A 221,856-nucleotide genomic window follows, 5' to 3' on the forward strand; every position below is an offset into this window, starting at 1 on the left:
GACCAACAACTCACCGCACCCCCACCCACACCTAACACCCACTCACCACCACCCGACCCATCTCTCACCATATGCTATAATTGCCTCAAACTGGATCACCATGCTGCTAGATGCAGAAATTACACCCGCTGCAATAGGTGTGGCGGTCCACATCGCCACACTGAATGCACGGTGCCTCGGGACCAGGCGTGGTGCGCGAACTGCAATGGTAGTCACGCGGCTTCGTTTCCTGGATGCCCATACTTCACAAAGGCAATTATAGCTAAACCCAGGAAACAAACACACCAAAAATCACGCACAAATCCAACCACTCACTCAGGCGCACCACTACTCCGTCCTCCCACCCCCACCACCCCCGCCCAACCAGATAAACAACATTATTACTTCTAAACCTCCTAACCAGCCAACCATTTCCAATTTAGGGCCATCTCGGTGGATCGAGTAGCTGAGTACCCTGAAAACCTCCCCTCAAGTACCCCTCATCCTCCCACGCCCCACCAAGGAATCAACCCCGCCATGATTAAGCAAGAAGACCAACGAAAGACCTCACTTACCACGCTTATGCTAAGCCTTCTTCTCACTCCCCACCTGCAATATCACATAAATCAAACCTGGTACCAATAAAAATAGTAATCATCACCACTACAATCCATGACCTAAAGATGAAGCACCGGTCTCGGAACGAGACACGCTGCAATGCAATTGCCGAGCTATTATGCTGTATTTCAAATTAACATCTGCACACTCTCATTAAATATTAAATACAACAGTTTAGTAAATGTGCAGTCACTGCGAAAATACCAGATACATGCCCGTTACCCAACAAAGGTAAACCTTGGGCGCGGTTAGTACTTGGATGGGTACCACATATCTGAAACACTAATTTCTGTGTCAGCCATACACTCAAGCGAATTGCTGGACTTTTTCCATTTACCTGCATTTATCAATATTTTTCAATTAATAACTTTAAAAAAAATCCACTTATCAACAGTTAAGCAACATTGGATGTGGTCACCCATTGGATGGGTGGCAAACGTCCGCACTTTCACTGATCATACATTTTGCATAATTCATTAATAACTACAGTATTACAACCACTCTCTAATAATACACTATTGCATTATACTTTTCAACTAAATACAAGTTTTCACTAAACGGCTGGGTGAGGAGCATTAAATTGCACCGGTACCAGCAACTGTAAGGGCTTTTAAATTTCTAATGGACTTAGATTGCCGAGATTGTTAACAGCTTGCTGTTGTAAGTACAAACGTGATACCTTTAAACTAAGTTCTGTGAATATATTTCGAGATTCATTAGAGAAAAAGAGTGAGGGGCACGTAAGAAGGCGGGTGAGTGAGAGCGTTCTGCGCAGAGCGAGACAGATGTCACCGCACTGATTTCATGAACTCTCCGTTTCTTCAAGGGGTAGCAGTGGGCTCATCATTTGGTAGGCACGAGTGACTCGGAGGTAAATAAGCTTGTAGTTTACAAGTTTTCTCTTTGCCTCCCGTATATAACACGAATATAACAAGTACCGGTAATACCAATACTTATAGAGTGAATTCGAGAAAAACCGCACGAGCCTCGATTTTCACTCATGAAAGAGAAAGGACCAACTGGCGATCACGGAATACGGCGCAGCTAATGCTCACCCGCTTTCTTACATGCTGTTCACAGCCTCCTGCTCTGTTAAAAGTTCCCACTAACGTATTAATTACTAAGTTGACCTAAACGTATTTATAACAGACATCTTCCCGAAATCCTGTCATCTCTCTGTACCGACCATCATCCACATCATTCCATCTAGAAAGTATCCATTAGAAAACTAAGCCACGTAATGATCATTCCAAATATGTTGTTACTTTTAGAAAATAAAATAGATTGTATCAACTGTAAGCGCACTGCGTTAGCTTTAGAGCACATTTGCTCTCGACATTGTGGAAGTAACTGCACCAGTAACTGCACCAGTTTGGTGCAGTCTGTATGTCCTATGGAAAGTCTAGAGCCGGCTGAAGGAGCCTCAACAAACGGGCATTTTAATAAACGAAGGCAACAATATCAATAACGAAGGTTACCGTAGATACGAGTGATTGCAGCGTGTAGAAGGTAAGAGCTGCACATTAAAATATAGTACGGTGTGTAATAACACAGAATGAATATAGAACTGTACCATACTGAACTACGGTAGTTGTAGGAGGTTTCATGTTCACGTGTTAACAGCGGGATGATATCCCTAATGCTCAGAGTAGCTTTACTCATGAGAATGGGTATCGAGGCAGCTAGGATAGTGAAGTGTCCCTTGTTTCTGTTACAAGCTTTTAGTGTAGGTACCTAACTTAATAGTTATGATGTTCTCATTAAATAGACACAGATCTTCCCATGCCAGTCACCATCCTCCCTGAGGGTGTGGGCGGTATTCTCTGCCTGTCGTAAGAGGCGACCAAAAGGTGTCCCCAGGGACTCTGAATATGGGAGCGTGGGTTGGCGACCATGTGGCCCTTAGCAGAATTCTGGCATTGCTTCTATTTACTTGTGCCAGGCTATCTATTCTATCCGATCATACTTGGTCATCTCTTATTCTTTTCCAGCCCCGACTCAAATTACATCGCGAGGGCTAGGAAGTCTTTAATTTTCACGCTCTTCGTGGCCCTTGTCGTTCTTTGATCAATATCTTAATTTTTCAAAGAGTTGGATCCCCTCCCTTTTTTTCCCTCTAATTCCTCGTAAAAGAGCAGTCACCACCATCATCACCAAAGGTACCAGCTAAGTAGCATATTGGGCAGGAAGTTTCCTCCCTTGCCTCTTATACGGAGTAAGTGCAAATACAGTAGAGACTGTATTTGGTAAGTGTTTCGAAGTTTTCCCATGAAAACAATCTCAACACATTAAAGTTTCGAACAAATGAATTGGTTATTTGAGAAACAACATAATTCAAGTTCCCAGAAGGGAACCATAATTTAATTTCATCGATTTTAATATTTTATAACTTGCCTCATAAACTGCACAAGGCACCATGTAAAATATTCTAAAATACCGTACGAGTAGGCCTACGCTATAACACTCACAGGTACAGGTAAGAAAGTTCTCATGGAGAAACAAATAGAGGAGTTCTCGTCATGAAGGAATATGTTGGTGAATCTGTTTACCACTGTTTACTAGAGAAAAAATAAAAGTCATTGACTTATGGTGTTACTCAAAGAAACACAGAAATTGATACGGTAGCCTAGGGCCTAGTGTAGGCCGTCCACTAGTGAACTTCACTGAACTCGGAACCGAAAATAAGCGATCGTTGCCGAGTGTGAAAGGCGGCAGAAAAAGCAAAGCTGGAGTGAGCTGTTTCTGTATGTTTTTGGGTAACGATAATTTTTTTTATTGTGATGTAATATTAAAGTTTGGCTAAGGTAGATTCAGTGTGTTATATATTTCACTACATATTTGGTGACCCCGACGTGATTCAGTGACGGAAGAACGTAATAAACATTGCGAAGTACGGTACATACAGTAAGTGTTGTGTAAGCATGAAGAACAACTGGTATGCCGACTGCAAATTAATCTCATCTCATTCAGGACACATGATGGGCTGACATGGTAAGCATCAAGATCCCTCCTTCCTGGATAGAAAATCTGAAAATATGGTTATTTCAAGTTGGTAGCTCAGTCTTCTATCTCAAGATTTACCCAATATGACATTAAATTGAACTACCTACCTCGTGTCTCAGCTCGAACCTAAAAACCTTGAAAAAATTTGGGACATTATTAAAAGTTCGGAACCGGATAAATATTCCGCGGCTAAAAAAGCGCCTTCTAAATATCTTCAACGAAAGCTAAGATGAACAAATAAAACGGTTGGTAATAGGCCTAGCTTTTAAGGAAAATCTAGTTGTTAGCAGGCGCGAATGTTTCCGTAAAAGTGCTTCGTAGCTTGTGACTTAAGAAATTACCGTACACCATCAAACATGTTTTAACCCTATCTGATGGAAACTTAGAAAAATAGCAATTATGGGTGACAAAATCATTGAAATGCATCCCTGCAGTAAGCTTTACAGTGGAGAAAATAGCGGTAGGCTTACTGATGCATCCGTTAAGTAACGACGCTATCACGAAACACTGTGGACAGATAGCCGCCCTAGAGCAGCAGATAGCTTCAATGCGCACTTTTAGGGAAGACTGACTCCAATCCTCAGATCGTAATATTAAAAAAACATGGCGACCGATGTAGCCGGATTGCTGGTATTCGCTAACACTAAAATATTATATAAACGGCGATAATTTAATATGATAAATGTAACATTGTAGGGAAAATCACTTTTACACGTATGAAAACGCTTCGCCAACAAGTACGCACCACATATAATCAACTAGAATCACATATATTCTACCAGAAAAGAGACCAATAAGCTGATTATGTAGACATTTCAATTCGTCAAATAACGTTTTTTCTTAGATTTCACTTCGCTGGATGAAGATCGAGAGTAGCATAATGTCTGAGGATTGGAGTCGGTCTTGTTTTAGGCCCCGCAATCGAAGTTCGAGCCTAAACCGAAGCAAACAAAAGTACGGTCCAGACGGAAAGTACCGGTAGGCCTACTGTTTCTACCACTTCCGAATTGGTAAAAAGTGCTTCCCTGACAAATGCAAGCCTCCATACTTGTGGAAAATATTGGAAAACTCCAATTCCAAACAGTAATACGGTAGTGTTGGCAGCAAGCTCCACTATTGAAAATAATGATTGCTGTAATCCCCGTTTATATGTAAGTAACAAGGCATATTAGGAGCAGATTTTCTGAAGAAGCTCAACTTACTGACTTAAATAAAAAGCAGTTATTTGATGGCGAGACTAAACTCTGTGTCATGAGTGAAGTAATGACCATCACAGCTGGTAATGCCATCAACACAATGGCCAAAGACAAAAACTTTGCTGATCTGTTATAAAGTTGCCCAGATTTAAACAAACCAAATTTACTACCCACCCAAATGAAGCACAATATTCAATACTTCATCCCAAGTAAACGCCAAGCAGTACCGGTATACTGCAAGCCCATGCAGCTGGATTCTTGAAAGCTACATATCGCTAAACAGGAATTTCAGTTCATGTAAATCTATAGAATTGTTCGACCATCAAATTCAAACTGGGCTAGTCTTCTCCACATAGTTCTTAAAAATGATGGAACTTTTCGACTGTGTGGTGATTACAGATGACTGAATGCACAAACTATCCCAGACCGATATCTGATTCCTCAGACTGAAGATTTTCAACATATTTTGAGGGGTAAGAAAATATTTAGCAAGCTTTACCTGTTCAAGGCATATTTCTAAATCTATGGAGCAGAGGAAGAGAAACCTAAAACCACCATTTGGGTTATATGAATTTAATGTGATGCCATTTGGACTCTGTAACACACCAAGCAGTTTTCAACATTTCATTAATGAGGTATTTCATGGCCTAGATTTTATTTTTCCATATCTTTGCTTAATTGCTCAGCATCAGTAGAGGAATATTGTGAGCATCTTCAGACTGTGTTTGAGAAGCTACATGAATTTGACCTCCGAATTAATGTTTCCAAGTCTGTACTTGGTGTAGAACAATTGAAATTTTGGGACACTTAATCACCACAGAAGGCTCCAGACCCATACTGGATAAGTGAAAGCTAAAAGCAATTGTTGACTACAAACTATCACCTTCGTGTATTCTTAGATACCATTAATTTCTACAGACAATACCTCAAGGATGCAGCGGAAGTGCAGTCTCTTTTGCATTCTTGTATGAAATGTGCTAAGAAGATAGATAAGCCAAATATTAACTGGAAGATGCCACAAAATTTGTAAAATATAAGCAGGACTTGGCAAGTGCAACACTGCGTACCTTCCCAGACCTAACGTACCAGCTGGCCCAGGCAGTAGATGCAGGTGACTTTGCAGTAGGATGTGTTCTACAACAGAATGAAAAAAAAAAAAGGATGGAAACCTACTGGATTATTATTGAAGAAGCACACACACTTTCCCCACGTGTCTAACGATGGAATCCCCCATGACCAGAGCCTCAACCCTACCCACCTCATTTGATCCCCTCCCCTCCTGGCCAGCCCTTTCTTTCCTGATAGCTGCAGAAGCTACTTCCTCCTCCTTTTTCTCCTTCCCATGATCGTGTTCCACCTGTCTTTTCCTATCCTCTACTCTACATTTCCCTTTAACGTACCAAGGGAGATGTTCAATAAATTTCCAATTTCTTTGCAATCATTTAAGAAAAGGCTAGGAAAACAGCAGATAGGGAATCTGTCACCTGGGCGACTGCACTAAATGCTGACTGGCAATTTTTTATGTCTTGTTATTTTGTTTCTTTGACATCCCATGCAGGCTTGCATCCATTATAGACATTATTCTTGATATCAGGCCAGAAAATCTTGGAAGTCATGAGTGTAACAGTAGTTTTTATCACTTGATTCACCATATTGTGGATATGAAGAAATAATTGTTTGCAAAATTCTTCTAGAATGTATGCTCTGACAATAATTCTAAAGATCATGTGCTAACTTCTAAGGTTTGGATGTAGACTTTTTCTCTTTGCATCATGACTTCATTTTCTAGAAGTGTAGAAAAATCTTGGAATAAAATGGGAATAGTGCAATGGGCTTGAAACTTTATTGCAGCAGCATTGTTCTTTTACTTGGGGTGAACAATTTAGGGTATCTCCTATAAGCCTTTGTGAAATTGTTTATAAACTTATTACTAATCACTCACATGAAGGGACTGTAATGGTATGCTAAAAGAGGAGCAGGATTCAAACGAGTTCCGGGACAGCGAGACACAAAGCTGACTGTCCACGCAAATCAACAAGAGGAAAGACTGAAGATGGATATGAACAACTAATGTACTATTGAATGTGGCAAATTTTCCTGTGATGTCTAGAGGATATTTTGATCTGCTTATACTAATTGGACTGCTTAGCAAGAAGTGTATAAAAATCTTGGAATAAAATGGGAATAGTGCAATGGGCTTGAAACTTTATTGCAGCAGCATTGTTCTTTTACAACAATTCTAAAGATCATGTGCTAACTTCTAAGGTTTGGATGTAGACTTTTTCTCTTTGCATCATGACTTCATTTTCTAGAAGTGTAGAAAAATCTTGGAATGACTCAAACACACAGCAAGAAGATTCACTGTATAAAACAAGGTGCGTTCATAAAGGAGATGCAGTGGCTTTGTTCATATCCCTACGTTTAACTATGGCTTAACAGCATCTAGTTTATTGCGTTCAGGAGGCGGAGGGGCTGGCTGTCTTGAGAATGGTTTTTCCATTATCCTGCACTCAGGCAATTGCTGGGACAGTTCCTTTGATAGGCGGCGTCCACTATCCCCTCTCCATCAGGGTACGGAATGAAAACGTTTTAGTAGTAGTATTATATTCTCCTTTATCTCACATAACAGATGATCAGTAATCATTATTGTCATCCATTTAATGCCTCAAGTCTGCTAGTGCGTCTGTTTCAACGCATATATTCTTCTTGATTTTCTCGTCTTACTCTATGCAGCTCACTTGCTAGGTCAGCCTCTACTTCTATCATCTTCCTCTTATTTTGACCTGACAAGTTTAAGCATTCAGTGGCGTATACTGAGGGCTACCAAGGCTATCAGTGAAGCCCAAACAGCAAATGAGACAATGGAAATCTTAAAGAACATTATAATGTAGGCATCTGACACATTGTTCCATTTACAAAACTTGAATGCAATGAGAAAAAACATTGCTCGTATTTCTGAGTGCAAGGCATCGGAAACCAACATTGAAGCCATGGCTGTAAGTCCCCCCTCGACTCACCTAGCGCGGCTTGCTGCTGTGTATCAGAACGGTGAGGAGAGTCAGGGGACCGAGGGGATAGGTGTGCAAAGCTTCAGTCCATCAGATCACCACTGCTAACCAAGGAAAGAGAGCAAACATGCGTTCCTTATCACACATACTTCCTCACCTCATACTTCTGACTTAATTTTATAGATAATAGAGTGTTGGTATTTCACTCCCTTCTACTTCTACATCTTTGTAGGAGGGCACTGCAATATCTGCTGTTATAGGAGTAACGTAATTTCCTTTTTATATGTAGATCTGGTAAAATGAAATATAATCTTTCAGGTTTAGTATTCTTTTTTGTTGTTTGGAATCAAACCAGTGATCATGGGTCGGACACCACCACTGATCTACCGAGAAAGGTAATAAACCAGTGAACGACGTGTACGACCACTTGTAACACTGTAGAATTCCACATGTTTATTTGATGATAATAATAATAATCATAATAATAATAATAATAATAATAATATGGTGCATAGCCTCTGGAAAGGCTTAGTGTTGACCCAATGAAGTTGAAACAAATGGCGAAGATGTCATAAACACCCACTTCCGAAGCGAGGGGAATTAAGAGTATAAGGACGTTGATTCCGAGAATTGAACCGGGGCCATCGGACCAAAGGCAAACATTCTACCCATTTAGCCATAAAGCCAGACTTTAATTTGTTAAACCCAAAGCTGCCATTTACACTGATCAGGTGCTGAGTTTTGGCAGTGGCAGAGGCAAAGGCAGTAAGTTTTGAAATGGCATCAACAACACAGCGGGCTGGCTACTCTGGTGGCTCAAAACACTTAAGGCTTGACGTTCACTAAACCAACTATTGAAAAGGAGTAACCTAAGTGTAGTGGTAGCCCACATCTTGATCGCAGCATACGCCACTGTAAGCATTGAATCCTCCATAGAGCGGCTATGGAACTCAAGAGTTTTCTTATGCTTAGACCTGAACAGACACCAACAGAACAGAAATTCACTTTACACTAGACATCTAAATCTCAGCCCATATAATTATTTCGAATTGTGACGTGTTTGAGTGTCACAATACAGGATAAGTAAGACTTAAAGGCAGAATCGTGGGACTTGAATTTCGTCATTCAAGGTTTACAGTTCCTTCATACTGAGAGATCCCACTCCCATTGAGGTTGAAATACTTTTCTATTTGTGTTAAATTAAAGGAAATGTTCCGACATATTAAAGAATTGCTGTTGCACTTGGGTTTCAATGCAGACTTTCTTGTTGTAGATCTAAACCCTCCTGATTGTCATAATACAATACCAGAAATTGTTTCCAAGGCAATATGTTTCCTTATAATACAAGTTAGGTGGCATAACGTAATGAAAAATTTATGACAGGTCTGAGGGACTATCATATTTCTAGTACCAGTACTGTATCATAATATAATTGGATCATGATCTTAAGCATTTAGCCTTATCGATAAATCTTCCCTTATTTACAGATTATGATCATGCAACCAGAGTTATTTCTCTCAAAGGATGACTCAGTTATGAAGTTTTAGCTCTATTAATGAATTGAGCTTAAATATGGCAAATTTTCTGGTGATGATGATGGAATGACCATCTGTAACAGTAACTAGTGTTATTATTTTATTACTGTCAGTACGATGATCACACTCGACAGAGCTACAGGAGAAGGAAGGGACCGGAAATTATTTAACATCGTGGGAACACAAGGGATGTTTCGGATGTTGCAAGGATGTAAAAGGGCTCTGCAGCATTAATTATAAATAGGTCAGATAATGTGTCTTGATATGGAATTGTTATGTGCATTGTCTGGTTGTTCATTTTTAGGAAATATGAGTGAAGCTGAATTTTTGACGTTTTCCTTATTATGGCATTAATTGATATTTTACCAACTATTATGTCATTTCAGAGTTATTGGTGGATATTTCATTAAAGTTTGCCTTAGATTATTTTGCATCACATGGACATTTGTCCAGGAAGTACATGATCCTTTCAAATAAATAATAAAAATATGTCACTATTCGAATCAGCCAACAAAAAATGTAAAGGTTTGATGCTAATATCTATCATTTTTGATGATTCTTTTCATGTCACTTCCACACAACCCTAACTGTACAGGTGTTAGGGGTGTCTTACCCCAGCAGTATTTTTCTCCAGATGGTACATCATAATTATGTGTAGCAAGTTTGGTTGAGAGCTATGCTCCAACACACACACATACATCAAAATATTGGCTATTTAGGATATTTTCTTTTTCACCCCTTTATACACCCATGCCAATGGTGGCGAAATTTGGACATAAATGCCACCTGGAGTGTCACTATTTTTAACATTAATATTGGTTATTTTCAATTGTGTTTTCATGTCATTTCCCAAACCTCATCCGTAGGGGTGCTTGGGGTGTCTTGCACTCGTATATTTTTTCTAAAGTAAATCACATGTTAACCTAATTAAATTCAGGGCTATGCTGAAACATACACACATACATCAATTATCTCGGTCATTTTTGACAGTTTCTTTCATTTCACCCCTTTTCACCCCCAGTGCCAATGGAGACTTAAACAGCATCCTGAGCATCACTATTAATCTCAGCAACCCTGAAAAGTATGGATTCGACACCGTTATTGGTCATTTTTGATTATTTTTTCATGTCAACCCTCTCAACACACAACCTTAGGGGTTCAACAGGTGACTTAAGACCATAGAAATTTTTTCCAGATAGTAAGTCAAATGTGTTTGGTTGAGAGGTATGTTGGAACATACAATAATCTTGGTTACTTTAGACATTTTATTTTTCACCACTTCTCATGCTCTCATGCGGATGGTGGCTGAACTTGTACTTAAATGTCATCCGGAGTGTCACTATTCATCTCCGCAACCTCGAAAACCGTGGAATCAACATTGACACTTTTCATTATTTCTACACGTCACTCCCTACCTTCTAAGCGTGTCTTACCCCCACAGTATTTCTCTCCAGATATTATTAAATCATACGTGTACCAAGTTTGGTTGAAATTGCAGGTTTGCCTATAGTCGCCTGTCATTTTTAATTGTTTAGGTTCTTTGATATCTTATGTGAAGATATTGCTCCTTAATGTACGCAAGTCACTAAGTACAGAATGTATTACGGGCTAGGGACAAGCCATTGATAGCAATTCTTGGAGGGTCATTTACTGATGTGATTTTAGGATTACTCAATGTAGACTGAACTTAGAGACCTATCAATGCCTGTTGAGTGATTAAAAAAAAAAAAAAAAAAAAAAAAGTGAATTGGTCCAGTAGAAGGCCAGAGAGACCATACAAAGCTGTTTTAGTAAGATTTTTTAATATATAGATCTTTATTAACACAAGAAATGTAGGCTGTTTTACATGATATTGCTTTACCTATCTATTGTTATTTTTCCTAAGTGGTAGCTAAATGTGATGACTAGGGCTCGGAAATTCATGCATTTCATGTTTCATTTAGGGGTTAAAAATGTATGCTTATACATTATGTGCAAAAATTATGGAATTTTCATTCATTTGAACATGCTTTCATGGTGCATATAACTGGATATTTTTGTGATTTTGATAAATGCATCATATTTTAATATTTTAGCTCCTATATGGCATATTTTAATCAGTTTAATGTTTTTTACGGTATTTTTAATCAGCTTTTTTCATCTGGTTGATGCTGGCAGTAATGCTGCGCATGATGATGCAACTTGTCATGTGGTGAGGAGTTATGATGTCACGCAGTGAATCCCCTGTTTCATTATCTACCCTCAAGTTTTGTGCTTAGCTGTCGACTGGCTGTCCATTGAGTCATGTAATGGTGTTGTGAACTGGTTGTGACCAAACTATGTTTCGCATAAAAAGTTCTTTAAATGCCGAAAATAAGAGCAACTTCGAGTTGTAGATTAACTAATTTACAGAAGGAGTTTTCAGGTGACTTATTATCTACAGAGTACTGTTCTGTGGAGCATGTGATAAAACTATAGGGAGTGAGAAAAGGTAAACACAGCAAAACATAAGGATAATTTAACTAGCAAACTCGCAAATAAAGAGCCTGTTCAGAAACAACTATTAGAGTGTTTAGGAAGTAGGATTAGTGAATTTTCTTACAACTTGTGCCAAGAATTTTTAGCTGCTGTTATTCCCTTGTATAAAATTAATAACCCCACATTAAAACGTTTTCTTGCCAAATACCCTCGACAACATGTGCCTGAAGCAAGTACATTGCGTAAGACTTATGTAGGACATTGTTACAATATAGTATTGTCAAATTTATAAATTGAATTAGCGGAACAGTTTGTGTGGTTGTCTATTGATGAAACCATTGATTCTGAGGGCCGATTTATTGCTAATGTAATTGTGGGTGCCTTAAATAAGGAACAAAACTGATACCATATCTTCTTAATGTGTGTGAATTGCCAGCCACTAACAATGTAACTGTAACGCAGTGTGTGATGGACTCATTGAAATTATTATGGCTATCTGGAATCAAAAACGACCGGCTATTTTTATTTGTTACCGATGCAGGTACTTATGGTTAAATCAGGACAAACACTGAAAGGCATTTTTCCTAACTTAATTCATATAGCTTGTTCGGCACATGCTCTTAATCGCATTGCTGAGACAATACACAATTCTTTCCCATTGTTAGATCAATTTGTGGCCTGTTAAAAGAAAATTTTTGATAAATCTCCTTCAAGAGTCAAGTTGTTTAGATCAACAGTACCCAGTTTCCCACTTCCTCCTGCTCCAGTGTTAACATGATAGGGAACATGGCTGGATGCAGCTTTGTATTATGCTCAGCACATAGAAGTATTCAAAGAGGTTGTTAATTCATTGGACTCGAATGAAGCTGCATTAATACAAACAGTCAAAATTTTCTGTCAGGCATTGAGTTAGAAGAGAACCTTGTTTTTATAAATGCCCATTTTTCCTTTTTGCCAATCGCCATAATATTACTAGAAGCTGTAGGATCTCCCTTAAAAGAAACACTGTTTTCGAAAAAACAATATTCAATCTAAATTCTGTTCCTGGTAGTATAGGGCAAAAAGTGAAAGAAAAAATAAATTATGTAACTTCAAAAAATCCTGGTTATAAACAGTTGTGTGATATTCGAGACATTCTCGAAGGAAAACCGTCGGTCACATCAAGAGACTTGCCTCTTTCTGTGGAGCAGTTATCATCATTTAAATATGCCCCAATAACATCTTGTGATGTGGAAAGAAATTTTTCACATTACAAAGTGTTTTTCGAGACAACAGGTGATGTTTTTCAGTTAAAAATTTGTGCATGGTGATGTTTGTGAACTGCAATTCATCATTCAGCATTGATAGCAGGACCATTTCTGCTTCAACCTCCAAGGAATATATGTAAGTTTGTTATTATCAATACTAACCTGACTCGTCTACTGCCATTTCTTCATTTTAATAGTGCATATTTATAGGCAAAATTTCAAGTTTTTAAGAGCATATTTGCATGCATATTTCCTAGTTTTTTAGAACATGAACTTCCGAGCATCAGTGATAACATATGAGAGCTTGGGTTACCTCACTGACCTCGCTTGGTCAACACTTGTTCTTCTCCAACCCTGATGATATTTGATTTGCAAGACCTTGGATATTTTTTTCTTTTTCACGGCCATCATGGCACTCCTATCCCCCTCCCAATACTTCCTTTATTCGAAGGACGTGAACACTTGCTTGTTCTCTACCAATTAGAGTCAATAATGACCATCATTGAGACCTTGTCCTCATGTCTACTATAATGCGTCATAAAGCCTCACTAATAAATGCATCTTCTTCCTTGTTTCAGAAGTGAGAGAGAGAGAAGAAGTCTGTAAGTACCACAACAAGTTGTCCATTTCTATTTGCAATAAATTTAGTGATTGACATAAACCATTGACAGTACTAGAAGAACTTAAAAGTTGCTTCAAATACATTTCACAGGATATATTACATACTTGTGCTGTACCAGAGACACGCATATTCCGAGATTTATGACCACTGGTCAGGGGCATGGCATGTACATTACAGTTGTTCCGGCAGCAAAAGTATAATAGTTGCTTATATAATTTATGGTGAATTTATTACTTTAATATTTATGTACTATTATTTAAAGATCAAAATCCTACCTGTCTGAAACAGCGAAGACCAACAACCAAGCAGATGGGTTTGGTCTGTATTGCCGGATTCCAGAAGCGCCCAAGTTTAAGCCATCACCATCAGTTCGGGTACCAATGCACACTTCGCTGCATGTTGTGTCTCTAACCTCTGTGTCATTAAGAGATCCCCCGTGGGTGGGGGTGGTAGAATAACACCCACGGTATCCCCTGCCTGTCGTAAGAGGCGACTAACAGGGGCCTTAAGGGCTCTGTACTTTGGAGCGTGGGTTGGCGACCGCGGGGCCCTCAGCTGAGTCCTGGGATTGCTTCCACTTACTTGTGCCAGGCTCCTCACTTTCATCTATCCTATCCGACCTCCCTTGGTCAACTCTTGTTCTTTTCCGACCCCGACGCTATTAGGTTTCCGAGGGCTAGAGAGTCTTTCATTTTCACGCCCTTTGTGGCCCTTGTCTTCCTTTGGCCGATACCTTCATTTTTTGAAGTGTCAGACCAATTCCATTTTTTCTCTCTTATTAGTGTTACATAGAGGATGGTTGCCTAGTTGTACTTCCTCTTAAAACAATAATCACCACCACCTGTCATTAAGAGAGAGCCATTGCCATAGCTCTATACTTGCAAAACCTAACCCAGCAGGTTTCTTACGTGAGATGTTAGTGTCTGACATTGAACTAATATCTCCTTTAAACACTGCAAACATATAGATTATGGTTTAATGCAGACAAGTGGACAATTCTAATTCACTTAAGTAGACATGTATGAACAACATGAGACCCTACACAGAGTAGAATAACACCATAAATAACTAGGTTCTTTATTATTTCCCTTCAACGCACTCCTGGGCACGAGGACTGCAATGTACAAAACTTAACCAAACGTTGCATGCTCTAAGAGAATCAAATAAGCTGGAATGTAAGACTGATCAGACTTAATACAAAGTTTCCAAATGCTGTCACTGTTCAAGATTTAATAGCCATAAGGCAAGGTTCAGTTTTCTAACCAGTCAAAGGTCTAGTGGGTGTATTCTGCAGACACATTCCAGTACATGCACATCATTGAAACACTCCAATTTGTGCCTGATAGCAATGCAAACAAATATGCTCTGGCATCATATGAAAAGACTGATTCTATTGTAGACTGAGGAGTCTGGTGCAATACCTGCCAAAACATTTTGTTTTGGAAAGAAAAAAGAAAAAAAAAACAAGAAATTTTTTTAGTGGAATATCTGTTAATATTAGAATTGTTTTCTATTTTTTTAAATTATTTGTATGACTTCCGTTCTATTTTCATGGTATGTTGCATGAGATTAGTTGCAATGAATTGATAGAAATTTACAATCGATTTTACTTTAGGCAGATTTTCCTACGGAGTTCAAACAAATCATTTTTAATCTTTAAATCCTGGTTTGATTTTATATTATTTCAAATTTACTACATACACAGGGGCTAGTGCCAGTGATAGATGCACAATGGACAGCATTTTACAATTTTTGGATATTTTTGGAAGTTTTTGTAGTCCAACTATGTGTTATGCACTATGCATCAATTTAAACATTCCGTGAACTTATATCAGGACACACCTCTGAATTTTTTATGGTTCAAAAGCAGCACCTGGAAGTTCATCTTTAAATTTCCTATCTTTCCATCCACCGCACCTATGTAATGTAACAAATGAGAGACATCCCTCCATGAATCTCCGATGTGTTTTTTCAGTAGTATCTTCACGGCATAGACTTTTGCTGCTGAAACAGAAATTCCCATGTGAGACCTCTTTGGCAGCACTTAAGTAATTAAGTCTTTCCTTTCATAAAACATTTTCCACTATCTTGAGATGACCATGGTAAGTGCTTTCCACTCTGACTATAATAAATTTTCTTTCCCATGTGAAGAATATTCTTTTGCATTTAGAAAATCGGAAGGATGATGCTGAAGAATTTCCCACGGTATGGTTAATTTCTGCCCGCCAATCATAAGGAAACCAATCCTTGCCCATTTCTCATACAGTTCCAAAATGTTTTATCACATCTGTACAGGCTTCAGCTTTACTATTATATCCATTTTCTGTAGGCCCATCCTTCTCTGTATCCCAAAAACCTATCAGGTGGAATATAGGAGTGTCTGGCCACAGGGAAGTTCGTCCCAATATGACCAAGAGAAGCTGGAACGCTGGTGAGAAATCATTTTGAAATCATCCCAATTATGATCCAGTTTCTGTTCTGTCCTGCACAGCCATCTGAGGAAAATTGGAGTACTTTCACATTTTCCAAGCACAAATTTTGTATGCAATGGTACGGAGCAGAGGCTTTCTCTTTAGAGCTTTTTGCACTTTGGTCTTCTGTACATGTATAACAAAACACGTTATTTGGCCCAAGTCTTCCTCTGGGTAGGATGTGATTTACAATAGTACAGTTATAATAGTACAGCTGTCCACTGTAACAGGCAGTTAGATTGGCAACCTTAGGTAAAAGCAGGTTTTTCTGACTCTCAAACACCAGTGTCACTGAGTGTTCATGAGGCTGTAGTGAACTTTGGTTCGAATAAGATAAACTGTCTGTTCTGTGGGATCTTGTGTTCTTTTCAGAGTTGCTTTTAGGCCCAGGGAAGTTGAACACACATCCGTCGCAGTCATCTCAAATGCTATGTTAAAGGATACATTGAAAACATTTGTGAAGTAATGAAGATTCACACAGAATTCAGGAGCACATTCCTTATCACACATTTGGTGTAGTTTATGCATATTGAGATTAACAGGCAGATTTACACCCTGCCCTGCAATAGTGAAGTACTTTAACACGTTGAGTGCCATGCGCCCCCATATGGGTACGTGAAAGTAGTCAAGTTTTTGAACTTCATGTCCCCATATGGGGTCGTACGTTCGTTCTAAATCGAGGACGGTACGAACCCATTTGGGTACACAGTAAGTATGTGTTTCGAAGACGTATAAAGTCTCTTCCTGCCATCTGCTGGTCGTCTATTTATGTACCTGCGTAGTCCACCTTCCATTCCTCAATTCCTGTTTTGACGCGACCCCATATGGATACAAAAAGAGTGCTTTGTAGGGTGACAAAGTGATTGTCTATCTGGCGCACAATTTTTTTTATGTAGGTGTGCAGTGCTCTGAGTTTCCTTTTCTTTTTTTAAGTCGTTTAAATCGAGCAGTAAATGACTTAGTGCAGATAGTCTGGACGATATATCGAACAAGTTGAACAATTATGATATAGACGAAGTATATAGTTACAGTGAATTTGAACCCAGTACAGATCAAATAGCGATCTCGCACGTTCATCCACATTGATGAATTACAGTCTTCAGCATACACAACACTGTACTCCGGGTTTCCAAGCTAGCTGTTACAACAATTATGACGGTATTCAACGATATATTCACTGGTTTCTCATGTTGCACAATCATCGCTGCTAGGTTCTCATACTCAAATTAAAAGTTATGCAATCAAAATTATATACGGAACTTACTCATTATTCCGTAACTACTAATTCTTCTTACAATGTTGTTCTGTTGCATCCTAATTTACCAAATTCACATGATTTTCACTACTTTATATAACTACGTTTTATACGAAAATTTCCTAACCTAAAATCGGAAGATCGTCATTTACAAACATTTCCTGACCTTAAATAGGGGATCGTGCATTCTTACGGCTCCAGTATGAACAAGTTAACATATCTATCAAAATCAACAACATATAATGCGTCCCTGCAAAGGAAAATGTAAGTATGACCGAGCATCGGGTCAGTAACTACTGTATAAGTACGACCCCATACGGGGGCGCGTGTACGTGTACAATTCGTAATGACCAATACGACCCCATATGGCGTCGCAATATTTTACCTAATATACATAATAAGTTAACGTAATATATCATAAATACATCCTAATTTCAGTGATCATTTGCTTGGTTAAGCCTGTGAACGTTTTGGCACCAGGGAGTAACTCGATGTTATTAGCTCACGGTACTAGACGGTAATCCTATTAAATTCGGTCTGGCACTCAACATGTTAAAAGCCAGTTTCTCTATGAATGATTTCACCTTCTGATGCCTATCGCTACTGCCTCATATGTATAGATCATTTCGCCATCCGGATGGAGCAATACCAGTGCATAATATAGCAGCAGAGGCTGTAGCAAAATCATTTTATGATCAGTGGGTTATGTGGTTTGGAGTCCCAGCAAATCTAGTTACTGACCAAGGCTGACAGTTTGAAAGTCAGCTCTTTAAGAACCTTTCTGAATTGTGTAGTCTGAAGATTAAACATATGATACGTTATCAACCACAGAGCTATGGAAAAGTTGAATGCCTACATCAAACAGTAAAATCTGCTATCAAAGCTCACAACTCTATAAAGTGGGCAGACACCCTTCCTACTGTGTTGCTAAGTCTACATGCAACACTCTGGGAGGACTCGAACAGTTCAGTTGCGCAAATGGTCTATAGCACGCATATTAGGCTTCCAGGTGAATTCTTTGACAATCCTCAATCAAGATCAAACCAGAAACTTTTGTCTCCAAACTTCAGCAGTACATGTAGGAACTCAGACCTGTGGAAGTTACGCACAAAACTTTCTGAACGGTGTTCATCCATAAAGGCTATATTAAAGGCACTAATATATCCCTGAGAATTGACAGAGTCAAAAACCTTTGCAACCTCTACATGAAGGTCCTTTCCAGGTAACTGCCAAAACTGAAAAATATTTCACAGTTACCACAAAAAAATAAACCTGTGAAAGTCTCCATTGATTGCCTGGTACCAGCCTACTTCATAGCAGCAGGCGATAACACTTCTACAGTTTGTCATGAAGAATGACCAGCAGTCTTGCAAGGACTCTGCCCCTCCCCCTCCCCCTCCCCCTCCCCCTCCCCCTCCCCCTCCCCCGTGATTGATTAATGACAGATTCCAAGTGCAAGCCCAACCAGAAGAATGTGGTGGCAAAATCACATTGTGGAAGGACAGTCACGTTTCCCACTCGCTGTCTAGTTGATGTATATAATGAATATCCTTGTGATTTTGGTACAATTTGTTTATGTTTACATTACTTTGTATCGAACTTGGTTACTGGAGCGGGTAGCAGTGTAGACCAGCAGCTGGTGGATTTGACTGATGACGGATATCAACATCTAGTGTATTAGTGAATATGGTGAATTTTCCTGTCACATCGAGAAGACATTTTGATCTGGTTCTTATGATTGGACAGTTTAGCAAGGAGATCCATTGCATAAAACAAAGTGCTCTCATTAAGTAGCTGCAGTTGCCTTGTTCATATCTCTACGTTTAGCTTCGGCTTACAGAGTCTAGTTTTACTGCGTTCAGGAGGCAGAGGGGCTGGCTGTCTTGAGAATGGTTTTCCATTATCCTGCACTCAGGCAATGGCTGGGGCAGTTCCTTTTATAGGCTATGTCCACCATCCCCTCTCCACCAGGGTACAGAATGAAAACATTTTACTTCTCCTTTATCACACATAACAGATGATCAGTAATCATTATCGTCATCAATTATTTAATGCCTCTAGTCTGCTAGTGGGTCCGTATCCACGCACATTTTCTCCTCAACTTCTCTCATCTCGCTCTGCCAAGCTGCACTTACTAGGTCGGCCTCTGGGTCTGCCGTCTTCCCCTTATCTTGACTTGACAAGTTTTAGCTTTGAATCCTCTATAGAGGGGCTATGGAACTCAAGATTAGTTTCCCTATGCCAGCACCTGAACAGACATAACAGAGACGGCATTCACTTTACACTAGACATCTAAATCTCAGCCTGTATAATTATTTTGATTGTGACGTGTTTGAGTGCAACAATACAAGTTAATTAAGACTTGATGGCAGAATCGAGGGACTCGACTTTCATCATAGAAAGTTTATGATACCTTCGTATTGACAGATTCCAAACCCTTTGAGTTTAAAATAGTTTCAGATTTGTGCTAAGCTAAAAGAAAATGTTCTGACATGTTAAATAATTGCTGTCGCACTTGGGTTTTAAGGCGGATTTTCTTGTTGTATATTGAAACCCTCCTGACTGTCCTAATGCAACACCAGAAGTGCAAATACTGATGCGAGGAACTGTTTCAAAATGCGAGATGTTTCATTATAATGCAAGTTAGGTAGCCTACAGTAGAAGAATTTAGGGCAGATCTCAGGGACCATCACATTTCTAGTACCAGTACTTTATCGTAATAAAATTCTACCATGACCTTAAGTGTTTGGTCTTATCGATACGCTTCCCTTATATAGATTATGATGATGCAACCAGTGTTATTTCTCTCAAAGGATGATCCAGCTTAAAAGTTATAATGTTCGTTTCTAGGAAATATCAGTGAAGCTGAATTTTTGTAGATTTCTTTATTATGGTGTTGATTGTTATTTTATGAACTATTTTGTAGTTTTATAGTTATTGGTGGATATTTAATTAAAGTTAGTTTTAGATCATTTTGATTCACATGGAATTTTTTCCAGGGAGTAGATGATCCTTTCAAACAAATAATAAAAATATGTTACTATTCAAATAAGCCATCCAAAAAATTAAAGATTTCATACTGACATCTGTAATTTTTGACGATTCTTTTCATGTCACTTCCACAAAACCCACAACCGTAGGGGTGTTAGGGGTGTCCTACCCTAACAGTATTTTTCTCCAGACAGTAAGTCATATGTACCAAGTTTGGTTGAGAGCTATGCTGAAACACACACACATACAATCTCAGCTATTTAAGATATTTTCATTAGTACCCTTCTCACCTTGATGCCAAATGTGGCCAATCTTGGACATAAATGCTATCTGGAGTGTCACTATACATCTCTGTGACCCTGAAAAGTATGGATTTAACACTAATATTGGTTGTTTTCAGTTGTGTTTTCATATCATTTCCCAACCCTCAACCATAGGGGTGCTAGGGGTGTCTTGCAGCCGTATATTTTTTCAATAGTAAATCTCATGTTTACCAAATTAAATTCAGGGCTATGCTGAAACATATACACACATACATTGATAATCTTGGTAATTTTTGACAGATTCTTTCATGTCACCCCTTTTCACCCCCAGTGCCAATGGAGAATTAAACAGCATCCTGAGCATCACTATTAAACTCAGCAACCCCAAAAAGTATGGATCTGACAACATTATTGGTCGTTTTCGATTTTTTTCATGTCACTCCCTCCCAACACCCAACCTTAGGGTGCAACAGGTGACTTACAAATATATAAATATTTCCAGATAGTAAATCAAATGTGTTTGGTTGAAAGGTATATTGGAACATGCAATAATCTCAGCTATTTTAGACATTTTATTTTTCAACCCTCCTCGCCCCCCCATGCCGATGGTGGCTGAACTTGGACTTAAATGTCATCTGGAGTGTCACTATTCATCTCTGCAACCTCGAAAACTGTGGATTCAACACTAACATATTTGATTATTTATACATGTCACTCCCTCCCCTCTAAGTGTGTCTTATCCCCATAGTATTTCTCTCCAGATAGTATTATATCATATGTGTACCAAGTTTGGTTGAAATGGCAGGTTTGCCTATAGTCGCCTATCATTTTTAATCATTTAAGTTCTTTGATATCTTTATCTGAAGATATTGCTCCTTAACTGTATGCAACCCGCTACATACAGAATGTATTATGGGATAGAGGCAAGCCTTTGCCAGCAATTATTGGAGTGGCCATTTAGTGACTTGATTTTAGGATTACTCAATGTAGACTGAACTTAGAGACCTATCAGTGCCTGTTGAGAGATTTGAAAAAGAATAAAGTGAATTGGTCCAGTAGAAAGACTGGACAAAGCTGTTTTAGTAAGCTTTTTTAATATATAGATATTTTTGTTTTTTTGCTAGGGCTTTACGTCACCCCGACACAGATAGGTCTTATGGCGACGATGGGATAGGAAAGGCCTAGGAGTTGGAAGGAAGTGGCCATGGCCTTAAGGCACAGCCCCAGCATTTGCCTGGTGTGAAAATGGGAAACCACGGAAAACCATCTTCAGGGCTGCCGATAGTGGGATTCGAACCTACTATCTCCCGGATGTATATATATATATATAGATCTTTTTTTTTGTGTGTTTATATAGATCTTTATTAACACAAAAAATGTAGGCTATTTTAAATGATATTGCTTTAGCAATCTATAGCTATTTTTCCTAAATAGTACCTAAATGAGATAACATATGAGAGCTTGGGTTACCTCACTGGGCTATCTTGTTCAACTCTTGTTCTCCTCCAACCCTGATGGTATTAGGTTTGCCCAACACCCCCTGTGGGTGGGGGCGGTAGAATAACACCCACGGTATCCCCTGCCTGTCGTAAGAGGCGACTAAAAGGGGCTCCATGGGCTCGGAACTTTGGAGCGTGGGGTGGCGACCACGGGGCCCTCAGCTGAGTCCTGGCATTGCTTCCACTTACTTGTGCCAGGCTCCTCACTTTCATCTATCCTATCTGACCTCCCTTGGTCACTCTTGTTCTTTTCCGACCCCGACGCTATTAGGTTTGCGAGGGCTAGGGAGTCTTTCATTTTCACGCCCTTCGTGGCCCTTGTCTTTCTTTGGCCGATACCTTCATTTTTCGAAGTGCCGGATCCCTTCCATTTTTCTCTCTGATTAGTGTTAAGTTATATAGAGGATGGTTGCCTAGTTGTACTTCCTCTTAAAACAATAATCACCACCACCACCACCTTTGCCCAACACCTTGTATATTTTTGTTTTAACGGACATTATGGTCCTCATGCCCCGCTTTCGATACTTCCATTATTCGAAGGATGTGAACACTTGCTTATTCTGCACCAATTAGAGTCAATAATGACCACCATTGACACCTTGTCCTCATGTCTACTATAATGTGTCATAAAATCTCACTAATAAATGTATCTTCTTCCTTGTTTCAGAAGAGAGAGCGAGAGAGAGTGTGAGAGAGAGAGAGGGAGTGAGAAATAAATATGTAAGTACCACAACAACTTGTCCATTTTTATTTGCAATAAATTTAATGTGTGACATAAATCATTGACGTACTAGAAAAACTTAAGGGGTTGGTTCAAATACATTTCACAGGATATATTACATACTTGTGCTGTACCAGAGACACGCATATTCCAAGATTTATGAACACTGGTCAGGGCTGTGGCATGTACGTTACGGTACTGTTGTTCCGGCAGTAACGATAAAATAGTTGCTTATGTAATTTATGGTGAATTTATTGCTTTCATACTCATGTACTGTCTGGCTCCGTGGCTAAATGGTTAGTGTGCTGGCCTTTGGTCACAGGGGTCCCAGGTTCGATTCCCGGCAGGTCGGGAATTTTAATCACCATTGGTTAATTTTTCTGGGACGGGGTCTGGGTGTATGTTTCGTCTTCATCATCATTTCATCCTAATCATGACGTGCTGGTCGCCTACGGGCGTCAAATAAAAAGACCTGCACCTGGCGAGCCGAACATGTCCTCAGACACTCCTGACACTAAAAGCCATATGCCATTTAATTTCATTTCATACTCATGTACTGTTATTTAAATATCAAAATCCTATCTATCTGAAACAGTGAAGACTGGAGCCAAACAGATGTATTTGGTCTGTGTTGCCGGATTCCAGATGCGGCCAAGTTCACGCCATCACTGTCAGTTCGGGTACCAGTGCGCATAATGCTGCTTGTTGTGTCTCTTACCTCTATGCCATTAAGAGAGAGCTGTTGCCATAACTCCATGCTGGAAAAACCTAACCCAACGGGTTCGTTACATGATATGTTAGTGACTGACATTGAATTAGTATCTCCTTTAAACACTGCAAACATATAGATTATGCTTTAATGCAGACAAATAGACAGTTCTTTTAGATTAATTCACTTTAGTAGACATGTATGTACAATGTGAGTCCCCACACAGAGTAGAATAATGCCATAAATACCTAGGTTTATTTATTATTTCCCTTCAACGCACTCCTGGGCATCAGGTCTGCAATGTACAAAACTTAACCAAATGTTGCATGCTCTAAGAGCCTCAAATAAGCTGGAATGTAAGATTAACCAGATTTAATACAAAGTTTTAAAATGCTGTCACTCTTCAAGTGTTAACAGCCGTAAAGCAAGATTCAGGTTCCTGACTGGTCAAAGGTCTAGTGGATGTATTCTGCAGACACATGCCAGGTACATGCAGATTGTTAAAACACTCCAGCTTGTGCCAGATAGCAATAAAGAAAAATCTGCTCCGGGATCTGAGGAAAAGACTGATTCCATTGTAGTTGAGGGGATCCAGTGCAAAAGGGCCAAAACATTTAGCTTTGAGAAAAATGTATAGTGCAATAACTGTTAATATTAGAATTGTTTTCTATTTTTCAATTATTTGTATGACATTTGTTCTATTTTCATGGTATTTTTCATGAGATTAGTTGTAATGAATCATAGAAAATTACAGTCTATTTTACATTAGGCAGATTTTGCTATGGAGTTCATACAAATCATTTTTCATCTTTAAATACTTGTTTGATCTGATATTATTTTAAATTTACTACTACATAGACAGGCGATAGTGATAGATCTACAAACGACAGCATTTTGCTATTTCTGGATACTGTTCACAAGCTATTTTAGTCCAACTATGTGTTATGTACTATGGATCCCTTTAAACATACTGTGAACTTATATCAGAACCCACCTCTGAATTTTACATGGTTCACAAGCAGCATCTCGAAGTTCATCTTGTAAATTTCCTGTCTCCCTCTCCACCATACCTTTGTAATATGACAGATCAGGGACCTTCTCCATGAATCCATGAAGTGTTGTCAGTAGTATCTTCACGTCCCAGACTTTTGCTGCTGAAACAGAATTTCCAAAGTGGGATTTTCTCGGCAACACTTACGTAATCAAGTCTTTCCTTTTTTTATAAACATTTTGCACTATCTTGAGATGTCCACGATAAGTGCTTTCCACTCTGACGACAATGGACTTTCTTTCTAGCGTGAAGAATATTCTTTTGCATTTAGATAATCGGCAAGACAATGCTGAAGAATTTTTCATGACATGGTTGATTTCTGTCCTCCAGTCATAAGGAAACCATTCCTTGCCCAATTCTCGTACAGTTCCAAAATGTTTTATCACATCTGTACAGTCTTCAGGCTTTATTATTATATCCAATTTCTGTAGACCCTTCCTTCTCTGTATGCCCAAAAGCCTATCAGGTGGAATATAGGAATGTCTAGGCACAGGGATGTTCATCTCAAAATGAGAAAGAGAAGCTGGAATGCTAGTGTGAAACCATTATTTGGAAATTATCCCGATCATGGCCCAGTTTCTATTCTGCCATTCACAGCCACCTGAGAAAAATTGGAGTTCTTCCACATTTTCAAAGCACAAATTTCGTATGCAATGGTACAGATCAGAGGCTATCTCATTAGAGCTTTTTGCACTTTGGTCTTGTGTCCATATGTAACAGAACACATTATTTGGTTCAAGTCTTCCTCCGGATAGAATGTGATTCACAACAGTACAGTTATAGTAGTACAGCTGTGCACTGTAACTGCCAGTTTGATTGGCAACCTTAGGTAAAGGCAGGTTTTTCTGACAATCAAACACCAGTGTCACTGAGTGGTCTTTGTGTAAGTTCATGAGGCTGTAGTAAACTTTGGCTCGAATAAGATGAAATTCTGAGCACAGCTTGTCCTCTTTCTGTGGGATCTAGGGTTCTTTTCAGAACTGCTTTCAGGCTTACAGAACTTGAACACACATCTGTCGCAGTCGTCCTGGAAGGCAAAGTACAACCCATGCTAAGAAAAACAAATTTTTAGAGTTGTCAGAAGAAAGATTTTAATTACCAAAGCCATAATGAACAAGGTACTAGAAGATATTGAAAATAAGTTAGAGTTTCCAACTGACTGAAACTTATCAGTGTCTCCAGTGCAGTAGTTGCTTATAGATTTTACAAGGAGTGTTCAGACCCTGTGTCCAATCGATTTTAACAAGCTTAATGTACCTATTGGGGGACACTCTACTTAACTTGTGTATAAGGGTTTAGGTCAATATGCTTTCATTTTTGAAAAAAATGAGGACAAATATCATGACACAGGATCCGCTTTGAAACATATGGAGGTGATAGAACACTAAAATGTGAACACATTTCACTTAAACCTATCAGGTCTGCAACCTTGTAACTTCTGAAAAATTGATGAATTCCCCAATTCTAATGCAATGCATATATACTTGAGAGTTGCAACACAGAGAAGTGAAGCAGTTGTCAAGTGGTCATTGTACTTATGTACGAACCATGACGAAGCAAGTTTGAGTTCCACCATAGCCGTACTTTTTTATACAAATTAAATTATTATCTGAGGGAATGTGAATGTAAAATTGTGAATAAAGATATTAAGCAAAATGCAGTGGAACTTTTGTCTACCTCAAATTAATATATATATATAGAGAGAAAGAGATCTAGCAGTTACTGTGAGAACATTTAGGCCTATATTAATTTCAGGTATAAAATAAAAATAATGTACTGCCATTTGCATGATATATTTGTTCCAAGTTTTATCTTAACGTTCCCTGAAATATTAATTTATTTTGTACAACAATTATAGCTGCATACCTGCCAACTTTCCCGATTTAGGCGGGAGACTCCCGATTTTCGACAGATTTTCCCGCCTCCTGATTATTCTATTATTTCTCCCGATTTTAGCTTATTTTTGGTGAACTTCATTTGTTTTCAAATCCCGCCATTTCAGCTTTTTTACGCCAGTGGCCGGAAGTCCTTCGCTCATTGGCCGCTTTCAAACAAAATATCGACGTTTATTCATGCGAGAAATGTGCGCGAATGTGCGATGTTTATTTAAACCTATATATCGCAACGCGTATATCGATTGTCAATATCTCGTTCTCGCGTGGTATGTTCGTGTTCGTTCACATCAATCTAGTCATTCCATTCTCTTTGTTCGATTCTGGAGACTAGTCGTTAGATATTGAGTCTGTCTTAGTAATTTAGTGACAGATTTTCAATGATGACTTTTCTAGAGATTTTACGAACCTTTTGGGGATAATTCTGACTAATTTTAATTTATCTCAATATAAATAAAATAAGAGTTTTTTCTGTACATTGCTCAGAATTTAAAAAGAATGATATTTCCGTACCGGTCGTGACCATAGTAACAAGGGGAAATGCTTGTTTTAATTTTCCGTAATGTCTGTCTGTATGTACGTACGCACGCACGCACGGTCATCACGAGAAAACGGCTGAAGAGAATTTAATGAAAATCGGTGTATAACGTCGGGGAATAAGTCGCTACAATCTAGGCCATAAAGCATTGTATTCACACTGAGTGAAATGGTAGTTTAGGGGAAGGCATAAAATTTCATTCTCAAATATGTTATTATTGGCCCTATCGATAAATACTACATAACTAAAGTTATATATTATAAAATTTCCTATAATTTATGTCTTATACATTTTTACCGTACTGGCTATGATACAGAGATATTAATGAATTTTTTTTTTTTTTTTTTTGCCAAGTCCGTATCAGTGCCGAGGTATGTGAAAATGGGTGAACAGAATTTTATGTTAAGTTGGGGAATAAGGAACTGCAGTCTATGCTATAAATAACTTTATTCACTCTGTTTGAAATGGTAGCTTAGGGGAAGGTGCCAAAAATTTAATTTTTAATTACTTATCATTACTGGTCATACTGAAAAGTACTACATAACAAAAGTTACAAAGAATACAATTTCCGATTATTTGTGTCTTATTCAGTTTTACAGTACCAACTATAATAATATTGGTGGTGATGGTGATTAAATTGTGAAGATGATTATAAAAATGAGAAAAAAAGTCATGAAGGAACAATCACTTAAGTAACACAAGAGGTTGTCATGAAAGAAAGGACTCACTTGACATTAGATGCTCTAATATCACAGATTCGGAAGAAAACTAAATGTGAAGGCCTCCAATATAGAAAGCTCATGAAATTGATCAACAATAACATTACATTGACCATTGTTTGTTGTGATGTGGTTTGTGTATTCTGCTACCATGTATCTCTGATAGATGGGGTTACTGCTGCGTATCGAGTATAACAGCCTGCCTGAATATTGGCGGAAAGTAGCTGGGGAGTGGGGAGTTAGATCTCTCTTCTTTAGCATGCCATTCCTCTGGTTCATAAATTTTCTGATACTACTGGTACGTAACACACTGGATCATCATAGTATTCCAGCTATTCAATCCCTACTTCGAGGCAGTGATTGGAATGATCAGTGTGCACACTTAAACGGAATAATTACACAGGAGTATTCGTGGCTGTATGCAGCCTGGTCATTCTAGCTCTGAAACTTTGAACTGTTAGATCAACACCGTAGTACTTTCCGCTAAAAGTGTGTGTGCTGTTTTCATTTTATCGAATATTTCATATGACAGCATTGCTTTTAATCGCGATATTCATACTGGCATCATTGTAATGACCTGTGTTGACTTCAATTAGGAAAACTATAATGACAGTCTTTCTGAGAATTCCGTTGTGAAGCACGGGTACATCAGCTAGTTATTTGATCCAAATAGCATTGCGCTTCACATAATCATGCAGGCGCTTGATGCAATACTATATTAATCTATGCCTTTGCTAAGTAATGGCATTTAAGTGCATAACTGATTAATATATGTGGAGCATGAGTTCATACTATTTTCACTAGGCTTATCAGAGACCGATCATCTCACTCATGTACTTCCTGTGAACTAATAGAGATGTGTAATTTTTAGCCTTGTAGCCTCGTATAGCAACAGTCGGGCTTTGAGACAATAAGTGTTATAAATATACCGTAGTAGCCTACTGTATTTCGCAAAACATGTAGAATAAGCAGTTTTGACCAGTTGTATCTCCTGATTTCTCCTGATTTTCCCTGATTTTCATATCAAAATCTCCTGATTTTTGGTTTTGTAAAGTTGGCAGGTATGTAGCTGCGACAAGACCCAAACTTATGTCTACAAAGTTCTCAGACAAGTGCGGTGACCACTAGGCCTCCACTCCGTTTGACTGTGATGTAACTCCAAGTATATATGGATTGCATTGGAATCAGGGATTCATCAGTTTTTCATAAATTATTTGGTTGTGGACCTGACATGTTTAAGTAAAATTTGTTCGCCTTTTAGTGTTCTATAACCTCCACTCTGCCTGAAGCGGATTCTGTGTAATGACACCTCGCTTTTTTCAGAAACAAAAGCGTATTGACTTAAACCCTTATACGCGAGTTACTGTTGAGTGTCCACCGACAGGTGCATTGAAACTCGGTGAAATTGGTTGACCGCAGGGTCTGGCCTCTCCTTGTTAGATATTATGTTTGAGACACTTTTCATGTAATTGTAGGTGACTGTGTTCACAAGTGCAAGACAAGAATGTGTGGGATTCTGCAAAGAATTGCTGTGCCATTGCAGCATTAACAAGTCATTACATTATCTTTCCCACAATAAAAGAATGCCTGAAAATCACTCAAGACATGTCAGTTATCACATTTTCCCAGTGATATAGGAGCTTTAGATTACACTCACATAAGAATAGGCTATATCAAATATTGGGTTATAACAGTCCGTTCCTTCATTTCTTAAGCACACTCACATACTTTCAAATTAAATCTATAACAACATTTGCCTTGCATTCATCAAATCGACGCTTTTGTTGCCTCTTACTTGCGTCTTATTGGTCTCCGCTAACCATAACCTATAATAATGTCAACCATGTGTCTGTGTGACAAAATACTGTTTCAACACACCATTTGTCTTTAACAATTGTTTCATAACAAATGTTGGAAATGTGTTGGTGAAACAGGGTACTTTTAACTGAAGTATTCAATTAATAACAATTGTTAGTTAATATTTGTTAAGTAAAATATAACACAAAGTTGAAGAAAGTGGGCCTTGGTGTAATTTATTAGCAGGCAAATGTCTCTTACATCCTGCCCTGCAATAGTGAACTTCTTTAACAGCCAGATTCTCTATGAGTCTTATCACAGCCACCCTCTCTCCCTCACCTCCATGGTGTTCAGTTCACATCTGTTGAGTATTATTAAAATGAGAAGCAATTTCCCTCCACACACGTATGTTTTATATCCAGTATACCTAGAAATTCATCATGACACACAGGTAGTATATACTTATCAAGAGTTCTCGTTAAGTAGGATGTGGATGAACATCCCTGTCAAGTCTTCTTCCCCTCAGCTTGTCTCAGACATGTATTAACACATACTTAAGTATGACTGCATCTTGCAGTTGCTTGGTCGTATGAGAATAAAATGTTTTGTTGATCTAACATATATCTGCTTCTGTCAACTTTTTTGCATTCAAAAGCCTTAGCTTTGGTTTTGTGAACACATGCTGAACACTTCAGTGGCTTTTTGCTGTAAGACAGAAAAAATTTGAACATAAGTAATGTTTCAAACTGTGTGAAGTACCAGGCTCCTGACAAAAAAAAAAAAAAAAAAAAAAAAAAAAAAATCTCCATACCTCTGTCTGACGGCTACGGCTCTTTTCCATCATTCTGGGTTTTGCAACTCTACTCCTGGAGTCCTTGGGATTTGTAGACAGTGGTCATGATGCTCTCTCCATACTTCAACCGCCCCGTGCCAATGTTCTCTGCAGCACTGTCTGTAATGTCCATGATACCGCAGTTAATTTTTTGAGCATAGACCTTCACCTTCAACAAATCCTGACAATTTTTCTTTTTTAAAATTTTGATTACATCTCACTGACACAGATAGGTCTTATGGTGACAATGGGGTAGGAAAGGGCTAGGAGAGGGAAGGAAGTAGCTGTGGCCTTAATTCAAATCATGACAAATGGCTCTTAATTTGCGAGTGGATTAAGCAAGTTTTGCAATGGAGCCTCATATTCAACAGCTTTTTAACATAAATGAGTTTGATACAGACATTCACGCACTTCAGTAGCTTAAGTTTCAGACTTCCAGACATTAGTAGTAACACAAACTGGCAAAAAATTCATTAAGCAGGTTTTGATCCAGAGTCCCTCTGTTTGTGGGAAGGAAGTTATATCAAAGAAAGCAGAAGCCCTGCAAGTGCCATTTCATTTTAATATACTTTTAGTTCAATGCAACATTTCATTACTGGTTTGATCAGCAACAACTCTCAAAAGTTTATGCCAGGACACAGCCACTGCTAAGTTAATGGATATTAACATCAGATTTATGATGTAAGTTGTAATGCAAGGGTTATGACTTAAAAAATACTGTACCAGCTTTGTTGGATAAAGTAATGTTAACTGATTGACTAATCAGTGTGATCATCCCTGTGAAGAAACAAAAATGTTGTGACCCTTCACTTAAAGAGAAAGAAGTACACATGTAAATGTAATACTATCAGAAGAGCACTGAAGTTGATCTGGTGAGGTCTGACAAATAAACAATCTTAACATTATTTAACAATTTACATTCCTCCTTAAGAAACACAGGTCTCTTAACTAAAATAACAACAAGTGGTAATTATTTTGTTTTGAAAAAACCATAAGAGCAGTTTTAAGAAGAAGGTGAATGGGATGGACCATAACGAGGTGACCCAGTTCAGGTATGGTTCCAGGCCAATGTACCTTACATTTTACTTTCTCAGTGCTTCTATTGTAATTATGCCATTTTGCTTCCTGTTCCTTATCCCCAGCCCAGCTAAAAGACCTTGGAGAGTTTAGGGAATTCTTGACTTTCCTAAGGAATTTGCAGCTTTTTACCTCCAAGTAACTTGAAGTACCTCAATTCCGATCTACCGTTATAAATATCTACCTATACGCTTGACTTTCAGCTTTTAATGTAGATTACCTCAAAATGGGATGTGATGTTAAAACTTAACTCCTTCGCTGCTGAAGTCGACTTTTGTCAACTTACTTCCCTACAGCATTCGCTGCCATAATCGACTTTTGTCGACTTGGTACTTTCCTGCTATATTTTCCGCATGCTTCCTTAATATAGGCGCATTTAACAATACAAACATCTATAGTCATGTATTGACTATGTACTAAGAATTGTTTGAAAATGTTGCCGCCAATACTGGCCCATTGTTTAGTTGTTACCTTTCCCCCTCCCGCCCGCCAAAATTCCTGTCAGCTGCCTGGCCAATAGTGGCCTTCACTCAGCAGCAATGAGCACGCGGAACAACATTAATAATGACAGTGAAGAAGTCTTCAGTCTTTTAATGGCCGATTCTGATTCAGACTGTTCAGTAAATTTGGACAATGAAGCAAGTGATGATGTGCATAGTGACTGTTCGGAAGAAAGTGCCAATGGGGAAGATCTTCATTTTGTATCATGCTGGTGGGATATTAGTGATGAAATAAGAATTACAAAATGAAATTATGTGACGGGGCTAATTTTGATATAACAATGAAAAGCGAAGTTTTGAATTTTGATGACCCACACAAGGCATTTCTTCAATTTATGCCACGTTCAATGTTTGAGCATACAGTAATGGAAACAAATACATATGCTGAGCAGTGTTTAGATAAAACTTTTGATTTTCCTCCGTGTTCAAGGTATAATCGATGGACTGAATGCACAATAGAAGATATTCACGCAATGGTGGCTATTGATATTGGGATAGGATTGTGCCGTAAATCAACATTACAGACTTACTTTCCTGAACAGTATTGGCTTACTGATATGCCTAATTTTGGCCAAGTGATGTCGCGAGACAAGTACTGCCTTCTTCAAAGCTTCATACATTTCAGTAACAATGAAAACCACGTTGCTAAGGGGTCACCAGGTTATGATCTATTATTCAAGATAAGACCTGTCATTTCTATTGTAGAAAGTACGTACCGTACTGCCCCCATTATTGCTGAGCTAAGCCCAGCCAGTGAGCAAGAGATCCCGGGGTGGACTGTTCGTTCCTGGCTTTCCGTTTTTTAGAGGCATTTAAGGGAAAACGGGTGACAACCAAGCAAAAAACATAAATTTAAAATCAACACTCTTACATTTATTAAGCATCAATAACACAAAAATATCCTTGCTGGGATTTAATTACAATGAGCTTTCATAATGTCTGGTCTTCCTGTAGCAATTGACAACCAAAATGTAATCCTCATTCTCCAGTTTTACTGTTCTGGAATGAAAATTAACAAAAGATTAGGCCTTCACTGCCTTCAAAAATTAAAATATTTAAATGAAAGTATCCAGAGACTTCAATAAGAATTTACATAAATTAGTAGGCAGCTATCTCGCTTATTATTCCACAATAAAATTAACTTAAGTTTCCATAAATTTATTGCAATCTCAACACGTGGTCAGTGTTAAATTCTGATGAATTTCAATAACTAAAGCATATAACATCCATTAATAACACCAGTAGAAACTCTGATGGAAAATCAAAATTAATTCCAAAATTTATAATTTATTATTATTATTATTATTATTATTATTATTATTATTATTATTATTATTATTATTATTGATCTCCAACCTCATCTGTGTAACATTTTACATTTATCATCACACGATCGTGTTTACAAATTAGTGTATCTCACTAAATAATTCTCATGGTAATTATAATGCACATTTTCCTAATTAAGTAGATTTCCAATTAATTATTATTATCATTACTCATTATCACCTAAATTCAAGCTGATTACGCCATCTGTGAACATTAAATTTATATTTGCATAACATTTCAAGTTTCAAGTCAGTTTGAAAATATTTTGGAATTTTAATATAAATGCATTAAAAATATTCTCATATCCACGTGTGAGTTAGTTAAAGATTAATTTATAAATTGCTTGCCTTTGCTAGAAAAATAACAAGACGATCTTTTATCTAAATCTTTAGAAACTGCAAATTAAATCCTTGCCTGGTCTTACTCGACACTAATCTCATCAAATTGTTTCTTAAGGTGTGCTAAACAAGTCATCATGGTGGCAAAACAACATTGAACACAATCCATGCCATTGCGATAAATGCACGACCAGATTAAATTACATTAAACAATCGAAACATGGAAAATATTCATAATTACAACACACACACACACACACACACACACACACACACACACACACACACACACACACACATACATCACATTCACACAAGGTAACACGTAAATTTTATATACACAGTATTTACAACGAATCCTGCCATTATAAAGTAATTCATTATTTTAGCATGGTCCCATCAATAATATCTGGAGGATGAATTCGTGTCTGGAAATATTCTCACTTCAATAGTGGCTAGTGATCGAAATTCATGGTATCACTTGAAATGAAATACACATTAAACAGCAATGGAGATTCATCTAAATTTCTGAAATTAATTTGAATATTCTAATAGAATTCCATAATCATCACCATCACATGGGTTACAAGTCGCAAATGTAGCGTTCGTGAGCCTTAATCACATTATTATTACTCCCTATTCATGAAATGTATTCAACGTGTGCTCCATTTATAATAAATCACATTGTGCTCCCAAAGACACAAGCAACAAACCATTCACTAATAAATTATCCAATTAATAAATTATTAAATTAATATCCTACAGGACTGCCATATTCCAGACGCATCATGAGCTGAGCACATTAAATCTCACATATAAGGAATCTAAGATAAATTATAGCTCACGACCGTTTAATTCCATTCTTAACCCGATCTTTACTTAAATTTATTATTATTTTAAGTGATTATTAGATCTATCAGTCCTCCTGAAATGTCGTGAAATTAGATGACTCGATCCTAAAGAATGCAAGTGATCTTAAAATGACACAAAATTCGACCCTATCTCACAAAGTTTACATGTAACTCCACTCCAGATTATTTCCAATATGACAGGAAAACAAATGAGATTTATCACGTGGTCAGTGATTTTTAAATCTGTCTAAATCCTATGTATGAGTACTCATTCAAAGACAGACTACACAGCTAATTTAATGGATTTCAAATTTCAGTCACACACACGTAACTCGACTACCATGACACCTCAAGAAATGGAAAATGAAATAACTCAATCTACTACAAGAACTAATAGAGCTACAATTTAGAGAAGAAAGAACCTCTAGTTTTACAAAGATGAGAAAGAAAATAAACAGTTAAAATGGTACTCAAGTTTAGCTGAGGTTCGATTCCAGGTTGAAGTCTGTCATTCCGGCATTTCCCCGTCAATCACCCTCTCCAACCAGAAGTGCCTTACATGTTTAGAAGGTCATGGAGACACGGCAGTAGATGTCCCACAATGAAATTAAGATGCACATTGTAGAGGAAGAATCCATCTTGATGTACACGGCGATTCCCTGGGATGAATTCCGCCATGTTCCAGAAGTGTAAGCTATAAATAATGCAACAGATCAAAATCAAATCAAAATCTCTTCATTTGCAAATGAGGTGTCTACCTCGGTGGCAAATGGTACACTTAAATACATTATTGTCAAGCACTAAATATTAAATTAACAAGAGAAGAAAATTTTCCTATAATAAAATATTATACAATTTACGCTAACAATGTTTTCTATTAACACACAGCTCACCCTTAATAAATTTATATTGTTTACAAAATTCTACTTATAATATATCTCCTGTACAACTTACAAATATAGTCAACTGATATACAGTATGTGGAATTACTTCAAATGATACTATACAATTGGTACAAGATTAATATTTACATTGCAGTTATTTATTTATTTACTATTTTTTTTATCTTTTTACCCGTTCTGGATCCTAAGTAGCATAACGACCTGCTGCGTCTTAATCAGAGCCCCTTTTGCCACCACTTTTCAGAGTTCCTGAAGGGCCTTCACAGCTACCGTAGCGGTCCCAGGGCCCTCGAAGTCCCCACTGTACTTCACCCCTACAGGCAGTCCCCTACTTGGGCTGTCCAAACTCCGTAGACCAGGGGATGGAATTAATTTAATCACACACATTTATTATTTACAATATTCTGCACTGGTCGAATGCCCTCTAACATTTAATTTATTATCTCTGTTGTTGTTTATTCTCTGCTTGAATATCTGTACAGATTTTGGAAAAGGATCAAACACTACCCCTGGTAAACTGTTCCACTCCTTCACGCCCTTCCCAATGAAAGAAAATTTACCCCAATCGCTTCTGCTAAAATTCCTTCTAATTTTGTACTTGTGGTCAATTCTACCAATATAATTATTTTCCAACCGAAGCCTCTCACAGATATCTCCCCATGCTTCTTCTCCTGTATAGGCTCTATATAATCCTATAAGTCTAGTTTTCTCCCTTCTCTTACTTAAAGTTTCCCACCCAAGTTCCTTTAACATTTCTGATACACTACTCTTTCTCCTGAAATCCCCTGTTACAAACCTTGCTGCTTTCCTCTGCACACCATCTAGTTCTTTTATTAGGATCCCAAACACTGTTTGCATATTCCAATAATGGACGAACCATACTTAAGTAACTTTTTTCTTTTAATTCTTTGTTGCATCCTTTAAGTAGTCTCATTCTGACATGTAACGATCTGTATGCTTTCCCAACAATGTCATCAACATGACCCTTCCAGTGCAAATTACTTTCAAATCTCACACCTAAGTATTTGCACTTGCCATCTTTTGGGATAACTACCTCATCCAAAGTATATTCAAATTCAGTTTTAAAGCTCCTGTTTGTGAATGTTGTAACAGTTGATTTGCCTCCATTAATCTTCATATTATTTTCTTCAACCCATTCTTGGATACTGTCAAGACCCTTTGTAATTCTGAACAATCCTCAATGTTATTTATTTCCCTATAAACAATTATGTCATCTGCATACAATCTTATTTTCGATGTTATATTGTTCCCTAAATCATTTGCGTATATTAAGAAAAGTAACGGACCGATTATACTACCCTGTGCAATTCCCTTCCAGACTTTCTCTTCCTGTGATATATTATTTCCTACTTTGACTTTCTGAACCCTTGAATTTAGAAATGTTCTTATCCAACGTATAACCCTTACATCCAATCCTATTCCCTCCAATTTCTTTAATAATATTCCATGTTCCACTCTATCAAAGGCTTTGGAAAGATCTATGGCTATGCAATCTAACTGGCCTCCTGAATCTAACTGATCTGATATGTCCTGCCGAAATCCCACCAGTTGTGCCTCGCAAGAAAATTTCTTTCTAAATCCATACTGGCTCCTCATGAACCAATTTTTATCATCACATATCCCTCTGATGTACTTTGCTATTAAACTCTCCAGTATTTTACAAACTATACTGGTCAGGCTGATTGGTCTGTAGTTCTCTGGTTTCCTTTTATCACCCTCTCCTTTATAAATTGGTATTATTATAGATTCCTTCCATTCCTTTGGTATCACACTATTATTTATGACGTAGTCAAAGAGAAATTTTAAATAAGGCACTATATACCACCCCATTGTCTTCAATACCTCCCCAGTAATTTGATCACTTCCTGCTGCTTTTCCTTGCTGAAGCAGTTGGATTTCTCTGAAAATATCTTCATTTGTGAATGTGAAGCTTCTTGTTTCCCTCTGTCTCTCTCCATCTCTATCTTCTGTTACGGTTTCCAAGTCCTGACAATCTTCTACTGAATCTCGGAATTCCCTACTAAAGAGGTTTGCTTTCTCAGTATCTGTTAAATAGTGTTCACCCCCTTCTCTCACCATTGTAGGAATTTGGATTCCTTTTCCTTTTTGATTCCTAATATATGAATACAGCTTTTTCCATTTCCCTTTGTGGTCATTACCCTCTTGAAGAATGCCATTCATATAATTCTCTTTTGCTTCCTTTTTCACTCTATTCAGTTCCCTCATTAGCTGTTTTCTACTTTCTCTACTCTCCCTACCTTCTTTGATTTTCCTGTTTACTATTCTACATTTTCTTTTTAATTTTCTTATTTCCCTTGTGTAATAAACAGGGTCTGAGGTCATTTTACCCTTCTTAACAGGTACAAATCTCTTCTCTCCTTCCCAAATGATTCCTTTAAATTTAGCCCAAAGTGTATCCACATTATTCCCTTCACTTATCCAACAACTGAATTGTGATTTAAGGTAAGTCCCAAATTCATCAACTTTAGTTTTTCTGTATAATTTCTTGTCTTTTGTGACCCTCTTATTAAGCATTTTTGGTACAAGTCCTACATCCATTATTACAGCCTTATGGTCACCTATTCCTTCAATTACCTCAGTTTTATCAACAATTTCCCATGGTTTAACCAAGAATACATCTAGCAAGTTATTGAGACGAGTTGGTTCTTGTACTACTTGTGTAAAACCTCCCTCCCAAATTAACTTATTTGCCAGTTTCTGTTCATGGGCTTCACTTGCAGCTCCATTCCATTCAACTTCAGGCAAGTTTAGATCTCCCCCAATTATTACCGTATCATTGTTGTTTTTATGAGTATAATCTATTATTTTCTCAAATATTTCCATGTCTCTTTCCTCTCTTCCAGGCCTATATGTTCCTATAATTCCCACCTCCTTCATATTATCACAAACTAATTTTATCCCTAATATTTCATCCCTTTCATCAGTAAACCATTCATGCGAACAATAAGTTTCCTTCACCAGAATAAATACCCCTCCTCCCTTTTTATCTCCTCGGTCTCTACGATAGACTGTATACCCTTCTGGAAATACTTCTGTATTACCCACCCCTTCTCTCAACCACGATTCCACTCCTATCACCACATCCGTCTCATAAGATTCCATCAATGTACCGAATTTTAATTGTTTATTTACTACACTCTGACAGTTTACCAAGAGCAATCTCAGACTTCCTTCCTTCCTAAAACTTGACTGTTGCAATTGGGTAACATTTGACTCATGAGTTGAGAACTTCCCTTGAACCCAGATCCTTGTACATAGATCTTGATTTAAGGGTCTGGGTTTTCTGGCAAGTTTCCCTGTATGTGCCAGTTTAGTGGTATGGGTTTTCTTAAGTACAGATTAGTTTGCAAATCTCTGTTGATAATTGTAGCAATTTGTCTACAGAGAGTTGCTTTTCCATTACCATTTAGATGTAACCCATGTCTAGTGAACATTTGCCTGCCAAGACCTAAAGTATCTACTACATAGACATTTCTAAAACTCTTACTTAATCTCTTGATTTTTATATTTACATCATGTACAGCTTTGTTTACACATGAGTCCTCTAAAAGGTCAAACCTTGGTGGCACATTTACTACAATTACTTTTGAGTCAGGTAGTTTGGAAATCTTACCTCTGAGAGTCGTAATTAATTCCCCACCTTCATTTGCAGCAATGTTATTTGTACCACTCACAATCACCACATAATTGTCCTTCTCTAACACAGGATCACAACTTGAAAGGACGTTTTCAGTTTTGGCACCTGGTTTTATTGATCCTAAAACCTCAGTCTCTGGATTCTGCAGCTCATCCTTGATGCCTTCTGCCATACCCCGCCCTTAACTGTCTGCGTAGAGATGAATCTTTGGCGATCTTGACTTTCGGTTGGTTTTCTTCTTCTGTAGCTTACCTCCACTGGATTTAAAATTATTTGGAAAACTTGGTGTGTCTTCTTCTGGAACTTGCTGCAATAACTGAAATCTATTTTGGCACTGCAAAGAGTTTTTTCCCGGTTTTAAGTTGTACGTAGTTTCTCCCATATGTTTAACATTAGGCCTAAAATGGCCACGCGTCACTTCCGTCCACGGCGATCTTTCTTCTCCAATGTCTTCTTTATCTTCCAGTTTCTTTATTCTGTCCTTTAAGCTTTCATTTTCATGTTTCAGAGCGCATAAGTCCTCTTGTAGCACTCCTAAAATCTTAATTATAGTTTCGTAAGTCTATCTTTCTTGTTGTTCTGCCTCACTCTCAGTTTGTTTACACTCGGGACACAGCCACTCACTTTCTTCAACATCAATCCTATTTACAATATTTGCACAACGACACAGAATCCCATTTTTAACTACTCTTCTGCATTTGCCACATTTTTCACTGCATCTTACACCATTATCTACTGCGGATATCACTGACTCACACACAGTAGTCGCCATCTTGAATGCAAACAATATTTACTCAATATTGATAGCTTTACAAATGCATGGTTTGATTATCTCTGGTTAAATATATATTAACTCAAAGAGCTTGTCATTCTGGTCAGATGACTACCTAATAACCTTTTATGTTATAAAATCGATTGCCTTTCCACGTAACATCACTTCCTTTGAATATAATTCACGACAGCACTGCACACACACACACACACACACACACACATATTTCACAAGAATAAAAAATGGCACTTCTTAAAAACATGATATTTAAATTGCTTTCAGAATCTATACTTTAATGAACTTATCTTTTCTTCCTGTTTTCCCTCATTGCTGTGTATGTCCAAATGCTTAGGACATGCTGTCAATGTGATTGCAACATTGTATCAGCCTCCGGGAACATCTGGGAAGGTCTTTGTTCCATCACGCTCATCAGGGAATAGGTTTGTTGGCTTCAAGTCCCCATCTTCATGCAGCCTTTGCTTCAGTCTTCTTAGCACATGACATAGGCCATTTCTTGTGCAGCTGAAACAGAAATATATATTAAAATGGTCAATTTTGTCATCTTGGAGTACCTACAAAGCCTTCTATGATTTAGAAATGTGTTGCTACCAATGCTTCTTCTAATTGAAAAGTGCTAAAGCTTTGTAGATTACTAATATGGTTGCGAAAGCTTCAATTATAATGAGATTTAACTTCCTATAGCTTGTTTCTAATCGCTGTTGTTCTTCTTATTTTCTTGAGAACAAATTATGATGCTGGGTACTTCTTCCTTTTCGTGTCTCGTGATGTAAGTGATTACGTAACGATCCAGTCCAGCTGTTCTGTTTTAATTTATCACTTTACGAAAGTACAGTATTTCGTCGCCTCACATGATTTCTCCACTTTATATTGTATTTATTTTTCAAATGAAAACCTTCTTTTCTTACTATCTTCTTCTTTTCGTGTTAATCTGCTGTAGCGAACTCCTTAACTCAACTCCCTTCTCAAATGAAAATTTTTTAATAATAAATTTTTAAGAATATTCCATCTTTCATTCTTCTTAATCGCCTTCTATATGTTATTTCTCTGCTTGTACCTGGTAAAAATATGATCTTTTTGACATTTACTGTTATATTAGCATGTTATTTTTTATGTTCTCATGGTATAGCGTCCATTTTTGCTCCAGAATATTCACTTCTAAGAGTGAAAATGGCACACATGTTAATGACCGTTCACACATCTGAGATCGTGAAGATTCATAAGAGGTCATAAAAGATGAAGGTGTCTACATAACTGTTGAAAAATTCAAGTTAGTTGTAAATTACAACCATGAAATGAACGGAGTTGATAAATTTGATCAACTGAAAACTAACTATGCATTTGTACACAAGAAACTCAAGTGGTATCAGGTCTTGTGGTACTCATTGAAACTGCACTAATAAATGGAAGAATATTGTACAATAAGCTTCAAGAAAGGCCAATTAGTGCTCCTGACTTCAGAAATTCTGTCATAATAAGATTTCTACAAGATTATCAGTGCAGTCCACTGGCAAAACGAGGAAGACCTTCTGATTACATCCCTCAAGTGTGACTGATAGAGAGGCACTTTCTTGGGGAGCAGCAGGGCAAGAGTCACAAACCTAATTGTGTTGTTTGTTCCATATTACCAGTAAAATATTCAAAGAAAGGAAAGGGACTGTTCAAGAGAGAACAGACAATATTATTTTTAAGAATTGCCCAGGACAGCTTGCAATGTGTCCAGTTCCATGTTTCCAGATGTATCACAGTAATGTGTGTTTCAAGGTCAAATGTCACTGCTAGTTTGCCAAAGTTGAGTTCAAAATGGTCCAATGAAGTTGGTGTCATTAACCTTTAAAAAATAAAGTTTCAGTTCATTTGGAATACATGGAAATTTTTTTTTATATTTTTCTGTAAATGTTCTGTTTAAGAATAGCGCAGCAAAAGAGTTAATATGGATTTCCAGGAACATGATCATTGTACCTCATCACTCAGGCTTGCCTACTGAGCTCTTTTGTTACTGAACTATAATTCCGAGCACTCCATGGGGAATTTTGTTTATGGGTTAGGAGTTACTCTGGTACCAAGTTTAGAAATGCTTGAAAGTGCCTCATTAAACATTATTTATCTTTTTGTAAAAAATACTGTATTGGTGTGTTTAATATTTGAAATGTGTAATAAATGTCTTCTTCTCTGTTCCAGGGAAGGGACGAGATCTCGAAAGAGAGTGAGTACCCAGTAAAAGAAATGGTTGTTCATAGTAGTGAAATATGATTATCTCAATCTATTTCATATCCTCTAGTGACCATGTATCCTATATGATACATCATGTGTTTTATCTTTTTCTGGCTCAGACAATTTGTGTAACTTGTGGTCACCTCTTTCATCATTTTCTGCATTTTATTTGTGTATTTGTTGTGTCTTCCTCTACTGCAAAGTGGTTCATGCTTTACATGAACATGCTTGCAGTTTGATGATAAATATATATTCACAATTTTTAAATCTTGGTACCTTTCATTTTTGATCAATTTCATTATTTATTGATGTTAATCTTACCTTGAACTTGCTCCTAATTCAAGTAGCTCTTCAATCTGGAAGAGTATAAGTTCATCCCTTGGCATGTGTTCATGTCACAGGCTTAATGAAAGCTATTTTCTGTGATTTCTTGGCAGGAATGCTGACCTTCTGGTCATTAATGCCTAATTTTCTTATTAGCTACTATCACCTGGACATGCTGCTCATGTCATCAACAACTTTTACGCTGATTGGTACCGGTGATGTAACCTTTTGCCCCTGTCTTCCCTTTGATTGGTTACTCTATTTATTATTTAATCTTTTCTAAATTATTTGTTGAATGCTATTACTAATATTCTTTTAGGAACATTTTTCAGATTATTTCTGTAACTTTTTTTGGTATTCTGTAGTTATTCTCTGTAGCAACTGAAATGTTTTTCCAGTGCTACTTTTCATCTTCCGCTTCTAGAACATCCCATCTCTCTACATAATACTAGCAGGAGACTAGCTAGCTTGCCTTCAGCCGCATTCAGCCATCAGAAAGTCAACCACTCACCAGCGCATACTTGTGCCACGCTGACATGTCAAGGTAACAGCTAGCATAAACTTCAGCTGCCACCTGCATGGAAGAGCTTTTCATGTTCAACGCAGAAACATATCAGATGGCAGTTGGAATTCTGCATTTAATGACGATTTATTCATCTGCCTTTCTTTGCATTTGCCAGTAGCATTCACTTCTTATGGCTCTTCCTTTTAAATTATTGCTGATGATTGGTTCGTCTAGCTGCTGGTGAAAATCTGTTCACACTGTTTCTTTTCTTCTGCTAGTCATCAAAATTTTATGGCTGAAGGCTCTAAATGCTGCTATTTGGTTTTTCAACAATTTTACAGGACTTTATTTTTTTTTCCTGTGGAGGAGGGCTACAAATTATGGAAAATATCTTTTTTCAAGTTCCTGCCATCTAGTTAAATAGTCTTTTTTTACATTTGTCAATCAATTTTTTTCTCTATTTAAATTTAACATTTTCTTGTAACCTTAAATTCACTTTATTTTTGTAACTTAAATCATGGTTTGACATTGGTCAGCCTGCAATGTAGTTTACATTGTTTTCTTTTGGCTTACGCTGAATTTTTCTAGTTTCAATAAGACATCAGTCTTATTTACATTCAATATTCAGTGTGCAGTAGCCTTGGCTGTTTAGCTCAAGGTAACATACGTAATTTCTTTGCAAGATTGTACTCAAGGTGATGCACTTAATTTCCTTTAAAGATTGTAAAATTTTACTTATTGTGATTATTTATTCTTAACTCTTTGGCACTCAGCCTATATGCAGGGGTTTGCTCGAAGACACTCAGGGTAATTTTTGTGATTTTCCAAAGCAAATTACAAAAATTCAACACGTAAACAGTTTAACACACATTAAAATAAAATAAATCACACTAATACAGGAAACTATGAGCTTTTCAGAAATGAATATACCTAGGACGTATTGTTATTGGTTAAGCCCAAAAAATTATTAAATTTCAAAAATAAATTTAAAAAATAAATTATGGTTTTCAATGACAGAGAAATCAGACATTATTGCATCTTCCTTCTTTACCCTTAGACGTGAAAGAAAGAACATTTAATTCTGAATAATTTGATATCAATATGATGTGTGTGCTGCAATTCACTCATGAAGTATGGCGCAAAGTTATTCAGTGTACATGTAACGGTCATCAATGTCAGGTCCTCTCGGTCCGATGCACGGTGAGCAGTTACGACCGTGTCACTTCCCACATAACTGGAATCACTTTCGGCAAAAGAAGGTCATTACTACTGTTTAAATCATCTGAAAATTCAAGGATATTGACCTCATTCGGCCTTGAATATGGCCTAGCCATTACGATAAAAAGATGACGCAAGCACGTGCAATAACGCAGTTATGAAAAGGAGTAAAATTGTAGTTTATGAAGTACATCGAACACACGATGTACCAAAGAAACGAAATAAATTATAAACAAAACTCATAGCAAGATCAACTTGTTGTATTCATAAGCCAACCAAAACAGATCCATGCAATAACAGCTTCAAATAACCGCAACATAAACATTCACAGTCAACCGATTTCATTTGTCGAAAATAAAAATATTTCGTAGGGCTGGTGGATATATCTGTTGAGTAAAACGCAAATTCAACGCATTAAGGTACCGTCATGATCAACTGTTATGATTTAACAGCCACGCAAATGACCAAAATCCGTAACTAGGACACAGCCGATGTATCGGCGCCGTGAGTTTTCTCGCCATAACCTCTCGCGCCGATAGATCGGCACGCTGAGTGCGAAAGGATTAATATTGTTAAAATAAATTGTGGAACTGCTGTTCCTTACAACCTGCATTTCTGTTCTCCCTTTATCTCTGAAAACATACGATCCTTTCCTAAGTTTTCTCCACAAAGTATACGTGACTGCATGCATTACAGCCTTGTTTTTCACATTTAATTAGGGTTATGTCCTTCAAAATGACAATATTCAAATATTAAGAATTAAATTTAATGACTGAAATAATCTTTACAGAATTATAAAATGTATAACATACCTTACTTGTACATCCATAAGGTACATTTTTACTAAATTTAAGGAGTGGTTTTCATTGCACATCAAAATATTGTATAAAAAGAAGCATACTTTATTTATTTATTTATTTATTTGGGAAACCAAAACAGGGAGAAGCCGAATTACAGAGTTCCGCAATGAAATACATATTTACAATAGAGTAGCACAAGGCAAGCATAAAGAAAAGTGGAAGAATAATGACGAAAAAACATCTAACGATAAAAATAGAGGAAAAAATTAAAAACTAACAAAATTAGAGACACAACATATAAAAACAAAAAATAAAGGCTAAAGAAACAACGAGAAAAATTGTTGGACGTAAAACGAAGAGAAGAACTTACAGCTAGGCACAGTAAGATAAATACAGATATAACACTTAAGTAATTGTATAGTACAGTAAAAAATAAATAAATATTATATTATGTACAAAAGAGAGGACAGCAATGAGAAGAGAAAAAAGGAATATGAAGAAAATGAACTAGGTTAAGTTAAGGAAGAATCGATTAAAGGAGGCATACGAAGAAAAAACGTCCAAGTTCCTGTCAGAAGATAAAGAGTTAAGGAGGGTTGGTATGCGGATAAATAAACTTCTTTGAACGAGAGAGAGGCGGGAATACGGAATATGACGGGGCGGAGTAATCCTGGTTTTGCGAGTTGGAACATGTAAGGAAAAGAAGGATGCAGGTTCAGGAGAATGAAATAAACCATTAACAGCGTTATATAGGAATCTAAGGTCGGCTACATTCCTGCAACTAGATAACGGGTGAAGGTTTAACTTGTCTAGTATCTGATTACTGCTCAAGTTTCGACAATCAGATACTCTGGCTCTAACAATGGCACAGAAGAATGACTGCACGCGGTCAATATGATTCAGATTAGTGGGTGAAGAGGTAGACCAAATGGGAGACGCGAATTCAATAATCGGTAGGATGCAAGATACATAGTAGGCTCGGAGGGCATGGATATCGGTGATGTCAGAAAATCTATACAACAAACCGAGAAGTGACATTGCTCGCGCGGTTATCTTTTGTATATGGGGGACAAATAACAATTTACTGTCAAACATCACTCCTAAGTCATTTTGTTCTGTTAGAGTTGGGAACGGGTTACCGAGGAGGGAGTATTTACTGAGAATAGGGGATTTACAAAGCGTGATCGAAATAGAGGAACACTTGGCAGGATTAGGCTTAAGACGCCATGTGGAGCACCATTCAGAGAGTGAATTAAGCCCACTCTGTAAGGAGTTTACGTCAGATAAAGAATCGATTTGTTTGAATATTTTACAGTCATCTGCAAATAGTAGAATTTCACAAGAAACGGAGGATATAGAATTAATGAGATCGTCAATAAATAAGACAAAAAGAAGCGGACCTAGGACACTGCCCTGTGGGACGCCAGAATGTACCATAACAAGAGTCGAACTGAACCCATCAAGAACCACACGCTGAGTTCTGGTATTGAGGAAGCTCTGCAGGAGAGTTAGCAAGCGACCATGGATATTAAAACGTTCTGAGAGTTTATAGGAAAGAAGTGCGTGGTCTACGGTATCAAAAGCCTTAGCAATATCAATGTAGCACACGTCCAGTTGAGAACCGGCGTTAAGAGCAGATGTTGCACGATGGAGAAGAACAGCCAGATTAGTTAGGCAGGAGCTACCAGGAAGAAAACCATGCTGCTGGGACGATATATAAGGAAGTGTGAAAGAAAGAAGGCGCTGGTGGATAATCTTTTCACAGATGAGTGACAGAGTGGGTAATATAGAAATCGGACAATAGTTTCTGACATCAGACCTCTTTCCACTTTTAAAAACCGGAGTGATGTTAGCGATTTTCCAGTCGTCAGGAAAGTAGCCGGCTAAGAAGCAACGGTTAAATATAACAGCAATAGGATGGGCAAGAGTCGTAGCGGTATTCTTAAGGAAGACAGGACTGAGACCATCCGGACCAGTAGGTTTATTTTCTGGCAGGGAGGAAAGTAACGAATAGACTTCTGACTCAGAGGTGGAAACATTACTGAGACTATGAGAAGGAACAGACTCAATAGACGGAAAATCAGGGAACTGAACAGGTGCAACAAAATTAGACGTAAAGTAATCGTTGAAAATTTCCGGTCTATTACTACCACTGGCTAAATTATCACCCCAAGTCACTGTGTCTGGCACACGCTTTGTATTTTTCCTGCTGTTTATCAGAGACCAGAATCTTTTGCTATTACTTCTTACTTCTAGGCAGGCAGAGTTTATGTAGTCCTGGTAATCCCATTTTAGAAGCTGTTTATGGTGTTTGCGAAGGCCAGAAAAAGTTTTATAGCTGGCTTCAGAAGGTGACCTTTTCCAGTCTTTCCAGGCTTTCGTTTTATTAATTTCTGCAATTTTGGTGTCACTTTTCTTCCAAGGTGAGCATCTGGCGGATGTTTTACGAGTGGGAACAAGGTCACGGATCACAGCACGAGTCCAGTCATAGAACAGGTCCACTGCTTCTTGCACTTCACCCACTTGCAGCAAGTGCCAGGGTAGAAGAGAGAGGGTGTGATTGACAGCCTGCCAATCAACCTTCCGCCACAAGGGTACACAGTTCCTGGTAAAGGGTCGATGACATTTCGGGGTGCGGGGAGGGGCAACAGAGTATGTTGCCTCTACAGACTTGTGGTTCGATTTAAAAATATTTCGTCCCACAGAAATAACGGAAGGCTCCACGGAGCAGAGCAGGTAGTCAAGAAGACTATCCCCGCAGGTGTTCTCAAGGACGTACTGTTGGAGGCCTAGGCCCGTAATATAATGGTCGAGATACCACTTGTCAAGGCTATTAGAAGGGACACCATGAGTAGGGGAATTCCAAGAAATAGAGAGGTTAAAGTCGCCTAATATAATTACATTAGGATTCAGATTAATGGCTTTCATTACAGAAGAGAGAAAATTTTCAGAATAATTGAGGGTTGATCGAGGTGGCCTGTAAAAAACAAGCAAATAGATATTTGGAATGTTGAAATTTCACTTCTACCCAAATGGCTTCGCAGTCACTACTTAAATCAGTACGTTGGTTAGCATGCCATTTGGATTTAACGGCCAGGAGAACTCCCCCGCCCCGAGATCCACGGTCCGTTCTGAAAATGGAAAACTCTTTGGAAAGAGGGATTTCCGTGTCTGAAACAAAGTCAGTTAACCAACTTTCAGAGAAGGCGACAATATCGAAAGAAGATAGTTCTTGTAGGTAGAGCTCACAGTCAGTAATTTTGTTTTTAAGAGAGCAGATATTCTGATGGTAAACTGAGATCGCACTATCCGCCACGGGTCCCGGGTTTATCTCCACATCACCAGCTAACAGTAGGAATGTCAACAACAAACTTAAAGTAGACCGAGTAGAAAACCGAGATAATTTACTGGAGGCTGGAATCGAAGCTGGTGCTACAAGAATGCAAGGGAGGTTTGCAGTCGGCAGTGAAGGAAAATGAAACTGACGAACGGCAGTCAACCAGTGTCCAACCTGAGGTATATTCAGTCTTGAGACAGCGAGTCGTATACTTCCGGCAAGGGAGGCTTGGGTACGCCAGCAGCCGCCGTAGCACGTGGAATAAAAACAAAGCCGTTTATATTGTACAGACTTACTTCCGAGCATTTCACAACACATGGAATCACTGGCTGGATCATCTAGATGAACATCACTATATTCTTTTGCGCACACTACTTGTTTTGGCGCGCGGCTGTGAGCTTGCATCCGGGAGATAGTAGGTTCGAATCCCACTATCGGCAGCCCTGAAAATGGTTTTCCGTGGTTTCCCATTTTCACACCAGGCAAATGCTGGGGCTGTACCTTAATTAAGGCCACGGCCGCTTCCTTCCAACTCCTAGGCCTTTCCTATCCCATCGTCGCCATAAGACCTATCTGTGTCGGTGCGACGTAAAGCCCCTAGCAAAAAAAAAACTACTTGTTTTGACACTAAAACTCCTAAAAGAACACAGAGGAAAAACACACAGTTACTCACACTCGCCGACGTGTCATAAATTACAATAGCTTGAAAACTGCAGGCATTTGAAATTTCAGTCATAAAACCACCCGGCTAACTGCTTACTGCTTACTGACAAGCCCTACCCTCTTAATCAATGCAAAATAAATATGGTATTACAATGTGCTGTGGTGTGCTGTGAAGAAAGTTCCAGTTTGTACAAGCTGGTTTGACCGGTGAGTAGTCAGCTAGGCTCATATTATTGCTGAGCCTGGTGTATAAAGAAGAGGCACAGCAGGAGAGGCCAGTTAGCTCTCCAGCGGTTCACTACACTGTACTGCAGTTGCGTAGGGCTACTCCCCATTAGTATCTGCACAGGCAGACGAAAATCAACTGAGAGGTTTCACCTCAGGATGAGCTCATCTACAACAAGAAATAACACTACCTTTCTAGCTATTTTCAAACATCTAGCCAAATATTTCCTTTCAGACACTTTATACTTTTGCTACAAAACTTCAGTTTGTGTTCTAACAACATAGAATTGTATACTTTGTATATAAATAATTTGATAGAAGTATCACGAGACAGCAATCTGTGTCACATTCATGGAACCTTAATTTGTATATACCAACGAGCTAGAATAACATAGAGGGGCTGTATACCTGACATCAGCGCTCCCTGCTTGAAGCAAGTTGATAGGGGGCAGCCATGATAACGGTTGTCAAAACAAAGCGAATTGGCGCTAGAGCATATGTTGAGGTGACAGGGAGATCGTTCATGCCAATTTAAGTCCCTAAGTTTTAAGAAGTGAAAAGATAGATTCTCGCTTTCAAGAATGCCAGCCGTAAGCTCCGCGTATGGTTGTACTAATTGGAGTAATAAAACCAAGGATATATCGTACTTTAAGTAAGTATTACTGAATTATAGCAAAGATTCCTTTTTGTAATTTCTGTTTGTAATTAAATCCTTTTTATTGTTTAGTTAGCGAAAGCACGGATAGCCACGGTAATTATTTGTCGAATTTTGTTTCAGATTTCGTTTAAAGAACAAGGAATTAACTGAACAATGCGTTGTGAGGGCGAAAAGAGATAAATGGTATCCCACTCAATTCAGTTGCTTATGCGCTGTACATTTCCAGCCCTATTTAATTTTCATTCACATTTACAAATAAAGGAAATGGAACGCCCACCACCAAGAAAACGTAACCACAAAAGATTACTTATTTCGTTCAAACCTACACCAAGTATGATAAATACAGCATTTTACTGCTATTTTTGAAATGTATAAAGCCTTTATTGTAGATGTCTGTTGCCTTGGTTTTTAAAACTATGCCACACTTCATAATGGATAACTTTCAAGCTAGTAATCCCAGTATGATATGGTAATGCGAGAAACATGATACCCCCCTATATTATAATAAATAATTACACTAAACGATTATTGTGGTAAAGTATTCATGGGCCGCCTCTGTGGTGCACTGGTTAGCGTGAGCAGCTGCCACCCCTGGAAGCCCGGGTTCGATTCCCAGCGCCGCCACGAAATTTGAAAAGGGGCACGAGGGCTGTAAAGGGATTCTATCAGCCTGGGGAGGTCAACTGAGTAGAAGTGGGTTCGACTCCCACCTCAGCCATCCTCGAAGTGATTTTCCGTGGTTTCCCACTTCTCCTCCAGGCAAATGCCGGGATGGTACCTAACTTAAGACCACGGCCGCTTCCTCTCCCCCCCACAAGGCCCCTGTTCAGCATAGCAGGTGCAGCCCTCCCTCACAGTTGTATGCCCTGCCCAATGTCTCACGCTCCAGAACACTGTCCTTGAGGTGGTAGAGGTGGGATCCGTCGCTGAGTCCGTTGGAAAAACCAACCTGGGAGGGTAAACCGATTAAGAAAGGAACACAGTACTCATGAGGATGCAATAATTTTAAAAATATTAACAGAATGAGGTTGCAACCTATTATAGGTCCCTATGATTTTAAGGTTCCTGTCATAAATATTTATGCCCATCGTTTTTATTCGAATTTACGCTTAACCACAACAGCCAAGCAGGGTAACGCTCTTGTTCCGATTTCGAGGCCTATTCGTATGTCACTGTGCGATGATTTCGAACTACCCTACAATCAACTGATCGTGATGTTGGCCTCGTGCCGCAATATGATGAAGTAATACCAATATAAATGGTCCGTTATTGGACATTATAAATTTTCCAGCTAACTCATTCTTGGTTGCCTGCGTTTCGCCCTCGTGTGCTAAGTTAGGCTCGTCAGTTGGGACTTATCACACCACCCAAGACGCAAGGCTAGTGCATACCGTGGAGGCCACTGCATAGGCTACTTGAAGCCACCAGCAGTGCCAATGCACTGAGAGAGCCATGTCTCATTTTCAAAAATTGATGCCCGCCTGGCCATCAAATGATGTAGATGCAGTGGCCTCCACGGTATGCACTAGCCTTGCTTCTTGGGTGGTGTGCTAAGTCCCAACTGACGAGCCTAACTTAGCACACGAGGGCGAAACGCAGGCAACCAAGAATGAGTTAGCTGGAAAATTTATAATATCCAATAACGGACCATTTATATTGGTATTATAAATTTACTCATTCGGAACAAATATTTTAGGTTCCCTATGGGAATCAACATCTACATCATATGATGAAGTGGCGGTATTCGCTTTCATGCTTCAAGCTTTCGGCCACGGACTTTAATTCTCCCCCAGCGATACTAAAATGCGCATTTTCTACACTTTTCGTCATTTAAAGGCCATGCCCCCTTGCTTGTGTGACAACAGGAAACATGGCGGACGTTCGTTCTATTAGGTTCACCCAGGCAGCGCTTCCGCCTCTCTATGTTATACTAGCTCGTTGGTATATACATACACTAGCAAGATACCCGTGCTTCGCTATGGTATTATACTGAAATTTATAATTGGATACTTAACGTTTTCTATATAATTCGCCGAAATTCATGATCTGGCTCGTTTTCTAAGAGAATCCGCCAAAATTAGCGATCTGACTCGTTTTCTGAGAGATTACGGCAAAGTTCCTCCCATTTTTCGAACTTTCTTTCCAGCAATCGATTTCGTATTTCCAGGGCTAGGTCCATGTGTTAAATAATAATAATAATAATATTGGCTTTACGTCCCACCTACTACTTTTTCGATGACGGCCCCTTGGTGTAAGGGTAGCATGCCTGCCTCTCACCTGGAGGCCCCGGGTTCGATTCCTGGCCAGTTCAGGGATTTTTCTCTTGACCTGAGGGCTGGTTCAAGGTCCACTCAGCCTATGTGATTAGAATTGAGGAGCTATCTGACGGCCCCAGTCTCGAAAGCCCAGTATAACGGCCGAGAGGATGCATCGTGCTGACCACACAACCCGTCATAATCTGCAGGACTTCGGGCTGAGCAGCGGTCACTGGGCAGGCCAAAGCCCTTTCAATTGCGTTAAGTGCCATGGGGTTTGGTTTTTAACTACTTTTAGGTTTTTGGAGACGCCGAGGTGCTGGAATTTTGTCCCACAGGAGTTCTTTTATGTACCCGTAAATCTACCAACACGGGGCTGACATATTTGAGCACCTCCAAATACCACCGATCATAGCCAGGATCGAAACTTCCAAGTTGGGGTCAAAAGGCCAGCGCCTCAACCATCTGAGCCACTCAGCCCGGCAAGGAACAAGTATTCCACCTGGTCAGTTGGGTCCCAGAATCCTTGCCATCTTTACCTACAAACAATTTTTAATATGGATCGAATCTTTGAGGAGATCTGGCGTGGTGTCGAATTGGGTGCCTTGGCAGTACTGAACCCGCGGCCGGACTGTATTCGGAGTCATTATCCGGCCAACACCCGTTGACAGCGCGGTCTGCACATTATTATTATTATTATTATTATTATTATTATTATTACTGATGTTCCTGACCCCACAGCAAGATGCAAGACCACTACTTGGCGGTAAATTACATCTGCTGCCATTGTAATTTTTGACAATGTGACCAGCACCATTGTTGCGTGGAGGCAAGTGCACGGGAATTCTGGCGATACAAATGATATACTTCCATGCATTATTGACCTTATTTTAGAGGTGAACAATTGCATGGTCAATCTCATTCCTATCGTTTATTTCAAATGTGTTTACATTTTTATTTATATGCCAGGAGAATCTACTGTAATCTAACTTAAGTTTTCCAAAGGAAAAGATGGCTCTTGAAAACAAACCCAGGAAAGATATAAAATGATTGGTTTATTATCAGAATAAGTACATTATGAACAGTAAAATCAATTGGTCTCATATCCTTTTCACCCCACCGCCGTTAAGTTGATTTACCCCTCCCCCCCCCCCACAAAAAAAAGAAGGCGTGTTTCTTTATGTATAAAGGAGAATCCAAACACCGATGTTCACATCTGTTACCTTCAGTTTTGAGATATAAGTAACCCCATAAAAGGAATTCACTTTCTTTCACTTCCTTTCACACCCTTCCCCAAATGAATTTTCCAGCAAATATACTTGTTTCTTTAATAGTAAAGGACCTTCTAAATATATCACAACTCTAACATCTTCAGTTTTTGAGAAATGTGTCATAAAAGGAATTCAACTCCTTTTCACCCCCAGCCCCCAAGATGTTTTTCCCCCAAAACACGTTTTTCTTTGTTTTTAAAGGAGATTCAAATACCAATTTTCACACCTGTAACAACTTTAGTTTTTTTAGATGTAAGTATCCTCGTGCAATTAATTAATTTTTTAAATTCATTCTCCTCCCCAACCCTTCATTGGATTTTCTGAGAATATGTGTTTCTTTACTTTTAAAGCAGATTCCAAATACCAATTTTCATGTCAGAAAAATCTTTCGCTTTTTGAGATAATAGTTTCTTCATACAAATAATTCAACTAATTTTTCAATCCCCACCTTTAAGTGGATTTCTGAAAACAAAAAGTACGTATTTCTTTATTTTAAAAGGAGATTCCAAATATCAAATTTCACGTCTGGAATATCTTCAGCTTTTGAGATATCAGTATCCTAATTAAAATAATTCAACCCCATTTTCAACCCCCCACAAGCCAAGTGTTTTTTTGAAAGATCTTTCTTTATTTTTAATAGAGATAAAAATACCATTTTTCACTTCTGTAACATGTTCAGTTTTTGAGATATACTGTAGAAATGCTCATTTTAAAATTTCACCCCTCTTTTTACTTTCCCTTAAGTGGAGTTTCCAAAAACAATTCACCTATATTTCTTTACTTTTACAGGAGATTTCAAATACCAATTTTTACATCTGTAAGATTTTATGTTTCTGAGATATACTGTAGATATAGTCTTTCTAAAAATTCACCCCAATTTGTCACTCCTGTTAACCCCCATTAATTGGATGTTTCCAAAAACAAAAAAAAATACATGTTCATTTTTAAAGGAGATCTCAAATACCAATTTTCAGGTCTGTAATACCTTCAGTTTCTGAGATATATGTATCCTCATTAAAGGCATTCAATCCCCTTTTCACCCTTTTCACCCCTCCTATTGCTATTTCCAAAAACAAAAAAATACATGTTTCTTTATTTTTAAGGGAGATTCTAAATAATAATTTTTACATCCGTAAACTTTTCAAGTTTTGAGATATAGATACACTCATTTTAACAATTCAACCCCCCCCTTTTTACCCCCCACATTAATTGGATTGTCCAAAAACAAAAATACCGTTTTCGTTATTTTTCAAGGAGTTCCCAAATACTAATTTTCAGGTCTGTAATATCTTCATTTTCTGAGATATAAGTATCCTAATTAAAGGCATTCAACCCCTTTTTCACTCTTTTTCGCCCTTCCTACTGTGATTTCCCAAAAACAAAAAATATGTGTTTCTTTATTTTTAAAGGAGATTCTAAATACCAATTTTTACATCTGTAAACTTTTAAAGTTTTGAGATATAGGTACATTCATTTTAAAATTTCACTCCCCTTTTCATCCCCTTAGTGAGGGAATATCAAAAAATCCTCCCTTAGTGAGCACCTATATTGTAATATGAATGTATCCTCGAAATTTCATTTCGTTATGTCCAGTAGCTTTGGCTCGGCGATGATGAATCAGTCAGTCAGTAAGTCATTCAGTGAGTCAGTCAGGACATGTTCTTTTATATACATACATACATACATACATACATACATACATACATACACCAATGATATATACATCATTATAGACTGTTAAGGCTTTTTGAGCATTCAGTCTGCAAGCTTCTGGGAATTTACTATTTGCCACCAAAATCCTCTATTTGTAACTAGTTCTGTGGCCTCATTTAGTTCTGTATCACTTATCTTTAAATTCCTGGAAAATGAGTCTAAACATCGTCGCCTTGGTCTCCCTCTACCCCTCTTACCCTCCATAACAGAGTCCATTATTTTCCTAGGTAACCTATCTTCTTCCATTCGCCTCACATGACCCCACCACTGAAGCTGGTTTCTGCATACAGCTTCATCCATCGAGTTCATTCAAAAATTAGCATTTAATTTTTCATTCCAAGTACTCTCCGGCCATTGTTCCCACTTGTTTGTTCCAGCAATCATTCTCATTACTTTCATATCTGTTACTTCTAGCTTTTATATAAGATATCCCGAGTCCACCCAGTTCCACCCCCATAAAGCAAAGTTGGTCTGAAAACAGACTAATGAAAAGATAGTTTAGTCTGGGAGCTAACTTCATTCTTACAGAATACTGTTGATCGCAACTGGAAGCTCACTGCATTAGTTTTACTGCACCTTGAATCAATCTCACTTCCTATACTACCACACTGAGAGAACACACATCCTAGATACCTACTTGAAATTATCTACCTGTTCCAGCTTTGCATTACCAATCTAACATTTAATTCTCTTGGATTTCTAACCGACTGACATCCATTTAGTCTAGAAAGGCTATTTTTCACACCATAATCATTGCATCTATTTTCAAGTTCCAAGATATTAGCCTGCAGGTTTTCGACACAATCTGCCATTAAGACCAGGTCATCAGCAGGTTGCTACCTGGTTACTACCTTTTCACCTAACTGAATCCCTTTCTGCAACTTAATACCTTTCAGCAGGTGATCCATGTAAACTATGATCAATGAAGGTGAAAGACTACAGTCTTGTCTAAGCCATGTAAGTACTGTACCTTGAACCAAGAACTCATTTTACTGTCAATTCTCACTTCCGTTGAATTGTCAACCTAAATGCCTTGGACTGATTTCAATATTCTCCCCTTAATCCCGTAGTCCTCCAGTATGGCAAACAGCTTTTCTCTCAGTACTCTGGCATGTGCTTCTCTAGATCAAAAAAACATAAACATAACTGTCTATTCCTCTTGTAGAATGTTTCAGTTACCTGCTGCATACTGAAAATCTGATCCTGACAGCCACTCTGTGGTCTGAAACCACACTGGTTTTCAGTCAACTTCCTTTCAACCACTGATCACACCCTCCCTTTCAAGATGCCAATGTACACTTTGCCTTTGCATGGTATAATGATTAACAGATATCTCGATAGTTGTGCAATCCTTCCTGTTCCCTTGTTTATAGATAGGTGCAATTAAGGCTTTTGTCCAATTTGAAGATACCTTACCGACACTCCATGTTAATCCTATTACTCTAGGAAGCCATTTTATCCCTGCCTTCTCACTATACTTCACACCATATCAGATCTAATTTGATCTATTCCTGCTGCTTTATGATAATGAAATTTATTTACTATCCATTCCACTTCATCAAATGTAATTTCTCTAATATCATTGTCTTCCTCCCCACGAGCTCAGTTGTTTGTGACACCGCAAGTGAGAAGATTTTCAAAATATTCCTTCCACCTGTCTAGTGATTCCCTGGGATCTATTATGAGTTCACCTGAATTACTCAAAACACTGTTCATTTCTTTTTTTCTCCCCTCTCCTAAGATTCTTTATTACTATCCAAAAAGGTTTCCCTTTCCAAGTTATCAAAATCTTCCCATGACTTCTTCTTGGATTCAACAACCATTTCTTTTGCTCTGCTTCTTTCCTCTACATAAATTTCCCTGTCTGCATTAGTCCTTGTTTGGAGCTATTATAGATACGCCTCCTTTTTCCGTTTACAGGCTGCTCTCATTTTATCATTTCACCAAAATGTTTGCTTTTTCCCATCTTTACACACAGTTGTTCCTTGACATTCCCTTCCTCATTATATCCCCTTACCTGAATTTCATTAACTCCTAATACATCCAGACACAATCTCTTTGCTGACTCAGCCAGTTCTACTTTCTTTCTTCCAGAAGCCCCATTAATATTGATAGTTCCCCATCGATTTCCATTTCGGTTGCCAAGTTTTTTCAAAGGAGTCTCTCGCCTGTCAAATGGGAGTGGGATTCCATTACTCCCATACATCCAAGGCTCACTTAAAACGTCCTAGCGTGTTCAATGAAAATTCTGTGATGCAGGATGCTACCCTTTCTTACAGATAGTCCAAGTAAGGATCTCTCCTTTAATAGTCTAGGGATCACCGGTGGATTGCATAGTACTAGCCGCCTGAGCAGGAGAACCATGATTCAGAATATGTCCGAGATGCCCACTCCCACTCCAGAGCAACTGGTATCCCTACTCTCAGGACCACTTACTAGGCCACTCAGCTATTGCCCATGGTTCACAAACTAGCACGTGACTACTGTAACCCACAATAATTGTTTGTGATGTGCTTTGGATATTTGTATACAACACAATGACCAGGCATTAGGAAACTATTACACTGTAAAATGTTCCACAGATTTTTAAGACCCCAACATCTGTTGTTTCATCAATGACTATACCATAAGAGCTGCCACCTATATAATTTTCTCATTTAGGACTGACTGACTGACTGACTGACTGACTGACTGAAAACTATTGGACATAACGAAATGAAATTTTGAGGATACATTCATATTACAATGTAGGTGCTCGCTAAGGGGTGAAATTTTAAAATGAATGTACCTATATCTCAAAACTTTAAAAGTTTACACATATGTTTTTTGTTTTCGGGATATCCCAGTAGGAAGGGTGAAAAAGTGGTTGAATGCCTTTAATTAGGATACTTATATCTCAGAAAGATATTACAGACCTGAAAATTGGTATTTGGGAACTCCTTCAAAAATAAGAAAATACAGATTTTTGGTTTTGGACAATCCAATTAATGGGTGGGGGTTGGGATGGGGGTTAAAAGTGGGGGTGAATTGTTAAAATGAGTGTATCTATATCTCAAACTTTAAAAGTTTACTGATGTAAAAAATTGGTATTTAGAATCTCCCTTAAAAATAAAGAAACACTATTTTTTTTTTTTTTGGATAATGGCAATAGGAGGAGTGAAAAAGAGTGAAAAAAGGTGTTGAATGCCTTTAATGAGGATACATATATCTCAGAAAGTGAAGGTATCAAAGACCTGAAAATTGGTGTTTGGGATCTCCTTTAAAAATGAACGTGTATTTTTTGTTTTTGGAAACATCCAATTAATGGGTTTAACAGGAGTGACAAATTGGGGTGAATTTTTAGAAAGACTATATCTGCAGTATATCTCAGAAACGTAAAATGTTACAGACATAAAAATTAGTATTTGGAATCTCCTGTGAAAGTAAAGAAATATAGGTGATTTGTTTTTGGAAACTCTACGTAAGGCAAAGTAAAAAGGGGCGGGGGGAATTTTAAAATGAGCATTTCTACAGTATTTTCAAAAACTGAACATGTTACAGAAGTGAAAAATGGTATTTTTATCTCTCTTAAAAATAAATAAAGGATTTTTTGTAAAAACCACTTGTGTGTGTGTGTGGGGGGGGGGTAAAAGTGACTGAAAATGGGGTTGATTTTTATTAAGATACTGATATCTCAAAAACTGAAGATGTTCCAGACATGAAATTTGGTATTTGGAATCTCCATTTAAAATAAAGGAATACATACTCTTTGTTTTCGGAAATCCACTTAAAGGGGGGGGGGGATTGAAAAATTAGTTAAATTATTTGTATAAAGAAAGTATTATCTCAAAAATGAAAGATTTTGCAGATGTGAAAATTGGTATTTGGAATCTGCTTTAAAAGTAAAAAACACATATTTTTGGAAAATCCAATGAAGGGTTGGGAGGGGGTGGGGAGGTGAATGAATTTAAAAAATATTTAATTAATTGTATGAGGATACTTACATCTAATAAAACTAAGTTGTTACAGACATGAAAATTGGTATTTGAATCTCCTTTTAAACGAAGAAAACCACGTTTTGGGGAAAAACATCTTGGGGGTGAAAAGGAGTTGAATTCCTTTTATGAGGACACAAATCTCAAAATCTCAAAAATCTCAAGATGTTAAGAGTTGTTATACACACTGAAGAAAATGGAAATTGCAACACCCAGAAGGAGTGGTGCTACACTGCTGCAATTGAACATGCAGGACGAGTGTTCGGTTGTGCTTCGATGATTACACTTTCAGGTCCCTCTGACCGCAAGTTTGGACAACAATCAATACAGGATGTGCCCACCACGAGCTGCAATACTTTGATGAATTCGTCGGGGCATGGATTCAGTACAGCCCGGGATCGCTTCCTGAGGAATAGTAGCCTATGCTTGCTGCACTGCACGGGTCAGTTGTTCCAGTGTTGTGGGTGGCTGAGGACAGATGGCCAGTTGTCGACCCATCATGTCCCACACATGCTCAATAGGACTGAGGTCCGGGGATCTGGCAGGCCATTCTAAGGTTGTGATATCGTGGAGAGCTTCTCTGGAGATGCGTGCAGTGTGAACCCGGGCATTGTCCTGCTGAAACAGCCCATTAGCAATGTTTGCCATCATAGGGACAACCACTGGATTGAGTACCCTATCAACGTACTGTCGAGCAGTCATAGTGCACTCAACAAGCACGAATGTGATTTCACATTAAAGCCAACAGCTCCCCAGACCATAATGCTCGGTGTTGGCCCTGTGTGCCTCTCGACAATAAGATCTGGGTGGCCCCTCTCCCCAGTACGTCGGTGCACACGATTCCGGCAATCACTGCGGGCAAGACAGAAGCGCGATTCATCATTAAAGACGACCCTATTCCATTCGTCGACCCACGTCGATCTTTCTCGACACCAGGCCAGCCTTACACATCACTGTTGTGGGGTCAATGGAACACCTTCTGGAGGGACAGGGGCTCGTAAGCCAGCTGCACGCAGGTGATTTACCAACTGTTTGTTGTGTAACATGGGGTGCCACAGCTGCTCGAATTTGCACTGCTGTTGCATGGGGTTCCAGCCGGGCCATCCGAATGATGCGGCGATACTCTCTCACAGTTGTCTGTCGTGCTGGGCCTGTGCCAGGTCTACGAGTGTGGGTACCTTCATTTGACCACTGCTGCCATACACGTTGTACCGTAGATGCCTGTCGGCCAACATGTGCAGCGACAGTCCTTAGTGATAATCCAGCCGCACACAGCCCAATTATCCGAGCCCTCTCAAACAGCGACAGTTGTTGATAGCATGCTCTTCTCTGTCATTGAGGCATGTTTGACAGGGAACACTTCACTGCACAGACTGCAAGTCAACTACACTACACCAGAGTCCATATACTGGAGTTGATTCCTCCGCGACCAATCACGTGGGGAGACCTGTAGCAACAATCCAATGGGTCTGAAACTTTGATCATTTACATACCTACACAGCGTCATTCTATATCTTGAAAATCAACACAAACGACCAATGCTTTCATGGTGTTGCAATTACCATTTTCTTAAGTGTATTTAGGAGATCCTTTACTATTAAACAAACAAGTATTTTTGCTGGAAAATTCATTTGGAGAAGGGGTTGAAAGGAAGTAAAAAAGAGTGAATTCCTTTTATGGGAATACTTATATCTCAAAACTGAAGGTAACAGACGTGAACATTGGTATTTGGATTCTCCATTAAACATAAAGAAACATGCCTTCTGTTTTTGCCGGAGGTGGGCTAAATCAACTTAACGGCGGTGGGGTGGAAAAGGATTTGAGACCAATTGATTTTACTGTTCATAATGTACTTATTCTGATCATAAACCGATAATTTTATATTTTTCCTGGATTCGCTTTCAAGAGCCATCTTTTCCTTTGGAGAACTTAAAGTCAGATTACAGTAGATTCTCCTGGCATATAAATAAAAATGTAAACACATTTGAAATAAATGATATGAATGAGATTGACCGTGCAATTGTTCACCTCTATAATAAGGTCAATAATGCATGGAAGTATATCATTCGTATCGCCTGAAATCCCGCGCACTTGCCTACGCGCGACAATGGTGCTGGTCACATTGACAGAAAATACAATGGCAGCATATTTAATTTACCGCCAAGTAGTGGTCTTGCATCTTGCTGTGGGGCCCAGAACATCAGTAATAAAAATAATAATAATAATAATAATAATAATAATAATAATGATGATGATGATGTTCTGGACCGTCGTCAAAATGTGCAGACTGTGCTGTCAATGGGTCCTGGCCGGGTAATGACTACGAATGCAGTCCGGCTGCGGGTTCAGTACCTCCAAGGCACCCAAGATGACACCACTCCGGATCTCCTCAAAGATTTGATCCATATTAAATTTGCTTATAGGTAAAGATGGCAAGGATTCTGGGACCCAACTGACCGGGTGGAATACTTGGTACTTGCTGGGCTGAGTGGCTCAGATGGTTGAGGCGCTGGCCTTTTTAGTCCAACTTGGAATTTTCGAGCCTGGCTGAGTCCAGTGGTATTTGGAGGTGCTCAAATACATCAGCCCCATTTCGGTAGATTTACTGGCACATAAAAGAACTCCTGCGGGACAAAATTCCAGCACCTCGGTGTCTCCGAAAACCAACAAAGCCAAAAACTGAAAAAGTAGTTAAAACAAAAAAAAAACCATGGCACTTAACACAATTGAAAGGGCCTTGGTCTGCCCAGTGACTGCTGCTCAGTCCAAAGGCTTGCAGGTCAGCATGACGCATCATCTCAGCCGTTATACTGGGCTTTCAAGACTGGGGCCGTCAGATAGCTCCTCAATTCTAATCACGTAGACTGAGTGGACCTCAAACCAGCCCTCACGTTGAGAGAAAATACCGTAGCAAAGCACGGGTATCTTGCTAGTTATTGTGTGAAAGAAAATGTCCTTAAACTTCAAAGTTTCTCAAAATATTTACAAATCTTCTTGGGAAATATTACATTTCAGCATCTATTGTTTCTGTTCTTGTAATTATTTATTTATTTAGTTAGTTAGTTATTTAGGATGAGGTTAAGATTTTATTATTCTGGAATTCTACTTTATGGATACATTAAGAAAGAGATAAGTACTAAGTCAACCATATTATGTGCTAATTTCTATATTAATATCTAATATCACTTATCAGCTCAAATGGATATCATTCATCTTATAAATCTTACAAATTAGTTTAATTATATAAATGTGTCTGATGAGATCTATAGTCAGGTGATTAATTGAATTCCAATATCTCACTTACTGTTATTTATTAAAATAGGTATAGAGCATTATTCATGAAGACTCTATCAATTATTTTACTTTCTGGAATTATATATGTAAAATTCATAATACTTGTGCACAAGCTTAAGTACGTGTCATGTACTTCTTCAGCGAATATTCAACATTATGGTAGAGGTATGGGTTTATTTCTAATTAATATCCTACTCAACTTTCCCTATAATAAATTGTTTCATTGATTATACATTCTTACACATGTTGAATATGGAATACCTGTCAAAGAATACACATCATTGTTTCAAGTATATTACTGACCCTGGATTGCATCAATATTCTTATTTTTATCTTCAAAACTGTTATTCCCTTCATTATCGATGAAACAATGTATATCATAATTATTTATTCTTTTTCATATTCATTCATTATTCCTATATCACTTTCTTCATATCTCAATATCATATTTCTTCTTTCTCTTGCAAACTTGATGCACAGAATTCTCTAATCATCATTTGTTCACTTGATTAATCTATTTCTTCTGTCCGACTCGTTGGCTGAATGGTCAGCATACTGACCTTCGGTTCAGAGGGTCCCGGGTTCGATTCCCGGCTGGGTCGGGGATTTTAACCTTAATCGGTTAATTCCAATGGCACGGGGGCTCGGTGTATGTCTTGTCTTCATCATTTCATCCTCATCATGACGCGCTGGTCGCCTACGGGAGTCAAATAGAAAGACCTGCACCTGGCGAGCCGAACCCGTCCTGGGATATCCCGGCACTAAAAGCCATACGACATTTCATTTCATCTATTTCTTCTCAATCAATCTCAGTTTCACTTCATATTACTCTCATATCCTCATATAATTCAATTCTGATTTCATATGGCTCTGTAAAATCTCCACACTTCAAGATATTAACCCTTATTCACTCATCCCATAATTCATATATATAACCTCTTCCTTTGCTTAAATGTCACTGTGATAGCACTTACATGTTGTTCCCGTCACACATATCCTATCCAAGGATTGATTATGTTATTCATATGTCTACCTATTATCCCTGCATTTCGACACAAGTATATCATTAATTCATGAGGATCTAACATATCCGAGCTAATTGGAAGATCATAACATCTAACCATTTACTCACCAACAAATTAAAGATTATATTAAAATCTGCAAGATTTATCTAACTTACTGCACTAATAAAGAAGACTTATCTTTTTCCATCAGTTCCACCAGGATTGAATTACTGTAGATGCTCCAGGACATCTGTGATTTGGGTACGGCAATTACATCCTTTGCCGTCACCTCAGGTCAGTCTCTTCTGGACTCCTCACCATTGTCTTCTTAGAACATCGTGGGAGCCATGTCTTGCACAAATATAACAGAAATAAACACGTATGAAGTCAGTTGCATCATGATACAGATTCCATAGCCTTCTAACATGCTAAATTCAATGTAAAGTCTGTCGTTTTAACTTCAATCTTAATAGAGTTTGTAGACTACCAAAACGTCTACCCTTATTTCAGATATCTGTATTAAAGTTGCTATTTTATGGATTAATTTAGCTATTTCCCATATCATTAAGATTTCCTTCCTTGTAACCTTGACAATGGTTATCTCTTGCCATTTTGACGATTCATTGTATGCCTTTCTTTTGAATTTTCTTCCTGTCTCACAGCTTTATTGATGGTTTTTGTAATTCTGTATTCTTCAATAAATATACCTATATAGATTCCGCCTATCTTTCTCCTTAAATTAATTGAATTTCTCTCCAAGTCTTGAAATGCTGTATGTGATAAATAGCTCTAGATCAATGCGACCATTGCTCAATTTTTGCTCTTTCAATTTTCAATCTTTTAATAATAGTGTTCTAACGATTCTGAACTCTTACTTGTCTTACTCACTGCCACGTTGATCTTTTCTGCCTCGATCACGCCATGTATTATATTCTTTTCATTGATATAGATAAACGAGTTTATGCACCGCATTTAACTTTCCTTGGCAATTAGGTCCATTTTTGTTCCAATAAACTATCAATTTCGGACAATGAAATCACACACTTCAAAATTTACACTCCACATAAATAACTCCTTCTTTCCCAGGATTTGAAAGAAGCCAGTTGTCAAACAATTTATTTTTTAATCATTCACTCCTAAAGTTTTGGGTGTATTGTGGGTTTGGCATTTTTATAATACTTAGTCAAACTCGATATTTCAACATACACACACAGTAAATACATTGAGCCAAGGTCACATTTCATTAAGACATATGGTAGGTAAATTGTTTAAACATTATAAGCAAAGAATGCATGCACAACACACTGATGAAAGTCACTAAAACATTTTAAAATCTGACCTCTGTGGTGCTGCAGTGGGATGACTCAGTCCTGCAGAGACAGCATTGAAGAAGTGAACTAAGATACACACTCAATAAGGCAAACAGATTTCATCCAGTAAAAGAAGAGTACTTCCAAACTGCATGGATGGGAATTGACAGTTACTTCCACTGGGAGTCCCCAGACATTCTACATTTTCCCACTAATTTGATTCAATGATATTTATGCCATACATTTACATTTAACAAAGCCTCTAGAAAATCCTCCGACACATAATTCTACCCAAAATTCTGCAAAATGCATATTTTTTTTTCTAGGAAATTTAGAATCTATTAAGAAGGCAATGCTGGTAAAAACCTTCTGACCTGTTCATGTTTCCAGAGTTGACACACAGCACTTACGATTTTTATTTAGCTGTGCAGGAGTTCACTAATTAAGTAACAGCCTCCTTTCACCCAAACCTTTTCACCTTTTAAATACTCTGTGCAATTTATCATGTTACTTGTTATTAGAAGTGACACTGCCTCTACTTTAATTGGTCCATTCCTCATTATTGCCCAAACTTTATACATTATCAAAGTGTGGTACTCTGCAGATTACACATTTCCATCCTTTATCACCTCTAACCTTTACACATTCACTCTCAATGTGTTAGAAATGCTTCTCCTTGCTTCCTTGTTGTCCATATTCCCCTGCTACTCTTCACCCAGTTCCTTCATTTTTGACTATTCACAGTTATCTAAATTTATTTCACAAAACATTATGTTCTCTTCTTTTTCAGAAACGAGAGGAGGAACATCAGGAGGCTGGACCCTCCAAAAAAGGTGGGTATTTAGTTTAAGCATTTCAAGCTGTGAGAATACTACAGAGAATTCCACTAATCAAATACCTTTATATGACTCTCAAAAAGTTTTTTTTTTGCTTTACATTGGGGACACAGAAAGGTCTTATGGCGATGATAGTATAGTAAAGGGCTAGGATTGGGAAGGAAGCGGCTGTGGCCTTAATTAAGGTACAGCCCCAGCATTTGCCTGGTGTGAAAATGGGAACCAATGGAAAACCATCTTCAGGGCTGTCGACAGTGGGATTCGAATCCCGAATACTGGATACTGGCCGCACTTAAGCAACTGCAGCAATCAAGCTCGGTTTCAAACAGTTGATGAACTTGTAAAATCTTGCATATTTTCAGACTTTAGCTATTTAACTCTATTGATGTCAGTGCTTAAGCTGTATTTATTGAGATATTTAACATTCCTTTCTTGTCTTAAAAGCAAAGGCTGGGGTTATTTCTAAACTCAAGTGGATGCTAATATTTCTCAGAAATGGAGGTGTTCTCCTTAAAAGATATGATCATTATCCCTGTTCTAGAGCTTTAATGAAACTCTCGGCAAACTCTACAGAATGTTACACTGAATAGAATGAATATATCATCTTTGGATTACAACATCTTTGCTGTAATAATCAGATCCACTGTAAACCATAGAATATAAATAATATACAACGTCATTCAAATCCAACTGAGCTTATGAGAACACAGGTTTTTAATTTGCAAAGACTGGGTCGCATTCTGCAAGTACTCTGAGTGGCCTACTTAACACTTGATAACCTTTAAAAGATTACCGGTAGTTAAATTTCTGTTGTGCTTGGACCAGTCTAAAGTGATAACCTACTAATTTCAGAGAAGAACATCTATGGGGCTTCTTACTGGCTTAGTTCTTTTAGATTCCAGGATCTTCATCATCACAGTTGATATTTCTGTTACTGTATGTCATCCCCACTATGGCAGACTAGCGAATGTGCAAATTGATCATTTTTCAGGAGAGCTAAAAGAAACTTTGACTGCTCATGTAAAATACATTTTTGTATTTACAGTTTTGTTTATTTGTGAAAAGAATATTATCTACCATCATGCTTAAGGGTAGTTTTGTATTTTTTCTTTTCTTAATTTGTAGGGAAGGAAAAGCAGTTTCGTTACTTTGCCTGAGTGAGTTTATAATCAGCGCACTAAGGCATTCACTCTGCACTAAAACTGTTCCTGTTTTACTAATAATGATCTATTAGGTAGATGCAATTATACTTATGAATAAGACAAATTTGAAGAAAATAAGATGTGTGACTAATATTTTTATTAGAACATTTTTACATTATGAATTAAAGGCACTTTCAAGTAGTAACAAAATAATTAAAGTAAATATTTGACAATATTTTTCTACTATAACACACGTTTTTCCAATCTATTCAAAGTAGGATTCCTCTGAAATGTTTGGTTCAGGTAGATGGAGCATCTCTCGCTGTTGCTGATGAGAGAAGATTTTCATAAGACCCATGGTATGCCTTTGGGATTTGCAGGTCATTGCAAACTTTAGAAGATCCTTCCGTTTGGCATCAGAAATGGGGAATCTTGAAGAGTAAGATTTTACTGGTTCAGACTTTGATGGATGGCCCTTTCGACGCTTGAAAGTGAACTTTTTGAAGTTGCTTTCTCCATACCCAGTCTTTATCTGAACCATACATGGTTCATCCTTCGTGTAATGAAACCACACCATTTGTCGGAAGTGCAAAGAAGCATTCTTCCTCCGCTGTAAAATTTGCCTCCTTTGGGTTGAAATCCATGAAATCATTGTGCACAAATGCAGAAACATTGTAGGGTGCTGGATTTTTGCGTGCATTTCTTATCTGTTGAACTCACCCTTCTGGAGTGCATACTGGGAGTTTTTTTGCTTACATGAATATTTTTGCATGGATAGACACATTCCATCAAACTATACCCCGATTCAAAATGAATATGATCAATCTGCTGACGTTTTGGGTGTTTTGTACTGCTTCTATACACATACACACAAAATTAGTGTTATTTTGCTCTCCTCCACAGCTGTCTGACATTATAATTACTATCTCCGCATTAGTATAATTCATGAGGTAAGCATAAATGCTACTTGAAATTTCCACGCTTCCTCTCTTTCCTTCAGTCTCGTCCCAAATAAAACATTCCGCTGAGGCGTTACCTAAATTGTTAACTGTTAAATTATAATCAGCCAGTTTCCATACATACACAAATGGTTTTCAGCTTCTTTGAGGGTACTCAACACATCTTGCAAATCAAATTGAAATGCCGACATTGTCTTGTCACTCTTTGCTTTCTATTTAACAATATATTTCAAATTTCAGGTGGCTTTTTTCCTCTCCACATGTTCCTTGTATGATTCTCATATTCAGTTAATTTGGCTGTTTTTTTTTCTTCTTCATATTTTGAATAAGTTTTGCAGTGATCCTTCTTAGGAACATGGCAGGCAATTTTGTATTCATGGAGAAATCTTCTCTACTTTTCAAATTTTGCACATCTTCTTTCTGATTCAATGAATCTCTCTTTGTACAGGTCATACATTTTTGTAATGTTCAGGTTAGGTTCTAGAAATCTACACGCACTTTTCTTCCAACAGTTGTGTGATTCTACACTCGGAAAAGAAAGTATGTGTTCCCTGATGGATTATACGTCTCCCATCTTAAGTTTCTTCTTGGCTTCGTGCTTCCCTCACATCTCAGGAAGTAAAATTCCTTGTTCATTGACTTTACATAGTGCTCTCCTGACTAAACCTTCAAAGATGTTTAAAATATCCAGAAAAAACTCCCGGCACACAGTGACTTTCTCTCCTTCCTTGGTGAGAGTGAAAGTTTCGGAAAAATGATGTCTTGAAGGTCCATCAGTTGTTTCCCCTTTTTTGGACTGTTCCGTGACATGAGGAATGATAAATTGGAATTGTTCAAAAAGTGTTGGCAGGTTCCGGAAATGTTCTGAAAATTTACTCAAACAGGTATGGTTGACTTTGTGTATACACCTCAGAATTTAGTAGGCCTTTTCCTTTCAGGGTTTCATAACTTTCTTCCTTGAGATGACTTTAAAATTGAATATTTCTCTTCCACGTGGATGGATCGGATGTCTTATGTTTCTTTGGTGGTGACTATTGAGAACTTCCTCTGGATAGAGCTTTTCCAGAGGTAGGATTTGTCTCCTCTCCACATTCATTGTTTCTCTGGGTGGGTACTGGATGAGGTGAAATACCATGACTTTGAGCAATGAAAATATTTTTAGTACCAACAGGTTCTTCGTCATAACCTAAAAATAGAAAATATAACACTAAGGCACATAAAAACCAAACCAAAAAGTCAGTTGAATTTGGTTGTGCCTGTAACAGTAATTTTCACTAGAGTGGCTCAAGTGGCCAGAAATTAATAGAAATTGGCTTTACTATTTTATATACATGCATATTCATAAAGTATAAATAAAAATTGTGAATTTTTGGTGTTAAAAGAGGAAGAATACAATTTATAAAATGGTTTCTTAAAAGAGAAACAGCATGTCTACTTACCTACAATAAAAACTAGCATAGGACTGACTAGTGAGGACATTGCAGTTGCAGATTCATTTCCGTGCAAGTCTGACACATGGCCAGCATAAGGATCCTTATCTGAGTTATCTCCAAATACAGGTTAAAGTTTGTCACCTTTATAATTTTCATTATTTGTTCTATGAGGCATATCCATCACTAGATCCTCACTATTGTAACTTACATGTTCCTGCAATATTTATATACATGCATGTTTAATTTTACAGCTTCTGATACCATCTGATTTAAGATAGAAATACAATGTTTTGGAAGTTGGATTTTTGTAACGGAACTAAGAAATTAAATAAATATAATTATAGAAACTTACCAGAATTAAGTTTGATAAACTTGGGCATCAGCTATTTCCTGGTGACTGAACGTAATCATTTGATGCGTTACTACTGCAGAAGGTATTTGATGGATTTTCACATAAAGCAAGTTGTAGAAGTTGTATAAGCAAGAAAGTTAAGTCTGGTTCTAGTAATCAATGATTCTGCTATGTAGACCACAATGGCTTTTAATTCTAAATAAACTGCATATAACCTAAACTTGGTAGCAATCCTCACGCATCCAGAAATAAAGGGCAGAAGCAGTGTATTGTTCCAACAGCACACCTGGCACTTTTGTTACTCTGCCACAGTGAATGTTCCAAACTCAACTACGGTGACTACGGCAAACTAACAACAATGCAGATTCGCTACTTTTGCATAGTGGAAAATACTAACAACGCAGATTAGTGAATTCAACACAGTTGATTGTGGCCATACGGAATAAGATACAGGTACAATACTTTGCCAGAGGGTAGATCATATACCAATAGTTAAATTTAGACCTTAAATGCAGATTTGCTATTTTTTCACTTTCGCTAGTTTGCCAGAGCAGGGACGATGTGGTAACTGCTGTAGAGAAGATTTTAGCCGGGCTGAGTGGCTCAGACGGTTAAGGCGCTGGCCTTCTAGCCCCAACTTGGCAGGTTCGATCCTGGCTCAGTCCGGTGGTATTTGAAGGTGCTCAAATACGACAGCCTCGTGTCGGTAGATTTACTGGCACGTAAAAGAACTCCTGTGGGACTAAATTCCGGCACCTCGGCGTCTCCGAAGACCGTAAGAGTAGTTAGTGGGACGTAAAGCAAATAACATTATTATTATTATTCTTAGAAGATTTTAAACCGGGTGGTAAAACTGCAATCTTCCCTCTACTCTATTTATGATTTCATCAGAGGTTGAAATATCTTTTGTTATAAAGATGAACAAATGAAGTAAATTCCATCGCCAGTTCTATTCTACCTAAAGTGTTGCTGGTATGTGTGTTTAATCAATTGATGGGCAATTTAACTGTTTTATACTAACTAATATTGAAGTCCAATTATTTAAACATATTACTCCAATTACTCACTTCACTCAGCACCTCATCAATCAATCCCATAGCCAAGAGTTTTAAAATGGTTATTGATATTGGGGATGCAGTCATTTAATTGTTGACTGGTATTGTATATATTAGTATGTAACTAGTATCATAGTGTCTGTCGGAACCTAGATATTTCCTACAAAATTACAGAATGTTTTCTAGATTTTTGTTGTTTATTGCAGATGTACTTAACTCCTTGAATTGTGTTTTTGATCACATCACATCAAAAATTCAAAGAAAAGAATTATAAACCAAGAAGGTACGCAAATGGTAAAATGAATAACTTTAAAAAAGTGGACCTTCCTACTTTTCTTATGATCATCATCATCATCATCAATGTACAGTTCCAGTTTCTCGGGTAATGTTAATGAGCCTCTTCCACTTCTTTCTGTCCGTATACAACTTGTCATGGAGAACATCATCCACTGTCCATCCTCTGGTAACTAGATCAACCTTGATCATGTCAATCCATAGGGATTTAGGTCTTTCTTCATGTCTTTTCCCATCCACCTGTCTTTCCAAATTTATTAGCTGGTTCTTGTAGACTCCATCCTCATCACATGCCCGTACCACTGTAGTCTGGATGTGCCAATTCGGTCTAATAGGGATGTCTTTATTCCGGCTTCTTTCCTCACCTCTTCAATTCTTAACTTGTACATCTTGGTCTTCTGGAAGGTGGATCTAAGAAATCTCATCTCTGATGCTTGCAGTCTTGATGAATCTCTTTTTGTGAGGGTGCACGCTTCAATAACATAGGTCAATATTGGTATGAAATAGCTGTTACACATCATCAGTGTGGTTGGTTTTTGAATCATATCATCCCATAAAAGTCTTCTTACTTGTTGGTAGAATTCTGATCCCTTTTGTACTCTGTTTGTAATTTCCTTTCTGATCAAATTATTACTGGAGATTATACTTCCGAGGTAAAGAAAACAATCCACTCACTATAGCTGGTGGTCTCCTAGTTTTACACTTGATAGACGCCCTTCTGTGTTGACTGCCATCACTACTGTCTTTGTCTCGTTGATGTTCCGATTATATTCCTGGAAATGGGATTTCCACACATTGAGTCTGGTCTGTACTTCCTCTTCTGTTTCACCCCAAATCATGGTATCGTCAGCAAAGGCCACTTCATTCAGTTCACCTAACTTTTCCTTGACGTTCTTCATTATATTGTCCATAACAGTGATGAAAAGTAGTGGGGACAGTGCACTTCCTCGTTGAACTCAACTCTTGGTCTCAAACCATGATGATCGATTTCCCCAATTTGTACACAGCTTTATATAACTTTTCTTATAAATCCATAAAAGAAGCTTTCTATCATCATAACACTCCTATGTCAGCATTTCATAAAGAACATAAAATACATAGAAAAGCAAACATTACTGGAAAACTCAACATATAAATTCATCTTTTGATGTTCAAAATCGATGTTGGATATCCTGAAAATTGATTTGCTACTATTTTTGACTTGTCAGCAGCAGCAGCAGCAGCAGCTGCAACTTGTATCCAAGTAAACGTACTGTTTTAAGAGGAATAACACCAGGGAAACCATGCTCTACTAACACTAATCAGAGGGGAAAAAATAGAGTGTATCCAAAACTTCAAAAAATGAAGGTATCAGCCAAGGAAAGGCAAGGACTACTTAGGGCATGAAAATGAAAGACTCTATAGGCCTCAACTACTCTAAAACTGTCAGGGTCAAAAGAAAAAAATAACAGTTGACCAAGGGAGGTCGGATAGGATAGATGAAAGTGAGGAGCTTGACACAAGTAAATGGAAGCAATGCCAACCCACGCTTCCAAGTTAAGAGCACCTAGGGCCCTATTAGTTGCCTCTTATGATCAGCAGGGGATACAGTGGGTGTTATTCAGCTGCCTCTACCCACAGGGGATAGTTTTCTTCATAATCACCTTATCAGCAAATATGAGGTCAGTTGTTGAGCTGTTGCTTCTTCGAGCTGTGGTTTGCTTATAGCTCTCAATTTGTGTTCTATGATCTTCCCTATACTCGTAATGTGCTTGGCTCTGATTCATGAACTGAATTAACATTTTTATACAGGAGGTCAGACATACATGTGCATGGCAATTGCAGACTGAACAGCCATATCAAACACCCTCACTCTGGATTTCAAGCACATTCTTAGACCTTTGTCCCACGTCATATTTGGTCGTTATTTTTTTTCATTCTCTTTATCCTTAGTTGCTCATAGGTATTTCTCTTAATTTTCATTACTTGATTGATTAATTATGGCCATTCCTACAGTTCTTGTCGAGCTTCTGTGTGAATTCAGCCCAGGTATTCCCTCCCTCTGATTTATGCTGATTTTTAAAGTTCCTAGAAGCTGACTGTGTTCTATTTTGTTACCCTGATGTTCTGGTCCACAGATCAAGTTAGTGTGCTGCATCAATATGATCATACAAACTATGGGAGAATCAGGGCCTATTGGGATTGTACATTATCTTACTGCAAAATTTGTTCACACATTGGAGGAAATGAAGCCACAGTGAAAATGACACATTATCAGTGGGTCGAGAAATGATGAACTGGGGTGACTTACAGGAAGCCAACAGCCCCATCACATAGTACCAATGAGCAGGAGGTCAGACATACATGTGCATGGCAATTGCAGACTGAACAGCCATATCAAACACCCTCACTCAGGATTTCAAGCACATTGAACTGTGCCCTCACTTGCGGCTTGCCACTGACTGCAGCAGTGGGGTATCTTTTACTGCGACTAACTTTAGATTCTCACCACAGGCCCCTGCAGCTGGCATGGTGTGAGTAACATTAGATCTGGAGGGACGAATAACATCCCATCATCTGTCCCGACGAGTGCCAGTTCTGCTTGCAGCACCACGATGGTAGCATCTGAGTCTGGTGGCACTGTGGCACATTTGTGGCCAAGTCCTATGTTATGCACAAGCACTTGGGGTTATCAAATACCAGTGTTGCTTGAACCAAGTCCTCATCACTGGTCTGTGTACCAGCATGAATTGGAGGCTGCTGTTGTATGATCAGCCTGGGGCCAGTACCAAGAGAACACATCATCTGGCAACCCTGTCAAATAGCTCGTTGCCCCCTGCCTGTCGTAAGAGGTGACTAAACTTGGAAAGACGGGTCGGCGATCTTAGCTGAGACCTGGCATGGCTTCCACTTACTTGTGCTAGGATCCTCACTTCCATCTATCTTTTCCAACCTCCCTTGGTCAACTCTTGTTATTTTCTGACCCCTATGGTAGAGCATTCAAGGCCTAGGGAGTTCATTTTCATGCCCTCCATGATTCTTGTCTGTTTTTCAGTGATGATTTTGTATTTTGAATTATCAAACTCCTTCCATTTTTCCCCTCTCATTATTTTTAACAGTGGATGGTTGCCCATTTGTTCTTCCTCTTAAAACAATAATCACTACCACCACAACTACTTGTACATTTACTGGACCTCTCATCCATTGAAAACATACGTTCACTGACTGGATGATGACACCTGTCACAGAGATCCATTGGGCACAATGGATGAACATTGGGCACACATTGAAAATATCTCCCACTCAATGCCTCGTCACGTAGTAGACCATGTTCTATGTGCTGTACTGAATTGTGATGCCTCACATCCTTCTCGGTGTTGCAGTGTATTTGTTTTTTCATACCTCATCTCTGACACATTTATTATAAATGTGAGGCCTTCCATTTTCCCAATTACCTCCTTCTTTATCGCTCCCTCATGTTATACCACCACCTGTTGTAGGAAATGATGTTGGAGAGTAGCAGTGGATAACAAACAGTACTGTGTGGATTACTTGACCAAGGTTTTATCTCTAATTTTCCCAACGGTGGCTTCATTGGATACGACCCCAGGAGGCATTGTAGGATTGTAGCATTGTCTCAGAATACTTCCACGACATAAAGAGTGTTAGCTACAAGTGTGGTGTCAGTGTGGCCAGTATAAAGGGAATTATTCAGCAGCACAAATAGACTGGTTCAGTTTCACCAAAGAGAAATGGAAACTGTGAAAGGTAAAAGAAACTACTCCAACTGATGAACCCGAGGCTCACTGCTCTGGATTTGGCTCACGAACTGGGAGGAAGGGGAGTGAAATTGCATGTTTCTAATATTCATCATAGACTTTTGTCAGGAGGGAGGAAAGCCTGCAAACCTGTAAAGATACATCTTCCTGCAGTAAACATCTCTTATACTTTATGGGTTCATGATGATGAACTTAAGAATAAGTGCTCAAAGCTTATGGAATCTATATTAAGTCTTTTAAAATTGTAAGGACCAAAAACAAAATACATGTGTTATTGTTGTGTTCCAGTTAATTGTTCAGTAAGATCTTTCTCATTATCTGACATATGTCTTGTGAAAGTTCAAATGACTGCCATGTTAAGATATAAAAATAATTAAAATTATATTTACTGTAGAATAAGTGTTTAATTAATTTTTTGTGTTTGTTGCAGGGCGAGATGCATCCACCTCAGTGGAGTAAGTACCAGCAATATAAGGAACTTGACTGCTTCTAGTCTTCTAGAGTTAGCACCTTGGAATATTTTTTACATTTATATAATTTTCTTGAATTTTGAGTAGTAGCTTTTCAAATTCCATAAATGCTGACATCAAGGTATGTTTTATATCTTGTTGTTTCTATTTTTGTTTTTTTCAGTTCTGTTAATAGTTTAAAAAGTAATTTGTTGCAAGGTGTACAGTGTTCTGTGGTAAAACATGATCATTTACCTTGGAACACAGGAAATGTAAATGGGAAGTAGATGTAAATAAATATGTGAAATTAATTTGGAAAACATTCATAGTATACTTAAGGGTCAGTGTATAGGATCATGCTTTCCCCATAATTTCCCCTACTTCATAGATGTTAAAGCTTTGTCCTGGATGATGACAAGCTATGAATGTACAGTACAAACTGATTATAGGAAGACTTCAGAGAAAATAAAGAGGCAGTCCATCAACAAGGAAGCTTTACACATATAATAAATTTCCTCAAAAATTGTAGGGAGGTTTCCTTATTGGTCTACCCTAAGAGAGTAACAGAACTAATCAACACAGGAATTTTACCACAGAATATTCTAAGAATGAAATGAACTCAAGAAAACTTAAACAATGGAGGATTATGGATCTCAGTCACTCTGATTGCTGCAATAATTTTTACAAGTCTGGCAACCACAATCTCCCTTATTTCCATTGGAGCTACAGTACTGTCTTGCCTGGTGTTTGGAGATCATATAATCCGTTTTTTCTTGCAGTCCCAAATTCATACCAGTGGTACGGTACAGAAGAGAGGATAAAGAATACTGTACCACAATTAGTTGCCCTGCTTTAACTTGTAGATGTAAGCATTCTTATGGACAGGTCGATGAATCCCCTCATCAGTTCCTCTTCAGCTATTACTGTATTTCTTTACATAACTGAGCATAATTCTTTTGCTGGAACAGGGAAACTTGTAAATAGTTCTTCTGGTCAAACTATTGTTATTATTGCATAGTAACATACATACATTAGATGAAGTTAAAAGGAAAATTTGCACCTATTGCTTACAGTTGTGCATATAGTTACCCTTTGCTATAGTCCACTATCGATCTTTCTCGTTTAGGGCACATGGTTATATGGTATTTGTCACAGTGGTTTTTACACAGTGCACACACACATTCATTGTTTGATTCATGAAACTTTTTGTTTTTACAAATTTTATGGCAAAAACCATGAATTGCCAATTCCTAAGTTCTTGATTTTCTTTTATCCATCTCCCGTCGATCATTGCATCTGTGCCACAGAAGTCCAGAGGGATTTCTTCGTGCTTCTTCTCTCTTGTCTGGATCAGGTTTGTCGCTTGCTCAGTAGATGGCAGGGATGTTCGTAATGTAAATCCTGGATGTAGAAGGTTTCTCTTGCCAATTCGTAAACAAGCCTGGAAGGTATTGTTCTTGCCACTCCCGAGTGCTCTTTTCAGATATCGGGCTTTTACTTTCTCCATTAGCTGCCTCTATGGATCCGTGGTAGAGTGTCGGCCTCCGGATCCCAAGATAGCGGGTTCAAACCCGCCAGAGGTAGTCGGATTTTTGAAGGGCGGAAAAAAGTCCATTCAATACCCCATGTCATACGATGTCGGCATGTAAAAGATCTCTGGTGATACATTTGGTATTTACCCAACAAAATTCATTAAATCTCAGCCATAGTCGCCCAAGAGAAATCCGGTTTACTCGGTCTCCCATCTAGTGGGCCTAGAGTAAAACAGAACATCGAAATTGACGAGCAGACAGCCAGATGGCGTCAAATCGAAATGCCTGCACATGGTAGCTGAGGCCATACTATTATTATTATTATTATTATTATTATTACTTTCTCCATTGCGTTTAAGTCTGAAAAAGATAGGATTTCCCATGTGTGTGTTTGAGTCATCAGTCCATAGACTGGTTTGATGCAGCCCTCCATGCCACCCTATCCTGTGCTAACTTTTCATTTCTACGTAACTATTGCATCCTACATCTGCTCTAATCTGCTTGTCATATTCATACCTTGGTCTACACCTAACGTTCTTACCACCTACACTTCCTTCAAAAACCAACTGAACAAGTCCTGGGTGTCTTAAGATGTGTCCTATCATTCTATTTCTTCTTCTTGTCAAATGTAGCCAAATCGATCTCCTCTCACCAATTCGATTCAGTATCTCTTCATTCGTGATTCGATCTATCATCTCATCTTCAACATTCCGCTGTAACACCACATTTCAAAAGCTTCTATTCTCTTTCTTTCTGAGCTAGTTATCGTCCATGTTTCACTTCCATACAATGCCATGCTCCACACGAAAGTCTTCAAAAACATCTTCCTGATTCCGATATCAATGTTTGAAGTGAGCAAATTTCTTTCCTTAAGAAAGCTCTTCCGTGCTTGTGCTAGTCTGCATTTTATGTCCTCCTTACTTCTGCCATCGTTAGTTATTTTACTACCCAAGTAACAATATTCATCTACTTCCTTTAAGACTTCATTTCCTAATCTAATATTTCCTACATCACCTGCCTTCGTTCGACTGCAATCCATTACTTTTGTCTTGGACTTATTTATTTTCATCTGGTACTCCTTACCCAAGACTTCATCCATACCATTCAGCAGCTTCTCGAGATCTTCTGCAGTCTCAGATAAAAGAACAATACCATCGGCAAATCTCAAGGTTTTGATTTTCTCTCCTTGGATTGTGATTCCCTTTCCTCTTTGATTTTCTTTTCGCCTGTTCAATGTAAACATTGAAAAGGAACTGCAGCATTGCCTTACTCCTTTCTGAATTGCTGCTTCTTTTTCAAAGCCCTTGATTCTTATTACTGCGGACTGATTTTTATACAGATTGTAGATAATTCTTTGTTCTCAGTATCTGATCCCAATCACCTTCAGAACTTAAATAGCTTGGTCCAATCAACATCATCGAATGCCTTTTCTAGATCTATGAATGCCATGTACGTGGGCTGGTCCTTCTTGATTCGATCCTCTAAGAGCAGACGTAAAGTCAGGATTGCTTCACGTGTTCCTACATTTCTTCTGAAGCCAAATTTATCTTCTCCCAACATAGCTTCAATTTGTTTTTTAATTCTTTTGTAAATAATACGTGTTAAAATTTTGCAGGCATGAGATACTAAACTAATGGTGCGGTAGTTTTCACACCTGTCAGCACCGGCTTTCTTGGGAATAGGTATAACAACATTCTGCCGAAAATCGGATGGGACTTCCCCTGTCTCATACATCTTGCACACTAAATGAAATAACCTTGCCATGTTGGTTTCTTCTAAGGCAGTCAGTAATTCAGAGGGAATGTCCTCAATTCCAGGTGCCTTGTTCCTATTTAGGTCACTCACAGCTCTGTCAAACTCTGACCTCAAAATTGGGTCTCCCTTTTCATCAGCATCAACAGATTCTTCATGTTCCAGAACAAAATTATCTACATCTTTACCTTGATACAACTGTTGGATATGCTCCTGCCATCTTTCTGCTTTGTCTTCTTTCCCTAGAAGTGGCTTTCCATCTGAGCTCTTAATATTCATACACCTAGATTTCCTTTCTCCAAAGGTTTCCTTGATTTTCCTGTATGCAGCATCTACCTTTCCCAGGACCATACAACCTTCGACATCCTTGCACTTCTCCTTCAGCCATTCTTCCTTAGCTACCTTGCACTTTTTATCCACTTGATTCTTTAATTGCCTGTATTCTTTTCTGCCCTCTTCATTTCTAGCATTCTTGTATTTTTGTCATTCATCAATCAGGTCTAGTATCTCCTGAGTTATCCATGATCCTTAGTTGACCTTTTCTTCCTTCCTAACATTTCTTCAGCAGCCCTACTGACTTAACTTTTCATGACTCTCCACTCTTCCTCTATAGTGTTTCCTTCAGCCTTTTCATTTAGTCCTTGTGCAACATGTTCCTTATAACAATCCCTCACACTCTTTTCTTTCAACTTGTCTAGATCCCATTTTTTTTTTTTTTTTTTTTTTTTTTTTTTTTTTTTTTTGCATTCTTTCCTTTCTTCAATTTCTTCAACTTCAGATGGGATTTCATGACCAACAAGTTGTGGTCAGAGTCCGCGTCTGCTTCTGGGAATGTTTTGCAATGCCATGCTCCACACGAAAGTCTTCAAAAACTTCTTCCTGATTCCGATATCAATGTTTAAAGTGAGCAAATTTCTTTCCTTAAGAAAGCTCTTCCTTGCTTCTGGTTTGTGAATCTCTGCCTAATCATAATGAGGTCTATTTGATACCTTCCAGTGTCTCCAGGTCTCGTCCACGTATACAGCCGTCGTTTGTGGTGTTTGAACCAAGTATTGGCAAGTACTGAATTATGATCAGTGCAGAATTCAACCAGCCGACTTCCTCTTTCGTTTCTTTGTCCCAATCCAAATTCTCCTACTATACTACCTTCTCTTCCTTGGCCTACCACTGCATTCCAGTCTCCCATCATAATTAGATTCTCGTCACCTTTTACATATTGTATTAAATCTTCTATCTCCTCATATATTCTTTCGATTTCTTCATCATCCTCTGAACTAGTAGGCATATAGACCTGCACTATTGTGGTGGGCATTGGTTTGGTGTCTGTCTTGATGACAATAATTCTTTCACTATGCTGGTCGTAGTAGCTTACCTGCTGCCCTATTTTCTTATTCATTATTAAACCGACTTCTGCATTTCCCCTGTTTGATTTTGTGTTGATAATTCGGTAGCCACCTGACCCAGAATCTTGTTCTTCCTGCCAACGTACTTCACTTATACCAACTACATCTAACTTTAGCCTATCCATCTCGCTTTTCAGATTCTGTAACCTACCACAGCAATTCAAACTTCTAACATTCCACGCTCCGACTCGCAGAATGTCAGTATCCATCTTCCTAATGATCGCCTCCTCTCGTGTAGTCCCCACCCGGAGATCCGAATGGGGGACTAGTTTACCTCCGGAATATTTTCGTTAAAAATTAAATAATTGAAGTTCAACCAATTCAATACATAAAGGAAAGAAATGCAGTAATTACATTCTTATTTAAATGGGACCGGTTTCGACCTTAGTCCAGGTCATCGTCAGCCGTAAAAACATGTAGGCGAAATCACACAATGTTTATGAATATTGGAGAACGGTCAAATGCGTCAGTTTCACACTCTGTCAGGCACAAAGTCACAACACTATCAAATAATAACACTATAAATAAATTGAGGTTGCAGACGAATAGATTTGTAGAAGCAAACCGCCAGTTCCCGGTGATCAGCTCGGCACATTCAAGGTCATGCGCTGCGGTCTCGAACGCCAAAGTAGAGTGGAGGATGTCTTGAAGGTCCAATATTTGTCTCGGTTGCGGGAAGTTAAGTACGTATATAAAAAATATACGACGCAAATCAGTATAATTGAATAATCCTCCACTCTACTTTGGCGTTCGAGACCGCAGCGCATGACCTTGAATGTGCCGCGCTGATCACCGGGAACTGGCGGTTTGCTTCTACAAATCTATTCGTCTGCGACTTCAATTTATTTATAGTGTTATTATTTGATAGTGTTGTGACTTTGTGCCTGACAGAGTGTGAAACTGACGCATTTGACCGATCTCCAATATTCATAAACATTGTGTGATTTCGCCTACATGTTTTTACGGCTGACGATGACCTGGACTAAGGTCGAAACCGGTCCCATTTAAATAAGAATGTAATTACTGCATTTCTTTCTTTTATTTATTGAATTGGTTGAACTTCAATTATTTAATTTTTAACGTTAATAATTTCAATACGGAACAATGAAATTTTTATATTTAAATCCGGAATATTTTACCCAGGAGGAAGCCATGATCAGTACACCATTCATACAGAGAGAGCTGCATGTCCTCAGGAGGTAGTTACCGCTGTAGTTTCCCGTTGCTTTCAGCCGTGTAGCAGTATCAACACAGCTAAACCATGTTGAGTATTATTACAATGCCGTATCAGTCAATCATCTAGACTGCCACCCTTGCAGCTTCCGAAAGGCTGCTACCCCCCTTTCGATGGACCATTCGTTAGTCTGGTCTCTCAACAGATACCCATCCGATATGGTTGCACCTGCGGCTCGGCTATCTGCATCATTGGGACACGCAAGCCTCCCATACCACGGCAAGGTCACATGGTTCGCAGAGGAGGGGATTTCCCATATCAGTTCTAATCTGTAGGTCAGCACTGGCGATATTTTGGCATTGAATAAGATCATAGCCGCCTGGAGGGATAGACTGGTTATGTTCTTTATATCATATATTCCTCTTATAGCAGCTGTTACACTTTCCTTTACTGTATCCTGAATGAATTGCGTGTTGTTTGTAGGGTGATTCCTAGATATTTATAGTAGTTTACTGTCTGCAGTTCTTTCCCTCCTAAAGTAATTTTATCCTCTTTTGCTAATCGTCCACCTTTCCGGAACACCATGTATTTTGTTTTGTTAGTAGTTATACTGAAGTCATTTTCTTCTGTCCAGTTATGTAAGTCGTTTAGTGCTTCTTGCAATTCAAGTCTGTTTGAAGGAACCTATGACCATGTCGTCTGCATACATATATAGAGATAACGAATTCGATTTTTCTGAGATCTTCACGATATCTGCGGTGGCAATGTTGAATAGGGTAGGACTGATGGGATCCTCCTGTAGTACCCCATTTGTCTGCAGGATCTCTCTTGAAGTTGTTATTCCGTCCTTTATTTGTGTTCTGTTATAGGTCAGTATATTTCTTACGGCTGTTGTAACTTCATTTCCTCCGTTTGTCATGGATTCCATTTTTGCTACGAGTTTTGTCCTATTCAACAAATCAAAGGCTTTTGTGTAGTCGATGAAGATGGTTCTGAATTTGTCTTTTGGATGTCTGAGCGCTTGGTCGATGTCATTAAGAAGATTATATATGGCCTGTAAAGTGGACCTTCCCTCTCTAAAACTAAATTGTTGGTCTGAAATCAATGGATCTATTGTCTCCATGAGACGTTTTTTGAGTAACTTTGTGTAGACTTTAAATATGTTATTTTCAAGTGCTATACCATGGTAAGAATCTGGATTATTTGTTTCCCCTGATTCCTTGTATAGGACTTTGATTGACGGCTTTTTCCAGCTATCTAGAATTTCTCCTGAGCTGAGGCATTTATTGAATAACTCTGTCCATATTTCCATTAACACTTCTGTTGATTCCTTTAACATCTCACTATAAATCCCATCTGGTCCTGCTGCCTTTTTGTTTTTTGTGTTTCTGATTATTGTTTCAAACTCTTCTGTTGTAATTTGAAAGGTCTTTTCTTCCTCATTCATTGTCCTATTATCTTGTGATTTGTTTGTCTGTCTTTTATTTAAAATTCGAGAGAAGTGGCATTCCCACCTTTCCATTTGGATTTCATCTGGTGTTCTGGTGACCTTTCTTCTGAGTGCTATGTAGGAGTCCTTGCGTGCTTCATCTGCTTCTCTTAGTGCTTCCTTTTCTGTAAATTGTGATTTCTTGCTTTTCTAGAGCATCTTGTATTCCTTTCCCTTCCTAGCATATTCCTCTAGGTCATCTTTTACATTTTTGAGTCTTGCTTTGTGTAGGGCATCTAAATTTTCTCTTCGTGTTGGTAGCACTCAGTGTTAAACCATGGTTTCGATTTCCTTATTATGGCTGGTACCGTTGCTGCAATTATAGCATCTTGAATGGAAGTCATGGTGAGATTGATATCATTGTCTCTTAGGTGTCGCATCGTATTCTCTATAGCTTTTGTATTGTTTTGCAGTACTTATAAGTTTATTTTTCTTGTTGTTTTATGTGAGTCTGCAAGTGACTTTTCATCTATGTTTCTTACAAGTAGAAATCTGGTATGTATGGGGATATGTTAAATGAGTGGTGTGTTCAAGGTATTCCATTTCCTTTTTTGGTTTTTAGCCATGATCTTTTTTCCTCTATAAAAAACTAAGTCTATTGTGCTTGTTCCATTGTATGCTATATAGGTTATATCTTCAGCCTTATTGATGAGTTTAAAACCTTCCTCCTGTAGAATGTTCAGTATAGTTGTTGTTTTGTTATTTGGTTTGGCAATTCTGCAGTTGAAATTTACGTTTTCTTCTGTTCTCACTTGTGATATAGCCCCTAATACCTGCTCCGCTGTGTCTTCTATTGATGTGCCGTATGTAATGTACATCCCCACTACTATAATGTCCATGGATTTTACGATTGTCATATTTTCTTCCTTTACTATCTCTTTAATTTTTCGTATGGTGTGTTTGAACCTCCCTCCGGTCTGCCTAAAGCTTTTATTCTAGCATAAGAGTGTGCTATGTAGAATCCTGTGATGCCAAAAGGCTCTGTCAAAAATGTTTCTGTAGATATTATTACATCTTGTCCTATCCAAATATCATCTGGTGCTGTATTAACAATACTCTTTAACCCTTCCACATTTCAAAGTAGTATGTCCAATGTCTTGCCTGTCGTCTTCTGGAATTCTCTTGGTGTCTTGTCTTTATTGTTTATGAAATCGATAAGAGCGGTAGGTTACTGCATTTGGCTAGAATTCTGGGACAAAGAGTATTTCCCGTTCTTCCATAGCTATGCCTATTTTAAACACTTTGTTTGATCCTCTAGTCAAACTATTGTATTCATGTACATCCACAATCAATTTTCTTCGGTCTCAGAAAAGATCTGCTTACTAACAGAGCAGCCAAATTACTGTTTGCAAGCTTTTCTGATAGAAATGTTGGCTGCTTCAACTCCTTTCTTAAAGACAGAATCCACTGGATGCCCAACATAACAGAAAATAGCAAGAATGTGTTCTATGGTGCAAGATGTTTTGTGTTCCAAGGTACAATAGGATGTAGGTTTCAGCAAGAAAGAGGCTGTAATAAATCACTGTGTACTTTGTGATAAGTAGCTCACTGCAGGTGGCTATACTAACATAAATGAGCTAAATATTTTCATTGAATTATAAAAATGCTACTTTGTCTCTAGACAGCAGTGTTCAACAGTTAGGAAATTTGTTTGGAACGGTAATAGGGAGGTACATTCAGGGAAACGGGGTGGCCTAGGGAGCGGTGATAAGGGAACAGGGAACTGGAAATCAAGTAGGGATGACATAAAATTGTTAGTGTTGAACTGTAGAAGTATTGTAAAGAAAGGAATAGAATTAAGTAATTTAATAGATATATATTTACCAGATATTGTAATAGGAGTTGAATCATGGCTTAGAAATGATATAATGGATGCAGAAATTTTCTCACGGCACTGGAGTGTGTATCGTAGAGATAGGATAGGAAAGGTGGGAGGGGGAGTTTTCATTCTGGTGAAAGAAGAATTTGTAAGCTACGAAAAAGTTAAAGATGAGACACATGAAATTCTAGGTGTAAGGCTCATTTCTAAAGATAATAGGCAACTTGATATGTTTGGAGTGTACAGACCGGGAAAGGGTAACAGACGCAGATTCAGAATTATTTGATAGGATAGTCAGCTATGTGGGAAACGACATGGAAAGAAATGTGATTGTAGCGGGAGATCTGAATTTGCCAGATGTCAATTGGGAAGGAACTGCGAATGACAGGACGCATGACCAACAAATGGCAAATAAGTTAATATGGGAAAGACAGCTGATTCAGAAAGTGATGGAACCAACCAGAGGGAAAAATATCTTGGATGTCGTGCTGATAAAACCAGATGAGCTCTATAGGGAAACTTGAAGTAATAGATAGTATTAGTGATCATGAAGCTGTTTTTGTTGGAGTTAAAAATAAATGTGATAGAAAGGAAGGTCTTAAAAGTAGGACTATCAGGCAGTAGCATATGGCTGATAAAGCAGGCATGAGGCAGTTTCTAAAAAGTAACTATGATCAGTGGAAAACGGTAAATAAAAATGTAAACAGACTCTGGGATGGGTTTAAAAAATTGTTAAGGAATGCGAAAACAGGTTTGTACCTTAAGGGTGGTAAGGAATGGTAAAGACCCACCTTATTATAATACACAAATAAGGAGACTAAGAAGGAGGTACAGACTGGAAAGAAATAGGGTTAGAAATGGCTGTGGAAGTAACGAGAAATTGAAGGAACTTACTAGAAAATTGAATCTAGCAAAGAAGGCAGCTAAGGATAACATGATGTCAAGCATAATTGGCAGTCATACAAATTTTAGTGAAAAATAGAAGGGTATGTATAGGTATTTTAAGGCAGAAACTGGTTCCAAGAAGGACATTCCAGGAATAATTAATGAACAAGGGGAGTGTGTATGTGAGGATCTTCAAAAGGCAGAAGTATTCAGTCAACAGTATGTAAAGATTGTTGGTTACAAGGATAATGTCCAGATAGAGGAGGAGACTAAGGCCAAAGAAGTATTAAAATTTACATATGATAACAATGACATTGACAATAAGATACAAAAGTTGAAAACTAGAAAAGCGGCTGGAATTGATAAGATTTCTGAAGTACTTATTTGATTATTGTTTGGTCAGAGGAGCTATAACAGATGAATGGAGAGTTGCTATAGTAGCCCCTGTGTATAAAGGAAACAGTGATGGACATAAACCTGAAAATTACAGGCCAGTAAGTTTGACATGCATTGTATGTAAGCTTTGGAAAGGCATTCTTTCTGATTATATTAGACATGTTTGTGAAATTAATAACTGGTTCGATAGAAGGCAGTTCAGTTTTAGAAAAGGTTATTCCACTGAAGCTCAACTTGTAGGATTCCAGCAAGATATAGCAGATATCTTGGATTCTGGAGGTCAAATGGACTGTATCGCGATTGACCTGTCTAAAGCATTTGATAGGGTGGATCATGGCAGAGTACTGGCAAAAATGAGTGTAATTGGACTAGACAAAAGAGTGACTGAATGGGTTGCTATATTTCTAGAAAATAGATCTCAGAGAATTAGAGTAGGTGAAGCTTTATCTGTCCCTGTAATAATTAAGGGGGGGAATTCCTCAAGGCAGTATTTTCAACCTTTATGTTTTCTTATATATATAAATGATATGAGTAAAGGAGTGGAATCGGAGGTAAGGCTTTTTGTGGATAATGTTATTCTCTATAGAGTGATAAATAAGTTACAAGATTGTGAGCAACTACAGCGTGACCTCCGAAATTTTGTGAGATGGTCAGCAGGCAATGGTATGTTGATAAACGGGGTTAAAAGTCAGGTTGTGAGTTTCACAAATAGGAAAAGTCCTCTCAGTTTTTATTACTGCATTGATGGGTGAAAGTTCCTTTTGGGGATCATTGTAAGTACCTAGGTGTTAATATAAGAAAAGATCTTCATTGGGGTAATCACATAAATGTGATTGTTAATAAAGGGTACAGATCTCTGCACATGGTTGTGGGGGTATTTTGGGGTTGTAGTAAGAATGTAAAAGAAAGAGCATATAAGTATCTGGTTATACCCCAACTGGAGTATGGTTCCAGTGTATGGGACCCTCACCAGGATTACTTGATTCAAGAACTGGAAAAATACAAAGAAAAGCAGCTCGATTTGTTCTGGGTGATTTCCGACAAAAGAGTAGCGTTACAAAAATGTTGCAATGTTTGGGCTGGGAAGACTCGGGAGAAAGGGGATGAGCTGCTCGATTAAGTGGTATGTTCTGAGCTGTCAGTGGAGAGATTGCGTGGGAGGACATCACTAGACAAATAAGATTTAGTGGTGTCTTTAAAAGTAGGAAAGATCACAATATGAAGATAAAGTTGGAATTTAAGAGGACAAATTGGGGCAAATATTCGTTTATAGGAAGGGGAGTTAGGGGTTGGAATAACTTACCAAGGGAGATGTTCAATAATTTTTCAATTTCTTTGTAATCATTTAAGAAAAGGCTAGGAAAACAACAGATAGGGAATCTGCCACCTGGGCAACTGCCCTAAATGCAGATTGATTGATTGATTGATTGATTGATTGATTGATTGATTGATTGATTGATCGATCGATCAATCTTCAATCTTGATGTGGGAAGTGGTAAAAACAGGATTAGGGTGGGAACATAAAATAAATATAACAACAGGTGGGAACACAGGACAAATACAACAGGAAAAGTCCTCTCAGTTTTAATTACCATATTGATTGGCTGATAACAGCGAGGACCTAAGAAACATCTTCTTTGGTGTAATCAAATTAACAAGGTTACATACCATTTCATACAGTTACGAGGGTATTTAGGGGTAAGGATGTAAAAGAAAGAAAGAAAGAAAGAAGGAAAAAAGAAAGGGGTATATTTGAACTGGAACAGATCCAAGGGGAAGCAACACAATTTATTCTGGTTGATTTTGCAATTAAGGAGTGGAGTTAAGAACATTCTGAAAAGTTTTGGTTTGGTAGACTTGGTCGTAAGGAGATAAGCTGCTCGACTAAGCAGAATCTTCTGAGCTGTCAATTGAGAGGAGGCATGGAATGCATTATTTGCTTGAATGGAGCTTTTGAACATAGGAAAGAACATGATATGATGATAAATATGGAATTCAAGAGATCAGATTTAGCCAAATATTTGTTTATAGGAAGAGAAATTAAGGGTGGGAATATGTATCAATGGAAAGGTTCGATAAATTTCCAACTTCTTTGAAATCATTGATAAAGCAAGGTAAAAACTGTTAGGGAATTTGTGATGATTGTTTTCTTAAGAAATTTAGAGTGATAGATTCTTGTTGCTTTTCACCTCGCAACATTACATCCACATAAGCTGAACTAACTGTGCCGACAGTTGTCTGAAAAAATGAGCCTGAGTAGCCTCAATGCAGTAATAGCAGCACTCCTGCCAACTACTATCTGTCCACTACCTTCCTAAGGGAGTTCAGAGCCACTGGATCGCTTAGGGTTGTCAGGTTATACCGCCAAATACTCGGCTCTCTATAAACAATCAGTAAAGAGGAACGAAGGTATTAGAAAAAAGTAAGGGAATGGCCAGAAACAGTGAGAAAGTATGTCGTATCTAATACCGGTGGAAAGGAATAAGAATTGATCGCAAATATAAAGATTGGACTTTCCACCTAATCAATACTGTTTATTATAAGGTACTTAGAACACTTTTACATTGCAGTACTGGTTTCCACCCTATGTGTGGGTCCATCTTCAGCGGTTGAAGAAGCTTGGTCTTACTAAAAATAACATGTAATATTAAAACACTACTTATTCTAATTTTAAATGTCATTGATGAATTGTTGTGTTAAAAATGTGCTTGGAAGAGAGATTTAAAAGTCTTAAATTGTTCATCAGTTCATTACAATGTCACTGATCTTGATGTCCAATTACACACTCATACATTTGATTTCAGTATTACAATGTTGATACAAGTTTTAAAACATCTTGTTTCTAAGTTAAATGGTACTATGTTTTATGAAACTTGTGTTAGTAGAAAGTCTATTTTCTAAACATTTAGTTATAAAATATCACATGTCTTGATGTGCTTGTACAATAAAACTGGTGCAAGTCTTGTAATTTGAGCAAATAAATTTAAATCTTCTTGTAGTTTGCTCAGATTCAAGTTGTCTGAGTTTGATGTCTCATTATCTAAAGTCAGAATATTCCCTTTTTTCCTGTTATTTCATTAAGATTAAAATTTGGGTTGGCATATTGATCCATATTGATTTAAAATTCCTCAAATGTATTGAGCAAAGGGCTCTTAGAATTTCCAAATCATATTTGATATTAGAAAATTTAAGTTTGTAATCTTCTTTTTGTTCTCCTGTGGATGAAAAATGATTGTGTTTTATAGCGTTTACATGTCCATTATACCGGACAAAGAAGCTCTTGCCAGTGTCCCCGATATAACTGGCCTCACAATTATTGCATTTCATTTGGTATACTCCCGAGTAGTTGAACTTGTTTTCGTTAACGGATTTAGTATTATGCAGGATAGTGGCATTATTGCACAAAGTTTAAAGGCTATTCTTAAATTACACCTTTTAAAGCTGATAGTTGTGTGGTGGATATTGGCATTGTTAAAAGTGAAAATCACAAAGTCTTTCTTTGATTTGTTTTCTTAGATTAATTTTGATTTTGGCTGATGTTTTATTTTTGGATGATTTTGTTGATTGAATCTTTGTTGTATCCGTTTTGTTTAGCTATTTTATGGATTAATTTAATTCTTATTTTTAGGCCTCTGTGGGATAAGGGTATATTAAAGGCTGTGTATGTCATGCTATAGTAGGCTGCATTTTTATGGGCATTGGGATGAGTGGAATCTTGCTTTATTATGTTTGATGTTTGTGTAGGTTTTCTGTATATTTTATATGTTAGGTAATCTTCATGCCTGGTGACATATATGCCTAGATAATTTAAAGTATGGTCTCTTTCGGCCTCCATTGTAAATTTTATGAGAGGGTCCAGTTTGTTTATCTGTTCTAGTACGTTATTCTCATCTGTGAATCCGTCTATTACAACAAAATATTGTCCACGAACCTACACCAAAAGAAAATATTCTCAATATTACTGATCTTTGAGTGTCCTCGATGGGCATTATAAATTTCAGCTAATATACAAGAGGCCAGTGACCCCATAGGGAGGCTCTGTTGTTTGTATATAGTATCATGAAATCTGAAATAATTGTTACTGAGAGCAAATTCTAGCAGATTTGCAAATTCCTCTATTTCTAAAACGCTTAAGCCACTACTAGTTTTATTGTTTTTTTGTATTGATATATTGGGGTGCATATTAATAATATTGTATTATAATAAATTGGGGTATTTTTCAATTTTCAATTCTTTTATGACTTTGAAAAATTCAAATGAGTACGAATTGCCCCTTTTTTCTTTTTCTTTTTTTTTTTTTTTTTTTGCAAAAATACATAGTGCTACTTAAGCAAGTGTTTGAATGAAGTGTGAAATTTTGTATGCTGGACTTGATCTACAATTTATAATGGGCCTCATAAGAACATTTTCCTTGTGAATTTTAGGATATAATTTGGCTGTCCGTAATCTGAGATTCATTATGGTTAATTTTGAGATTTTATGTTTGTTTAGAAGGAAATGGGTGCTTTTAAGTAGTATTTTTAGATTTTTCTGGATTTTGGTGGTTGGATCTTTTTGATTTATTTGAAGTGTGTCATCAAGGAAGCATTGTATGGTTTTAGTTATGTACTCATTTTTATCAATAATGACAGTAGTGTTACGTTTATCTGCTTTTGTTATAAATTTGTTGTTACTAATTTTGTCTTTAAGTTTGTTAAGTTATGTGCCATCGATGGCATTTTGGTTATTGTTGTTATTGTTGAGTTTGTTAATTTTTTTTTCTTTCTGCTATTTGTTTTACGTCGCACCGACACAGATAGGTCTTATGGCGATGACGATACAGGAAAGGCCTAGGAATGGGAAGGAAGCGGCCGTGGCCTTAATTAAGGTCCAGCCCCAGCATTTGCCTGGTATGAAAATGGGAAACCACGGAAAACCATCTTCAGGACTGCCAACAGTGGGATTCGAACCTACTATCTCCTGGATGTGAGCTCACAGCTCCGCGCCCCTAACCGCATGGCCAGCTCGCCCGGTAATTGTTAATGTATTGTGGAAATCTTTTTTTGACATTGTATCTAATTTCATTATGTAGATCGGGCCTCTCCTGTGAACCATGTGATCTTACCACGGTGGGGAGGCTTGCATGTCCCCAATGAAGCAGATAGCCGAGTCACAGGTGCAAACATATCGGATGGGTATCTGTTGAGAGACCAGAATAAGGAATGGTTCATCAAAACGGGGGGGGGGGGGGTAGCAAACTTTTGAAGTCGCAAGGGCAGCAGTCTAGATGATTGACTGATATGACCTTAAGATTGACTGATATGACCTTGTAATAATACTCAGCATGACTTAGCTGTGTTGATACTGCTACACGGCTGAAAGCAATGGGAAACTACAGCCGTTACTAACTCCCGAGGACATGCAGCACTCTCTGTATGAATGATGTACTGATGATGGCTTCCTCCCAGGTAAAATATTCCAGAGGTAAACTAGTCCTCCATTCGGATCTCCGGGTGGGGACTACACGAGAGGAAGCGATCATTAGGAAGATGGATACTGACATTCTACGAGTCGGAGCGTGGAATGTTAGAAGTTTGAATCGTTGTGGTAGGTTACAGAATCTGAAAAGGGAGATGGATAGACTAAAGTTAGATGTAGTTGGTATACGAGAAGTGCGTTGGCAGGAAGAACAGGATTTTTGGTCAGGCGACTACCAAATTATCAACACAAAATCAAACAGGGGAAATGCAGGAGATGGTTTAATAATCAATAAGAAAATAGGGCAGTGGGTAAGCTACCACGACCAGCATAGTGAAAGAATTATTGTTGTTAAGATAGACACCAAACCAATGCCCACCACAACAGTGCAGGTCTATATGCCTACTAATTCACTGGATGATGAGGAAATCGAAAGAAAGTATGAAGAGATAGAAGATTTAGTACAATATGTAAAAGGTGACGAGAATCTAATTGTGATGGGAGACTGGAATGCAGTGGTAGGCCAAGGAAGAGAAGGTAATACGGTAGGAGAATTTGGATTGGGACAAAGGAACAAAAGAGGAAGTCAGCTGGTTGAATTCTGTACTGATCATAATTTAGTCCTTGCCAATACTTGGTTCAAACACCACAAATGACGGCTGTATATGTGGATGAGACCTGGAGACACTGGAAGGTACCAAATAGACTTCATTATGATTAGGCAGAGATTCAGAAACCAGGATTTGTATTGCAAAACTTTCCCAGGAGCAGACGCGGACTCTGACTACAACTTGTTGGCCATGAAATGCCATCTGAAGTTGAAGAAATTGAAGAAAGGGAAGAATGCAAAAAGACGGGATCTAGAGAAGTTGTAAGAAAAGAGTGTGAGGGATTGTTTCAAGGAACATGTTGCACAAAGGCTAAATGAGAAGACTGAAAAAAAAAAAAAACCAATAGAGGAAGTGAGGACAGTCATGAAAAGTGAAGTCATTAGGGCTGATGAAGAAATATTAGGAAGGAAGAAAAGATCAGCCAAGAAACAGTGGATAACTCAGGAGATACTAGACCTGATTGATGAATGACGAGAATACAAGAATGCTAGAAATGAAGAGGGCAGAAAAGAATACAGGTGATTAAAGAATCAAGTGGATAAAAAGTGCAAGTTAGCTAAGGAAGAATGGCTGAAGGAGAAGTGCAAGGATGTCGAAGGTTGTATGGTCCTGGGAAAGGTAGATGTTGCATACAGGAAAATCAAGGAAACCTTTGGAGAAAGGAAATCTAGGTGTATGAATATTAAGAGCTCCGATGGAAAGCCACTTCTAGGGAAAGAAGACAAAGCAGAAAGATGGTGGGAGCATATCTAACAGTTGTATCACGATAAAGAAGTAAATGATGGGGTTCTGGATCATTAAGAGGCTTTTGATATTGATGAAATGAGAGACCTAATTTTGAGGTCAGAGTTTGACAGAGCTTTGAGCGACCTACATAGGAATAAGACACCTGGAATTGATGACATTCCCTCTGAATTACAGACTGCCTTAGGAGAAACCAGGGTGGCAAGGTTATTCCATTTATTGTGTAAGATGTATGAGACAGGAGAGGTCCTATCCGATTTTCGACAGAATGTTGTTATACCTATTTCCAAGAAAGCTGGTGCTGACAGATGTGAAAACTGCCGCACCATTAATTTAGTATCTCATGCCTGCAAAATTTTAACACATAATATTTACAGAAGAATGGAAAAACAAATTGAAGCTGAGTTGGGAGAAGATCAATTTGGCTTCAGAAGAAATGTAGGAACATGTTAAGCAATCCTGACTTTATGTCTGATCTTTGAGGATAGAATCAAGTCGGACAAGCCCATGTACATGGCACACATAGAAATAGAAAAGGCATTCGATAATATTGATTGGACCAAGATATTTAAGATTCTGAAGGTGATTGGGATCAGATACTGAGAACAAAGAATTATCTACAATCTGTATAAAAATCAGTTCGCAGTGATAAGAATCGAGGGCTTTGAAAAAGAAGCAGCAATTCAGAAAGGAGTAAGGCAATGCTGCAGTTCCTCTTCAATGTTTACGTTGAACAGGCAGAAAAGAAAATCAAAGAGGAAAGGGAATCACAATCCAAGGAGAGGAAATCAAAACCTTGAGATTTGCCGATGATATTGTTATTTTATCTGAGACTGCAGAAGATCTCCAGAAGCTGCTGAATGGTATGGACGAAGTCTTGGGTAAGGAGTACAAGATGAAAATAAATAAGTCCAAAAAAAAGTAAGTAATGGAGTGCAGTCGAAGGAAGGCAAATGATGCAGGAAATATTAGATTAGGAAATGAAGTCTTAAAGGAAGTAGATGAATATTTTTATTTGGGTAGTAAAATAACTTACAATGGCAGAAGTAAGGAGGACATAAAATGCAGACTAGCACAAGCAAGGAAGAGCTTTCTTAAAAGAAGGAATTTGCTCACTTCAAACATTGATAAAGGAATTCAAAAGATGTTTTTGAAGACTTTCTTGTGGAGCGTGGCATTGTACGGAAGTGTAACATGGACAATAGCTAGCTCAGAAAGAAAGAGAATAGAAACTTTTGAAATGTGGTGTTACAGAAGAATGCTGAAGGTGAGATGGATAGATCAAATCACAAATGAAGAGATACTGAATCGTATTGATGAGATGAGATTGATTTGGCTAAATTTGACAAGAAGAAGCTATAGAATGATAGGACACATCTTAAGACACCTAGGACTTATTCAGTTGGTTTTTGAAGGAAGTGTAGGTGGTAAGAACAATAGGGGTGGACCAAGGTATGAATATGACAAGCAGATTAGAGCAGATGTAGGATGCAATAGTTACGTAGAAATGAAAAGTTAGGACAGGATAGGGTGGCATGGAAAACTGCATCAAATCAGTCCATGGACTGTTGACTCAAACACACAGATTGGATGGAATTTTGTTTAGAGCATTTTTGGTCTGTGAAATAATAGTGGTGATATTTTGGAAAATTGAGGTGTTTTTCCAAATGTGTTATGACCCGTTGCTCAATGTATTGGTTTCTTTTTTGTTAGTCTGTTGAGTTTTTCCATGAGCGGATGGAATATGTGCTTACTGTCTTCATTTCTTTTAATGGGGGATTTTCTGTTGGGGACTTTCTTGTTTATATTGGGTTTGTGAACATCTCAGTGCATTAAACTTTTTGTTTAATATATTCTGTTCACGGATTGCTAAATTTATTGGTCTATCTTAAGTAAGTTGTTGAAAATTGTCCCAATAGTTTTGGGGAAAGTCATAGGATGCTTTAAGATGTGTTTCGTAGAGTTTTGTATTGAGAAATTGTTTCTTCCTATGGAGGATTTTTATCTGGCCTCTTCACCTATTTTGTTGGTCTTTTTCTATGTGTCATATGTTTGAGTGGTATTCCTGTGTCTATTATAATGTATTTTGTGAAAATAAGATGTTAGATCATTCAATACGCATTTTCTTGGAAAAGTACCATGTTTTTTATTATCCTTACATTCTGATAACCATAAGCTGTGTGTTTTGCCTGGTTCTCTGTAATATCATAATATGTTAACAAGCACATTTTAACACAACAATTCATTAGTGTAACTTAGAATTAGTTATTTAAAATTAGAATAAGTGGTGTTTTAATATTATATGTTATATTTAAAAAGATCAAGATTCTTCAGCAGCTGAGGATGACCCACACACAGGGTCAAAACCGGTACTGCAGTGTAAAAATGTTCTGAGTACCTTATAATAAACAGTATTGATTAGGTAGAAAGTCCTCTTGTGATCAATGGAATTATACGAAAGATGAAGTTAATAGATTAAGGAACAAGAATTGACGATCTCCAAACTGTATTATATGGTATCAGCTAGAGCATTTGGCCTTAACCCTCAGACAAAATGCAGAATAAATCAAGTAACTCCAAAGACCCCACAAATTCACATCATCATGAATTTCTTCCAGTGAGCTCATACTGTGTATAATTAAATTTAAATTTTTCTCTTTCAGGACTATACAGATCCCACTAATAACATTAGAGGTAAGTAACATCTAATTACAGAATGACTAGTGGCTTGACTAAGACTAAAAATGAAACTGACGATGAACGAAGCATAAAAAAGTAATGGAAAACATACTGAACTCCACAAGACATTTTATTCCCTTTAAACTTACATTTCCGTTCTGACTATATATTGTAGATGTAATTTTTGGACCTTGGGAATTGCACTATCATAATCTTCTTGTGCTCTCTTGTAACAGTTTTTTTTTTTTTTTTTTTTGCTAGGGGCTTTACGTCAAGTCATGTTTTAGTAACTTTAATAATGTAGGCTACAGTTCATTGCAAATTATTGCGTCTGACTATTCTATTCATAGCCTGATTTTAGTATTTCATTGTCAACTATGATTCTTGTGCAATAACCTTCAGTTCTGGGGAAATGGCCATGATATGATGAATTTATAATTTTAATTTTTACATCCCTTGCAGCTTTACTTCTACTCAATCCCACATATAACTGACCATGGCTGTAAACACACCGAGATAAGTAAATTCCTATTTTGACAGAGCTTTGAAACAGTGCTTTGTTAATGGTCATTAAGAAAGCAAGATGTAATGGGAACTTATCGCTCTCAAATGTGATTTTATTTGACGTAAATAAATATCAAATGAGAACATGTTCACTTTCTTGTGTAAACTACTTTATTCTCACTGTAAGTCACAACACACAATTACACATAATAGCAAGTGACACTAGAAAAACTTATCAGTGGAGTACCCTGAAGTCGATTCTGACAAGTGCAGTTATCAACAAAACTGATTCGCTCACTATAACACACTCTCTTGAACTGAATGACTCACTGACTGACAGCTCGATATATATATTGTTCGATCAACCACCTAGAATATTATCGATTTCTGAAAGGGTTCTTACAACACTCTAAATGGAACACACTCAAAACATCGATCGACCAGCTAGTCGAATGGAGTACTCCAGTAATGGATCCAGCTCAAACTTTTGGTTACTGTTTACCAATACATATGGAGATCTCTCCAACATTCTTAATGTCTCTACATGTATCTAGCAACCTCCATGAAAATGAAAATGAAAAACCTACAACCTGTTTTCCAGTCAGTGACCGGGTCAGGGATGTAAGGAATGAAACATATGTAGGCTGTTATTACAATGGAGCAACCTCCATATGTACCAAATTATAGCAGAATACACCTAATATACGAATATTTCCTGTATGTTCCTTACTCTAGGTCTTGAATTATATACTGGTGTCCTTATATCTATGTCTTAGTCTCTTATACTCCAAGGTAGGTAGCGGTGTGGGCCGATGACCTTTGATGTTAGGCCCCTTAAAACAACAAACATCATCGTCATCATCAGGTATCAGTGTGTACTGATCCTTCATGAAGTCTGCATTCTTCTGGGGTCCTGTAGAGACTGTCGACTTCTCTGTCTCTTCGCCTTCTTGTAGGGGTCAAGCTAACACCTTCAAATTTGACTGACATATGCACCTTCGTCGGCGGTGTAGTCTTCAGGAGAGAAACACAAGTTCTCAACTTCTTATCCACCTCAAAAGGCCCAAGCCACTTTGGAGCTATGCCAGCATGGAAATTCTGAAGTTTGTTGCCGAGGGGATGGATTCGATGAAGAACAAGTGTTTTAGGTCTGAACTCCCTTTCTTCCGATGTATCGTTGTTCTCAGGTTCTCTCCTTGGACGCTCTTCAGCTTGGCGGTCCACCTGTTGAATCTGCCGCTGGTTCCACACATGCCATGTATCAGGATCCTCTGGTTCCTCTCTTTGTCCATGGATGAATTTCCAGTCACCAGTTCTCTTCATTGGACGTCCAAGGAAATGTTCTGCAGGTGGGAAACCTGTGATGCGATTAACCAACTGTCTGATGGCCTGAAGGTACACATGTAGGTGTTGGTCTCGCTTGGTATGTTCTCTGTCGACCAAGTGAATCTGAAACATGTTCTTTAGCTCCTGGTTTCTCCGTTCGGTGGGATTCGCCTGCGGATTGTAGATTGGTGTAGTCCAGTTTTCAATTCCCCATGTGACGGACTCAAGGCGATACCGCACGCTATCTAGTTGCAGTTATTGTAACGTCTATGTATGTGTTTATGTAGAGTCTGAGTGTGGGGGATTGTTAATAAAAGGAGACTAGCTTGTAATAAACACGGTGTTGTTACTCCACAATTTTGGTGCCGATACCCGGGAAAATATTGAGAGTTCACACGAACAATGAATACTATCTGCTTCCGAAACATATTTGGTCGTTTCTGTGAGGAGAATGCAGTGATGTTAAGTTCACTTATTAAGGATTATTGAAAAGGGTAAATCACTAACTTCACGTCATCACGTTTAACCTCAACACGATGGATAAGTACAAGCTTCACCCTCTTTCTTAGTCAAATATAATACTTACTGGCATCCAAGTAGGGCTTGGCTCAATAGTTGTTTTTCCCTCTAGTACCGTAATGATTGGTTTAGGTACGCGTTTAGTTGTATGAATGCTCGAACCCATCATTTGATTTCGAAGGCGCCATTTTGTGACAGAGAAGACTTGACACTACAAATCCACGCTGGTCTTGACTGGTGCTGCCATCTGTCACTTCTCTAGGAACTAAACCTAATACGAAGATTCGTTATTTCTACTCTAAATTACGTACAAACGAGAATCCAGCGTCAACATGACTGAAATTGGAGGACATCTTTCGAAATAAAAACGTAAACGGATAACTCATCGAGCAAATGCCACACACTTCATAAATCAAATAAACACGTTCGATCATTCCACACCTGTTGATGAAATCGAGCATTTCAGTGAACGTTTACACGAGGCTTTGGACAACTTACTCGCCTTAGATGATTCCATTCAAGATCTGCTCGATGACGTAGAATACAATGCAAATACAATAGCACGTGAAGAATACACAGACAAAAGCAAACAAGCTATTAGAAGGGCAAGACATCTTCTGGAGCAAAGTCAAGTTGGAAATAGCATGAATGTCACCACCCAATCTTCTACAAATCCAACGGTTCACAAAATTGTCCCAGAAGTCAGGTTACCAACAATAAAACTACAATCTTTTACGGGAAAGATCAAGGAATGGTCCCGGTTTTGGGAACAATTTTTGAGGCATCCATAGACAGAAATCTGTCAGTCTCTGCCATAAATACAGTAAACACATCTTTCTATGCGGATACTTGAAAGGGGAACCAAAGCGGCTAGTCGACGGGATCGCCGTTACAAGCGACACATACGAACAAACTAAGCAGATTCTTATATCATGCTATGGGGATAAAAATAGAATTATCCAATCACATCTAGATTTCTTAGAAAATCTTGAGGTTGCAGCTTCGGAGAGCCCAGAAATACTAAACAATACGTACATCGAATGTTACAGGTGAATTCAAGCCTTGAGAGCATTAGGAGAGGACGTGGAATTATACGGAAGAATACTCGCTCCTAAGCTACTGTGTGCCTTTCCGGAAGACATCTGTCGCCGTTGCCTCATTCACGCCAAAAGACAAACACGCAAGAAGGGAATCTCTTGAGACTAATGGAATTTCTTAATGAAGAGTTCGAAAAAATATGGGGAAATCTTTCTCCTGCAGCACCTCACATACCTACAGCCGCCGCTTTTCAAGTGAGCACAAAAGCAAACAATGCTGCGAGAAGAAGCAAGCAAGAAATGGCACCATTTTGTGTGTATTGTGAAAATGAAGGACACTGGGGCCAAGACTGTCAACAAATTCAAGACCCCAAGGTTAGAACTGATAAACTTAAGATGGCAAAACGTTGTTTCCTGTGTCTCAGGAAAAGTCACAATAAGGATAAGTGTTTCAAACGAGGAAATGAATCCTGCAACCAGTGTAAGAGTCTCCATCACGTATCTATCTGCAGTAAAGTAGACACTCTGCCTTCTTCCATTGGCAAAACAGAAGTCACCGCTTCTAACTACACATACCTTCAGACTATTCGCACGTGGATCAAAGGACCGACAGAACAACTGAAACTTACCCGTTGTGTCCTGGACACTGGTAGTCAGTCTAGCTTTATTCATCATTCTCTGATAGATTCATTGGAACTCAATGTTAATCATAGCCAGACATTGGAGTTAACCACCTTTGAATCACTTTCTAGGACTTTAACTGCAAGAAGGGACGTCTTATTTGAAATGATGGGATTTTCGACTAATGCTCGTATTTCAGTTGGTGCTTTCGAAAGTCACAACACCTATACACCACAACCTACGCCACCGCATGACATAACGGTCCGATAGAAGTTCTCATAGGCGCAGACCACTACTGGAAGATTGTGACTATGAAACAACCAATGAGAGTATCCCATTCTCTTGTTCTACTGCCTACTATATTTGTATACGTCGTTAGCGAAAACAGATCCGGCGTTACAGTCAACCAGATAATGGTCCATCATATTTCATTTGCTGTAGATGAAATCTCCGATGACAGTGTACGTCAGTTTTGGGAGTTGGAAACCATCGGCATTAAGGAACATCAAGGACGAGCACTGTCACCCAAGGATTACGCAATTCCCCAAGATTTCCATAACACCTACCATAAGGAAGATGGAAGGAGAGTCATCTCACTGCCTAGGAAAGAGGGCATTCTCTTTTCCTCCAACACCACAGCAGAAAGGCGATTCTCACCATTAGAAAATCGACTACAAAGGAAAGATGAGCTGAAGTCCATTTAACATAAACACATGTTAGATTATATACAGAGAGATTAAGTAGGGGCTGTTCCTCACAACAACAGTTCTGCAGATGTGTTTTACCTACCCCACCACATTGTGAAGAAATCCAATGCGAGCACCACAAAATATAGAGTCGTCTTCGACACATCCTCCCATGAAACAGACTCTCCATCACTGAACGTCGCGCTGGAAATGGGCCCTAACCTGTTACAAGAAATTCTAGGTACATTGTTAAGATTTGGAAAACACTCCAAGGCAATTGTATGCGATGGCCGACAAGCATTCCTACAATTAACACTAAACGAGGATGATAGAGATCTTACGAGATTTCTATGGTATCGTGTCGAGCGGAGGGAGGATGGAACCTGTGACACATCAAATGAGCTGACATCCTATCGCTTTAAACGCTTGCTCTCTGGACTGACATCTAGTCCATTCCTCCTGTCGGCCAATATAAGGGAAACTGCCACACTGAATTGGGACAGATATAGAGTTGCATCTGAGCCAGTTGACAAATCTGTATTTATGGATGACTTCACTGCAAGTGTTAATGATGACTCAAAGGTAATCGCTATCAGGAACTCACTGCGCTCTTACAACAGATTAAACTCCCACTCTCCAAGTGGGCAACTAACTCGGGACCGTTAAAGACGTTATGGTGCAAGGAAAAGCTGGAGGAAAGAAGAGTGACGTTCGTTATGGGAGTAGACTGGAATACTGTTGAAGATTTTCTCTTCACCAACAAGGAGAAGATTGCTAGTGATCTTATGCACAAACCAGGAACCAAGAGAAACATTCTTCGTGGCACCGCCCAGTTCTACGATCCTCTTGGACTTTTCACACCAGTAGGAATTGTTGCTAAATTAATCTTTCAGGACACCTGGCTTAGAGGTTTAACTTGGAAGGTTTTACTACCTCCGGATATCGCAAAGGATTGGCATTCATGGATTAGCAAACTTCACTTCCTGTCATCTATAAACATCCCCAGATGGATCGGGATCGGGCAAACAAATGATGAATCACATGTGCACGTATTCTGTGATGCCTCTGAGAGGGCATACGGAGCAGTTATTTATGTGACGTCAACGTGGAACTATACTACACCTGCTTGCATAGTTTGCAGCAAAAACAGACTAGCACCAGTGAAGAAGATGACGCTCCCAAGATTAGAGTTGCTCACCGCACTTATAGGCACTCATCTCCTGCGCTATTTTTGTGAGGAAACAGGTTTCGACCTCAACAGGGCCACTCTATGGGGCGATTCTACAGTGACGTTGGGATGGATAAAAAAAGACCCAAACAAATGGAAGACCTTCGTTGCCAATCGTGTAACAGAGATAATTAGCCACACAACTCCCAGCCACCGGCGACACTGTCCTGGAGACCAAAACCCTGCAGATTATCACACATGAGGAATAGACGCAGACCAGCTACTATCCTTAGAAATGTGGTGGTGTTGTCCCTGCTGGCTTACTCACAGCGACGTTTGGCCACCTGACATAACAATGGAACACCTGCCACTTCCAGAGATCAGAAAGCTGCCAAATGTGTTCGTAATCACCACTACTGAACCCGTCCTAGATGTACTAAGGTTCAGCGCTTACTGGAAACTACTACATGTTACAGCGTGGGTATTTTGATTCATTAAAGCTCTTAAAGATAAAACAATCCGTTCTAACACATTGACAGCCGCAGAATTGCAAACCGCCCAAACATACTGGATCAAAAACGTCCAGCGAGAAAAATTTCCTGCCGAGATAAGCGCACTGCAGCGAGGTGTACAGCTACCCAATACATCTAAGCTTGCACGCTTCAACCCCTTCATGGACCAAGGTGTAATTCGACTAGGTGGAAGACTCTAATGTGCAGAGTTGACCAACGAGCAGAAACACCCAATTATACTGCATGGTGAACACCACTTCACAAAATTGCTAATTAGACACACCCATATACGACTGCACCACTTACGAGTTCGCATTGTATTAGGAGATCTACGACAAGAATACTGGAATCTCCAAGCTAGATGAACAATTAAGAAAGTACTCCATTCATGCCTACCATGCAAGATAGTTCGAAACACTCGCTTTAGCGAGATAGAGGTCCCCTACCACTTGATCGTGTACAACTTACAGATCCATTTTATGTAACAGGTGTGGACTTCGCTGGCCCCATGTATGTTAAATGGGGCAGAGAAGTTAAGAAATCGTACATAGTTCTGTTCACTTGTGCCTCCACTCGCGCACTCCACCTGGAACTATCAACAGATATGTCAACAGAAAAATTTCTGATGACTTTGCGAAGATTCATTACCCGATGGGGTATACCCCACACCATATACTCGGACAATGCATGCACTTTCTCTGCAGTGAATAAGGAACTCATGGCCCTCGAAGACGTCTTGGTAGACCCCAGTATGCATCACTACTGTGCTCACCAAGGAATCCAATGGTTCATCGTGCCACAGGCAGCTTGGTGGGGAGGATTCTGGGAGAGGATGGTCGATTCTAACAAACAATGCCTGAGGAAGGTTCTAGGATGCTCACAGCAGGACGAGGAAGGCTTGTACACTACACTTGTCAGCATAGAAGCCGCTCTTAACAGCAGACCGATCACTGAGGACACAGACACTTGTGATGTTCTAACCCCATCTCACTGTCTAGTCAGAAAAAGGTTAACAGCCATCTCTTTTGGAGTAGAACCCACCATAGGGAGAAATTTGATATTGGAATCTAAAACAAGACAGCGAGTTCTTCAAGATTTTTGAAAATGTTGGAAAGCAGAGTATCTTCTCCAGCTGCGAAGCTACCACGAGGTGAAAATACCACACAATCAACAGGGTTCGCCAAGGATCAGAGATGTTGCCCTCCTCCAGGAGGAGATGGTGATGGTGGTGATTATTGTTTTAAGAGGGAGTACAACTAGGCAACCATCCTTTATATAACACTAATCAGAGAGAAAAAATGGAAGGGGTCCGACACTTCAAAAAATGAAATTATCGGCCAAAGGAAGACAAGGGCCACGAAGCGCATGAAAATGAAAGACTCCCTAGCCCTTGCAAACCTAATAGCGTCGGGGTCAGAAAAGAACAAGAGTTGACCAAGAGGGGTCGGATAGGATAGATGAAAGTGAGGAGCCTGGCACAAGTAAGTGGAAGCAATGCCAGGACTCAGCTAAGGGCCCCGTGGTCGCCAACCCACGCTCCAAAGTTCATAGCCCTTGGGGTCCCTTTTAGTCGCCTCTTACAACAGGCAGGGGATACCGTGGGTGTTATTCTACCGCCCCCACCCACAGGGGGGCCTCCAGGAGGACTCGAGGCCACGCCACATAAGGAAACGAGCGAGAATAGAGGAGCTTCTCCCTGGGAGAGATGGAAAGATCCAAACAATCATCCTACGCCAGCCAGACGGCTCCAGAATCAGTCGACCGGTGCAGCTGGTCGTTCCTCTGGAAATCGACCAGGGTGGGGAGGAGGTGTGACGGACTCAAGGCGAAACCGCACGCTATCTAGTTGCAGTTATTGTAAAGTTTATGTATGTGTTTATGTAGAGTCTGAGTGTGGGGGATTGTTAATAAAAGGAGACTAGCTTGTAATAAACACGGTGTTGTTACTCCACACCCCACTCTGACAGAGCTTGCAACCAATGTCTCAAAGTAAACTGACTGCCATTGTCCATGAGTAGACACCGAGGATACCCATACTGTCTGAAGACTTCCATCCATAAGAATTGTACAATACATCATACTTGAGCCACAATAACCTCCCAACAGCTTTTTGCAAGGTAGTGAAGTGTTGTGGGTTCTTATGCATGGAACTCATTTGTGGTGCTAAAAGTAAGGTCAAATCTAGAGAGTCCACACATGGGTACCAAACAACATCTAACTTGCACCCTTAACTTTACCCCCCTGTGGGTGGGGGCAGTAGAATAACACCCACATAATTCCCTGCCTGTCATAAGAGGAGCTTAAAGGGGTCCCAGGGACTCTTAACTTGGGAGCATGGGTTGGCGATCATGGGGCCCTCAGCTGAGTCCTGGCATTGCTTCCACTTACTTGTGCCAGGCTCCTCACTTTCATCTATCATATCCAACTCCCTTTGTCAACACTTGTTCTTTTCAGACCCCGATGCTATTAGGATTCTGAGGACTAGGGAGTCTTTAATGTTCACGCCCTCCGTGGCTCTTGTCTTCCATTGGCTGATACCTTCATTTTTCAAAGTGTCAGATCCCTTCCACATTTTCCTTCTGATTAGTGTTAATAGAGGTTGGTTGCCAAGTTGTACTTTCTCTTAAAACAATAATCACCACCATCACCACCTGATAGTAACTCTCTCTGAACTACTGAATATACGTCAGGTGTTCCCCTACTTGATTACACACAATTCTTGTCTCTGGTAATCACATATTTAATTATACATGCTGCCAGAATATTTTAATTGCATTTTTACAGAATTATAAGAGTCTTATTTATATTTTATAATCAGCTCTTATGGATTTAACTTTATTTTGCTGTGTTCTCACATTGGCACTACTGCAACTACACCAGTTCTTCCTGTTCACGCTGCCTTGTGATTCGTCAGTTCAAAATTTCCACCAGTAAATCCCATTAGGTCCGTTTCATCTCAATCTTAAGTTTCCCTCACTTTCAGATGAAAAATTCCATTAACTTCTTTATGATGCAACATCCGCCAATCCTCTACACATGTGCCATTAAAGATGATTAAGCAGGCTGAACTGCTACATAAATCCTGCTTCAATATGAACTCTACCTTCTCAAATATTATTTTCCTCATTACATTATATTCATATGCCAATGACATGAACTAGCACGTACATACATACATACATACATACATACATACATACATACATACATACATACATACATACATACATACATACATACATGATTTTGGAAAGCGATCTATATCTTTATATCCAGATGGTTTATATAACTAATTGTCTCTGGAAATGCACAAGAAAAATCCATGACGTTGCAAATGAGATGCTGCATTCATTGTGTTTAACTGTATTCTATACTAGATGAATCTGTGAAAGATGTCTCTGGTGATCGTTTAATGCCTGCCCAGTAGATTGCTCTGTAAAATCAACTTATCAGCAGAATGTAAACTGTTATTCCAATTTGTTCCTAATAAGCCAGAAACACAACATTATTTGTTTCAATAAGTCCTTTGTTTGCCTAAAACAATAATTCTGTGAAGCTGTGAATGTGTGTCTGCATGGTCCGTTGATCTTTTAATGCCCGCTTTTACAGCTTACCAAGGAATGTGTTGCTTTGCAGTTCAGCACACATCTATGCACACCCTTGGTTCTTTCTTTGCACTGACACACAGCACCATTGCAGCAGTAACTTGACAGCCACTAAAGATGGTAATTTCGTTTGTGCTAATTTTGTATAAAATCTTTTCTCTTCTTTTTCAACAGGGTGATAACAACAATAATGACGAAGACCTGATAATAGCAGGTAGGTGTGCAGTTTACAGTTTAAACACTTCACGCAGTAGATATTCTAGAGAGAATTCAGAGTAACCAAATATTAAACTTGGATGGCCCTTAAGTCTTGGCGTTTTTAATGAACAAGATATGTACATCCAACAATTGATAATGTATTCTCCTTTGTTGTTTACAACTTCTTCCCAACGTTCAACATGGTTTCCAATGCCTTGATGGTAGAAATCACCTGGTTTTGACTTGAAGAAATCGTCCAACCAAACCTTCAATTCCATGTCATTATTGAATGAAACGCCACACTTTGCATTCAAGAGGGATCGGAACAGATGAAAATTTGAAAGTGTCAAGTTGAGGTAATATGGAGGACATGGCAGCTTTTCCCAGGCAATGTTTGAATGGCTTCCTTGGTCATATTGGCGATGTGAGGGTGGGCATTGTCGTGTTGCAGATGAATGCCATGTCGCTGATCAGGTTCTTTATTGATGGATAGCGTTGTTGACTCATTGCATTTGTTGCACGTAAAGTTCTGCAGCCACAGTTTGGTACCTATCAAGCACTTCATAGTGGATCCTGCCTTCCCACTCTCACTATATGCACAACATCATAGGTCTTATAGGTCTTATGATGACGAACACCATCACTTTGCATGGATGAAGGCCTTATTTGATCGCCATGTTGCCTATTTCCTGGGGCTAAGCCATTCTTTGCGCTGCTTCATATTGTCATACAGTAATCATTTTTCATTTCGGTAACAATTCGATAGAGTATTCTCTCCTTGTGTCCATGAGTTGACCAATGACGGGCAAACAAACTGGAGGCGATCATGACTCGTTGATTTTTGTTGTCGTTCGAAGCATGCTAAAATAATGCTTCCAAATTTTTAACCTTTCCCATCGAGTGAAGGTGACGCTCCATGATGCTGTGGGAGCATTCCCTTATCTCTGCCAATTCCCTCATCATTTGGCATGGATCTTCCTGAACAAGGTGATTCAGTCGCTCCTCATCAAAATGAACGGAGCGTCAGGTGCCGTGCATGTCTTTGAGTCTTTTGAACCAATTCTGAGCCCTCCTAAGAGGCATCACTCTTCACCACACACCACAAATCATCTGTGGCTTTGGCACCTCGCTAAAGGCAGAAGATATCGAAAATGTACTTTTTTTGCCGACTTGACACACCAATTCAAGGATCTGAAACAAACAAAACTTATATCGGCATAAAAAAACTAAACACAATATCTTGTAGAGTACATCATTCTCTATGGAATAACATAAAATACATTGCCAAAACATTATGTTTTCACTTTTTTAAAGCCAAGACTTAAGGACCAACCCATTATCATAAAGGAAAAGGCGGTGAACTTTTAAAACTGGCTGATCTCACATTTTTACAGGCTTTAGCTAATTAACTCTCTCCATGTCAGTGTGTAAACAAGTTAGTCCTGTATTTAGTGAGATTTTTAACATTTTTCTTCTGGTCTTAAAAACCTTGGGTAAGTTCTAAACTCAAGAGGATGCTAACATTTCTCCAACATTAAAGGAGGTTTTTCTGTTAACAGATATGAGACAGACTGTTGCACTCAATAGAATGAACACATCATCACTGAATTACTGAATCTTTGCAGTAATAATCAGATCCTTTGTAAAACACAGAATCTAACTAATATACAGAATCATTCAGCTCCGGGTGAGTCCAAGAGCGCAAAAGTTTTCAGTTTGCAAAATTTTCTTACTTAGTGACGGCTGACATAATACATTTTTGTGTTAGTCCCTCATTTCCTGTTCATTTTGGCTCTATATCACCTCCCCGTCTGACAAGCAAGAATTTTATCCTCGTTGTTGATATAGGAGTTTTGAGTTATTTTACCGCCAACTAGTATCATAGTGTTGGTCTGAAACTAGATATTTACTATTAAACTGTATAATGTTTTCTAGATTTCTGTTGTTTATTGAACTTAATTCCTTGAAAATATGTTTCCAAAATGTAAAACCTGAAAGAAAAAGTTATAAAGAAAGTACAAAAATCCTCCAATAAAGAACATTCTGTAGTAGTAGACCTTCCTATTTTTCTCAAAAATCCAAAAAAGAGGTAATTTTTCTACTGTGTCAGTATTTTATAAAGAATATGGAAGTGTGTAAAAGAACCAAAATTACTGGAAAATTCAAAACATGTATTTATGTTCTAATGTACAATATCTATGTTGGTTAGAGAGTACAGCTTTTCCTGGTCACCAAGTTTGCTACTGTAAGTAAATATAAATTCACTCGGTCCTTGGAAGGAGAGGAGATGGCCGTAGGAGAGTTTGGCAACCATCTCATCGACAAATGATATCAGTTGAGGGTTAACACATACTTTTTGTACACCTTGTCTGCCTCAATCCTTCTGAATATCCATCACATATTTTGTGGCAAAATACAACATTTTGATATTACACATTCACATTATTGATGGACTTGTGTTTGCAAGGCTTTCTCGTAATTTATTCACCTGACTGCAAATACAGGCTATTTGATATCCAAGACATCAAAGATGACATCTTTTCCTTCCTCTCAGTTATTTCCATAGATATTTTAACAGCAAATATCAGGTCAATTGTTGTGCTGTTGCTTCTTCAAGCTGTGGTTTGGTTATAGCTCTCAATCTGTGTTCTACATATTATTCTTTCCACCATCTATAATCATGGCTCTGATTCATGGACTGAATTAATGGCTTTATACAGCTTCTCAGAACTTTGTCCCATCTCATCTCTGGTTGATTTGTATTTCATTCTCTTTTTACTTATTTGTTCATAGCTATTTCTCTTAATTCTCATTATTTGATTAAGCACTTAAGATCAATCCTGCAGTTCTTGTTGACCTGCTGTGTGAATTCAACCCAGGTATTCCCTGTCTCTGATTTTCCCTGTTTTTTCCTCTTTCTTTTTCCTCTTGTTTTACCTACTTGCAAATTCAGTGTTAAACAAAGACTTCCTCTTCTCCTCATATCTTGCTGCTATTCATACTCGTACTTTATCTGTGAGTTTTCTAGTTCTTGCAAACAGATCTTTGGTTTATGCTCCATAGCATCTTCTTCACACTGATTTTTCTGAGGGTGGCCACAACTAGAATAGAATTTATCGTAATGAAACAATTTACATTGTAATAGATAAAAGGCCAACAATCCATAAAAATTATGCTCTTGAAAATCGTGACTGTACATATACTATACTGTACTACTGAACATCATTCACTTTATCGTATAATATACTGTACTAACTATTTAATGCTGTATCAACAAGTACCGGTAATATATCTACATAATATCTTTATAAATTTACTAGCAAGATACCTTTGCTTCGCTACGGTATTATACTGAAATTTAGAACTGAATGCTTATTTTTTTTATATAATCCGCTGAAATTCACGATCTGACTCGTTTTCCGAGAGAATCCGCCAAAATTCGCGATCTGATTTGTTTTCTAATAGATTACGGCAATTTTCCTCCCATTTTTCAATCTTTCTTTCCAGCAATCGATTTCGTACTTCTGGGGCTAGGTCCAGGTATTCCACCCGGTCAGCTGGGTCCCTAAATCTTTACTATCTTTTCCTATAAGCATTTTTAATATGGATCAAATCCTTCAGGAGATCCAGTGTGGTGTCGTCTTAGGTGCCTTGCCGAAACTGAATCCGCGGCCGGGCTGCGTTTTTAGCCAGTCCAGAACCCGTTTCCAGCATGGTCCGCACATTTGACAACAGTCCAGAACATTATTATTATTATTATGATGATGATGATGATTCTTCTTCTTCTTCTTCTTATTATTATTATTATTATTATTATTATTATTATTATTATTATTATTATTATTATTATTATTATATATGTTCTTGACCCCACAGCAAGATGCAAGGCCGCTACTTGGCGGTAAATTACATGTACTGCCATTGTCATTGTTGAGAATGTGACCAGCAACATTGTCGCGCGTAGGCAAGTGTGCGAGATTTCTGGCGATAAGAATGACATACTTCCGTGCATTATTGACCTTATTATAGAGATGAACAATTGGACAGTCAATCTCATTCTATCGTTTATTTCAAATATGTTTAAATTTTTATTTATATGCCAGGAGAATCTACTGTAATCTAAGAACGTTCTCCGAAGGAAAAGATTGCTCTTGAAAACGAACCCAGGAAAGATAAAAACTGATCGGTTTATGATCAGAATAAGTACATCAAAAATCTGCAGCCTTTTTCCAGTCATTCAACAGGGTCAGGAATGGAATGAATAAAGCCCCCATCAAGTGGCGACAATAGGAATTGTACCGGCTGCCGAAACCTGTCGTACTCTTCTGGGGCAATGATTAATGAATGAAAAATGAAATGAAATTATATTGGACAGTGTTACTGGAATGAATGATGACAGGGAAAATCGGAGTATCCGGAGAAAAAAACGTCCTCCCTCCATTTTGTCCAGCACGAATGTCACATGGAGAGACCGGGATTTAAACCACGGAACCCAGCTGTGAGAGGCCGGCGCACTGCCGCCTGAGCAACAGAGGCTCCTTATAAATACATTATGAACAGTTAAATCAATTTCATTTCTTTATGTCCAGTAGTTTTGGCTCGACGATGATGAATCAGTCAGTCAGTCAGTCAGTCAGTCAGTCAGTCAGTCAGTCAGTCAGTCAGGACAAGTTTATATATATAGATTTGGAGGCACACCAATTTTTCTTCCAATTACCGTATACTGTAAATGCTGTTTCTGTTAGCCAGATTTTTAGAGCCTTTTGAATGGATTTCAAGGACATGTCTGTTATTTCCAATGGGAGCTTTATCATTCCTCTGTAGTTGTGATATTTTTGCATTTCCTTTAATCTAACCCAAGGAGAGTCTGTATCATTTCTTCTTCTTGTATTATGTTGATGTAGCTCCTTCCTTAAGGGGTAATCTATCAGGTTTTCTTAAATGTCCATTATGCATTGGTTTTTGTGGTTTTCCTATACCTGCATAGCCTCTGGTGATTCTATTTGAGGATCCAACCAGCCTCTGGGCTGATGACATAACAGACACAGACATGAATTGGTAAGTATATATTGAGGGAAGAGTCATTATTCCCAGTTCTTGGAAAATGGACCTATATGATTGCTTGTCTGAAATTCCCTGTGTGCACCCGGTTGCTTTCTTTTGCCATATAAAAACATCCGGAGTCTCCATGCAATTCTCCTGTATTATTGTTCCATACTAGATGCAATGTAAGAAAGCATAGTAAGCAGTTATTATATGAGGTTTACTAACACATTTCTTCAGTTTTTGCAGCAAAAATATCACTAGGGACAGTATCATACATAGTTGTTTTGTACGAACATTCCAGCTCAGTTTATGTCTAAATGGAATCCTAACATTTTCACTGACTTGTTCCTGTCCTCACTGCTTAGATGAAAGAAAATTTCTTCCAGATTTGCTTTTTGTGTTGGGAGTTCAACTCGGCATATACACTGAGCAGCCAAAAGTCATGGGAAGGGGTGTCCCATTAGAAAATGTGCCGTGTATGACTCCTGAACATTGCGGCTAGCTGAGCAGTCTGTCACAGACACCAATGTACTGAAGATGGCAACATGTCACGAGTTTACCAACTCTGAACGTGGGATAATCATCGGCGCACAGCGCATGGATCATAGCACTGTGGAGATTACACGTGAATTCGGGTTTCCAAGGTCAACAGTGTCGAGGGTGGATCTTCAATATCAGACAGAGTATGTTACCACTCATGTAAATTACTGCATGGAAAGACCACAGGTGTTTAAAGAGCGGACATCACATTGCCTCCACAGAGCCATACTGGGCGCTTGACGGGCTACTGTGAGTCAGATCTCCACCCAGTTGAATGTTGGAAATCAGGAACCCATTTCTACCACACTGTACGGACGCAGCTGAACCACATAGGCTTCACCAACCGACGACTAACTTGTGGCCCTTTGCTGACACCTCAACACAGAGCTCAACAATGTGCATGGGTCCCATGAACATTGGCAGAGGACCATGGAACAGTGTCGGCATATGGTATGGTACGATGAATCCCGGTTCCAGCTGTATCGAGCTGACGGGTGAGAGAGAGTGTGGCATATGCCCCATGAAGCTATGGATCCTGCATGTCAGCGAGGTTGTATCCAGGCGGGAGGTGGCTTAGTTCTGGTTTGTGCAGCGTTTTCATGGTTGCAATTAGGCACCATTCTCCAGCTGCAGGGAGCACTGATAGGTGCACATTATATGGAATTCTTTCAGACCATCTGCATCCCTTTCTGGCCCTTGTGTACTCTGATGGAGATGCCATGTTTCAGCAGGACAATACGCCATGTCACCACTCTGTAGTGGCATGCAGGTGGATGGAGGAGAACTCCGGTGCAGTTACGACCATCGATTGGTCCTCCAGATTCCCCAATCTTAATCCAATCAAGCATTTGTGGGATGGTGTCGATGCTGGTATATGCTCCATGAACCCCACACCAACTACACAAGACCAGCTGTGGCTAGCAGTGCAAAATGCATGGGTCCAGATCCCTCCATAATGATTCCAACACCTTGTAGAGTCGATGGCTCGCCATATTGCTGCCGTTTTGAGGGCTCGCGGAGGAAACATTTGCTGTTAAAATCAAATACAGTGTCTCTCCATGACTTTCAACTCTCATTATATTATTACTAGTGTCACTGATAACTGGAATGGAAGGTTTTCTGCTACATATAGAATTGAAGATGTTATTCAGTTTCTTTTTAGCTTCAAACCTCATTTTGTTTTGTTTATCTACTGGCATGTTACTGATGCATAACTCAGATTCCACCATAGTGGTGATGATGTCATTGAGGATATTGGAAGAGGGCCAGTTTTTTTTGGACCCTTGCTCAATATGAAAGTCTGAATATCATTATCTTTGCCTAATGTGGCTATTGTAACTTTTAAGCATAAAAACAGAAAGGCTCTTTTCTTTGCCTGGTTTGCGGCATAATTATAAGCTATAAATTTCTTTCTGTTTCATACTGAAGTCCAATTATAAGGAATAAGTAGATAAGAGGTCCATCTTTTCAATGCAATATATTAAGTAAATAGTACTACATTAGTCTTGGGACTAGTTTCAGCCAATGAGTGGCCATCATCAGCCAAAATAAAAATTAAGCATGTGATATGATAACAAGTAAAACATACGTATACAATAGAAAGACAGGAATGATTATAACATCAAAGTATATATAACAACAAAAGGTATGGGTGTGATCTTCATGTCATAATATGATGCTGTCTTTAAAGTGAATTAGGCAAATCAAAGCAGATCTCAGGCAGTGAATCTGAAAAATTTAAGTGACAATGTTTCCACTTCTGGAGTGGCAAATGGTTGTGAGATGGTGGTGGTGGTGGTGATTATTGTTTTAAGAGGAAGTACAACTAGGCAACCATCCTCTACATAACACTAATCAGAGTGAAAAATGGAAGGGATCCGACACTTCGAACAATGAAGATATCGGCCAAAGGAAGACAAGGGCCACGAAGGGCGTGAAAATGAAAGACTCCCTAGCCCTCGCAAAGCTAATAAGCGTCGGGGTCGGAAAAGAACAAGAGTTGACCAAGGGAGGTCGGATAGGATAGATGAAAGTGAGGAGCCTGGCACAAGTAAGTGGAAGCAATGCCAGGACTCAGCTGAGGGCCCCGTGGTCGCCAACCCACGCTCCAAAGTTCAGAGCCCCTGGGGCAATGGTTGTGAGAATCATTCATCCTGCAACAAAATTAGTACGACGTTAATTCCTGGGGGCAAAGTCAGCCACAACGCTATCACACTTAGTGTTGAGACTAGTGCTTCTCTAAGGGCCTTCATGGCTTTCTTGTCATACATCCATACTCCATCCATTTTCATTTCAAATGCTGATCGGTTTAGTATCATGGGATGTCTCACCATTTGACACTAATTCATGAGATAATCTTCAAGTTGTTGAGATTCTGTTCTCTTTGCTCTTAGTTCTGTATAACATTACTCAACGTATTGTTACATAGTTACAGTCATGCTTTTGAGAGTGAAATGTTTCTTGTAGGCACAGCTGTTAACTCTCTTGGTGCCAGGCGGTAGTGTGAGCATCCGCCATTTAAATTGCCAGAGCCGATCTGGTCAGCTGTTAACAATCCAGTCGGAAGTTGCCAGAGCCGATTACATCGGCCGGGTTAAAATTCTGTGATATACGCAATTTTGAGGCAACCTATAGTGACGTGCATACTTTTGTTACAACCTGTAGTAAAGGGGCTACACGTTATTGTGTGCCTGGCCTTGCTTTGGCAGTTCTAAGAGGGTGTTATACCTTTCACAAGAGTCGTTTCCCGTGTTTACAAATACCGCTAACCGGTCAGTAAGAGATTGCTCCTTGCAGTGAGTGGATTTGTGACAGGAAAATGGCATGTTGTTCACGTGATAATTTTTCAGATTGATGACAATAAATTAATGCAGTATTTAGAACAGCGCGTTGTTAACGCTGATGATTTATCGGATAGCGATAGGGAATTTAGTTCAGAGAGTAGCGACGAAATTATACCGGACACGTCCGCGGAATCACCGCAGCTAAAGAAGAGACATTTAATTGTGTCTAACAGCACTAAAGCTACTCTGAATATGGTGGTAGATGAGACTAGTGATAAGGAATATGATGATGATGTCTCTGGAGAACATTTTGTGGAAATTTGTCCCAATTAACCCGACAACATTCCTCAACCTCCTGTCTCCTTGAAGGACCTAAACATGCCCTACCGTCTGATTCTCCGCCCATATCACGCTTCAATTTACTTTTCACTTACTCTCTGCTAAACCTTATAGTCACATATAGTCCTCTATCATTACCTAAATGCCAGTCTCCACGGGCCAAGTGTAGCGTGCCTGCCTCTCACCCGGAGGTCATGGGTTCGATTCCCGCCCAGGTCAAGAATTTTTGCCTGGTCCTGAGGGTTGGTTCGAGGTTCACTCAATCTAAGTAACCCTAAGTGAATGCAATTGAGGAGATATCTGAGTGTGAGAGGGCGACTCCCGTCTGGAAAACCAAGAATAATTACTGAGAGGATCCGTCTCACTGACCATGATTCACCTCGTAAACTGCAGGTACCGAACTGAGCAGTAGTCGCTTAGTAGGTCAAAGCAAATCACGGCTTTAGTGCCATATATTTCTTAATTTCATAAATTCTGTTGTATTGTAAAATTATTTTTCTAATACATATAACAACCAAAAACGAGAAACTATTTTTTTCTGAAAACAAAAACTATAATATCAACTACTATTTTTAACTTATTTAATAATTCAGAATTATTTTAATACTGTGTTGTCTGGACGTAGAAAATTTCTTGTCAGCACCCTCGATCACGATTTCAAGCATATGACACGTAAAAATATGCCTTTAGCAGGGCATCTTATCCATGTATTCTTTATTGCAACTGCCTCTGACTTCTCACCACATGGCTGCAGATGGAATGATGTGAAGAACGTCCAGCCTGGAGGGACGATTGTCTTCCCATCCTCTCCTCTAACAAATTTCACCTCTGCTTGCAGCATCCCGATGGTAACATCTGAATTTAGTAGCAATGTGTCACATTTGTGGCCAAGGCCTGCATTATGCACCATCATACCAGCCCAGCACTTAGGATTGTGGTATGGACTTCTACACTGACCAGCAACTGTAACTTTGTAGAGGTGTTGGAGGCTGCTGTGGCCCAGTACCAAGAGTATTATGCACACATCATTTGTCTGTTCCTGGATGACACAAAGCTTCCTTGTACCTCTCTTGAATTGAATACATGTGGTCAATGGCTGACCTGCTACAGAGCACCAGCAGCAACAACCAGTCAACTATGGGCACACATTATAGAAGCATGAGTGGGATACTCCACACAGACTTGCAAAGTCTCTCACTCTCAATACCGCATGATGTAGTACAGGTTATTCCTGCCAATGTGGAGTACAGACTGATTTTCCCCTGTTCTGAGTTGCAAGAGTAATCATGTTATGTCCAAAAATCTGGATTTGTTGGTTCACTCCTTCACAATGTTAATGGCTAGCAGTGTATTTGCTTTCTCAGACCTCATCTCTGATACATTTATTATAAACTAGCTTAATATCTGCACCTATACCCCTAACATCCTGTATATGTTCTCATACAAATAATTCAACTAATATTTCAATCCCCCCCCGTAAAGGGTATTTCCTGAAAACCAAAGAATATGTGTTCCTTATTTTTAAAGGAGATTCCACATACCAATGTTCACATCTGCAACATGTTAAGTTTCTGAGATATACTGTAGATACGCTGATTTTAAAAATTCACCCCACTTTTCAGCTCCCCTTAACTAGAATTTCCGAAAAAATATTTGTTTCTTTATTTTTACAGGAAATTTCAAATACCAGTTTTCAAATCTTTAATATGTTAGCTGTCTGAGATAATTTGCAGATATAATCTTTCTTGAAATTCACCCCGTTTGTCACTCCTGTTCACCCCCTATTCATTGGATTATCCAAAAACTCAAAAGTACGTGTTTCTTTATTTTCAAAGGAGATTCCAAATTTCAATTTTCATGTCTGTAACATCTTCAGTTTTTGAGATATAAGTCTCCTCATAAAAGGTGTTCAACCAGTTTCTCCCCTTTTTCACCCCCCCCCCCCCCTCCTCCTTAATGGGATTTTCCAAAAATAAAAATAAAAATGTGTTTCTTTATTTTTAAAGGAGATTTCAAATACCTACTTTTACGTCTATAAACTTTTAGGTTTTTGAGATATATATATATATATATATATCCTCTTTTTAAAAATTAACCCCACTTTTAACCCCCTTTGCTAAGGAATATTCAAAAATCCTCTCTTAGAGAGCACCTGCATGTTAATATGAATGTATCCCCTAAATTTAATTTCTTTATGTCCAGTAGTTTTGGCTCGGTGATGATGAATCAGTCAGTCAGGACAAGTTATTTTATATATATAGATGTGAGGTCTTCCATTTTGTCTTATATAAAAGGTCATCTCCTTTTTTATCACCCTCTCATGTCATTTCAAATTAATTAACAAGGTATTCTGTAACTAGCTGTCAAGCACGGGACTGTAATTCAGTAAGATCTTTCTTATTATAGTGGTGATGTTAAGACATCTGTTTATTGAATTGTAGAATCATTGTTTAATTTATGTTTTATTTCTGTTGCAGCGCAATTTACATCATGTACCGAGTAAGTACCACAGCAACAGAAGAAACTGCTTCTGTTTATCTTAGTCGAGACTATTGTACCTTGAAGTATCTTTTACATTTTTCTTTTCATTGCTTTTATTTTGGGAGGTAGCTTTTCCTAATTCTATAAATACTTCCTGTTTTTATTTTTCTGGTTAGAATCTTATTAAAAGTTTAGAGTAATTTGTAGCAAGGTGTACAGTGTTCTGTGGTAAAACATGATCCTATACCTTGAAACACAGGGAATACAAAAGGGAAATAGCTGTAAATATATATATTATTTGAAATTAATTTCAAAATCAAGTAACATCAACTATGTTCCTAGGATTCAGTGTTTAAGAAAAATGTCACCCACTCCACAGATGTCAAAGGTTTGTCCTGGATGATTGACAAGCTTTGAATGTACAGAACTAACTGATTATAAGAAGACTTCAGAGAAAAAAGAGACAGTACTTCAACAACAGAGCATGGTCTCCTTTAGAGGGCTTGACAAATTTAATAAAATTCCTCAAAAAACCATAGGAAGGTTACCTTGTTTTACCACACTAAGTGGGTAGCAGCACTAATCAACCCAGGCATTGTACTATGCAGCATTCTATGTTAAACAGGAACTCGAGAAAACACAAACATTGGAGGATAATGGATCCCAGTTGCTCTGATGCTGCAATAATCATGAAAAATATGCCAAGTTTGGCAAAGGTTAAACCCCAATCTGCCTTATTCATTTAGGACCGATAGTATTTGGAATGCAAACATCCTCGTTCCTTTTTTTTCTTTTCTTTTTAGCAGTCCCTTGTGAAATATAATTGCCCTGATTTAACTTGTAGATCTTACGGTTCTTACGGACAGGTCAGGATGATGTTTAGAAATCCTGTCATCCATTCCTATTCAGGTACTTCTTGTTTAATCCATAATTGAAGGTAATTCTTTTTACTGGTACAAACAAGCTTATAAACCAGTTTCACAACACAATTTTTTATCAAACAGTACTTCAGTTTTGCTATTGTTTAAACAGTACTTCAGTTTTGCTATTGTTTCAGGATGATGTTTAGAAATCCTGTCATCCATTCCTATTCAGGTACTTCTTGTTTAATCCATAATTGAAGGCAATTCTTTTTACTGGTACAGACAAGCTTATAAACCAGTTTCACAACAGAATTTTTTATCAAACAGTACTTCAGTTTTGCTATTGTTTTCATGTACTTCAACAATCAATTTTCTTTGGTCTCAGAAAATACCATACAGTTTCATGCAAGCTCTTTAATAGCCCCCTTCAGTATTTCCTGGGAGAATCTAGTGCATACATGGCCAGGCTCTCCCAGTATCAGTCCCTATGCCTGGTTCTCCCATGCACTTTCTGAAACAGAAGAGCCATATTGCAAAATATTCTGGTACTCATCATCCGAGCTCTAGCGACGAACAGTAAGCCAGTGTTGGAGCTCAGTGTTCCACCAGAGTCTGAACGAGGCGTGTCGAGTGTGTGCCTGAGTATCAACGTGCTGGAGTATGGAGAATACTGTGGCATGAGCAGCGTTGACTGTCACTGGCTAGTGCTGTTGAATAGCTGTTGTTGAGTAGTTCACTGAGTAGTGAAATTTCTCTGGAACAGTCGTCGTGTGTTTTTGGGGGTCAGCAGGCCTGGTTCTGTTGCTATTATGCAGAATGAAAGTGAAAGCAAGACGACCCTGTCAATAAGGAAAAACAGCAATTAGAATTGTTTGTGTGTGTCACCTTTTTCTTCTTGCAGTAAAATCTGCTTGCCAATTGAGGCCAAAATCCACACACAGATGGAGGCTCAGTTAAATGTGCTCTTCGACATGATAAAGGACTTGACCAGAAGACAATCTAAGAAGACCAGAAGACAATGATTGAGAAGTTGGAAGAAGATTATAAGAAGATGGAAGAAAGAAGATAGCAAGGAAAGTATGATAAAGGAGATGAGAGACAGCCAGAAGAAGATGCAAAATGGCCAGAAAATGATATAAGGCAGGAAGAGGATGGGAGACAACTGGAAAAAGATTGAAGTACACCAGAAGAAAATGCAAGATGACCAGAAGAAACTGAAAGATGACCAGAAGAAACTGAAAGATGGCCAGAAAAAGCTGGAAGATGACCAGAAGAAGATGGAAGGCAGCCAGAAGATGATGAAAGATGGCTGAAAGAAGATGGAAACGAAGATGGGATCCGAGAAGGAGGTGAATGATGAACTGAGAAAAATCAAGGAGGGTCTTCGCAAGACAGAGCATGCTCTCTGCCTTTCTGTTATTTTTTAATGATAAAGTGAGAATGTATTCTTGGTGCCTCTTCAAACTAAGGACATATGCTGGGAAGTGAGAACCAGTGACAGGGGAGAAAATTTGTGTTTTCTGGGGCTTGTAATATTGATGAGGATAATGCAGAAATCCACCATGGAGAGCTATTCCACCAGGGATGGATTTTTAGAAACCCATACCGGTACTGTATATTCCCTCAAGCAATTGCAAGGGGCAGGTTTGAACACATGCTGCAATATTTACATTTTGTTGACAATTCTACATGGAATATATATCCCCTAATTATATAGACGTACATTTTCAGTGACATCAACATGGATGTGAAGGCACAGAGACCGCATCAAAATTAATGTGACTATGGAAGGGACAGTTAATGAGAGAAATTTCTAGCTGTTCTCATTTGAATAATTACAGTTTATTCAACCCAAAACCACAACATCATTTTCCATTTGTTAATTTGTAGAACCCTCGTACCTTCAGATTACAGTCGCAGCAATTTTCATTACTCAGAAAGCACTGTTCCATTTAAGTGCACATATCCTTTACACTATGAACAAAAATGGACTCTAACTTGGGTATTAAAGATGTCTGATAACCATTGCACTGAATATTAACCACACATGAGACTGATCTCTAGTTGGGGTGGAAATTGCAAGCACTGAACTTGGTCCTCAATGTTACTCTCACTGAACACATTTGAAGCAGATCTTTCTCATACACTCCAAGCATACTGGTTTTTCACGTCTATAGCACTTGTAATATGTTTTCCTCTTCTTTACTGGTGGGCACAGAAGACAAATTATCCATTTTTCAAGCTTCCCTCGGCAATGTTGATACGCTCCTGAAGGATACTCAAAATTCTACAGATAGCACCTCAAATATCTCTTGGGATCCTGGGATTTGATAATCTTCTTATCATGTGTGGCCTAGTGAGTTAAGCAGAAAGTTCTTTCAGAAAATGTTGCTTGGTCATTTGGGGGCTCTGACAATAGGACTGATGAAAGATATTTGCATTCACAGCTGCAATATCGACGATACGGAAGAAGACCGCCATTGGCCACCTTCTTGTTCTTCTACTTGTGCGGTAGTTGGCTGACATCTGATCCAAAGTATCTACTCAGACTTCATAGAATTATAAAACTGAATCATCTCTTCCTTGTCCGTGTGCACATTAGTTGCTTTCCCATGGTGCATAAAGGATACTAACAAAACAGCTTTGTTTCTTTTCGGAATGTGTGAGAGAATAGTTATGCCTTTTGTGAAGCCATGCACAGAGGAACCGAACTTTCTCTACTTGGAAGGCAAGAAGATAGTTGGAATTTCCTTCTTGTTCTTCCTTACTGTCCCAACATAAGTGAGTCTCCTTTTCCTCAGCTCCTGAACAAGCTCTACTGAGGTGAACCAATTGTCAGCTGTTATATTCGTATTTGTGCCCTATATTGGTCCCAATAAATAACAAACTGCCTGAACTGGTTTCAAAAATTTCCTATCTTCCCTTCAAAGACCTATTCCATCAGTGTCCTTCCCTGCATAAATATATGCACTGTACGAATAACTATTTTCGCATTGGTCAGGCACATCAATTTCACTCCGTATTTCTCAGGCTTGTTTGGAGTATACATTTTGAACTTGCACCGACCTCTGAAACCAATTAGCATCTCATCTACTGTTGAATTTGTGCCAATGGAGTAACACTTTTGAGAGTTCTGAATCAACATATTCAGAAGCTCAGATATGGGTGCAATAGGATCTGTCTCTCTCTGCTGCATTCTGTCTTCAGGGTTGTCAAAATCTAGGCTGCACAGAAGAATGGAAAACCTCGTACCTGACATCACAACACCAGATATTTCACAGCCCATACCATCAGCAGCGAAGACTGAAGTGATGTCCACTTTGTTAGAATAAGATTTCAACCTAAGATACATTGCTAAAAGATTAATATCAAACAACTTCAGCCATTTGGAAGAGGGGGTGATTAGTGAAGTTGCTTAGCTGCCTGCTTTCAACCCGGACAACTGATGGTGGTGGTAGTTATTGCTTTAAGATGCATCATGGGAGACTGACAGCGAAAATGAATGCTGTTGGATTAGATAAAAGAATAGTTCATTGGGTGGCTAAATTTCTAGATTGTAGAACTCAGGGAATGACGAGTGGGTGAAGCATTATCAGATCATGTAATTACCAAAAGGCAGATTCTGCAAGACTGTATTACTGGAGCCTGATGTTTTCTGAAGTATGTAAATGATATTAGAAATAATCTGGGATCACAGATAAGGCTTCTTGGGGATGATATTTCTATTGACCTCACTCATAGGCAACCAGATAGCAATGTTCAATTGTAGGTCAATCCTGGCCAGGAAATTTCACCTGAAAACTCATATGGTATCAGCAAGGGTATCTGGCCTTAAACCCCAGCCAAATGCAGAATGTGCCAGGGAACCCAAACATATCTAACCATGGTACTGTGTTTAATTAAATGTTATTTTCTCTTTCAGATTACGAGAATACAAAATTCCAGTAATTGATATTGGGGTATGTAACAGATAATATTATTTTTAGATCAGTACAGTAGTTATTGCTTAACCCAGATCTTCCCACAAGATTTCTTGTGGGGTTTTCAAGAGTCAAATTAAACTACACTCTCTCTTTTTAAACTGTCATTATTTCTCTTTATTATTAGCTTAGGCCTAAATGAAAATAAGGAAAATGATTAACTTACCATACAAATGTTATCCACAGAGAATGAATGAAGTCAGTGATCACTTATAAAGACCAAAGAATAACAGACAGTGCAAGAAAGAAGGAAGTTTTTTGACCATTTGGGAAGTATTGCAATGTTTGATGTTGACACAAGTATCAGCAACTAATTCTAATTTTCAAATGATATTTCAAGGGTAATCCCAAAACTAGGGTCTCCAATTTTTAAAAAAATTACAGAACCCTGTTCATGTGGCTTCTGGTCACAATATTGTGAAGAGTGTTTCCCGCGCTCGCATATAAACATGCGCATGCTGCGCTGAGGCACTCGGTCTTGGCTTGGCAGCCGTTGAGAATGGAGCTCACATTGGATGTTACCGCGAAGTGCATGGATGTCAAAAATGTTCGTAAGTGATGTAGAGAGTTTGCAGTCTGTCGGACTGAAATTTATGACAAACAAAGGAGCGGGAGACCATCAATTTCCATCAAGACAGTCATGAAGGTTGAGCAAATCATGCGTGAAGATCGGCGGATCACCCTGGATGATCTCTGCACTTTGGTTCCTGAGGTTTCCCGAAGCGCCGCTCACAGAATTTTAATGGATAAGTTGAAATACCAGAAGGTGTGCGCAAGATGGTTGCCAGCACCGCTCATGAGGTGAAGAAAAGTTTCACAACTTCCTGAACAGCATGGCAGCGAGCTGGTATGACATGGGCATACAAAAACTGTCACAGCATCTACAAAAATGCATTGACCAAAATGGTGATTATTTAGAAAAATAGCTAAATATTCAAGCTGTAAAATGATGTAAACCATTGTAGAAATAAACAGGTCTATGTATTTGTAAAAATATAGGGGATCTTATTTTTGGGAGTACCTTTGTACATTCATTACCCACAAACTCCAGTCACCTGATTGTGACAAATGAACTTTCTTTACTATTAAGACAAAATCTTGTTGGATCAAACCCTCATTCTTCTCGTTTGTTCAGTCTACGTCTTTATTGGTCTATTCCTTAGTCTTGTTCTCAGAAGTTAATTCTCGAACAAAACTCATCGGCTGCCATCTGGTGGTCCTTCTTCTTGATATAACAGGACCGAGCCATCTCTATCTAGCCCGAGTAATAGTTTCAGAACAGGTTCCGTCTCTTTCCACAGTGTTTAAACTTCTTATAGATTTCTGGACCATAATTTTCAGATAATTCATTTCTGTGGCTTGAGGCTGGTTGTTGCCTCAGCTAACAGGAGTACAGGTCATATAATTTCCTTAAAATATGAACTGTTCCCAATTTAAGTTAAAGATTCTAATCTTTAAATCCATCTGTCTATGATCTAGTAATCTTTCCATCATTATCTCCGTTATGAGTAGAAATAACATCCAGAAAAATTGAATTTACATTCCAAATGTGATGGTCTCCTACATCTGATGCTAGGTCTACTCACAACTTATTTCTTGGTGACTGTTTTTTATTATCCACATTATAATAATTTTCTTGAAAGTCCTTAAGAATTGTTCAATCCTGCCCTCACCATTCTTATTAAATATTAGCTGACAAAGTACATATGTATTACAGGGAAGTCAACACAATATGCAGCTTTTATATACTTTGAAGTTAGTATAATATAACATTATTAAACTTATCACTAGTGTATATCGATGGTTTAAAAAATGCTGGTACATTCAGGGAAATGGGGTGGTCTATGGAGCGGTGATAAGGGTACAGTGATCTGGAAGTCAAGTAGGGGTAACATAAAAATGTTAATGTTGAACTGTAGAAGTATTGTAAAGAAAGGAATAGAATTAAGTAATTTAATAGATATATACTTACCAGTTATTGTAATAGGAGTTGAATCATGGCTGAGAAATGATATAATGGATGCAGAAATTTTCTCACGGAACTGAAGTGTGTATCGTAGAGATAGGATAGGAATGGTGCGAGGGGGAGTATTCATTCTGGTGAAAGAAGAATTAGTAAGCTGCGAAAAAGTTAAAGATGACAAATATGAAATTCTAGATACAAGGATCATTTCTAAAGCTAAAAGGAAACTTGATGTCATTGGAGTCAACAGGCTGGGAAAGTGTAGTGCTGGCACAGATTCAGAATTATTTGATAAGATAATCAGCTATGTGGAAACGACATGAAAAGACATATGATTGTAGCAGGAGATCTAATGCGAAGGACAGGAAGCGTTACCAACAAATGGCAAATAAGCTAATATAGGAAGGACAGCTGATTCAGAAAGTGATGGAACCAACTGGAGGGAAAAATATCCTGGATATGGTGCTGGTAAAACCAAATGAGCTCTATAGAGAGACCGAAGTAATAGATGGCATTAGTGATCATGAAGCTGTTTTTGTTGTAGTTAAAAATAAATGTGAAAGAAAGGAAGATTTAAAAGTAGGACTATTAGACAGTACCATATGGCTGATAAAGCAGGCATGAGGCAGTTTCTAAAAAGTAACTATGATCGCTGGAAAACGGTAAATAAAAATGTAAACAGACTCTGGGATGGGTTTAAAGAAATTGTTGAGGAATGCGAAAACAGGTTTGTACCATTAAGGGTGGTAAGGAATGGTAAAGACCCACCTTATTATAATAAAGAAATAAAGAGACTAAGAAGGAGGTGCAGACTGGAAAGAAATAGAGTTAGAAATGGCTGTGGAAGTAAGGAGAAATTGAAGGAACATACTAGAAAACTGAATCTAGCAAAGAAGGCAGCTAAGGATAACATGATGGCAAGCATAATTAGTGGTCATACAAATTTTAGGGAAAAATGGAAGGGTATGTATAGGTACTTTAAGGCAGAAACAGGTTCCAAGAAGGACATTCCAGGAATAATTAATGAACAAGGAGAGTGTGTATGTGAGGATCTTCAAAAGGTAGAATTATTCAGTCAGCAGTATGTAAAGATTGCTGGTTACAAGGATAATGTCCACATTGAGGAGGAGACTAATGCTAAAGAAGTATTAAAATTTACATATGATAAAAATGACATTTACAGTAAGATGCAAAAGTTGAAAACTAGAAAAGCGGCTGGAATTGATAATATTTCTGGGGATATAATAAAGACTATGGGGTGGAATATTGTACCATATCTGAAGTACTTATTTGTTTATTGCTTGGTTGAAGGAGCTATACCAAATGAATGGAGAGTTGCTATAGTAGCCCCTGTGTATAAAGAAAAGGTTGATAGATATGAAGCTGAAAATTACAGGCCAGTAAGTTTGACATGCATTGCATGTAAGATTTGGGAGGGCACTCTTTCCGATTATATTAGACATGTTTGTGAAATTAATAACTGTTTTGATAGAAGGTATTTCAGCTTTAGGAAAGGTTATTCCACTGAAGCTCAACTTGTAGGATTCCAGGAAGATAGAGCAGATATCTTGGATTCAGGAGGTCAAATGGTCTGTATTGCAATTGACCTTTCTAAAGCATTTGATAGGGTGGTTCATGGTAAACTACTGGCAAAAATGACTACAATTAGATTAGACAAATGTGACTGAATGGGTTGCTATATTTCTAGAAAATAGATCTCAGAGAATTAGAGTAGGCAAAACTTTATCTGACCTTGTAATAATTAAGAGGGGAATTCTTAAGGCAGTATTATTGGAACTTTATCTTTTCTTATATATATAAATGATATGAGTAAAGGAGTGGAATCAGAGGTAAGGCATTTTGCAGATGATGTTATTCTGTATAGAGTAATAAATAAGTTGCAAGATTGTGAGTAAATGCATCATGACCTCGATAATGTTGTGAGATGGTCAGCAGGCAATGGTTTGATGATAAACGAGGTTAAAAGTCAGGTTGTAAGTTTCATGAATAGGAAAAGTCCTCTCGGTTTTAATTACTGCGTTGATGGGGTGAAAGTTCTTTTTGGGGATCGTTGTAAGTATTTGGGTGTCAGTATAAGGAAAGATCTTCATTGGGGTAATCACATAAATGGGATTGTAAATAAAGGGTACAGATATCTGCACATGGTTATGAGGGAATTTAGGGGTTGTAGTAAGGATGTAAAGGAGAGAGCATATTTGTCTCCTAATGAACGAGAAACAGAATTTGTTTGCCGAAAATAATTACTTATCAAAATATAATGCTGTGGTTGTTGTGTTTAATTGTATTTCCCAGGTGATGGCCCTGTGAACCTGTGAATACGTGTCAGTATATTCTGCTGATATTTCAATACCTGCTTCCATAGTCTACCATGGGAGTGTCCTGCACAGGTCTGTGCACACTGTTGGCTCTTTCATTCCACAGATACACAGCGTCATTGCACCAGTAACAGGGCATTCTGCAGACTGTCATTATATTTGTGGTAATTATGTTCTCTTCATTTTCAACAGGGAAATGATGACATTGAACAGGATGACAAATTTGAAGGTGGGTATGTAGTTTAAGCATTTCATACAGTCAAGACATACAGAGTATTAAAAGTAGTCAAATATTCAATCATTATATCATAATCAAACAGTTGGTGAACTTGTAAAAGTGGCTCATCTTATATTTATACAGACTTTAGCTATTTAACTCTGTTGGTGTCAATGATTATGCAAGTTAGTCCTGTATTTAGAAAGCTATTTAACCTTTTTTATACTTGACTTAAAAAGCAAAGTCTTTGGTAAGTTCTGAACTCAAGTGGATGCTGATGTTTCTCAGAAATTAATGCAGGTGTTCTCTTTAACACATATGAACATGATCCCTGTACTGTAGTTCATTCCACGTTAGGAAAATAGTATTACCCTTATGGACCTACAGGGAGTGAACACACCCCCTGTGAGACTCCCCAAAGTTCCTCATGATTATGGGATATTATACTGTACTTTGTATTGTATTATGAAAGACAGATAAAAGGATGAGGCATTTTTGCCCGTGAATTATTAAAATAACTGCATGGCGTTTTTATTTTTCATAAATATATTCGTAGGGAGGAAGCATAATGGCAGGAACAGCCTTCCTTCATTTTCCTTCTTCTGTGTTGCTCTGGCACAATCACCGTGTAGTCTCTCACTCTGTGAACTGCCGGCAGTTCACTTCTGTAGTGAAGTCATCTATAGTATTTATTTGTTGCGTCTGTGTTTTTAGGCTTTAAATCAGAGGATACTTGTCTTGTGTTGAGCGAGAGTTGGTTGTGTATTGTATAGTATTTGTATGTGTACTATTATTTTCGTACTGTACAGAAGTTGTTATTGAAGATTTTGGTGTTGTGGTGTGCAGCAATACATCATGGCATAACCTGTACTGATGAAACAAATTGCTGTGTGTTTTATTTGTGCTTGGTTTTGTTATTTAAGCTCTTCTTTCTTAAATGAATTTTAATTTTACTCTTTTTTTCACGGCCGCATTTAATTTGTGCTATTGTTTTTATGAGTGGATACGACAGCACAGTAGTACGGCGCGTTGCCTGGGAAATGTATTAAATGCATCCCTCACTCCTCAAGCCAATAAAAATATTATTTTTCTATATTCTCCCCCAATTTGCCTTACACTTCAACGCTGAGGTATTTTATGTGCCGTAGTTTACCTCTGATTCTTTCCAAACCAAAAATACACCCTGTACACCCCCATCTTCTTTAGTTCATAAAAATATTTTGCATCTTAGTTTCTTCCACTTTTTATCTTGAACGTAAATTCACAAATTTATGTGGTGCCATTTACCCGTGATTCTGTTGAACAGAGACGCTTGATATGGCAACCCTGTTGTCATAAGAGCAATACTGTTTTCTTAACATGAAATGAATTATAGGACAGGAAACCTCTAGAGATTTTCTGAAAGTCTCCATATGCTTTGTAGCAGACTTCACAGAATGTTACACTGAATAGAATGAACATATCATAATTTAATTACAATATCTTTGCAATAATCATCAGATCCTCTGTAAAACATAGAACATAAGTAATATAATATTCATTCAGATCCAACTGAATTGAAGAGATGACAGCTTTTCAGTTTGCAGAGACAGATAAGTGGATGAGGACTAACATTCTCCAAATATTCTAAGTGACCTGCTTAATAATTGAAGACCATTAAGACATTAGTAAAATTTCAGCTGTGCTTGGACCAGTATGATATAATAACTAGACCTGGGATTTTTAGGTGCTAAGAAACACAAATTTCACTTTGCTGCAAACATCACAAAATATCATTTTACCATGCAGCATGAAGTGGGGAAACTTCTGTACGAGTAATCACTGTTTAATTAAAGACGACTTGGAAGCTGACACTTTCATACACAGACCAAACAGAAATGCTGAAATGTTTTCACATAATAAAATGAAGAATTTTATTTCCAGCAGGTCAATGGACACTGTCTCCGGCCTTGTAACACATAGACTATGGACATGTATACTGTGGGAGGTTCTTAAGAACTTTTAGGAAGTGTGGTTTATTATTTTAAGATTTTGTTAGTAAAGTATTTAAAGAATATACTGCTTAAAATACTGAAAGAGAGTCAGCAAATATTTTAATTCTTGAAATCAATTAAAAACATTTTGAACTGATTTAGGGATACAAAATAGGAATTATAGGAATATAGGCAAATATAAATTCTAATGTCAACTTAGGCAAATTTAGGCCTATAGGATCAGCACCACCTTACAAATACATGAATCGTGTACATACAACTTCATTTTAAGTTATCTAAAAAGGAACAAAATATGTTTTTGCCTAAAATCTAAGCTCTAATGGTAACCTGCTGCTATCTGCTTTGTACTGGCTTGAATTCTTTTAGTTTTCAGGATCAGGTCAGGTACATCCTGCTACCATATGTGACAGTAGACGGTACTACCTGCGACTGTCTAAGCCGAGGGTTGGGCGGATGTTACCAAACCTGACAAACTAAGGGAGAACCAGTGAGTATAGGCAGATGAGCTTAGGGGCTTATTGAAGCCATTGTGTAGGAAATGACACATAAATTCAACTGGAAGCTGCTGCCTTGCAAATGTTGTAGGGGACTGCTAAAGGCTTTGGGAGATAACCCTGACAGAAAATCTTCACTAATGTTAAGCCTAGCAAGTCAGTCGGAGATTACTGCAATCACTTTCAACACTCATACAAGCCTCGGATGTAAACAAAGAACTCGGAGTAGAAAACAGCACCTTCAGACCCATGCCAGGTATAATGGCTTAGAGCCTGATGATAGGCCAAGAATTGCGATAGTGCAACAACCCCGGAGAAGACAACACAGTCGAATAGGAGCAATCAATGTACTGAGTTTGACCGGGAAATGTGAAGAGATATTGGATATCATAGAGAGAAGGAAAATATCAATCCTAGGACCGAGTGAAACTAAATGGAAAGGTAAAGGGAAGAAAGAGTTGAGGATAAACTATTCCCTCTATTGGAATGGTAAGAACAGAGAGGTGTGAAATGGAGGAGGATTGATATTGTCTAAAGAATTAGATGGTATTACAAAGATCCAGTATATCAATGAGAGGATAAAAAGGCAACAGTTCACCGTTGGAAAGAGAAGCTGACACTAGTTCAAGTGTATGCCCCTAGATGGGCTGAAATCAAAATGAAAGGAACAAGTTTTTCGAAGACCTAGAAGAGATCATCAAAGATGAGAGGGCAATCATCACCAGGGACCTCAACGCACAGCTTGGGACAGACACGAATGGCTATGAGAAGGTGATGGGACCACATGGCTATGGGTGAAGGAATTCAGAAGGCGAATATCTCCGAGACTTCTGCATAAGAAACTTTTTGGTAGTAAAAAATAGTTGGTTCAACAAAAGAGTCAGTCACAAGGTTATCCGTTATAGCTGGGATGGAAAGAGCAAGATGGTCATTAACTATGTCATTACAGATATAGAAAGAAGTAGACTTGTGACTTATGTCAAGGCCATTCCAAGTGAGAACCTCAATAGCGACCACCGGTTATTAGTAGCAGATCTGAAAGCCATTAATGTACCAAAGATAACAACCAGGAAATTACCTAAGATTAAGGTGTGGGAACTACAACAGACTGGAAAAAGGACCGACTATCAGGACCGTATAAGAGGACAACTGCCTGCGGAAGAAGTGGAGAGCGATGAGGTGGAGTGGACAAGATTTTAAAACACCTTGATAAAAGAAGCAATAGAGGGGTGCGGGGAGATAAGTGCAAGATTAAGGGAAAAAGACACCCTGGTGGAATGAGAGAGTAAGATCCTCAATGAAGGAAAGGAACATGGGACAAAAAGAATGAGATAGAGAGAAATCCTAGCCAGAACAGGTAAGGGACAAACGGAAGATCAAAGACCTTAAGCATGTTTACCAGGACAATAAATTGAGGGTTAAAAGAGTAGTAGAAGAGGAGAAGGTAAAGTGTTGGGAGAAATTTACTCAAAAACTGAAAGAAGACGGCAGAGGTAATATGAAACTATTGTTCAGAATGATCAAAAACAAAAGGAATTCAGTTGAAACTATCACATCAATTGAGGATCCTAATGGAAATCTGGCTGGGAAAGAAAAGGACATCAGAGAGGTTCTGAGGAATCATTTTGATTACCTGCTAAACAGGACTGAAGCAGATCAGAGAACAAAAGAATCAGCTGTTGAAACCTGCACAGAGGTACCTCCCATTACATGGGCAGAAGCAGAAGCAGCCCTTAAGAAGATGCCACAAGGGAAATTTCCAGGAATCAATAAAGTCAGCACGGATATGATTAAAGCAGCAAGAGTCCAGGTTTTACAGTGGCTACACAGAGTGCTCAATGCAGTTTGGAAAGATGGCAAAATCCCTACTGATTGGAGCAACGGTGTCATTATACCCCTATTTAAGAAAGGAAATCGCCAAAAATGCTCCAAATACCTGGGAATATCACTCCTCTCTCATGGGCTTAAGATTCTTGAGAAAATCTTCGAGAGCAGATTAAGAGTCATCTTAGAGCCAGAGTCTGAAGAGGAACAGTATGGCTTCAGGCCTAACAGTCCACAACAGACCCAATCTTCAGTGTCCATATGTTAGTGGAAAAATATTGGGAAAAAGGCAAAGAAATATTTATGGTTTTCTTTGACATTTGGAAGGCATATGACAACAGCATTGCAAGAGAGAGAAGATATGGGAATGCCTAAGAAAAAAGGAATGTGCCCGAGGGTCTGGTGAGGAAAGTTCAAATGCTCTATGAGAACTGTACCAGCTGTGTGTGATTGGGTGACGGACATTCATCCTAGTTCAAGACCGAAAGTGGAGTCCAGCAAGGCAGTGCACTATCCTCATTGTTGTTTTCCATCCTCATGGATGACATAATGAAGAACGTCAAGGAAACCTCTTGTGAACTAAATGCAATGTCCTTTGCTGATGATATTATGATCTGGGGAGAAACTGAGGAACAAGTACAGTCAAGACTCAGTGAATGGAAGCTTATCTCAAGATAAGCGAACTCAAAACAGTAGTGATGGCAATAAACAGAGAGGGATGACCAGCGAACATCATGCTAGCAAGCCACCCACTAGAAAGTGTGAAAAGCGCTACATACCTCGGCAGTGAAATATCTTGAGATACACACAAATGAGGTGGCAAATAGAGTGCAGAAGGGGTCTCACTTTTACCAGCAACTACGAACACTCCTCTGGGATCCCGAAGTCCCAACAAAATCAAAGCTGGTGATGTTCAATCAGTACTTCATACAAATCTTGACCTATGGCATTGAAGCCTACACCCTCACTAAGAAATACTCATCAAGGTTGCAGGCATGCGGGATGAAGTTCCTTAGATCCACAATTCAAAAAACCAAACGGGACAAGTTGAGGAATGATGCGGTTAGGAAGGAAGCTGGGATTGTTGCATCATTGTTTGATCGGATCAGCATGTCGAGACTGAGGTGGTTTGGGCATGTAATGAGGATGGAACTAACAAGGACAGCATATGTCAACTTGGAGCAACATGTGGCAGGAAAACGGATGATGGGAAGACCAAGAACACACTGGATGGACATCGTATAGATGGACACTGCAGATTGGGGAAGGACACTGGAGGACGTCATTAACAACAGAACATATCTCAATAAGACAGAATGGAAGAGGCTCGCCAGCAGTTCCCGGGATACTGGAACTGTAAAATGATGATGATGATGATGATGATCTTCATCACCATAACTGATATTTCTGCTAGTAAAGGCTGAATGTGGTAACTGGTGTCGACTGATTCCCACACAGGAGGTTATAAACTCGGTGCTACACACTCATTTTTTATTTCATCTGAGGTTTGAATGTCTTCTGTTATCATCCTTTCAGTTGTACCTGAAGTGACGCTATTGATGGGCAATACAACTCTTTCATAGTGACTAATATTAAAGTACAATTAATTAAACATGTTATTCCAGTTGCTCACTTCACTCAGCACCTCATCTGACAAGCAATAGTTTTAAACTGCTGGGTGATATTGAGTCATTCAACTGTCGTCCGACTCGTTGGCGGAATGATCAGCGTACTGGCCTTTGGTTCAGGGGGTCCCGGGTTCCATTCCCGGCCGGGTCAGGGATTTTAACCTTCATTGTTTAATTTCAATGGCTCGGGGGCTGGGTTTTTGTGCTGTCCCCAATATCCCTGCAACTCACACACCGCACATAACACTATCCTCCGCCACAATAACTTTCAGTTACCTACACACGGCAGATGCCGCCCACCCTCATTGGAGGGTCTGCCTTACAAGAGCTGCACCTGGATAGAAATAGCCGCACAAAATTATTATTATTATTCAACTGTCAACTGGTTATCATATACTGTATATTCTTATGCAACTGGTATCACAGGTATTTTTAAACATAACATGGGCTTTTGTCACAGTTCATTCATTCCAAGCTAGCCCACCTGGTGACCATGATCATTAAGGAATTGAAGTCTAAACGGTCTGACACCGAAGTTATCCAGTTCGAGCCCCGTTGGTCAAAAAATTTTCACCATCAGAATGTTGGCTGGTAGGGTAGGGGTGCAGGTGGTATACAATTTCTAATCACTAGATTGCTTGCCAAAAGCCTGGATTAAATTCCAAACCTCTCCGCAGTGCTGATAAGGAGCAAGGGCATATGACGCTGTTGAAGGTGATTCGTTCATCGGATGCGGACGTTAAGCCTTGCGCAGACCTCTTGGTGCTATTTGACAGGAGTAGACTACGTGCCTGCACCGGGTTTCACCCTCTCCTTTCCTAGTATCATATATCACGTCAATTAATTTCATCCCATGAACTCCTCTGATGAGGTTGATGTCAGGAAGGGCATCCGGTCATAAAAACCCACCACGACAGATTCATCTCACCTCAACTCATACCCGACCCCGTAGAGAAATGGGACAAGGGTTGGACAAAGAAATATTGGTTCATTCTAAGCCATGTGTTGTGTATGTATTAATGTCATACTTTCATACTTGTGTAATATCTCATTTGGACCTTAATATTGTCATCACCTCCCACTTGGTGCCCTGTGCCAGCATGCAGTGAGCCACCTGGTGACAAACGAGTGTACCACTACAATTGAAGCGATGCTCTGAAGAGGGATCTAACCAACATTTTTTCTGAAATTGAGGTTTCATCGGAATAAGGATCTATACGGACGTTCCTTTATAGTGGCGTAGTCATGTGGAAGAATTTGGAACTTGTTGCTGTGCTAGAGGGTGGAGAAATTCTGTCCCGCGCAGAAAAGGGTTCTAACTCCAGTCCATGATGGCGTTTTTTGCAATTAACTCATAACAGAGATTTTGGTGGTTAGACTCCTATTCGGTGCATCACTTCAATTCTCCAACGGTAAAATATCCTTAAATTCAAACCCTCATTATTCCAGAAGACTTCCCAGTAGACAATCAAGACTTCCTTCTGAAGACGCAGAGCAATCGTAAAGAGTTTTACCTTGTTTTCTTGACATATCATGTCTACAAGTATGGACCGTGAAAGCATCAATGTTAACTTAGGGTTATTAACTTTAACGGTCACAAAGAACCAAAGGTTCTACTGTTTGATTCTTATGATCTGCCCAGTACTTCTTCATTCGTTCTGATGATAATTTTCTCAATTTGTCTGAAATTGCAATATGTGTCAATTCTCCTGAAAATTTTTGAGTTTTAAGAAGGTTGTTAATATTATTTATGTTCTCTGTATCTATTATCTTGAGTCCAATAGCTTTGAGATCTTGTGGAATATCATGGATCCATCTTTTTTCCAAGATTTCTCATCACTAGTTAAAATCCAGTTTCCTGGCAGTCACAAGATGTGAAAATAATACGAGATTCTTTTCTTCTTCATTGTGCTGGTGATCACTCTCTTGATAGACAGTTTTTTAAGGAAGGATTCACCTTTGACCTGGTATTTTTATTTAATATTCATATAATTATTTTATTATTAAATTACACAATTTCTAGATATCTGTTGTTTTTTGAACTTCATTCCTTGAAGATATGTTCTCAAATACATCACAGCAAAATGCACCAAAAAATTTTTTGTAATGCCACAGAAAGTGCAAAATTCTTAAAATGAAGATCATTTGGAAGAACTCAACCTTCTAATCTTTCTCAAAACACCAGAAAAGAAGTTTCTGTAATAATTTCTCGGCCTTGTCAGAATTTTAAGAGGAATGTAAAATATGTGAAAGAACCATAATTAATGAACATAGGATTTGTGGCTCATTGTATTAAAATAAATATATCCGCCATTGTCCGGTCCCAAGTCCGGAATGAGAAAGGAGGAGGGTTTGCTGGTCTGGCACCCAGCTGTAAAATTGCCAACGCCGAGTGTTGGGCGGCGGGAAATAACCTGACTCCCTAAGGGGGCCAACGGCTTCGGGCGAATGAGCCCCTTTGGGTGGGGTGATGGTCCCCACAGTGGAGGAAATGCCACTGGAATCCATTATGCAGCGTCTGTTCTCCAGGTTAGGGGCGGCTGCACAAGGCGTCTGTACTCCAGAGGAGCGGCCTCATTATAACCTCACTGGATCACATCCAGAGTTGTAATTCGGGACCTAGTCCCACACAGGTGACACCTTGACAGTCAACCATGGAAGGTCTTTTAAGGAATACTCCACCGGCTGAACCAAGAGTTCAGAGAAGGCAGCATTCGGATACGGTGGGCTGCCACCTGAAAGATACCGTGAAGTCGGAGGCACGGAAATACCCCAGTACTACATACACGAATGAGACAAAATCAAGAATCAAACCAAAGCAGATAACATACTTCTCTACACACAACATAAACTCACTCATGCAAACCGGTAAACTAAAAGTGATCACCGACATAATGGACCAACACAAAATTCTTATCATGGGATTACAGGAAATTAGAAACACTGACCAGGATGCCTTGGAATCTCAAGGGTACAGACTTTATAAAGGTATACCCGGGAAGAGAGTGATGAAGAATGTCCCACAATTTGGAACAGGATTTTTGGTCAGCCTTAAAATAATAAACTCAGTTCAAGAATTCAGATCACAGTCTCCACGACTCTCAACGCTCACCTTAAAGGCATCTAATAAAATCTATACTATAATAAATGCCCATGCTCCCACTAATGATAAAAACAACTCCTCAAAAGACCAGGAGGAAACAGGAGAATTTTGGGACCTATTGGACCAGACCATAGATAACATCCCCAAACACCATATAAAATTATTAATAGGTGACTTCAACGCTCAACTAGGCAGAGAAAGAAAATACCGTGACATCATCGGAAAATGGCCAGCACACAAGAAAACAAATAAAAATGGAGAGAGACTAGTTGACCTGTGTAGAAACCATAATTTAATCTCAAAATCTACATGTTTTAAGAGGAAACCTCAAAAACTCAAAACATGGAAACACCCTGACTACACTAAAGGAGAATGGCAACTGGACCACGTCTGCATGGACAAATACCACCACAAAGAGATCTATAACGTCAAAGTCCTCCGAGGAATAGACACAGGTTCAGATCACTACGTAGTTAAAATTAAAATTAAACTCACTCCCCAGAGGAGACAACAAAAGCAAGCCCTTAAAACTAAAAGAAAAATAGATCCTACCCAGCTAATCAACAACAAAAATTACCAGAAAGCAACTGAAAAAATAAAAATCACAGACAAACTTGAAGACTTAGTACACAACCTTAAACAAATTGCAGAAGACCTAGCTCCAATTAAACCACGTAAAAAACACCAATGGTGGAACAGTGAATGTGATGAAACAGTGGAGAAAAGACATCAGGCATGGCTATTACATCAGTCCCAAAAGACAGAAATATCCTATCAAAAGCTAGTAAAACAGAGAAAAGAAACTACCCAAGTCTTAAGAAGAATAAAAAGACAACATCATAAGGACACCCTGCAGTTAATTGAAGAACAGTTCAGTAAAACTAAATCAAGGGACTACTACAAAACCTTCAGAAAGCAGCTCCAAAAATATGAACCCCCGACCCTACTGATGAAGGATGAAGATGGTAAGCTGGCCCATAACAATAAAGACAATGCAGAAATTCTGGCTAAACATTTCAACAAGCTTTTAAATTGTGAGGAACCTACAGAACTCCTTCATTTGGACACCAACACCCCGATAAAAACATCACCAGAAAACATCAATCCCCCCACAATAAAGGAAGTCTACCAAGCTCTGAATAAATTAAAAAACTACAAAGCGCCAGGAGAAGATCAGACCTTTGCGGAAATCTGGAAATATGCAGGAACTTCAGCAAAAGTTGCCCTCCATCAACAACTTGTCTCTATCTGGATTAAAGAAGAACTACCAGAACACTGGACAACAGCCCTCATTCATCCTCTGCACAAAAAAGGGGACAAAACCGACCCTAATAACTACAGGGGAATCTCTCTCCTAGACATAACATACAAAATATTTTCAATAATCATCCTTAATAGGATAAGTTTACAACTTGAGAAAGAACTAGGAGAATATCAAGGAGGTTTCAGACCCTGGAGGAGCTGTCCTGATCAGATCATGAGTCTTAAGTTGATAATGGACTATAACAGGAGAAGAAACAGAGATATGGTGATAACATTTGTAGATTTCAAGAAAGCTTATGATTGCATCCATAGAGAATCTCTGTTTAAAATTTTAAGACACCTTGGACTACACCCCAAATTAATAAACATGATAAAATTGACTCTCACCAATACCAAGTCAAAAGTGAAGTTTAGGGGTGAAACATCAGAGACATTTGAAATTAAAACTGGACTGCGGCAGGGAGATGGGCTCTCACCACTATTATTTAACTGTGCTCTAGAAATGGTAATGAGGGAATGGTTTAGAAAATGTCCCCCCAAAATAAAGATTGGCCGAAAAATCAAAACAAATTGCCTGGGTTTTGCTGACGATTTAGCATTACTAGCAGTGGACATAAAAGAAGCAAAAACCCAGATATCAGAACTTCAAAACATTGCAAATAAAATTGGCCTCAAAATATCATTTGAAAAAACAGAAATTATGCCCCAAAAACCAACACAGCTAAAAGAAGTCACCATAAATGGTAATAAAATCAAAATAGTAACTCAGTTTAAATATCTTGGAGAAGTAATAACACATAACTTAAATGAAAAAATCTCAATCCAAGTAAGAACAAATAGATTAGCTAAAGCACAAAAATTAACATGGGATATCTACAAAAAGAAATGTCTATCAATAAATTCAAAAATAAAACACTACAACACAGTTATAAAACCGGAAGCTACATATGCAGCAGAAACACTCTTTTACCTGAATAAACAATCAAAGACTGACAGACTTCAGAAAATTGAAAGGAGGATTGGAAGAACCTGTATCAACAAAAAATATCAGAAAGATGGACAGTGGCGGTTAATACCTAACAAAGTCGTGTACAAAGAGCTAGAACCCATTACAGATACTATGCGTAAGAGGAGACTGGGATTCTTTGGACATATCATGAGGATGCAGGACTCAAGACTTCTGAAACAACTAGTACAACACAATCTCGTCTCAAAAAATACCACAACAGGATGTAAATGGATCAGAGAAGTAAGAGAGGATCTGAAGGAAATAGGCCTTACAACAGAAGACACCAAAAATAAGATAAAATTGAATACAAAACTCAAGAATACAAACCTCCGCTTTACCCTTACACAAAACAAACCAACAACACGCACATTTTCAACTGAGGAAAGGGCACGAAGATCGGAGCGTCTGAAGAAGTACTGGGAGGACCGCAAAGCCCGAACAATCCCTTCAAAGAGACCTGAACGACGGACTGACTAAAGTGATCCTATGTGGTCATAAAAGAAGAAGAAGAAGAAGAAAATAAATATAATTAATTGAATTAAAGCCACTTATTTATTACTAAAACAAAACCTATTTATTATTTTTAAAAGCTGAGCTTTCTGCCAAATAAGTAAGTGGTTTTAATCCACTTGATTATTTATTTACTCATAACATAAATTTACATTTTGATGTCCAAAATCTATGTTGGGTAGAGTGCACAATTTTCCTGATCACTAGGTTTACTACTAATTTTGACTTGTAAATAACTATAAATTCAGTAGGTCCTAGGAAGGAGAGGTGATGGCTCTAGGAGAGTTTGGCAACCATATTACAAGTTGAGGGTTAACCATGAGCGCCCATATGACTGTTTGTAGGGGGGCCTACAGCTGGGGGTATGTAGTATTTTTAATATTTTGGAAGATAAATGGCGACTTGTAATCTGTGGTAGAATAACCCACGGTATACCCTGCCTGTTGGTGGGAGACGGCACTACCACTTCTATGTAATACTAAGTTTTAAATCATTTTCTTGAAAGGCAAACACCTGACTATATTTTTTTTTTTTTTTTTTTTTTTTTTTTTTGCCCCACCTTGCCCCTGTGTATGGGCACCCTTGGGGTTAACACATACTTTTTGTACACCCTGTCTTGTCTCAATTCTTCTGAGTATCTGTCACATATTTGATCGTAATGTACAACATTCTGATATTACACATTCACAATATTGGTGGATTTCTGTTTGCAAGGCTTTCCCATAATTTACTCACCTGTTTACAAATATAGGCTATTTGATATCCAAGGCACAAAAGATGACTTTTTCCTTTCTCTCAGTTTTTTCAATAATCATCTTAACAGTAAATATTGTACGAGGTCGGTACAGTTGCTTCTACTGTCTTTCTTGAAGCTGTGGTTAGGTTATAGCTCACAATCGGTGTCCTATTATTCTTTCCACCATCTATGATCTTACCTATAATGTGCTTGGCTCTGATTCATGAATTGAATTAACACTTTATACAGCTTCTCAGACCTTTCTCCCATCTTATCCCTAGTCAGATTGTTTTTCATTTTATCTTCATTAGTTTATTGCTATTTCTGTCCAACTCGGTGGCTGAATAGCCAGCATACTGCCCTTAGGTTCAGGGGGTCACGGGTTCGATTCCTGGCTGGGTCAGGGATTTTAATCGCTTCTGATTCATTCTTCTGGCTTAGGGACTGGGTGTTTGTGTATGTTCCAACAGTCTCTTCTTCATATTCATACAACACACCTCACTGCCAACCACCACAGAAACACGCAGTAGTGATTACATCCCTCCATATAAGCATTGGCATCAGGAAGGGCATCCGACCGTAAAACAGGGCCAGATCCACATGTGTGACACAATTCACACCTGCGACCCCAAGTGTGGGAAAAGTGGTAGAGAAAGGAGAATGAAGTGGAATTTAATGCTATTTCTCTTAATTTTCATTTCTTGACTTAGTAATCTTTGGTCATTCCTATAGTTCTTGACCAGCTTCTCTGTGAATTCTTTTCCTCTAAGTTCAATGCTCCTAAAAGCTGACTGTGTTCTTTTATCTTTACTTCACTTCCTCCCACAGCCTTCAGAATTCTGTTTTATCATTCCTTTCTTATTCCATTCAAATGCTTTACTAATACATTACTTGGATAACTCGGTTCCAAATAAAAGAGTCTTCTACTTTCCTCTTGCTTTACCTATTAAATATTCAGTGTTAAACCATGATGACGTTTCCTGCTGCTGCTGCTGCTTCTAATATTTTTGCTGTTTATGATACTCATACTTTATTTGCAGGTTTTCTAGTTCTCATAAACTGATCTTTGCTTCATGCCTCACAGTATCTTATTTACTTTCATGTTTCTGAGAGTGGCCACTGCTAACCTGAAGTTTATTTTCCTGACAAGCATTCCAGCCCCTGTCTTTTTGGTCCTGTTCCAAATCTCCTCTGTAATTTTGTCTCAGCTTCTTCCTGCGTCATTTGTTCTTGAATAGGAGGTTGTTTCTCACACATAACCATGGCAATGTAGAGAGTCGATTCTGAGATTCCATTCTAGATTACAACTACCTACACTGATAAAGACAGACTGTTGACATTACCTGTGTGGCTCATAATTATGTCTGAAGGAATACAACAGATAGTCTGGAAAGAGGATGCCCATGAAATAATGTGTGATTGTCCAGATTGCTACTGAGAAAAATAAAAAAAATTGAAAATCAACATTAATTGCAATAATGGTCTAAGATCACTGGTTTCTCAATTCTTCTTGATGAAACACCAACACAGTTATTCTACATTATGCATCACCCAAGAAGCATAGAAAATACATTTCAGAACTGGATTTTACAAACAATGGAAAAGTATTTCAGATGCAAAACAATCTGATCTGCTCAGTATGGTACAAGGGTATTCTTATTACTTAAATTAAGGAACTTTATAGAAACCAAAGGAACTAATTCGTATTACAGTGAAAAACATTTCCGGGTTGCACCATCACCATACTGTGACTGTCCAGTGTTGTCAAATGTGAATGAAGAGTATCAAAAAAAACTTCCACTGTATCCAACATAAAAAAAAGATAACATTGTCTGCTCCAGTGATTTGTAATAACAGTCCCTTTACAAGCCTCATTTACAGTAGGAAAATTGAACCTCAGAATTCCTTCTGCTCATTTGACATAAAGGTACCATATAAGGCAGCTAATTCAGCTGAATCAGTTTACGTCTTCTTCCCCTACATTCTTTGCCCTACTACCAGAATGCAGATCCTCTCTCTTTCTCTTACCCAAAGTGATGTAAAATACTTTATCTCTCAACAGAAACCTACATACGTTATAACATTCTTCCTTCTGTCAGGACATTTCTTGCACAACTTCACTTTTTCCTTCTAGTTATTTCCTGATCCTCTTTTCTCTGTCTCTTCTCTTGTATTTTAAGTGAATTTTCCTTTTTTATGTTGTTATTTATGTAAATAATGTCAAATACAGTGTTTTCCTATATGTGTGTACTTTGTAAATAAGCCTACTAGTATATTTTTCAATTTTAGATTAGTATATACTGTAGATATTATGGATCTTTGTAATTCAGCACCATGCTGTTGCTAATCCTAAATAAATAAATCAAAATTTTACAGAACTGGATTTTCCAATATGAAAGAGCACATAAAACTGGACAAAGCCACATCAAACTCAATTTTGTCCATGTGTGGACAATACTCATTACAACACCATAAAATATTTGGTCTATATCATTCATAACTTGGGAAGGTACAAGGAAATTTAATGTACCTTTCTTATGACTATATTTATAAGGTGAAATAATCAGCAGTTGGTGGAGCTGTAAATTCATCTCTTTAATTACTGTTTGTTTTCTGTTTCAGTTTTGTCCACTAAGAGTGATGACATATTGTAAGTATCTATACAATATTAACAGCCTGGTAGTGTGAAGAATGATTTTCTGCTTCCTATCTTTTGTGTGCCTAACTGTCCATGCCACTGTCATATCTACAAGAATTAGAAACTGCAGTTCCTTGAATGTAGGATGTAAATGATATAGTCTTTAAAAAGCAACTGTGGGGGTCTTAAACAATGTAGTGAGATGGACAGTAGACAACGGTAGGAAAAGTCCCCTCAGTTTTATTGTGTTGATGGGGTGGTAGTACCTCATGGGGAACAACCTAAGTACCTAGATGTTAACCCAAGGAATGATCTTCATTGGAGTAATCATATTAACGAGGTCATAAAGAAAGGTTACAAGTCTCTTCACTGAGAGTATTTAGGGGTTGTAGTAAGGATGTAAAGGAGAGGGCGTATAAGTCTCTGGTAAGACCACAGTTAGAACAAGGCTCCAGTGTATGACGCTCCCGAGTACTACTTGATACGAGAACTGGAAGCAATTCAGAGGAAAGCAGCATGATTTGTTCTAGGTGATTTCCAACAAACGAGTAGAGTCACTAAAATGATGCAAACTTAAGGCCGTTAAGACTTGGGAGTAGGGGGACGAGATACTCGACTATGTTATATGTTCGTCATAAAAGGAAAGAAAAATTGCACCTAATCAATACATTTATTTTCTTGTAAAATATTACAATCTAGGACCAGTTTCGACCCTTCATAGGTCATCCTCAGCTATATCAGAATCACATTTGCATTTCTATCTTATACCTCCTAAATAATAATACCTTATTAACGGACATACCATTTTACATAACAGTAGAGAAGTATAGACAAGTCATAGTGAAAAGAAAGTTCAATGGAGTATAAGTAGAAAAATATGTACAGATATATACACAGGTTATATTACAAGTAAGCACAGGAAAGTAATAGTCAATTCTGGAGATTATGTAGGTGAGTTCTAAATTTTGACAATGAGCAGTTAAATATATCAATATCCATTTTGTTTAGAGATCTTGACATTCGTTCAATTGGCCCATTGAATGCATAGTTAGTTCTATGCTAATTTGTAGACAATGTATTCTTGAACCTTGTGCGTCTGTCTGGTACATGTATGTTAATTTTTGCAAGGAGTTGTGGACAATTCACCAAGGAATGAAGCAATTTAAAAATGTAGAGTGTATCCAATAATTCACAGCATTGTGACAGGCTATGCAGATTTAAGGACTGTTGTAGGGATGTATAATCAACATTATCAAATGAGAATCCTGCTCTAAAATAATACAGACGAGGAAATGTATGTTGTACTGAATCTAATCTATGGATAGAGGTCTGATGAGAAGGGTTCCAAACAGGTGTACAGTATTCTAGTATAGGGCGTACCATAGAAACATACAGCAATCAATAGGTAGCTAAGTTTGAAAATTCCCTAGAATATCTAGTAATGCAACCCAATCTTTGAAATGCTTTCTTACAAATATTTTCAGTATGTTCATTAAATGATAGGTTATAACTGAATAAAACACCAAGGTCATTAACTTGTGAAACAGGAGTTAGAATGTTGTTATTACTAAATTTGCACGGAAATGATATTTTCTTCTTGTTTTTAAAAAACGATATTATTTTACATTTCTCATGATTAAGTTTCAACCCATTTTGAATACAGTACTTTTCCAGATGGTGTAAATCTTCTTGAAGTTTTAAACAATCAAGTGGACAATTAATTTGCATAAAAATTTTTGCATCGTCGGCAAACAAAAGCAATCTAGAATTCTTAAGTAGATTTTTAATGTCATTTATGTAGAGTTACTTCACTGGTAACAATAATAGGCGCAGAGAAATGATTCCTTATTTTAACAATCTGCAGGCGATTTTTAAGATATGATTCAAACCATGAGAGGAGAGGCCCATTAATTCCGTATCCCGTTAGTTTTTGCTGCAAGATATCGTGATCGACAGTGTCAAAATCTTTTGAGAAGTCTGTATAAATGCAGTCCACTTTAGGGAGTGGTTCTCTATTTCATCCAAGAGGAACTGATAGAATAAAAGAAGATTGCTACAGGTTGACCGTCCTGAAAAGAATCCATGCTGCTCATCAATGATGATGTTTCTAAAGAGAGGTGTGATTTTGTCAAGAATTATTGAGTCAAATATTTTGGAAATTTGAGAAGAAATTATAACTGGTCTATATTGTTTTATGTCAGTTTTATCACCATTTTTGAAAACTGGACTAACAAATCCTTTCTTCCATTCCACTGGAAAAACACCTTGGTTTAATGATAAGTTGAACAGATAAAAGAGTGCTTCACATAAAATAAATGAGCAGTACTTGAGCAGTTAAGTTGAAACACCATCAGGTCCTACAGTTTTCTTTAATTCCAGAGATATCAGTTTGTTGTAAATTTCTGTCTTACTAATGTTTGTAACTGATAGATTGACAGAGAAAGGATAATCATATGACATACTACTACTATTCTGATAAGAAGAATAAACAGATGAAAAGTGGTTAGCAAAAAGATTGACAATATTTTCTCCAGAATCTGCTGTAACTTCATTAAGATGCATTGTTGAAGGAATATTAATACATGACCTTTTAGAACTTAGAAATTGCCAGAATTTCAGTTGGAAACATACATTGTATAGCAAGATTTAGATTCACACTTGCATTCATTTCTTAATTTCGAGAAATGCTGATAATCACTATTGATACCTGATATTTTGTATCGCTTATGTGCTTTCTTCTTTTCAATAATCAGTGACTTCAATTTATGATTAAACCACTTTGGGAATTTGGGAGTCTTAAAATTCCGTATAGGGATGTAAAGTTCCATGCCATAATGTAGCACTGAATAGAAGGTTTCTACTGCTTTATCAATTGATACATTTTGAAACATCACCTTCCAGCTGAACTGTGACAGATAATAATTTAGTGCATTATAGTCACCATTTAAAAAGTCAAAATAAAAACTATCAGCAGGCAAGGAATTGTATAGCTCATTTAAAGGTAAAGAAATCTCTAAAGCTGGGTGGTGTCTATCAAGGGGGACAATGCTTTCATTACTAGATTTTACTTCAATGGAGCTGGAGTTACTGAAAACCAAATCAAGAAAGTGATTCAGAAAATTTGGGATAGCATTAAACTGATTTAAACAGAGATAAGAAAAAGTGTCTATAACTAAACTGGACTGCATAGTGTGGTTACCTACTGACATAAGGCCAGGAGATGTTTCTTCATTTACTATCCAATTAAGATGTGGTAGATTGTAGTCACCAACAATGAGCAATAAATGGTTGTCGAGATTTGACATATTTTTTTCAACAGCACTGCAATATTCGAAATATTTTTGGACAGGAGACTTTGGTGGAATGTATACAGCACCAATGATTAATTTTGTGGTGTTAAAAGTCAGGGACACAAACAACTGTTCAACTGTGTTACTGCACGGTATCAGAGTAGGTTTAAACCTCTTGCTAATGCAGATCATTACCCCCCAATGAGGCATTAATAAAGTATCGATTAGGTGGTTATTTATACTTACTTCTTGATTAAACATCGATACGGTCATGAAATGGACAACTTGTAATACGAATGCTAACCAAGCAGGAAACATTACGAACATCTATCTTAATCTGAAGATGAAACTTGCAAAAGTAAGCACAGATATATATTTCCTTAAAGGTTTTAATTTTATTCAATTTTGCCTGAGGCATTAATAAAGTATCGATTAGGTGGTTATTTATACTTACTTCTTGATTAAACATCGATACGGTCATGAAATGGACAACTTGTAATACGAATGCTAACCAAGCAGGAAACATTACGAACATCTATCTTAATCTGAAGATGAAACTTGCAAAAGTAAGCACAGATACATATTTCCTTAAAGGTTTTAATTTTATTCAATTTTGCCTGAGGCATTAATAAAGTATCGATTAGGTGGTTATTTATACTTACTTCTTGATTAAACATCGATACGGTCATGAAATGGACAACTTGTAATAAAAGAGGAGCATTACAAAAATGTTGCAAAGTTTGGGCTGGGAAGACTTGGGAGAAAGGAGACAAGCTGCTTGACTAGGTGGTATGTTCTCAGCTGTCAGTGGAGAGATGGCATGGGAGGACATCAGTAGATGAATAAGTTTGAGTGGTGTTTTTAAAAGTAGGAAAGATCACAATATGAAGATAAAGTTGGATTTCAAGAGGACAAATTGCGGAAAATATTTGTTTATAGGAAGGGGCATTAGGGATTGAAATAACTTACCAAGGGAGATGTTCAATAAATTGGGAAGTGTAATAACAGAGGACATGAGGTAGAGTCAAGAGGTGAAAACTCGTATTGCGATTGTGAAGGAAGCATTTAATAAGAAGAGTAGACTTTTTTGTGGAGGCATGGATAATGACTTGAAGCGATTCGTGAAGAGTGGCACTGTATGGAGCTGAGACATGGACATTGAGAAAAGAAGACTGGAAGCAGTTGAGATGTGGATTGGAGGAGAATGGAAAGTATACAATGGATAGAAAAAGTAAAGAATGAAGAATTCTTAAGAAGAGTTGGGAAAGAGAGAAATATATTAAAAGTAATCAAGAAGAAAAAATACAATTGGATTGGTCACTGGATGAGGAGAGATTGCTTGCTTATGGATGCTATAGAAGGAACGGTATATGGAAAAAGTCAAAGAGGACAGAGAAGATATCAGATGCTGGACAGTATCAGGATAGAATACGAGTATGAGGAAACAAAGAGGGTAGGAAGAGACAGGATTGCGTGGAGAAATGCCATGTGAAGACCTGCCATATGGCAGAACACTGATGATGATGATGATAATGATGATCCTCACCAACAGGAGTAAATGAGTGTCCTAGAACATCAAATATTTTTACTTCAAAGACAGCTCTTCTTGTGAAAGTGCGATTTGTGTCAACTCTCTTCTTACTGAAGATATGGATTATAATCAATGAGAAAACAGGTGGTTAGTTGTGCTTTGTAGTATTATTTTTTGAACGATAATAAGATATTTTCTCCAAAAACACTTGAAATAATGACACATAAATATTTCATAAAAGCTTTATGAATTTTAGGTAATGTAATTAGACATAGACTTAGAAGTACTCTTGAGGCAATAAGCATCTAATTAATACACAGTGTTTTACTAGTCCATGGCGCAGATAAATTACAGAAGTCAGAATTTAAATATCAATGCAAAACAGTGTTATCTGCACTTTGTCACGAAATATTTAACATACACATAAAAATCAAAATGTGGAATGCAATGTTGAAAAATTAAAATATACCCCAATCAACGATTGGAAGCCACTAGACTGCATTTCACTGAACACTTCTTTTTCTCCTTTCAGGTTGGAAAGAATTGATATACCGGTAAGTAACACCTAACATTATTATTTCATTATTTAATTGTTTTAACCAATAGTAGTCAAATAAGTTACAAAACTTTGCTAGTATTTTTACGGGTTATGTATAAATATAACTTGTAAGACTTCCAGTCTTTGAAACACAAAATACAGTACTTAGAACATTACCTAAGTCACTTTTACAATCAGTAGAAATAAGTGACAACATAGCACATTCATATTACACAGACTTGATAACACAACCATTCTCCATGAAGTACTAAAAGTTGCTACATTATAGATAGGCTTCAGCACAAAATGAAGAACAATGACCACAGTACAGAAAATACAGGAAGATCCATACACCTTCATCATTTTAATAACTTATTAACAGTAAGAGAAAATGGGTGCAAACAGTCCTTAATTTTGACAAGCATGGAAGACATGTATCACAGATGCATTTCACTGGCCCCATGAAATGAAATGTCGTATGGCTTTTAGTGCTGGGATATCGAAGGACGGGTTCGGCTTGCCAGGTGCAGGTCTTTCTATTTGACTCCCGTAGGCGACCTGCGCGTCATGATGAGGATGAAATGATGATGAAGACAACACATACACCCAGCCCCCATGCCATTGGAATTAACCAATTAAGGTTAAAATCCCCGACCGGTCCAGGAATCGAACCCGGGACCCTCTGAACCGAAGGCCAGTACGCTGACCGTTCAGCCAACGAGTCGGACTGGCCCCATGCTATCGGGGTACAGAAGTGTTTGTAATCTGTAATGTTCTTCTCATTAAGCTAAGCCAATTATATTTATTCGGGCAAGATCATTCTCCATCTTACTCATGTCTTACGTCTCCTTTTAAGAGAAAGTTTGCAGTCTATTAACAGTAGACAGCTTTTATGTGCATCGTATGGTTGCAGGTGAGCCCCATCCAATTAAATTCTTTGCTCCAGTTCCTCATTTCCACCTCTGTCTGATTTTATAAATAACTTAACCTTAATAATTCTCCTTACAATTTCCTTAATTGAATAATTCCAATACTCAGTTATCCTTTCTTCAACTTGTTCGATCATCTGCTACATTTTCTAGCCACCTTTTTATATTACCATATCTACATCTTCTACAATGTTCACTGACAGTAACTAACAATGAAGTCATTGTTGGTACAGAAGCAGCTGTTGAATGAGCTGAACATTGTAGGCCTCTAACTTGTATCCTCCAATGTTTTTTTTTTACTGTTTTCTCTCCACCAAGTATTAACAAACTCTCACACTAAAGTTTCTCAAACAATTTGACAAATTCTTTCCCTGTGCTTGTATATTTCTTTGTGAAAAATTTTCAAAATTTTGGTTTTTCTTAATCCCTGCCTCCTAATTTATAAACCCCAAATACTGTTTCTGCCTCCTCTATTAATTTTGTAAAACAGTTGACTTTCTACATCTCTGCCTCCTCCTAGTTCATAAACCCAAAGAACTACAAGGAGACCCTTGTTAATTTTAAATGTACTTTTACTATCGCATTATTCATTAAGCAGTACAGTGTTGTACAGTTTATTTTGTGTATATTTAGGTTCTTTGTAAACATTTGTATATTTAGTTTATAATATAATATCTGAAGAGATGCAGTATCTAAAAATTGCTGTGACACTAAGCACGTAGGGGGCACAGCAGACAAGACAAAACATGAGAACATAAAAGGAAAAGGACGACCTCTGCATCTTCATCAATCCCAGTTCTTCTAGCCCCCTCTAGGGACACCATGAACTTGACGCTGGTGTTGATACCGAGGGCTATGCCAATTTCTTTTTTTTTTTTCAGTCACTACTGATCTGCATTTAGGGCAGTCACCCAGGTGGCAGATTCCCTACTGTTGTTTTCCTACACTTTTCTTAAATGACTGCAAAGGAATTGAAAATTTATTGAACATATCCCTTGGTAAGTTATTCCAATCCCCAACTCCCCTTCCTATAAACAAATTTTTGCCCCAATTTGTCCTCTTGAATTCCAACTTTATCTTCATGTTGTGATCTTTCCTACTTTTAAAGACACCACTCAGACTTATTTGTCTACTGATGTCCTCCCACGCCATCTCACCACTGACAGCTCGGAACATCCCTACCACTTACACGTTATAATTCTCATGTTAGGTCCGTATTGAAATGTATGTAAATACAAAGTATGTTACAAGTGTTATTTTTTTAATATCCACCTGTTCAATACTAACAGATCATTTTTAGAAGTGAAATATTGTTATAAAATATTAAGGGACATGTTTCGCCCATATTATGGTGAAAAATCAGGATCCTGATTGTTCTTTCAAGCCATAAAAAGAGGATATCAATATAGATGTTTGTCTAAACAAATATTATTAGAATGTCCTTGGTTAAAATCATAGTATCCAGCTGCATGTCATAAGTTCACACGGTTATACTTTCCGGAACGTTGAGTCAATGCGCCCAGAAACCTGTTGGGAGTAGAGCAACAAACAGCTCAGTCTTTATAATGAAACAGAAATGTGTTTCTTTGAATCTTCTTAAGTGGCTGTTCAGCTGCCTATAGTCTTATTTAACTGGCTGAAGGAGTGAAAGTCGAATGGGTTTCAGTAGAATATTAAGACTTTGAATAAGCCCCCTCTTGTGGGGTGTGGTAAAATAACACCCATGTCGTAAGAGGGAACTAAAAGTGGACCCAGGCGATCTTAACTTTGCAATGTGGATTAGCAAACATTGGGCCCTCAGCTGAGTCCTAGCATTACTTCCAGTTCCTTGAGTCAGGCTCCTCACTTCCATCTATTTGTTTGACCTCCCTTGATCAACTCTTCAATAAACCAGTCAATACCGATCTGCATTTAGGGCAGTCACCCAGGTGGCAGTTCAAGCACCTAGGAGAAGTAATTCAGCCATCAGGCTTGAATTATGAAGCGAATAAGGAGAAGATCTCAAAATTACAGAAGGCCTATAGACTCAACTGGAACAGATATAACAAAAAGAAATCAATATCCAGGAAAGCAAAATTAAGACATCACAATTCAATTATCAAACCTGAAACACAATTTGCCTCGGAAACCTTGATCATTGGAGGCAGATCACTTATGCAAGACATAGAGAAATGGGAGAGGAAAAAAACTGAGGAAAATCTTTAGTCCAGTCTGCTCAGATGGAATCTGGATGAAACAGAAGTCTTGGCAGTTTTATGAGCCTTCTGAAAAGATCAACAAAACCATTAGGTAAAGGAAATTAAATTTCTATAGGCACATCTCAGAATGACCAATGACCAGCTCACCAAAAGGATTTTCAGCCTTGCTCCCTGAATGAAAGTCAAGGACAACTGGCTTAGTGAAATTGGCATCCCACAGGAAATTGTTTAAGATCGACTCCAGTTCAAAAAGCAGCCAACAGCAATTATTTTGCTTAGAAAATGAATGCCAGGACCAATGAAACATGGAATGAAGGACGGAGGAAAATGGTCAGTGCCCAGATGAATAGATTTTGGGATAAGAACAATCAACATCAGCGAAATAAGTTCCATCATGTTCCACAGATGGACGTAATGCTGTAAAAAAACAACAAGGAAAAATAATAATAATTAGATTATTCATTTTGTTTACAATGCTTTTCCTCACAATCCTTCTTCTTCTTATCGTTTGGGCCTACTGAGGACCACGGGGCTTGTTTCAATTCCTTGTATGGAAATTCTGTTTTTTCTTTGCCCAGAAAGCTTTCATCTTGTGGCTGTGTGCTTGTTTCCTTTCCTCGGTCCACTTCGGTCAGGTGGTGCCTGCACTCTGTCTGCTGGTGAGAGACTCTGGAAAGACACCTTAAAAGGTCAACTGCCGGAATAATACACGATCCTGTATGGTTTGTTCTGAAATCCCCAGCTGTTCTAAGTCGGACTTCACTGTGGTGATTCATTTATTTTTGGACGCTTTCCCTCTGCCTGTAGTGGTAAAGATCTTGCTGGTAAGTCTGTAAGTACTCATATGAGTGAAATGCCCATAGAAAGTCAATCGCCTCTTCCTCATGGATTTAACTATGTCTTCTTGATGGTCATAGATCTCTTTGTTGTGCCTTATCCTGTAAGTACCATCTCCTTCTCTTATTGGTCCTAAAGTCCTCCTTAGTATTTTTCATTCCTTGAGCTCTATCTTCCTCAGTGGACCTTTTCTGTTCATCAGAAGACACTAAGAGGTGTACAGTATGGACGGTCTTACTACTGAATTGTAATGTTGGAGTTTAAGGTTCTTAGAGGGGCACTTGGATGTATAGATGCTCTTACAGGTATGGTAGATCCCTTCCAACTTGGTGCATCTGGTGTCTATTGCTAATGTCTCATTCTTGGTTGCTGAAATCCACTCCCCTAGGTACTTCACTACAGGAACCTTACGAATGGTGGTGTTTTCCGGTGGCATAGTAGGTGGGACTCCCTTTATGTTAGTCGTGAACTCAGTTTTCTTTATATTGACCCTCAAGCCGGTTTTAGCTGCTATGGTATAGAGGCTCTGTAGCTGGTGAGTGGCTTCTTCTATGTTGTTGGCTAATAAGGTAAGGTCGTCGGCAAAGGCCAGGCAAGGTACACTGAGTTTATCTTTCTTGTAGCCAATTTTCAGTCGACTTCCTTGAGGTAATGTGGCAGTCCATTCACTGATAATCTTCTCTAGAATGCAATTAAAGAGAATGCAAGAAATTCCATCACCTTGTCTAACTCCTGTTTGGATAGAGAAACTCTCTGAGAGCTCACCTCTAAACTTTACTTTGGAGGTGGTGTTCTTCAGCGTTGCCTGGATTAGTCTGGTGGTCTTCTCATGCAGGGCTAATTCCCATAATGTGGAGAAGAGGGTCTGCCTATCTATTGAATCATATGCCTTCTGGAAGTCCATTAGTATGACTACCCATTGGTGTCCTCCACGATTCTTGTACCTCAGGATTGTCTTGAGGTTCTGTATCTGCTCTGTGCAAGATCTATTGGCGTGAAAACCAGCCTGATATTCACCTAATTGGGAATCCAGTTGACTGACCACTCTGGTTTGCAGGGCTTTAGAAAAGATCTTGTACGTAACGGATATAAGAGAGATGCCTCTGTAGTTGTCAAGGTCTATCTTACTACCTTTCTTGTGTAGAGGATGGATCACCACTGAGGTCCATTCCTCAGGTAAGGTCTCCATTGCCCAAATATCCTCTATGATCTGATGGATGCTCTGTATGGATTGTTCGTCAGCATGTTTCCACATCTCCGCTACTATACCGTCTTTACCTGAGGCCTTGTTGTTCTTTAGGCTCTTAATAATCTCTCTTATTTCTTCAATGGTTGGCAGTGTGGAGTCTCAGTTTCTGGAAAGAGGCTTAGAGAATGCGAGTCTCTCTTTAGGTTCCTCTGCATTGAGGAGCTGTTTGAAATACCCTGCAAGAGTATTGGTACAATCCTTGTTGTTGAACTGAAGCTTCCCATCAGGTCCACGAAGATGAAGGGTGGGAGCATGTATTTCGTTGTCTGTTTTCTGAGTTCTCTGTAGAAATCTCTTGAGTTGTGCCTCTTAAAGTCCTCTTCCGCCTGTTGTATTAGAGCCTTGTTATGGTTCCTCTTAGCCTGTCATACTATACTGGCAGTTATTTTCCTTTGAGTAAGGAAGGCCTGGTAGTTAGCCTCATTTTTGCATTGGTTCCACGTGACCCAGGCTCTGCGTCTATCTTCTATAGCATGGTCACATGTAGTGGTCCACCATGGAGGTTTTCCTTTGTTGGATGAGGCAGGCATGGTCTTCTGAGCAGCATCCAGTAGAGCTTTTTGTAGGTTGTGCCACCCTTGTTTCTGTGTGTTTTCTTTCAGAGTGACTTTGAAATCACAGTCTTCATCACTCAGTCGGAGGGTGTTGAACTTCGGTATATTAGCCTTTCTGCCAACATTCAGTGGCCTCCTCAGTGGTTGTATGATGGTTTTTTTACCAGAGATATGTAATGGCCCGAGTCTAAGTTAGCACCCCTTAGCACCTTGACATTCTGAATCTCATTGTGATGCTTTTTGTCCACGGCCACATGGTCTATCTGGAATTCACCTAGTAGTGGTAACGGTGGTAGTGGTGATTATTGTTTTAAGAGGAAGTACAACTAGGCAACCATCCTCTATATAACACTAATCAGAGGGAAGAAATTGAAGGGATCCGACACTTCGAAAAATGAAGATATCATCCAAAGGAAGACAAGGACCACGAAGGGCGTGAAAATGAAAGACTACCTAGCCCTCGCAAACCTAATAGCGTCAGGGTCGGGAAAGGTCAAGAGTTGACCAAGGGAGGTCGGATAGGATAGATGAAAGTGAGGAGCCTGGCACAAGTAAGTGGAAGCAATGCCAGGACTCAGCTGAATGCCCCGTGGTAGCCAACCCACGCTCCAAAGTTCAGAGCCCTTGGGGCTCACCTAATAGTGGATTTGGGCTCTTCCATGTCTTCACCTTCCTAGGCAGGTGTTTGAAGGCAGTTGATTTTAGGACAAGACCATATTTGTCACAAAGGTCTATAAGACATTCTCCGTTATTATTTGTCCTCTTATGGGCTGGATAGGGGCTCACTATCTCTCACAATCCATGATTCTTACCACTCATTTTTCCTTTAATTTATTGGAAAACTTTATCCCTCCTGTGGGTGGAGTCAAAGGATGTGTTTTCTGTACCCTGCATGCTGTAAGAGGCTACTAAGAGGGGAACAGCCAAAGAATCTACTCGCTTTCTCATCTTCTCAGCCCAAAAACATATCCATGATTCTGTGATTTTCCATTTAGCAAAGAAAATATATGAGTGAGATGTCATTAATATTTCCATACTAGGTGCCATAGTTCTGTTTGTGATAATTATGTAACAGTCATATGTTATCTCATTTCAGCAAAATCCTCGTGCCCCTGATACTAACCCTGGTACGTATGTAACCTTACAACTTACTCATATACAAAGTCATTAGGCTAGAAATGAGATGTTTGTGAGAACTGGATAGACTTGAAATATATTTTCCTTCCCAATACATTGTACCAGTACATAACGCACAGAAATGACTACTTATGAACATTTATTAGAATGATTACATTTCAGTACCAAGTATTAAACTCTTGATAAACTTCCATGAACACAGATGGCATTGATTTAGAAATCCCAAAAGGTTTCCAGATGTCCACTGTTCTCACTATTTAACAAATTTGTTCACTTCTAAATTTAGGTAAACCGAGCTCGATAACTGTAGTTGCTTAAGTACGGCAAATATCCAGTATTCAGGAGACAATGGGTTCAGACCCCACTGTCGGCTGCCCTGAAGATGGTTTTCTGTGGTTTTCCATTTTCACACCAGGCAAATGCTGGGGCTGTACCTTAATTAAGGCCATGGCCGCTTCCTTCGCATTTCTAGCCCTTTCCTCTCCTACGTCACCATAAGACCTACCTGTCTCAGTGCGACATAAAACAAGTTGTAAGTTGTAAAAGATTTAGGTAACTCTAAATAAAGCTCTAGTCTGTATAACATATATGAAATCATGGTGGTAAGCATAAATATTGGAATAATTTCATTTTTCTACTGCTAATCCACTTGAGAAATGACAGGAATGTTACATGGGTTAGCCAAAAATCTTGTTAAGTTATTAAAGTAAAGTGAACTCATGAGTTGATGCTGCACAAATCAGGTGAGCTGCATGTACCATTTTGAACACATACCAGCCCTCTTGAAGGAGATTCCACAAATTATAGAACAAACAAATTACAAAACCATTTATTTACTTAAACAGAACAACAATAAAACAGGCCATCTTGGCTAAAAGGAAAGGCAACAAAATTATACATAGAGTAAACAGAATAGTCCTCTTTTTTGTTCTATATCTATCCTATCTATTACATCACTCCCACTTTGCAATTTTAGGCATGTTATAAAATTGCAACACTTCTTTTTGCATCATAAGTCTAGGCTTTTTAGGGACTTTAATTTTTCTTCCTGCCCTGGTTGTAATCACTTCTGGGGTGTCCCCCGGCACATCACAGTCCACTTTAAAAGGTCCCATCTGCTGGACGAGTTTGGGATCATCACAGCTTGAGGAAAGCTCCAGGGGATACAAACGTTGCACAGGTCTCAATTTTTCTCCTTCACCGAGCTCAATAGCTGCAGTCGCTTAAGTTCGGCCAGTATCCAGTATTCGGGAGATAGTAGGTTCGAACCCCACTGCCAGCAGCCCTGAAGATGGTTTTCCGTGGTTTCCCATTTTCACACCAGGCAAATGCTGGGGCTGTACCTTAATTAAGGCCATGGCTGCTTCCTTCCCACTCCTAGCCCTTTCCTGTCCCGTCGTCGCCATAAGACCTATCTGTATCGGTGCGATGTAAAGGAAGTAGCAAAAAAAAAGAAAATAATAATTCTCTCCTTCAGCGGTCTTCACTCTGGCTACCCGGCTATACCCATCCTGAATACAATTCAATAATTTCTTCTCTGCCATCTGGGTCTCTTCACACGTCATTTCTCCATATTTCTTACAATCTTTATGACAGTTGTTTATAAACCATAGCATCCAGCCAATCATCCTAACTATCTTTATTGTGAAAAATATGTCAGTGATGATGTAAAGATTGTTTCCCCACAAAATGTGCTAGCTACCACCGTCTTTCTTCTTTCAGCATTTACTTGATCTGGAGCTTGTTCATCTGAACTAGGCCATTCTCTTTGCTCTTGCTTCAACCATTCTGGCCACTCCCACCATTGGCCTTTTTCCAACAGTTTTGGATTACAGCTCCTTGAAGGAATATCTGTAGGCTTCAAACATCCTGAGACATGATGCCAGTCAGTAGGATGGCTGTGCTGTTGAATTTCTTTGACGCGATTGCCAACAAATATGTTCCACTTGCCTGCCTTCCGTTTAATCCCCACAATACGACTGTAGTCACTCCAGTAATAGGTCTTGCAGTCTGAGAGACCCAATGCCTCTTTAACATGACATCCAAATGAGTAGCTATAACAGCTCCCAAAAGTTCTAGCCTCAGGATGGTCAATTGTTTTAGTGAAGCTATCCTTGCTTTACATTTTATAAGGCGAAATGAAATTCTCCCATTAAAATCTGCTCAAAGAAAGACAAAGGCCGCAAATGACACCTTGCTTGCATCACTGAATACATGAAGAGTCTTTTCGCAGTCCTCGTAAGGTCCTTCTGTGAGCCTCCCAGGAATGCAGCAATTACTCAGATGATGCAGATGTTTTAACCAGGCTAAGAATTGCCAAGATATTTCTCTAGGCAATGCAACATCCTACCCATATTTCTGTTTCCAAGTGTGTTGAAGGATCAATTTTGGAATGAGCATTGTTGGACAAGTATATCCTACTGGGTCAAATATTCTTTGCATTATCGAAAGGAGGACTCACTTCATAATAGGCTCCTCTAGCAATGTAAGTCCATTGACATCACTAAATAACGTGTCATTTTCAGTGTCCCAAAATACACCTTGAACAGAAACAACATTTTTGTTCTCCCCTGAACGATTGACCTAATTTTGGTGCCATGACCCAGTCGCTAAGTTCAAATTTTCCAGAGGCCATCAGCTGAGTGGATTTCTTCATGAACTTACTAACAGATTCCTCAGATTCGAGGCTGGTTATACAGTTATCAACATAAAATGCTTGCTTCAGAATACCAGCCATCTTTTTGAGTTCTTTTGGAGCATTATTCAGATGATGAGTGATGGTAGCTACTAACAGAAAGGGACTTGAAGAAACTCCAAACACTACACGACAGTGTCCGAAACATATCATTTCCTGAGCATCAACATTGCTCCACCACAGGAACTTGAAGAAATCCCTATCACTGGACGATAGGCTAAGCTGCAGAAATGCCCTCTTGATATCTGCACTGATACCAAAGGCATGTTTCCTGAACTGAATTAATAACTTTGGAATTAGCTCAATTAAGTTTGGCTTCTTTTCTAGGCAATCATTCAATGAATTCCCATTACGATCCATAGCTGAAGCATCAAAAACCAGTTGGATTTTCATAGTCTGGCTACTAGGCTTAATTACAGCCCAATGTGGTAAGAAATGTCCCTTATCCTTACATTCAGGAATTGTTTTGATAATGCCTGACTGTAACCAGGCCTGGAATACTGCATGATAATTCTCCAGTTGGCCACTAGAGAGGAGTTGTTTTGTTACACCTTTAAACCTCCTCTCTGCCAAAGCTTTATTAGCCAGCAGCTCAGCATGCCCTTCTTTCCAAGGTAACTGCACCTCATATCTATCTTCTTCATTGATTCTCACAGTTTCATTGAGAAACAAAATGGTATCAGTTACTGAATCCTCTGTAAACTTCACAGCTTCTACTTCACTAATACCTATAACATCTAACCTCCATAAATCTGACAAATCCAAGTTGCAGTTGTAGGTTAAGTTAGTCAGCAGGTTATTTGAATTCTTCCCTGGCCCTTGTAAGGCCCAACCCAACTTTGTCTCAACTGCTACCAATGTTCCGTCCAACTGCATGTAGGAACCAGTCATGAACAGTCCTGAAATGTCAGCATCTATCAGTAGTCCTCCGGTGGATTCTTCCCCATGTCAGAGAGAATAATGTTTTTCTCCCTGAGCTTAGGATACAGGCCTTGACTTTCCACCCTAGGTACTTAACCACAAATTTTCATCTGATCCAAAACACTTAGAGATCCTTGAAATTTACCATCCATACTTCAACAATTATATCATACACGTTGTTCATTGGTTTTAACTCCCCCAAAAAGACTATGACTTAACATCTCCTTCCCAGATGGTTTCATATGTACCTGTTCCACAACATCGTTGGAAATATAGGACCTTTGTGCTCCACTGTCATAAAGGGAATGTACTTCCTTAACTTTACTGTTATGCACAATTTTAACCATCACTGCCTGTAAGAAGGTGATGCCATGTTTCTGACCCAAGAGTGATTGAGACTCTTGACTCTTTTCTTTAACAGGTTCAACACTTTGGGTTTCGAACTGCATTGGTATTTCTGGGTACATGATAGTTAAATGCCATTTAAGACAGACAAAGCATTTAACATAATTCCTACAACTCTTGGCCCTATGACCAGACTTTAAACATATGAAACAACAGTTTTTGTTCTTAAGTAAAGCCTTTTTCTAATCATATAACAGAGTTCTAGCTTTAAAACTGTCTACCGCAGCATGTGAAGTCTTGTCGCACCACAAACATTTGACAGCATGCTGCTTAGAGTCACCAGAAAAAATACATGCCGCAGTAGATACTTTTTTCCCCTTTAACACTTTCAAACCGAACACTGATACAGTCATTGCCAGAAATACCATTGCGAGCTAACTGCAGGTGCTCTTCACTCTCAACTTCAAGTTTCAAGAACTGTAGTAAATTAGATAAGCAATCACTAAGATCAAAAATTTCAGCTCTAGTGACAGTTCGTGCTCTTTCCCATGCTCTCAAAATGTCCTCAGGTAAGGCTGATTCCACTAACGGATATAGCATGGCAGCATATTTATCTCTTGTTACTCCTAATAAAGCTCTCAGTTGGGTCTAACCTGTCATATGAATTGCCTAAATTTATTGTTTCCTTATCTGCAGCTTGAATCATTACTAAACCAAGCAACTCGCAAACATATGTTTCTATTAACAGTTCATCACGGGCGAACCTTGCCTTTAGCTGTTCGATGGCCTTACTGTAATTAGGTCCTAAAGGAGGAAAATGTTTTACAAGTTCTCTAGCACTAGATCCTGGTACTGTAGCTTGGATTAAATACTGGAACTTATCCTCATCAGCTATAGAAGTATCACCATTTATCTTACAAAACTGTCCCCAGAATCCTAACCAATTTTGAATATTGCCATCAAATGCCTTTAACTTCAGTTTAGGCAGCTGTATGTTTCTTATTGAAGAGCTTGAGATAACACTAGCTGCACCACTTTCAGGTATGACATTTAATGATTCAATGAACAAACTCTCATACCTGCTCTTTGCTGTTTTCCATTCCTCTTTGTACTCTTCGGCTGTTTTCGTATTCTTTCTCACATACCTGCTCGTCGAAATCTTCGGCTGCAAATAATAAATCTTGAATCTTTTCTTCTATTACGAGAAGACGCGATGCTTTATCATCAGATACCTTAAATGCTGTAATAGCATTGTCATTCTCAAGTGGATCTGCTTCTAACTTCTGTTTAAATTCATTGAGTGACCGTGTGAATTGACGGTGTTTTTCCATACCTACCCTACCTATAACACCTCTGTTATTCTTAAAATCCTGGTACGGGAACTGAGGATGGCAGATGGTAGTAATATGGAGGGCCTCTTATGTATCTCAAGAGATCAGGTCAAATGAATAACCTAAGAAGGGACTGAACTTCTATAAGTCACAGAGTTTGACTTGTAAAATGATGTCATGCAAAAAATTGTCACACTAATAATTTCAAGTGAAAATTCTCATCATGTTTTTTTGTAAGTTACACCAACACAGATAGGTCATATGGTGACAATGGGGTAGGAAAGGACCACAACATTTGCCTGGTGCGAAGAAGGTAATCAGAGGGAAACCATCTTCAGGGCTGCCAACAGTGGGGTTCAAACTCACTATCTCCTGAATGGAAGCTCATAGCTGAGTGACCCTAACTGCTCGGCTAACTCGCTCAGTGTCAGGTTAAGGTCACCACTGACACAGGAACTGACTAAGCATCATCAGGGTAATAAGGGCAAATACAAAAAGAATCATATCTTTGTCCTAACTAGATTTGTTATTATTTCTACCAGTGTTCTCATGTTAACTACCACAGAGGCATGGTTCTGGTTATGTTTAAGGCAGGTTAGGTATATAGTAATTGGCAGTGAAAGCTTGTGTGTTTAACAGCCAGATTTTTGTTCTTTTGTTCACAGATGTACCACCCACCGACCGTTTGTAAGTATCATAATCTGGTCTGATTACAAACATAGATATGCTTGTTTTAAAGAAATTGAGATATGTAGGTTATCATAATTTTGCAACACATCCAGCTCCTTGGACCAATGGACAGCGGGATCTATTCTTGATCGGCTATATGATTTATCTGTCAATTCCGGGACTGGGTGTTTGTAATACAACACACCATACTACCAACCAGCACAGAAGTGTGCAATACTGAAAACATTTCTCTACACAGAGCTAATGTCAGGAATGGCATCCACCTATAAAATGTAAAACCAGATCATACACACACAGTGGCTGCTCAAGAATCTGGAGAAAAAACCACAAAGAAGAAGAAGAAGTCTAGAAAGAACAGAAAACAAGAAGACGATCATTACTGTAACGTACTACGGCCTTCCCTGTAATTAGTCTACCCCCTTGCACCAATACTGCATGCCATCTAGCCTTCCCTACCTCTCGGAACTTTTGTAGCCATGATAAATTTCGTCTTTGGGTTTGGTACTGTAACAGTAAATGTGGTATTTCGGTAGACATGAGACGCAGGGCGTGTACCATTCGTTGAAGTGCGTACAGAGGGAGAGGGTTTGTTTAGAAATAAATCTTAAAATTTTTCCTCTGAGTTTATTAATAAATTCAAAGTCATGTCACCTCTGTACAGCAGATACAGTAGAAAATGTTCCTCGTCCTAGGGCCGGCGATGTCCTTGGATTCCGGCAGCTCCTTTTCCCATACCAGTGAACCACCATTCCTCCCCCGATGGAAGTTCTAGAAGATCCATTCGACGTCTTGAAGATCCATACGGTGCTAATGAAGGGCGTTGAGGTAGTCCTCGTGAATGATGAACGTGAATGAACATCGTTAAGCCTTGGGGCGAGTTAATGCAAAGACTGCTTCTGCACAGATGAGAGGAAAGTTTATCAATGGTTTTAACAAGGTTCAAACATGAAAAAAAATGTATCCTTGAGAGTTTATCACATGGTGAAATGTCACTAAATTTTGTCCCATGTTAAATGAAAGAAGGCCACTAGACTCGAATGAGCATGTAAGTTTAATACTCATAAAAATAAAAGTCCACTCGAAACTTATCGTCGAATTTTAACAGTCACTTGAAGTTTGTGGCACTACAACTTAGTTCTTAGTTTGAAACACTGTTCAACGTAATTTAATTGGATAAGAAAATAAAGATGTTTCACTCGTGAATTCGAACTCATTCACGTAATAATAACATGAAATTACAAGACGAAATTAATCATGTATTGACAGTCCTCGGTTCGACTGTTCGTAAAATCAAAACGCAAAACTGAATGTTCGTAGAATTGAAATGTGCTGTTTAGAAGAATTGAAATGCACAGTTCACACATGCACAGTTCACAGTTCATGACCTACAAATATTTACACAGTTCATGAAATGGTAAATTAGTGACGTAGTCATGCTTGCAATCGAGTAAATCTGGATTAAAACACAGTCTCATAAACTTGAAGTATTTAGTACTCTGTAAGGAGCAAACTGTTCTAAGTCCTGTCTAGAACATTAAACTTCAAATTACGAGCACTCGAAAACTTTCGCAAGTCCTAGACACTCGTGTAGAATAAACAGTCACTTGATAATGTTCAGACGAAGCACAATTTATATCACGTCCCGTCGGAGTGAAAGTTTATCACTCACAGTATAAAGAAATCCATACAAGTCCATATTCGATGCGATTGGGTTAAAGTCCACGGACTCGAAGATTGATAGCCGCTTCACGTTAGATCACGGTCCTCGCGAACCGACTGTATGAACTTCACTGCCTAGCGTGCACATACACACTCTGGCCACACACTCAGGCAACACACTGCCCTGCTGAGAGAAGCAGTACTGTATTTATATCTGATCCGGGCCTTCACATCTCGTTCCATAACTTCATCGCCTCATGTCAGATTTACGTGAAACTCTGCAGGAACGTAGATAAGGGATTGGGTTACACGATGATGTTGTTAAATTTGTTTAATTATTATTGTGGGGAGAGTTATTACCCATAGAAATTCGAAGAACATTCCACATCAGTCTAGGCTCTGTGTCGCGGCGAGGCATGCTGTGACGTCACCCGCTCTCTACGTCACACGCACACAGCTGTTGCTCGCCATCCAGTCAGTCTTTCGTAGCCGGCCCGGAGGATTTCTATTACGGGGACTTAGTTTTGTACCGCCGTTACCGGTACAGTACCCTTTCCTGCATTTCAAGGTGGCATTAAGTGTGTCTAATGAGCTGTAAAAGAAACATCATTTTCCTCAGTAAGAGACTTGGTACCAACTCTGTCGGAACCCTGACTTGGTCCTATCAACTTCACCATGATGGGCGGGCTAATTCAGGTACAGCATCTTTAAAACATAAATTCTACTGAGCTCCTCTCCTGGTTAAGGGAGTTCTTTAGTCAACTAAGCAGATTCTTATTACCTAGGTCTCCACTTTTGGTTTTTAAATTATGTAGATTTTAGTGAAAATTCTCAAGCATATAATTGGCCAGGTGTTAGTATATACACGCACTTCCTGTGTACCGGGCTAATCTGTTGTATTGCAAGTGTCACAAGGGTATTCCTGTGCATTACCCTCGGTATCCCCCTCACCTTTCTTTCACTGCACTTAAGTCTTGATCTTCTCGGCTTTGAGGCTTTTTTCTCTCCTAATCGCAGCGTAGTTTGGCCTTAACCCCCAGTTAAATTGGGCAACTGTGCCCTAGTATGTTCTTATTTTTATTGACATTGTACAAATCTTGTGTGATTCTGCATGCCTAGCCATGTGATCCCTCTGATTATTTTATTTACTTGTGATGTAGGGGTAGCATTCCTGCTTCTTACTCGGAGGCCCTGGGTTCGATTTGTGGCCAGGCCAGGGAGTTTTACCTGGATCTGCATGCTGGTTCTAGGTCCACCCAGCCAATGTGATTACAACTGAGGAGTTATTTGATGGTGAGATGGCAGCCCCATTCTAGAAAGCCAAGAATAATGTCAGAGAATGTCGTATGGCCACATGACATCTCGTAATCTGCAGGCCTTCGGGCAAAGCAGTAATCACGTGGTAGGCCATGGCCCTTCAGGGATGCTGCACCATGGTGTCTGTTTTGGTTTGATTTGGTTTATATTTACTGGAACTTGTTTGTAGTTCCCTGTTGGGTGTTGCAGTGTATCTTATACTAGAATTTCCTTTACAGCAAATGAATCTACCAGACTTATAAATCCACAGGGTAGAATGGGGTTCTAAAATCAACTCCATGTGTACTCTCATTTTCTTCATGTTCTCTACACATTGCTGTTGTTAGCTTAGTTTCCCACTTCCTTCCACATAGATTTTCCCCAAATTTTCTACTGCATTATTGTTACCTTTTACTGTTGTCTATTTTTTGCCACTTTTAAAAATTGTTATCTGTTTGGTGAATGAGTTGGCGTTTTGAATATTTTTCTAGTAGTTTGAAGTTGCATTAATACATCAGAGGTTTCTAGACATGAAAGGATGGGAAAGTGATGGGATTGCATACTTATGTAATGGCCGTGGCCTTAACTGTGGTACAGCACCAGCATGTGCCTGGTATGAAAATGGGAAACCATGGAAAACAATCTTCAAGGCTGCCGACAGTGGAATTCAAACACACCATTTCCCGAATGCAAGCTCATGCCTATGTGATCCGTATGGTATGGTCAACTCACTCGGTATATCAGAGATTAATGACTCCTTATTTTTGAACTGTTTGTATGGTTTTATAAGCATAAGAATATCCCACGTTCTTAAAAGTGGTCCATTCGTAGTTTGGTATTGGTATTTGTATTTTCAAACTAAAATAGTGGCAAATTTGATAGAGTTGCAGGTTAGAGAGATTTCTGATAGCCATTTTGATTTGTTCTTTATGAGTGTTCAACACATTGATGACCACCCCAGAGATGTACGTAGTACTGTGCCCAGTGGATGTTGATGGGCCCCAGAGATCTCTGTTTATGCACATGAGCATCATTTGTAGTTTGCTGTGCTATCTGTTGACTATAATTTTAAATACTTTCTATCATGTCATGGAGTAGAGGGATCGTAGATTTTAGTGTCGAGGTAATTTTTTAATTGTGCGGTCCCTGTAGGCATGGATACTTCGTAAATACACGGATGTTCTTTTGTGCCGAGAATCACTGTGCAAGATGGCGTGCCCATGGCAACGTGCCTTATGTGACGACAAAGTATTTCAATATTTATATGCAGATTCATTGTCTGAAGCATCACATGTGTAATGAGCCCTGAGAATTCTCGTAGTTTCTCAGCTGACGATAGGTGACGGCTAACAGTAGGTGTCAGGCTATGAGAATTCTCGCTTTTATGCACCTCGTATTTCCTTGATTATTGATGAAATTGTGGACGAGATTAGGAGTTCCAAACGGTTAGTCATGGAATATAAATTATCGCTGCATCTTTCTTTCCTTAAACTTTTGTGTATTTAACATAGTAATGTCAGATCATCATCATCATCTGGGTATCCTTCCATCAGGATAGGTAAGACTTTTGTGGACAATATGCCTCCATTGGTTCCTGTCATTAAAGAGTTCCTCTCCTTTCACATCCTGCAGTGTTGTTCCTTTCTCAGTAAGGTCTGCATTTATTTGGTCCAGCCACCTTCTTCTGGGACGTCCAACAGGTCTCCTTCCAGGTACTGCCATTTCCAAGTATTGGGGTTCTAGTCTCTTTCATCCTCTGCACATGCCCAAGCCATTTCAGCCATGCAATGCGTAGTCTTTCTTCCATCGTACAGGTCACTTGCATGTCGTTGCACTCATTTTTAATTTTGTCTCTTCTTGTTTTTTGCATAGCAGATCGTAAACATTTCATTTCACATGCTTGCAGTTTGCTGATGTCTCTTTACAAAACACACAGGACTCCAACCCATATGTCATGATTGGCAGGAGGTAAGATTTGAACATTGTTTGTTTGGCTCTTACAGGAACTGCTTTGTCCCACACTAGATTTTGTACCTGATAGAAGAACGTGGAACCTTTTGTCACTCTATTCTGGATTTCCAGTTTAGCACTCAACTGGTTCGATACAATACTTCCAAGATAACTGAAGCTTTCTACACATTGAATTCTCTCTCCATGATGTAGAATGTGTAGATATGTTGGTTATGTAGGTCTATTCCCTGGAGATCGGGTGCGGTTGTCAACTTGTCGCGGCGTATTCAGTTGTCGACGGCTACTGATAATTGTGATTAACATGTACAGACCTGTTATACTGGGTAACAAGTGACAGCGAATTAGATATTTCTAATTATGAATGGCTAACATCAAATGAGGAGTAACTGTAAAGAGAAATCCTTATATACTTGAATGCAATAAGTAGACGAAAGGCACAAACAGGGCATTCATACTACACAGTACTTAGAAAGACTATTAAATGGAGCCACAAACAACACTGTTTCAAAAGGTACCACACTGTACAGATTACTAAGCAATGTAGTGAGTACATATGCCAAGTTTGAGGTCGATATCTTGAATAATTTTAGAGTTACAGTTGTTTGAGTGCAACCGGACGTTATGTCACATCACGTATACATCTACATATACAGTATAAGTTTTCCTTATTGAGAGTTATATCATCCAAAATACCTAGTTAATACTCCCTATCTTACGTGCTTCTTGTAGTGAAAATATTTCCTTCTGTGATTAATACATGTTTGATAAGATCATTGTCATTTAATGCTGCATGGAAATTTGTTCACTTCAGCCTTTTAATTACTCCTTGTAAATTTTGTTGTTTCAAATGAAGTCAACTTTAATTGGAAGTCCCTTTTAGCATGACCATTACATCACAACCAGACAGAGTAAGCTCTACAGAACTAAGTGATACAAGCGCTAATACAATCAACGCCAGTCTCACTAGAAACATACCTAGTCAGAGCAGAGCAAATGTCTGCACTGTGGAGAAGAGTTAGTCAAGCCCATCCTTCCTGCAGAGGAGGATAGGCCATTCTCTCTCTACTGAAGATGACGATCCCCCTGAGGAGTTTGAGAGAAGCTCAGAAGTTTTTGATTATTATGCAGTGGAAGGTCTCCCCACTTTGTAGATGACACTATAATCATGGGTAAGCATGTCGATTCCACTGAGAAACTCACAGACAAAGCTATTTTGATATTTGAAGAGATTGGATCGAAAATTAACCCCCTTATGCATGAAGACCTCGTATGAGCTCTTCGGAGTTCCCATACATTTTCCCTATCACCTATTCAACTTCACAGTCGATCTAACACATATTCTTTTAATGTTAAAAGCCTAGGATAGTAAACGCAAAAAATCATATAGATATTCCATGATGGCTAACCACATCACATATGAGTATTACAGTATTAGCTCCGGTTAAGAATTGCTGGTAAATCAAAGATGCTGAACACAAGTTGAACTTTAAAATTTTGTCACCAAACACAAATGAAAAATAATTCATGCCGAAAGAGTTAAATTAATCTGTCTGCTTGTCCACAAATTAAGGCACTCATTATCAACAACATCATCATCATCCTAATCTTCAACCAGAAACAGTTTCCTGGGTGCAGTGAATGAGCATTCTCTATTTACTTTTGTCCATGTAGATGTCTTCCTCCATAACCTGCTGCAAATTCAAACCTCGTCCAGGTAGATCATTCCTCATCTGATCGATCCATGTCTTCCTTGGTTGACCTCTTGATCTTATGCGTTCCACTTCCTTATTACAAGTTGTCCATTTCATGACCGTATCGATGTTTAATCAAGAAGTAAGTATAAATAACCACCTAATCGATACTTTATTAATGCCTCAGGCAAAACTGAATAAAATTAAAACTTACAGGACATGTTTCGACCACTTAGTGGTCCTCTTCATCTGTATAAATAAAGAACTGAAAAGAAAAACATTGACAATAAGCACAAATAAAAGTTCTTTGGAGACTCCTTTGATAAAAATGGAGGTCATCAGAATAGGTCATCTTGCCTCTCGTTCTTCTTTGGAAAAGATGTTTATTCTGCGCTGTCTAGAGGGTCTGTCTTTGAGCGCGACCTGGTGAAGTAACGATGTGATACAGTTTGACAGTTCATGGAAAGCTCTGGAGAGAAGGGAAGTAGAGTTTTATTGTCATCTAAAATAACATGTGAGGAAGGAGGAAGATTGGGCTGTGCTTCTGCGATGTCGTGTTTGATTATATCTCTTGTTCGTCTAGTCTGTTTCATGTCTACCCATTCTAAGTATTTGCTAATATTCTCATATAAGATGTTTTTATGCTCGTTGTTTTCGTTGAGATTCTCTTCACCGTTTTCCAATTTATCAAGAACGATGTGGATGTTTTCCAGGTTGTTCATAAGATTACCTTTATTAATCATACAGATAATTTGAAGGTCTTGTTTTATATTGGTGAATTTGTGGTTGGACTCTTTCATATGGGATCCCATGGCAGAGAATCTTTTGTATCTTTCAGCATTGACGTGTTCTTGATATCTAATTAGAAGTTCCTTCCAGATTGTCCCACGTAAGTTTTTTTACATTGAGCACAAGTCAGCTTATAAATACCCGATTCCTGGAATTCGTCATCTTTAAGTTTATTAGCTTTATTATGACTAAAGAATCTATGTTTCGTGTTGTTGTTTGTAGAGAAGGCTACCTTGGTATTGTGTTTCTTGAATAAGTTGGTGATTTCGTAAATCTTCGGGTTATTAAAGGTGAATTTTACATATCCTTTTTCTTTTGCTGAATGCTGTTTAAGTTTAATTTGTTGTTGGTATTTGCATTTAGTGATGATTTTATTGATGAATTTCAAACTGAAACCATTATGTAGAGCCTGTTGACGAATGAAAGAAAGTTCTTTTTTTCTGTCTGTTTCTGTTAGCGGAATTTCAAAGGCTCTGTTGACGAAACTATAATAAGCTGATTTCTTTTGCGAGATGGGATGTAAAGAATCACTGTTGATTGTAGTCGGGGTAAAAGTGGGTTTCCTGTATATTTTAAATTGGAAATGGTTGTCTTTACGAATTGTTTGGATATCCAGAAAATTGAGTATGCCTTTCTCTTCTTCTTCAGCTGTACATTTTATGTTTGGGTCTAAATTATTCAAAGTATTAAGGATACTGTGACTATCATTTATTTCCTTGTTAATTATGGCATAGGTATCATCAACATATCGAAGCCAGAGATCGAGTCCTTTAATGTGACCTACTATCTGAGTGTGTTCCAAAAAGTCGAGGTAAATGTTAGCTAAAATTCCAGAAGCCGGCGCTCCCATTGGAAGTCCATCTTGCTGATATATTTTATTATTAAAAGAGAAGAAATTGTGGTTCAAAACGAATTCCAAGATAGTAATGAAGTTTTCTATTTCAGGTATACTGATACGTTTGTGAATTAATAAATTCGTCTTTATATAAACTTTCGTGTATTTAACATAGTAATGTCAGATCATCATCATCATCTGGGTATCCTTCCATCAGGATAGGTAAGACTTTTGTGGACAATATGCCTCCATTGGTTCCTGTCATTAAAGAGTTCCTCTCCTTTCACATCCTGCAGTGTTGTTCCTTTCTCAGTAAGGTCTGCATTTATTTGGTCCAGCCACCTTCTTCTGGGACGTCCAACAGGTCTCCTTCCAGGTACTGCCATTTCCAAGTATTGGGGTTCTAGTCTCTTTCATCCTCTGCACATGCCCAAGCCATTTCAGCCATGCAATGCGTAGTCTTTCTTCCATCGTACAGGTCACTTGCATGTCGTTGCACTCATTTTTAATTTTGTCTCTTCTTGTTTTTTGCATAGCAGATCGTAAACATTTCATTTCACATGCTTGCAGTTTGCTGATGTCTCTTTACAAAACACACAGGACTCCAACCCATATGTCATGATTGGCAGGAGGTAAGATTTGAACATTGTTTGTTTGGCTCTTACAGGAACTGCTTTGTCCCACACTAGATTTTGTACCTGATATATAAAGACGAATTTATTAATTCACAAACGTATCAGTATACCTGAAATAGAAAACTTCATTACTATCTTGGAATTCGTTTTGAACCACAATTTCTTCTCTTTTAATAATAAAATATATCAGCAAGATGGACTTCCAATGGGAGCGCCGGCTTCTGGAATTTTAGCTAACATTTACCTCGACTTTTTGGAACACACTCAGATGGTAGGTCACATTAAAGGACTCGATCTCTGGCTTCGATATGTTGATGATACCTATGCCATAATTAACAAGGAAATAAATGATAGTCACAGTATCCTTAAAACTTTGAATAATTTAGACCCAAACATAAAATTTACAGCTGAAGAAGAAGAGAAAGGCATACTCAATTTTCTGGATATCCAAACAATTCGTAAAGACAACCATTTCCAATTTAAAATATACAGGAAACCCACTTTTACCCCGACTACAATCAAAAGTGATTCTTTACATCCCATCTCGCAAAAGAAATCAGCTTATTATAGTTTCGTCAACAGAGCCTTTGAAATTCCGCTAACAGAAACAGACAGAAAAAAGGAACTTTCTTTCATTCGTCAACAGGCTCTACATAATGGTTTCAGTTTGAAATTCATCAATAAAATGCAAATACCAACAACAAATTAAACTTAAACAGCATTCAGAAAAAGAAAAAGGATATGTTAAATTCACCTTTAATAACCCGAAGATTTACGAAATCACCAACTTATTCAAGAAACACAATACCAAGGTAGCCTTCTCTACAAACAACAACACGAAACATAGATTCTTTAGTCATAATAAAGCTAATAAACTTAAAGATGACGAATTCCAGGAATCAGGTATTTATAAGCTGACTTGTGCTCAATGTAAAAAAACTTACGTGGGACAATCTGGAAGGAACTTCTCAATTAGATATCAAGAACACGTCAATGCTGAAAGATACAAAAGATTCTCTGCCATGGGATCCCATATGAAAGAGTCCAACCACAAATTCACCAATATAAAACAAGACCTTCAAATTATCTGTATGATTAATAAAGGTAATCTTATGAACAACCTGGAAAACATCCACATTGTTCTTCATAAATTGGAAAACAGTGAAGAGAATCTCAACGAAAACAACGAGCATAAAAACATCTTATATGAGAATATTAGCAAATACTTAGAATGGGTAGACATGAAACAGACTAGACGAACAAGAGATATAATCAAACACGACATCGCAGAAGCACAGCCCAATCTTCCTCCTTCCTCACATGTTATTTTAGATGACGATAAAACTCTACTTCCCTTCTCTCCAGAGCTTTCCATGAACTGTCAAACTGTATCACATCGTTACTTCACCAGGTCGCGCTCAAAGACAGACCCTCTAGACAGCGCAGAATAAACATCTTTTCCAAAGAAGAACGAGAGGCAAGATGACCTATTCTGATGACCTCCATTTTTATCAAAGCAGTCTCCAAAGAACTTTTATTTGTGCTTATTGTCAATGTTTTTCTTTTCAGTTCTTTATTTATACAGATGAAGAGGACCACTAAGTGGTCGAAACATGTCCTGTAAGTTTTAATTTTATTCAGTTTTGCCTGAGGCATTAATAAAGTATCGATTAGGTGGTTATTTATACTTACTTCTTCCACTTCCTTCTCAAACCACACTCAAGCTCTTCTTTGTGGGTCCATTCTTTTGAGATGAACAAACCATTTCAACCTGGCTTCAACACAGATCTCACTAAGGTTTTTTTTCACTTTGTCCCTCCTCGTGTTCTGAAACATAGTTCTTAAGAACTTTGTTTCCACTGCTTGGGATTTGCTGATATTTCTGTTGGTTTGGATGCAAGTTTCTAGACTGTACATGATAACTGGTGCAAGGAAGCTCCTGTAGAGTATTCAATTTGATTTTTATGTTGTTATTACACTGCCAAGATGGAACTGGTGTATTTGTTCCGACTTTGACCCATCAAGAGTGATGTTCTGTTGTCTAACAGGCAACGCTTCCATTTTGGACTTCCTTATCTTGAGACCAAAAAGCTTGAATTTAGCATTCCAGTCATCCAGCTTCTGTTGTTCTTCGACCTAATTATTACTGCATATCACTGTATCACCTGCAAAGGCAAGAGCTTAAATCTCAGAGTTGTTATTGAGTCTCTTTAACTCTTTTCATTATTTCATCCATTACAATGATGAACAGAAGTGGCAATAGTGTGCTGCCTTGCTGTACACCCTGCCTAGTCTCAAACCATTCTGAATGTCCATCCCCTCTTTGGACACAACTGTGGCAATGTTCGTAGAGAATTCTGACTTTATAATTAAAGCACCTTCCCAGACATTTTGTCTCTGTACACTGTCATAAGCCTTCTCAATATCTAAGGAAATAAAGATGATATTTTTCCTTTTCCCAGTGCTTCTCCATGATCGTCCTTACAGAAAATATCAGATCTGTTGTTGCCCTATTCCTTCTAAAAACATACTACTCCTATTCAGGCTGTGGTTCAGTGATGGTTCTTAATCTCTGTTCTATGATTTGTTCCATTATTTTGAGTCCAAGAGATAGAAGAGTGATGCCCCTGTACTTGCTGGATTTCCCTCTGTCTCCTTTCTTAAACAGAAGGCCTTTAGTCCAGTCTTCAGGTAGTTTCCCTTCTTTCCAAATGGTGTGTAGGACTCTAAACAACCACTGCAATCCTTGCACTCAAGCAGCCTCGATCATGTCAACACTTACTTCATCTATGCATGTTGCCTTGCTTTACTCATGTTCTTCAGGACGTTTTCCACTTCCATCCATGTTAGAGGAGGCTCCGTGTTTTGAATATTTTCTTTCACCATGGTCTCCTATTGTTTGATACAGTACTTAAATTTTCACCATTATATAAATTTTGTAAATACTGTACCATCTCATCTCTTATATCCTTGTTATTCAAAGTGAAGTATCCACCTTCTTCCTCTAGAGCCTTTAATCCTTCACGGTTGCTTTTCTTGCTTCTCACCACTTGCTGTAATAGTTTCCTGTTGTTCCTGCTGTCCTCTTCTAGTTTCTGTGTGAATTTGGTCCAGATTTTCTCTTTCTCATTAGAAATTATTCTTTTCAGTCTAAACTTCAGGTCTCAGTACAGCTGAATGAGTTCTTCTTACTTCATTTCATTCCTTGCCACACCTTTCTGACATTCTCTATCTCTTAGTTTCCTCATTTAATTTCTCTCCTTTATTGCTGTTCAGACAGTTTCATTCCATCATGGTGTTTCTTCCTCTCTTACTCTGCTATTTGTTCTGCAAACAGTATTGACTGCAGTGTCCAACAGTGTTTCTTTTAAATCCAAGTCATTCCTTCTTCAGCTATTCCCACTTTACATTTGAGCAATCTGTCATTAATTTTCAGCTGGTATTCAGACCTCTTACCTCATTTTTCAAATTCCCAACTTTTATCTTGGGGTTACATCTGGTATTTATCTATTTTTACCACAATGATTTTTAAGGTGATTACTACCAACCTTTGGTCACTACCGGTACCTAACTTTCTGCTGGCAGCACTTTCACATCTCTAATAAATGTTCCAGCCTCTTTTTCTGCAATGACATACTGGTAGTCAATAAGAGCTTTCTGCTCTCCATTCCAGCTGTACCTGATGATGTTATGGCTCAGCTGCTTCTTGAACCAGGTGTTCTTGATTATTAGGTCATTTCATATGTAGAAGTAAAGTGGACATTAGGCTGTTATTTCTGATTGAACATATAAAAGTGTAAACTGTGCCTAGGCACATAAGATGTGTGTGTGTGATTGACACTAGTTGATTGTAAAAGGCTTCTGTGTATAGCTGTAGTCTTCTATTTTTATCCAAGTTTGTAAGGTAGTAATATTATACTTTTATACGTTCAGTGAGAAATAACAGTCTAGATGTTCAGTGGACTATTTTAAGTTGAAGTGTGGTTGTCACTTTATTTTAATTATGATTCAATATTTTACGCCAACATATAATATACATAATTTTAGAATCATTAACCCATTGATTGTACATATTCTCTTGCTCATTGTCTATTTTTCTTATAGGACTTCGACAGTCCCTTTGACTTCTTTAAACGGACTTCTTCACCACCATGTTTTTAGCTATCTATCTTGTCATTTCTTGGTTGTTTTTCATCTCGTTAATTGATTTGATGTCTGAAGACGATCATTACTCTGATCAAAACTAGTACAAAGATGAAGAACTTTGAATGAGCTAATTCTAATTTCCTCAAATTGATGTACTGATTAGGTAGATTTAAATTTCTATTTAGTTATAAATGAAGTGATAACCAGCAAATGGGCCTCAGTAAGAAAATTATTGTCTAATACCATCTACGACACCATGAAATACCCCGGTGTAAACAGTCTTCGATCCTTGAACTACAATGAAACTAGAAGACATAATAACTTAATCTCTTCTACAACCTTAACAGAAGTTAACTGTAATCTCCAAATTCATCACCCCATAGCTTATTTATGGTTCTCAAACTAACCCTTTGGAAAATTCCTCTCTGATGCTGGTGACATAATAATAATAATAATAATAATAATAATAATAATAATAATAATAATAATAATAATAATAATAATAATAACAACAACAACTTAGGACACCTGAGACAGCTAACATGCAGAATAGCAATGGGATACCAGCTGTGGAGAGCATAAGAGAATACTGGTCAACTATATGGGATGCATCCATAGAACATAATGAAGAGGCACTTTGGCTTAAAACTGTCAAGAAGAAAGCTGAGAATATTGAAAGCATGACCCAAGCAGATTTCACATTAGAGGAGGTTGTAACAGCAATTAAAATAGTGACATTCCTAGCAACTACCATGCAGACTTGGAAAACTACTATTAACCTCCACAATAGAGAAGAATGTGTGATAACTGACCTCGTACCAATTAAGAGGCATTTTCCAAGGGGATTCCCTCAGTCTGCTATGGTTTTGTCTTGCTCTGAACCCACTATCAGACACCATATGGATTCACTATCAAAAATAAGCGAAGAACAATCTACAAAATTTCACATCTACTGTATATGGATGATTTGAAACTGTATGTTGCATCACAAAAACAACTTGAACACCTTGTTTTAATTACCCACAATTTCTTCACAGACATCTGCATGAAATTTGGACTCAATAAATGTGCTACTCAGATAATTAGGAGGGGCTCTTTCTCGGCACAGGGCATCCACTCTAAAGCAACAGATATCTCACCACTGACAACAAATGAAACATATCGATATCTTGGATACAACCAATCAGCAAGGATTCAACACAAGGACACAAAACAGGCATTGAGACTGACATATATTGAACGACTAAGATGAATTGTGCGTTCTAAGCTCACAGGAAAAAGCATCGTTAAGGCCATCAACACGTTTGCTATACCTGTTCTCACATACTAATTTGGAGTCATAAAGTGGACTACAACTGAGTTGAAGGATCTTTGAACGAAAGTGAATGTGTTACTGACAAAACATAACATGCATCATCCAAAATCAGCCTCAGAAAGACTCACTCTGCCTCATTCTGATGGTGGTCGTGGACTAATAGACCTTGAGAAATTACACAAAGAACAAATTACATCATTAATGTGCTATTTCAAACATAAATCAGAAACCTCTGCCCTACATAGTGCAATGGTTGTAGCAGATAACGGTTTTACACCCCTCAATCTGAACACCCTGGCTTCACTTACAATGTCATTCTCCACAAATGAGGAAAAGATCGTTCTGTGGAAAAAGAAACCTCTTCATGGACGGTATACAAATGGGTTAAATCAGCCATATATCGACAAACAAGCGTCACATGAGTGGCTGACACACTCGGATATATACCCAGAAACAGAGGGCTTCATGTTCGCCATACAAGATCAAGTCATTGCCACAAGGAACTATAGAAAGCATAAACTGCATGATCCGTCTGTCTATTCAGATCTGTGCCGACGATGTAATACATCTCCAGAAACCATCCAGCACATAACCTAAGGTTATCAGTCAATGGCAAACACAGACTACAAGTACAGACATGACCAAATTGCAAAAATAATTCACCAGAAATTAGCCTGACAAAATAACCTAATCCATTGTAAAACAGCATATAGGAAGTACAAACCCTAATCAGTCTTGGAAAGTGAAAATGACAAAATTTACTGGGATAGAAGTATCATTACTGATAAAACTATTACCTGCAATAGACCAGATATAACTTTTGTACATAAAAACAAGAAAATCTGCTTCATAATTGACATAGCATGCCCTAATACTCACAACCCCCATTCAACACATACAGAGAAGATTTCCAAACACACAGATCTGGCCACAGAGATAAAAACCATGTGGAAATTCAATAATGTTATCATAATTCCTGTAGTGATTGCATGTAATGGTATTATGCCAAGGACACTACACAGGAGCATTAAAGCTCTTAATCTCCACCCTCTCACTTACAGAGAATTACAAAAAGCATCAATCCTTGCCACTTGCCATATAGTAAGGAAGTTTATTGGCATGAACCATCCACCACATACAGAGGACTAATGAAAATCGTCCACTACTAATTATTTTACATTTATGTATAGTAAATATCTCATAAATATCTGTCAAATTTATTTGTCAACAGTGTAAGTATATACCGATATGTATGAAGCATATGTGCGTATGTACTAAATAGTACTTCTTCCATGTACATTGTACTGAAGAAGCTCATAAACTCAATTATAAAATTGTGTATTATAAAAATAAAATATAATAATAATAATAATAATAATAATAATAATAATAATAATAATAATAATAATAATAATAATAATAATAATATTAATAATAATAATAATAATAATAATAATAATAATAAACAGAACTGAGGATATATTACATCTTCCCTGTGACACTCACGTCTGGATTAGAAGAGAACAAGAGTTGATCTAGGGAAGTCAGACTCAGTTAAGGGCCCTGAGATTCTCCCGCAGTCGCTGGTCATAACAGCGATATGGCCACTCACAGTTCGGATAGCTAGTCACATGGACAGAATTCTCTGTTCCACTGAGAAACCAAAACAACTTATGGCTGTCACAGTGTCAGATAATCAAATTATCATATGGTTAGACTGGTCAGCACGCTGGCCTTTGGGAATTGGCGTCCCTAGTTCAATGAGCTAGCTCGGGAATCATGTTATTTTACTGCTGTCGACTTTCCGGTAGTTCACAACAAGTAACGCTGTCCTTCACCACAGCAACACACAGCTTCCACCCTTACTGGAGGGTCAGCCTTACAAATGCTGTACCACACACAATTATTATTACTAATCCAGATTTCTCATTCTCTCTTTCAGAAGGAAGAGAAAAGCTACCAAAGAGAACAAAGAGGTGAGTAAAGAGAGAGTAATGTAGTGCAACATTTAAATAGGAAGTATAACTGGTCAACCATCCTCTACTAACACTTATCACATGGTAAATGGAAGAGTGGTGATGGTGATTACCGTTTTAAGAGGAAATATAACTGGACAACCCTCCTCTACTAACACTCATCACATGGTAAATGTAAGAGTGGTAATGGTGATTACCGTTTTAATAGGAAATATAACTGGACAACCCTACTCTACTAACACTCATCACATGGTAAATGTAAGAGTGGTGATGGTGATTACTGTTTTAAGAGGAAATATAACTGGACAACCATCCTCTACTAACACTCATCACATGGTAAATGTAAGAGTGGTGATGGTGATTACTGTTTTAAGAGGAAATATAACTGGACAACCATCCTCTACTAACACTTATCACATGGTAATTGTAAGAATGGTGATGGTGATTACTGTTTTAAGAGGAAGTATAACTGGACAACCATCCTCTACTAACACTCATCACATGGTAAATGTAAGAGTGGTAATGGTGATTACCGTTTTAATAGGAAATATAACTGGACAACCCTACTCTACTAACACTCATCACATGGTAAATGTAAGAGTGGTAATGGTGGTTACTGTTTTAAGAGGAAATATAACTGGACAACCATCCTCTACTAACACTCATCACATGGTAAATGTAGGAATGGTGATGGTGATTACTGTTTTAAGTGGAAATATAACTGGACAACCATCCTCTACTAACACTTATCACATGGTAATTGTAAGAATGGTGATGGTGATTACTGTTTTAAGAGGAAGTATAACTGGACAACCATCCTCTACTAACACTCATCACATGGTAAATGTAAGAATGGTGATGGTGATTATTGTTTTAAGAGCAAATATAACTGGACAACTATCCTCTATTAACATTTTTCACTCGGAAAACACTTCAAAGAACGAATGTATTAAGAAAAGAATTGGAAGGGCCAGGGAGGGCATGAAAATGAAAGACTCCCTAGCCCCATCCTGCTCTGGAAAGAACAACAGTTGACCAAGGGTGGTCAGATTGAAAAAATGAAATTAAAGAGCCTGAAACAAGTAAGTGGAATCTATGTCAGATTCAGTTAAGGAAACTGTGGTCACCCACCCACACTTCCAACATTTTACAGCCCCTGGGGTTTATAATTTTTCCATTACTACAAATGTGCCCCATAGAAATGAACAATTAAGATACAGAGTATCAGCAGAAGAAATACTAGCCTGTTCTATTCACTGTCCGATGTTCCCTTGAAAGAATAATCATCAGTTGTGAACAGAGACTCCTCCAAACACCATCACAACCTTTTCTCATGCTTCCATGTACTAATTTCTTTATATATTTCCTGTTCTAAGGGCAGTTTCTATTGTTTCAGGATAAAAAAAGGAAGAAAATGCCAGCGAAGAGGAGCGAGCGTGGCAAGCCTACACGTATGTTTACTATCTTAATACAAGTGAATATTATTACTATTTTAAGGAGAACCATTAGGTGTGGTTCTTTAAAGAAAGAAGGAATCAGCAAAAGAAAAGCAAGGGCCACTAAGGGCCTTGCGACCGCCGGGGTCGGAACAGAATGAGAGTTGGCATTGGGATGTTGGTCAAAGTGAAGAGCCTCGCACAAGTGGAAACAATGCCAGACTCAGCTTGGGAACTGTGGTCAAGTTGAGCTCTCAAGTTGAGAGCCCTGGTTCCCCATTTAGTCGCATCTTACAGCAGGCAGGTGATACCGCTCCCACTCGCAGGGTGTGAGAAAGGCAAGGGTCACGAAGGGCAAGAACATTCTTTCTTAGCTCTAATTAAACAAAAATGACAACCACATTGCAAAGGCCTCAACCTGATGCATAGGTCGCCTATGGGTGTCAAATCGAAAGACCTGCACCTGGTGATCTGAACATGTCCTCGGACACATCCGGCACTAAAAGCCATACGCTATTTCATTTTTTCAGGGAAAGGAAGTGACAGTCAAATGGGAAACCAAATAAAAAACATCTTCATGGCTGGCAAATGCAAGCTCACAGCTACCACATAGACACCCCACTAGGTAAAGTCCAATCGTTCGAAGAATATATTTTAAAAACATGGCACAACAGACTCGAAGGGCCATGGCCTACCAAGCAACCTTTGCTCAGTCCAAAGGCCTGCAGATTGTGAGGTGTCGTGTTCAGCACGATGAATCCTCCTGGCCATTATTCTTGGCTTTCTAGGCCGGGTCCACTATCTCAGCATCAGATAGCTCCTCGCTTATAATCATGTAAGCTGAGTGGACCTCAAACCAGCCCTCAGATCCAAGTAAAAATCTCAAACCTGGCCGGGAATCAAACCCAGGTCCACCGGGTAAGAGGCATGTATGCTACACCTACATCGCGGGGCTGGCTCGAAGAACGAAGGTATCAGCCAAAGGAAGGCAAGGACCATGAAGGGTATGGAAATAGCATTGAGTTCGGGTGAGAAGAAGAGTGGAGCTGAGCAATGAGTTCATTTCACTGTGTTAGAGACACTTTAATTTAAATTGAGTGGCTGAGGTGTTTATGGCACTGGCTTTCTAGTCTAAGTTGGCTCAGTCCTGTGGTATTTGTAGGTACCCAAATGCATCACCCTTGTGTCGGTAGATTTAGGTAAAGGAACTCCCGTGAATAATACTTCCGGTACCTCGGCATCTCTGAAAACTGTACAAATAATTGGTGGGACTATAAACAAATCTCACTGTTGTCCTTCCTCTTTTCATGATGTTCCTTCATGATCTTTTTTCACATTTTGATAGTTATCTCTACAATGTTCCTTGCCGATATGTGCTCATGACCACGCAGTTTTCACCTTGAGATAATCACAATAAAACCACCATCACCAGTTAACATCATTGAACAAGGTTTCCATGTTAGTGATGCTTGGCATTGAAATCAATCAATCAATCAATCAATCAATCAATCAATCAATCAATCAGTCAGTCAGTCAGTCAGTCAGCCAATCAATCAATCAATCAATCAATGGATACCTCTGGCAACTACCGCGGTAACCACGCTGCTTCTTTTCACACGCGCACAGAACTCATTGACGACCGCTTCTTTACTACACATCGCTACCGGTTGTACAGCGTACCGGTACAGTGTGTGTGTGTCTCAAATCTGCAGAATGGCATCAAAACATGCGACCCTTCAAATTCTTAGAAAATCCATGGCTACTCAGTGGCAGAGTCATAACGCGTCTATTGTACTTGACGCTTAGTAAAATTAAGGTTTATAGACAGCAGGAATATTCTCATGATGAATAGTCATATTGTAAAGATACGTGGAAAAGCTATTGCCGGCAAATTTTCAACGGGTTCTAGTCGATATTATGATGCCAATTTTAAGTTAATGTTTATTAAACACTCGGAAATGTAGAATAATTGTGCCGCCGCAAGAAAATACGGCATAGGCCTAACTAAAGCCAATATTTGGCGTTAGCATGAAGACAAAGAGCTAAAAAAATGCGTACTGTAAAAGAAATGCATTCAGTGGTCCACAACAAGGACACTTTAAAGAAGTTGATGATGGAATAGGTATGGTATGTGCACGAAAAATGGAAGGGCAGTTGGCCATACCGTGGCGCAAAAAACTCGTTCGTTGACTTTCAACGTTCGCGATTAGGCCTATACATCGCTAACCGTTGAATTTGGTCGTACCCGACAAGTGAGACGTGCGTGTAGCGGTAGCTGGTTATATCTGACACTGCGTAAAAGTACGGTAACAGTTTTATAGACAGCAAGAATAATTTCCTGATGGATCGTTGTATTGTAGAGACGCATGGAATAGTTATTGCCAGAAAATTTTCAACGAGTTCTCTTCAGTATTATGATGCCAATGTTAAGTTAACGGTCCCTAAACCCGCGGAAATAAAGAATAATTGTGCAGCCGCAAAAGAAATGAAATATGGCGTGACGAAAGTCAATGTTCGGCGTCTAAAAGTAGTCTAAAAATGCGTAGGCCTGTACAATTTTACAAACCTGTTTTTGAGCCTGATTTTAACTTTTTGAAGGAAAAAGTGGGGTTCATCTTTGGTTCAGAGATATACGGAACTATATTTTTTTCAGAATGAAATTAAACATACACTTTCATGTAGTATGGGATTACGAAAAATAACAAACAAGTAAGCCTTAGTGTGGATATCATCTGCGGAAACGTAAGCTTTGAACAAACTGATTGCTGTTCTGTACCGATTTTAAAGTGAAGAAGGGTTTTCCAACATTTATACAAAAATCGGATATAACGACAATCCGTTATAGCGAGTAAATTTTTTGCTGTTATGAATTCTCGCTATAACAGACTTCTACTGTATTTAAGAAATATTAAGTTTTGGAGGTGTATTATACAATTGTGTTTATTATGATTTTATTATTTAGATTGAGACTTTCATAGCCTGTAATTGCAGACATGGTAATACGCTTTTGTGCTTTTGCCATGTCAGAAAATTAGTTGAAAATCTTTACGATTCACAGAGAACTTTGCTCCAACTCTTCAGACGAAAAACTTGTCTGTTCATGAGCAAGGCATCCCTTATATTGAAGGTTTGAATTTAACTCTGGAGTGGTCGCGATGGGTCTACGAGACCCGGGCAGACATACTTATTGGTGTTCCTGTTGTTGGAATGAACCCAGCGCTTCCCCATCCCTGGTAGCTTCTTGGCTCCCGACCTTCAATCAAACACAGTAGCCCGCTCTCAGTTGCCTTGGAAACTTTGCGCGTACAGACTGTTCAGGGTCTCGCAGACCCGGTGCGATTGTTAACGTTGGTCTTCGTTGTCAAACTTTGCATTGTTTGTTTAGTACACATTTTCTTCTGTGTAACAATGCATGAAGCTAATTCTTCCTGGATTCATTTCATATTGGAGGAATCTGAAAATGAAGAAGCTCTTGGTCATTTCTGTCCAACAAACAAAGACAGGAAGTCATCCTTCATCTGCCCCAAGTGCCCAAATTTCATTTGCGGAGAACATGGACAACTTGTCTGCAGAATGTACATAGAAATTGATTAAAGCGATGTTTCCCTGTACTTGTATGTGTTTCTAAAACTAATTTGATTTTTCTTTTATAAATTATGACAAATAATTCACACATACTTAAAAAAATCCATATATTTGTACCAATAGTTCAAGTGTGAAATTCTCTAAAATATGTTGTATTAAGACTGTGTAGAAAATATATGAAAGTGTTGCTTTGTGCATGTAGATGCAGGAAAAAGTGAAAAAAATGATGTAAAATACATTTTACCTTTACCATGTTTAACCTTTCACAAGTTAACAAAAAACAATAAGTTTTTAATGCAATGACAAAAATACATTTTTTGGTTAAGAAACGGGATAGTTAAATATTGTAGTCATGTAAAGTGCTGTCAAATAAACAAAATAATGTCCTATAATACTGTAATTGGAAATAAAGTATAAAAATCTAACAGTAAAACACAGAGAAAAAATGGGTCTGAGAGACCCGGTGCGACAATTAATATTGACAAAACCCATGCGACCACTCCAGGGTTAAGAAATCTTTACCATTGGCCTATAGTAAGTGTTATTCTCATTCATCATTAGATGTCTCCCTCTGCGCTAGCCTTTCAAGTGGGAGGTGACAACACCATCTTAGCTTCAATTAAGATGTTTCTTGTTCCAACTTATGTGCACATGAAGTAAGCAGCAAGGTCATCAGACAAATCAGGGATAAATATGGTAGAAGAAACTCAACAAATAAAAATAAAAGTACAGTGAAAGGCTGTATTATTATTTATTATTATCATCCATTTTATCTTGATTATGATATAAGTTCAGCTATTTGGCTGATTTGGTCAGCATTACAACTGATGTTCAGAGTGTCCCGACCTGGTAGGGAATTTTAACCCCTGATGGACAACTTCTAGGACTCAGTGTTTATCTGTATACACATAACACATAACAGGAACAAAGAAGGGCACCTCGCTGTAAAGTAGACCCTCTCAGGGTGAGGAAAAAGGAGATACCTTACAACTTAATATTACAGTAGTTTCTTTAAAGGCCGGTCTCCACTGATTAACATTTAACAACAACATGTTAAATGTTAAAAGTGTTAAATGTTAACTTCTGACACTATCAACAAGTTAAATGTTGAATATGTTTCATTTAACATTGTATCCACACTTAATAAACATGTTAAACTTGACTTCCTTTTTCTATATACAGTTAGTTCATTATATCAGTTTGTGGTAATACATTTAGATGATGTCTAGTGTTTTCAAACAAGGACAATGGACTCAGATGAAGAGGATCACCAGGCGAGTTGGCCATGCAGTTAGGGGCACGTGGCTGTAAGCTTGCATCCAGAAGATAATGGGTTTGAATCCCACTGTCGGCAGCCCTGAAGATGGTTTTCCATAGTTTCCCATTTTCACACCAGGGGTTGTACCTTAATTAAGGCCATGGTCACTTCCTTCCAAATCCTAGGCCTTTCCTATCCCATCATCGCCATAACACTTATCTGTGTCATTGCGACGTAAAGCCACTAGCAAAAAGAAAAAAGATGAAGAGGATTTGGCCTTTGTTATTGCCACTGTTGCTTCTTGTTTTGATTTAGAAATGCAGTCTAAGGGGTTTGGACAGCCAAAGTAAGGGACTGCCTGTAGGGGTGAAGTACAGTGGGGACTTCGAGGGCCCTGGGACCGCTACGGTAGCTGTGAAGGCCCTTCAGGAACTCTGAAAAGTGGTGGTAAAAGGGGCTTTGGTTAAGACGCAGCAGGTCGTTATGCTACTTAGGTTCCAGAATGGTTAAAGAAAAGAAAAAGTAAATAAATGCAATGTAAATTTTAATCTTATACCAGTTGTACAGTATCATTTGAAGTAATTCCACATACTGTATATCAGTTGACTATATTTGTAAGTAGTACAGGAGATATTATAAGTAGAATTTTGTAAACAATGTAAATTTACTAAGGATGAGCTGTGTGTTTAATAGAAAAAATTGTTAGCGTAAATTATATAACATTGTATTATAGGAAAATTTTATTCTCTTGTTAATTTAATATTTAGTGCTTGACAATAATGTATTTTAGTGTACCATTTGCCACCGAGGTAGACACCTCATTTGCAAATAAAGAGATTTTGATTTGATTTTGATATTTAGCACATTTCCTCCCCTCATCCTGCTCATTGCTTCAAAAGCAAACCACTTTGAAGTATCAACTTTGTCCCCTCCTGCCCCTGACTTCTGACTTTTCTGAACTTTTTACAATTCTTGACTGTACCAGGAGCAGAGGGATGATAGGTGTTTTTTTTTTTTTTTCAATGCACTAGCCGGAACAATTATAGGTAATTTAGAGTTCCTGGAAACTGTCGGCTTTCTTCACTATGTCTCTGTATTCCTTTGATGAGACATCCCACAAACAAGGCCTTACTATTATGTCATTAATTAAGTCCAGAGTAATCTCCCCGCTCCACTCCATTTTCTGACAATAAATTTTAGTACCGGTATAATGCAGAGAGAACGACATAGGTGCGCGTACTGAATTTGTAGCTTATAACAAAGAGATTGAGTATTGCGGAGTGTTGTAACTATAATTCTACTTCACGAGAAGTACACCATTTGCGTCATTTAGGCTATCTGTTGGAATGGAAACAGTATGGAAGTTCCCGAAGCTGTGCCGACATCTCACAAAGAACAAATTGAGTTGGACGCCAATGTTAAAAGTGTTTTTCTCAACATTCTGAGTTAACATGCAAAGTCAATTGGAAGACACAATCACAATATACATGTTAATTGTAACATGTTAAATTTAACATGTTGGTGTTAAATGTTAATCAGTGGAGACCGGGCTTAAGTTCATATTATTTGAAGACATCCAAGTGGCCAGCAGTAGAAGTGCAGGAATACTAATATTCTGGACATTTCATACTTGCCAGATACAAAATGTTCACATTTACAATTTCCTTGAAAATTCTCTCAGGGTAGACAGGTTTGTTTATATAATTTACATAATTCACTAGTACATATGCATTACATGGTATATCTGCATGGAAAAAGAAAGTATTCCGCACTGGGGATAGCTTTACAACAGGGGAATTTCAGCATTACAAAAATAAAAGCTCATTTTATCATATATACAGTGTGAAAATTTGAGAGGCGTTATGATACATTACTATCATACTGATGCTATTACTGTACAGCACGTCTCTCTCTCTCTCTCTCTCTTTCTGGTACGAACAGCACCTACTTGCATAGCATGGCCAAAGTTATCTAGGAAATGGACATCTTTTTTTCTATTTACACTGATGATTGCCAGACGCTTACCTAAGATCTAAAACAGGATCCCTTGAGTGACATCTCATGGCACTATTTGAGATTAATATTGATACTAATTTCTAGGTGGCAGTTAAGAATAAGTGACTATGATTCCCCCGGTGGACAAAGTTTGATGACATGTGGTGGGTGTTGTTTTCGGAGGAAGTAAAACTGGACAAACTTGCTCTTTACAGCTATCTTGAAAGAAAAAAGAAACAGAAGAATGAGGGTACTCATGCAATCTGGAGTAGGAAGAGAAAACAAGCTGATGGAGGGAGATCGGGCGGGCAACATAGCTGGCGACAACTTGGTCTCTCTCAACACGAATAGAAGAGGTCCAACAATTCGAAGAATTAAGGTATCGGCAAAAGAAGGGGAAGGGATATGAAGGACATGAGAGTGAAAGTCTCTAGGCCTTGGAAACCTAACAGCGTCAGGGATGGAAAAGAACTGGAGGGACACAAGTAAGTGGAAGGAATGCAAAACTCAGCTAGGGGGACCGTTGTCACCAAGTTGAGAGTGCCTGATCTCCTCGAACGACAGGCAGGGGGTACCACCCACTCTCTCAGGAGGATGTCGTTTGTGTTTATATACTGAGACACACTGACATGTAATATCTGTTGCAGCCTTTTGAATATTAACTGAAGAATTATTGCAGGTATCAAAATCTTTTTCTTTGATAAATATTCCTGAATTATTTGAGCATACAACCAAAAAAAAGGACTTAAATATATGTTATGTTTCAGCTCGTAAATACAACCTCAGGCCACGCCGCTCCCTTCGCTGAGCAGGGCCAGGTAAGCTTAGTCCATGGACACAGAACAAGTTTGTTTATAGAGAGTGTTTTAGATATAATCTTCTGGTGGTGAATATTGCTGTAAGAGGAAGTACAACTTTGCATTCATGAGCAAGGGCTCGGAGAAGTTGGTTAACCAAGGCATTCTTTGCATTTCTTTGACTGAACATTGCAAAAGTGCCTACCGGTACGACCGTGCAGGAAGTACTGGACATCTGAAGCAGGTCAGCTAGGCTTACTTCTGAAACATCACCAGAAGATGAGGCACCTTGTGGTGGACACACAGTGGACCAGCTGTAGCCTCTGATGGGGAGAGGCTACCCTCAAAATGACAGACAACCAGGCTTGCCTTCGATACATTGCCAGAAGATGAGGCACCTTGTGGTAGACACAGAGTAGTCCAGCTGTAGCCTCTGATGGGGAAAGGCTATGCTCAAAGCGACTGACTGCGAGGCTTGCCTTTGATACATTGCCAGAGGATGAGGCAGCTTGTGGTACACACACAGTGGAACAGCTGTAGTCTCTCATGGATAAAGGCTAACTTCATAACGACAGACCAACAGGCTTTTGATATCTCGCCAGAAGATGAGGCATCTTGTGGTAGACACACAGTGGACCAGAGAATTCTTTTTGTTGTTCTTCAAGAAATATGTACTTGCATTAAATCTATATGGCACTGAACCAAACTTCGTGAATGTTGTGTAATGACATAGCTGGAAAAGATGTTCTCATAGGAACAGATGTGTCATTACAGATGTTAAAATAAATGGTTTTCAATCCAAAACAGAACCTCAGGTGACAGGTTGTTAGACGTACAGATGACAAGGAACATCACCAGCAGATGAGGCACCTTGTGGTTGCCACACCTATAGCCTCTGATGGGGAATGGCTGCCCACAAAGCTACAGACCACCAGGCTTACCTTCGATATTGTACCCGTAAAAAGTGTTCATATCTTTGAGGCGCTTGATATTAAATTAACGAGCATGGATCTTATCCTAGGGAGTGGCTTTATCATTGGAGTTGGTACAGATAGGGGTATAGTTATCAATTTTAGAGATTCTTTGGATAAATTGAGTTTATTGATCATCAAAAGCAAGTTCATATCACCTTCGTACAGCAGCATGGAAGTGTCGTGGCTGGTCGGTACCTCCGAGTCCTGGGATGGCGCTGGACATCGCCTGGGCAGGGAATACACCTGCTCGGATGAGGAGTTCTGGAATGTCTCGACGTTCTGGAATGTCTCGAAGATTTGCACACGTTCCAGGGTTCGATTTGAGACGTAATTCTCACTTGAGTTTTCTGCACGGCACTCCACACGTTCATGGCTGTCTGAACAGATATAACCTTTTAATGATTGTTACTGCACTCTGGATATTAAATCAAAACGTTCTGGAATAATCACTCGAAGAACAAGATGATTTTGACTTTGTACAGGTAGAAATGCAAGTTCATAACATAAGCTTACTGTAAGTAAGAATGTTCCAGAGGATTACTGTCACTACAGTTCTAAATGCATAGTTCTGAAGATTGAAAACACATTGGCAATGAACTGAATAAATAGCACTCGGAAACTGTTTTGTTCCGTCGATAGGCAAAGTGAATAGCCATTAAAGAAAATAATATTTGAAAGAAAAAATCTGATTTCATAAATTATGGATTCACTCAAAATACTGGAAAGTTTTAGACTTTCTGGGAATGCGACATGCGTATTCTGAATTGTCACAGTCTTTAATGAGGATAAGAATCAAAACACAAGTCCCAGTGCAGCATTTGGAATGTATTGCATATTTCACAATTAAACATAATGTTGAACGTCCCCTAAGTTTTTACTAGACGTAAGTTCAATGAGGCACTTTGGAAAACAAGTCATATTGTTCACACGAAAGTTTATGTCGGTAGGGCACAAGTTCATCCTACACGCTTGGAAAATTTCAATGTTCCAGAAATTGATTCACAAAATACAAGTTTGAATAAGTTCAAAATGTAAGTCCAGTGTGGTACACAACACTCATGAAAATTCAAAGTCCTTTCAATCGTCGTCGGATAACTAAGTCCCTATGTTGCACTTCAAAAAACAAAGTTTCAATGTGTTGAAATAATAAAGTTCTGATATGTCAATATGACAAAGTTCCAACACGATGCTCGCAGAAAATAACAAAGTCCTGATCAGGCACTTCAAGAATATGACAAAGTCCCGACACAGCACTTAGAGAAAATACCGAAGTTCCAATACTTGGATTTCGAAGACTGTCAACTAGAAGTTCGACATGCGCAATACTACTCCTGTCACCCGTGTCGCAGAGACGGCGGAGTGACAGATACTGAATTCGTAGGTCGAGTGATCCTCCTTTTATACACGTTCGCTTGGAAGTGTCTAGAACTCAGGTACTATCTACCCTTATAACTCCTATGATACTCGGTGGATTTTCTTGAAATCTTGACAGATGACGTCCATTGTAAAGGTTTTTAAGATGGCAGTGTCAAAATAGCGATAAAGTAGCGCAAAATGTACTTTTGAGGGTAAGCTGGAACATTACCTTATATGGTCGCAGATAGCTGGCTTACGGCGGCCACGTCACTCGCTGGGTGCGTCACTGCGTTCGGCGGGCTGCCTACATTCCACCTTGCGCGAAGTTCAACAAACATACTTCGGACTTCCCTCGTAGCGGCGTTCCCGGTACAATATATTGCCAAAAGATGAGGCATCATGTGGTAAACACACAGTGGAGTAACTGTAGCCTCTGATGGGGAGAGGCTACCTTCACAGCAACAGACCACCAGGCTTGCCTTCGATACATCACCAGAACATGAGGCACCTTGTGGTAGACACACAGTAGAGCAGCTGGAGTCTCTCATGGGAAGAGGCTACCTTTATAGTGACAGACCACCAGGCTTACCTTTGATACATCACCAGAAGATGAGACACCTTGTGGTAGACACACAGTGGACCAGCTGTAGACTCTCATGGGGAAAGGCAGCAGACCTCTAATCATCTTCTTCCTCACCTCCTCTCCTTAATTTCTTGTTCTTGGCTCTTGCTGTGGAATTGGCCCAGTTTTGTGGCTGGACTCACTTTGAGGGATGTATTTGCGTTTGTGTGGAACCTGGCAGTATGCAGCCTTTGATATAGAGGAAAACCATGCACAGGTAAAATACCTGGCCAAGCCACAATTCGAACCCTGGGCCCTTTGAATTGATAATTCAAACAAGAAACATGCCTTGCCCTCTCAGAGGCAAAGGACTGAAGAGGAAGTCAGAGAAAAGAATGCATTGGCCAAAGAAAAGGAGGGGTCATGAAGGGAGTGGAAGTGAGTTTTCCTAGGCTGTCAGGGTTGGAGGAGAACCAAGGAACGATATATTACAGGGGATGGTCGCCTTGAGGCCGTACTTAACACCTCCCTGTGTGAAAAAATATCAAATGGAAGACATTGAAAATAATCAATATAACAAATTGAAAACAGTAACCAATATGAAATTACTGGAGAAGAGCTTCACTTTCAAAACAAAGGGGAAAAACGTCCTGTAAACTTTGCTTAGAAAGAGAGAACTACGATATGTTTTGATTCTTCGTAATGATAAAAATGAACGATGGTTGAACTTCAGGACAGAAAGATGCACAGATGCAAACGCAATTCTTGATTACTGTGATACAGTTTATGACGACTGCACTGATGAATCACTAAACATGTTACAGCACTTGCAAAATGCATGTGTGAGGTTCATCTGCAACATTAAATATACAGACCATGCAACTTTGTCCTACACCAAACTCGGCTGGATACGTCTACAAGACTGATGTAATCTTCATTGCCTAATCTTACTCCAACATATTTTAAATCTCAATTCTCCTTCATACCTTAAAGAAAATTTCTATAATCTCTCTTTACATCATGGAAAAAATATAAGAGCACAGGACATGCTCGTTCTTATCTTATCCAATTATAAGCCAATATGGTAATTCCTTCACAGTTACTGGAATTCGTGAATGGAACAATCTACTACAAGATGTCAGAGGAATACCAGTGCCCAAGAATGGTCATGCACAAAATATCTGATGGAAAGACACAAATAGCAAGGCTGCAAGACATAATCACTTTCCTACTTCCTAGTTCTCTTTTCTTTAAAATCCTCTTCTCCCGCCTACTTTATACTTCCCCTGTATGTTCTCAATTTGGGTGGATAATCAACAGTACAACAGTAACTTTCATTTCACAGATAATTCTCTTTTGATTTTTACAACTTTAGTGTTTATGTATATCTTCAAAACTGTATTGATTTTCTGTACCGTAATATTGTGCTTTCTCTTACAAGTAGTTACTTTTAGCTATAGTTCAGTAGTTCTATATAGTTCTTAACCCATGGGAGGGAGGATAGAATGTTCGAATGACAGAGGTCACTCACAGAGTTTTCTTTCGTGATCATGATAAAGACAAACAGAGCTTCACTAATGATATAGTTGTGTCACCATTGATATTATTTATAGCTGGTATATTACAGTAACATAAATAAATAATCACAGGCATCATACATCTGCATTAAACCAATGTTTTCAAGCAATTTTCAAAATTAAACCTGAATTGATAAAATTTATTCTAACGGCAACATGATTTTTATAAAGATATGCATATTTTAAGTAAGTAGTAAGACGTAATTAAAACACCATGAAAACATAATAATTGTCTATTGCAACGATGCTTGACATAACTATAGGATAAGATACCTTCTCTGAAAGCAATAAATGTCATAAACAGATGTTTATGCACTCACTACCACATTTCCTAACTCTGAGTGGCTACCATAAAAATTATTTTACCACAATGAAAAGTATTCAGTCTGAGACCAGGCACATTCATCACACTCATTACAGGCCTATGTCTTCTACTCCCCGTCATCGAGTTTGGTCACCTGCTCACTTTCTGCACGGTCTTGAGACATAGGACAGTGTGCTCTTTGCCTATAAAATAACCATATGTAGCTCACCTGGTTTTTGAGGGCCTGTTCTTCATCCAATTGCATTTGAAACAACTTCTTGTGCCTCTCTGAGCAACTGGATGAGGATGTATTTTCTCTCGTGTTACACCACTGATCTCCTGGATTCTTGCTCGCAGTGTTCTTGGCAGATTTTTGTGCATCAATTGTAGCTGCACGTACTCTTTACACAATTTCTGTGCTAGAGATTTAAAAAATTGCCTCCTGAGCATTCCTGTGTCATTCACATTATTCTTCGGAATGATGAAACTGTTTATTCTACCCACCTTCAGAAGGCCATAGCAAATGGTCAACGACCATCGGTTGCTTGTCCTTGCAATGGTGTTGGTAGCCTTAAATTCATTAACTGTATTTACACCTCCTTTCGTTCCATTGTAAAATGATAGAACATCGGGTTTTGCTGCATCTCCAGCACAACCACTTTGTTTTTTCTTGGAATGTAGGAGACAATTGTACATTCAGATGTAAATGTAAAGGTGTAAAGGTGTAAAGGTGGGAGGGGGAGTTTTCATTCTGGTGAAAGAAGAATTTGTAAGCTACGAAAAAGTTAAAGATGAGACACATGAAATTCTAGGTGTAAGGCTCATTTCTAAAGATAATAGGCAACTTGATATATTTGGAGTGTACAGATCGGGAAAGGGTAGCACTGATGCGGATTCGGAATTATTTGATAGGGTAGTCAGCTATGTGGGAAACGACATGGAAAGAAATGTGATTGTAGCGGGAGATCTGAATTTGCCAGATGTCAATTGGGAAGGAAATGCGAACGACAGGAAGCATGACCAACAAATGGCAAATAAGTTAATATGGGAAGGACAGCTGATTCAGAAAGTGATGGAACCAACCAGAGGGAAAAATATCCTGGATGTGGTGCTGATAAAACCAGATAAGCTCTATAGGGAAACTGAAGTAATAGATGGTATTAGTGATCATGAAGCAGTTTTTGTGGTAGTTAAAAATAAATGTGATAGAAAGGAAGGTCTTAAAAGTAGGACTGTTAGGCAGTACCATATGGCTGATAAAGCAGGTATGAGGCAGTTTCTAAAAAGTAACTATGATCGGTGGAAAATGGTAAATAAAAATGTAAACAGACTCTGGGATGGGTTTAAAGAAATTGTTGAGGAATGCGAAAACAGGTTTGTACCTTTAAGGGTGGTAAGGAATGGTAAAGACCCACCTTATTATAATAGAGAAATAAAGAGACTAAGAAGGAGGTGCAGACTGGAAAGAAATAGAGTTAGAAATGGCTGTGGAAGTAAGGAGAAATTGAAGGAACTTACTAGAAAATTGAATCTAGCAAAGAAGGCAGCTAAGGATAAAATGATGGCAAACATAATTGGCAGTCATACAAATTTTAGTGAAAAATGGAAGGGTATGTATAGGTATTTTAAGGCAGAAACAGGTTCCAAGAAGGACATTCAAGGAATAATTAATGAACAAGGGGAGTGTGTATGTGAGGATCTTCAAAAGGCAGAAGTATTCAGTCAGCAGTATGTAAAGATTGTTGGTTACAAGGATAATGTCAAGATAGAGGAAGAGTCTAAGGCCAAAGAAGTAATAAAATTTACATATGATAACAATGACATTTACAATAAGATACAAAAGTTGAAAACTAGAAAAGCGGCTGGAATTGATCAGATTTCTGGGGATATAGTAAAGACAATGGGTTGGGATATAGTACCATATCTGAAGTACTTATTTGATTATTGTTTGGCCGAAGGAGCTATACCAGATGAATGGAGAGTTGCTATAGTAGCCCCTGTGTATAAAGGAAAGGGTGATAGACATAAAGCTGAAAATTACAGGCCAGTAAGTTTGACATGCATTGTATGCAAGCTTTGGGAAGGCATTCTTTCTGATTATATTAGACATGTTTGTGAAATTAATAACTGGTTCGATAGAAGGCAATTCGGTTTTAGGAAAGGTTATTCCACTGAAGCTCAACTTGTAGGATTCCAGCAAGATATAGCAGATATCTTGGATTCTGGAGGTCAAATGGACTGTATCGCGATTGACATGTCTAAAGCATTTGATAGGGTGGATCATGGGAGACTACTGGCAAAAATGAGTGCAATTGGACTAGACAAAAGAGTGACTGAATGGGTTGCTATATTTCTAGAAAATAGATCTCTGAGAGTTAGAGTAGGTGAAGTTTTGTCCGACCCTGTAATAGTTGAGAGGGGAGTTCCTCAGGGCAGTGTTATCGGACCTTTATGTTTTCTTATATATATAAATGATATGAGTAAAGGCATGGAATCAGAGGTAAGGCTTTTTGCGGATGATGTTATTCTCTATAGAGTGATAAATAAGTTACAAGATTGTGAGCAACTGCAACGTGACCTCGAAAATGTTGTGAGATGGACAGCAGGCAATGGTATGTTGATAAACGGGGCTAAAAGTCAGGTTGTGAGTTTCACAAATAGGAAAAGTCCTCTCAGTTTTAGTTACTGCGTTGATGGGGTGAAAGTTCCTTTTGGGGATCATTGTAAGTATCTAGGTGTTAATATAAGGAAAGATCTTCATTGGGGTAATCACATAAATGAGATTGTAAATAAAGGGTACAGATCTCTGCACATGGTTATGAGGGTGTTTAGGGGTTGTAGTAAGTATGTAAAGGAGAGTGCATATAAGTCTCTGGTAAGACCCCAACTAGAGTATGGTTCCAGTGTATGGGAACCTCACCAGGATTACCTGATTCAAGAACTGGAAAAAAATCCAAAAAAAAGCAGCTCGATTTGTTGTGGGTGATTTCCGACAAAAGAGTAACGTTACAAAAATGTTGCAAAGTTTGGGTTGGGAAGAACTGAGAGAAAGAAGAAGAGCTGCTCGACTAAGTGGTATTATCCGAGCTGTCAGCGGAGAGATGGCGTGGAATGACATTAGTAGACGAATAGGTTTGAATGGCGTCTATAAAAGTAGGAAAGATAACAATATGAAGATAAAGTTGGAATTCAAGAGGACAAACTGGGGCAAATATTCATTTATAGGAAGGGGAGTTAGGGATTGGAATAACTTACCAAGGGAGATGTTCAATAAATTTCCAAATTCTTTGAAATCATTTCGGAAAAGGCTAGGAAAGCAACAGATAGGGAATCTGCCACCTGGGCGACTGCCCTAAATGCAGATCAGTATTGATTGATTGATTGATAAATCCAAAGATGGAACTTGTTACAGGCCAATTTTTAAATTGAATGAACAAAGGTGGTACCTCTCTTTTGTTCATTCTTAGAGTACCAAGTACTATTAAATTATGGTTCTGTAACATGTCCATTACCAAAAGATATGAACAGTACCATTTGTCTACAGTCACATCGCGACCACTGCCTGATAATGGTTGCACCAGCTCCTCTACCACATTTTTGAAGAATTGCAAACAGAGTAGGTTCCTGCTGGTTGCTTACTGGCATGGAAATCCATGTTTACAGTGTAGTAAGTTCTTGCACAGGCCAATGCGAATATCTTTATCCCATATTTTGCCGGCTTACTCCTAGTATACTGTCTGAAATTAAATTCTCCATGAAATGTTTCCAGCATTTCATCCACAGTACAGTACTCACTAATTACACAATTACATTGGCCGTTTTCCACAAATTTCCTGAATACTTCTCAGATTGGCACAAGTTTGTCAAGTGAGTTTCGTTCCTCTCTGGTATTCATATCATCAAATCTAAGAGCTCGCAGTAAGAATTTGAAATGCTTGACAGACATACAACTTTGAAAGAATTCTACACCATTGCCATCTGATGCCCAAGCAAATTCAGGTGGGAAACTTTCAGAATTCCTGACATATACAAAAGACGAAAGGGCGGCTTTAATTTCTGCAGACATTGTGTTCGCAGCGTCTCTTTCCCATGAGTAATTACTTCGATTTTTCTCTATTCATATGTTTGTAAAGTTGGTTATATCACTCACCATATCGCCAATGAAAAACAGATTTCACACATCGAGTGGAGTGCACGCTTCAACGGCTTGTCTCCACACTTGAGGTAAAAGGGTTCCTATTACATTGCGAGCAAAATTTCTAACTTTTTTAGGCAGTGCGTGAACATTCCAGTGTGTTGTCCCATCTCTTCCAGTATACACAGGATGGGTTATCACATTTACTTCCTCGTCTAGTTCACCTATTTCCTGTAATTCATCAACAGAATTTTCAAAATAGGATTCATGATCACTGTCTTCCAACACATTGGCATCATCATCATCAACATCATTTACTCCATCAGTCTTCTGTCTCTTCAATAAATAACTGTTTTCAAAATGAGCCCTTCCTATTTGCATTTAGCAGTTCTTGCTACTCCTCATGTTCTATACTGTCTGCGAATACTTTCATTTTCTTCTTCCATGTCAACACAAAATGTCAGAAAACACTACACTATTGAAATATTTACACACTTAGCATGAATGTTTACGTAAATTACATGACATAAGAGGTCACACGTGGATGAAAACTCCGGCTCGCTGAGAACCGCACTGGGTCGCACACGGACAAAAGCTCCAGACGCTTACAAAAAGCATGCTCACACTGACGACGTGATTGTTGCGAGGCTGAAACTTCCCCCACTACTAGCCGACAGTTTGGGGAAAAGCTATTGAGGGGGACAGCTGATAAGCTTGAATCCTATGACATTACATATTCGTAATTATTTAGAACCCAGAAGAAAACTCCATGTGCGACCTCTCACGGGTTATTTACTTCTTTATGATTTGTAATTAGTCATTTATCAATCTAATTCCATTACTGGTTAAGTGTAAGACAGGGACAGCTGTCACTAACTTTGCCAGGATATATAAATTATCTATATACCTAAGTAAACCAACTCTTGCATTTTCCCCTTTTGATTTTATGTTGATAATTCTGTTTTTGCCTGACCAAAAATCCTGCTATTCCTACCAATGTACTTCACATACCAACTACATCTACCTTTAGTTTATCCATTTTCCTTTTCAGATTCTCTAACCTACCACAATAATTCAAACTTCTAACATTCCATGCTACGACTCACAGAACGTCAATATTCACCTTCCTCTCATGTAGTCTGTACCTGGAGAACCGAATTGATGGCTATTTTATCTCTGGAACATTTTACCTGGGAGGAAGCCATCATTCGTACATCATCCATACAGAGAGAGCTGTACGTTGTCGGGAATTATATGGCTGTAGTTTCGCGTTTTCAGCCTGTAGCAGTATCAACATAGCTAAGCAGTGTTAAATATTCTTATGAGGCCATATCAATCATCTAAACTGCCACTCTTGCAACTTTCAAAAGGCTGCTACCCCTCTTTCAACGAGTCATTCATTAGTCTGGTCTATTGACATATACTCATCCAATATGGTTGCACCTATGGCTCGGCTATCTGCTTCACTGGGATGTACAAGCCACCCCACCGCAGCAAGGTCACTTGGTTTGCAGGATAGGGGGCATTTGACAGTGTAGTAAAATGGAAGAGAGCAGGATTTGACCAATGAAGATCAGCTATGGAAGGTAAAAATGAAGAGGCTGGCATGGAATTCTGTAACACCCCAATGGGTGATGGACATAGGCCTAAGCGACTCCAGGTACCCCAAAATTGGGTACCGCTATATGTGAGGGTGGTGAGTGCCTCACTCGATGTTACATAAAGAGGGATTCATAATCATGCCCAACCTATAAAATATACCCGGTACATATGGTGACAATCATCATTCATGGGTTAAATCAGTACGTTACAATATTTTTATAACAGTTTTATACTGTATATGTGGGATATCTGATATCCACCTAAACATGGACAATGCATCCACTATTATGAGTATGTCCCTTTAATGTCACCTGAATACGATTCATATGTGGTTTAAGTGTATGATAAATTGCAATGCAGATATAGAGTATTCGCTTGGTGGCACCAGCTAGTCAGATGTCTCTTATCTCCAGATTGGTAGCTTCCACGATGATTTAAAATCACTTAAACTAAAGCCTGAAACAGATGCCATAAGACTAAATAGAAAGGAAAGATCAGAAAGGATTATAACCATGATACTGTAAATCATTCAAGAAATAAATCTAGATGGCTGGTTTATTTACATTATTCAACACTATGGAGGAGATACAATCATCGTACATTTAATTATTATGATGCTATCCTGGCAATAATGACATTCTTCCTAATCTTTATCTCAAATAACAATAGACAGTTTGAATTACACAACAACTAATAGATATCAAATCTCACAGTATGAAATTTTATTATTAATTTGTTACGGTGTAACGCAATTTACCCTACCCTGAGAACCTATTTTGAACTGGCAACATCGCCGTAAAAAAAAAAACTTAATTATTCTATACGACTAAGCGTATGGTTTCCCTCGTACACTAAGTGTTTTAGTGATACTTATTGAACATTATTTATATGCCTTATTGTGGACTAATGACAACGTCAATACATTCTCGCATTTCTGTATGGTGTGGACTGTTTCATTCCTCGTCTAATATGTGCTGCTATCTTCCGTCAATCACCCACAATAGAGTTCCCCTCCCCGCGCGCTCTTCTACCAATCGGAGCGCGGCTACTCCCTGAGGGAGCAAACCTCGCCATTTTGTACTATAAACAGTTCGTTGCTGCGAGTCATGGCGTGCAGTTGCTTTAATGGGATTCTCAAGATGTTGGCGTCATGTTGGAGAATAGACCCCGGCTGAGGGACTTGTGATATGGATTTGAAACCCGTTTTACTTCATCTTCTGCATCGTCCTATTAGTAAATGGTTTTAACTAATTCTGACCAAGGAAACCAAACTCTTCAGTAAGCGTCTGTAAGTATGTGAGGATCTAACTCATCTTCGCTGAGCGTCTACTTCACTCAAGTAAGTGGTTCATCATTTGGCAAGTTATATCCTGTGATTATGAAACTGCGAGGAAATTCATGTGATCCGTGTTTTGAAATTAACTATTTCATGGTGAAGTTAGTGAAATTAATTTTTTTTTTGGAAACTACAAACCGGACGGTCGTGTGGTTATTTCTACTAAAATATCAAGCTTATAGGCATGTAAAGACTATGAAAATAAGGAGATTTTACTTATTAACCATCATTTTCACCCATTAATTAATCATGTAAATTCAAATTGTGTCGCGGCACTCTGTTGCCTTTATTCTGTGCAAGGTTTTGCAGTAGCATATAATTCTAGTTTCCTTGTTCTTTTTAAGGAAATCTTGCTTCTTCTGTTTTTCCGGTATTTTATGTTTAGTGAATTTCTAGCTTTTTTGGGGTTTCTCGCCTTGGTTGTGCCTTGTACCTTATTGTGGGACGCGGCGTGTTTTTTGGGTTGCCATGGCAATGCTTTTCGTTTTGGGGCGGGATTGTTTATTGTTGCCGGTGGGTTTTGCGTGCTGGTTGTGTGACCTAAGGTTACTGATGTATTTTCGACTGATGTGAAAGATTTCCCTATCCTCGCTTGGTCTCTTCTTGTTTTCCTCCTGTTTTTCTGTGTGATTGTCACTCGTGGATTGAATTTTTGCCCTCGTAGTTTATTAATTGGGCTAGAGTTTTATGTTTCTGTGAAGCCTCATATTGCTAACTATTTCAATTAAACTGATCAAATGAGTGGGTTTTCCCAAGATTAAAATTTTAGTTTTAATTTCATTTCAGTTACGTTAACAAACGGGCCCGTGTACACTTTCTGTAGTCAATTTAAGTTTTTATTCGTATAATTTTCTCTAATAGTAAGGTTATCAATCCGAACTTTTTCTTGTAATGAATTTGGTGTTATAAATTAGAGCCATTTCTTTTTAGTTAATGATTTCCATCAGTGTTATTACCTGATAGGCCTGCGTTTTCAGTCTGTGTTATTCTCTACTTTTGCACTGTTTATTTTCAAACTAAACAATTTTTATTCTCTCAGATGGGACGATGTTAGTTTTGGTTAAATGATAAGTTTTCATTCCTTGATTAAAGTTTTTGAAAAGTTAATCAAGAGTTTCCTTTCATTATCTAAGTGGTTCAACGCCAAAACCAGGGATCTTGCTTTTTTTTCCCCTCTGGGTGATTTTATGGGCCGCATGGTAAGTACTCAATTGGTGTAATTTTCCTTTGTCTCTGACTTTCATTTTCCTTTTGGTAACTGTTTATTTCACACCGATTCATAGGCTGTACCGACCGGTGTTTGTTTGCTAACCGCTAGTGTGGTGACTTAACTGCGCTGGTGGCTTAAATTAATTGGTAATTATTTAGTTCACCTGCTAGTACTTCAAATATTTCATTTAGACTGACAATAAGATCACTAATACAAGTTCATTTACAAAATGAAATCAGAATAGTTTGGTGGAAGTGATCCATTTACCTTCTCCCATAGAGTCCCATGATAAGTCTCGGAATGAAGTAGTCTAACTTTCCTTTCAGGAGTGAAAATTATGTTAAAATATCTACTTGTGGCAGTAACAAAGAAATTCATTGAACTGTGAAAAGGATTTTCCATGACCTAACTGCCTAACTGCAAAATGGATCCCGTAACTCCCAATAAATGTGTACAATCATGAAGATGCACAACATAAATAAGCAATCATATAACCATGAAACAATTTAAGCCACATATCAAAGGTATGCTTGCTGAATACAATCAACCAAATGGCTTGGATCAGTAACCCCCTAGCATGGATAAAATGACGTTCCCAAAATAAATCACTTTCAACTCCATAGCCACATATCAAATCACAGGTCAACTTTGGATCACTTCTTCATTGTCAGCTGTGATTGACTACACTACCATGCATTATTCTAGTCATATAATAATTGCAATGATCTCGTGATCTCTGGATCAGGCAGCAACATCATATAAGTATCTGTAATGCATGAAATAGACTAGGGGAGAACACCATACATAGCTTCCTATTTTACTTTATTCCATATGGTTTATATCGAAGATTCAATATCTATTCTTACAGTTCCATCACCTTATTAATAAAACGGCTTCTAAAATACATTCCGTAATTCTAACTTGTCAGAGAGTTATACTAAATACCCAGTTCCTTTTGTCAAAAGAACTGTAAAGGATGAAATGCTCTCTCGTTGGTATGAACTGTGGTTAGCAAGCCAAAATGGCTTAGTAACCAAAGACTTGTTTTTTACAAATGTATATAGTAGGAGAGGGATGTAAATATATAGTGTGCAACTTTTACTTTACTCAAGTGCTTTCAGTCATGGTAAATTCAATGCTTACTTCAAGCGATTCGAAATTCCAACACAAAACGGCTCACTGTGCTTCTGCACTGAAGACATTCAAACTGTAGAACACATTCTGTTCAACTGTCCTGCATTTTAGAGAGTACATTTTGAACTTAGGATGCATTTGTTAACTTGCAGTTGCTATTTTGAAAAACCACTACAATTCATATTTTACAAAAAATGCTGCTCTTTTCAATTTTCAGAATTTATTGATTATGTATTTAAACACATATAATTTGATATTGTCTGTTTATGAGCTGTATAACATAATATGATCTGGTATTTTAAATATTAGTACTCTAGTATTAAGGATTGTACATATCATACTTTTATCTTTCCATTTTTGTTCATGTCTGTTTTACTGTTTATATATTGAAATTTTTCAGAAAAATTGTATATTTTGTATAAACTACAACCCTAACATACCTTATGTTAGAATAGGATTCACAGCCCTTTGGAGATTAAATAAATAAATAAGTATACAAAACTCTATTGTCAAAATCATCATTATTATCAGCATATCATCCGTCCCATATAACACGAAGATTCACCACTATGAAACCACATTTCACACTCATGACCATGTAGATATAGACCTCGAGCTACCATACCATCATTTGATAAAAACTATTCCTGCCCATCAAAGAAACAATGCAAATCACCACAAATATTCTATGCCTTTACTACTGTGAAGACACTGTGCCCTAAGTTGCCATTAAAAGGTCCCTGAATTACTGTTATAACTTCTTATATAATTCTGCAAGCAAATGAATCTAAGTAATACAGCTATAGGCCTAAAATAGATCTTGTGAGCTCAATAACTTATCCTGCAATGAAATTAATGAAGATGTAGCTCACAAGAACTGCATATACTGTACATGCTACACTTGGCTTAGCATTGCAGACTGTCATCCCCTAAGATTTGCATTCATTTTAGATAAACCTGTTATCTAATTCACATTCGTTGAAAAAATTCAACACGTTCTGCACTCAATTAAATAAAAGAAGAAAAGGCAAACACACACATACTAAAACTTTACATCCTGAAAAAAAAAAAAGAACAATGAGTAATTAATAAATAAGATGAAATGAAGACGTATTGGGAAATTTGACCTCCTCCTGGATCAGGTGTCTCATCACATCTCTTCATGGTGACGTCCCTCTATTTTTTTTTTTTTTTCATGTTGACAGCTTGATGATATATCTTAATTGCCTTCGATCACTTTCACTGTTCTTCTGGCTTTCTGAAATGTAGGGTGTTAACTATGCACTGTTTCACAAGCAAATCTAAGCATAAGTAAGCCTATTGTTACTTTGTTTTGAATTAAATGTTATATTCACCTTGGAAAATAACACAATTTCAAACCAAATATTAAATCGTATTCCATCAAAATACCCCATTGTTCCAAATATGCATTCAGTTAAGCTCAAGGAGAGTCTTTCCTCCAGTTGAAAATAAGGTTAATAACCGAACAATGTAAAATAGTTCACGGCTCATTTGGTTAAATCCTCGTGGTAACACTTTATAAGATGAGATATGCTCACAACTCTAACTCGGCATTCTTCTTGGTACATAACAATGTACATATATTTATAAGGAGCACTCAAATGAGTATTATGTTTGTAGTATTAATTTAAATTTTTCTATATTCTCTTAGAGGTTTTTATCTATTTTTGCAGTTTAGCAGATGGTAGTGGTCGCACTCTTCCTTACACGGTGTACAAACACAGTCATCTGTTAGATTGTAGAATTTTGTCTTTGCGCATATTTTATGGTGGGAGCCATGTATTGCATAACTTGTTATGACATGCCTTTGTTCTTGAAGTTATTTGGTCCAGTTACGATCGATCATGGCGTACAATTTGGGGTCTATTTCTGCGTGTTTCTTAAGAAGTTTTTTATGAAGCTCTTGGAATGGACCAGTAGATGTCAATGGTAGATTGAGTCATAGATCTTCAGTGAAGTAGGTTTCCCATGCCAGTGCATAAACCAGTCTGGAGGGTGCCAGTTTACCCACTCATAGGGCCTCCTTGAGGAATCTTGCTTTGACTCTTTCTCATCATCATCATCATCATCATTTCCCTTTATCCAGCTGTAGCCGGGTAGGGGCAAATATGGTTCCTCTCCACTTTCTTCGGTCTTTCCACCACTCCTCCTCCAACACTGTGTCCCAGTCCAGGTTTCTTTCTATAATGCTGTGTTGGATGGTATCCTTCCATCTCAATCGTGGTCGTCCACGGCCTCTCCTTCCTTGGATTTCCATTTCCATCACCTTTTTTGGCATTCTTTCGTCGCTCATTCGCTTTATGTGCCCAAACCATCTTAGTCGGCTCTTCTCTATTCTATCATTCATTTTTTCCACTCCAATTTCTTCCCGGATTTTCTCATTCCTTATTTTGTCTCGTCTACTCTTCTGTATCATACTCCTCAAGAATTTCATTTCGGCTGCCTGTATTCGACTCTCATCCTTCTTTGTCATTGTCCAAGTTTCTGCTCCGTAAGTTGTTATGGGTACGTAATACATCTTGTACATAGTGTCCTTTGCTTCCATTGGCACATCTTTGTCCCATAACATATTTCTTACACTATGATAGAAACAACTTCCAGCTTGAATCCTTTTACTAATCTCAGCATCCAGTCGAGCATTCTCCATTAATTCACTGCCCAGGTATTTAAATGTTTCCACTACTTCCAGGGGCTTGTCTGCAAGTCTAATCTGACCTTTCCCTTCTTTCTCCCCTCTCGTCATAACAAGAGTTTTACTCTTTTCTACACTTATTTTCAATCCACATTCTTCAATCTTCCCATTCACCACATTCAACTGTTCTTGAACCTTCCTGTCATCTTCTCCCCAAATCACAATATCATCTGCAAATAACATCATGTTCATTTCTCTTCCTCCAATTGCTGCTTTTGCTGTTCTCATGATGTCATCCATTACTATTGTAAACAGGATTGGTGATAGAACACTTCCCTGTCTCAGCCCACTAGTTATTTTGAACCAACTTGTCCTGCCAACTTGTGTTTGCACGCAACTACAACATTCCTTATACAATGCCATGATCATTTTTATTAATCCCTGTCCAATTCCTTTTTGCACCAGACTGTCCCAAACTTTCGTCCTAGGGACACTGTCATATGCCTTTTCAATATCAATGAATGTCATCACCATATCATTCCCGTACTCCCAATGCTTTTCCATTAGTTGTCTCATAATGAAAATGGGCTCTATTGTTGATCTTCCACTTCTGAAACCAAACTGATTTTCCTGTATCTGCTTCTCAACCCTCAACCTTATTCTACTTTCCAGTATTCTTTCCATTATCTTAGCAACATGGGATATTAGAGTAATTCCCCTGTAGTTCTTCAAAACTTTCTTATCACCTTTCTTGAAAATTGGGATGATTATTCCTTTTTGCCAATCCTCAGGGACCTCCTTATTCTCCCAGACATTCCTGAGAACCCGATTTGTCCACTGCAGGCCTACAGCTCCAGCTGCCTTTATCATCTCCACTGAAATTTCATCTATTCCAGCAGTTTTTCCATTCTTCATCTTTCTTACTGCCTTTTCAATTTCATTCATTGTAATTTCTTTATCCATTTCTTCGTCAACTAATTGCCTTTCCTGGTCGTCCATTGAATGACTGTCATCCGTTCTTATGTTCAACAGCTTCTGAAAATACTCTCTCCATCTATTTCTTATTTCTTCTGGCTTTGTTAAAATTATGCCACCTTCATCCTTCACAAATCTGGTGTTTACTTGATCTCTCTTTTTGTTTCTTAAGATACCATACAGTAATTTCTTGCTGCCCTGCGTATCATCTCTCAATTTCTGTGTGAATAAGGCCCAGCTTTTCCTCTTTTCTTCCTCCACTACTTTCTTGGCCAAATTCTTTGCCTCCACATATTTTCTTCTACTTTCTTCAGTCTTAGATGTTTTCCATGCCTTCCATGCCATTTTCTTTTCCTTCACTTTAATCTTTACCCTATCATTCCACCAGTGTGTTTCTTTGTCTTTCACATTTCCTGATGTTCTACCACACACCTTTTCTGCACATCCAACTAGTGCTTCCTTAAATCTTTTCCATTCCTCTTCAACATTCCCCACCTCTGTCCTGGGTACCAAGGGTATTATTTCCCTTTGAAATTCTTCTTGTACGCTTTTCTCCTTCAACTTCCATACATTAATTCTTTTCTCTCTTCTTAATTGGGGTTTTTCAATCTTTCCAACTTTCAATTTTCCTATCACAACTCTATGATCTCCACCAAAGGCTTCTTCAGGCATGGCTGTTACATCTACAAGGTTTTTCCGGTGTTCTTTCTCTACGATTATATAATCAATCATGGTCTTTGTTCGTCTGTCTCCCCAGCCATACCTTGTAATCTTCTGACTGTTCTTCTTCCTAAACCAGGTGTTTCCAACAATCATTTGATTCCTCATGCAAAAATCCACCAACAACTCGCCTTCTGGATTTACATTTCCATATCCAAAGGGCTCTTTCTATCCTCTCCAAATCACCGATTGTCAGGTTGTCCCATATTATTTCAATTCCGTATGTGACAATTGTGATTACTGCGGTCTTGAATAAAGTCTTTGCTGTGTTAAAGGGATAGCATAGATAGATTCTTGATGTTGTGAATGGCTGATTGCTGCTGTCATTCTGTCTATAGCATGGTTATTGAAGGATATCATGCTCGTTTGGAACGTGATGCCTACGTATTTGAATTTCTTGACTATTTCTAGTGTTTTATTTTTAATAATATAGCGCCATCCTAGGTCCCCTTGCCACCTTTTCTGAATACCATCTGTACTGTCTTTTCCTGGTTAATTTCAAATTTGTTATCTGAAGCCCAAACTTCTAACTTCATCATTGTCGTCTGTAGTTCTGCCTTTGAGCTCGATCCAAATGCCATATCATCAGCCTACATTATTAGAGTAGTCTCAGTCGTTGCTACGTTGAATAGTAGCGGACTTCGGGGGTCTCTTTGAGGTATCCCTTTTGTTTGAGTTACTTTCCCGGATGAGGATGCTCCATCTTCAGTATTGATTAGGTTGTAGTCTAGTATGATCTCAACGATTCTCACGAGCATGTTGTCACCAATCATTTGTTTCAATTTTCCTATCAGGATATCTCTATCGATAAGATCAAAAGCCTTCTTATAGTCAACAAAAACGACATAGTACTTCCCTTCTGGGTGCCTCAGTGCCTCTTCTACTTTTTTCTTTTAGGTATGCAGCGGCTTGTATCATGCTTTTTCCTTTGCGTAAGCCTAGTTGGCATTCTGGTATGAATGGGTCTATTTCATTATTCAGGTGACTTGCTACAATAGTTGCAAATGTTTTGTATAGATTGCTTTCTGGAGTTCTCTATATGAGTCGGGGTTGTCATTTTCTCCTTTCCCTTTGTAGAGTATCTTCAGCGTTGCCATTCTCCAAGCTTCCGGTATTTTGCCTAAATTTAGACATTGGTTGAATAGTTCTGTCCAAAGCTGTAGTAAATAGTCTTGTATACTTTTTAATTGTTCTATATATATGTTGTCCGGTCCTGCTGTCTTCCCCTTTTTCCTTTACTGATTGCAAAAAACAAAAAACGGTGATTGATTGATGAAGTATAGCTCCATGATAAAGTCAGTTTAAGTGCACCTTTAAGAAAGAATATTATATATAAAATGATTTGTATAACTATTTTACTAACTGTGAACAAGTTTCTAGTGAATGAATATTGAACTGTTTGGTGCAATAGGTAATCTGTAGAAGATATAATCAGTAATCATTTGGACCAAGCTCGATAGCTGCAGTCGCTTAAGTGCGGCCAGTATCCAGTAATCGGGAGATCGTTGGTTCGAGCCCCACTGTCGGCAGCCCTGAAGATGGTTTTCCGTGGTTTCCCATTTTCACACCAGGCAAATGCTGGGGCTGTACCTTAATTAAGGCCACGGCTGCTTCCTTCCACTTCCTAGGCCTTTCCTATCCCATCGTCGCCATAAGACATATCTGTGTCGGTGCGACGTAAAGCAAGTAGCAAAAAAAAAAAAAAAGTAATCATTTGGTGAGTGAACTCAACGCCATTTTGTTTGGTGATAGCAAAGAGTTTATTTACATAATACACAAAGAACAAAGAGAAGAAATCAAAGATTCAGTTTGCATGACTGGGAAAGGCAACAACAATGCCCCGTGCAGCACATAGGTAACGATAGTGATGCCAGTGTTTGCTGTATCGATAGTTGTAATAAATGGTTTCACAAAGATTGTGTCGGTATCAGCGCTGGTAAATAATAATGGGCTTCAAAATCAATCATTGGCGGTTCCCAGAATTGCTGGCTTCACACTACATAGGTTGTTCCAATCTCATAAATACTTAACTAAGTAATTCACTTATGACTACAGCATGATATCTTTTACTAATATCAATGTAAAATATCTAGGCAATACCATTATTCCATTTGTCTGTAATTTCATTCTGTCATTAATGTCCCAATGAATATAGTTATTGATTTGACTGTTACCGTCATCGTATTTGTAATACCATACATATTCCTTTTCCCAAATAAATTTCAATTCTCATAGGACCACGGAATGCTCCATGCTGAGTGAGAGAAACTGTCACAATTCCATGGCAGGGATTTTTAACCTTCTTTGGGTGAGTTGTCTGGCTCATGTACAAGCTATTTGTACCATTAGATTTCATCCTCGTTACGGCTTCATACAGACGTGCAGGTTGCTTATGAGTATGAGCGCCAAATCGAACAACCTGCACCAGGTCTCTGCAAAGGCCATAAGGCAAATTAACAATCCATAATTGCATACTGAAAACACTAATGGGTCTTTCTTTCTTTCTTTCTTTTCAGACTTGCAGCAACATTCGACACACTAAGCCAACTACTGCTTTAGGACTACTCCAAATTAAAAATTATAGTTCTTTCCAAATTCTCAGTGGTTTTCAAAATTCCAGTGATTTTTCCAAATTATCTGTATTTTTCTAAATTCCAGTGCTTTCCCAAATTCACAGTAATTTGCTAAATTCTAGTGCTTTCCAAATTCTCAGTTGTTTCCTAAATTTCAGTGCTTTTCCAAATTCTCAGTAATTTTCAAAATTCCCGTGCTTTCCAAATTCTCAGTGCTTGACTAAATTCCAGTGATTTTCCAAATTTGCTGTAAATTTCTAAATTCCAGTTTTTCCAAATTATCAGTGATTTTCGAAATTCTTTCCAAATTCTTTGTGGTCTCATGGCCGCCAAGTTCACGGTTTGCACACATCAGTCTAACAATCCTGTGTGATGTACACGACCCGTTCACTTCCAGTAGTCTTCGCTCACCGTTTCTTCCGGTCCCACATCAAACTCTGCCACATTGCTTGAGAGGCAACGTTCACTTCACAGCAGCTGGAGCGAGAGAACCAACTCCTCGACGACAGACAGACGGAACGAACACTCAGTTCTACAGACAGAACACTCACAGGGACTGACCTACAGACTGCCTTCTCAACTCAGAGCGACTTCAACTCGAACTGTCATCATCCACAGCGGCATACTCTAGCACTCACTCTCAGACTGAACTGACTGCACTACCCCAGTGCTCCACAGCGGCACTCCTATACTCTCAGACTGAACTGACTGCACTGTTCCCCATTCACTGTCCATTCACACACAGCACTAAAAGCACTGAGTCCCCTGCTGCGTGTGAATGGACAGTGAAGGCGGACCATTGCAATCAGTTTAGTCTGAGAGTAAGTGCAGTTGAGGAGTGCCACTGTGGAGCACTGAGTATGAACAAACATTTTGGTCTGAGAGTGAGCTCTGTCGAAGTGTGCTGCTGCGGACAGTGACAGTTTGAGTTGAAGTTGCTCTGCGTTGAGGAGGCAGTCTGTGGGTCAGTCCCTGTAAGTGTTCTGTCTGTGGAACTGAGTGTTCATTCTGTCTGTCTGTCATTGAGAAGTTGGGTCTCTTGGTCCAGCTGCTGTGAAGTGAACGTTGTTTCTCGTGCAGCGTGGGAGGGTTTGACGTGGGATCGGCAAGGAACAGTGAACGAAGGCTGTTGGAAGTGAGCGGACTGTTTGCATCACGCAGGAATGTGACGCTGCTGTGTGCAAACTGTAATTGGTAGACTCTCAGTGCCATGTGTCTTGGTAGGAGTGCTTGTTAGTAATGGTTGAGTCGAATTGGCACACCGGGGCGAAACACTGGCAACCAAGAGTGAGTTACCTCAAAGAATTTTTAATTTCAAATAAGAGACCAATTATATTGGAATTATGAATTTACTCATCCAAAACAAATACTTTGTTTCCTATGGAACTTGTAATCTACATCATCTGATGGCCTATTAGGCATCAATTTCTGTAAAGGAGACCAAGTCTCAGATAGTGCATTGGCACTGCCTGTAGTTGCAAGTAACCTACACAGTGGCCTCCACTATATGCATCATGTTAGGTGTGCTAGTTACCAACTGATGAGCCCAAACTGGCACACTGGGATAAAATGCCATCAAACATTGCTGTAAAATTTATCATTTTCAATAATGGACAAATTATATTGGAATTATGAGTTTAATAATTCAGGACAAATATTTTAAGTTCCCAGCAGGAACTGTGAACTGTGCAGCCACAATATTTATTTCAACATGTAAGTGTTAGTATGACTGAACAGTGAGAATAGAAAGCTTGCAACTATTAGTCAATAAATCAACCAGTTGAGCGCTATTATGTTGCAACTTCACGTAACAACCACTTTTCAATTACTGACCTCCCTTCTATGCTTAGCTGGTGTTGCTTTCATTGTTTCAGTTTTAATAACTTCTATATGTCCCTTTGGTGCTGGAAAAGATTTTCCAGTACTTGTAACAGGTTTTTGCTGACTCAATAGAGAAGCCTTGTTCTTGTCTTTATTTCAGTTTTAGCTTTGTGTTTTACTATGGTTTTGGTTAGCTCCACTCATGTTTGACATTAGTCTCTTTTCTCTACAACAAGTTTATAATTTAAAGCCTTGGTTTTGTTAGTTCTTGTTTACATGTACATTTCCCAAGATTTGGCTCTACCTTGGGCTGTATGTTTGTTAGAGACACTGGAGTACTCATAAGAGCAGTAGCTGGCTTAGTTTGCCTAATCACAGAGGTGGTCACTTCTGGAATGGCGGCTGCTTTTGCGGTCGGTGGTTGTTTGTCTTAGAATCACCTGTCTTGAAAGAAGCCTTAATTCCCTCATCTGGAAGACAGTAAAGCAGGTAGAGAAAGACAAAGATTTTAAAAAGGAAGAAGTAGAGTATACTGCAAACAAACTGAGAAGTCACAAAAATCAAGGAGGAGCTAATAGAAATGGAAATTACTGAAGTGAAAGCCATTCCAGAAGAAAAGGAAAGCAAAATTACAGACAAAATAGTAAGTGCAGAAGAAGAGGCTCCTCGTGTTGCAGAAAAAGTACCTGACGTTCAAGACCTATTAGTACCATACAAGTCTGACAATAGGAGAAACAAGTAGCTGAAGCAATAGAAAAGGAAAAACAGGATGAATAAGACTAAGGGAAGAAGAATCAAAGGAGATGGTAATTCACAAATAAGAAGAAAATATTAACAAGTTGGACAGGGAAATATGAGATACTAAATTCAAGAAGTTTGATAACTTCCAAATGTATCCACAGAGGAGCCAGAAATACACAAAACTGCACTTATGTTGCTGACTGAGGGTAAAATATCAATGGAAATGGAAACTCAAGAAGTTCATGTTGAACAGGATACTGAAGATTCAAGGAAGGGAGCCAACTCTAGAAGAGAATGACAGGAAAGGAAGTGATGCAGAATATTTCACTAAAGAAGAAGAGGAAGTTCAGTTTCATGATCACAAACCCTCAAAACAGAAGAGATCTGTGGCTAAAGAAGGAGGAGGTCATTGAGGAAAAACAACTTGCTGAATTGCATAAGGTGCCCATGACAAAGATGGAGAAGAAGAACCTGTTGAAATTAAAGATGATGGATGAAACTCTTAAAAGAAAAAGAATTAGAATCTGTTTACATAGAAGACGAAAAATCTACTAAAGTGGAAGAAAATCCCAAACCCAAACAGGAGGAAACTGATGTAAGTATTAGAGGATGAGCCTGTTAAATTTGAAGAGGAACTCCTTACCATTAGTGGTGTGGTGGTGATTATTGTTTTAAGAGGAAGTACAACTAGGCAACCATCCTGTATATAACATTAATCAGAGGGAAAAATGGAAGTGATCTGAAACTTCGGAAAATGAAGACATCGGCCAAAGGAAGACAAGGGCCACGAAGGGTGTGAAATTGAGAGACTCCCTAGCCCTCGCAAACCTAATAGCGTCAGGGTTGGAAAAGAACAAGAGTTGACCAAGGGAGGTGGTGGTGATTAATGTTTTAAGAGGAAGTACAACTGGGCAACCATCCTCTATCTAACACTAATCAGAGAGAAAAAATGGAAGGGGTCCGACCCTTCGAAAAATGAAGGTATCGGCCAAAGGAAGACAAAGGCTGCGAAGGGCATGAAAATGAAAGACTCCCTAGCCCTCGCAAACCTAATAGCGTCGGGGTCGGAAAAGAACAAGAGTTGACCAAGGGAGGTCGGATAGGATAGATGAAGGTTAGGAGCCTGGCACAAGTAACTGGAAGCAATGCCAGGACTCAGCTGAGGGCCCCGTGGTCGCCAACCCACGCTCCAAAGTTCAGAGCCCTTGGGGCTGACCAAGGGAGGTCATATAGTACAGATGAAAGTGAGGAGTGTGGCACCAGTAGGTGGGAGCAATGCCAGGACTCGCCTGAGGGTCCTGTGGTCGCAAGCCCAAGCTCCAAAATTCAGAGCCCCTGGGGCCCCTTTTAGTCACCTCTTACGACAGGCCGGGGATACCGTGGATGTTATTCTACCACCCCCATGCACAGGGGGATCCTTACCATTAAAGATGATGTATCTCTATGAAGGAAAGAGGATGAAACTTTACAAAAAAAAAGAGTATGTATACACTAAATCCACACAAGAACAAATTAAAATGGGAAATCTTGTCAAACTGAAGGGAATGCAAAATCTTCCAGACCTAGACTCATTCAAAATTATAGAATCACAAAACAAATTAAAGATGAGAAATCTTCCAAAACTGAAGAGTAGTGGTAATAATACCACTTTTAAGAGGAAGTACAACTCGGCAACCATCCCCTATATAATACTAATCAGAGAAAAAATGGGAGGAATCTGACACTTTGAAAAATTAAGATATCGGCCAAAGAAAGACAAGGGCCAAGAAGGGCGTGAAAACGAAAGATTCCCTAGGCCACGAGTGCTCTAATACCATCGGAGTTGGACAGGAAAAAGAGTTGACCAGGGGAGGTCAGAGAGGATAGATGAAATTAGCAGCTTGGCACAATAAGTGGAAGAAATGCCAGGACTCAGCTAAGGGGCCCACGGTCGCCAATCCACGCACCAAAGTTCACAGCAGTTGGGGGCACTTTTAGTCACCTCTTACGAGAAGCAGGGGATACAGTGGATGTTATTCTACTGCCTACACCTACAGGGAGAAGATGAAATATGATATCTTTTAAAACTGTAGAGAACAAAACATCATCAAGAAATAGACTCTTTCAAAATAATGGGATCACAAAACAAATTAAAGATGAGAAATCTCCTAAAATTGAGGACAATGAAAAGCCTCAAAAAACTAGATTCTTTCAAAATCACAGTATCACAAACCAAACTAAAAGTGATAATTCTTCTAAAACTGACAAGAACAAAATATCTCATAGATCGAGACTCCTCCAAAATCACAGAAACACAAAACAAATTAAAGATGAGAAATCTTCTAAAAGTGAAGAGAACAAAAATCTTCCAGATCCAGATTCTTTCAAAATCATGGAATCACAAAACAAATTAATGATCAGATATATTCTAAAAGTGAACAGAATGAAACATCTCTCAGATCCAGACTCTTTCAAAATCACAGAATTGCAAAACAAATTAAAGATGAGAAATCTTTTAAAACCGAAGGGAATGAAATATCTCCCAGATCCAGATTCATTCAAAATAACAGAATCACAAAACAAATTAAAGACAAGAAATCTTCTAAAACTGAAGAGAATGAAATATCTTTCAGATCAAACTCATTCAAAATCACAGAATCAGAAAACAAATTAAAGATGAGAAATCTTCTAAAACCGAAGAGAACTAAATATCTCCAAGGTCTAGATTCTTTCAAAATCACAGAATCATGAAACTAATTGAAGATGAGAAATCTTCTAAAACTGAAGAGAATGAAATATCTTCTCCAGATCTAGACTCTTTCATATGGATGGAATCACAAAACAAATTAAAGGTGAGAAATCTTCAAATATCTTCAATATCTAGACCCATTCAAAATCACAGAATCACAAAACAAGTTCAAGGTGAGAAATATTCTAAAACTGAAGACAACGAAACATCTCCCAGATCTATACACTTTCAAAATCACAGAATTATGAAACAAATTAAAGACGAGAAATCTTCTAAAACTGAAGAGAATGAAATTCTTCCAGATCTACACTCTTTCATATGGATGAAATCACAAAAAAATTAAAGATGAGAAATCTTCTTTAACTGGAGATGGTGGTGGTGGTGGTGATTATTGTTTTAAGAGGAAGTACAACTAGGCAACCATCCTCTATTTAACACTAATCAGAGGGAAATAATGGAAGGGATCCGACACTTCGAAGAATGAAGATATCGGCCAAAGGAAGACAAGGGCCACGAAGGGCGTGAAAATGAAAGACTCCCTAGCCCTCGCAAACCTAATAGCGTCGGGGTCGGAAAAGAACAAGAGTTGACCAAGGGAGGTCGGATAGGATAGATCAAAGTGAGGAGCCTGGCACAAGTAAGTGGAAGCAATGCCAGGACTCAGCTGAGGGCCCCGTGGTTGCCAACCCACGCTCCAAATTTCAGAGCCCCTGAGGCCCCTTTTAGTCGCCTCTTACGACAGGCAGGTGATGCCGTGGGTGTTATTCTACCGCCCCCACCCACAGGGGGATTTAACTGAAGAGAAAGAAAAACGTACAGTTCGAGACTCTTTCAAAATCATAGAATCATAAAGCAAATTAAAGATGAGAAATATTCTAAACCTTAAGAGAATGAAATACATTCCATATCTAGACATTTTCAAAATCATGGAATCACAAACCAAATTAAGCGTGACAAATATCCTAAAATTGAAGAGAAACAAAAAACCTCCAGTTCTAGACTTTTTCAAAATCACAGAATCACAGAACAAATTAAAGATGAGAGATCTCTTAAAACTGAAGATAATGAAACATCTTTCAGATTTAGACTCTTTAAAAATCAGAGAAACACAAAAGAAATTAAAGATGAGAAATCTTCTAAAACTGAAGAGAATTAAATATCTTCCAGATATAGACCCTTTCAAAATCACAGAATCGCAAAACAAATTAAAGATGAGAAAACTTCTAAAACTCAAGAGAATGAAATATTTTCCAGATCTAGACTCTTTCAAATCATAGAAACACAAAACAAATTAAAAATGAGAAATCCTCTAGAACTGAAGAGAATGGAATATCTTCCAGATGTGGACCTTTCCAAAACCACAGATTCACAAAAAAATAATTAAAAATGAGAAATCTAAAACTGAGGGGAAAAAAAGTCCAGTTCTAGACTCATTCAAAATCACAGAATCACAAAAAAAAAAAAACTAAAGATGAGAAATCTCCTAAAACTGAAGAGAATGGATTATCTTCCAGATGTAGACTTTTCCAAAACCTGGAATCACAAAACAAATTAAAGATGAGAAATCTTCTAACACTGAAGAGAATGAGAGTTCTTCCAGAACTAGACTCTTTCAAAAAACAATATTAAATAAAATTTGTGATGAGAAATCTTCTAAAAGTGAGGAGAAGAAAACATCATCCAGATCTAGCCTCTTTCAAAATCATGGAAACATAAAACAAATTAAAGATCAGAAATCTTCTAAAAATGAAGAGAATGTATCTCTCCCATATCCAGACTCATTTAAAATCACAGAATACCAAACAAATTCAAAATGGGAAAACTTCTTAAACTGAAGAGGAAGAAAAAACCTTTCAAAATCATGGAATCAAAAAAAAAAAAATTGAAGGTAAGAAATCTTCTAAAACTGAAGAGAATTAAATACCTTCCAGATCTTGACTCATTCAAAATCATGGAATCATAAAACAAATTAAAACTGAAGAATATTCTAAAAGTGAAGAGAATGAAATATCGTCCAGAACTAGACTTTCAAAATCATAGAATCACAAAACAAATTAAAGATGAGAAAACCTTTAGAACTGAAGACAATGGAATATATTCCAGATGTGGACTCTTTCAAAATCATGGAATCACATAAAAAATTAAAGATAAGAAATCTTCTAACAGTGAAAAAAATGAAGAAACATGTGGATCTTTTTTTTTTTCCAAATCACAAAACAAACTGAAAATAAGAAATCTTCTAACATTGAAGAGAATGATATATCTCCCAGATCCAGACTCATTCAGAATCTACAAATGAAGAGAACAAAACAGCACCCAGGTCCAGACTCATTCAAATCACAGAATACCAAAACAAATCAAAGATAAGAAATCTTCTAAAACTGAAGAGAAAGAATCATTTTCCAGATCTAGACTGTTTTGAAATAATGGAATGACAAAACAAATTTAAGATGAGAAATCTTCTAAAACTGAAGAGAATGGTATATGGAAGATATATATGGAAGAGATTTAGACTCATTGAATATCATGGACTCATAAAACAAATTAAAGATGAGAAACCATATAACACTGAAGAGAATGAAATATCTTCCAGATCAAGATCTTTCAAAAACAAAATCACAAAACAAATTAATGATGAGAAATCTTCTAAACTGAAGGAAATGAAATATCTCCATATCTAGGCTCTTTCAAAAGCATGGAATCATAAAACAAATTAAAGATTAGAAAACTTCTAAAGCTGAAGAGAATTAAATATCTTCCGTATCTAGACTGACTCTTTCAATATCACAGATTCAGAAAACAAATTAGAGATGAGAAATTTTCTAACACTGAAAAGAATGAAACATCTTCCAGATATAGACTCTTTCAATATCACAGATTCACAAAACAAATTAAAGATGTGAAATCTTCTAAAACTGAAGAGAACTAAACTTCTCCCAGATGTATACACTTTCAAAATCACAGAACCACAGGACAAATTAAAGATGATAAAACTTCCAAACCTGAAGAGAACAAAACATCTCCCAGATCCAGACTCATTCAAAACAACAGAATCCCAAAACAAATTGAAGGCGAGAAATCTTCTAACACTGAAAGGAATGAAATATGTTCCAGATCTAGACTCTCTCAAAATCATGGAAACATAAAGCAAATTAATAATGATAAATCTTCTAACACTGAAGAGAATGAAATATCTACCAGATCTAGAATCTTTCAATTCACAGAATTACAAAACAAATTAAAGATGAGAAATCTCATAAAACTGAAGAGAAAGAAAAATCTTCCTGATCTAGACTATTTCAAAGTCATGAAATCACAAAACAAATTAAATATGAGAAATCTTCTAGAACTGAAGAGAATGAAATATCTTCCAGATGTAGACTCATCCAAAATCATAAATGATAAAACAAATTAAAGATGAGAAATCTCCTAAAACTGAAGAGAATGAAATATCTTCCAGATCTAGACTCTTCCAAAATTACAGAATCACAAAACAAATTAAAGATGAGGAATCTTCTAACACTGAAGAGAATGAAATATCTGCCAGATCTAGACCCTTTCAAAATCACAGAATCACAAAAAATTAAAAATAAGTAATCTTATAAAACTGAACAGAAAGAAAAGTCATCCTGATCTAGAATCTTTCAGTCATGATATCACAAAACAAATCAAATATGATAAATCTTCTAAAACTGAAGAGAATGAAATATCTTCCAGTTCTGGACCCATTCTAAATCACAGATCACAAAACAAATTAAAGATGAGAAATCTTCTAACAATGAAAAAATGAAATATCTTCCAGTTCGAGACTCTTTTGAAATGACAGTATCACAAAGCAAATTAAAGATGAGAATTCTTCTCAAACTGAAGAGAACAAAATATCCTGCAGATCTAGTCCCTATCAAAATCACAGAATCACAAAACAAATTAAAGATGAGAAATTGTCTAAAACTGAAGAGAATGAAATATCTTCCTGATCTAGACTCTTTCAAAATCACAGAATTACAGCACAAATTAAAGATGAAAAATACTCTAAAAATGAAGAGAATGGAATATCTTCCACAGTAGACTCTTTCATAATCACAGGACACAAAAAATTTAATGATGAGAAATCTTCTAAAACTGAAAAGAAAGAAAAACTCCCAGTTCTAGACACTTTCAAAATCAGAGAATCACAAAACAAATTGAAGGTGAGAAATCTTCTAAAACTGAAGAGAATGAACTATCTTGCAGATCTAGACTCATTCCAAAATCAGAAATGAGAAACAAATTTAGATGATAAATCTTCTAAAAGTGAAGGGAGCTAAACATCGTCCAGATCTAGCCCCTTCTAAAACCATGGAATCACAAAAGAAATTAAAGATCTGCAATCTTCTAAGAGTGAAGAGGATGAAACATCTCCCACATCCAGACTCATTCAATATTACAGATTAACAAAATAATTTAAGATGAGAAATCTTCTAAAACTGAAGAGAATGAAACATCTTCCTGATCTAGACTGTTTTGAAATCATGGAATCACAAAACAAATTAAAGATGAGAAATCTTCTAAACCTGAAGAGAATGTAATATCTTCCAGATCTAGAAGCTTTCAAGATTGAGGAATCACAAATCAAATTAAAGACGAGAAATCTCCTAAAACTGAAGACAACAAAACATCTCTCAGATCTTGACTCTTTCAAAATCACAGAATCATGAAACAAATTTAAGATGAGAAATCTTCTAAAACTGAAGAGAATGAAATATCTTCCATATCAAGACCCTTTCAAAACCATGGAATCAAAAAACGAATTAAAGATGACACATCTTCTAAAACTGAAGAGAATGAAATATCTTGCAGAGCTAGACTCTTTCAAAATCATGGAATCATGAAACAAATTAAAGATAAGAAATCTTATAAAACTGAAGAGAATGAAATATCTTCCATATCAAGACTCTTCCAAAACCATGGCATCAAAAGAAGAATTAAAGATGACACATCTTCTAAAACTGAAGAAAATGAAATATCTTGCAGGTCTAGACTCTTTCAAAATTGCAGAATCATGAAGAAAAAGATGAGAAATCTTCTAAAACTTAAGAAAAAGAAAAAACTTCCTGTTCTAGACTCTTCAAAATCACAGAATCACAAATCAAATTGATGGTGGGAAATCTTCTAAAACTGAAGAAAATGAAATATCTTTCAGCTGTAGACTCTTTCAAAATCGTTGAGTCACGAAACAAATTAAGGATGAGAAACCTTCTAAGACTGAAAAGAATGAAATATTTCCCAGATCCAGTCTCTTACAAAAAACAAAATTTAAAAACAAATTTACACAAGATATCTTCCAAAAGTGAAGTGAGCGAAACATCATCCAGATCTAGCCTCTTTCAAAACCATGGGATCACAAAACAAATTAAAGATCAGAAATCTTCTAAAAGTGAAGAGAATGAAACATCTCCCAGATCCAGACTCATTCAGAATCAAGGAATCACAAAACAAATTAAATATGAGAAATCCTCTATAAGTGAAGAGAACAAGACAACTCCCAGATCCAGACTCATTCAAAATCACTGAACAACAAAACAAATTAAAAATGAGAAATCTTCTGAAACTGAAGGAAAAGAAACATTCCTGTTCTAAAGTCTTTCAAAATCACAGAATCACAATACAAACTGAAGGTGAGAAATCTTCTAAACCTGAAGAGAATGTAATATCCTCCAGATCTAGGAGCTTTCAAAATCATGGAATCACAAATCAAATTAAAGATGAGAAATTTTCTAAAACTGAGGAAAATGAAACATCTTCCAGATATAGACTCCATCAGAATCATGGAACCAAGAAACAAAGATGAGAAATCTTCTAAAACTGAAAAGAACTAAACTTCTCCCAGATGCAAACTCTTTCAAAATCAATGAATCAAAAAAAACTTGATAAATCTTCTAAAACTGAAGAGAATAAAAGATCTCCCAGATGCAGACTCATTCAAAATCAAAGAATAACAAAACAAATTAAAGATGAGAAAAATCTTCTAACACTGCAGTAAATGAGAAATCTTCTAGATCTAGATTCTTTCAAAATCATGGATTCACAAAACAAATTAAAGACAAGAATTCTTCTAAAGCAGAACAGACTGAAACACCTTCCAAATCTAGGCTCTTTCTAAATCACAGAAACACAAAACAAATTAAAGATGAGAAATCTTCTAAAACGGAAGAGAATGAAATATCCTTCAGATCTAAACTCTTTCAAAATCACAGAATCACAAAAGAAATTAAAGATCAGAAATCTTCTAACACTGAACAGAATGAAACATCTTCCATATCTAGATATTTTCAAAATCACAGAACATGCAACTATTAAAACTCAAGAGGAAGTACCTGTAACTTGCAGAAAGGGAAGATGAGGAACATGGTAATACTGGAGAGGAGGAATATCATCCCAGTAAGTGTGAATTACTGCTGTAAATCATGGAGGATTAATCTAAAGAGGAATTGCCATTTAAACTCCCTGAAGATGAACTTCTAAAAATTAAGAATGACGAACCTGCTGAAGTCACAGTTAAGGAGCCTGATTAAATTTAGACTGCTGTGGAACTTGAAAAGGAAGATTGTATTTCAACCAAAGATCAGAATCCTACTGAAGCTCAAGCCATAATTTCAAAACAAGACTACGGTATGAACAATTTGAAAAGATAGAACCTGGTGTTATAGAGGAAGTTACAACTAAATGAATCTTGTACAAGTTGAAACAAAAGAGAATGAGGAGCATCTTATGGAATCACAAATCAATCTTGATATTGAAAAGGATGAGGTGTAGGAAAGGGAAAGAAACAAGAAGTAAGTCAGATTGAGGTAGTTACAGAGAAAGAAGTTTGAAAGAAAGAGAAGAGAAAGAATGTCTTAAGGTGGAAGAGCTTCCTGAACCAGATAACAAAATCCCTACCTAATTATTACCTGACTTTGAAGGGGAAGTTTCAACCAATACAAAGCAAGTAGATGGGATTATAAAACAAAAAACAAAAAATCAACTACAGAGCCTGTGCATGGTCTAAATGTATTGGTAGAGATCAGGTAAATTCTCTGGAACTGAAAATGAACCTACTACTGACACAAGACAACTTGAGGAAGATTTAGGGAAAGTGTATGAGTATGAACCAGTCAAGGATGACCAGGCTCAAAGATCAAAATTCCCTGAAATTGGAGAGGAAGTTTCAACGAGAGCTGAAGTTGTGGTATCATCACATGGCTATCTCCAAGGAAGGAGGAACCAGAAAAAGATCAGTCTCCTGAGACTAAAGAACTGAAGGAACATTATGGAACAGGAAGAGAAGATCTTAAAGGCACTGGTAAAATGACACCTTCAATAAAAGGTTTTGTATTCACCTATAGTATTTCACCATCTCACCATCATTGTTTTCCATGAATGATATTCTAATCAAGAAAAGTGAGAAGGAGGAAATATCTTCAATCATTTCATCAAAAGCAACAACAGTGACTGAAGAAAGGTGACATGCAGTTCTTAGTGTACTGGGGGAACTGTGAGAAATGGCGATCAGCAACCAACATTAAGAAAGGAATAGTAAATCTTATGACCCTGACAGGAAAGGCAGAGGTAGTAGAAGACTTCATGAAGAAGGAGAAGGTGGAAATGACGGAGCTGAATGAAGTGAAATGGAAAGATATTGAAAGGAAGAAATTGAGGAAAGGATACATATTATAGTGAAGTGGTCGCCAGGAGGCAATAAACGGAATGGGACTAATAATTTCAAAGCAATTGGAAGAGTTTTTTGAAGTAGTAAAATGTGTGACAGAATAATGAAGATTAGACTAAAGGTGAAGAATGAAGTGATGGATTTCTTAAAAGTGTATGAATCACAGATCAGCAACAGAGAGGAAGTTATTGAAGAAATCTTAGAGAAAGTAGAAAGAGAAATTTCAGGTGTGGAAGTGGTTGTTATGAGAGATCTGAATGCACAGGTCAGAAACAAGAGACCAGGAAAGGAAGAAGTCATTAGAGCACTCGTAAATGGGGAAACAAATTGTGAAGGAGCAGAACGACTGGACTTCTGTGAAAGGAATGGACTGATAGTGGGGAATACATGGTTTCAAAAGAAACAGCAGGAAAAATTACAAGAACAAAATCAGTAATTTACCGGTACTACTTTTAGGTGGAAAGCACAGAAAATTCACAGGAAGTTGATGGATTGACTGCTTTACCAGAAGAAAAATTTGATGGGGACCATAGAGTTGTGGTGGCAAAATAACAATGAGAAAAATGGAAAAGTAGAATATATAAGAGAAAGTGTTTGTGGCAGGATATCTACGAGAGTGAAAGAAAAGGAGACACCATGTTGGATTGAGAAAATGAGGAAAGTGGTGAAAGAAGAAGACAGCCTGGCAACAATGGAACTGAGATCAAACAAAAGAAAGTAAAAGGAAGTATCTCAACAGTAAACTGAGACTTAAGAAGGTGGTAAGAGAAGAAAAGAAGAATTGGGAATAATTTACACAAAAATGGGAAGTGGCAGTAAAAGAATGTTGTACGGACTTATAAAAAGTAAGAGGACAGAAAGAGTTATCACAAAGTTAGTGAAAAAGGAAGATGAGGTATTGTTAACACACCCAGAAGAGATAAAGAGAAGATGGAAGGAGTATTCTGATAAGCTACTGAATGTGACCAACTGTACAGGGGAGAGAGAAGCAATACAGAGTGATGACTCACCAGCAGATGGTATAACAATGATGGAGGTGGAGTTAGCAGTATGAATAGTATGAATAGTATTTATTTATGAACAAACAGGCTTTCCGCCCCATTACATGTTCACAAAGCAATAAGACACAATATTAATAATTATAATAAAAAAATAATAAAAAATAATAATAAAATAATGATAATAATAATATAATAATAATAATAATAATAATAATAATAAAAAATAATAATAAAATAATGATAATAATAATAATATAATAATAATAATAATAATAATAATAATAATAATAATAATAATAACTAAATACATAATAATATAATAATGATAATAGAGATAATAGGAATAAATAATAACAAAAATGATAACAATTCTGTAGCAGTCCTCGGCTCGAGGATCCAGCCGACTCATCACTTGTCCTTATGCCTACAGCAACTTTCGTCACATTCATTTTCCCTGACATACTCCCGATCAATACCAAAACATCGACAGTCAGCACTTACATTCTAACCAGCCATAACACAAACAAAAGTCCTCCACGTTCACAACAATAAATAACACAATCCTAACCCAGCAGAAAATCATAATAACTTACAATCGAATTTCAACACTGGTCTCTCTCCACACTTACCTTAAATACCACTTTTATTTCAATGCATTACTACCTCTCATGTTGCAACTAGTCCATTATTTAGCCATGCTTGATCTCATTTTAAAACCCAAGCCATGCTCAGCATTACATTTGCTATCGCAACCACCACTCATTACGTGTCCTTGTGGATTCAGCACATACGTCATCTTCATTGTCCTCTAACTTACTCTCTGTCCATACCATAACAACCAACATTCCTCAATTGCCCTTCAATCCATCATACACTACATTCGATAAATCTAAAATAATTCAGCAATAAATAAACCATCTACATACAAACTCCCGGATTCAGATACCACCTCTTACCCACAATTTCCATTCCAGATCCACCTCATATACCTTCCACAATACACCACTGAATCTAAATTTACAACATCTCAGATTTACCAAATAACACCGCTTAACACCGCTTCTCACCATATTTCCACCATAGTCCTCAATAACTGCGACCATTTTATACCACCACTTCTCCAACACCTCATTTCAGCAATATGACACATCTTAACTTAATCGTATCTAGATACCAGGCCATCTTCACCTTAAAATACCAAACACTCATATACCATCTCTTCACCAACACCACATTCCAATCTCTACCATCCAAAACTCTTGTCCCTCTTAACACTCACTTAGTTAGCATTAAATAACCTCCTACCAAACCAAAAGCTAATACATCTACCCTTCAATACCAACACATCGCTTCATATACCACCTCTCAATCTCATACCACACTATCATGCTATCCTCTCTCTTATATACATCAACAATAAATATACCACTTCCCCATTGCCACATTTCAGTCTTCACAAATAATTCACCTAATAAATTTACAGTGAATAACAATTACTGACATATCATAAAACTTACCAATCAGCGTCAACTCCAAATATCACAATAAATATATCACTTCACCCTTACCACGTCTCAGCCTTCACAAATTATTTACCCTATTTCAGTCTTCACAAATAGTTACCATCATAACCTAATAAAATTACAATGAATACCAATTACTGACATATCATAAAACAAACAGACCATGCCATCCTGTCCTCTTATCCAACTCCCCTAACTAAATACTCAGTCCCTATATACACTAAACCATTAAAATTTTAACCTACTATCTCCTTCCCTTATACAGATAACTATTCTACCCCCCTATTCCCCTGCCCACCCTCTAACTCACTCTCCTTCATTTTACTCTCGCAGGCCTTTTTTGTCGCACAAAAATACCTGTTCAATTCACCCCCTTTTTCCCATTGTTTAAGAATCCATCTCAGTATTGCGTTCTCATCCCCTCTCCCCAGTATTTCCCGATGCTCGGCACTCAATAATCCATGTCTTAACCCCCTCGTTCCCTCACAGTCTCTTAGCAAGTGAAACTCATCATTCACATCTCCACAAAGTACACACCTTGTCTTATCCCTGCCCTGTAACCAGCCCTTATTCCTTGGCAGACCTAAAAGCCACCACATCATCCCATATCGATTTGACCTATCGACGTATCTAATATTCAACCCTGCTATCTCCTCTATTTTCGTCAAAACAATCAGCGAATTTCTTAGTCTGCTTTCCCCCAATAATTTCTGCCTATGGATATCCCTAATTCTCCTTTCCAGTATTTTCATCCCTCTCACTTCTGTCCTTGACCAAACCTCCCCCCACAGGTGCCCTAATCCTATCCTCTCTAAATATCCTTTTATTTTTTCTAACCA

At 38.2% G+C, this 221,856-nt stretch overlaps 1 protein-coding gene and 1 long non-coding RNA gene across 2 annotated transcripts; both read left to right on the top strand.

Annotated features, from left to right (window-relative positions):
• Positions 1 to 65,421: 65,421 nt before the first annotated feature.
• Positions 65,422 to 105,042, top strand: LOC136858710 (uncharacterized). Its single transcript, XR_011018812.1, has 4 exons — positions 65,422 to 65,464; positions 74,891 to 74,915; positions 94,835 to 94,865; positions 105,003 to 105,042. It is a non-coding gene; the product is annotated as an uncharacterized lncRNA (long non-coding RNA).
• A 9,593-nt stretch (positions 105,043 to 114,635) lies between these two features.
• Positions 114,636 to 182,531, top strand: LOC137498887 (uncharacterized). Its single transcript, XM_068226599.1, has 10 exons — positions 114,636 to 114,745; positions 116,212 to 116,233; positions 125,550 to 125,586; positions 140,758 to 140,785; positions 146,127 to 146,148; positions 152,996 to 153,026; positions 158,994 to 159,015; positions 175,298 to 175,331; positions 176,728 to 176,782; positions 181,926 to 182,531. Exons 1-10 carry the CDS (start codon positions 114,636 to 114,638, stop codon positions 181,958 to 181,960), a joined length of 396 nt encoding a protein of 131 aa, XP_068082700.1. The 3' UTR covers positions 181,961 to 182,531.
• The last annotated feature ends 39,325 nt before the right edge of the window (positions 182,532 to 221,856 follow it).

Source organism: Anabrus simplex, chromosome 1 (assembly GCF_040414725.1).
Source record: "Anabrus simplex isolate iqAnaSimp1 chromosome 1, ASM4041472v1, whole genome shotgun sequence".
Lineage (NCBI taxonomy): Eukaryota > Metazoa > Arthropoda > Insecta > Orthoptera > Tettigoniidae > Anabrus > Anabrus simplex.

Bases quoted from the DNA above. Each gene is read 5' to 3' on its own strand.
- LOC137498887 (XM_068226599.1), top strand. From the start codon at position 114,636: ATGCACCATCATACCAGCCCAGCACTTAGGATTGTGGTATGGACTTCT. The intron at 114,746-116,211 runs GTATTATGCACA...TTTCTGTTGCAG, and splicing joins GCTGTGGCCCAGTACCAAGA to CGCAATTTACATCATGTACC. The intron at 116,234-125,549 runs GTAAGTACCACA...CATTTTCAACAG, and splicing joins CAATTTACATCATGTACCGA to GGAAATGATGACATTGAACA.